The following is a 204,551-nucleotide window of genomic DNA, read 5'->3' as shown; positions in this document are numbered from 1 at the left end:
CTTCACATGGCCAAGCAGATGACTGTCTTTTCAGGTTTGTGAAGCATAGACCAGGTTGGTGATATACCACATACAGCCATGCCTCAGTACTCATCGGCTTCAGAACTCATCAAACCCTGTGCTTGTTGCATTTTGATAAGACAAAAATGTTTCAGCACTCAGTGCTTGCTTGGGGATTCTAGTACTTGCTAGAATTTGTGTGAATCATGCTGCCATCCTCTAACAGTCCCCTCTGACAGCTGTCAGTCTGTTCTCTGTATCTGTGAATCTGTTTCTATTTTGTATGTTAGTTTACTTTGTTCATTAGATTCCACACAAAAGTAAAATCATATGGCATGGTACATTTACACCATGAAATACTACTTGGCCATAAAAATAAGGAAATTAACTTTTGCAACAGCATGGATGGATAGAGAGTATTATGCTGAGTGAAATAAACCAGTCAGAGAACGACAAATACCACTTCATCTTTCAATGAAGCATTAGCATTTCAGCCTTCTTGAGAAACCCCAGCTAAGATTGCACGCAATGAAATGCAACAAAAGTGAAGTGTGAGAGTTGTATGAAAAGCATTGATGGTGGGGATTATGATTCGTGTGAGGCTCAGCTCATTTGCTTGTTATGAAATTGTAGCATTAATCGTATTTTGAGAATGTCATTATCTTCCTTCACTGAAAAAGTCCATGAACAAGTGCTTCTCTGAGACAAATAAAAGGAATGGATTGGGGAGCAGAGAAACTTTTAGCCAACATGTTACTTGTGACCTAAACTCTCAGCAAAAATATACACTTAATGAGCCCTGGACAGTGTGGCTCACTTGGTTAGGTGTGGTCCTGCAAAGCAAAAAGGTCACAGTTCAATTCCTGGTCAGGGCACCAGGGCGTGTGCAAGAAGCAACTGATCAATGTTTCTCTCCCTCTCTTTCTCTCTCCCTTTCCTGTCTCCAAAAGTAAATAAATAAAATCTTTAGTAAAAAAAAAAAAAAAAAAGAATGTACACTAATGAAAACATCACTCTCTGGCAACTTCTGAGCAATAACACTGTCATAGCTCAAAAAGCAGTGAAAAGACTATCATTCATGTTTACACATGTATGCCAATCTTGGTTTTCAAACTTTTGCGAGTCACAGAGTGGAGAAACTGCCTTGGTATGCAATGTCTGCTGTCTTTAATCCATTTCCCCAAAGCCATCATATCTTATTTGATCATTAATCAATGAGACAGGTAGTAGACTTTTGTCGTGATATTTAAAACCTATATTTTAAAATAACAAAACACACGGAGATAAAATGGAATAGAGTGGAAAATGTGCGAGCATTCTTCTGATAACACCTGAGAGTTAGGTCTTGATCTTTGCCTCCCCTCCAGGAGAGTTCATGGTTGTTTTGTTTTGTTTTGTTTTCTATTAAAGGTTTTGTGAAAAATAATAGAGAAGTACTACTTTAGGTTAAAGATTCTGTGCACGCTCTTCTCATCTCTTTTCACACTTTCGGATTTTCTTCTACATGGGGCTTTGCTTTTCTTTTTAGAAAGAAATCAGTCTCAGTAGAGTTCTATTCCTGGAACTCAGGTGGAGGGAGTAAAAGGTGGGGATGATCAAATGAAGGTCAGCGCCCAGGTGGGGAGCTTGAGAATGCTGTTATTCACAGGGAAGGAGTAAAGGTGAAACTGCGATGTGTCCAAGGGCCAGCATCTATTACTTTTATGCCAAGGCAATGTAAGAACGTTGCTAGTTAAGGTGGAAGAAGCTAATTCAAAACGTAGGATTGGAGTTTCAAGAGAAATTTTGAGAAAAAGTGCATACAATTGACTAAGTTTCATAGCAAATACTGAGACACTATCACAGTTGCCTAGTGGGTAACAATATCTTCAACTTTTGAAGGCACCAACCCCCAACTCATCCAATTCGGACCCCTCGAGAGCCCACAAAGCATTCCAGTGCTCTTTATCTAACAGTTCCTGTTACAATGTGTTCTCTGGATTTTCTTCCCCTGAAGGTGGTGATGGCAGAAAGATCTTGAGATATTTCTGAGATTTTCTCATCCTTTCACAGAAAAAAACCTCTGCAAATTTTTAATTTACCTAATTCTTTTCCAGCAAAACTGCCTTCAGATTAATCTGCCCCCCTGCACAGGCTGGGATGGGTTGTAGTGAGGTGGGTATTTAAGCAACCGATGCGTTCTTTCCCAAGTGCATCTCGGCCTGAGAAGTTTTTGCTCCCGAGCGTCAGGGACGGCGGGGAGCAGGTACACGGTGCTGCAGGTTTACTGACCACCCCGAATGAGGGTCTTGGTCAGGGGCTTGGCAGCGCCTCCGGGGAGGCCGCCGACCTACCGTTCCCTTCTGAATCCGCTTTCTCACGGTGCTCGCTGGGGCCATTCCAGGCCACCCTTTGCAAACGCCGGCCCCCACCTCCCCAGGCCTGGGAGGGCGGGGACGCTTCCCGGGTGCTCAGGCCCGGAGAAGCCCCGTCTCCACGGCGGCGATCTCTGGAACCAGAGGTTCTCCAAAGGGGCCGGGCCTGGGGTTAGCCCAGGCACGGGGAACCAGCGAGTCGGAGGTCCCGAGTGCCTCCCCCCGCCCCCGCCGCCCGGCTCTCCCGGTGGCGTAGTATGGAGTGCGGGGCGGCGCAGGAGCGCCGCGGGAAAGCCGGCCACTTGCGGTTCCACTCCCGCCCGGGCAGCCAGCCGGGGGCGGAGAGCCGGGAGCACCGCCCCGCCAGCGCGCCCCGCCCGTGGGAGAGGAGGGGCTGCGGCGCGGCGGGCCACTGGAGGCGCAGCGCCGCCGCCGCCGCTGTCGGTGCTGGAGACCGCGGCTCTGCTCCCCAGCCAGCCAGCCAGCGCGCCCGTCCGCCCGCCGGGGCCGTCTCCCGCCGCTGCTGCGGCAGGATCGGCGGCGCCGCCGCTCGCCTCCAGGTAGGTGTCTAGCTGCATAGGTTACCCCCGGAGCGGATATGACGGTGCCCGCGCCGGGGCTGGGGGCATTGTGCGTCCGGAGGGCCGTGGACTCAGAGGGGCGCGCGGGTGGGTAGCTCGGTTTTGGGCCCCAGAAGCATCGCAGTCCTCTGGGGGCTCGCCTGCCCGCACAAGCCCGGCGTCCGGGAGTCGGGGGTGGTGGTGCTAGTCCAGCCTGGAGGCCGAGATGGGAGGGGGCGTCTGGGTCACGGTCCCTACTCGCCCCCCTCCCCTCCCCTTCGTTGTTGGGGAATTCCGGCCGCGTGGCTCTGGAACCCACAAATCCCCTCAAATCCCCACGCCGGCTCCCCCAAGCTGCTGGGGGGATGAAGCTGGGGCAGGCAGAAGGACTGATGTAATTGTCAGCGGAGAACGGAGCCCGCGCGGGTGCGAGCGCCCGCGCCGGCTCCAGCTAACGCCTACGCCGCACCTTTCAGGGAATCCGGGGAGCCGGAGGAGCGGCCCGGGAAGTTAAGCGTTTGGTTTTATTGTGCGCGTGCACTGCGGACTGTCCTCACGGGGCACCCCTGCCCACCAGCTGCTGGCGCCCCTGCAGCCTCCTCTGCAGCCCTCGTCCACACCCCGGGCAGGCCGAGTCTGCTATCCCTGGTTCAGACCGGGACAGCGTTTGCATTGCAGTCAAGACGTGCTTCCCCTGCAACCAGCCGGGAACTGCCCGCAGATTGGGTCGCCCGGGTATCTGGGGGAGGAGGGGATGGGAGACCTGGGGAGGAAGCGGGGAAGAAGTAATGACAGCAGCAGATTTTATATTTTAAAGCCTCTACTGTCTATAGACACATCTGCATGGTATCTTTTAAGCTTTTTTTTTTTTTTTGAAAGTTATGACCTATGCTGATTTTGTGGCAATTCAGTGATATACATGACGGTAGCTTAAACAGAGAGACCTAAAGCTGGGGAAAGCATTACATAATGGACATGGAGCAAATGACAGGAAAGTAAGTGAACGTACTGGGTTACCGGATTCTTTCTTTCTCCCGGACGCGAAAGTCCTATAGGCTTTTCTCTATTACAATTTCCATTTTCCAGTCGCTGGACTAGTTTTAACAAATTGTATGTCGTATTCAGTTGTGATATCTTTCCAAATAAAATACTTTCTATTGAATGTCTTTTCTTAAATTTAAAAATTGCAGGCTAATGGATGGTAATATCACACAGCTAATTAAACGTGGTCTTTCTTCAAAGGTAAAATTTTAAAATATCTCATCTTAATATCCTTAACTTTGTTTTCCTCTTGGCTGTAACCCTCCCCCACTTTGTTTTTGGAAGCCTTTCTACTGTTTTAGGTACTGCAAGCTCCCAGTGTTGATATTCCTGTTTAATGTTACAGCATTGCAGATACAAAGACTAATAATAAATGAAACAGAAGACCTCGCAGTAACTCAGAGCGAGCAGAGTTCCCAAGGTCGAAGGGAAGATGCAGCGTAATTTGACGATAATCACCTCCAGAGACTATGCATAGCCCTCCTTGGGTTATAAGGAAGGCCCTGATTGGTGGAATAGAATTCCTATTATTCTTTTACCCCAAGTTTCATGTGTTTCTCCCTAAAATGATTTTTTTCTCTCAAAGTAAAGACAAAATGATTTGAAATTAAAAGCTTTGCTTTTTGAAAGTCTAAAAACTGTTTTTGCACTTATTTTCAGTTTTGGTGAGATAACTCAATTATATATTCAGTGAACACATCCCTTTTGGGATATCTCAGTTTCAGTGTCACTTACTTGTACTATAAGATTCTGTTGGACTCGTGCAGGATCACATAGAATAAGTTTTCTTGTCCCTAGATTGCTTTAACTGTTACCTTTACTCCAAGAAGAAAGGTAAAGTACTTCCAGGATGAAATGTTTGTGTTTGGAGACCTGTACTGCTACACTGCAGAAATAGAATTAAGTTAATTTATAAGTAAATAAAAGTTTTATGAAACTTTATGAATGAAACTGTTAGATGAGGGAGAAGATCTAAATTTTATTAAAAGTCCTAAATGAGGTAGGTTTCGGTGATCATTCAGTAGATTAGTGCTTATGGAGCACCATCTGTTTGAGACACTGGTCTCGGCACGTGGGAGATACAAATAAGAATAAAAAGTGTCCCTGCCCTCAAGAGTTTGTCATCTAGTTTGGGAGGACAAAACATGACTTCTCAAAATGAGGATATTTTCATTCCTTTTTAAGTTTGTATTTTATCTTGAAAAAGTGGTCTTATCCTATCTGTTGACTTGTGTGACTTGTTTCCCCCCTTCAGCATGATGTTATCAAGATTCATGCCTTATGTGTCTATAACACAATATATTTCTCTGTTCTGCCGATAGCCTTTTTGTTGTTGTTGAAAACTATTGCAGAGAGTGCTGTTTTGATCATTGATGTGTTCTGGGGCACACGTGCAAGTATTACTCTTGGTTAGGTACCTGGGTATGGGATTTTTGATAGGAAGGGTGTATGTATGAATATTCAACTTATTAGATCTTACCAAATTATCCTTCAAAATTGTTAATTTACATGAGCCAGGGAGACAAGCAAACTCAAATCATCAAAATACAATCAAGCATTTATATGTGTGTTGAAATACATTTTTTTTCAGTAAGAGAATAATGAACTTAAAACAGGACAACAGTTATGTTTTGGGACAACTGACCGGAAGGCTATCACGTGGAAGAACACATAAGTGAATGTAAGACAGTGGTGATGATATAGTACTCAGGTTTGGTAGTAAGTTCATAGGTAATCATTTTGTTAAAAAAAAAAATAGAGGGCTATGTGTGGATCAGTGACGATTTTAAAGTTCTAAGGACAAAGAAAGTAAGGACAGTACAGAGTCTTTATGAGGCAGAACATGTACCTGAAGATCCACACGGTGATGGCTGAGGGGTGAGGCAGCGGTCCCCAAGTTCGGGCCTGCATTGCCAGAGTTCATGATGGAGCCCTGTGGGAAGGATGAGCAGGCCTTGCTGAGAACAAGAAGGCCGTCTCAGACCGAGGAAATGATAAAAACAAGTGGAGGAAGCCTTGTGAAATTGTCCAACAGTGAGCCACGCAAAGCGTTCATGAAAACAGCCAGGGAACTGATGGATTTGAGGGTTGGAGCTAGGGAGAAAGGCCCAAGGCAGGGTCCCTACTTCGGAGGCTGCTGATTGAGATGAGAGTTTTCCATTTGAAGAAAACTGGGAAGGGAATTCCCTCTGACAGGGCCAGTGTGTCCGGAAATCTGCATCTCACGATGACAAACGGCACAGCTGGGAATGATGCCAACCCAAGTAGCTTAATACTCAGGACTGTCTGAAGGGTAACTGGGTGAGAGACAGGGTTAACTATTTAACTTAACTCTTAAACTTGAAATAACTTTAAGTAAGTTTAAATAAGTAAAAAACACCTAAGTAAAATAGTGGCAGATTGTCATTTGTATATGTTTCACCAGTGGTATGAGACTGAGTACAAAGAATTCATGATTAAGACAAAAAAATTACCTTTTATTATTATTTTTTATTGTTTATTGTTTTTCAAGTACAGATTTCTGCTCCCCCCACCTGTCCGCACAAATCATCTTTTTAAAAAAATATGATGGGTTTTGTTTCTCTGTTTAGGAAAATCTGTATGTCAATTTATGAAATATATGAGGAAAAATCCCAAACACTGGAAATACTCATGTTTGGTTGATGTGCTGATTCCTGAATGACCTTTTTAATAGATTCATAAGATGTTAGAGCTGAAAAGGGCTTTAAAAAAAATCTATCCCAACCGCACCCATATTTCAGACAGGCAAACTGAGGCCCAGAGTCTGCTCCAGGGAGGCGCTCGCCCCACTGCAAATACTCGGATAGCTAGGAGGGAATATGCCGAACAATTTACTTTTGTTGCTGGTAACAGAAAATTAAGTTCTTCCCCACATTTTGTGTAGGTGAGTGAGAAAATGACCACATAGCGACCTCTGCAGTGGGATTTTAAACCTCTTTTCTATCGTTTTCCTTGAGTGGAGGCATAAAAAGTAAAATCATACATATAGCTTTAAATTTTCATAAGTTTTTAGAGAAATGTTTGTTTTTGAGGGCATGATGAGAGGACTAAACACTGCAAATATCAGTATTTAAAATGTTCTGGTGTTTGCTTCTTTGGTATCCGTAGCTTTTATTTTTAATCAATGAATGGGATAGAGAAAAATTAAATTATCCTGTGCTATGTACTTTTCTGTCTCCTTCTTTGTTATTCTTTTTCCAAATACTAATATAAGAGAAAATTAAAGTGTAGAGGGAATTGAGTCAGAAATAGAACATTACTTTTTGCTTTTTTATCTTGCATCTTAGGGAGGCAGTTCTCATTGTAGCTCTTGAGACAGACCTATCCACCTTTTGAAAAGAGTGTGGAAACAGAAGGGAGAACAACAGCACTGTATTTTTAGAATCTTTTTTTCCAAAATCAAACCTAAAATAAACCTGGCCTCAATTTCCAGCAATGGCTTTATTTCACATCTGCTAAACCAGTGCTTAAGTTTTGTCATGAATTTGAAAATGTTACCTTGATATTTTTATACATAATAAATACGATGTCACAAGTAACAACCTTATCAGCTACTAAAGTTTGAAGAATAAAGTATCTAAAAGAACATTCAATAGTTAAAAAACCACTTCTGGAGATAAAGTTTAAAGTCTGATTTTATTTTTAATTAAGGTAACATTTTTGTTTTCTGTTTAGCTGGAGCAGCTAGGCAAGGTTTTGCATATTCTCACATCATAGGCATCAATCTGGACAACTTTTGTTTTATAATTTCCCTGGAATAGAAAAAGTAGCACAGTTTGAATGGCATGTTGATTATGAAAAGACATTAAATTCTTTTTGATCTCAGTAAACTTCACATTGAAGCAAGAACTATAAAAAGAGTGTGATCTCCAAGGTAGGCCAAGCAAACGTAGGGTTTGCGCATAACTCCATGAAGTAGAGAGCAGAATCCACAGGAACTCAGGATACTGGAATAGGAAGGTCAGGGTGGGAAGTAGGTTGTCTTCTAGCCTCATTTCAAAAAGTGCCAACAGAGGAAATAAAAGTAGAAATCTGAGGGCTTGTGGAGAACAGATATTAGAGAAGAGGTCTGTCTATACACTTGTAAATATTTGATAAATCTTAACGAATAAGGAAGGCACAAATATTGATACATTTAACTCCACCTAAGAAGAGATAGTATGTGTAACAAGCAGAAGATAAACATCACCACACCAGCCAAACAACCCATTTATCACATGTGTCACAGACACGGAGTAACTCTTTAATATCCAAAGAGCTCCTAAGAGTCAGTAAGAAAAACGACTGCTGATCTCAGAGGCAAAGGGTGAAGGCAACGAACAAACAGTTCACAGGAAAGGAATTACAAATGCTCAACCCAGGATAAGAGAAACGTAATTTTAAACTATTTAGTCCATTAAATTGGCAAAGATCTTGATGTCTGTTAATACCTTATGGTAGTGAGGTTTGGGGGGAAATTGGCAAGCTCATACATTGTTGGAAGGGCTACAGAATGGTCTAGCATTTGTGTAGCAGTTTTGAAAGATTGCCACAAGTAAAAATTTACCTACCTTCTCAACTCAAGAAATCTAAGACGTTTTTCTACAGATGTACGTCGCAAAATGAATTTTCGCAGACATCTATTGCAGCATTATCTGTAATGACAAAAGTTTTACAGCTAAATATCCATCAATATGGGATCCCTTAAATAAATTACAAGCAGAAAGAAAACTGGGTAGCTGTTAAAAGGAATGAGATCATTCTATATTTGCTGATGGGAACAATCTCTAAGATATGAGGGAACAGGTCGAGTTGCAGAGGAGTCTATGGCCAGTGAGGTTTAATATGAGTTTATAGATACGTGTTTATTCTTGTAACTTTACAGATTATTTCAGGAAGGTGACCCAAGAAACTGGTAATAACGATTGCCTCTTGGGAAGAGAGCTGGGTGGTTGGGGTGGGGAGGGAAGGATACTTATTTAGCATACTCTTTACCGCTGTTTGGATGTTTAAATGTGTCAGGTTATCTATCAAACCAAGATAAACTTTCAGCTTCTTGAGGCTCACTTGTACTGATCAGGAATGCTGAGTAATTATAACCAATAGCATTCCTTTGCAACTTTAGGTCCATGGTAGTTGCCAAAAGACTCGCCCTCCTTGCAACCCTGACAGGCTCAAGTTTGAGGAGGAGGGAAAGTGGAAGCGGTTGCCCTTTGGGGCTGAGTTGGCACAGCTTGCTTCCCTGCAGTTGCCCTGCCCTTGTCACTGTGCCCCCGGCTGACTGATCTTACTGGGAGGGAGACCCCAGGGACATTGATTAGGGCCCATCGAGTGTAGATGAGAGAGAGTTCGGGGAGAACAGACTTTGAAGAAAGTGGTGTCAGAAGCCTGAGGCTGGGAGAGCACAGAAATGGAGATGGTGTTGATTGCTACTCCGACTCCATCAGATGCAGCTTGCAGCGATAAAATGGAGAAAAATGTTACTTTATGGGTGACAGCCTTGAGATCCTTTGCTACCCCTGAGTTTTGGTATGGTGTCTAGGACTCTGCATTTTTAAAAAGTGGCCTTGGTTTTGGGAGTCCATTCTGGAATCACTGATGTTTCCACTCTCCTTTTATCGATGTGATTATGCCCATTCATCCCTTGACGTAGCCACTCCCTGGAATATTTTTATAATAACTTCTAAAACCTTTTATGGTCTGCTCTTAAACACATGCTTTTCATAAGCACGATTGTTTCATTGTGCCTTTGTCCTCCTAGAGCCCATGAAGGAGTACTGAATATTAAGGTACAGCCTGGTAAGACAGCACTGGCCTGGTAGCTCAGTTGGAGGGTTGTTCTGATAGGCCAAGGTTGTGGGTTTGACCTCCAGTCAGGGCACAGACAAGATGCAACCAATGAATGCACAAGTAAGTGGAACAACAAATCGTTTGTGTTTTCTTTATATCTCTCTCTCCCTCTCTCTCTCCCTCCCTCCCTCCGTCTCTCCTTTAGCACCACCTCACCTGATCCCTCATGAACCATCCCTGACAAGTGTGCAGCTTCTCCTTGTTCTCTGTCCCACTGTGTGTCTTCCTCTGGTTGCCTCCTATGTATTTTGTTCTTCCAAACAGAGGGGAGCTCCTTTTTTAGGGCCGAGCCTTTTTACTATTTCTTTCTGTCTTTTTTTACTTTTTTGTTTTGTTTTTCTTGCTGTTGTTTTTTTGTTTTGTTTATTTTTCTAATGTTTTTCTGTCTGTTTCCTGTTTTGTTGTTTGTTCTTTTTTTACATTTTAATTTTTATTTTCTTCCTTTTTTCCTTTCTGTCTTTAAAGCTCCTGAAGAGTCTGCTCTGTTGGACATCAGGTTGCTTCCCTCGGAGCACACGTCCCTGCTCAGCAGGGCACCATTTTTCTGGCATTTTCAAGGAAAGAAATATTGCCCAGAGGTGACACTTTCCCCTAGTAAACAAGAACCTTTTCCCCCTTAATGTCAAAGCTTTTTTAAAAATGGAAATCTCTCTAGAATGTTGTATAGATTTCACTTTATTTTATTGTATTTTTAAAAAATATATTGTAATGATGATGCTATTGTAGTTGTCCCAGTTTTCCTCTTTGCCCTCCCCAATGCAGTATCCACCATTCCCTCCTGCAGTCCCCCCCCCCCCTTTAGTTTTATGTCTGTGGGTCATTCATGTAAGTTCTTTGGCTTCTCCATTTCCTGTACTATTCTTCACCTCCCCCTGTCTATTCTGTACTACCAATTTGTACTGTTAATCCCTGCCTCTTTTCCCCCATTCCTCCCTTCCAGCTTTTAACCCTCTAAGTAATCTTCATATCTATGAATCTGTTTCTGTTCTGCTTGTTTGCTTAGTTTGTTGTTTAGATTCATTGATAGTTATGGATTTATTGCCATTTTAATGTTCATAGTTTTGATCTTTTTCTTAAATAAGTCTCTTTAACATTTCATATAATAATGGCATGGAGAAGATGGACTCCTTTAGCTTTATCTTGTTTGGGAAGCACTTTATCTGCCCTTCCATTCTAAATGATAGCTTTGCTGGATATAGTAATCTTGGATGTAGATCCTTGCTTTTCATCACTTTGAATACTTATTTCCAGCCCCTTCTTGCCTGCAAAGTTTCTTTTGAGAAATCAGCTGACAGTCTTATGGGAACTCCTTTGTAGGGAACTCTCTACTTTTCTCTTGCTGCTTTTAAGATTCTCTCTTTATCTTGAACCTTGGGCATTTTCATTATGATGTGTCTTCATGTGGTCTTTTTGGGTCCAACTTGTTTGGGCTTCTCTGTGCTTCCAGATGGACTTGTATGTTTATTTTCTTCACCAAAATAGGGAAGTTTTCTTTCATTATTTTTTTCAAATATGTTTACAATTTCTTGCTCTTTCTGTTCTTCTTCTAGCACCCCTATGATTCACATCTTGGTACATTTGCAGTTGTCCCAAGAGGTTCCTTATAGTAGTCTCGTTTTTTTTTTTTGGATTCTTTTTTCTTCTTGCTTTCTGATTGAATTTTATTCTTCCTTGTCTTCCAAATCATTGATTTGATTTTCAGCTTTATGTACTCCATTGTTGTTACCTGTATTTTTTTTCTTTATTTCACTTAGTGTAACCTTTATCTCCCTGGGTCTTTTTTTATGCTGTTGAAGTACCCAGTGAGTTCCTGGAGCATCCCGATCACCAGTGTTTTGAACTCTGGATCTGATAGATTGCTTATCTCCATTTTATTTAGTTCTTTTTCTGGAATTTTGTTCTGTTCTTTCATTTGGGCCATATTTCTGTGTCTCCTCATTTTGGCAACCTCCCTGTTTTTGTTTCTGTGTATTAGGTAGAGCTGATTTGACTCCCAGTCTTCATAGTGTGGTGTTTATGTAAGAAAGTTCACCTAAAAGTTGGATGTCTTAGGTAAAGACTAGGACGGAGCAAGCCCTGTGAACCAGGTTGATGGAGTTTCAGATATGGTGTGGACACTCTGTGGCTGTGTGCGGAGGAGGGCTCTGAAAAGGGACAGTGGCTGCTGCCTGGCCTCTGGAGTTTTTCCCAGTGGGGAGCTGCCCCCTGGCACTCACCCTGATGCCAGACACTTCAGTTTCTTCCCCATATGCCACTGGTGCCCTTCCAGCTGCAGCCCAGGTACTGTAGCCAAGAGGGAGTGAATCTGCATAAGTTCTAAGACCATTGTGAGCCCTTTAAGAGGAGATGCTTGAGAATCTTGCAGTTTGTTCTGCCGCTCCAACCACCATTGGTTTTTTACAGCCAAAAGTTATGGGGACTTGCCTTCCTGGTGTTGGAACCCTGGAACCCTGGGCTGGACGATCTGGTGAGGGGCTGGGATCCCTCACTCCCTAGATGTCCCTCCCGATTTTTACCCACCACATGTGGTTGTGCAACCCTATTCCACGTCTCCATGTCTCTGCATCTCCGTGCCTCCTACCTGGACGAATGAATGTGACTTCTATATCGCTTGCTTTTCTGCCTATTCTGGGTGATAGTTATTTTGTAGCTTAATTGTAATCTTTGCTGTGGTTGTGTAAGCAGGTGAGCCGTGTTTATGTACTCCTCCTTCAGGATGGACTTCACTTTAAACAGTTGTGTAGAGCCCCCAACACCAGAGAGCCCCTGCAGTGTTGCCAGTGACTCAGTCTAAGGATTCCCATTTGTGTTTATGCCTTCCAGAGAGATGGTGTGGCTGTGGGGCTGCACTCATTGCCCCTTTACCAAATAACCTCAGAATCCTTCTCTTTTAACTCTAACTGACTTGTTTTTCTTGAAGGTCTTTTGCTTTCTCGTTCCAGTAGTTGTCAGGCTTCTACTACCTTTCCACGAGACAAGCCTTCTCTCCTGACACATAGAAAACGTTTGTTCAAGAAGTAATTTTATTTCAGCCACATCTTTGAAGTAGTAAGGAATTCTTCCTCCCTCTCATTTTGCTGAAGCTGTTTTTCTGTTGCTCAAAGGTTCATTTCCCAGACTGTGCCAGATAGTGAAGATGGTACGAAGTGCATCTCACTCAAGTGCAAGATAAATCTGGTATTAGACTTTGCTATTAGATTATAGGAAGGTTTATAGTTGCTTCAGGTATCAGAAATGCGTTATCATTCTGATATTCTTTAATCCTGTTATTGGTCTAAGGATCATTCACTTATTGGACAAAATATTTCTTGGGCATCTACTACATACTCTGTGCTTTGAAGTCAGAAAAAGACTCTGCTGTGTTAGAACTGACATTCTAACGAACAGAGACAATCAGTAAAGCATACTCCTGTTTTAGATACTATTAAGAACTATGACAACAGTAAAAGTGACTGATGGGGCAAGAGCAGTTAGTTGCTATTGGCAGTGGGTGTATCAGTTTCCTAGGGCTGCTGTAACAAGTACTGTGAATGGGTGCATAAAGTGGTAGAAATGTATTCTCCAAAGAGCTGGAGGCCAGAAATCCAAAATTGGGTGGGTCCTTCTTTGCCTCTTCTACCTTCTGCAGCCCCTGGAACTCCTTGGCTTGTGGTGGCACAGCTCTCACCTTGCCTGCTTCGCATGGCTTTCTCCCTCAAGTCTCTGTGTCTGTCTGTCTCCTCTTCATTGAAACACCAGACTTAGTGGACTAAGGGCTGACCCTACCCCAGTGTGACCTCATCGTGACTAATTACCTTGCAACAACCCTACTTCCAAATAAAGTCACATCCTGAGATTCTGGGGGTTAGGACTTTAACATATCTTTTGGGGGATACATTCAACCCATAGCAATGGGCTTCTTTGGGTAGACTGGCTAGGCAATGATGCCTTGCTAGGTGGAGACATTTGAGTTGAGCCTGACAGATGGAAGGGGCAGATTGTGGAAAAAAAAATCTGGGTGCAGATCCTTTCCTGGCGGGTGGAACAGCAAGTACAATGACCTATGGAATGAGCCTGTCGGCATTAATGTACCTGAACTTGACTTAGATTTCTCCCTCACTATATTTAGATTTATTAACCTAAAAGCTTAAGTTTAACAACATCTGAGAAGTAAGCAGACTTTGTAATAGTAGAGATTATTTTCTAGTTGTAAGAAATTAAGGCCAAATATAGCCTTTAAAAACCTAACATCATATATTAAGTTGTCATTTTCAACAAGATTATAACATTGTTATGGTTGTCATCTCTGACACCGAGTGTTCCGTAGCATTAGTGTGATTTATGTCACAGATTTATAAATATTTTCAGGTTTTTTATGAATTTAAAAATCAATACAGAATACAGAAAGGACTATATGGAAATATACATTTCCCAAGATAGTTAGTCAACAAGATTCCATGTTAGATTGGTAATACCTTTAAACATCCAGAAGTAAGGTAAAATAGCTGGAAATATTGTAATATTTTATGCAAAATTGACATAATGAAATATGCATTAGTAAATTTTGTATGTATACTTTAGGCAAACTTTGATGTAGTTAATACAGATATATTTGTTTATATTACAGAAAAATATATTATTTATAAAAAGCGAGTTTCTATGAAAAGTTCTAAATATGTTTAAAATACTTACGTATAGTAGATTCTTATAGTGAATAGCTATTTAGGAAAGGTTTGGGATTACTAGCACAGACTGAGGCCACCAAGGCTGCCTAGGTTCACATCCTAGCTTCACCATGTCTAGCTGCGTGACCTTGAATAAGTAGTTTAACTCTATGCTTTAGTTACCTCATTCACGAAATGGAAAATACAAAAATAGAACCTACAACAAAGGATTGTTGGGAGGATAGATTGAGTTAATGCATATACACTTCTTAGAATGGGCACATAGTGCTGTCTAAGTGCTAGTTATTATTTTTAGCGTGTTAATTGAAAATTGATATATTAGTATTCATAATAGAAAAACTTATGGGAGATGTAAATACAGTTAGTGTCTATTATGCCTTGTTAGAAATCAAAAGCTAATGCGAGAGAGAGAAGAAAATTTCCAACAGTATTTGCAAAGCTCTGTTTTAATGATAATAATCTGTTAAAAGTATTTTATGTGCTTATCTACTTAGTAACTTATAGCAGTGACTATGTTCAAGAGATTTTGTTAGGTCTTAAGGGAGAAGAAAGATGATTAAGCTGTCAATCCTGCTCTCAAGAACTTATCCATCCAGTGGGGGAAGTAAGCCATAATTTAGTATAATACAAAGTGTAATGAGGTAAGTGTCACATCAAGAATATGATTTAGTGCTGTGAGTACCTCTGGAGGCAGGGAAGCATCAGAGGAGGTATTGTGGGGAAGAGGGGCAAGGATAAAAATTAGGAACTGATGACATTTTTAGGAAATGGGAAGAACAGGAGATATCTGAGGTAGAGAAAGAACAGTTAGATAAGTAGGCAAGAGACAGAGAATCATGTCCCCAAGCCAAGAGAGGAAAGAATTTCTAGGAGGATAAATGGGCTATCACCCTAATATTATAGAAAAGTCAAAGAGAGACCATGAAAAGCATTCTCCCCTCATCTTCCTTGGGGTCAGAGAGATTGGACTGGTGATTCATTGGCTTTTCTTGAGGAAATAACATGTAATAGAATTTCTGGACATGACATATAACTGAAAAAGCATCAGGTCATAGGATATAGTCTATTTATATTGATGTGATTCAAACAGTGAAATTTCTAGGAGGTTGGATTCCTTAAAGATCACTTTCAAGATTAGCTAGCATTCTCTTGCATTTCTCGACTGCCGGGTGTTCTCCTAAACATTTTTGAGATGATCATCCGGTCATTTAAAGCCATTGCATCTGTTCTTGCAGTAGATCCATTACTTCCGCGTTGCAGATGAAGAGGCTGTGGTCCAGAAAAGAGGTGACCAGCTCACCGTCCCATCTGTAGGAAGTGACCAAGCTGGATTTGAGCTCGGCCTGTCTGGTCCCGAAGCCTGGACTCTAACCAATTATTTCAGACAAAGCTGTCCAGTAACCTCAAGGCATTTCAGATGCAGAGTTGAACCCCCTGCTTTCACTGATGACCAGCCACACTGGCCACCTTGCCCTTCTTTAAATGAACCTGGTTTATTCCCTGGGTAATAAACCTGGGCCATGGCACTTGGTTTTTTCCTTTCTTTAGATTACTCCTCCTTCGCTTTGCCTGGTGGGCTCCTCCTCACCTTTCCTGTGTCATCTTGAATATCGGAGAGGCTTTCCCCAGGCCTCCCTGAAGTATGTCGTCCTTCATCTACAGCGCATCCCAGTCTGAGAACATCTCACGATGTGTTCATTTGCTTTTGTCTCCTCCCTGTTCTCAGGGTCTGCCTTAGGTACTGCTGTGTTCCCAGGACCTAGGATGGGCGATCTGTAAATATTTGTGGAACAAATACATAATATCTCAAAGATACAGGATTTTAAGTAATTGGTGAGTGTTTTTGTAGGGTTATGGAGATGTTAGGAGTGTCATTCATGTCAGCCATTGTTTCTTTCCTATTTACATATATGCCTTTGTTCAAAAACTAAATTGAAAAGTGGGTGACATTTTAAAATTATTCTTTATTTTTTAATTATGTTTTGTGATTATGCTATTACAGTTGTCCCAGTTTCTCACCCTTTGCTCGGTGCAGCCCAGCACCCTCCACTCCCCTTGGCAATCCCCCCACCATTGTTCATGCCCTGGGGTCATGCATATAGGTTCTCTGGCTCCTCTGTGACCCACACTATACGTCACATCCCCGTGACTGTTCCATAACTACCCATTTGTACTTCTTTTTTTTTTTCAATTTTTAAAATTTTAATCATTGTTCAAATACAGTTTTCTCCCTTTTACTCCATTTGTACTTCTTAATCCCCTCACCTCCTCACCCATTCCCGCACACCCCACTCTCATTTAGCAAACAAAAAAACCCAAAATACTCTCCATATCCATGATTCTGTCTCTGCTCTTCTTGTTTGCTTAGTTTGTTTTTTAAATTCAATTGTTGATAGATATGTATTTTTGCCATTTTATTATTCATAGATTTGATCTTTTTCTTAAATAAGTCCCTTTAACATTTCATAGAATAATGGTTTGGTGATGATGAACTCCTTTAGCTTTTTTCTTGTCTGGGAAGCTCTTTATCTGCTCTTCAATTCTAAATGATAGCTTTGCTGAGCAGAGCAATTTTGGCTGTAGGTCCTTGCCTTTCATGACTTTGAATATTTCTTGCCAATCCCTTCTTGCTTGCAGTGTTTATTTTGAGAAATCAGCTGACAGTCTATGGGAACTCCCCTGTAGGTAAATAACTGCTTTTCTTTTGCTGCTTTTAAGATCCTCTTTTTATCTTTAACCTTTGGCATTTTAATTACGATGTGTCTTGGAGTGGGTCTCTTTGCATCCAATTTTTTTAGACTCTGTGCTTCTTGGACTTGTGTGTCTATTTCCTTCACCAAATTAGGGAAGTTTTGTTTCATTATTTTTTCAAATAGATTTCCAATTTCTTGCTCTTTCTCTTTTCCTTCTGGCACTCCTGTGATGTGGATGTTGGCATGCTTGAAGTGTCCCAGAGGCTGCTTACACTATGCTCGTTCAGATCATTGATTTGATTCTTGGCTTCATCCACTCTACTGTTGTTACCCTGTAATTGTTCTGTATTTCAATTAGCATATCCTTCGTTTCTGACTGGATCTTTTTTATGTTGTTGAGATCTTCACTAAGTTCCCTGAGCATCCTTATAACCAGTATTTTGAACTCTGCATCTTATACATTGTTTATTTCCATTATTTTTAGTTCTTTTTCTAAAGTTTTGATCTGTTATTTCATTTGGGCCATGTTTCTTGTCTCCACGTTTTGGCAGCCTTCTTGTGACTTTCTGTGTGTTAGGAACAGAACTGCTATGGCTCCCTGTCTTGGTAGTGTGGCCTCGTGTTGTAGGTGTCCTATAAGGTCCAGTGGTACAGTCTCTCCTATTCCTCCGGCTGGGTACTTGAAGTGTATCCTTCGTGTTGGCTGAGTACACCCTCCTCTTGTAGTTGAGACTTGATTGCTCTTGACAGATCAATAGGAGGGATTTACCCAGTCAACTACAAGGCCTGGCTGTGACAACTGACACCAATCTGCCCTCCATAAAGGATCAGCTGTGCAGGGGCAGGGTGGTGGTACTCTGACATGGTCCGTAGTGGTCCACTGGATGTGCAGGCCCTGGGCTTTCCCAGGTGGTACAGGCCAAGGTCAGCCCCCATGCGTGTTCTGCCTGGGGCCCCCATGTCTGAGCTATAAATCAATCTGAGATGGCTGCTACTTGTGCTGGGCTTGGAGATTCCCAGTCGAAGCCAAGCTGTGAATCTAGACTGGCTGCTGCTAGTGCCAGGCCTGGGGCCACTTAGCAATAAGTCCTGGGGCTAAGAGCTCACTGAGGCTGGCTGTTGCTTGTTTGATAGGCTTTAGGAAGTTGTGAATTATGAGCCAAGACCAACCATTCATATGGAAAAGCCACTGTTTACAGCACTCCATGTTGGGGTGGATGGAGTCTCAGAGGATCTCCAGGGTGGGGTTAACAGTGTTAGCCAGGTTGATGGAGTCTCAGATATGGTACCCACCTTCCAGCTCTGTGGCTCTGAGGGAGGGAGGTTCAGAAAAGGCCTCTGCCTGCCTTTCTGTTTGAAAAGAGCTGTCCCCCATCCCTCGATGCCAGACATTTCATTTTCTCCCTGTATGCCACTGGTGCCTTTCAAGCTACCCCAGTGCTGGAGCTCAGAAGGAGTGAGTCTGAGTAAGTCTCTGTGTGAGTTCTTTAAGAGAAACTGCTTTGGATTCCAGCAGTTTCTTCCATTGACTCATTCCCGCTGGTGTTTGCAGCCAGACTTTATGGGACTTATTTTACTGGCACTGGAGGCCTAGGCTGGGGGTCCTGATGTGGGGCTGGGACTCCTTGCTCCTGAGTTGTATCCCCCCCAAAATTTTTATCCACCACACATGGATGTGGGACCAGTTCATTCCATGTCCCTGCCCCTCCTACTAGTCTGGCTGGATGTGGTTTCTTTAATTCTGTAGTTGTCACAGTTCCATTCAACTCAATTTCTGACAGTTCTGAGTGATGGCTGTTCTGTAGTTTAGTTGTAATTTTCATGTGGTTGTGTAAAGAGGTGAGCTGTATTTGCCTATGCTGCCATTTTGACCAGAAATCCAGGCTGATATTTTAAAGGAAAGTCCTAAAAATTTCGTCTGTAGTGAAAGTGATATGAGTTCATTTTTAAAAAATGTAAAATACAGAAAAGTATTTTAATATTGCTCCTAGAAACTAATTTTTAATGTTTGGATATATTCCTTCAATTGTTTACAAATTGCTTTCTTTTACTCAGCAATGTATCATGAATATTTCTTGTGTTATTGATTATTCTCCTACACTTCATGTGTTAAATAGACTTATTTTTTAGAGCATTTTTAGTTTTGTAGCAAAATTGAGCAGAAAGTACAGCGATTTCTCACATAACCTCTTCCCCCAAACAAGCCCACCTTCCACCATGGACACTCCACACCAGAGGGAACATTTGTTACAGCCGACAGATCTTCGCTGACCTGTCGTCTCATCCACAGTCCGTGGTTTACACTGTGGTTCACTATTGGTGGTGTACACTTCATGGGTTTGACAAATATATGACAACATGTATCCACCATTACAGTATCATACTGACTATTTTCACTGCCCTAAAAATCCTCTGTGCTTCACCTCTTCATCCCTCCTTCCCCCAACCCATGGCCACGAGTTATCCTTTTACTGTCTCCGTAACTAAATTTTATTTTTAATAGATGCAGAGTACCCCATGTTACTCTTAATGCTAGTGTATGCCATGCTTTACTTAATGCTGGTTGCATAGTTAGGTGGGTTTTTTGGTATTATCAGAATGGCTCTGTGTAGAGGTCTTTGTGGACCCCAAGAGGACAATTGTGATGACCCCCAAGAGTGGATGGATTGAGGGCTAAGGGATTTGAACACTCTTGGGGTTTTCTCATGTATCCTTTAACAGCCTGACCCTTCATACATTTTTAAAAGATCGTATTTACTCCCACTAAGAATGCATGAGAAGGCTTAGTAAAAGGATTTGCCTGTGAGTATTGAAAAAGGCACAGTTATAGCTGGTGCATCTGCAGTTTATTGTGTCTGGCATTGTTTTAAGGATTTTTATTTGAATTGACTCATTTAGTCCTCAACGATAATGCTGTTGGTTAGTACTGTTATTAGCTCTATTTTATTTTTTAAAATCCTCACCTGATATGTTTAAATCCCCTGATATGTTTACTGATTTTAAAGAGGGAGGAAGTGAGGGAGAAAGAGAGGGAGAAAAATATGGTTATGAGAAAGACACATGGATCAGTTGCCTCCCATATACACCTTGACACCCCAACTGGGAATCGAATCCACAACCTAGGTGTGTGTCGTGACCTGGAATTGAACCCACAACCTTTTGGTGTATGGAATGACACTGTAACCATCTGAACCACCCAGCCAGGGCTAGTAGCTCCTTTTTAGATGAGAAAACTGAGGCACGCAGAAGTTAAGTAACTTGCCAAAGTGGTTTCCTTAACTGTACTATGGGGGTGGTATTAGACCTAACTTTCAGACTCTTGTGTGGAGTGCTCTGTGCTCTCCAGGCCCATAGTAAATCCTGGCCAATGTCAGCCGTACTATTAGGGAATCATCACTGTCACAGAAGTAGTAACAGCAAATACACGACAACTAAAGTAGCCACTGAGAATAAAATTGGTTCTCAGTCTGTACGTTAATAGATAAATATTTAAATAAAAAAACGTCTTTCAAATTTAACTTTAACTCACCTGGCATTGAATACCTTGCTGGTATTTAGTGACTATTACTTTCTTTTTAAGATATTTTATTTATTTATTTTTAGAGAGGGAAGGGAGGGAGAAAGAGAGAGAGAGAGAAACATCAATGTGTGGTTGCTGGGGGTCATGGCCTGTAACCCAGGCATGTACCCTGACTGGGAATGGAACCTGCGACACTTTGGTTCGCAGCCCGAGCTCAGTCCACTGAGCTACACCAGCCCTGGCATAGTGACTATTACTTAATGATAATTTATGATTTTTTAAACATTTTCTGAGAGAAACTTGTAGCATGTTTCCATTGGACACTTTGGGTGTTGAGCTGAATGCTGTGGTTTTCCTGTCTTCAGAGTATAAATGCTATCTGCCAGATAGTAAGCATGACCAAAGTATTAATCTCAAGTGGCGATTAAAAGAAACAAACAAGCCCTGGCTGGCATAGCTCAGTGGATTGAGCGCGGGCTGGGAACTAAAGTGTCCCAGGTTCGATTCCCAGCCAAGGTACATTCCTGGGTTGCAGGCCATAACCCCCAGCAACCGCACATTGATGTTTCTCTCTCTCTCTCTCTCTCTCTCTCTCCCCCCCCCCTTCCTTCCTAAAAATGGATGAATAAAATCTTTAAAAGAAACAAACATAAAACCTAGTTTTCTAAAATCAATGAGAGTTTCCCTGTGTCAGTTTTTAAAGGCAGCCTTTAAATTTTTGGCTTTGTTTGAAAATTCTACTTTAAACAAATAAAAAAATTACCCTATTTTGCTGTGTATAATGCATACTTTTTTGGCCAAATTTTTGAGGGAAAAATAGGGATACGCATTATACATGGGTAGTACTAATTATGGAATCTCTATATAAGATTCCTTGTACCTTGTGTCTGTTGTTATGTTTTGTAGTTATTTGTTACATAAAATCTCTTGTACCATCGTATGTTAGAAAATAAATGCTAAAATTCCTTTATAATACAAAAATAAGTATCTAAATATAAATAAATAATTGGATTAAAAATTTTAAACAAAAGATTTTTTTCCTCAAAGTTTGGGCCAAAAACATGCATGCGCATTATACACAGGAGCGCATTATACACAGCACAACAGGGGAACATTCTTTTCCCTCCCTTCTCCTGTTCTCCCCCAAACCCCAACCGTTACCCCTTCTACACACTTAATAGTTCTGCTGAGTTGCTCCTAAGGATGCTTATGTGTTGGCTGCTCTGTGTTTTTCTGGGCCTTATTAGAAGAAAACAGACTGATTTCACTGCCCGCGTTTGGGGCTGTACGCTGTGGTTCCCTGGCTCGCTGTGATACTGAGTCTTCGGCTGTTAGCCGCCTTTGAGTGACTGCTCCGGCAGCCCGGGGAGCCTCCGTGGGACTGATAACCATTAAGGGTTGTTTTTTATTTTCACCCGTTAAATCCCCAAAACTAATGCTATTAAAGAGCTTTTCGTAGCAATAGAAAGCCCTCAGTATTCATCTTTTTAGCTCCCACATCACAGGGCTTGTACATAGTGGCCATTCAGTAAGTGTTGTTGAATATATAATTTTTGTTCATTGATTTGTATAAAATTACACTGTACATTGTTTGCTATTATACATGGTAATTATACATTTCCTTAGTTTGTATTTACACTCTGATCTTCGGGAGCACTAAGGAAAAAGACTTGCAGAGTTCTTCCCTGAAGCTTTAAAGGAAAACATTTGGGAAAGCAGTGCTGTACTTCTGTTCTCAAATGTCCATTGGGGGGTAGCTATCTGACAGTTATTTATTTCTCTGTGTAATAAATATTTTTTAAAACTCTGAGAAGAATGCCTCATTATTCTTTGTGAGATGACCATGTAATGGGTAATGACGAGGTTTACGGATTAGATTTTTCAAAGCCCAGAATAAAGAGAACAAAGATTAAAATGGATTTCTTTAAGTTGGAGATGCTGGAGCTCTTTAGTTGGCAGTTTCTCTTTAGTTGGACCTCCTGTTTTGGGGTTAAAACAAGCCATTTGACGTTTTTCTGCAAAGCAGTGACTTATGAGTTAAATGCAGGCAAGGTTCTGTTTTTCAGATACTTTAAAAGCTACCCAGAAATCCTGATAACTTTCTTCCTACCCCCTCCCCAGACATGGGTGTGATGACTGTACTACAACAGGAGACTAGTAATCTCTTTTTGAGGGTGGCGGTAGAATGCTGTCCCTGATACATTAGCTCATAAACCTTCCCCCAAGCTTTGGTTTAAATATGAAACTCGGGTGGTGATATTGCATCTAAAGGTGCTTTGTACCAAAAGGTACTACTGTGTGTTGTGGGGGGAGGGTGATACTTGACAATTTTATGCCATTTTTCATAATTTCTTGGAATTTCCTTTCTAAAATAGATGGGCTTTCTTTAGGAATTCCAGAAAGCCATTAGAGAAACATTCCTAAAATTTTATGCTAAAATTGTATGTGATTTTATTGAGAATTAAGATTAAAATCATCTTCCTGATTTTAAGGTAATTATAGTTAGTACTTTATTTAAAGAAAATATTGGGGGAAAGGGGAGAGGGAAGTGGGGAAAGGGGGACAGTTCCATGGTGACAGATGACCTGTGCTGGCGAGCACGCTGCAATAATGCGTACAGATGTCGGATTACAATGTTGTATACCTGACATTTAAGTCATGTTACAAACCAGCATTACCTCAGTTAAAAATGATAGTCCATGTCAAGAGTTTGCTGTTGGTAGTCAGCTGATTTTCCTAAAATTGGAATGATAACAAGAGGGAAGGAATGGCCATTCATCATGATAATGGTTCAGATTACTTTGAGAATATTTTGTGACAAACAGTTGCCAGAAGTGTCTGCCACTATATGTTCTTAGTGTCTCAATACCTGAAGACTTAACTAGCACATTAGCCTTTTCAGCATTGCTGAGTCACAGAAAAAAAACATAAAAATCATCTGGTCTTCCTTCCTCACTTTGTAGATAAGGAAACTGAGGTTCTGAGCGGTTGCGTGAGGGTTGGAGCCCTTGCTAGACTTGTATGGCCCAGCGGGTGCCTGGTGACTAAGCTGCCCTGACCTGCTTCGTGGAACACATTGGGGTTGATTTGCCGATATTTGTGCAAAAGTAGAGAAAATGGTGACGGGACCAGTGGTATTCCTTTTTTTTTTTTAATTTTTATGAGTTTATTTGAGACAGATTGACAATTGCCATTAAGCAAAATCTTAACAAATTGAGAAAATGCTCCAGAGAATGGCAGTTTTGCAGCTTATTTTATACATTACAATCAAAGGAGGAGATACAAGGAGGGTTGCATGAAATCCATTGGTGGTAGATAAAGGGGGTGGGAGGAAGCAAAGTGTGGAAATCCCTAGGATTGGATAAAAGGCAAATTGGACAAATAGACCACTGTTACCTTGGTGGGCCCAGGATAGTTCACAGTAAACATTTACAACATGGAGACATGCTCCGTGGGGAACACTGTGAGGGCTTCTGTGCTCTGGTGCCTGCGGTGATGCCTTTGAGGGGCCGGAAAAGGAATTACGTTGACATTGCAGAGGTGTGTTATCCTAGATGCCTGAGAACAATGGACAGAGCTCACAGAAGGTAAAGGTTGGCCTTTGCTAAGGAAGCTGTAGTCCTGGAGCATGATTACCCTCTCTGATCTGCTCAGTCATGAGTTTGTGCTCAGACCATCCTGTGTGGTTACTTTTGGTTACTGAGCTTCTTTCTCAGGCCTTTCTGTGCCCCCCTAAGCTTGTTGGTTTATTGCATAGCCCCTTTTTCATTCACAGCCCCTAGCTCTTCCCTAGGCCAGCAAGCCCGGGGGCGTGTGAGGCACCCAGGCTCTGCGCCCAGTTCAGAGCCGCTGTGCTGTGGGCTCTCTTGTCCTGGGGGCCAATATTTCCTGTGACTAGTGGAGATGGATTCTTTCAACATTTGTGTGTCTGCAAATATATTTGTTTTGCCTTCAGCATTGGGAGCGATTTTCATTAGATGTAAAAATCTGAGTAGAGAGTCAGTATGGTTTTCTTTTGGATATAAAGATCTGAGTAGACAGTATTGTCCATACTGTTTTCTTTTAGTATATTAAAGATGTTGCTTCCCGCTTAAATTGTTTCCAGGGAGAAATCAGCTGTCATCCTTATTTTTGTACATATTGTGCACCCCACCCCTCACCTCGGCTGCTTGAAAGGTGTTTGTCTTAATGACGGGTTTAGGGAAGTTTGATTAGGGTGTGCCGTGATGTGGTTTTCTTCATGTCTTTTGTGCTTGGTTTTTATTGAGCTTCTTGGATCTGTGAGGTTTTAGTTTTCAAGCAACTTTAAAATTTTTCTGCCATGAATTCAATAATATTTTTCCCTATCTCTTCTCCACCTTTCTTTCCTTTGGGGGACTCTATTTACCAATATATTGGACTCCTTGGAGTTGCCATATAGCTCACTGATAATCTGTTCAGTTTTTTCAAGAACTCTTTTTTCTTTCTGTTTTCAGCACGTATAGTTATTATTGCTGTCTTCACATTTAGTAATCTTTTCTTTGGCAATGTCTAAAATATTAACCCAATGCAATGTATTTTTCATCTCAGATCTTGTAGTTTTCATCTCTAGAAGTGGTATTTGAGTCTTTTGAAATATCTTCCATTTCTCTATTTAACTTTTTAAACATACAAAGTACAGTTTTAGTTTTTAATGTCCTCATCTGCTAGTTCTAATATTTCTATCAGCTCTGGATTAGGATTGATTGATTTATTTCCTTATTATGGGTCAAATTTTCCTGCTTCTTTGTAAACCTGGTAATTTTTTATTGGATGCTAAACATCGTGAATTTTACCTGGTTGGGGGCTGGATATTTTTAAATTCCTATAAATATTCTTGAGCATTGTTTTGCCTTGTACTTGGAAATACATTCTTTTAGATCTTCCTTTAACATATTGTAGGTGGAACCATTTAATTTAGGGCTAATAAATACTTAGGAGTGGACAAGACTCTTTTGTGTACTGTGTGCAGTGTCCCCTGAGCAAAGAGGTGTCCGCTCTGGTGGGTGAGCAGGCACTGTTCTCGGTTCTGTGTGAGTGACGGCATTCCAACTGTAATCTCTAATCCTTCCTGGCAGTTCTTTCTCCATCCTCTAGTTTCCTTACACCTGTGAGCAGGACCCAGCTTAATTCTTGAGGAGAAATCTCTGCACAACTCCAGAATTCTCTGTGTGAAGCTTTCTTATTTCCTTCAAACTATAGCTGCCTTGGCCATCTTGGATTCTCAACTCAGTAATCTGCTGGTGCCTGCCTGGCTTCCTCCTGCCTGTGCCTTGGATGGGAACTCAAGAAAGTGAACTGGAAAAATCTTAGGACTCACCTCACTTTCCAGTCTTTGAGAGATCACTGTTTTTGTTGCCTCAGAGTGTCTTGGAAAACCATTTCTTCATATGTTTTGTCTGCTCTTTGGTTGTTTCAAATAGGAAGGTAAGTTGATCCTTGTTATTGCATCTCAGCCAGCAGTGGCATTGCCCCAGGGATTTGTTTCGGAATGAGGATGTAGACAGTGAGTGAAATAGAGGCCTGGAGGGGTTGCAGCGAAAGTTTACCTGGTCCACACGGTGGTTGGGAAAGCCTACCTGAGGTGGTAGGTATCTCCATTGATGTTCAGAGCAAGTGAGTGAGTTGGCCAGTGGTTTAATTGATTGATGGCTCTTTTTTTTTTAGCTCTTACTTGTTTGTTTAGTGCCTGCTCTGTGCTTGGGTCTTGACATACATTGCTCCTCTTCCCTGCAATAGGCCCAAAAGGTATTGTTATTGATAATCCTTCTCCAAACCCACCCCACTTTCCCCTCCCCCTCAGCCTCAGCCCTTCTTGATATCACAGATGAGAAAATAGAAATGTCAAGTGACTGCCAGAGTCCTACAGCTTGTAAATTGTATAATCAGATTACAAACCCACTTCCCTGCAGCTTCAAAACCATACTTCCATCTCGCGGAGACTGAGATTGTGTTGAGTAAGTGACTGGGGAAGGGAGGGTGCTAAAAAGAGAGAGGTTTCTGTGACAGCGCATGATTAACTAGATCAGGAAGGAAATAGTCAAAGAGGAAAGCGGATGAATGGATGAGTGAGAAGAAAGAAGATTTCAGAGGACAGAAGTTCTCTGTGGTGTTGACAATGGCTGTAATGGCCTTGAAAGAAATAAGGGAGCATGGAGTTCGCCCTGGATGATGTTGTTGCAGAACACACAAGGGGGGCGGGGGTGATATACTATTATTGAAAGAAGGCCCCGGGTCTGTTATGTCCGCCGCCAGGGGAAAGACGTCTCTCAACGCCAGCGATTCGTGAAAAGGAAAGGAAACGTTTATTTAATGCTATACTAACTTAAAGTAGTGACCTAATGTCTTCACCAAAATCCCAAAGTCCCTTAAAACACCCACAAACAGACACAGTCCTTCCTTCCTTCCCCCTTTGCCCAGTCCAGAGTACCATATCTCAGGAAGGAAATAGAAGTCCATGGCTTAGGCAGTCCTCTGGTTCTTCCCAGTTAGAACTCCATCTCGACTGGGGTTTCCGGCACCCTCCGCTGAGTCACCGGAATCTCTGCTAAAACCAGGTGGTGGTTCCCCCTTCTAAAGCTGTGGGGGTCCCCACTCTGCCAGGCTTGTGGTCCTCTCTCTCTCAGGGCTGCAGGAACGGAGAGTCCCCACTCTGCCAAAACTGCATGGTTCTCTCCTCCAAGGCTGCCGCGTGGTTCTCCCTCTCTCAGGGCTGCAGGAGTCTCCACTCCGTCAAGGCCGCGTGGTTTCTCTCCTCAGGGCTGCGCATGGCTCTCCTTCCTAAAGCAGCACGGTTCTCCTTCTCTCAGGGCTGTGCATAGCTCTCCTCCTCTGGGCTGCACATGGCTCTTCTTCTTAAAGCAGCCTGGTTCTCCTCTTCAATGGCTGTACATGGCTCTCTACTCCATCGAGTCTGTGTGGTTCTTCCCTCAATGGCCGCCAAATATGGGTTTTAAATCCCCGTGGCCAATCTTCCTCTGCAGCCCCATTTCCGACTCCTCCCACACTCGGCTTCACATGCCAGAACTCTTGTTCTTCTAGCTTTACTGGGCTGCCATCATGAGTCTGGGCAGGCGTGGCCCCATGTGCTGGAGCCAATCTTCTCTGAGCTCCCACGCAGGCGCTATAACTCAGGGGACCTGCCCTCCCCAGTCTGGGTGGGGAAGTTACTTCTGTTCCCCTGGCTTAGAGCTGATCACGGCTACTTAACATATCCATGCAACCAGCCAAAGGCCATAGATATGCTAAATGACCAACCCAGAGGTTAGCTGCAAGGCTGTTGCTATGCAAAACAGCTCTCAATGGCCCTGCTCCATTTGTCCCTTCCCCCAACCCACACCCTGGGGTGGGGGATGGAGACATCTTAAAATCTCCTGGACACCTTAAGTTCTGGACCCCATTTCAAATGCCTATTTGGGGCCCCCCTCTTGGCTGCACCCTGTAACAATGTCAGTGAGAGTGATGTGGGGGAAGGAAGTCCTCAGACTTTTACCTGCTCTTCTGATTAGCCCTACTCCTCTAATGACAGCTCCAGGTTGATTGTGAATCTGAACATGTAAAACAAAGGAAGTCAGCAAAGATTTTTAAACAAGACATAAAGAGTTCTCATCACAAAGGAAAACATTGATAAAATACACAGTATTAAAGTTCTTATAATCAAAACCACTGGCAGAGAGCAAAAAACCCAAGCAGCAGAGCAAGAAGTTTTTTCCAATACTTAGATCCAAGTCATTTTTAAGGCAGTCACTGAACAAATGAGAAGTTCCATGTAGTTACTTATTTAAACACCAAAGTGTTTTGTTCTTTCTGTCTGAAATTCATTAACAAACGTGATGGCTTTGTGTATTTCCAGAATTGTTTGTCTAATCCTCTTAAGGACATTATACCACTAAGCAGCACAGCTAAGTGTTTGATCAGTTTTAATTAGAGCAGTCATTTGTCACACTTCAGAAGCATTTGGCTCTTGGCTAAAGAAGTATCAAAAGCTGGACAAAGAAGTGTTAATTTTGCCATCTTTTAACGTTGCATATCAAAATGTTAAAACTAGTCACAGTTGAGTCAGTATATAACCTTCAACTAACTACTCAAGCATGTTCAGCAAAGCAAGCTGGTTAATCAGATTATGCATCTAGTTTTTCCACAGTTCTTTCATTAATATAATATATGATAGCTGTGCTGTTAGGATTTATCTTATTTTGAGAAGGTCAGCATCTAATTTTGTCATGTATGATAGATTAAAGTGTTTTCTAATAGGTTGAAAGAAAGAAAAAAGGTCCTTCTTTGATTCTTGTGTGGGTAAAAAGCTTTTGTATATTATGTCGACATGAAGGAGAGTGAGAACTTTAGACTGTGTGACACTGTGTGGTCAGGGATTGTGAAGTAAAAAATAGCAATGAGGCTGAGCCCACAGGCAGCGTGTGAAAGTCGGAGTCAACACTTGGTAGTGGTCCTCTGAGTCTAGTAGACCAGTAGGACACAACGTCAGAGCACAAAACCATGAAGCCATGGCAGTGTCACCTGTGTACTTGGTGACACTGTTTAACTTCCTTTGGTTTTCAAGGCAAGGAGAGGGTTAGGAAATTCAATTCATGTTGAATTGCTTACAGAAGAATTTAATTCCATTATCAAAAGTTTAGTAACCTTTCTACCAACTCTCTCCAGTGGAGGAGTTGAGTTTTTCTTTACATGAGAAAGTGATATGACTGGGGCGTCGTAGATGGTGTAGTGGAGTGGCATTTCCTATGGCTGCTGCAACAAACCGCCACGAACTTGGTGGCTTAAAACAACACAGGACTTATTCTCCCATAGTTCTGTAGGTCAGAAGTCCAAAATTGGTTACATTGGGCTGAAATCGTGGGGTCGGCAGGGCCGCTCTCTTTCCACAGGTCCTAGGAGGGCATCCATTTCTTGCCTCCTCCAGCTTCCAGGCTGCCAGCGTTCCTTGGTCTTCCTTGGAGTGCAGCCATGTCACCCTTCCCTCTGCGTCTGTCTTCTCCTTGTCTGTCTGTGACAGAACTCCTTCTGCCTCTCTCTTATAAGGACACATTGCATTTAGGACCCACCGGGGTCATTCAGGATAAGCACTTTTTCTCAGTCTCCTTACCTTACTTGTATATTTTTGCCATAGAGGGTAATATTCTTTCTTTGGTTGTGTAAGGGAATATTCACAAGTTTTGGAGATTAGGAAGTGAACATATCTGTAAGGGTCCATTTTTCAGCCTGTCACAATTGTTTTTTCCAGCTCTAAGTACACCTGCCATCAGGAGAGGTCTACAGAGGTGTGTTAGAGAACATCTCAATGCCATGAAAGTGAAGTCATATATAAGAACCCCAGGTATGCTGGACTTTACCTCTCTGGGTGGTTCCCTCTGTGCTCAGGGCATGTCTGTCATCCTGGGTCCTCCCTTAGCGTCATCCGGGAGCTTCTCTCTCTCTCTCTCTCTCTCCTCCCCCACATTGCTCCCTCCCTTTTTTTTCTCCCTCTACCAAAAGATTTAATAGGTATAATATGAGGAACTATTTCCAACAATATGAAGACAGTCAGATCTGGCACTAAGAGGACACAAATTTCTTAATTATAATGGGAAGATATATATTCTTAGTAAACTTACCAGCTTGTTTTTCACCTCTGACAGAATTATGTTAAAATCCACCCCCATAATCATGGATTAGTTAATTTTGCCTTTTAATTCTATAAATTTCGCTTTGTAAATTTTCAAGTAGTATTACCAGGTGCATACAGTTTATGATTGTGCTATCTATCTGGTGAATTGACCCCTTTATTAGTATGAAATACTTTTTTAAAATCTCTGTTAATGATTTTGCCTTAAAGATCATTTTATATGACATTACTCTCACTAAGCCGTCTTTCTTTATCCAGGCTTTTATTTTCAACTTTTCTGTATTCAAATTCTGTCTCCTGTAAGTCATGTAAAATACAATTTCTTTTTTAGTTTGAAATTCTTCATCTATTATTTTGAATATTTAATCTATTTACATTTTAGATGGTTACTGATATATTTAGGATTAAATCAGTTTCTATGTCTTTTTTCTCTCCTCTCTAGCCTCCTTTGCATCAGTCCAGGTTTTTTAATATTTTTTATTCTTTTACTTCCCTCTTCCATTTTTATCTGTACACTGTATTGTTTACCATCCCAAGTGTCTCCATTTCTTTTTAGTGTATCACACTCTTCATTAGCTTCCCACAGCAAAGTTTTTGAGACCTTAAATGCCTATAAGTATTTTTACACTATTCTCATCCTTGATTAATGGTTTGGCTGGGAATTAAATTCTAGGTTAGAAAGAATTTTTTTTTTCAGAATATGTAAGGCATTAATCCATTGTCCCCTAGCCTCTAGTAAGAGGACCAAAGCTATTATAAAACCTGTTCTTTGAATCTAATCTGAGTTTGCTTTCTCTTTGGTAGTTAGTAGTATGTTCTAGTTTAAGGTGAAATCTGTCTGGGTATTTGGTAGCCCAGTTCACGTCCTTGAAATCTAAAACATCTTTATTTTTGTTAATGATTTTCTTCCTTCCTTTTTCTCTCTTCTCTTTTAATGGAATTATTCTTATTTGAGTATCGGGTTCCAGGGTTGACTGGTTCCCTAACTTTCTTATCTTTTCTCATATTTCTTCAGTTTTAATCTTCCTGCCCTACTTTCTGGGAGATTGCTTCAGTCTTATTTTCCAGCTCTTCTCTTGAGTTTTCCATATCTGAATTTACTTTTTTTTTAAGCACTTCTTTCTTGTTTTATGGGGACAATGTTTTCTCTTACCCTCCTAAGCATATGGATGTTTTGCTGTTCCCTGTACAACCTGTTTTCTCCATGTCGCTTCCATTGTGTTTGCTTGTTTTCATCTGTCTTTCATGTTAGAGATTTTCCTTACATGTCTGGTGATCCTTGATCCTTTACTGCTGGTTAAGAACCCCAGGGAGCTGACTTGAAAGCTTCCAGCACTGAAGTGGGTCTCCTAAACCGAGGGCTTCACAAACAGGGCCAGTCCCAGGAGGAGGCCGGCCCTCCTCACTCCTCAGCATTCGCTCTAGGTTTCTCCCTTCGGTCAGGGCACTTCCCACAGAGAATAATCTCCTAAGCTTCTGCCCGAAGGCTGTAGACCTGGCTCCCATTTTTCTTACCTAGTAAGGTATTTTTAATGTCTTAAAAAGCCCTTTTCCTGTTTTTGTATTATTGCTGTATGTATTCTGAAGAATAAAACTATTAAAAATAAAAGCTTTAAGTAAATTTTAAAATAGAAAGTCAACGAAAACTTTTATACGGGCCTTCTTCTGCATTTAGTACACACTAATGTTTTACTGTTAGGTGATTCAACCTAAGGATGTTATTTGATGGCCATCTTTTAAATATTATGGCTTGATGGCTTTTCAGGTTTGGATATCAATTTTGGAAGACTGATGCAGACACCATGTGCCTCATGTACATTGGGTGTGTGATAACCACTCTTTCTCTCCTGGGATGGAGCAGAGGCTTGGGCAAGAACTAAGGTGAGGACGGTCATCGGCAGCCAAGCTACCAAGTCCAAATGGGGCGTGACTACATGGATAGACCAAGATACAAAGTCAGGGAGGTCCTCGCCCATAGTCAGTCCTGGGAAGGTTGGGCAGAGGAACTGCCTGTGTACATAGGGAGTGGCTATATAGCTTCTGATGTAATTTCAGAGACTTTGGATAACAGTGCATCTTGAAGGCACAAGGGCCTTCAGTCTTCCATTAACATCGGACCTTGCCTAGTACTCACCTTTCAGGTTGTGCCTGGTCCCATCAGAACACAGTCGATTTCAGCTCTTGTTGCTTACTTGTCAACCACAGCCTGATGTCATTTTGCTAGGGAGTCCCTAATCTGGGTCTGTCTCTACAGGCTTGCCACTCTTGAGTCTCTGCCTTCCCTTACTCTGAAATACCCTGTGAGCCCTCATCTTTGGACTTGGGTCTGTCATGTGGCACCCTCTGGCACCAGCTCCCAACTGCTGCCTCACTATTACCCCTTTGCCCAGATCCCTAGCTTTGAGCCAGAGGAGTCCTTTTCCTACTGCTGGGAGGAGTGCCCTCTTTGTCCATCCTGGACCTGCTGCCAAGGACACACATCCTGGGAACACCAAACTGTGCTCAGGGTATTTTTTCACAGCAGCTTTTTTTTAATCCTCACCTGAGGATATGCTTATTGATTTGAGAGAGAAAGAGAAAGTGAGAGAGACAGACATACAGACAGACATTGATATGAGAAAGAAACATTGATCAGTTGCCTCCTATACACGTCCCGACCGGGGATCAAGCCAGCAACCTAGGTGTGTGCCGTGACTGCCAATCGAACCTGCAGCCTTTTGCTATACGGGACGACATTCCAAGCAACTGAGCCACCCGGCCAGGGCACAAATGCATTTTTATAAATGGTGGTTAGGAAGTCTTCTTTAACTCTGTGATGGTTTAGCACATAGCCAGGCGCTACCTTTTATAACAATCTTTTTTAATCCTTACCTGAGGATGTGCTTATTGATTTTAGAGAGGAAGGGAGAGAGAGAGAGAGAGAGAGAGAAACATCAGTGTGAGAAAAAAATGTCAATCTGTTGCCCTTCATACCCGCTCTGAGGACTGAACAGAGGACTGAACCTGAGACCTAGGCATATGCCCTGACCAGGAATCAAACCTGCAGCCTTTTGGATTATGGGACAATGCTCCAACCAACTGAGCCACACTGACCAGCACTACAACACAATTTTTAAGGAAAATATGTTCCAAGTTTCAAGTAGTAGATTTGAAAAACCAACTTTTGGGCACAAGTCCCCTTGGTAAGTTGGGCACTGCCTTGTAACAACATGCAAAAGAGGAAAAATGTAATCATCAAATATTCATTAGGCTCCTACTCGGGCATCATGCTGTTGTGACTGCCGGGTTTGTGGGCCCCCGCTGGGCCTGTGCAATCGGCTGTAATGAGGCCACCTCACAAATCACACACGTAGAGCTTTCTCTGACATGCTCTTGTTGCACTAGTGGAGGGAAGTAAGGCGAGAGTGTTCCTAGTCTGAGAAATGCAATTTTAACTTAAATATGCCCATTCCTGGAACCTAAATTCTTTCAGTCACTGAGCTCGCACTAATTTGTGTGACTCTTTTGGGGGCTGCGGTGCTCTTCTCAGAGCTTTTAAATTAGTACTTCCTATTGGTTCAGTGTTTTCTTTCAAGTGAGAAACTCTTAGAATAATGTGACACCTAGTGATTTTCAGCAGATTAAAGCAATGTGTTCTAATGTGAGCCTTACATCTAATTGCCTGAACTAATTATACATAAAGGGCCAAGCCATTTGTGTGTTAATAAGACGTGACTTTGGAAAAGTACAGTTTGACCCAAAGACTGAATAACTATTGCAGAGAGTAATCAGGGAGGTGGTATCCATTGTATAAAACACCCAGGCTGGAAATTATTCCTGTCTGTCCAAACCGGGTTTTTCCGAGTTATTTCCCTTGCCCATAGTTATTTCCTTTTCGGTGAAAATGTGCACCCTTTTGAGCTGGGGGGCTGAACTTGCTCATGGAAGAGTGTTTTGTAGAGACGAGTGTGCACTCTGTGGCCGCAGGTCCTCTTGATCGCTGCTATTCAGGCTCACTTCCACCCACTTAAAATGCCAGTCCTGCGGGGCTCTGCCCTAGGTCTTCCCCTCACTCCATCCTCCTTCCCCGTTTGACCTCACCCAGCTGGACTGTGCTAGCAAATCCGACATTTATTTACCTGGGCCAGGTGTCTTCTGAATTCCAGGTGCACATTTCCACGTGGATATCTTACAGGAATTGCAAATTTGTGCTCCCCTCAAACAGAACCTCCACCTTCTCTCCAGAATCTGCCCTCTCTCACCTGCCCTGGCTCCTCACTTTGGCACACAGTTCAGCACAACTCCATGTCCTGTTGATTCTTTTCCAACCATTTGTCTCCATCCCTGTCACACTGCCCTTGTCCCTGCCCCAGTGTCTCCTTCTTGTGCTATAGCAAAAGCCTCCTAACTGCCCTCGTCAAATCCAGTGTCCCTCCTTCCACATTATGCACAGCTGCTAGGAAAGGGTTCAAGCACAAATCTGATCACGTCACTATCTGCTTTAAAGCGTGCAATGGTAACCCACTGCTGAAGATCAATGTCTTTCATTAGTGTGGCCATTTGATCGTGCAGGCTCTTCATCTCTAATTCACAGCAGCTCAGACTTTCTGGCCATCTTTCAGGTGCCTGGATTCATCTAGATCCGTTTCTGGGTAAAGGCTTTGTATAGCCAGTTCCCTGGGCCTGCAATACTCTTCTTAAGCTCTGCCTGGCTACTGTCTACTTACCCTTCCAGTCTTAGCTTCAGTATCTCTCCACAGTGACATTTCCAAACGCCCTCCCCAGCTGGTTTAGATTCCCCTATTAAATATGTCATCAGTATCCTGAACTTCCTAGTAGCCATTATAAATATCATTAAATCAGCATTTGTTTAATTACTGATTCTCCTTCTAGCCTGCACACTCCCTGAGAGCAGGGACTATGCCTGTCTGGCTCACTATCTTTCTCCACTGCCTTTCATGACAAGTATTCACCAAGTGAATGTATAATGAATGTGAGTGCACAGAAGCCGTGCCATATGCTATGTGTGTTTGTACTTATGTTTGAGTATGGGGTATCTGGTATTCTAGGACTTGCATACTTCCCACTCGACAATGAAGCAATACCGTGAAAGCCTAATTTAGATCTTGTTAACTGTTCAGTTGTTGCACCCTCTTCCCCGCTTTATTCTGGAAGTAGACTGTACTGGTCAGGGTTCTAGCAGGGAAATAGAACCAGTAGGAGAGAAAAGATTTATTGCTGGAGTCAGCTCACCTGATGGAGAGGGGTGGCTAGGCAAGCACGCAGTCTGTAGGGCAGGCGGTCAGGAAGGGCAGGCAGGTTGGAACCGCTGGGCACAGGGCAAAGCTGCTGTTCACAGGTGGGATTTCTTCAGGGAAGCCCCAGCCCCGCGCCTCAGGCATTTCAGCTGGTTGAATCATGCCCGCCCAGACCCTCTAGGATAATCTCAACTGATGATGGACTTCAATCACAGCTACAAAATACCTTCTTAGCAACACCTGGATTAATGTTTGAGTAACTGGAGACTGTAGCCTGTTACCAGGTCAACACATACAGTTGACCACCAAATGAACAGTTGATGCAGATCACCACTTGAAAAGCAAAGTTGACCATTAAATGCCCCCCAAACTTGGCATGTCCGGGATTGAGGATGATAATTAAATATTTTATTCAGTGGGCTTTCTTGTTAGCTATGGACATAATGTCTGTTTTAAAGAGATTTTTACCTATTCTGCTGAAGTATGCTAAATAACCTCATTACTCTACTATCCAAAGCAAATGTGTGACTGACTATAGTCAGTAATAAAACTTCAGGAAAATTGGCTCTTTTATGCATAGCGCTTCTCCTAAGTGGGTAACTGTCTTCCAGAGGTGCCTTTTTGTTTATGAGGACAGCAACCATTTGTTGAGCCCAGAGCTGGGCAGTGGAGACACAAGATGAAGCAGTCCACCACCCCTGTATTTTGAGGCCTTCCAGTGGGTTTAAGTAGGCAAATAAGTAAGCCAGTCATTGTAGGTCTGGAGGTCAGTGGGCTGCAGTGTGAAATGCCAGGAAGACATTATATGGTGCCAGAATGTGAAGTGCCCTGAGTGCCAAGCTTGGAGACCCAGCTTTATTCTGCAGAGAGAAGAGGCCCTCTCTGTTGGGCAGTGCCATGTGTACATTATTTAGGAAGAGGAATCTGGTGTGGTGGGTGAAGTGAGAGAAGGAGAGAGTGTTAATGGCAGGAGGCTGAACTAGAGGCTGGATTCTAGCACAAGCAGAGTCTGCCAATGGAGTGAGGGAAAGGGAAGACTTGACGATGACTTTGAGGGTTATCGCTTGAAAGACGGAACTGTGACAAGGCTGGTAATGGAAGTGGGTGGCATCAGAGGAGGTAGTGGATGGATGTTTAGTGCTGGGGCAGGTGGAAGGACGCAAGCTAACAGTTGTCACTTACTGAGCATCTATACAGGGTCTGGTGTTTTATACACATTATCTCACGGTTGAGATACTGGTGTGATTTCTAGCCTGTATAAGATCTGCTAACGAGTGTCTTGAACTAAAGAAGAAGTCCAAAGTACAGACATGGTGTTAAGGATTCTTTTCTTGGTCTTCCATCTTTTCATAAAAGATGATACAGATATTTCATTTTGAAAAGTACCTGGCAGTTGATTCTAAGAGGAGGCCTATTTATAATTGAAGATGGATGCCAGGTAGTAGATATTTGGGAAGAAAAGCAAAGCAAACATTCATGATGATTTCTGTGCATTATCTCACAACTTCCAAAGCAAATCGAAAAAGCAGTTTTTTGGCCTCGAACATTCCTATTGGTACATGAAATTGTATCCATTAAATCTGTTTCCTACAAAGGGAGGTACAAGGGTATCTCACCAATGAAATCTGGAAAAATCAGAGGATCAGAATAAATAATAATAGTTATGTATTTATAAGTCATCCAATGAAGTAAGATTCAATGAACCCATACTGATAAGTTAATAGATGGGAATGGAGAGGAAAAGCTGTTTCTTACAGGAGAGTGCCAACCCACAAATGCTGAAGGAGGGTAGAAAATAGAAAAACCACCATTTGGCGAGCATCACAGTGATGGTTGAGGAAGGCAGGAGCTGTCGACGGGTGGGCGGAGGTTGGATGAAAAACAGGATATTGGCATAGTCTCATAGTATTTTTCCACAAAATACTCATCAATTACAGAGAAGGAAATGGCGACTTGATGGTGGAGACAGACAGTCACAACTTTGTGCAGGTGATTCCGGTTCCCACCACCGGATGTGATGGGTCACGCACCCCATGCCTCCTGCTGTGAAGCCCTAAGGGCCACAGGGCACCGATCTGGGGGCTTCTTGTCATGAGCGTGGACCACGGCTGGTGGTCATGACCAAACATCAGATGGACCTGAATTGAGGGCAACCTAGGTCACCCTGCAGAATACAGAGTTTTGACTATTTAAAACGGTCAAGGGTGAGAGGAAGACAGAGGGACCGTTCTGGACCGAGAGAGACTTCCGGTTGTCCTATAAGGAGTGGCCTTGTTTGGGGAAGTGCACAGTGGAGTGTGCAGGAAGAACCACTCTCAGCGGTTCAGAAAAATACTAAAGACTAAACAATCAGGTATCTACGTAAAGGGGAAATAGGAGTTCTTTGTTCTATTCCTGCTTTTGTGAGCTTGAAATTATTTTAAAAGTAGACTATTTTTAAAAGTTCTGAAACTCAAGGAAGGACCAAAACTCAGCTCTTTTGGACGGAAGGAGACTGAGGGGCGTGGCACATTCAGTGAGTGATCTGGGTTGGACCCTTTTGCTGTGAAGGAAGTAATTGGGATATTGAGCAACACTTCAAGAAGGTTTTTTGGGTGAAGAAGATATCAGTGTTCTTTGTACTGTTCTGGCCATTTATTTATACATTTGAAATTGTTTCAAAATAAAGTTTGTATTTTGTTTTAAGTGCAAATGCTTTCCTGAAATCCAAACGGACTTTAATTTCCCTTTGGTGTGGAAGGAGGGGACCGACTTCGTTCTTGCTGTAGGAGGCCAGCCAGCCTGTGCTGTCAGCGGAGAGGACTGAATGATATTAAAGGTTTTAAAGATAGGAATTAGCCTAGCGACACATCTGTAGACAAGTCAGCCTCTTGGTTCTTTGCCCTCAAGTGTAAGTTCATGGTAAGAGTGTCTGCCTGGCTTGCCCTGTAGGATGCATCCTTCTTAGGGCAAAATGAGAAATATGTAAACATTTTTTAGAAAGAGAGAATGCTAATGAAATGCACGCTGTTATTGACCAAGAGGTGCAAAGGGATGTGTGATCTTATTTCCAGTATCTTACTAGCAGTATTCCAGTTTGGTGGTGAAAACACCTTCTCCTCTTTTGTTTCTCGAGCATATCTACACCCGGGTGGCATGTCCTCCTTTTTTTATGCTTCTCTTTCAGCTTCTTCATCTTTTCCTGACTTTCTTCTTTTTTTCCCCCTCCTTTTATCAGACCTTACTTTCCTCACTCCCTTTTGCAGTCAGGTTCTCTGCCCCTGACCTTCTTCCTTTATCGATGCAGCCTCAAGGATTTTAGATACAGTGTTACATTTCCAATTTGCCTTTATTCAGGAGAAAGGCCAATCTGAATTAGAGTCTTAGCAGTAGACTATTGGTAACAAACAAAGTTTTATTAATAGCTACTATTTATTGAATGCTTGCTATGGGTCGAGAATTGTATTTGGTGCATTATCCATACTCACATTTAATCCTCACAACAGCATTTTAGAGAAGGTGTCTTTCTCTCCATTTTACAGAATTGGAAAGTAGAGCACAGATGTTGAAAAACTTACCCTAAATCAAAATTAGTAGGTGGCAAAGCTGATCTTCAAAATCCAAGATGAAGTTCAAAACTTGTGGTGTTTCAAACCTACCTTATGGCACAGGGCATTAGGTCTGTAACAGTTGGGTTCTACAGATAGTGCCTTAGGGGCCAAGGATGACATTTAGATGAGATCGGTAATAAGAAGCCAGAGATAGCAAGTCTTTTATTGCTTGTTACACCAGTGGTAGAGAGGGGACACCTGAATTATATGTCAGCAGTTGAATAGCTGGTTCTTGGCAAGTAATTATTTATACTCAGCTCATGTTGCTGCTGAAAGCCATCCCATCCGACAAGATTCCCCTTTGGAGTGTAACAGGAACTAATTACCTCCTATTAAATCCAAGACCCATTTCACGTTCAGAGGTTCCAGTGGTAAACCTCTCTCATGTCAGGAACAACTAGTGACATTGCGACATGTCATCTTCAATATGCTGAACTGGGGACAGTAGATCCTAGCAGGATGGGTAGTTTTAAATGACCAACCTCACCATTACCCCGGGGTCATCTGAGCAGGGCCATTTGAAGGCAACAAATTTGTAGCATTCTTCTTACTGGTATTGTGGAGGTTTCAGAAATGTGAGAATACCGTTGATTTTGAAAGTTGTCCGAGTTTGAGTGTCTAGGAAAGGGGTTAGAGATCTCGGGCAGAGGGTGAGATCGTGCAGTGCAGTCTGTGAGGTGATCGTGGGGACTGCTCCCACACAGTCCGACAGAGTGACCGCTGTGTGCCAAGGGCACCTGGGTGTGTGCACTGAACTGAAAGCCGAGATGTGGGAACAGATTTGGCCGAGGCTTGAGAAACCAAGTGCTAGTGTGCTAATTGGCTACCTTGGAATAACAGGAAGTGTATCTTCCACCTTTTTTTTTTTTTTTTTTTTTTCAGTTGAAAAATGAGCAAACTTCTAATTGGAATTTGAAATATTTGTCTGTAAAACAGATCTCATAGGTACGCATTCTTACTCTATTTTCTAGAGAAAGGGCAGAAACTAAGATGCGTGCGACTTTGGGAAATAGGCTCCATTGCAGAGGCGTCATCAGTTGAGATGTGTGTGCAGCCTGGCCTTTCCTAGGTGCTCAGAATCTGAAAACTTTCAAAACCAACGGTATTCACACATTTCTGAAACCCCCAGAATGCCAGTGGGAAGAATTTGTTGCCTTCAAATGGCTCTCCTCAGTTGGCACTGGGGTGATGGCAAAGGCAGTTGTTTAAAACTTGGGGTGCTGCTTCTGTGGCTGGCGTTAGGGTTGCCTCCTGAATTTTTCTGTCTATTTTGGATTTTCGGCATGTGGCTGGTTCACTGCATGGGAAAATACAGTACCAGGAGGTTGCTAGAGTGTGGCTGAGCTGTGAAAGCATCTGGAAAAAATTGCCCTCATGGGATAACTGGGCTGTGTCCATTAAGCTAGGCTCTGCCCCGAATGCCAGTTCTGTTGTGGGCAGGCTCGGAGGTAATTGACTCTTCAGCCCACTGAGGCTGCTCAAGGACTCTTCATGGTAAAGCACCTCTCTGTTTTCCCCTCCGTTCCGGGGCCTGGCTATTTCGACTAGACTCTTCATATCGACCGTGAATTCTAGCCACCACAAAACAGTCTCTGCAGTCCTGATTGTGTGCATCTTAGAGATGGCCACTTGAATATGATTTAAAAAGAGAGAAAGAGAGATGAAAAAGAAAAGAAAAAAGAAAGAAATCTGAATAAAAATAATGTGGGGGTATTACTTAAATTTGGGTGAGCACAAGCTATCAATTATTTTAGTGGAAAGTATAAATATCTCTGGGAGACACCTCATGAGAATGCAGCGCTGCTTGAAGGAACGCATTGTAAAGTATATACACAGCCTTGAATAAATGAGTGTCATTGTGAGGTGAAGCTGAAGGGAAGCCGTCAGCAAGTGTAGGTGAAGCTGTGAGTATTACTTTGGGGAAATATAAGTTAATGCACAGATTATTTGTGCGTGCTAAACCTGTTTGTTGGGTATGTGCGTGTGTGTGTGTGTGTGTGTGTGTGTGTTAGAAATTTTTCACTCATCTTCCCCAAGTAATACACTTCTAAACATCCCCACAATAACAGTGACTGATCCTCAGTTTAAGGATTGAAGTTAGCACTGTTCATCCGTCAAAACAGTCTATTTTTACAGAGATGTGGATTGAATTAACAGAGGTGGGGCTTTCATTAGTAATACAGGATAATTGAGTCAGTCAAATTTTATTTTCATCCTCACCCGAGGACACATTTATTGATTTCAGAGAGAGAGAGAGAAACATTGATGTGAAAAACATCAATCTGCTGCCTGTAGCACACGCCCTGGCTGGGGATTGTACCTGCAACCCAGGTATGTGCCTTGACTGGGGATCGAACTCACAACCTTTTGGTATGTGGGAAAACACTCCAACCAACTGAGCAACCCAGCCAGGACCAACCAGTCACATATTTTAGTGTGGTAAGAGGGAGCTGGTTATAATACACAAAATAGTAAGCTTTAGATACCTTTACTAGGCAGAAAAGCTGTAAATACATGGCTTTGCTTTCCTGAGCCCAGATCAGAACTAAATGGCCCCTCACAGGCACAGCATTTAAATCATCCCCACTGGAGTACACCTCGTGGAGCTCTGTGCACATCCTCAGATACTGTGTTGCTTTTCTCTCTCTTTTTCTATGGTGCACACTGGGAATGGAGGGGAGAGAGGGAGGGAGGCATCTGCTAAAGCAGTCACTGTTGTGGAAGCTATAACTACTGACTATAGTGTGTTCCACCCAACTCCAGGAGGTTCTGGTTCTGTGGTTCCATCAGGGAGCAACCCTAGGCTGCAGTTTCCCAGGTAACCAGTCTTGCTTCCAGGAACTGATGTGGGTGATATCATTTTAATCTTTCGTCTGTTCATCTACCTAAAATCCATGGATGTGTAAGGACTTTTTATATTCAGATTTGTAGAGGCTCAGCTTTTGCAAAGAGATTTAATAACTGTGGCTTAAAGCAGGTTTCCTAAAAAAAAATAAGACAATCTTGGAATGCATGAAAATTAATTATAACTCCTTTTAACACTTCACAACTAAATGTTGTTATGGGTAGTAGTATTTGTTCGTGGCACACACAAAAATTAAGGTAGAACTTCCTCATAAAAATAAAAATCACCCATAATCCCACTATCCAGAAATAAATAACATTTGGTGTTAAATACCCAGATTTTCTTACCTAGGATTTATATTTCCATAAATCATTTACTCACTTTTTACAAAAATGAACACATGCCACTTTATAAACCTGAACCTTTGCTTACCCCCTTGACTTTACCACAGAAAGCTCTTGAAGTCCCTTTTTCCCACAGTGGTGGCTATATGTTTACATCATCCTTTAGAGTGGCTGCAGACGTTTGTTGAACACATAGGTTGTGTCCTGGATTTTTGCTGTAATAAGCAATGTTGTGACGGACATCTTTGCACACGTGAGTGGGTGCTTGCTTGATGACACAAGGTAAACTCTTAAATGTAGAATTTATCAGAGCAAAGCAGAAGGCATGTTAAAAGCTTGGAAGACTTGTTAGGAGATTACTTTACCTGAAGTTCATTTTGATTCTTTTTCAGTCTGTTATGTGAAAGGTGGTTTCTCATCGGTTTAAATTGCATCTCTGTCTTTCAGGCTGAGCATTTCTCTGTGTTGTGTTGTCCATTTGCGTTCTGTGGGAAATTGGCGTTTTGTATTCTTTCCCCATTTCTCCGTGGACTTGTCTTTGGGCTTATTGTTGGGTGGGAACACTTCACGCCTGAGGGACATGCATCTCTCCTCTGCCTTATAGGTATTTTTCCCTCTAGATTGGAATTTGGATGGAGATTTAGTCAAATGTAACATTAGTTTGTGGGTATGGATGGCCGTGTTTTTCAATATTGGGTTTTGCTGTTTGAGAATAATGTTTTCAACCGTTCTAAGGAAATTATAGAATGTAGAAGGGCAGGGAGTGACTTTTTCCAGGCTCTTCAGTTTATTGCCTTGCCTCAGGGTAGAACTTTTCTAAATCCTTTGAGAAAACTGAGTAGCTATAGTGTTTGTACCAGCTAAGTGATTGGATTCCATCTGGTTGGTTTTTACAGTGTTCTTTTTAATGATTTTAGCACACTCACCTATTGTTATTCCTTTTCAGAGCTAGTATCTTTGGCTCTCTGAAGTAGCCCGTTCACATGGGTCCTTATGGCTTTGGGAGGCTGACAATTTTATGATTATGCAAATGTTATTGAGCTCATCTTGATGGATGTTCTCTGAGCCCTTGGCAGACCACACTGAGACTGCGCCTTTAACTGTCACAGGGTTGGCTAGGATGACCTTCACATCAGGCTGCGTAAAACATGCTTGTCAGGCATCCTAGGACAATTTGGAGCGGTTGCCTGGGCAACCTCCTTGCTTCTAATCAAATGCCCCAAGGATAACCCAGGTCCCTGTGGGAATGCCACAGCTGAAGGGAAGAACTCTTGTTAGAATAGCATCAGGAGTACATTTGTTGGTTTAGGACACTGCTCGTGTCCTGACCGTAAAATTCAGGGAAGAGAGAGAATGAAGGAGAAAAGAGTCAAGAATGAGGATAGGCGAGGTGGGAAGACAGAGGTTGTGCTGAAATCAATGGTAGAAATCAAAATAGTAAGTGCGAGCAAACGGTTCCTGCATCAGAAAACACTGTAGCACAGAGTGAGCAGAAAGGCACCGAGAATGAAGATGAAAAAGTTATATATTTTTTTCATTTTGAATATTTTATTGCTTATGCTGTTACAGCTGCCCCAGTTTTTCCCCCCTCTGCCCCCCTCCCCCCCGCCCACCCCCTGCGCCCACAGTCAGTCCCCACGCCATTGTCCGTGTCCATGGGTCCTGAAAAGTTGTGTTTGGGAAAAAAATCCATGATCAGTACACGAATATCTGGGGAGGCAAAAAGAATGGTGGAGAGGTCTGAGGAGAATGCAGTAGGGTATATATTTTTTCATTTAAACAGACTTGTCCACATAATGAGTTTGACTGCTTTGCTTTAAGGAACTAACAATGTTTTTTGTTTGTTGGTTTGTTTTGTTTTGTTTTTTTTCCTGAACTCTCCATTGTAGCCTGAGTAAATCATGAGTGGTTTTCTGGAATCAGAATGATGTCACTCAGAATTATAGGACATGCTTTTACTTGTAATTTCCACGAATCAGAACTGTTACAGATTTGAAACTAGTGTAAAGTCAGGGCTTTTTTTGTTTGGTTTGGTTTGGTTTAAACAAAACCCCTGTAGCAGGATGGTTATTATGACAGGTAGGTAGTGATGTTTGAGCTCCTCAACTAAGCAGAATACAGACTCGGGCAGAAAAGCATCGGGTAGCCCTGGGATGAAAGCTGGGGGTTTCCGCGAGCTGATCGCTCTCTGCCCGTACAGCTCTCAGTCAGGTGCTTAACTCACTCTATTACATCAAAAAAGAAGTCTATGACTTACTCCTGAAATGACCAGGGCTGCTCTTATGACCCCTATTTTTGCAGATCTCAAACCAGGCACAGGAGAGCTGCAGATTTTACTGTCCTTGAAGGTGGAACCTCCAACATTGATGAGATGTGCTGTCTAAGGCAGTTGCTTCCTAAAGGCAGGGCAGTGATGATACTGCCCATATTTCAGGCCCATTGAAAGTGTAGGTTTTGTTCAGATATTTTTGAGAGATTGGATTTTATACTTCCGGAAAACCATGGGTCCAGTCAACCTGAAAATGAGGGATGGCACACCCTCATAGGTGTAGCTGAGGAGCATTTATTTAATGAGGGAATGATTTGAAGAGGTGAGAGCAGAGTTCAGGGAACCCCAGGAGACAGGGAGACTCCTCGGAGCTAGCAGCAGGGAAACCAGGGCGGCCCTGGGTCAGAAGGAGCAGCCCCAGTGAGTGCTCTGGCCCTGGTGCTGTAAGTGCAGATGCGGTTGGAGCCTGGACAGGGGCAGGCAGGGAGGGAGGGGAGTGAGCGTAAATACTTTGGCTCCCCTCTCTCCTTCTCTCTTCAGTCTCCCGCTGGTGTCTTCTGGTAGCCAAATCCATCTGGAAACTAGAGTGAGGAATCTGGAGTGATGCCACATCCCTCAAGTCTGTAGAGGTCCACTTTCTGGAGCCCAGAGAAGCTCAGAGAAGGTGGGATGATGGGTCTGGGGTGGGACGTGCAAATAAATGTTCCTCTGTTCTCTAAGGATCTTCTGGCCCTTTGGAAGCATTTGGAAAAGAAGTTACTTATAAAAGAATGCCTGCCACAGGAGCCGGGCAACAGAACAGAAAACCAATCAGTCTTACGGTTTTCCCAGTAGATTACTTCTGTGCTCCACTGAGTCTAGTGCATGTTCTGCAGTTGCTGTTGTTTCTTTACAAGTGTGTCTCCCTCTAGATCTCAGATCCTTTCAGCAATGAACTGTCTTTTATTTGTCTTGGTCTGCCCAGCACCTAGCCTGGTCCCTGGCATGTAGTAAAACTTCTGTGGAGTAAATGATGGAATGACCTCTAGCCTCTTTCAGGATAAAATTTTACTTTCATAGCATATGTTTATAATGAAAACAATTAATCCCCTTTCTCTGGTGCTGGGTCCTCAGCACTGTCATTTTACTGTGAGTGGCCACAGTAGAGACACTTCTGTTCTCATTACTAGCCATAAAGTGACAGTTTCATTGCATATTTCCTCTGTGACTAACATGTCTGTTTACTGGTCCTTATGTCTAGTATGAGACCAAGGCTCATGGAACATGTATGGGGAACAGTCTAAAGCTGGATAGCATGGTGATGCCCACTGAGGGCATGGGAGATGTTCTACTATAGAATAAGTTAAATCTGTTTTACCTTAAAAATAATAGGGTTTGGGGAAAGGAAGAGGGACTTGCTCCACCATATATCAAGACCAGTTAGGAAGTTACAGAAATTTAGTGTGGTGCTGGCATTGGGACAGGTAAATGGACCAGTAGAATGGAATAAAAAGCCTGGAAACATGCCATATTACTTTGCTAGGGCTGCCATAACAGAATACCAGATTGGATGACTTAAACAACACATTTGTTTTCTCACAGTTCAGAAGGTTGGAAGTCCAAGGTCAACAAGATGTCAGGGTTGGCGTCTGGTGAGAACTCTGTCCATGGCTTGCAGATGTTGTGTGCGGTACTCACCTTCTCTCTGAGTCTTCACGTGGCCTTTTCTCTGTGCATGTTTTCCCTGGTGTTTCTTCCTCTTCTTATGAGGACACCTATGGGATTAAGGTCATACCTTCATGACCTCATTTAACCTTAGTTACCCCCTTAAAGGCCCTGTATCTAACTGTAGTTGCATTGGTGGTTAGGGCTTCAACATGTGAATTTTGGGATAACACAATTCAGTTCATAACACATTTCTACGCACACAGAATTTTGTTATGTGTAAAAGCAGTAGAAAAAGGAAGGGCTATTTTCAGTCAATGGAGATGAGAATAAATAGTTATCAGTAGGATAAAGGATGAAAGCAGATCCTTACTTCATACCATATTTTTAAAAAATCAGAATGGGCCCTGGCTGGTGTAGCTCAGTGGATTGAGTGCAGGGTTCGATTCCCAGTCAGGGCACGTGCCTGGGTTGCAGGCCACGGCCCCCAGCAACCACACATTGATGTCTCTCTCTCTCTCTCTCTCTCTCTCTCTCCCTCTCTCCCCTTCCCTCTCTAAAAATAAATAAATAAAATCTTTAAAAAAATCAGAATGATAAAAGTCTTAAATATCACAGAGAAAACTTCAAGACTCTTAGGGGTGGGGATAGGAAAGGGTTTTTGTTTATTTTATTTTATTTATTTATTTTTAGAGAGAGGGGAAAGTAAGGGAGAGAGGGAGAGAAATATGAATGTGTGAGAGATACATTGATCAGTTGCCTCTCACATGCTCACAACTGGGGACCTGAGACATGTGCCTTGACTGGGAATCCAACCAACGGCCTTTTGGTTTGCAGGCTAGCACTCAATACACCGAGCCACACCAGCCAGGTGAGGAGAGGATTTTCTCATGTTTCCTCCCTCCCTCTCTCCGTCCCTCCCTCCCTCCCTCCTTTCCTTCTTTCCTTCCGTCCTTTCTTCCTTTATTTTGACTTTTAGTCTTCAGAGGACATTTGAGATATAAAACACACAATATAAAAGAAAGATTAAGCAACTGGACCATATTGAAAAAAGAATTTTGTCTATCTAAAGGAGCCTTATTGAAATCCTATGATGCCTGGGATTTTCTTCAACATAATTTGTGGAAATACAGGAGAAATAGAGCCAGAGAGGAAACAAGATTGGCCGTGAATCGATCATTTTTTAAACTGGGTGATGGGTCCATGAGGTTCATTATCCAAGGCACACAAACTATAAAGGGATTAATAGTCTATATAAAAAGTACCACAAATTGTGAGGAAAAGCATGAACAGCCCACTAGAAAACTAAGCAAAGAATATAAATGGTATTTTATAGAGACTGACAAGGAACTACATATGGCCAAGAAATTTCTCAACATCATCCAACATCATTTGTGACATGGAGGTAACTACAACTCGGTGCCGCAGTGAGATAGATGCTATTTTCCATCCATTCAGTTGGAAAAACCGAGAGGTCTGTTAATACCAAGTGCTAAGGCAGGTGGAGATCCTGAAGATCCAATACCCTGCTAGTGAATTGGCATCACTACCTTAGAAAATAGTTCTGGCATTATTTCATAGAGTTAACTGCCACATTCCCAACTTTTTACTTCTGAGTATACATATACAAGAAATTCTCGCACATATGTACCAGGAATATGTACAGAAATGCTTATGGTAGCATTGTACACAACATCAACAACGAGGGAAATCCCATATGTCTGTGGGCAAAAGAGGATGAATAAACTGTAAAGCATTCGCCCAGTGGGGCACATGCCATAGTCAAAATAAAGTATAATGGAAGAAGTGAAACCTAGGTGATGTTTATTAATATAAAATTTTAAATTTCTAAACATATTACATATGGTACCCTTTTCTGTGAGTTTAAAAGCAACTAAAATCAAAACTGTAGCTTTTAGGAATACATGTAGGTAAGGTGAGGTATTAATATATAGAAAGTAAAGCAGTAGCGTGTTTAGTGTGGGATTCGGGTTGGTTGTTGCCTCAGGTCATGGGGACCAGGAGATGAGACTGGGAGGCCATTCAGGTAGATAAGTTATTGTCAAAGTCTAATTTTCATGTTAGGTGATGGGTTCATGGTTGCTTATTATACTGTTAGAAATGGAGAGTGAGTGAGTGTGGGCAGCACGCATGGCCCAGAGATGAATGTGTCTCATATCAATGAGTGTGATTAATCCACTTCTGTGCAGTTGAGGTTGAATAAAACAAAAATAAGGATCAGAATGAGTGGAAAGGGAGCGGTAGTAGAATAATAAATGTACTACCAGGAATTTGGAAATTGTACATTTTGCTTAGGAGGATGGATAATCGGGGTGTAAGGCTAGGCTACTGTTGCAAAGAGACTTCAAACAAAATTAAGTGCCAAAACAAGGCAGCTCTCTCCTCACTTTCTTTCTATCATTCACATAATACTTTAGATCATTGCCATGTAATAAAAATATAATGTGAGCCAAATATTAAATTTCCTAGTGGCCATATTGAAAAAGGAAATAAATGGTGAGATTAGTTTTAATAATATATTTTTTAAATATTTTATTTATTTATTTTTTAGAGAGAGAAGGGAGTGAGAAAGAAAGAGAGAGAGAAACATCAATGTGCAGTTGCTGAGGGTCATGGCCTGCAACCCAGGCATGTACCCTGACTGGGAATTGAACCTGCGACACTTTGGTTCGCAGCCTGCGCTCAATCCACTGAGCTATGCCAGCCAGGGCAATAATATAATTTTATATAACTCAATATAGTCAAAATGGTATCCCAACACAGGGGTGGGCAGAAGTAGGTTTACAGTTGTGAGTACATGAAACAGTTTAATCTTGTATTATTATTTATTATTTTATTATTTATTTGTATTGAAACTGTAAAACTACGTTTGCCAACTCCTGTATAATCAATGTAAAATTATTAATGAAATATTTTATATTCTATTTCTCTAAGTCTTCAAAGTCTGATATGTATTTTATACTTATAAGTACACCTCAACTTGAATACTAAATTTTCATCAAAAATACTTGTATTTAGATTTCTGAACTGTATAAAATTTACAGTTCAAAAAGATAGTTTCACATATCCACGAGATTCTAAATATACTTAGAAGTATTCCATTAACTGAATCAAGTGTTTGTGTTTAAGTTAATTAAAATTTAATAATATTAAAATTCAGTTCCTCAGTCTCACTAGCCATCTTTCGAGTGCTTAGTAACCACATCTGGCTAGTGGTCACTTTAATGAAAGAGCAGGTCTGGTTCATTAGCTATCAAGATAGGATCCTCCTGCCTCCCTAGCGGGATCAACAGTAATGACATCACTTGGGAACTTGTTAAGAATGCAAATTGTGAATCAGAGACTCTGGAGGTGGGTCTAACAGCAGTCTCGTTTTAATAAGTCACCAGGCAATTCTGATACACATTAAAGTTGGAGAACCACTAGAATAGAAGTGTTTCAGAAACCAAGTCTGTATCTACCATGTTGCTCTAGCATCACTTATAGGATTTTCTTCACCTGCAGGGTAGAAGCTGGCTGTGAAGACCACTTCTGCATCCTACCTGTAAGAAGGTTGAGGACTGAGGAGGAAGAGTAGAGTGGGCAGGAATTTGCTTTTTTTTTTTTTTTCCCAAGGGCTGTAACCTGAGAGTTCATGTGTCCTTCTGCTCAGATCCCATTGGGTAGAACTAAGTGGCCATTACCTAGCTGCAAGAGAGGCTGGGAATGCAGACTAACTGGGTGATCGTCAAACTTGTAGAGTTGGGGTGGTGGAAGTTCTGTTCCTGGAAGGAAAAAGTGGAGAATGTACACCAAAGACAGTTCAATCTCAACAAGTGGGTACAGTTTGATTTATTTTGCAACCTAGATCTTAGCCTTAGTTTTATTATTTCCCATTTTCTGATCTTCATTGGCGTATGTAAGGTGGTGATGACACGTGGGAGCAGTGGCAGGGGTTCCAGTTGGAAGTCCAGGAGTTGTAGCATGAGCTTTGGCATCAAGAGATCTGGCCACACAGGCTATTGAATGCCCCTATTTTTCCACCTTTCATGACAATACCTACCTCAGGAGTTCTTGTTAGTATTAAGTAAGATGATCTACTTATGATAAGCTTAACATAGTATCTAGTACATAGTAATTCCCTTATATGTACTAGCAATTAATTACTATTATTAGTATTAGTAGTATCAGCATTATTATTCATAGTGGGCACAATTCCTGAGACACGGAACACACGGGCACACTTTCTGTATTGAGACAGTAATGGTTCTCTAGCATCAGTTTTTCTCCTTTCCTCTATAACTTATTTAGCTTTTAAATAATGCTATAAAAACTGTTTACTCAATATTACGTCGATAGTAGCAAAATGGAAATATTTTCATAACAGTTCTTAACGTTAAGTTGTAATGTGTCTGAAGCCATGTGCCCCCTCAGCGCCTATGGTGTGTGTCATAACGCTGCTGAGTAAAACGGCGCTAGTGGTGACAACAGCAGTGCTGACTCTTGGGCCTGTGTCTGCATTCGTGTGGAATTGGTGAGAAGGCCCGTCCAATGCAGGTTAACATTGTGAAGAATTTCAGAAGTTGTGAAATGTCAACTTTTGCTGGAACTCAGCCCTTTTAAATAAGTAATATTTCAGGCTGTAGTATAATCCACTGGCTTACTACTAATGTGCTAGGTAACTAAACAGACAGGTAGTCATTTTAAAAAACTTTTTGTTTTGAGATAATTCTAGATTCACAGGAATTTGCCAAAAAATGTACAGGGAGATCCCATGTATCCCTCACTCAGTTTCCCCCAAAGGTGACACTTTGTATAACTACAGTGCAAAGCTACATCAGGACATGGACTCTGGTGCAATCCACCAAGTGTGTTCAGACGTGCAAATGTTTTCTTCCAATCTATAACTTATATTTGCCTCCTCTTCATGTGATCTTTGGTAAAATAATACTGTTTAATTTTGATAAGGTTTAATTTATCATTTTTTTTCTTTTTATAATCTAGTACTGTTTCTCAAAAGCTGATCCACATAGCACCTGCTTTGCAGTCAACTGAAGTGTTTATTACAAAACCCATTTTCTTAGGCCCCACCCCAGACAGTCTGAATCAGACACTTGGGGAAGGGGTCTGGTAGTCTGTTCAATTTAAGAAGTTCCCTGAAATGGAAGAACCACTGGTTCAGATAGATTGGCCTTGGGTCTTTTTTCTCTCGCTCTGCTTTGAGTCATCCCCTTCACTCCTAACCACTTGTGTTATCACGTATGTGTGTGTGCCTTCTGTACATCCCCTGTGCTGGACTCCAGAACAGCTGCCTTGCCGGGTACTCTCTGCTACCGTGCAGAGGAAGTCTTTAATGAATGGGTTATTGGTTAGGCGCCACTTTTCTGGACCAATAGGATGTAGCAGGATATGAACCATCCTAATTATTTATAGATTATCTGTCAGAAAGGCTAGACATTGGTCTTGATGCTTAAAATGACTTAGTTATATAATATTTGGGGGCAAGAGGTCTAGTTATATAAGTAATCTTGGGGTTGTTTCTTTTTGGGGCTTGTTTTTACCCTTTTTTCCCCCTTCATTACAGATAATCTGATACAATCTCTACATGGAGAAAAATCCACAGCACTTGATGCACCTCAGTATTTCTGTGGATTAATGACCTAACATTTGCATGTTTAGTTGCTCTTTTTCAGATTTTTAGGTACTTTTTTCCAGTAGCATGAAGAACTCTTCCTTGGGTGTCCTTAATAGCCCTCTGAAAAATGATAGTCTCAAACTGGATATTTTATTTGATTTTGGGATGTAATCAGAGCATTTATTAAAATATCAATTTTAGAGTGTCAGTTTTAGAATCATTTTTTGAACTAGTTAGGCTACTTTTACGTATTTTTTTGCAAGTTAAATTCTCATTTTGTGTGTTCTTCTGAGTCACTTGCCTCTATTTAATCAATTTTTCTAGCTGCTGCAGTCCTTTAAAAATTAATTTGTCCCTTTAAGATGATGGGACAGGCTGGGACAGGCCTGAGCTAAAAGGTAGTAGCTAAAATGATGATGAAATAAAAATGTGTTTCTTATATGTTGATCTTGGAAGAAAATGATAAGTTTAGGTAATAGTGCTTAATGGCGTTTGTATCTTTAGAGTTCAAAAGGCAAGAAAGGAAAGCGAATTTTGTCTTGGTTGTCAAGTTGGATTCACTTGTTACCACACTAGAGAGTAGCCGTTGTGGGCATGATGTCTGTCCTGTAATAATAAGGATTGTGTGTTACTCTAATGTGATATGATCTTTTACATGTGTAACTCTCAGAAGAGTTTGACATCCAGTATGACTTCTGTGTGGACCACCTAGTCCTGGTGACACAGCCTCCACCAACTTTAAGTGGCCATGTCATCGACATGTGCTCTGGGATACAAGGTCTGTCCGAAAAAAGTCCAGCCATTGTTAATATAACGAGAATGGCTTGTGCGACATTGATGTAACCTGGCAGCCAATGAGAATATACTGGAATACACATTCATGAACAATGAAAACTTCACTGTACTGGTCAGTGAGGGCAGTAGATGCCTTTGCCGTTGAGTGAGCATGTGTACTGTGTGGCTGTTGCATTCAAAATGACTGAGCGAGTAGAGCAACAAGTCTGCATCAGATCTTGCATTAAGCTTGAACATTCCTCTGCGGAAACTATTCGGATGATTCAGAAGGCCACTGCTATGGGCAGTGGTGATTGGCAGCTTCATCCGGACGATGTGTCTGCTGGTGCATCACGTCTAGCACAGTTTTTTGGTGAAACATCTAATCACCCAGGTGACTCAGCGCCCCCATAGCCCAGATTTGGTGCCCTGCAACTTCTGGCTTTTCCCAAAACTGAAATCACCTTTGAAAGGGGAGAGATTTCAGACTGACGATTCAGGAAAATATGATGGGGCAGCCGATGGTGATTGGGAGAACTGTGGGATGTCCCAAGGTGCCTACTTTGAAGGGGACTGAGGCGTCATCATCCTATGTACCATGTTTCACCTATCTTGTATCTTCTTTAATAAAGGTCTCTTATTTTCATAGTACATGGATGGATACTTTCTGGACAGGTCTCATATAAAAGGGATGTAGTGACAGTGTGACTGGCATCCCTAAACAGAGACATGTTGATAATTAAGTTGTCTCCAAAGACTGATGCTGCTAGGAATGTATCAAGGATGATGAAATCCAGGATGCTGGCTTCCTCCCTGCCCCATTGGATGTCAGAATTAGTCCACAGCAGTGATTTTCAAGCTTTTTCATCTCATGGCACACATAAACTAGTTACTAAATTTCTACTAGTTAAATTTAGTAAACTAGTTAAATTACTAGTTAAGTTTAGTAACACCAAAAATACATATTTTTGCCAATCTGATAAAAAAGGAATAATTTTGATTAATTTACAAAATAATAATAATAGTAATTACCTACCTTTTTTGCTCCAAAGTGACTTAAAAAAAAATCAGGTACCAAGAATTAACCAATCAGATGCGACCTTATTATGTGATGTGACCAATAAGGCGCAACTCTATTATATGACATATACGTTTGGTTCAAGACAGGGCATTCACACGAGATGGCTATTGTTCTGTTGGCTGCTGTCATTTTTTGCCAATCTAGGGGAAAAAAGGTCAGTAGTACTCCTGACTAAATAGTCAGGTATTTCATGTTTTAAAAATTTTTACAGCACACCGGTTGAAAATCATTGGTCTACCACCACTTACAGGCATGGCTTTGTGTGGGCTCTCATCATAACTGCAAACAACATATCCTACAAGATTTGAGACCCAAAATTCCTGTCTTTGACCTCAGCTTTCTATCATTCTTCCTGCCTTTCATTCTTCCTCCTGCCCAAGCTGGTGTTTTTCCCTCCTGCGGCACCCAGCCTCCTCCACGTCTTCACACTTCATCTGGCTTTGGTTTCATTGCCTTTGCGTGGACCTCAGTGAGCTGATTCAGCAGGACTGTCTGGTTCTTCCTACCTCTTGCCCTCCTCTGCTCTATCTGGCCAATCCTGACCTTAAGAAAACCCTAATGTCATTTCCTTATCTTGTGCTCTGAGGATAAGTTATGTTATTGCTGTATTATTCAGGGAACTGAATTGATTCTGACTTTTTTTTTTCCCAGCTGGGCCTTCATGGGTACTAGTTAAACCTTTCCTGTTCCTCTAACCAATTCCACCCCCACAAGGGCTGCTTCAAGGGTTGTCCCCTCTCAAGACCCTATTTCCACCCTCGTGTCTCTGTGGAATTTTTGCTGCCTTCTTTTCTGAGGAGATCAAGGCCATCAGATTTGAGTTCCTTCAGCTTTCTTCTTTTTAATCTCCAATTGTTTTCATTTTTTACTGTCTCCACTCTCATTTCCCCAGTTGTAAACAGCTTGAAAATGTCTCCTATTTTCTAACACTCAAGTGCCTGCTTCTGCCCTTAATCTTGTAACTTCCCACTCTCATGAGACCCTGATTTGTCATTACATCTTCCTCTTTGTAACTTAAGTTTTGGTAATTCTCACCATATGAAAATGCTTATATTTCTCAACTATTGACTGTTGATATTGGGGGCACTGCCATCATTATACTCTGGAAAAGTCTTTGTTGCAGGGGCTGTCCTGTGTATCACAAGATGTTTAGCAGCAACCCTGGCCTTTACTCAGCAGATGCCAGAGGCACTCTGCAGCTGTGACAACCATTTTTCATTCCCAGAATTGCCTTTCAAAGGCCAGAGTTGCCCCTAGTTGAGAACAAAATACCTTAGAAATTCTTGCAACCAAGCTATTCCATCCATCACCTCCTACTTTTCTTTTCATTCCTATCACCACTCATTTCTTATCTCCATTTCTTCGCCATTCAGTCTGTCCTGCATCAGGCTTTTGACACTACCCATTACCAAAAATGTGTTCAGGAGACTGAAGTGACCTACTGGCAGCCAAATCTGGCCAGTGGCCTTTTCTCAATTTTCCTAATTTTCTGCAACTTTTGACACTATGGCCTCATTTTACAGTATACAGCTCATGTATTCTTTGGTGCTCCTCCTGTCTCCCTGTCAGTCTCCATTAGATGTCGTTTTTCCTATACTTTCTAAATATAGGGACTCCCCTCTGTGTGGGCCTCTGCTGTCTGTCTTCTCTTGGTTCTCATCCCTTCTCATGTCTCTTCTGGTCACTACTGTGTACAGGAATTCTAAGTATAGGTACAGTGTCTCAGCTGAACTCTGGGCTTATGTGTCCTTTTGCCTTTTGAACATCTTCACTTGATCTTCTGCATTACACTGCGTCTATTTAAACATACTGAAACACAACTCCTCACCTTCCCTCCTTCATTGATTCTCATTAATGGGACCACAGTCCTTCCCCAAAGATTTTACATTGTTTCAGTGGAAACCTATTTACAAAGGTTACATTAATATTTAAAAATTTAACAGTCAAAACTTTGTGTTCTCTTAAAATATTAATAATTTAATATGCTTAATTTGAAAAAATCCAAAGTTAATACTTTGTTATACAGCAGTGAAAGTACAGTGTATTTTGAGTCTTGATTTTAATGCTTTAGTTGAAAAAGATACTCTTTAAACAGGTGGATTGAAATAGAACTATATTGTTGGCTATACTTATGAAAACATAATTTTCAAGTAGAATCGTAGTTGTCCGGGGCTTGGGGGGAGAGGGAATGGGGAGTTATTATTTAGTGGGTACAAGTTTTGACTTTTATGCCATGGAAAGAGTTCTGGAGGTGCATGGTTGCACAACAGTGTGAATGTACTTAATGCCACTGAGTTGTGTATTTAATGGTGGCTTACATAGTAAATTTTGTTATGTGTATTTTACTACAATTAAGACTACTTTAAAAAGTGCTTAGTTGAGAACCAGTCACATAATAATCACTAATAAAAGTTACTGTTTGTCATCGGTATTATTATTTATATACCTGTGTCAGTAGTAATTGTCCCCACGGGCTCATTTGCACTTCTGACAGTTTCCTAGTTTTGATGCAATAATCAGTCACCTTGCCCATTGTGTCTCACAGTTATTTATATGTAGTAAGTAGTCAAGAAATAGTTATTGAATAAATGAGGTGACAGCAATGGAGTACTTTCATTTTTTGCTTTTCTTCACTTTAGGGATTGCGTTCTGTGAGATGGTATGTCTTATGATTAAATATTTAATTCATTTCGATTTGATGCTGTAACAATACTCTGCATGCATGCACATTTATGGTAGAAACTTATGCTTCCAGGCAGTTAGGCACATGCGGCATAGACACACTTTTCATTCTTGGAGTAATATTGCCACATATTATGTGTTAGCTATTTAAAAAAATTTATTTTGTGACTTTTCAAAAGATGTCTTATGAAGTTGTGCCAAGTTAACGTGATTGCCTTGGACATGAGTGGCTTTAAGATCATTTAAAACTAAGTTTAGTACATCTTGTGGAAGTGTGATTGAGAAACTATGTTTCTAGGTGGGTTAGATGTGGGAAATGTACTTTTAGAAAAAGAAATGGGGAACGCTAGGTCTCAGTCTCACAGCTAAAACTCCGCCTTTTACTTGCTGGCTTAACCAGTATCACGTGACTCTTCCGATCACATTCACCCAGTTGCTACCTTTTCTTTCTTTCTTTCTTTACTGGCGACAGTCACCTTTCTGAGCAGCTGTCTAGCTCAGCAGCCACTTTCCAGTAAAATGCAATCACAATTCCCACATTTCTGTTGGCTGCACCGTCTCCTCCTCGCATTTCCCCCCCATCCTCGTGAATCAGCAGATGCGGATGACGTCATCTCTTTATTTGGCTGTCTCGCCTGGGTTCAATGTCGCCCTGCCAGAAATGGAGCCTGGTGAGCCTGCATCAGTCAGTGTTTGCTCTTATTTGTGGTGGTGGGAGTTTTGAATGAACTAAGGATTTGGAATCATGGCGTTTTGGTTAGAAAAACAAACTTCAACCCAGGGATCAGATACAGATTAAGAGTTCCTTCCAGCCAGAATCCGTGAACCAGTGGTTGATTCAGTCCATGATTTTTTACCATCTTGTGATGCTTCTCAAAATTTACTGCCAGTTGGCCCTAATGTGAATAGGGTTGATGCCTTAAGTTTTTATCCAAGAAATAAATGGTAAATGAATCTGCTTAATCATCTAAGCCCTGTTTTGAACATTAAAAAGTTATAATTTTAAGACTTTTTACAAGATGGCTATGAAACAATATACATAATATATATACATTAAACCTTCAAAAATATACTTGTATTTTCTTATATAAAATTTAGTTATAAAACCATTAAAATTATATTCATATATAATACATTTTACTTAAGTGGTAATACTTTTATATATCATTTATAAAGATACACAATTTATAACATCTGTAACCCTGTGTAGTTGGTTTATTACAAAGACTTCTCTGCTTTCTCAGAATGTAAATCTCTGTACCTGAGAGCAAGCACTGTCCCCCGTTCTTAGGGCCTGAATTCCCATCTCCTTGGTCTGCTCCGTAGCGTGGGAGTAGACTGTGGAGGTGAGTGAGGAGGTGGGAAACTCCTCCAAAGAAGACTGATCAACCTTTCTCTGTTGGGTGGATACTAATCTAGATCCTAAGAGTGACGTGGCACATGTGCTACATTTGTTTTATTTTGTCTTACCACTTACATGACCTTTCCATCTGGAGGTCTCACAGGCGAGTCTTTTGATCCCCTACTTGCCAGCTAAGCCTGTGCCTCCTGTTGTGTTCCTGTCAGTATGGGACATCTCCCTCCACTCAGTCTGTGCTCCAGCCAGAAACCCCAGTCACCTGTGATGTCTCTCTCCTGCACCGCACTCCCCCTCCCACACTGAACAGTCCTGTCATTCCTCTCCAAAATAGAGCCCAAACTCATGTTCTCCTCCCCTTTCCATTGCCATAGCATTCCCATTTCTTGTGCTGCCCCATTCATTCTCTAAAAATACAAATCTGCTCCTGTCGCTGCTCTGTTTAAAGGCTTTCACCACTTCCCATTGTACTTAGAAAATGAAAACCAAACCAAACCAAACCAAACCCAAGTTCTTTATTTGGCTCTGAATTATCTGGCTCCTGCCCACAACCACCACCTCATTTCATGTCTTCCTCTCCCTTGCACACTTCTGCTCAAAAGCCACTGGTCTTTGCTCAGGTCCTTGCTGTGCCCAGCTCTCATCTCAGACCCTCTGCACCTGCCGCTCCCTCTGTCTGGAACATCTTCTCTCCTTGGGCTTCAGTCTTGGCCTCACCTAGTTCCTCTGAGAAGCTTCCTCCTCCTCTCAAATTCAGCCTCTGTCTTCTTGTTTTTCTGATACCATGTCCTTTTTCTTCTAGCATTTAATACTTGTAGTCATATGCTTAAATGTTTATTTACTTTTTATTGTTTTTCTCATTAGACCATGTGTCCTTGAAAGCAAGGGCAAGCCTGCTTGGTTTTAGCACCATAACCCCAATTCCTAGCACTCTATCAGACACATAATAGGGACTCATTATATTGCACGAATGAATAAATGAATATCTTTTTATAAAAGAGAATGTGAATAATATCACATTTCTACCATTTTCCCCTTGAGTGTTACAGGTAGTACATAGGTTTCTTGAATGTGAAGACATTCAGTAGTTGGCACTACTACTATACATGCTTTTGTAGTTCCATGTGATTCTGGATATCCTGATGTTAGTGTTCAGAGAGAAACTACCGCTTATGAGGATTTCATGGTTCCTGACACTTGGTTAACAATTTAATTTTAAATCACTACTGAGACTTGCCTCACATGGAAAGAAGAACTTATCTGGGTTCTTTAAAATGTATGAGCTTTACTGTACCGTGTAGAAGAGCAAAAATAATTTGCTGTTTTGGTAGTGAAAAAAATTTTTTTCTCCATGTGTTATTTCCCCCCACACAAAGTGCTGAGTTACAGATGCCATGTTACTGCTGTAATAAAAAGCTTCTGAGTGAATGGTGGGTGAGGCGGTAGCAGCCATATTAAAGTTACTTTCCCAGGCTGTGCTCCGTTTCAGAGGTGACAGGGATGCACATGTGAAATGACAGGATGGATTTGACTGCAGCAATTTCTTCGTTGACGATTCAACAGAACTCAAGCGTGTCTTCCACTGCTAGTGGGTTTCCAAAGCATGAGAGCCATGTGGGCAATGCCTGCCTCCTTGCACAGCTGGGATTCAGGATTGATTGTTTCTAGTTGCCTTTTCTAGAGCCAAAGGCTGAGTGCACTCGCAACATAATTTCTTACTGTTTCCTTCTTAATTAAAAAAAATCATTGACTTTAATGTATGACAACATTTTCATAATTGGACTTGTGCTACTTTGAAAATGCTGTTACAAAGTGTTGAACTCTGTTGTTGGCTAGAGGTCTTACTAAAAACAGACTGGGAACCCAGCGCAGGCTTAAGTGTGGTGGTTTCACTGTGGAGTGGTGTGGGACATAAAAACCAATTCAGCCACGTGCCTTTCAGGAAGAGGAGGCTGGTGCTTAGTCCAAGTCCATGTGTGGCACGCACCTGCACCAAATACTGTGTTAGACCTTCTGTAGGATGCACACAGATTGAACAGATACTACCTCCTGTGAGAAACAAGTACGTGTGGATTAGTTAGATCCACTATTTTATGGATAGGGCTGTTCAGTCTTCATGGTGCATCTGTATACAAACAACCCTATATGAAGTAAGTAGGAGGCAATGTGTGTGATTAGTATTTGTTACCCTAATTTACTGATGACAAAACTGAGCTTTACATGAATTATGATGTATTCATGGGAGTTTAGGTGGTACCGGTAAGTGGCAGAACTGGCGAGTGAAGCCAGGTCTTAGATTCTAACCCCCGGCCTAAGAGTACACACTATGGGAATTCAAAGGAAGGATAGATGTTCCTGTGCCACTGGATGCTGGCTTGTGGCACCTTGCACACGGCCCCTACATTCCCCACTGTCACCGTTTTAGAAGAGACCCTGAAAGCTGACCTTGTAGCCTCCATCCCACCCTGGCCACTTCCGCTCTCACTCCATGGGTTACATATCCTCTTTGCCACATTTCCGCAGCTGTGACCTTCCCACTGGCCCTCATCTGTCTCTCCACTCCATTTGTCCCTTGATCCAACGTCCCTTCTGTGTCACAGGTCACCTGTTTCCTTCCTCTATCTCTTTTCTTCCCTTCGCCATGAGAGCATCCCCTGAATCTCCTCTGTGAATGCCATTGGGTCCTCAGCCTGAAACTGCTTATTAGTAAGATCTCCAGTGACATCTGAGTCCTTTTTTTTTTTTCTTACTCTCATGGTTCTCCTTGCACTCTGCCTCTGTGGACCACCCGCCGTTTCCAGAATGTCTCCTCTTGTTGCTTCTGGGTGCCTTTTTGCGGCTGCGTTCCTGCCGCTGCTTGGGATCTTCCACTGTTCTCCCTCCTCTCTGCCCCTTAAATAGGGAACCCCCCAGAATTGTTCATGGTGCTCTGAGGCATGAGAACTGAATTACCCATGGGCCTTTTCTTCATGTTCAATAGCCAAAAAGATGACCACCTCCAAGGTCTCCAGTTCCCACACTCTCCGAAGACTCCAATCTCTATATATCGTATCACACCATGCCAAAAATGGAACAGAAGTTCTTTCCATCTGTTATGAGTCCTTCTCCAGCTTCCCAAAATAGAAGCCTTGGTGTTGTCTTCATATGGGGTCATCAGGAAACCTGGATGCTTTTATCTCAGAATGATTTATTATGGCCTCCTAATTAGCCTCCCTCCAGAAGGTCTTTCATTTCACTTCTAGAGTTACCTTCCTCTCAATTTAATCTGATTATATCACTCTCCTGATTAAAGGTCCCTGTCTCCCATTCGTCTTCCCTGCAGGGCAAGAGCCAGCAACAGTGCCCTGCCTGCAGTGGACACTGGCAAATATTTGCGGGATGAATAAACCCAGTTCCAGTCTCGCTTGTCAACTTTATCTTCCTGGGACTTGCCTCCATGCCATCTTGCACTTAACTTCTCACCAGTTCCCAGACACCTCCAGCTCTTTACTATTTCCTGCTTTTTTTGTTTTTTCTACTTTTCTTTTGTGCCCCTTATTAAATTTCAGCTCAAATCTATTTTCCCTTGGGCACCTCCTAACTTACTCTTCGGTTCACAAGGAGAAATACCTTTGTTTCCTTTGAATTCAGTGAACTTCATTGCGTTTCTTCCCTTTTTGTTCTTCTCCATTTCTTATATGTTACTTTTTATATTTCTGATTCCAGACGTTTTTTAATTCACCCGTTGTTGTGTGAGGATATTTAATTCAGTTTGGAGTGCTGTGTTACGGTTTTCTTTTCCTTCATGGTGTTTTTTTTGGGGGGGGGGGGATGCGGGGTGGAGGAAAATTTTCAGCAGTTGTTTGGTTTTGTTCTGATTTTTCTGTTTCTAAGTATTTCGTGGGCGTTTTTCCTAGTTCACGGGCTGTCGTTTCTGTCGGAAGAGTGAGGCGCAGCTTCTTGAGTGGCTGGCGGGGATGGGGACAGACAGTGAGGGCGGGGTGCATCTTGTTTCCCTCGCGGGTGTGCGAATCTGGACTTCGCCCCCTCCTGCACCGCGTCGCCCCAGTCCGGCTCTTCACGCGCTTCCCCAGGGAAGCTCGCTTCTCTGAGGCCTCTGGCCTCTCTCGCCTTCCAGTCCTTTCCCTCAGGCATAGCTTTCACCCAGAACTACGGGGTCAGCTCGGACGTGCGTGTGGTGGGTGGGCACTCCACGCAGGACTTGCCCTTCCTGGGTGTGGTTTCATCTGTGCTTCCTCGGCGTTCTCTCCGTGCCTCTGCTGCCCGCTTCCCTGGAGTTACCCCCTCTTCACACCCACTGGTTTGCAGCGGAGGCAGGAGCTCCTTTGGAAATTGGCATTTATGCCTCCACTCAGAGGTGACTGGAAGTCTGTGGTGTTCTCTGCCCTTAAGAATGCTGAGCAGCTTGGGGCTCGTGTTGTTTGTCCTCCTGTTGATTTGGGGGTCTTTTGGGGAAGGATGTATAAAGAGGCTTGGATCCATTCAGCTGCCACTGTCTTCCTGAGAGCTCCCACAAGGAAAGTTATATCCTGCCCTCTTTTAGATGAGAAAACCAAGACTCAGAAGAGCTCCAGGACTTGGCCAAGATCGCACAGGTACTGAGTAGCAGGATCTAAGGAGACCCTGCCCTTTTACTTAGCTCAGAGAAACTGTAGCCCTTTATTGTGAAGCTTATGTATGAGTTAGCCTAGGGGCATTGTAAATTTTCCTGATACATTTTTCAAGTACTGCAGGGAAGTGAAGGTACCCCGAAAAACATTTCATGTTTCTTTGCAAGAAATTTTAGGTCTAGTTGTGTGACAGTATATCAGTATTTCCAAACCGAAAGACCATATGGCTTTATCTTTTTACAATGAAATGAAGAAGTTTTGTGATGTTCTGGTGATGCGTGGTGTTGGAGATCAGCATAGAATGTAATCGGCTTTGAAACCCTGGGGTCAGTCGTTCCGAGGTGAGGGGCAGGAAGGACCGCCCGTGCTGGAGCGCGGCGCTCTGTTCCTCTGAGGACCGGTCAGGGAGCACCACTCTGTGCACACTGCAGTGTCGGGCTCCTCCCTCTGTGCGGATGCTGACGGAGACCTTTTGTCAAGTCTTCCGTCTCAGTCTTTCTCCTGAGCTGTTTGGGGATTTGAGTACCCAAAACTTAAAAAACGAAGTAATACAAAGAAAGAAAAAAATCTCTGAAATCATATTATCCAGAGTTGACTATTGCTAGTTTTCTGGTATTGTTTGCCCTGCTGGTTTTTTATCCCACTCTATATTTTTCAAACAAAATATTCTATTGCATGTGCTAGTTTGTAGCCTAGTTTTTGGACATACCAATAAAATGTGTACATTTTTCTTATAAATCATCTGTGTTTAACAGCTATAAATTTATTCCTTTAGATAGATGTACCATACTTTAGCTAATCAGTCTGTCATTGATTCAGGTTGCTTTAGGTCATTTTTGCTAGGATAGCATTATAGTAAATATTCTTGCAAACATATCTTTGTATGGACTTCTGATACGTAAGGAGTGACTGACTCTCCTTTTAAGATTGATTGCCAGATTTTTCTGTTTTGAGAAATAAACTGTACAGAACCTTTCCTTGTTTGTTTTTCATTTCCTTCTGCTTTTCATCTTTGCTTTGTGTTCAAGTTTAAGGAGCTCTGCAGGCTTATTCCTTGACCTCTTGGTTTTTCTTCTTCAGGACTCATTTTTGCAACAAATTCTTCTATTTTCTACAACTTCAGGTGCCTTCTATATGCTGTGGACACCCAGACACTGACTTTTTAGCCAAATTATAAGTTAATCTTCAGTTGCTATTATAAAATCTCTTAGCTAGATGTTTCATTCATAATCTCACAGCAGCACACTCAAACCTTGAACGTTTCTCCTCCCTCCCACTCCCTTAACCGGAAGGGTTGGCGGAGCTGAGTTATCTGGCTGCCCGCTGGACATCTTTGCTGCGGTCACCGAGAGACATTTCAAACTTCAAGTGAAAAACAATAACCACAGCTGTTAACATTTATTGAGATGATTGTGTGCCAGGTATCATGCCAAGTGTTTCCGTGCATTAGCTTATTTTATCATAACGGCCACATGGGTTCTCCCATAATTCCCAGTTTGTAGATGATGAAAACAGGCGCAGAAGCTTACATTCTAGCTAGTAAATCTTAGTCTGCACTTTACAGATACGCTGTGTGGTTCATACAGTGGAATTTACGATGCTGTACCCGACAGCATCTTCCCAAAGTGCTTCTCCTCTTGGTGAATGGTGTGCACCATCTACCCTGAAGCTCAGACCAGAAAATTGAGAGTCTTTTTTGGTACCTCTTTCTCCCTCATTTGTCAGTATTTCTGGTGGTACTAACTTCCAAGTAGGTCTCAAAAATGCCACTGTTCTGTCCTCCTACCACACCTTTCCCCCAGCCCTGGCCACCTTCATTTCCTGCCTCAGCAACTCCGAACCCACGTGTGCTTCTGTCTGGGCCCCTCGGGAGGAGTCCTCTCACTGAGTGGTCTTTTAGGAATGAAGAGGTAATCCTTCTCGCCCTGTTCACAGCCTGCCATTGTAGTCAGAAAGAATAAAAAAATCACTGCTGCAGCTCAGAAGGTGCTGCATCCCCCACCAGCCACACCCCACCTCCCTGGACTCGGCCACCCTTCCTCTTCCTCAGAGCTTCTGCACCTGCCCCTCCTTCTATCTGAACTACTCCTCAGCTCTGTTCTGCACCTCAGTAACTCTTCCTCCTCTCGTTTCATTTTATTTTTTATTTTTAAGTTGCAGTTTATATTCAATATTATTCTGCGTTAGTTTCAGATATACAGCATAGTGGTTAGGCAGTCAGTCACATTCCCCCCAGTACTTCAAGTACCCACCTGGCCCATACACAGGCATTACGATATTGACTGTTCCCTATGCTGTGATCGACATCTCTGTGACTGTTCTGTGTGGTTACAAACTGGTAGTTACTCTTAATCCCTTCACCCTTTTCACTGCCTCTGCCCCATCCCTCCCCCGCCCCCACTGCTGGCAGCCATCAGTCTGTTCTCTGTATCTATGAGTCTGTTTCAGTTTTGTTTATTTTGTTCTTTAAATTGCACATGCGGGTGAAGTCATACAGTATTTGCCTCTCTCTGGCTGACTTCTTTCACTTTAGCAGAATTCCCTCCAGGTCATCCTGCCCCTCACCAGAGCAGGAGCCTGCTCAGACCTGTGCTATGAAGGTCTGAGGGTTCCTCCTTACACCCTCCAACTCCAGCTCTTCACCTTCACCGTGCTGAACACAGTGTATAGACTTCTGCCCTTAGTCTCAGACTCATTTGTAATGTAATCTTAGACTCTGTGGGATTGTTTATCTCATATCTCCCCCCACCCCCATCAGCGGTGCCCTGAGAAGGCAGTGTAGCAATTTTGTTCACCCTTGAACCTCAACCCTAACATAATCCCTGGCACATAGTAAACATTCCTCAAATACTTAAAGAAAAAAGAAAACACAAACATGTTGAGCTCTGGCTGCACCTGAATGTCAGATGAGCTGGGATGGTTTTTTTGCCGTCAGGGGTGTGGATGTGTATTTGGTTCTGCGTTGTTTGTCCACCCGGAGCCTAAGGACTTCAGGCATGGGACCCGCCTTCAGGCAAACAAGGGAGTGGAAGATGGCACGTGATGCAGGAATAAGAATCGGTGCAGGGCAGAAAGGGCCACAGCTCTGCTTCTGTCCCAGTGGGAGAGCCCACTGTGATCCCTAATCAAGGTGGAAGGATTGAATTAGACCTTGTCCTTAAAGTTTTTATTCGGTAAGCAAAGTCATACTGCGCAACAGTTACTGTCTTTTTTCCTTCCCGCGCCTCTCAGCTAGAGGAGTGTCTGTGTTTAATTCTGTGTGGCCAACGTCTCAGCAACTGCGAGTGTGCCGTTTCTGCTTGCAGGGGCTTCCGTGGAGCAGGGAGGGGATGGCCCGGGGGCCCGCCAGGCCTGATCACTGCAGAGGAGGCAGCGTTCAGCCAGAGCCTCTCCAAAGCTGCAGTGTGTCATTCCGGCAATCTAATCTGTCCTCCAGGCACCTGTGTTGGGATCTTTTAAGGCTTGCATTACTCTGGTTTTGAAGATAGTTTTTCTTTCTGATCACGCACTCTTCCTGCCTGAAGCTGTGAAGTCGCAGAAGAGCTATGTTTTAAAATTCGAATTTCTCTGCCAGTGACGGTGCCCTCACAGGCATGGGTGCCACATGCATGGAGACGTCTTTGCCTTCTTGCTCTACTGCGTTTCCCTGGTCAGACTACAGATAAAGGCGGCGGCCACTGTGCTTGTCATTGTGTAATTTCGACTTTCGCTGGGCTGGCCTCTGAGCAGAAAGCAATGGGCTTTCTTCTCTGCCTGTGCATGTGGGTTTATCCTTTGGATGTTTAAAAGTGGCTGAGGCCGAAGAGTGGTGTTCTGTTAAAACTACACTTGGCCAAATGAGCTATTATACACTGGGCTGGAAAGCTGCCATCCCATTTTTAAAAATTATTACCAGAAATATGTAGAGCCTTGAATGTCATCAGTTCATTTCTCCTTTTTTTTAAAATAGTGTTAACGTTAGTAAATTCTAGCCAGGATTGGCAACCTTTCTCTCTAAAGGGCCAGGTAGTAAGTGTCTAGGGGTTCACAAGCCGTGAGATCTGTCGCCAGCTGCTGAACCCTGCTGCTGTTGTTGGGAGGAAGCAGACACAGACGGTATGTAAATGAGTGGGTTTGGCTGTCATCCAATAAAACTTTTATTACAAAATAAACAGAGGGCAAGATTTGGCCCGTGGGCCATAGTATGCTGATGTAATTAGCATAATTGCCCAAATTAAAGCATTTAAAGCGGGGAGATTGATTTGGACGAAACGGAAAAATGGGAGACTTCTGCTCTCACACGGTCAGTGCCTAACCTCAGATTTGAGGGAAGACCGAAGCGGTCCTTGTTCAACAAGTGTGACTGCGTCGGATGCCATCCACATCAGATGACAGATCGGTTGCAGGAGGCCATTTGAATGGAAGCGCATTTAGATATGCAGAGAGACATAAATCCTACCCCATTCCTTATAATTAATGCTAATACTTCTAGACTGTCTTCGGTCAGCATAGATTGGATGTCTGCTCTTCCTCTGTTCCTGGCTGGGCGAGATCATGGCACAGCTCTGTCCCAGAAGGATGTTGGATCTTCTGCTAAAATAATGTGAGCTTTAGCTGAGCATTACATTAGGGGTCCCCTCATGTGATCACGGGCCCCGGTGTGATCTGAGTGAAACCACTGTTTCTCCGCAAGCCCTGGACATTTCTAAGAGGGTGGGCCGTGGACAGAGTCTGGGTGGCGAGTGTTGGAGAACGTTCAGACCACTGTGCTCAGTACAAGTCGTCACCATGGATGAAACCACAGGTTTCAGGAATTGCTTCTGTAGAAGTAGAAATGGATGAAAAATTGCCTTGGTTGGTCATTTTCTTTTGTCAGAAAACTTCTTCCAGGAAGCGTGAACATTTCAGACATTCATGATTAAATTTGAGGTGGGTACAGGTTTGTTAATAATTTAGTGGTTTAATGGAGCTTTAGAACCTGTCCAGCCTTTTCCATTTCCCAGCTAGAAAACCGAGGCCGTCCCAGTAATATCATCATAACTCACTTTCATGTTTTGCTGTGTTGTCTACTTGTCATGTGTTCTAACATGTTAAATTCAGAACTGTTGACTCAGAAGTGGGTATAACAGTTAGTATATTGTTTATGTGCACGTTGATTTTATCCATCACTGTAGTGGAGGTGAGGCTGCGAGTTCCCATGCTTAGTAAATAAAAGTACAGGACACCAAGTTAAATTTGGATTTCAGATTTAAAAAGTCATTTTTCAGAATAAACGTGTAGTATTAAATGCAGTGCTTGTACTGGAAGCATCCTTGTTTATTTGATATTCAGACTTAACTAGATGTCCTATATTTTATTTGGCAACACTCCTGGGGGGGCACAAAGATGGAAGTGGAGAGACACGAGCTATGGTGGCAACAAGAATGTGCTAGTTTACAAATCCTTGCACCCACCTGGGAAGCTTATTAAAAATTTTAATTTCCGGGACCACACCGGAGAGTCTGGACCAGTAGGACTGGGAAGGGGTCAGGCGTTAGTATTTCCCCACAGTGCCCACCGGTGACGGTGGAAAGCGTCGGGGCCTGCTTTTCTATGATGTCGACTCGCTGGTGCTCTCTGGAACTCACGTCTCCAAGGAGGTGGCTCTCTGGTGTTGGCACCATTGCCCTCCACTGGCTGGGAGTCTGTGAAGGTTTTGCCCCGCTCACTTGGGGGTTGGATGCTGCAGAGGTTGTCTTGAGGCGTACTTACCAATTACCCAGCCCCTTACTTTCGTTTCCTTCATATCCCAGTGTGGCGTCAGGGCCCGAGTTCAGAGGAAAGGGAGAACAGACTGATAAAGCGAACTGATTGGGGGGGAGGATGATGACAGAGGAAGGGTTCAGTCCAAAATTCTGCAGAGCTTCCTTTCAAACCCCTTTTCTCACCAAGTGTCTCCATTCTCCCACTTTTTAGTGCTTCCTCCTAAGTGATGGAACTTTACAGTTAAAAATGACCTTGGAAGAAATCACCTGCTCCAAAATCCTTGGAATCCATTCAAGCCTTGGTGTGTGTTCCCAGCATGCTGTGGCTGGACCATGATGTCTGTCTCTGCTACAACAGGGGCAGAGTCTGGGATAAGCTGTTGAGAAGCTCAGCTCCCTGGCTTGGTGGACCTCACGGGCAGCTTGGTGGTTTCATAGGCACAGGGAAGCTTTCCTCTTTGATGACAGAAAAGCTGTACAACTCTGTGATGTATTCGAGGGAAAAAGGAAAAAGCAAGGAGTTGGTGTTCAGAGGAAGCAGCATAGCCTCTTGGAGAAAAGACCCCTTCCATGGAGAGCAAATGTTAGACTGTGTAAGGGGAACAATAAACTTAGAATTTAAGTTAATTAGAATGTGAAGGTGTTGCTACCAGGTTAGCTAGAATGGGGGTTTAGCTTGAAGTCCTGATTTCTGTGAAGTGAGCAGCCCTTTCCCTGAGGTGTTGAGTAATGGGTTCTACCATAACAAAGGGGAAGTGAGCAGTTTCCATCACTCTTGCTTAGTGATTTCCTGAACAGCAGTTCAGATGGTCTTCCTCGGGCCATCCTGAATCCCAGCAGTGGGCAGGGTTGGCTGGTGGTTTTAGGAAGTCATGCGGAAAACAAACGGAGAGGCATTGGAAGCTGCCTGAGGAAGAGCGTAGCAGGTCACTTCCTGCAGAGCTGACGGGCCAGGGTGGGGAGCTGAGTAAAAGGAACGCGTGCTCCTGAACCAGGTGTTCGAGGACGTTGGAATGCTGCAAGTGGGCACTTGGTGCATGCACCTGTTCTTTGAAGATAAGTAAGATTAGTGCAAAAGAATTTATCCAAGTGATTTCCTTTTTTTTTCTCTGTCCCCACCTGTAATGTTAATTTATTTTTTTAATTTTGTTTTTCAATTAGAGTTGGCATTCAATATTATTTTACTTAGTTAGTTTCAGGTATACAGCACAGTGGTTAGACTATCTTACAAAGTGATCACCCTGATCCTTCAGGTGCCCACCTGGCACTGTGCATAGTTACACAATATTGTTGGCTACAATCTCTGTCTGTGGTGTACTTTACATTCCTGTGACTGTTTTGTAACTACCAACTTGTACCTTTTAATCCTTTCGTATTTTTCACTCAGCCCCCAAACCACCCTCCCCTGTGGCAACCATGAGTTTGTTCTCTGTACCAAAATATATTCTTACAAGTATATTTTTGAACTAGAATGTGCTTATTTAAAGCATCACTCTGGCATGCTCATTTACTTTGAAACTTGGGTCAGCAAAAGCATGCTGGGCCAGCTCATTTGTCTTTATAGAGCATACCCCAGCTTGGGGGGATTAGACTGGAACATTAGAGTAGAATTACACCTACATCTCTCCCTCTCTCTCTCTCTCTCTCTCTCTCTCTCTCTCTTCTTCTTCTCTCCTTCCCTCCCTCCCTCCTCTTTTCTCTTTCTCTCTCTCAGTATGAGTTGTAGTTTGTGATGCGTAGTTGTAACTGACTAGGGTTATTCTAACAGTCAAGTTTTTAAAAAATCAAATAAAGGGCTTCCTTGAGTTGAGTATACATGTGCCATAATATTAGAGAGTCAAATGTTTAGAAATCTAGCTTTCTAATTTCTAAGTATAATCAATTCACATGAAGAATTTTATATTTTTCTCTCTAATGTGATTATATATGAACTCATGAACATTATTTTGGATAGTCAAACTTCAATGGATTTTATAGTTGTTGATTCTTAATTTTGAATGTGTGGGTTATCTATGTCATTTAAAATCCTGAACCAGGCTCCTTCTGGAGTGTGCTCTTAAGGCGTCCTTTCTCAGGAATCGTGTGGATGTACACGCAAGGCACTCAAACTTTCTCTGAAGGCTGAAATTTTTGCATTATTAGGAAGTCATGCAAAATAAATCATAGAGTATACTTTGTAACCAAATATAAATAATATTTGTGTTATCCATAACTTTGACCTGTCAGTTCTGTTGCTGTTTGTTTAGGAAACAATTATTGAAAAACAAATAGATGCTCCTCATCTTTCTGTTGAAAGAACTGTGTTAGTGATGTCTTCAAACATTCCTAAATGGAATGTGGTCCACTAGTAATTGTGAATCTTCATTATTATCAACTTGCTATATTTATATATTACTTCACAGCTCAGCATTTACATTTGTATCCATTCCTTCGCTTGATACTTTCCAACAACTTAGGGTTGTTTTGAGTGAGGGATGCGGGGATCATTAGTTCCTGTCAATAGATGAATGAAGTGAAATTCAGAATGTTGAGATTTGCCCAGACACCTGTTAGCTGTTCAGTAGTATATAGTAGAGGGTTAAAGTTCTAGTCTTTTAAAAGACCTTTCCCATGGAAAAGTACACACATGTACAAAGTAAACAGGATAGAATGGTGACCCCCTGTCCCCACGTGCCCATCGCCCAACCTCAACAATTACCAGTATTCTGCCCTCTTATCTCTACCTTCATCAGCTCTTACCCCCACATGGTGATGATGTTGGTTTTGTTGGTTTTATTTAAAGTTTACATGCACTGAAAAGCACTACTCTTAGCTATGAAGTTTTGACAAGTGGATATACCTGTGTAACTTACACCCCATCATGATCATTCCATCTCCCAAAAAAAGTCCCCCTCATTCACCCTCTCGAGGTAATTTCTGCTTTATATTTTTTTGCCTGAGATTAGTTTGCTTGTTGTACTCTTCACAGCAGTGGAATCTCTCAGCCTGGCTTCTTTTGTTCAGCATCATGGCCATAGAGCTCTAGAGTTTTGGCCCGAACTCCAGTGCTGTTTGTTAAAACCGGAGCTCTGTCAGCATTTCGTAGTTAGAGAAAGATGATTCCCTAAATGATGCCCTGAGCAAATCCAGGCACAGGCCTCATCTCATTATTGCTTGAGCTCACGTAGAGATGAGCAGTTTTTCTTTACATAAGAAGGGTCCACCATTCTCTTCAAAGGTGACAGCTGATTTTGGGTGGAGGGTTGGGGGTTGGAAGAGGTACAGCACCATGAAATCATTTGCCTGTAGCTAGCTGAGTCATTTAGTTACAATGGGTGCATCCTCACCTCTCAGGGCCTCTACTGATTCCCCCTAATGTAGCTGCCTCTGTGTTTTTGGAGGCCTCTTGATCAAACTCCATTTGAGGTTGTGCTGATTTTTTAAGGTCAAGTATTGATAATTTCAAGGTTCAGGAAGCCATTTACCTGTCTCGCCCTTTTTTAATGAGATTACTTAATGGTTCAGTTTTGCTAATTAAGTAGAGGAGAAATGATCAAAATAGTGGTTAAATTACTGTACCCAGAGCTTGCATATAATTTCATTTCATTTAATTTAAAAGAAGTCAGTGAGGACTCAACAGTAGAATTAGATCCAAATGTGTTTTTCTTCTGTAGGGAATTTTCTTTGAATTCTTTAACTCAATTATCTCTAGGTTAGAAAAGGACAACACAGACCTCACACCCCCTCCCTCCCAAGAAAGGCAGAATTACTCTTTTAATTTCAGGGAAGACATTAGAATTTGTATTGAAAAGGCTCGGAAGCAGAGCAGTGAGCCCAAGGATGAGCCAATTGACAGGTGTCTCCGGCCCCTTTGACAGGCGGCAGTTTCTCTCCTGAAGAAAGTTTGCACACTGATGTCACTGAATTGCTCGTAGTTTCTCTAACTGGTTGGAGAGAAGAAAGCCCAAAACGTAAAAATTAGCTTCGACATTATTCCCTTTGCTGTTGGTGTTGAGTAGATACTGGGTGATGCATTTTCTCACCTGAAACTTCGGAAGGCTGTGACTGGTTTCTGAAAACCGCAGCAGCCGCTGATGGTCATTGCTGCATCACACTCATTCATTGGGAGACACAGGATGGAATCCTCTCATTCCAACCTCCTTCGTTTAGTAGCTGGGATGCTTCCATAAGAGAAACTTTTCTGTATCAAGGGCTCAGTTACCCTAGAGTATAGCTTGTCATAGAGAAGTCGGATAAATGCCAGAGCTTTCCCTTCATTTACCAGTTTCAAAATGGGATGGTTAGCTAGCCTCTTCCAAAGGTGGCCAGTTAGTATTATTTTTTAAAAGATAATCATGAACTTTCAAATTTAAACACATTTGCTCTGTTTCAGTTCATTTATAGTCATTATTCTGTTCATCTGATTTGGGGCTAGGGGAGCCTCTTCTGATTGGCTTGTGAACTGTACATACAGTATTATGCATGTATGCGTGCATGTACATATCAATCGATTATCTCTTTGCCTTTCTACTTATTAATAACATGATTCTCCTTGTCTTTGGTAGATAAGACATTCCCTGCTCATTGCACTCTTTTGTTTCCAAACCCAGAATCAGCCATTTGTTTAAGGAGCTGCAGTTCCTTTGAATGCAAATAGATGTCAAGACACAGTGTGATCACCAAGGTGGTGACTCTAACTTGGCTAGGCCTTTTCAGGGGATAAAGTTAGGAAATTTTCCCTTTAAATAAAATACTTCAGGAATGCATACTGATACTTCAATTCAAATTGTAAACCACCAAAAACTGATAATTAGCTAAAAAAAAAAAAATGAGTGAATCGCTATAAGAGGAGCCAAACGAATAATGATAAAATCACAGAAAATAGCCCTGGCTGGTGTGGCTCAGTGGACTGAGCACCGGCTTGCAAACCAGAAGGTCACCAGTTCAGTTCCCAGTCAGGACACATGCCTGGGTTGCAGGTCAGGTCTCCAGTAGGGGGCATGCGAGAGGCAACCACACACTGGTGTTTGTCTCCCTCTTTCTCCTTCCCTTCTCTGCTCTCTGTAAATAAATGAATGAATGAATGAATAATTCCTTTTTAAAAATCATAGAAAATAGAACTGTACAGAGATCTTGAAATATATGGTGTGTGAGTTTTTTTTTGGTTTTGTTTTTGGGGTTTTTTTGCCTACTTCTTTTACCCTTTCATAAAAGCTACCTTTGAACATGTCTGAGTAGAGAAGAGATTCAAGAAGTTGAAGCTTAAACAGGAGTCACTGGCTTCGGCAGTAGGGAGTGGCGGAGACCCTGATGAGAAGTGATTTATATGAAGTGAGGGGTTCACAAAACAGATTACAGCAGTTCAAATGGAGAATTGTGTATTTAGCAAATTTCGGCTTAGGTTAATCCACCTTCACCTGCCTTCTGACTTTGAAGCTGTTCTTGGAAAAGGGCTTTTATATCTAGGAGTGAGGAATTTGGTGTGTGAAAAGAAGCCAAGTCTACTGCCTGCAAACCCCTCTGGACCAGTGGTAGTCCTGGGATTCCTTTTTGGTCAGGAGAGCTCTTTGTCATCATCTTGTCAGATTTCTACCACTGATTTTAACTCTGATGTTGTTATTATTATTTAATGAAAGGCAGCATGTAAGACACTTTGGCTGGTGTTTAGTTTTATACAGGGTGGCGGCAAGAGGCCCTGGCTTCCGTGTCCGTGGTTCGTCTGGAAGACATATGTGTTCACACACGGTTGATATCTAAGGCAAAACATACACATGTACATGTTATCATAACTAGAGATGCAGACTTGAATTATTTTACCTACTTCATAGGGAGTTGTGACTTAATTGCAGAGGTAATTTCTTTTGCTTTTCAAGAACTCTTCCCATACAGGTTTAAAATGCCAGTCTCAAAAGTATGTCCCTCTTCAAATCAATTATCTACAATAAATGAAGTAAATATGTTAAACATTCCCAATTGTTTGAGTATTAAATTTTCTTGAATGCATATTGCAAAAGAGAATTGTTTTTGATGGGGAAAAATGCAAATTTCCCAGCTTTTAAGGTTAGTATTAACATGTTAGCAAAACTCCATTATTATGTAGAATCTGTCTCCAAGGGAAGCATTTTATGATACATAAATGAAGTTTCATTGTGGCAATTTAGCTGTAATGTTCATTGTCAAAGAGGAAATGTTAATATTTTGAAATAGGCATTAGCAAAATACAGTGTTAGAAGAACAGGCTCCCTTTTGATATTTCAACAGAAAACAGCTTCCCAGCGCCTCCCTCTAGGACCGCAGGGTCTGATACAGTAAAGATGGAAGAGACTGGCCTCAGTCAAGTTGAGGAGTTCTATTCTGCGAAAGACAACACCCAAAGAGCGAGAAGACAAGTTACAGACTGGGAGAACATATTTGAAAAAGACACATCTGATAAAGGACTGTTACCCAAAATAGACAAAGAATTCATAAAATTCAACAATAAGAAAACAACGCAATTAAAAATGGGCCAAAGACCTTAACAGACACCTCATTGAGGAAGGCACACAGATGACAAGTAAGCCAATGTAAAGATGCTCCACGTGCCGTGGCATTAGGGAAAGGTGAAGAAAAACAACCACAAGCCTCCACTGCACTTCAGTTAGAGTGGCCCAAACCCAGAACACTCGCCTGCCAACTGCTGGCGAGGACGTGGAGCAACCGGGACTCTCTCTTGTTGAGTGTGGGAATGTCAAATGGGGCAGCTACTTTGGAAGGCCGATTGGCAGTTTCTTGCAAAACTAGACAAATTCTTACCACACTGTCCAGCAGTCATGCTCCTTAGTATTCATACAACGGAATCGAAAGCTTATGTCCATACAAAAACCTGTTCGTGGGTGTTTATAGCAACTTCACTTAATAATTGATCAAACTTAGGAACAACCGAGATGCCCTTCAGTAGGTGAATGTATAAATAAACTGTGGTACGTACAGGAAATGTCAAAACTCGGGAGTCAGTAAAAAGATCAGTGGTTACCAGAGGCTGGGAAGAGGTGGGGACGGGTGCAGATGGGATGAATAGGTAGAGCACAGAGAATGTTTAGAGCAGTGAAAGTACTCTGTATGGTACCAGAGTGAGAGATCCATGTCATTATATGTTCGTCCAAGCACACAGAATGTACACCAAGAGTTGGCCTTAGTGTAAACTGTGGACTTTGGGCGACCGTGATGTGTCAGTGTGGGTTCGTCAGTTGTAACAAATGAACCACTGTGGCAGGAGATCGTGATAATGGAGAGGGTGTGCACAAGCACGTGGTGAATCTCTGCACCTTCCCCTCAGTTTCGCTGTGAACCAAAACCTGCTCTAAGAAACAGTCCTGATTGTAAGAAGTTCTGGGAACAAGGTGCTAGAAGGAAATTGGAATTCTTGAGTTTCTACATCTCTTACTATTTCTTAGAATTAGTAAATAGGAAAAATATGGGCTAGAGGTGAAGAATCAAACAGAACTGAAATTCACAGTTGGAGAAACTGTCCAAATTCCATATAACACTTTTTAACTAAAAAAAAAAAACTAAACAAAATTTATTTTTTCTGAGTGAGAATTACTTCCACAGTGGGCTTCTTCAAAACCAAAGTGTAAGTGTGATCCTGGGCAAAAGGGCATGCAGGGTAGACTGTCAGAGCTGGAGCTCTGTGGTCATCCAGGAGCCGAACAACCTTAGTTTATAAATCCAAGAGAGAGAGAGAGAGAAGTAGCTCCAGAGATGCTGCTCGGTGGTGAGCACAAAGTTACACACCTGAAGCAGTAGGGCTGTGACTAGAAACCCAGACCTCCAGCTACTGGTCACTGTGGTGTTGGCTGTATTGAGGTGCTGGGTGATCACTCCTCTTTCCCTGCCTGTGTCTCCCACACCTTGAGTAGGAAGCCTGAGAGCTGGCAGAGATACTCAACTATATACATCTGTGTGTGTGTTTGCACACACATATGACACACAGAAAAATTCTCGGCATCTTCTAAAATGATGACGATAAATTTAAACATGGCTTCAGGGTATCCTTGAAATCTCTGACATTGCAGGCTTTTGGCAAGTGCTTTTACTCCTTTGCTGGCCAGAGCCCCGCTAAGCCCGTACATAGAATAGAGAAGAGGCCTGTGGCATGTTAACATGATGCCCAGGGGGCCGTGCTGTGGGAGGGATGGGACTCCTTTCGTTATGACACACAAATGGGCTGAGAGTGGGATACTGCTCTCACCCTGTTCTAACTGTTCTCACTGGTGAGCGTCCATTGCTTTGTTCAACAAGATCTTTTAGTTATTCTTGAGTTCTGCAAATTGTCTAAGCAGGCAAAAGTAATCTCCATAGATGAGAAGAAAAGTATATTGAGTCCCTTGAAATCACTTGTTACGAAGCATTTTCTCATACAATAAAGATGCCTCAAAATGGAATTACCTGCTGGAAGGCAAGCCCCTTGTAGTACAGGCTTCCCGCTATAGTACAGGCTAGGTGAGTGTTCTAGGAACCCATCTGTATCAGTGTACCAGCTGGTGCTGTTGTGAGAGGCTGCGTTCAGCTTCAGTGAATTTTTTTTGAAGACTCTTTCAATGCATTTGCCCATTTCTTCATGGGTGATTTACGAGCACACCTGCCCATACTTTGCTGAGTGTTCAGCAGTTTTTTACCAAAAAATGGCACGAACCCCATACCCCACCCTCCCTATTCACCCAATCTCACCCTGAGTGACTTTTTTCTTGTTTCCCTGGATGAAAAAAAGTCCTCAAAGGGAGACACTTTGGCCAATGTGGAAGAGGTGAGACAAAAATGGCAGCGGTGCTAAAAGGTGTCAAGATCAACGAGTTCAAAAACTGTTTTGAAAAGTGGGAAAAATGTCTCAATAGGTGTATTGCATCAAATGGAGAGCACTTTGAAGGTGACTAAAGTTTAAACATGTAAGAGTAAGTGCACAATTTTTTATATAAATAAATTCCTGGTTTTTCTTTGGGTACACCAACCTCCCTCCCCCCATAAATGTCCAAACTGATCATCACACTGACACTGGATTTATAAGGCGTCACTTCCTCTGAAGACCTTATTGCAGGTCACACATGCTGATGAGCAAATAGTGACCACATCCTTCCAAACACTGGACCAGGCCCTGCAGCACCTTGCAGTCCTGTGAGGCCCCCAGGGAGCTTGGAAAGTGTTTTGGCTCAGACGGAGGAAGTGGGGCCCGTTTCACAGGTGGATCTTTTCTGTCAGTGCCGTGGACAACGGGACTGATCAGAACTGATTTCTCAGCTGTGTGACTGAGCGGAAGAAAACCTGAAACACAACAGGGAACAAAACGCCGTCCCCTACCCTGATGTGCACCCACTGATTGCCGTGACCTATGTCTTGGACAATGCGAGCTAGAGGGAACTCACCAGGGACAGAGATGCCAGCTTGTTCTCACTGTCTGCCCTTTTTTTTGCTGTCTCCTGCCTCCTTTGACTTATGCCCACCTGGAATCCTGGCTTTGTGCCTCAGCTAGAAGAGCCCCCTTGTAGCCACAAGGGTCACAGCCACCAGAGGGAGAAAGGCCCAGGAGCTTGGGCCTCAGCAGCACCGAGTCGGCTGCCTCCCTCCTGTGTACTCCCTGTGAGCCTGTTTAGGGGTGGAAAAGGGCCCTGTGCTGGTTTTGTTCAAGCTCCTGGAAATATGAGGACCCCTCTCAACACACAATTTCCTGGTTTTGATGTATTCAGTCCACAGGCAATACTTGCTCTGTAGCTGCATTTGTGAGCCCCTTACAGTAGCCGCACAACCTCCGAAAGGCCCCTGGGCCTTACTTAGCTTGAGAGTCACTGCTGTAGACCTGAAGGGGAGTAAAAACTCAAGGAAGAAGAAAAGAAGATTGTCAGTGGGTCACAGTGGGATTTTTTTTTTTTTTAGACTTTCATACTAATTGTTTCTATTAAAAAAAGAGAGAGAGAGTGTGTGTGTGTGTATAAAATGAGTAAATATAGCCCCCAAATTTGCATAGGGCACTAATTTAGTTCATGCCGTTTTCAAGTCCCAGGGTTGCACAATTGTTGCACAGCAGCATTGGGGTGTCACGGAGCCTTTTCTGGTGGCTTTGGCTCGGACAACTCGCACCAACTCTCAGGAGCGTGGGGTTGCCATGGTGAACCTGAGCTGGGTCGCCGTGCTGCCCCGACCGCTGGCCTGCATCTGACGGGGCTGAAGCCCGTGCACTGTAGACTGAATGTTTGTCTCCGAACTTCATGTGTTGCAATCCTGACCCACAAGGTGATGGTAGTAGGAGGTGGGCCTTTGGGAGGTGATTAGAAGCCCTCATGAGTTCTGGTCCTTACAAAGGAGACCCAGAGAGCTCCCTTGTCCCTTCCGCCCCTGAAGGCACAGCTAGAAGATGAGCATCTCTGTACCGGGAAGTGGGCTGTCACCAGATACCCAATCTGCTTACACTTGATCCTGGACTTAATAGGCTCCAGAACTGTGAGAGAGAAATGTTTGTTGTGTGAGCCCCAGTCTGCGGTATCTTGTTATAGCTGCCCAAATGGACTGACACCATGTACTATATTCTTAAACTTTTCTCTTTCATTTTCTTGGTCTCTCACTCCCCTCTCTCCTCTCCCACTTTATCCCTCTGTCTCCCTTGCTTTCTTCCTTCCTTCCCCACTTTGTTCTACAGATATTTGAGCACCATGTAGCCTTGGAAAGTTTACAGACTGGTAGTAAAACAATGTCTGTGTGACAGAGAGACAGGCCCCCTGTGGGAGCAGAGAACTGTCCCTGGGGAACTGACAGATGGACTGAATTGGGATTAATTCGATGATAAAGAAGGGTGAAGAAGTGCTCTCCAGGCTTAAAGACTTCAAGAAAAAGCGACTGTGCCGTGAGATGAAGCAGCAGCAAATCACACCGAGATGGGTAGGGCCTTTCCATCTGGGATTCTGGTCTCAGTCCCATGAGAGGGTCTTCATATGTGAAATACTTTTTTTGTGCCCAGATGATTCTTTTTAGTCACATTGAGCCTAATGAACTATTGTATATGTGTCCTCTGACTTTCATGGGATAATGCTAACCATACAGCTCTTTATTGACTGAATTTATCAGGCAGGTTGGGCTGCCTTAACAGGATACCACAGACTGGGTAGCTTAAACAACAACAGCTTACTTTCTCATAGTTCTGGAGGCCAAAGTCCAAGTCCAAGGCCCCATCGGGGGTGATTTCTGTTGAGGCGTCTCTTCATGGCTTGCAGATGTCTACCTTCTCACTGTGTCTTCACATGGCCTCTTCCGTGTGTGCAGGAAGAGAGGGAGGGGGAGGGAGGGGGAGAGGTGAGAAGAGAAAGGGGTGAGAGGGTAAGAGGGAGAGGGAGAGCAAAGGAGAGAGCGGGAGGGAGGGAGGGAGATCTGTAAAGGTTGCTAGTGTCCCTTCTCTTATAAGGACACCAGCCCTATCAGATTAGGGTTCACCCTTGTGTTACCTCCCTAAAGGTTCTCTCTCCAAATATAGGCACATGGGGTGAGAGATAGGGCTTCATCCTATGAAATCAGCACACGACACCGACCTGTCTCAACCTGGAGCCTGACTTTGGACGGTTGTCCCCTGGACATCATGCAGGCAGGTGTTTAAAAGAGGACAGAAAGTGAAGCCCTGCGGCATTCAGGTTTTTCCCTTTGAATGCCAGTGAGAGAACCTAACAGAAGCCGATTCTGTTAGGTCAATGTGCTTCATCGAGGAGGCTGTAGGGTTGTGGGGGATCAGCTGCTCATCCCTAACTTGGGTGTGGCTACTGTGAGGGGCAGGTGGCATCTTCACTGCCGCAGGTGAGCAGCACAGTGACCTTGAAGCCTTAACACATGGAGGGAGGCTGAGACGTCAGAGTGCAACCTTCAGTCTCGTGGCTCCAGGTGTTAACTGGTAGCTTCAAGAATCCCATGAGAACTGCTGTATTTCACAAGACCACAGAGAAGAAAATTATGAAACTAAAGCAACCCACAGTTCCTGCCCTGTTTGTGAGAACCATGATAACGTGTTAACTGCGTTTCATTGTGGGGCTCATACTTCTTCCTGGCACTTCTGAATTAGTGACCCTTAGAAAAGTCACGTTTTAAAAAGAGATACTGGGGAGATCAATGGGCATGGCATCTCACGTGTCATTTTCAAGGGTGTTTTCTGGGCACGTTAATACCTACATCATGGCAGGGCCTTGAGCTCGAAACAGAAGGGAAGCCAGGAAGGTGTGCGGTTCTTGTTTTTGCCAGTGCATCGCAGGCTATCAAAGCAAGGTGTATCATTTTCTCCTCAGTGACCTGAGCCTGTTGATTATCTTTTACTTTCCCCAACTTACCTCTTCCATATTCTTAAGCTCTAAGGTGAAAGGGTTAATGAAAGAAAACATAATAACATATGCCACTTCCTGTATTCCTTTGCTAGATATATTACATATAAATATAGCTGAGTCCTACCTTACTTAAGTGCTTTATAGATTTGCAGACCTCATAGGTGGTCAGAAAAGTGAAAACCTGGAGAAGAGAACATTGGCCAAGAAACCTGAGGCTGAGAGAAGTCCTCTGGTGTGATAGGCTAATAAACAAGAAATTATCAAGCGCTTGCTGTGTGTAAGACATGGTGCTGGGCATTTAAATGCACAGGAAGATTTGGAACAACCAAATGTTAAAATTTACATTTTAACTTAGACCAGCTATAAATTTAAGCAAAATATAAAATGTCAAGTAATTGAAGAAAAGTACCTATGAGATGTCAGATGGTGGTATATGACCTGCTGCCAGATGATTAGTGCTACCAATGAAGTGACTTTTCTCTACTAGCATCCAAACTCTTTAACAGTGAAGGCCGTGTTGGATGTGCTTGCAATGCTCAGCATAGTGGTAGGCATTCATTCAAATGAATGAATGAACAAATGAATGAATGAGTGAATGAATGACTGATTCAGGCTAGGAAACACTAATTGTTTTATTTTATTTTTTTATTGTTATTCAAGTACCGCTGTCTCCATTTTCCCTCCTCCACTCCCCCCACCCCAGCCATCCCTACCTCCCACCCTCAATCCCACCCCACCTTGGCTCTGTCCATGTGTCCTTTACACATGTTCCTGAAAACTCTCCCCCTCCTCCCCCCTTATCCCCTCCCACCTCTCCTCTGGTTACTGTCAGTTTGTTCCCAATTTCAGAAACACTAATTGTTTTAAAGTAAATATGGGCTTTTCTTTTTGCTTGTTTGTTAACAAGGTAAAACATACAGTAAAGTACACGGTTCTTCTCCGTGCACAGAACCATGTTCAGATGAAGATACAGAGCACTTCCAGTGCACTGGAAGGTTCTCTCATGCCGCTCCCAGTTTGCGCTGCCTAGCAGTAGCGCCCGTCCTGACTGCTGCCACTATACTCTAATTCAGCCTGTCTTTGCACTTCCTACCACTACAGTTACACAGTGTCCCTGTGTTGAGATTCAACCACAGTGCTCTTGCATGCATCAGTAGTTAATTCTTTTTCAGACAAGATCCAGCACATTCAGGGTGGTATGGCTGTAGACGGTAGTTAACTCTTTTTCATTTCCATGTATTGCTTTTTATGAGCATTTGGGATATTTCAAGTTTGGGGCTATTGTGAATAAAGCTGCTATGAACAATCTCAGATTTGCCCTTTTTTAATAATTTTATTTATTGATTATGCTATTACAGTTGTCCTAATTGTGCCCCCTCTGCCCTCCATCCATCCCCTGCCCCCACTCCTTCCGGCAATCCCCACACTGTTGTCTATGCCCATGGGTCATGCATATATGTTCTTTGGCTATTCACATTCTATGCTGCACTTTGCGTTGCTATGACTATTCTGTAACTACAAATTTGTACCTTTTAAACCCTCCACCCTTTCTGCTCATCCCCCCCAATCTTTGTCCCATCTGGCTACCATCAAAGCATTCTCTGTGTCTGTGATTCTGTTTTGGTTCTGCTTTTTCGTTTATTTTGTTTTTTAGATTCAATTGTTGATAGATATGTACTTATTGCCATTTTATTGTTCATATTTTTTATCTTCTTCTTAAAGAAGACCCTTTAACATTTCATGTAGTGCTGATTTGGTGATGATGAACTCCTTTAGCTTTTTCTTGTCTGGGAAGCTTTTTATCTGTCCTTCCATTCTAAATGATAGCTTTGCTGGGTAGAGTAATCTTGGTTGTAGGTCTTTGAATATTTCTTGCTAATCCCTTTTGACCCGCAAAGTTTCTTTTGAGAAGTCATCTGACAGTCTTATGGGGTCTCCCTTGTGGGTAACTAACTTCTTTCCTCTTGCTGCTTTTAAGATTTTCTTTCTGTCTTTAACCTTTGACATTTTAATTATGATGTGTCTTGGTGTGGGCCTTTTTGGGTTTATCCTGTTTGGGACTCTCTGTGCTTCCTGGTCATGTATGTCTGTTTCTTTTACCAAATTAGGGAAGTTTTCTCTCATTATTTTTCAAATAGATTTCCAATTTCTTGTTCTCTGTCTTTTTGGCACACCCATATACAAATGTTGGTGTGCTTGAAGTATTCCCAGAGGCTCCTTACACTATTCTCATGGTTTTGGATTATTTTTTCTTGTTATTCTAATTGTTTGTTTTTGCTTCCTTATATTCGAAATCACTGATTTGAATCTTGGCTTCATCCACTCTACTTTTGATTCCTTGTAAATTGTTCTTTATTTTAATTAGTGTATCCTCCATTTCTGACTGGATTTTTTATATGCTGTTGAGGTTCTCACTAAGTTCCTTGAGCATCCTTATAACCAGTGTTTTGAACTCTGTATCTAGTAGCTTACTTGTCTCCATTTTGTTTAGTTCTTTTTCTGAAATTTTGTTCTATTCTTTCATTTGGGCTATGTTTCTTTCCTCATTTTGGCAGCCTCCCTGTGGTTGTTTCTATGTATTAGGTAGAGCTGCTACATGTTCCAGGCTTGGTAGAGCGGCCTAATGTAGTAGGTGTCCTATAGGGTCTAGTGGCACAGCCTCCCCTATCACCCAAGCTGGGTACTCAAGGTGCACCAACTATGTGAGCTGTGTACAACCTCCTGTTGAAGTGGAGCCTTGATTGCTATTGGCATGTCCGAGGTCAGCTATTGACTCTGTTCTGTCCAGGGTCACACAGCAACACAGCAACTACAAAGAAACCTGCAGATGGCTGCTACTTGTCCTGGCGAGGCCAAGCTGTGAACCAAGGCCAGCTGCTACTAGTGCTGAGCCTGGGGAAAAATAGCAAGAGGTACAGGTCTCACTGAAGCTAGATGCTGCTTGTTTGGAATTATTTAGGAAAGCCCAAAGCACGGGCCAAGACAAGCCATTTGTATGTAAAAGCCACTGGAAACAGCTTGGGTGGGCCAGAAAGTAGAGTGGGGTAGGGCCTCAGGGAATCCCCAGAGTGGGGCAAACAGTGTGGGCCAGGTTGATAGAATCTCAGATATGGCACCTGCCTGTCAGCTCTGTGGCTCTATAGTGGGAGGGCTCCGAAAAGGAACAGTGGCCTCTGCTAGCACTAGTGTCTGGGAGAAGGCTGCCCAAAGCTCTCAGCCTTATGCTGGACAATTCATTTCCTCCCCATATGCCTCTGATGTCTTTCAATCTGCTGCCCTGTGTTGGAGTTCATAGGGAGTGAGTCTGAGTAAGTCTATGTGTGGGTCCTTTAACAGGAGTTGCCAGTGGCTCCAGAAGTTTCAGTGTTCCACAGCCTCAGTCCCTGCTGGTTTTTACAGCAAGACTTCTCTTCTTGGCACTGGAACCGTAGGCTGGGATGCCTGGTAGGGAGCTGAGACCCTTTGCTCCTTAGATTTCCCTCCCAATTTTTATCTACCATAGTGGGTGTGGGACCAGCCCGTTCCATATCTCCACGCCTCCTACCAGTCTGGATGGATGTGGTTTCTTCTTTAATTCCGTAGTTGTAAGACTTCCATTCAGCTCTATTTCTGATGGTTCTGAATGATGGTTGTTCTATAGTTTAGCTGTAATTTTGATATGGTTATGCGAGGAGGTGAGCAGTGTTTACCTACACCTTCACCTTAACTGGAAGTCAGATTTGTCTTTTGGTGGACATAGCACTCACTTCTCTTGGGCATACATCCAAGAGTGGAATTCCTGGGTCGCAGCATATTATTACCTTTAGCAGATATTATTTCATTTAGCAGACATTTTTTTTCACAGTAGTTGTGCCAATTTACTCTCCCACCAGCAATAAACGAGATTTTAAATATGGATTCTCAATTGTTTTATAGTTATCGGTAAAGTTCATTCCAAATGTATAAGACCCTGGTCATTAAAACCAAGGAAAGGAGGAAAGGAGTTTTTCCCAATGTTTACATTCATTGTACCTCTTTCTTGACTCTGAACCCACCGGGCCAGGCACGACATAGGCATTGAGGCAGCATTTGAATGGATCCTGAGACAAGCCTGTAGTTCAGGAGGGGAGTCAACTCTGAGAGCAGAGCTTAGGGGCGACCAATTACTGAATTCTGACCCTCACATATATCAGGGCTCCCAGCTTTATCCCTTGCCAGTTTCATGATGTCATTCATTCCATAAACCTTATTGAGAGCCTGCTCTGTGCCAAGAACTCTTATCCTACCATTGCTGCTGAATAAAATTCAGGGTGTTGAACAAGGCCTGTAATGATACAGTGGCTGCTCCGGGGATAGGCCAGTGACCCGAGCTTCCCGCCGACTCCCCGAGAGGAGGTGTGTGGACGGCATTGTGAGGGGACTTGAGATAGGGCCCTGCAGCAGGGTTGGGGGTGGGCTTGGGTCCACACCGAGTAGGACAGGAAGCAGGCAGTGAATGCTTCCCAAGAAATTCTTCAGTTTGACTCCCTTATCCAGGAAAATCTCTTATTTCCTTTTTGTGGGGAAGAGGATGAACAGGGAGAATCACAAAGCATGTCCATGAATAATCGAGTATGGAAATATGGGCAAAGCCGCTTTGACACCAATAAAAGCTAACACTGAGATGCCTCCTGAGTATAAGGTATTCTTGTTCAGTTCTCATTACCAACCTGTGAAATGGGCACTCTCAGTAGCCCCATTTCTCAGGTAAGGAGACCAAGGAGCAGAGAGAAGACATAACTCTCTCAAAGTCTCACAGCTGGAGCATGACGGGGTAGGGGTTTCCCAACTCTGGGCTCCTCGCCACTTGTGGCGCAACAGCTGCCTGTTAGTTTTGGTGCTTTTTTTAAAAAAAAATTATTTCTCAATTACAGTTTACATTCAGTGTTATTTTGTGTTAGTTTCAGATGTATAGTTTTGGTGTTTGAACTTTTAAATTTATGGTCTTCATATGAGCCTCACAAAAGTTGGCTAATTGACATGAACATTTCAACGATTTTTGCATGTCATTTCCCCCTGGGATGGCAAATTTGTAGTTTGAAGAAAGTATGATGCATAGAGGTGTTAGAATAACCTATAAATCTCAGTTTTAAAATGAAAAAGTTTAACCTAATATTAATTCATCTGCATTACAGAGCTTGTATGCCAGCAGCCAATCATATTATTCAGTAATGCTTGTAAATTTACGTACACTATGAGTGTGTGCTGCAAGAACTAAGGAATGATTCTGAAGTCCAAAAGACTGTGAGTTAAAAAACCTTTACACATAGTTACTGTCTGAGCACCTATTGTGTGGTATGTGTTGGACTAGGTAGTCTCCAAAGCATCTTGAACTAGCTGTATTAGCCCAGATCCCCATTTTTCTGATGAGGGAATCAGGGGTCAGATAGGCTACTTGAACTGCCCAGAGTCTCCTAGCTAGAAAACCTCAGTGCTGGGATTTGAACCAAGCCAGTTTAACTCCACAGCCTGTGCTCTTTTCACGATACCACAGTGCTTCCGCCTGTGCAAAGGAAGCACTCAAGTTCAAGGAAATTGCCCTGTGTGATAACATAGTCTCCCCTATTTTCCCTATCCAATCTTTAATCAGTGTAGGGTATCAAATTAAATTTCCAGAAGAACAATTTTTGAATTGTAGTGGATGGCATTGTTCACTGCCTCAACATTTTAAAATTCATTTCAGTTTTATTGCCAATCCTATGTAAACACAGGAAGCTTTAGTCATAAGAGTGCTAATAGGCCTGATTTAGTTGTCAGAGATTTTGGTGGTCTGATGAGCAAACAAGTACATCACTGTGGAAACCAAACAGAAATCTATCTGAATTGACACAGCAGAGGCCCAAGAAATGGGGCAGTTTGAAATAATTCCATCCAAGAAGCATAGGAGGTAAGAGACCAACAAAAAGAGATTAGGTCAGAGTTAGGCAGTTAAGCCACATGTGAAAAAAAAATACATATTTTACAAACTGTATACTTGTTTAGGGTCTATTTTATCATTTCAAAACAATGTATAATGTAGGGGGGCGCCACAGAAAATGTTTACCTAATTTAATTTAAGAAATTTTTAATGACTTTAATTTGCATGTGGCAGGCATGTTTGTACTTTAAGAGAACACAGATATTTTAAAGGTGGGTGCATTAAAACAGTGAGGGTCTCCTGCTCCCTGGGAAGGGATTCCGTTGTCATGCCAGTAATCCAAGAGACACTGGCAATGTGATATTGGAGACTGAATGTTCCAATTGTCATTGATATAAAAGCCTATCGGGTCGAGCACTCAACAGAAAATGTCCCATTAGCACAGCACTGAGTCACGACATTCCTATAAGAGTGTTCTTTCATCTGGGCTTAGGACTTTGGTCATAAGAAAATTAGTTATGTTGAGTGCATATTAAAACTCACTTATGTAACAGTTTGTGAGCTGAGTAGGCAGAGAAATGCCATCTGTGAACATAGGACTATAAACCGTGGGCAGCTGTCCAGTGGTCTGGGGAGGACGCACTGATCAGCACAGCTCTGGAGCCGCACCCGGGAGTGAAGGCAGCCTCCCCTTTGTGATCCAGGAGGCATTTCAATTAGCACCATCCACGCAGCCTGTTAGGAGGGGTGAGCTTCTGCCAGAGCAGTATCAGAGTACTAGCGTTTATAGGTTGTTTGATTAATCTTCTCCTCTCTTGGCATTTGTGGGCTCTGATATAAATCACATTCTCTGATTTTTTGCTTTTTGGTCCTTGGATATTTAGAGTTTAAGGCATGGTAGACATGGTGATTAAAATGATCACTATATACACAGGTCTTGAGAGCTCTTTATCCAAAGCCCAGAGGTGAGCAGTGGTGTGAATCTGTAGTTGGGGAAACAGGACCAGCTATCTTACGATTTCTCAAAGTTGGAAGTGTATTATCAGTTACATGAATGGGAGGGAAGCTTTTAATGTACTGCTGTGAGCAGTTGTTGCCAAATCACTGGATGGTAAATGTAAGTGATGGTTTCCTTGCCCTGGGGGTAGTGTGAAAATTCTCATTTTTCAACTTGCTCCACAAGAAACCAAGTTTTGTTGCAAAGCTTGTCCAAGTGCATGTTCCTGTGCATTTGGTTGCAATGATCAGTCAGCAGTGAGCTTCAGCACACTTTAGCATACATCTTGCATACTTTAGCAAGACCTGCCATGCGCAGATATGCCATAGTGGTGCAGCTGGGCTCCCAAAGATGGAGCTGGTGTGGGTAGGCCTTCAAAGACAGCCCAGTCTTGGAAAGAAAAGACACGTGTGTCAAAATCTTGATCAAAATGGACTGAGGAAAGTCTAAGAGGTGCTGAGGGAAGATTATGAAAGAACGTGCAGAATTAGTTCTAGCTGAGCCATAGGAAAGGTCTCCATGTCATGCCCACAGGGTCTTAAAGGAAGGGTGGGGTTTTGACTTTGGAGATGGAATGGGAAGAGTGTTCTCGGTGGAGGAGACACACAGGGCAGGAGAGTGGGCTTGTTTGGGAGAACTGCAAGAAGTTGTTTGGTAGAAGATTTCAAGAATTATCAAGTGGGAAAGTTAATTGGGGTTAGATTATGCAGGACCTTTAATACAGGATAAAGACTTTGTGCTTTATTCTCTCTTTTATCTTAAATAATAACTCAAGTGTCTTAATTTAAGATAGGATTATTAAGTATGTTTTTTAATAAAGAGTAAAGTGATTATTTTGGCAGTTTGCTGCAGAACAAATAATACCGTTATACAACTGCAGTGTTGGTAGTCAGAATGGCCTTTTTTTTGGCTGCAGACTTCCCACTGAGCCCTTGCCAAATCTAACACATAACCCTGTCACTCAGATGAAAGTCAGCTACATCATTACATCATTATTCTGACTCCTCCTTGGGTTCAGTGATATTAGGATCTATATTTCACAGTTGTTTTGGGGGTCTTTTTTTTTTTTTGACTAGGTGGGTGGTGCTAAAATGCCTATGACTCCATTTCTCTGGCAGACAAACTGGTTTGTTTGAAAGCTGAGTCATTAAGCATCTTCATCTGCCTTCCCAATCTCCTATTTAGCATTTTCCTCCATATTGAGTACTTGGTAGGCAGAGAGGTGGCTCATTGATTTTTTTTCCCTCCCAGGCATCTCTCTGGTTTTTTTCTGTTCAAAGGAATTTTTTAAAAAAGGTTTTATTTATTTATTTTTAGAAAGAGGGGAAGGGAGGGAGAAAGAGAGGGAGAGAGACACTGATGTGAGTGAGTAACAACATTGGTTGCCTCTCGGTATGCTCCCTGACTGGGGACCAAACCCACAACCCAGACATGAGCCCCAACTGGGAGTTGAACCGGTGACTTCTTGATTTGTGGGACAGTGCCCAACTGACTGAGCCACACTGGTCAGGGCACAGGAATTTTTTAAACTACCATGTGGTATGCCTTGGAACTCCTCTGAGCTGATATTTTTAACTACTGGAGGCTAATAGGAAAAAAATCTGAATTTTATTAGATAGGCTTGAAACACTTAAAAATTTATAAAAGCATGAGTTCAAAGGACCATCTTTGTTAGTATCCTTTGGCTTATTAACTCAGTTAACTCAAGCTTGTGGCTTACATGGCAGGGTCAAATAGTTTTGCTTTGTGATTATCTCTTGGAACCTCTAATCCTGGCCATTGACTTCAATAGATAATAATAACAATAGCAAGCACTTACATAGTTTTAAGTGCTATACTTATAAATTCATGTAATTTTCAAAATAATCCTAGAAGGTAGTACTGTTCCATCTCCATCTTTACAGATCATGAAACGGAGGCTTTGAGAAGCTGTGGGAGTTGCCTAGACCCCCATCGTTGGTAACCGGCTGAGCCCGGGTTCCAACCTGGGCATTGCGGCTGCAGGGCCTTTACTCTTGACCTCATTAAAATTCAGGGACACCAATTAGGATGACCCTAGACTTAAGTAAACACAATATGTGTCTAAATATTTAGGGCTATTTATTTTGAACAGTATGAGGCTTGGAATTTAAGAAATTTCAGGGCACTGTTGATAGTATGTGTATTGAACCCAGAAATCTATTCAGCATCTTTTGTTGTCCACACGTGGTTGTACATTTGAGTAAGGCTTCACGGGGCTGGCATTTGAGGTCTGAGCCAGGATTTAAAGGGCTCTGAAGTGTTCAACAGACAGAAAAGAGCATTCCAGCTAGAAGGAACAGCACATGAAAAGGCTCAGAGAGGCAAAATGGCATTCAGTGCACTTGTTTAAAGGAAAACATGATGTGCGCTGTTTCTGAAATGGGGTGGAAGACAGGAGCGACCGAGATGCAAGAGTACAAGATGGTACCCTGCTGTGCAGTTTTAAAATTGTCCTCACCGTGTTCCTTGACTGATTTTGATTAAGGATGCACACAATTTTTTCGTATCCAATTCCAGAGAGTTCCCAGGGGCTCTGAAGCTTACCGATAGGTCCCTAGTCCCTTTTCCTCCAAGCAGTAGAGAATAATTGAGAATAGAGAGTAACACAATTGAATATATACTTTGAGAAAGATGACTCTGATGATCATGAAAGATGGCTTGGACAAGAGAATGATTGGAAGCTGAGAAATCAGGGGACAGATATCAACACTCTGAGCCCGAGATAGCTGAGATGGCAAAGAGGGAGCAATGTCTGGGAAAGACAGCTGGGAAATAGAAGTGAGAGGGCCCAGAGTGAGTTGAATAGGAAGGTTGCAAATGGAATGATTCGAAGAGATTGTGGTTTCTAGCTTGGCTTAAGGACAGATGAGGATGTCATTAACTCAGACAGGAGACAAGGAGAGGAAAGAGGCATGGGTAGAAACATAATGGGCTTGATTTTTAGCCTCTCAGAGTTTCAGCTGCCCGTGATATATTTCCGTAGAAATGTCCAGTAGGCAGTTGGAAATGTAGTCTGAAAAAGAAGTTAGAATTGGAGAGAGGGATTTAGCAGTCTCTAGCAAATGGTAGGTTGAAACCCTCAGAGTGAGACAGGGCCACCCTGGGGAAACCCAGAAGGAGAAAAGCTTAAAAGGGCAAAGGAAGAATATTCAGTAAAGCTGGCAGGGAGAACAGACTGGGGAGCAGCAGCAACATGATGCATTTGAGTGCTCCCTGTGGGCTGGGACTGTTCTGCACACTTTTCGTGCATTAACTCCCTCAGTCCGCAGACGCCTCCAGGAAAGAGCTGCCTTTTACCCGAGGAGCCTGGGGCACAGAGAGGTGAAGTCCCTCGCATGGGGCTGCGGAGCTCGGAGGTCTCTTGCAGTGGCAAATTAGTGGTAGCATTATTAAGTTGATGTAAGTTGATGACTTAAGATAGTTTTTGTCATAACTCTTATGGATTTAAATGTAGATTGATAAGCTCTGATGATAATATTACTTACTTTCCCCTCTGCTCTATCTGGTCAATACAGTGTGATCATCAGAATTCATGAAGAAAGTGTGATCTGAGACTTTTATAAATTTCCAAATCCTCTTGCTTTTTCTCATATGAATATTCTGTCAAGATGCATGCATTTCTTAAATATATTATAACTTAATAACTCAGGCTGTCTTTGAAGTCTTCTCCCAATTCATGAGCATTTGGGGCATTAGTTAAAGTACTTCCTGAAAATGGTTTCATGAGTCACATTTTCATATTTCCACTTAGGATATATGTTGGACTCTCTTAGCAGTGATCTAAGACATCACAAGCTCTACATTCTCTTTTTAATTTACCAAAACTTTTCTTCTTTCCTCGAATCCATCACCTCCTTGGAACTTCTTCATTCCATTTTGTTTTCTCCTGTATTGCTTTACTAACAGGGGAGGTTTTCATTGGAGTCCATTTTCTGAGAGCAGTTTTTTTTTTTTTTTCACTTCATCTGAGTTATGCACAATGAGGGAGGAGTGAAGAGTAATGAAACCATACCAACTTGCCACAGCTGGGCTATCTGTTAGGACGGGGCTCAGCAAACCAGAGTCCAAAGGCCACGTGTGGCCACCAGTCTTTTATAAATAAAGTTTTTTAAAGTCCTCACCCGAGAATATTTATTGATTTTAGAGTGAAAGGAAGGGGGGGAGTGAGAAAGAGAGAGAAAGAAACATTGATGTGAGAAACACTGATCAGTTGCCTCCCATATGCACCTGACCAGGAATTGAACCTACAACCTTTTGGTGTACTGGATGATGCTCCAACCAGCTGAGCCACCCCACCTGGCCAGGGCTGTAAATAAAGTTTTATTGGAACACAGCCATACTTATTCATTTACTTATTGACTATTGCTGCTTACCTGCTACAATAGCAGAACTCAGTAGTTGCATCACTTGGTAGACTGCACGGCCCCGTAAAACCTAAAATGTTTACTCAGCTGGACCTTCCCAGAAAAAAGTTAGTGACCCTTGCTCTACCGCATACCACTTTCAGAAGATTAAGGTATGTCCGAAGCATGTCTCCAGTCCTTTAGAGCTAATGGTGTTCTTTCAATAAAAATTTTAATAAAATTTTATTCAGCTGAGTATTAAACAAACAGTTGCTGAAATATTTGTTCTTTGAATATAAAACACATTATTACTCCTTTAAGAAATATGTAATCAGAATTCTTTTTTTTTTACCTTTTTTTTTTTTAAGATTTTATTTATTTATTTTTAGAGAGGGAAGGGAGGGGGAGAGAGAGAGAGAGAGAGAAACATTAATGTGCGGTTGCTGGGGGTTATGGCCTGCAACCCAGGAATGTACCCTGGCTGGGAATCGAACCTGGGACACTTTGGTTCCCAGCCTGCGCTCAATCCACTGAGCTACGCCAGCCAGGGCTGTAATCAGAATTCTTACCTGCATAATCAGTCATCTGAATTTTTGTCAGTATTAACAAAACTGTTTACTTTGGGAAAAAAACTTCTTTGAATGTTAAATAGGTGTCATGTCTTCTTTTTTGGGCTTGGCCTTCGGGATTTAGAGAAATAACACACTTTCCCTGCCTCCAGAGAAGTATGTGTCAAGTCAAACTAAGTCAGATACAAGCCAAAAAATAAGGACACATTGGCCAAGATCATAGAAATATAACAGGTTGAGAAAAATATGTTTTGTGTTGAGGAAATTGTTTTAGTTTATCAGCATGTTGACCATATTTTATATCATTTCAGTCGTGTTTCTGAAAAAAATGCTTTATTTCCCTTTATTTTGGTAAGAAATATGTGAGGCCAGATAGCATCACATTCTGCCCTGTCAAATGTAAGGTCTTCTCTTGTCCCTCCCGGATGCCCGCTGGCCCAGGTAGCTGCTCTGCCCCCGCCCCCCTTTGGAGCCGCCAATGTCTTCTGAGGTCCTTTCTTGCCTCCAGGGTCTCTTCCAATTTGTTCTCCTAGCACAGCCTTCCTGAAGCATGACCACATGACTCCCTTGCTCAAAACGCCACCCCTGTTCTCCACAGCTCACTCAGTGAAATCTGGTCTCTCATCAGCGTTTGAGACCTTCCACACTATTCCAAACCTCCTTTCTGCCCTTCTTTCCCTGCTCGCCGTCTTTGTATCCTAGACTCTGGGTGCTGGAACTACAATCTGCACTTTCCTGTCTCTTGATTTTCATATACTTTTTCTCGCTGTTTGAAATCTCCTTTGTCTACTTCTGATTTTTATTTCTTGCCTGAATCTACTCACTTTTCAGATGCCTTCTCTTTTGAGCAATTTTCTCTGATCTGCTTCCTACCCAATTCGCAGACTTCAAGCTGCAATTAATATTCTCATGCCCTAACTATCCATAGCACATTTTCTGCTTTTGTATCTTTACAAGATTATTCATGGTTTTTTTTTTACTATTATCTATGGCTGAATTCTAAATATAACAAGCAATCAACAAAAAATGAAGGGGAAGAGCTTTTTTTTATTGGTTATTACATTTCTGTACAATGGAGCCTCAGTTTTCCAACTTAATTCATTCCAGAAGGCTATTCAAGATGCAGTTTGTTCAAAAACTGAATCGTACAGGTGACTGGTCATACAGATATCAGCATGAAAGGGTTGTTGGGTCGAGAACTGAAGTTTTGTTCAACAACTGATATCTTTTCTCCCCCATGAACAACTTGGTCGAGCACCAAATTTTTCAAGAGTGGAGACATTCAAGAACTGAGGTTTGACTTTATCTTCCTTGGTGTCTGGCTTAAATGTTTGTGTATAATAACTGACTTATTGTTGAGTGGACAAACCAATACTTAATGGCAGACATGAAAACTCTGTTATTGTACCCAGTGACTTTTAACTTCTTTGATATATGGTAGCACTAATGAGATTAGATAAATTTCCAGGTTAAAAGTCAGGGATTGGCAAGAAAGCCACAGTGGTTGCTGGTGAAAGTGGCTGGAGTCGGTGTTGCTCATCTTCAAGAAGTCGCCCGACACAGCCTGTTTCCATGAACACTCTTGGGTTGTGGCACTAAAGCTGTCTTCTCCCAGGAGTTAGGCACACTGTGGGAACTCAGTGTGTTTGGGATTGTCACAGGCAGAAAGAGAAGGCAATTTCTTGTCTAAACATAGCTGCCAGTGGGGGAAAAAAGCAAAATAATAATTTTTTCAACAAGGTTCTTAGTAGATGCAGTAGGCAAAGTAAACAAGATCATGTTGAAAGGTGTCTTGTACCATGTCTTGGACTAGTTTTCTGGGAAAGCCATTTTGGATGTTTAACACTAAGTTAAGACCCATCCTTCATGGAAATAAAGTTGACATTGAATCAAAGGCAGGGGCCACGTAACTTAGAAAATAGAAGTATCTCGTCTCTTATTTTTATTGTGAAATGGACTTTGCTGTGTAGACTGCTAACTTTGTATACTGCTCGCCTGCCTATTCTGGTTGTCTTTACTGTCTTTACCACTTTAAGAATCTTTCCTTTAGTATTTTACAGAGTGGTGGAGTTTATCTTATATACATTTTGCATTCTGTGCATTAACTTAGTAGCTACACAGGACAGTTTAGTCTTCAGTGGGTACAACATGTGCTCTGAGAGGCTTGAATAAGAAACAAGTGGAATGTGTGGGGAGTGTGCTGGACAAGAACATGCTGTACAATGGGCAAAATTCAGGCTGTGGGAGGATGAGTCATGCAACTTACAGGAAAAATTCTGTTGCAAAGATAATGGATCGTTTGCTTCCTGAATGAGCCATTCAGAAGGAGCTGTTGCCAAACCACCAAACTCCCCTGATGATATTTTGCAGATAGTCCTCCTGGAGTACTGGTTGATACTGGAGACTTTGTTTGAATCGACCTTTCCAACCTTTACAACTTTTAGTTTATTAATAGCTTAGAAGGAGACCTTTCTGGTCTGCGAAAGATGTCGTTATATTAGAACATGATTCTTTTTGTGTGTGTTGATAAAAACCAGTATAATTTTTGTTCAGGCATCAATTTTGGTTATAGTTTTAAGAGGAAACAACCTCTTTTGTTCCCTGAGTTTATTTCTTAACGAGAGCTTTGAGAAGTTATCTTCAGTGTGTGTTGTCACAAGGTGTAACCAGACCTGGACTTTATAAGCTTAGGACCTTTGGACTTCTGTCCTGCACACAGTTTACGTGCAAGGTAAAGGAAGACCCTGTACCGTTCCTTAATTGAAATAAAGTTTAGTTGCCACTTGGTTAACTTCCTGGTTTTTAAATAAAACAATATATTAGTCACCTGGAAATTTGGAATTTGAATGTGATGACATAAATCTTTCTGCCCTAATCAAGTGTTTCAAACTGAATTAAAATGAATATTCCTAGTATTTCTTGCTTCAGTAACTCTCAGGGATGATCAGTTATAACTGAATCATGTATTGATGGCTTGGTAATTTTTTATGCACAGTGGTCATCCCCCCTAAAGGCTGTAGAAGGGACTCCACTTTATCATGGTTATCTTTTTGAAAGTTGCACAGAAGGTCCATGCGAATGTTAATTATAGTCTCAGAACAAGCCAAAACCCTTATTCCTTGGCATTGTGTACATACTGTGTAAAAATGCATACTTTTGGCTCTGACCAGTGTGGCTTAGTGGATTGGGTGCCTTCCTGCAAAATGAAAGGTCACTGGTTCGATTCCCAGTCAGGGCGCATGCCTGGGTTGCAGGTTGAGTCCCCAGTTGGGGGCATTTGAGAGGCAACTGATCAGTGTTTCTCTCTCATATCATTGTTTCTCTCCCACTTTCTCTCTCCCTTCCCTTCTCTCTAAAAATAAATCAATAAAATATTTTAAAAGCACATACTTTTGTGCAAAATGGAAGATTGATTTCTTACAAAGTAGGTATAACTAGAAGCCTTGAAAATTTATATTTTAACTCACACATACTGTGTACAGGGAACTGAGGTCTGGTCCCTGGCTCCCAGGGGCCACACAGTCTGGTAGTGGAGATAAGAGGTGTAAGAAACATGTATGGCCAGGACCACCTCACGCCAGTAGAACTGGCCAGAGTGCCAGGTGCCATGAGAAGCTGCCTCTTTCTAGCAGGGAAGATCTGGGAAGGAACGAGAGTTGTTTTGAGCTGAATTTTGAAGGATGCATAGGCAAAGATGGGGAAAGGGATGACTGAAGTGGAAAATTGCTTCTTGGGCCAATGTGTGGTTTGCATAGGCTGAAGACAGGACACACAGTGTGTGCGATGGGGGAAGGAGGGGGAAGTCCTTAGGCGTGGGTAGTTGTATTCACCCTGCCTTCTCCCTCTCCTCTGCTGCTGGACTGGGGGCACTGGAGACAGCAAGGAAGGCTTGGTCTCACCCCATGGCCCTCTCTCCTTCACCTTCTCACTTGCCATTATCAGATGGTGAGAAGTTATAGAGAATGAATGGGGGTAGACGTCGGCAAAAAGAACTGCATTTTAGCACAGGAGGCTCTTTGCCACATTTTTCTTTTATTTTCCTTTGTTAGTATTCTCAGCTTTTCTAAAGCTTGGCAGAGTCCATTACAGGAAAGAAAAAGGAAAAAGGTAGGTAGGAGAGTTTCGGTAGCTGACCACTCCTATTTGTTCTGCCTGTAAGTAGATGAGATTAAAGAGCACAGATTGGGTAGTGTTTGCCGAAATTAAATAGATCTAATGCTGAGCATACAAAACTAATTGTGGTAGACCCCAACCTTAATTCTTTTATGTCATCATCGTAGTCATCAGTTAGATTATTTAGGGACCCACAAGATGCATGGACTTGTCTTACTCTATAGTAGAGATTTTTAAAAAATTTGTAGAGGTGGGGAGGGTCTAGAAAAAAACACTTATTTTTTTACAGAAAAATGGTGCTTAAGGGAGCATTCACAGCATAGGATGTTGGGTAGACAGAAATCTTTTGCACTTTTATTAAGTCATAATCTTTCAGAATATGTATCTATATTTCTTTTTTTCTCCATAAATAAAAAGAGGGAACTAAAACAGAATGAAAGAGTTAGTTTGAAAAACAATCAAATCTAGGAAATATTTTCTTTAATTTTTTAAGTTTTTTATTGTTGTTCAAGTACAGTTGTCTCCATGCCCCTCCCCCCTGCCCCCCGCCCTGTCCCCATCTCCTGCCCCAGGGAGTGGTTTCTGAAGCTTCCTTGGGAAGAGACTGGCCTGTGGGAGAGGCTTGAAGAAGCAACTGCTGTCACATTTCAGGACCAGAGACTAACAGTTTAGCTTCTACTCCGGGTTTCTTGTCAGGATTTTCTCTTTCTTTTTTTCCTTAAAGTGAGCCTATTTTATCTTCTCATAAAATATTGTTTCTTTGCCTTCTGAGGAACTGTGTCTTTGATAGTGTGATCAGCTCCTTTCTGCTACAGGACTGTTCTGGGAGTTAGGGCTGCTCCTCCTGATTCTAGAGCTCATTAGTGACTGTTAAAGGGTCTTTATCAAGGCACAGGTACTGTCCATTTATACGTGTGTGATGAAGCCACCTTATGCTTACCGTTTTTAAAAACTGAGGTTTAGCGAAACAAGCCAGGCAGTGAAAGACAAATACCACATGATATCACCTTTAACAGGAATCTAAACAACAAAACAAAAAAACTAGCAAAATATAACCAAAGACACTGAAATAGGGGATAGTCTGACAGTGACCAGAGGGGAGAGAAGAGGGAATTTCAGGGGGGAATGGGTAGGGTTTACAGGAACAAATTTGGAGGACACATGGACAAAAACTAGGGGTGGGGAGTAATGGGGGGGGAGGGGGGAGGGTTGGGTGGGTGAGCTGGAATGGGAGTAGGGGGGAGAAAACTGTACTTGAACAATGATTAAAATAAAATTAAAAAAAAACACTGTGGTTTATATTGAATTGGCGGGTTCAGTGTATTTCTGGAAAATATACTTGGCCCCTTTTAGAAAGTATTTGTTATGTAAATGGAGAGTTTTCTTACTCCACACTCTGAGTAAGATGCAAATGATCAATGTTGCTCATTGCCGAGGAACACAATGGCTGTGTCTTGGAGATGACATAAGAATGGGCCAAGGAGGTAGGAAGCTGAAACATCCCTATGAACTTCCTTCTCAGAAGATAAATTGGAAGGAAGCTTCTGATTGGCCCTAGGCAGTGTCCACCTCCTCCCGCCCAGAGGCTCCTGAATGGCCTGTGGAGATGTACTACATGACTTGTAATCTCTCTTTTTCAGCTTCTGCCCCTTGCTGCAAAACAGCAAGAGAAGGAAATCAAGGAGCCACTCCTGCAATTTACCAGATAAGCCCAGCAGGGTCAGTAGAGTTCCCAGAAAAAAGCTGCAGCCATCTGAGGATAAACCACGTCAAACAGCTTTTACCTTAAAGCCGGCCTGAAAGAAGGATTCCCGGTTACAAGGTGAGCCAGGAGGACGCCACCTTAAAAGCAAAAGTGACGTTAGATGCAGGGTTACTCAATAACAGCAAAACATTAGTAAGGCATTACCAAATCACAGGAAGGTGTTTCTTTATACCTTTTGTGTGTATATCAGATCTACAAAGCATGTAATCCGGTCATGTTTAGTCATCTGAATAAAAAGTTCTGCTGTAATTGTGTTAAGGATAGGAAATATTGTAGAAAACATGCCAAAGTATTTGTTAATCTCTGTCTAGCTGCAGTGCAGCATCAGGTGGAAATAAGACACTCCCCCTTTCTTCTTGAGTAATGAACCTGTGGACCTAAGACTAAGAATGCTTTCTTTATATGCATTTATGCACACAAGCCCACCTATGTATGCATGCAGACATTCTTAAAATGCATTCATTTTCTTTTTATAATCTTTCCGAGTAAACAGGTAGACAGCTGCTTGTTTTCTTTTTGCCCATGAGACTGAAATAACTAACATCATACAAGCAATACTTATTATGTATGGGTACTATAGACTCCTTGTCATCTTTGATATTTGCAGTTATTATTTTCAGAGCCATGGCACATAAGCTGTGTGACATCTTAGGCTCAGTGACTAAAGTCTTCATAATTTGCACTTAGCCCTCCTAGTTATGCAGAGCTTTCTGGGAGCCTGCCCCACTAGAGCTCTTGGAGAGCGTTTGTAACCTGTGTATCCCTCTTACTTGCCCTGGGACAGGGTTGCTGGTGGTGGTGGTGATGGTTCAGACATCTGCAATTTGGGAGATGCTCCCAGGTATTCCAATACCACTCCTGCCCTCTCCTTGTGTGGACTGGTCCCTCTCTATAGGGCAGAAACCAAAGATCAGTGATTTGGTGTAATCCTTGTTATGTGAGAAGCTTTTTGTTTATTGCTGCATTATTTAAAATTACATTTCAGAGCAGAGCTTGCAAACTGGTGGCCCCCAGGGCAAATTTTAGACTGTATTTTTTTTAACTTCTGAACATTGTCTTTTTTAAAATTGAATTAATTGCTGGCATTGTTGGACAGTCTGGAAACTTCACATAGAAAATCAGATACCTGGCTTCTTTCGGAAGGTTAGCTATCTGGTCCCATAGCTATTCCAAGGGCTGAAGTTTGCTAAGCTGTATCGTTCCCTAAGTATTAAACCCAACCAGCCTTAGAGACTTATGCTACCTCTCTGGCACCTGCCGGCTTTTGTGGTCAAGACTCCTGCTTGAAGCACCCATTTCTTCTTACACGAAGTCACTCCCTCGTACTTTACACATGACACTGTTAGTCTTTATTCTCTTTTGGCATTTTGTTGTTTTCTTTAAAATGTATATGCTTTGAGAATGCTCACTTTCTGAAGTTAAGCTGACACCTGTCAGGCTTGCGTATGAAGAAGGAAGACTCTTCCAAAATCAGATGGTTCATTGTTCTTAGTTTGGAAATCTGACTGATGATGATAAAGTGTGAATCATTCTTTCTGGACCTTGAGGTTGTTCTTTCAGAGTCTGAGCTGTTGTGACTAAGGCTTCCATTGCCTGATTTGACTATCTTGGTCCCACGTAAGTAAGGCAGATTCACTTGAGGTGGCTTTTTGTTTGAATGACACTTGTAGGGATTTAGAATCCATTTTCTAGCCCTTGACTCATTCTGGACACCATAGCAATTCAGCATGCAATGTGTATGCCGTCTACACATGCAGAGCTTTCGACGTTGAGAAATCTCTCCACAGGATCAGATGCACCCTCAAGCACAGTGGGCTGTAGTTAATCATAACACTTCTTCCCCATCTTGGATAACTATATATTACTGGGAACTGAACTACTTACAGTAACGTTCCTGCCAATTTGATACTGAATCAAACTTTTATATAGTAACAAAGTGCTTCAGTCATGAAAGCATTCCACATCACAGGGTCCTTATGGGCGTAGCACTCACTGCTCTGCCTGCATCAGCTAAATCATCGTTTACAAGTGGGGGGAAGCTGACTCCATCTCAAAACAGCAATTCTTATCCCAACAATGCATTTAAGTTCATACAGGGAGTGCATGTTACTTCAGCAGATTTCAGGCCCCAGGATATCCATTTTTAATGTTGAAGCGAAGGAAGACCGGCTGAATTAGATGTTTATTTCAGGTAGTTTACTCTCCTTCTGGCTGCATTGCTTGGCTCTATCTCATGGAATCTCTTATGTCAGTGTTGCCTTGAATCCCTTGATACTTGACCCCATGCAAAGATGAAATGTACGTGAGTCCCTTTGACTATCAGGTTTAAGTTCATGGAAATAAAGTAACTGGAAATTTGTTTCCATGCATTTGCTGGGTTGTAAGAAGGAAATTAAACTCTTCTTTAAAAGGGAAAAGCAGGTGATCAGTACCTCATTTCCTTAATGAAATGCGTCTATTTTTATTATTCTTTTGTTATAGGAATTAGTTTGTATGCCTGTATACTCAGAAATGCTTTCAGAAAGCCCTTTTATCTTTTTTTTTTTTTGGAGTTCCTGTTATCAGCCTCACATTCCATTTCACTTAAATCCCTGAGAAAGGATAAATAGGACTGAAAAAAAAAAATGGAACCCAACTAGGAAGTGCTTGGGAGCCATTATTAACATATAAAACAGGTTGAGATGTGGTAAGAAAGGTGAATTCAGAAAATCAGCTCACCGGTCAGCCAGTATAATGTGGTTCTGCAAAGACTGCAGAGGATAAAGAGTGCTGAACCCCCGCATGACAAGGGAGCAGATGTGTATACTTCTTTTTACCTCTTTTGAGGATCATGAGACTCATCCCTCGGGTAGTGGAGATGGAGAGAATAGCCAGTGAGAGCTGGCAACGTAGATGCCACCTGACCTGCCCCATCCTCCTCCTTGGCTGTCCCTCCTTCTCTGTCTCTCAGGTTGAAGGGAGTCTCTTCTGTTTAAGAGGCATCGAACTCAAAACAGCTGCAGGGGCTAAGAGGGAGGTAGCAGGCCCATAGCCAGTCCTTCTCTCCCGGAAAGAGGAGTGAGAAGGCATTGACGTTTCCTTCTCGGTCTTTTGAAAAGATTGAGAGCAGGGGACCAGGGAAGAACTTGTCCAGATATAAACATTGTGCACTAGACCAGTACCTCCCTGGACATTGTCTGTCTGAATCTGGTAGGTGAGGTTATAGAAAAATGAGTCACCTAAACATCAGAAAGATTTACTCCAGATTTGAAAAATAAAGTATATGTAAAGAATATGTTACTTTTATCCAGTAAAAGTAGAAATGAAGAAGTAATTGAGGGAAAAAAGGATAATATTGTTCATGTTGGGGGTTTCATGTATAAGTAGTAGGAAAAAAGGGGATTTTTTGTTTTGTTTTGCTTATAAATACTTTTTTATTTTTTTATTAAATTTATTGAGGTGACATTGGTTAATGAAATTATATATATTTCAGGTATACAGTTCTATAATACATCATCTATATATTGTATTGCATGTTCATCATCCAAAGTTAAGTCTCCTTCCATCACCATTTATCCCCCTTTACCCTCTTTTACCTCCCCCCTTCTCCTCTGGCAATCACCATACTATTGTCTGTTTCTATGAGGTTGTTTTGGTTTTTTTTTTCTTAATTCCTTCACTTTTTTCATCCAGCCCCCAACTCTCCTTTCCTCTGTCAGCTATCAGTTTGTTTTCTGTATCTGAGTCTGTTTCTATTTTCGTTTATTAGTTTTTTTGTTCATTGATTCCACATAGGAGTGAAACCATATGGTATTTGTCTTTCTCTGGCTGGCTTATTTCACTTAGCATAATGCTCTCCAGATCCACACATGATGTTACAAAGGGTAAGATTTCTTCCTTTTTATGGCCAAGTAATATTTCATTGTGTAAATGTACCACAGCCAGAGGTACTTTTTTTATCTGCTCATCTACTGATGGACACTTGGGATACTTCCAAATCTTGGCTATTGTAAATAATACTGCAGGAATTTTTGTTTTTCTAAACATTTTTCATTGTTTTTTGTTTTCTCCCTAGTTTTTTTTTTTAAAGATTTTATTTATTTATCTTTAGAAAAAGGGAGGGAGAAAGAGAAGGAGAGAGACATCAATGTGTGGTTGCTTTTCACACGCCTCCAACTGGGGATGTGACCTGCAACCCAGGCATGTGCCCTGACTAGGGATTGAACCAGCGACCCTTTGGTTCGCAGTCCAGCATTCAATCCACTGAGCTACTCCAGCCATGGCTTCTTCCTAGTTTTTTTAAAAATATCTTTCATTCAGAAAGATTTCAAATTTATACAAAGGTAAAGAGAATAGTATGGTGAACTCCCATGTGTACCCACCCAGATTTATTGACCCCTTTCTGCTTTTATTCTGAAGTTTTAGAGGTAGACATGTCATAATCACCTATGTGCTCCAGTAGGCATCTATTAGTGTGCACATTTTCTGCAAAACTGTAGTCCTGTTGTCACACCTAACAATATGAATAATAACCTTTGATATCATTTACTCCTTATTCCATACTCAGACTTCTCTATCACGTTTCTCAAAATTGTCTTTTTATAGTTGGTTTATTTATCAGATCCAAAGCATATACATTTCATTTGGCTATTGAGCCTCTTAAGTTTCTTTTATCTAGAATGTTCCCCCTTTTTCAAGTCATATACTTGTTGAAGAAACCCAGCCACATGAGCAATAGAATGATCTGCATGCTGATTGTTTGGCTGATTGTTATTTAACCTTCTTCTCTGTCGTCCAGACTATTAGAAACTGCAAGTTAGATTTAGGGGCCCGATTGGATTCAGATTCTACTTTTCAATGAGAATTCTGCATCCACGGTACCTTACGTAGCATCACCTCAGGAGGCCCGTGTGGTCTGGTTGCCCCACTTCAGCGATGCTGAGTTTCAACAGTAGCTTCAGGAAATAATATCCTCATTCGTTGTGAAGTTTCCCTCATCAGTTTTTTCAACTAATGATTTTATCCATTAGTAATCATTGATTACATTGTTTCATTAGGGGTTGGAAACATAGTGGTTTCTGCCCCCCACCCTGCCCCACCCCACCCTAGCATTCCCTCTACATTAATTAGTGAGAACTCCTTTGTGAGGCCCATTGCTTCATCAGCTTTATAACATTGGACCCTGGTATTCGGGGACCCTGAAATACACGTCACTCAGGAAGGGCAGAGTAAGTACTCATGCTTCCCTCTGAGTGGACGGTTTCTGGGGCAGTGCTTCATTTTCTACTAAAGGCAATCAAAGATGGCTCTTTGTTTTTTTAGAAGGAGAGTTCCTCTTTTTCTTGAGTATTATTGTAAATTCATGGGTTTTTTTAAAAGAATATTTGTATTAGTTAGTTGAAGTGATTTTTCTCCTATAAACAAAGTGTTATTTCATGGGGAGCCCTTTCAAATGGCTCCTGTATACACGTGCAGAAAATAGAACTTCTCATAAGTGAATCACAGTGAATTTTCACACACTGAACATTCCTAGATAATCAGCATCCAGATCAAGATACAGAGCATTCCAGAGCCCTTGTGTCTCGTTAGTTTCTTTGGCCCTGCTGCTTGGTACAACTGGCTGCCCCAGCTCCTCTGGCTCGTGTCATTGTACAGCCTCAGGGTGAGCCATTCCAGGAGCTCCAATGCCTTTTAGAGGAAAATGGAATTTAGGAACTACAATCTGGACATTAGGACTGCCCAGTCTTATCAGCTCTTTTTCAAGGGACATGGTAAGAATAAATATAAATAAATAAATATACACATACACATATTACATATATACGTATATAAAAATATACATATATATTTAAAAATAAAAATTTAGGAGTTCACACTGATTTTTCCAAGTTAAATTTATGGAGTGTTAATATTATTTGATTTTATATCTGTATCTGTGAAAATCTTGGATTAAAATGACATGCACAGAACTTATTTATTAAGTACATCAAATGGTTTCAAATGAATAACTCAGCACTAATACTACTTATTGTTTTATTTTCATACAGAGAAAAAATATAGTTTTATTTACCTTTTATTATTATCATTATTTTTTCAAAATTTATGTATAAGGTGAGAAGATGAATTTCTCCCTCAAGTCCATTTTTGTGTCAATGTGGATATGTTTCTTGGCAGTGAGATTCAGTCTATGAAGTCCTTAGTTTACCAGGTAATTTGAGTTATTTGCAACTCATTACATCATAAGCAGGAGACTCCCAGAAGTGACAGCGGGATCATTGTCCTCTCTGGGTGACGGGCGGCCGATTTGTGCTGCGGTGAGTGCAGGTGTTAGCGTTCACCTGCCCTCACAGCGCAGGTCCAGAAACAGCGGTGAGGTGAGCAGTACGTGAAGCAGAGGTGCCCAGCACTGTTGTTTTCCTGCCTTGTTTCATTTGACAAATGGATATTTTGTGGCTGCTTACCGTGGACTGACATTTTTCCACCTTGGTTGGTCGAGTGATCCAGTACTTTGATTTTGGGATACATTTTATAGCATTTGACTCCAGGAGAAATGTAAGAGTTCATAGAGAATATGGACATTGGTAGCCTCGCCCTTTCTCCCCTCCCTCCCTTTCTGCCATCTACCCGTCCTTCCTTTTCCAATGACCAGGTAATTCTTTGACAGTGAAGCAGACTGCTAGTGATGAGAGAGAAAAAGGAAGGCTGCTTCATTTCTCCTTTAAGTTTTTTGCCTGGTTTCCCAAAATGTCTCATTCCCAAACCACAAGATTGAGATCCAGTATTTGTGATTTTTTTTTTAAATGTGTTTCTGTGTATGCAAGAATGCTTGATACTTTAATTAGGCTAACTTTGAGGGCGATTTAAAATTTTATTGACTTTTTACTTTATTGGCTTTTCACATTAAATGAATAATTCTGGGAAATACTGTGTGTAGTGAACCAACAATAGAGACCTGCTTTGAAAGGTTTGGCTTTCGGAGAACAAGGACGGATCAGAAGCAGCACATCTAAGCGCTGCCCCGTGAGAAGTTGGCCGGAGAGGTTGGACCCCAGCTCATAGGCTCCCCCAGATGTCAGCTGTGTAGACTTCTAAAGGTCTGAAATTCCAGAAACAATGGCGGTGTAAACAGATGTGTGTTTATCTTGTGTCCGATGTCGCCCCTGCTGTGCCCAAAGGGTTTCTCACTCATGTAGACGTTCTTCCCCCTGTTGGCTCACCCAGCGAAGTCTATTGAGAACCTACTCAGTCTGCACCAGGCACTGCTCTGTGCCCAGGGTTAGAACCAGGAGAGCGTGAAACAGCATAGGCGCAGTCCCCAGGGATAGGCAATAAGCCAGTAAACCCAGCATGGAACTACTGAGCACAAGCAGTGCTGTGAAGATAATGAGAATATTTGCTGGGCAGGGACAGGGTATGTGCCCATTCTGAGGTGACGCAAACTGAGAGTGGAAGGTCGCTTTGCTGACTAAATTCTCATGTGTAGAATACTAAGTTTGAAAGTACTGTGCAGTTTATTTATTTAAGCAATAACTACAAATTTAGCATTGGAATTTACTTCCCAATGTCTAGTTTTTTTTTCAACTGGAACTATAAATAGTTAAACCCAGAGATTAAAATTTCTTGTTTTGTCAGCTTCTGAAAATTAGAAAACCCCTGGGTAAAGGGAATCTGGGAACTCTCTAGAGTATATTTGTAATTTTGCTGTAGACCTAAAACTATTTCAAAAATAACACATTTAAAGGAAACAAACTGAAGTGAATAGCCAAAAAAAAAAAGTGAAGAAATAGCAAAAAAACAAAACAAAACAAAACAAAACCCAAAAGTTGCAAATAGAAGTAATTTACACTTAAAAAAATTTTTAATGCATGCATTTTCTTAAAACACTCTTGGACTAGTTAGGAAATTATCCTTCAGATGGAAAGTAGCAAATCTTTCTCACCTGGGCTTTTAAGGCTTCGAATGAAACTGGCATCAAAGCTAAAAGAACAGGGCCCAGCTGACAACCCCTTGCACCTGCTACTGCTCGGGGTGAGTTTGTTTTAACATAGTACAGGCCCCCACCCCTTCCTCTGAGTTGTTGATTCACTGGTAGGGATGAGCTCAAGAAATTCCATTTGGAATAAGTTCCCAGGTGACATCCTGATCTGGGACCAGCAGCAGAACTTCTGTGGCAAACAATTAGCACTGGCTTTTTCTAAGTTTGGGATTTGGGGAAAAGTAGCTTTGTTCATCCCAGTTCAATACCAAGTGACGTTTCAAACTTTCCTTCGAACCCCTTACACTTCCCCGTACTGTCGTTGTGACAGGACTCACCAAGGACCCAGTGTCTTTTTACTGCCCTCGTCTGCTTTCCAGTCCCAGATTCTGTTGCTGTTGTCTCTGGTTCTCACCGCTCTAGGAAGGGTTTGTATTTTATCACAAGTCCCTTTTCTGTTTTTTTCAGTGGTGTTTTGAAGTTTGAAATAGATCCCACATTCACTCTTCCAGCTTTATCCCATTATGTGTGTGTATTTTAAAGTAATTTTTTGTCTTGATTTCCACAAAATCCCATGAGGTAAGTTGGGCACAGAAGCATCTTCCCTGCATTGAGGAAGTGAAGACCCTGAGACACAAAATCATGTACTTGCTGTAAAAGGAAGGCTCTGGCATTTTTTTTTTAATCCTCACCTGAGGATATGTTCACTGATCTTAGAGTGAGACAGAGAGAGAAAAAGAGAAAGAAACATCGATTGGTTGCCTCCCATATATGCCCTGACCAGGGGTCAAACTCACAGCCTAGGTATGTACCCTGGCCTGGAATCAAACCCTCAGCATTTTGATGCATGGGACGATGCTCCAACCAACTGAGCCACCCGGCCAAGGCTCAAGCTCAAGCTTTCTGGTGTCCATATCTTTGCTAATTATGGTGTACCATGAATACAGTGCTCTTCTTGGACCTCAAATATGGTTTGTTAAGCCATCAGGACCCCTGTTCATTCACTTTATATCATGTCTCAAATATTTTTGATACTTAATTAACCTTAGTAAGTGTGTTATTTGATAATTGTCTTGTATTTATGTGTAAGCTATATTTTAAATAAGGATAGGCCACAGAATCCATTTAAAGACATAAACCAGTACATTAGTTTCTATTTTGTGGATTGTTGTTAAAGTACACATTTTTTTCCTCCAAATACTCTTGTCCCTAGATGGAAAATTTGCAAACCTTTTCATAGGGGCTTTGAATAAAATCGTGTTATAGATCAAATCAGTCTCAAAATTGGTTCTTCCTGAGACTTAAGCGTCCTGCCCCTGCCCCGGGCAGTACACAAGGTGTCTCCAAGTCTGTTCTCCCTCACAGTTATTTGGAGGAGAGGCTCAGGAGAGCATGCTTAATAATAGCACATTGCACAGATTATTGCATTGACTTCTCACAACTCCATGAACTAGGTGTTATTATCCCTGTTTTATAGAGGGGGAAACTGAGGCAAAGAGAGATTAAGTAAATTGCCTGAGATTTCATCGCTAGGAAATGGCAGAGCTGGGATTGGCTCCAAACCCAAGCAGTCCTTGGTATTTTTCAGTAAAGGAAGATGAAAGGAAAAAACACCACAGGGTATATGTAGCGGTGTACTGGTAAATGTTTAAAAATAGGCTCTCGAAAAAAAAAGTGTTAATTTGCATGGCTGATTTCAAGTTCCCAAGAGGACGTCTCCGAAGGCTGAGCTAGGGAGGGGCGCACACAGTTGTCCCCTGAGCTGGTGCGCGGGCAGCTCAGCTCAGCTCGGCTTGGCTCAGCTCAGCTCACCACCGAGTGTGTGCAGATCGCCACACCTCAGTTAGGTGAGCTCACGGGGCTGGAGGACCTGGGCCTGGCAGTAGACCGCAGTTCTTGTCAGCTGTTCCTTCCCTCCTGTAACAATGAGTAAGCATGACTGAAACCAGTGCTTACACTGGATGCCAAAGCAAATAGAATTATGGGCACCCTGATATGTAAAGGTTTGTATAACCATTGCTATTCTGGAAAGATGAAAGTTTAAAAAAAAATCTAATTAAGGTTCCTGACCATGAAATATCTGTGATTAGGGAGATAATGGCTAGGAAGTTAGGTAGGTGGCAGGTGCAGTGATTCTGTGCTTCCAGGCTAATCCACTAGCGGTGTTTTGAAAGGATTACACTGCTGCCTGCTGCCTCTCTTCGTATTCCTAATGTACGACTCGGCACCAGGGAGAACAAAACCTAATAATGGTCCCGGCCTCTGGAGTACCATTAGCAGCCTGCGGAGAGGGGTCTTTATTTGAGGACAACCCAGAGGTTTTCTTTTGGGAATGCTGAGCTTTGTGCAGACTTTCTCTCCAGCTGGCTACTGAACAGATAGAGAACTCTATAATCTGCAAATTATTTGGATTAGTTTGGGTTATCTTCAGGCAAATAGATTGAAATCAAAAATTGACATGAGGGTGGTTCTCTACAGGCAGCTTGTGAGCACAGTCATCTGTTCTTAATGGATCTGATGCAGGACTTCGGTCCTAACTAAAATGATAAGCCCGGTAAACAGTGGGAGTGGTTTTTGTGGCCCATGACATCAGACAACAATAATGAAAGTGACAGGGTCCCCACCCTCAAAAATTGTACAGAATCAGAGCAAATAAACAGAATATAGTGCTTGTTCAGTAATATACATGCATAAGTATAGAAGGAATACAAATTAAAGTCACAATTCTGTCTAGTAGAGTAGGAAAGATTTTATAAAGAAGATGAAACCTAAGCAAAATTAGTATAATATTAATGCCTGCATGTTATAAAAGTTATTACAGCTGATAATACAGGAACTTTTTATTGTAAAATATACATGGAATTTACCAGCTTAACCATTGTTAAGTGTGTAGTTCAGCAACATTGAACATGTTGCCTTTGTTCTGCAACCATCACCACTATGGTCTGAATGTCTGTGTCCTCCCCAAATTCCTGTGTTGAAATCCCAATTCCCGAGGTGGTGGTGTTGGGAGGTAGGGCCGATGGGAGGTGATTAGGTCATGAGGGTGGAGCTCTCATGAATGGAATTAGTGCCCTTATGGAAGAGACTTAAGAGATATCCCTGTCCCCTTCCATCATACGAGGACACAGCAGCCAGATGGCCAACTGTGAGCCAGAGGCAGGTCATCACCAGGCACTGAATCTGCTGGCGCCATGACTCTGGACTTCCCAGGACCTAGGACTGTAAGAAATTAATGCTTGTTTATAGACCATGCAGTCTGTGGGGTTTCATTCCAGCGGCCAAATGGACTAAGACAGCTGCCTTCCATCTCCAGAACTTTTTCACCTTCCAAACCGAAACTCTGTGCCCATTACACATTAACTCTGCATTCCCTTCCCCTCATGGACCACGACAACCACCCTTCCCCTTCCTGCCTCTATCAATTTGACCACTCTGGGTACTTCAGATAGGTAGAATCATGTAATACTTGCCCTTTTTTGTCTGGCTTATTTCACCAAGCATAACGTACTCATGGTTCCTCCATGTTGTACCATGTGTCAGAATTTCCATACTTTTTAAGTAATATCTCATTGTGTGAATATAACACGTTTTGCTTCTCTATTTATCCATTCATGGATACTTGGGTTGTTTTCACCTTTTGGCTATTATGAATAACACTTCTATGACTATGGGTGTACAGGTATCTGTTCACGTCTCCACATTCAGTTCTTTTTGGTAAATACCCAGACCTGGAATTATGGAATCATATGGTAATTCCACTTTTAATTTCTTGAGAAACTTCCATACCATTTTCAACAGCAGTTACCATTTTATATCCCTAACAGCAATCTAATAGAGTAATTCAGGAACATTTTTAACCTCAGCCATTTCGTCTGTTTCAGCCAGTTCTTCAGCATACCTCAACTCAGTACAGAAGCTGTTGTTTTGACAGCAAATTGCTCTAGAGGGTGTGTGCTGTTGCTGCCCCAGTAAGGGTTCACACACACTCAACATGGAACTGTGAATTGTTAGTGAAGGTCACGAAGCAGAGGCAAGATCTTTTGGTATTTCCCACTGCTGCTAACTCTTTGCGCTCTGCTGACAGTCAGTACCCACTAGCAATCATGGGGACCATATTCCCCAGTGTTATTGTTCCCGTTAAAATGTGAATTATGACATTGCCAAAGCTTCCTTTCAAGACATGTCAGCCAGGGCCAGAAACAAAGTGATGGATGAAAAGGGGCTGGCAAATCTTAGGAAATTCGCCCTGGTAAAACTGTTCAGTGATGGTATTAGAATGGCCTCATCAAGAGTCCGAGGCAGAGACTCCCTTCAAAATTAAATGTCCTATGATCCCGTTATATTAAATATGTTGTACAGCTTTTATGCCCGTGGATTTTTTTTAAACCTGTATGGTTAACAATCACTTTAGAAATATAAACTCACAAGGATATCTTTTGATAATGTGATGAAAGCTATTGAATATCTCCCTAAAAATATAATGCATGTATATCCAACACTTTCCATATTTCTGGGGTTTAAAGAACGTACTGAACCTGTTCGAGTACCCCAGATTAAGAAGCTCTGTAAATTAGTATCGTATGCCATCAGTAACATACCATACTCGAAAAAAATGGATTTGTTTTTTCGTTTATTCATTAATTTATTAGTAAATCAAGGGTAAAGTACAGTGAAAGAATTTGCCACAGGGGCTTTGATGTCGAATAGACTTAACAAACTTTCTCACCCCTACTTTCCCTGCCTGTGCACTGAAGAGCAGGAGACTTCCTGGGCGTGGATGGGAAGTGCCTGGCGCACAGAAGGAGCCTGCCGTGTTTGTGGGTATTTTCTCCCTGACAGGCTAGGGCATGCTGGGAAGGAGGTTATGCTAATCTCTTCTTGGGACTTTGACCTCAGCTAATATTTTTGATGTGCTGTTTTATTACTCTATAATTTTTTGAAAGGCCATTCATGCTTTGTTAATTATAAAATTAATAGATGTCCAGAGAAGAAGGATTACGTGGGGAAATGGTATAAGTGGTAGTTTGATTGTTCAGGATGAGAAGTATTCTCTAATCTATTTCCGAAAGTAATTTTTTGAAGACTCAGTTCTGAGAAAAATTCATTGCATAAGGCCCACTAGCCAACAACCCTGAAGCAGGAGGAAAGAGTTGAGCCTTATTCCTGAAATTAAAGTACAAAACCGTACCAAGTACAAAATTAAAACTAGATTGGAAAGTATATATAATCACTATATCTAGGGCCCAGTGTCTTCATTAGAAAATACATTAGCTCAAATGATAGTTTTCAAATACAGACATTGTCACATTATAACTCAACAGAGATCAGTGTGGTATTTGAAAATGACTGATTTAAGCTGAGTTTCAGGACACTTCCATATGAAGTTACCAGTAGGTAAGTAGAACAATTCTTAAATTATTGAAGAAAACTAGAAGCAATGTGACCTAAGGGAAGTGAAAACCTTTGGTGTTACAAGACGGTTACTTATTCTTGAAATATAAATGTCTTGAGTATAGTAAGGAGCTATTCCCCCTCTTGAGCCAAGTCACATCTTTGGCATAGTTTTATGTAATTTGGACAGCAAGAAGTGAGTTCCCCATATATCATTTGAATTGAAGAAGTACATAATTAACATTGTCTTTTATTGTCATTTTAAAGACATGACTGTTAATAGTTTATGAAACTCACATCTCTCTTTTGTATGTTTCGTTCACGGCTTTGCTCTCCGTGGTTTCAGTGCCCTGGGGTCAACAGCAGTCTGAAAATATTAAATAGAAGTCCCAGAAACAATTTAGAAGCTCACACCACATAGTTTTACAAGTAGATGGTGACACTTGAGCCAAAAGTATGAAAGTTAACTTTTTCTTGCCCTTTTTTCTGTTGGAAGGGAATTCCTCAATTTTATCTTTCTGATCTGTGTATGACTAGATTTTTCTGCAGGATAATTCTGTGCTTCACTAATATCATTTTCATTACTGCTCTTAAATTTGGCCTTATTATTTGTTTCCTTAGTTTCTTACCTGTGCTAGTTGCCATTGCCTCTGAGCCTGTCTTACCTCTTGTACAAAGACTCCATTTTTTAATAAAAATGTTGTGAACATGTAAAGCACTTGTGTGCTCCATAGCTACCTCTGTCTTTTACTAGAATTAACATGACCAATAAGCCCTCTGTCTATCTCTTGCACGTAGTTTTCTCTCCTTTGGGGGGATAACCTTCCATTGTGTTTTATAGACATACTTGTTTAAACATTCTTCTTTATGTGGGATCTGCTCTTTGTCAAAAGATTATCTGTGCCAATTACCCTTGGCACCCTTCATATTACTTGGTTAACATTCAAATCCTCCTCTTATACTTCACCTTGGAGGGCTGGATGAGGCAGGATGTAGGTTTGTCTATTTCATTTACTTAGTAAAGGGCCTTAGGAGACTGGGAGGGTTAGAATCTTGGTCAGCCCCAGCCAGAGAACTTGTCTCTTTGTATACGTCTTTCCTTCTTAATTTTATAAGTGTCTGCACCGCAAGGCAGCCTGGGGAGGGAGACCTAACTGGGGGTGCACTGGGACCCGTCCATGATGCTCTTCCGGAGCCAAGCCTGAGGAAAGCAGCGAAGGGCAAGGCAGGGCTGTGTTCTTGCTGCGCTTCAATGGCCTCAGAAAGCTCTTCAAGTGTGGGGAGGCTTTCCCTGCGCCTTTGGAGGAAGCTGGTGGATTTTGCAGGATTCTTCTCTTATAACATCACTTCACTGTCTTGAAATGGGGAGTCCTGTGTTTGGTTTCATACATCCTCTTTTGGTCCCTGAGTGAAATAGTCTTTTGATTCTGTGACATGTGGTGGCCACTATTCCCTAGTGTAAGTACTAATGGTCTTTTTTTTTTTTTAATCCCTTTAGTCATTTTGTAGGAAAATGCTTGTCAGATCTTCCACTGATTTCTAGTGCTTCTCTTCTTGAAATTGTCCTTGATTTTCTTTTTCTTACCCATGAGTTAATGACCTTAGAAATACAACAGATTGCCTATCCTTTCTCTTTTAGGAAAAAGAAATACTTTAATGTATAATGACAATGTAATGACCACAATATATAATGACAATAGGCATTCATTGCTCTGATCCTGATCTTGATGGAAAACTAATATATTCCACCCAGCAATGCAGTGACATTTGCATTGATAAGATCAATCAATAGGAATGCCCTGCCCCAGGTGGCTAGGCGTGGGGTCAGCTAATGTGGTTCCTCCTAATACTCTGTAAATAGTCAAGCAAATATTGAAAAAGACAAGCCATTAATAACCCAAACACTTAATTCAAAATGGAATCTAATATCAAAACTATAAAAAATTATACCCTAGCTTTATGAAGGCTATATTCCAAATTGAGGAAAATTTTGATCGAGCCAGGACTTATGACAAAAGTCAGCTGCACTTGCAGAAAAGGAGGCTCTTGAGAAAGGGCAGAGAAGGCTTTGCTTTTGTTATATTGTCTTCTCACACTTGGAGACCCTGGTCGGCCCCAACCAGGAAAAGTGGTGTCAGCTCCTCGGCATTGCTCTAGAATCCTAAATGTAATTCTCTACAACTCCAGATGAAATCACCAGGGTTGAAAAGAGGACTGGGAGCAGAATATTTAGTGGCGGGGGGCGGGGGGGTGGGTGACTGGTGTTAGGTGGGTGAGAGAGACTCAAAAGATACCGTTTTACTCTTGCCTTAGTCACTTACACACTGACGGTTCCCGAATGATTTAGAGACACTTAAAGGGAAACAGAAATAGACCTTTAAAAGGGAAAGTGTATCTTTCAAATTAATGACAAATGTAAAGGTCAGTTAAAATCATATAAAATCAGTATTGTAAGGAAAGGCAGAGTATTTTTCTTAAAAAGCCATCAAGCATTAAAGGAAACAGAGAAGAACCCAAAAGTAGAAAATGTCAAATGATAGGCAGAGGTCAACTGTTAGTTATAACATTCAATGGAAATGGGAAAAACTTTATTAAAATTACATTTTTAAAAAACCAACCCAACATGATCATTACTAAAGGAATGCATAATACAAAATGCTACAGAAAGTTTAAATGTAAAATTGTGGACAGATTTCATTTATCACTTGCAAACGGAAAGAGCAGATGACCTCAAATAAAGCAAAAAGGTATTGAAATCCACAAAGAAGGTCATTTTTACAATAATAACACATGAATATAGAATTATTATAAACTCTTCCATGGTAAGTCTCATTGTTTCAGAATATTCTGAATACAACCTAAATGTCCCAGCACAAGAATGGTTAAATGTATTGTGGCATATTGTGTGGTGGCCTTATATGTAGTGATTAAGAGTGGTGATGTCAAAGTGTCTTTGTTCACAAAAAAGACTTTCACCAATACATTGCTGACTGAAGAAACCACATTGCAGATAGTATGGGCATTATTCTCCTACTTTGGTTAAAGCAGAACCAAAATGTTAGCCATTGTTACTACTGGGTGATGAAACCAGAGACAGTTGAAATATTTTCATCCATACCTTTAATCTTTTTATGGCAAATACGGTAGATTATGTTATTATTTGCTACTATCCACTGCCTCACCCTCTGGGAGGGCTACACTTTCATGCATTGTTGACCTCAGTTTGGCCAATAAAATGTGAGTGAAAAGAGCTAAGACATGCCACCTCCAAGCAAAAGCATTCTGAACTATCTCTTGGTTCGGCCATGGCTCTGTACCGCCTTCACATGGGGGCTGCGTCTCCAGCCCGGATGAGTAGGACCTGGAGGAGGGCAGCAGCTGACCTCTAAAGGACATGCAAATGAGTAAGAAATAAACCTTTCTTGTAGGAGCTTGATATTTTGTGGTTGTGCTACCACGTCATAACTTAGCTCAGGCTAGGTAGTCCCCAGTTTCTAATGTTTTTTCTGAACACGTACCAGTTCTGATGCCTTTGAACAGCAAGTTCTAGAAGTCTTCCCTGCTACCTTTTGCTTTAGTTATGTCCCTGGGTCATAAATGTGAATTTTATGTCACTCGGTGTAAACACAACTGTTATGGTACTTATTATCGATAAAAAGGTGGGATGAGATGGGAAAATAGGATGTCCATCTTTCATGTTGCTGTTATCTCCAGCCACAATACTTTTCTCATTGAATGTAAAAATTATGTTAGTGTTGACTTTAAATCAGTGGTCTTTTTTTTTTGGTGTAGAATTTTGTTTAACCAGTTTCTGAAAATGTGCTTTGATATAGATGAAATAAGTATATATATTTTTTAATGTCACAGCCATTCTTACACTCCAGGAATAAAAAATAAGTAGGTGTAACCAATTAACAGTGTTCACAGTTCCTTTTGTCATGCATTTAGCAGTGGAGCCAATGACCAAACACTTGACTTATAATCAAGTCGGAGTGATCTCATTCAACCTTTTATCAGGTCCTTGAAACCTTTTGTTAAAAATAAGTTAAAAATTAATAGAAATAACAATAACCTCAAGAACTGTTCTTAGAACAAATTTAATTCTCTCACTCACCTTTTCTTCATTCTTTATATTCATAATTGCACTTCAACCAAAATGCTGCTCTTTCATCATAAATAAGTTATCCAGAAAATGTCATTTTAAGTTAAAACAAAAATAAAGATGTTAGCATTGGTCTTCATCAGGAGAAGTGAAGTTGGATGTGGTTAAGGGGGGAAGGAAAGTGCAACAGAGGAGATGTTGGCCCTTGATACAGCTTGGATTGAATTGACTTCCACATGGATGATAGTCAAATGCGTTTGGTTGTCTCAGCCTCATCCTCGAGGGCCCTTGAGCTCATCACGGAAGCTCCACACTTTCAGCTCAAGTGTCGGCATCTGACATTTTGGACCAGAAGGCAGAGGACTTCACAGTAAGGATCCCAGTGGTGTTCTCACTTTCTGTTGCCTGATACCACAGCTTGGCTTGAGAAATTTTACTCATGCTTATCAAACTGCTTTCACAAAACAAACGTGTTAGATGATTATTTACATGTTGATTTATTACTACCTTTTGCTGATACCAAATGGAACCTTGTCTGAGCCCAGGAAAGAGCTCTATAGCTCATTGCATTTCTATTGGCCCCAAAACTAGTTTTGAAGCAAGAGAAAGTTTTCCAGTTTCTGGAATAAGTAGCTTTTGTTTTTCCTGCAGTGGCCATGAAGATAAATCTTCAGAAAAGATAACAAGTTTTATTCGCTGGATTGTCCATTTTTTTCTCATTTACAATAATTTTCCTTTTAATTGTGGGGATTTTTCTTTTGAATATTCTTTATAACCTGGTAACTATTAAAATTCTGCTTAACATATTCAGGCTCACATAATCTGTTAACATAACATTGTAGATTTTATATAGCCCTGCATAAAATTTAATTTATTTGCAGGTGCAGAGTTACAGGATTTATACACAAATCACTCAATATGCTTGTGTCATTAACATAATCTATTAAACATTTGTCTTCGGCCTAAATTTCTCTGATCCCTGACAGAGCTTTCCAAATGTTTGTCTCCATTTCAGGCCTCAGCTGTACCTCCCAGCCACGCGTCTGAAACCATACTCATGGCCTTCTGTCAGTTCTAGGTTTCCCTTGGCCAGCCCTCACTCCGAATGCTGAAAATCTGGGAATTATCCTCTCAATTTCTCACCACCTCTCTGGTCCATCATCTCTTGCTTCCTTATTGGACCTTCCTCATCTTCATTTCCCTAATTTGGTTCTCCTAATGGCTGCCAAAGTACCTTTATTTAAACATACACATCTTGTTAAACCACACCCCTTTGTGGCTTCTTGTACTTAAGGTCAAAATGCTGAACTTGGCCCATAGACCCTGACAGGACCTAGCCTCTGCCTTTCTTTGACTGTGGTGGCCAGGACCGCTTCCTGGATCACACCACGCTGGCTGGCTAGCATCTGGTTAATTCCTATCTATCCTTCAAGTCTCAGCCCACACACTCTTGCTCAAAGGCACCTCTGACCTCCAGATCCAGTTAGTTCTCCTTGCCCTGGGTCCTTATAATACCCTGAGGGGACTGTTTTTCACAGGTATATCTAACCTGTGGCCCATGGGCTACACACAGCTCATGATGGCTATGAATGCGGCCTAGCACATTGTAAATTTACTTAAAACATTATGAGATTTTTTGTTATGATGTGTCACAATGTATTTAATGTGTGGCCCAAGGCACCTCTTCTTCTCCCAGTGTGGCCCAGACGCCAAAAGGTGGGACACCCTCTGTTCATCAACAGAAGCTTTCCCTCACAACCTGTGCTAAAGCACTTACCCAAGTGTCCTGCACTCCTTTCCAGGAGTATTACCATTAAGATAAGGGCTAGAACTTGGCCTTCTGTCTTCTTAGAAGGGGATGAAGTTCACTTTAGTGGCCAGTCTTTTGGGTCACAGATGGGTGTGTAAGTGTTTCACTTCACCCTAGTATGCTTTAAAAAGATTTGTTTTTTAGCAACCTCTGTTGCCAGTTGAACAACGCTTCTCTCAGGCACAAGTTTTTAGCCTTAGTGCTACACTGCAGACTTTCCTTATATGAACCCAGGTGAGAAAAGAAGCGGCCCTTGGCTGTAGGTCTGTGAAGCAACTCCAAGCATCACCCCAGTGTCAGGGCCTGCCTGTTGGTCTCTGGTGCCTTCCAGCATGTTGGGTATTGGTGTGGAGAGAGTCATGTGTAGGTGGGCTGTAGTCCTGTGGTGCAGTAACAGTAGATATACATATTCCTTCATCCTTCCTACAGGCTAGATCAAATGATACACAAACAACATGAACCCTTCTGCCTTTTGTGATGGCTGCTTTGTGTTGGATTTAACCGTCACATACATGATATGACTGAACTTAACTGGACACAACTATGGACTGAGCTCTTACTATAATCCGTTGGACAGGGGAAATTAAACTTCATAAGAAGAAACTGTGTACTTTGACACGAGGGGCCGGAACATAGCACTGCAGACGGCTTTAAAACACAGTGAACTTGAGGGAACAGTGTGACCTGAGCACGAGGTTTCTCCCCACTTCGCTTGGTGACAGACTTTTGGTGTGTATTCCTGCTGTCAGCCTCCCCCTTAGAAATCTAGAGGAAGAAACGCCTCCTAATGTGTCAGACTTCTTCCCCTCACTAACATTTTTCCTGAATATAATTTTTAATTTTTAAAAATTATTTACATAAATTATAGTTCGTTTGTTTTGCTTTGAGATGTTTTGGACCCTCTGACCATTTGCCTTCTCTTCTCTAGTCAAGCCCAATTTGTGAAATGGACTGAGGCTGGAAGTTTATCTACTTCTTCGTCCGAATTCCAGACCATTGGGATGATCGTAAGTGTGCGCGACTAGACCCTAACTGCAGCTATGAGTTCAGACGAGAAGGGCATATCCCCCGCCCATAAAACATCCACTCCCACCCATAGAAGTGCCTCCTCTTCGACGTCCTCCCAAAGGGACAGTAGACAGGTAAGAGAAGAGTACAAAGTGCACTTTGTTATCTTATACAAATGCAGTACCGTTAGAATGTGGTGGGATTGCTCATTAACTCTGAAATTTTGTCGTGAAAATATTTTATTCCACAGGAAAACTCACTAATTTCTGTAGATCTACCTGACGATCCAGTTCTTCCTTCTCTGTTATTTAGGATTTTTTTTTTAGAGCACAGAGCACAGAAGGGCGGCCAGAAGTCCTGGAGTGTGCTCCTCACTGCCTGCGCCTGGCGGCGGGAGCCAGCCTCTGGGCCTGGAACGTTTGCTCCCCCTCTTCATCCTTGGAGGCAGAAAGGGGCCTCAGCCTGCAAAGGTCTTCTTTCAGTTAGTCTCTCACTGGTCTGCAAAGCACTAACTTCTCTTTGCTGTTTCATGGAATCTAGCAACACATTCAGAAATTAGATTATAAGTAAAACTGTAGTGTCAGGGGATGAAGGGCAGTAAGAACCTAGACAATGTTTAAAGTCAGTAGAGGAAGTGAATTACTGTTGCTTAATTATTCCATTGAGCCAACTCTAAGTTATTTTTGTTCGCAGAGTTAATTTCTTGCTACTGCAGTCTGAGTCGTATGGGGATTTGTTGTAGGAATTGTCTAAATTGTCAAAACAGATGATTGTTTTGCCCAGTACTTGTCTCACTATCACTGTGTATCATTATAATATTATCTGTGATAAGATTTTTGTTGTATAACTGGAATTTCACAGTAAGCAAGTATAGTTAACTTTTTATAAAAACTTTTCTTTAGGGGGACATTCACTCAGCAAACATTTTTGCAAGGTTCTTCCCCCTGGATTTTGTGTATTCAAAGTATACTGCCTGGTTTCTAGAAGTACAGCCATCCATCATTCAGTCATCCATCATTCAGTCGTCCCTAGTACAGACCTGGGTTTCGAGGCAGCTGGTTCCAGATGTGAATTTATTCTTTAGGTGGTGAGAATGCAGGGAACATTCAGTCTACAAACCCTCCCAACTCTCCCCCTCTCATTTCTAGCAAGAGGTTCCAGGGAATTTGTAAGAATCAGTGATTTCTGATGTGTATATGTTTTGCAGATTCTAAGCAGACATTTCTGCTATGGGTCTTGGGGAATTTTTTATGTCCTTTGTTATAGCGTTCAACGAGGGCATTTATGTTCTGTTCATTAAGAACAGTTATACTAGTGACTAAATGTGTGATTGCACACAGTTATAATGTTTATAGCATTGCATTTGTAGAGTAAAAGAAAGTGAGAGTACCCTGAATGAAAACACATTTTATTATAAGTAACTACTGCATGCCGAGAAGATATTTTCTAAGTTTGCCATTTTAGTCTACCCTTTACCCTATCCTCTGTCCTTTCTTTTGGCTTTTTCCTCTTCCCTTGCCCTGGGTGTTTGAATGGAGGGACATTTTAAGCAGCATGGCCTTTCTGGTGGCTGAGGGAAGGAAGGGATGGACTCAGCTCACCCTGAAGAATTGTGACAAATGGAAAAGACTAATGACGGCCATTTAAACACCCGTCATCGCTGTTGATGTGCCTGTGGGCCTGAGCTCCAGTGCCGGCAAAACTAGGACACTGAGACCCTGGTCTGCCAGGGGGAGTTGGAAGGTGGAACGTGTGGCTGCTAGCTGGCTTGTGAATGGAAAGGTGCATGATGGGAATTGGATAATGTGTTTGTAAATTGATAATGAATTCTAGAAAACTAGGGAGGCACTGTTCAAATGTTTATTGTTATTTAAGGAAAGAGTTTGCTTTCATTCCTGTTTATCTCAGCAAGTGGAAACTCGCCCAAATATTTTCTCCCCTCGTTTCTTCCTGCCTCCTGTGTTTTGTCATTTCATTTTTCTCAAGGGAAAGAAAAACAAAAGAATCACTACAGTTGTGTTTTTTCTTCCCTATCTCTGTCACTTCCTAGAATCCAGTATTAACTTCCGGAAACCAGAATTTTGAGTGATCTTGTGATGTGATAGGATGCAGTGTGTTTTTATGCATCTGTTTTTGTGTAATGACTGTTTTCATAAGGAAGGGGCACAGAGGAACTGTGATAAATTGGCCTTCATTGAATGTCATTATTCTCCCGACCTGACTGACATCTATGCAGATGGCGCCAAACTGCAAAGTCCATCCCTGTGTCTCTCCTAGGTTGATCATGTAGGTAAAGGATGTAGCACATAGCTGAGAATACCATGGTGCCTCAGTGTTCATTATTTGTCTTTCTTTCCCAAGTTCTAGTCCTAGATCACTAATTAACTGATTGGACATCTTTCCTTGGATGCACCAACGTCACCATAAATGAATATGTATAAACCACTTTGATATCGGGATAGTCATTATGTTACTGACCCAGGGTCAAAGCCATTCCTTTCTCATTTGCCTCTCTCACATTCCATAGGCTAGCAAGTTCAATTCATTATGTCCTTCATAAATATCATAATTTCTTTCTATTCCCACTCTTCACTGTCTAGCCCAGACTCTCCTCACCTCAACCCAGAATCCTGAAGTCCTCTTGCCTCACCTCCCCATGGCTTCATAAGATCAAATTCCCATAATATGGCAGATTCATGCCCAGAATCCTTCAAAGACTCACAAATTCTTCAATGACCTGCACAATTAAGGCCATATTTCCTTACGGGGGATTCAGCTACCACCATGACGTGCGTGATCCAGCCTCAGTGTCCCATTCTCCTCCCAACCTGTACAGTCCTGTGCACTCACGGTTCCTAGAGTGCCTCATCTCCACTCTGCCCTGGTCTCTCCTGCACGGAACCCCCACCACCCTGCTCTCGATCCAATACCTCACTGTGCTTCAAGGACCAGCTCGGGCGAGACTCTCACTGGCCATTCAAACCCACATTGCTGTTTCCCTTCTGTGAACTTTTGTAGACATTTTTGACAATATGTGACATTTAAAAAAAAATGATTTCCCCCAATGAAATGTTTATTGACTTGAGAAAGAGAAACATCGATGTGAGAGAGAAACATCAACTGGTTGCTTCCTGTACACCGGACCTACGACCTTTTTGGTGTACGGGACAGTGCTCCAACAAAATGAGCCACCTGGCCAGGGCAATATGTGACATTTTTATATTGTTTGTCTTTTAAATGTACCGATCTACCCAACTGTATTGTGAGCTCTTTTACAGACTATGCACACTAATGCTTCAGACGAGCCCTGCACCTCGAATATTTTAATATATCCTAGAGTCTATTTTTAAAGACCTGCAACAATATTAGTCTTGTCTTTTTATTACAGAATTTCCATTCCAGACTTATTTGTCTTTCTCCCTTCTTCCTTTCTCGTGGATAAACAAAACAAAGAATGTCTGCCAAATGCGTAGAAATAACAGACTGTCCTTCCCGTCAGTAAGTCGTGTAGCCCAACAGGTGGAGGAGGGAGAGAAGCAGGGAAATGGAGTTACTCGGTCAGTGTTCCTGTGATTTCACTCAGTTTTTCTTCACCAATGAGAAGGTCAAGGCTCCACACAGTGTTTAGCAGTTTGGAAGGCTCTAATAAGTACTTCATTTATGTTTGGACCAAGTCTGATATTAGATGTTAGAACATCTGACAGATTTGGTTGTGTGTCTGTGTGGGTGTGATCAACTATGACTCACAAGCTGCAAGAAACATATGTACTAAAATATTGAAAAAGGAAATAAAGCAGTTGATTAGGCTTTGAGGACATTTGCATAAACCAGCACTTCCCAGGTACCTGCCAAGGAAACCTTGTCCCTTGAGGTGTTGCATGAAGAGAGGATTTGATTGTCAAGCAAGTTAGAAAAATGCTAAACCAACCTCTTCTTGAGATGTATATTAATAAATTAAAGATACCAGTAATGCCTGCAGTTAGAACACTAACAGAACACTTTTAGGATTTACTATATTGTGGAACTTATTTTATTTCCCTAAGATGTGGATATTAAAAATTCAGATTCTTCCTCCTGCTAAGAAATGGGAAGGTCTAGGAACACTAGGCCCAGATTTGAAACGACAGCACTGGACTGGGCTCAGGAGCAGCTTCCCCTTCAAATGGGACAACTACCCTCTGACCAGCTGTAGTCCCTGCCTCTTCTTATTTTATTTATTTTGTAAATATCAATAGTTTTAAATTAATTTCAATTATAGTTGACATGGAGTATTATATTAGTTTCAGGTATACAACGTAGTGATTCAACATTTATATACCTTACAAAGTGGTCACCACAAGAAGTCTAGTGACCATCTGTCACTGTGCATAGTTATTACAATATTGTTGACAACAGACAATATTATTGACTATAGCAACAGTCCCCACCTCTCCTTATTATATTTCAGTACTTACGTATGTTTCCTGCCTGGTCCCCAAAGCATTTGAATTCTCCAGCTGTGATCTCAGCTATCAAGTCAAGTAACTAAGGGTAATTTCCACTTGGACATTAAAAAGGCATTTCAACTAAGCATGTTCAAAACTGACCTCCGCATTTTTCTCTCAAATCCACTTCTTCCCCACGTTCCTTATCTTAGTGAACAGAATTCTGTCCCTTCATTTGGTAAGCCCAAAACCTTCACCAGCAGCCATCCTGGACTCCTCTCCTCCTCTCACACCCTGCCACCAAAGCCTCTGTGAGTCCCATTCCTTCTGAGGTTGGTTCAGCCTTCAGGACACACCTGACATTTGACCCCTGCTGACCCCTTCACCCTGGCCTAAGCCACCATTGTTTCTCACCCAGGCTGTTCTCCTGCTTCCAACCTCATGTTGGTCCTTTTTTACAGAGTAGTCAGGGTGATGCTGTCAAAACCTGTCAGATCAAGCTGCTTCTCTGCTCCAAGCCCTCCAGTGCTTTCCCATCTCTCTCCAAATAATGTCTGAATTGCTGATTGTTGTCTGTAAGGTCAATAATGTGGATCTACTTATGTCTCTGGTCCCATCTACCAGGTTTTGCTTCACTTAATTCTCTCCAGCATTTCCCTCTGATGTGCCAAGCATGCCCTACCTCAGGGCCTGTGCATGTTTAGCTCCCTGAGTCCAGCTTTATTTCCAGGCATCCCCAGGTTTGCTCACACACTTGACTAATACTCCCAAAGTACCCTTTCTGGGTAGCCCTCTTTTCCCATGCGTGCATATTCTCACCACTCACTGTCCACTTGTTTTATTTGTTTACAGGACATTAAGCACCACCAGACATGTTACATATTTATCTGTTATATTTGTATCCCTTTCTTCTATTCCCTATCACTGAAATGTAAGCTCCTTGAAAACAGGGGCTTTATTTTGCTCAATCATGTACCTTTAGCACCTCATAGTATGTGGCCCAGGAGAGATTTGAGCTAAATACAGGAGGAGCTGGCACACAGAGGAAGATTGTGAAGCAGGTTTCAGAGGCCTTGGTCAGCTATGAAGGAACAGTCATGAGGTTGGGGGATGAGAGCAAGGAGAGGAAGTAGTATAATCGGAAGTTTCGAGTCTCCCGAGAAGAGTGAATTTTGAGAGTACAAGAAGGATGGTCCACTTTTTTTCATCCAAGGAACATATATGCATAACCCATAGACACAGAAAACAGTGTGGTGATGGCCTGAGGGATGGGGCTGGGGGGATCTGGATGGAGGTGGGCAAAGGGGGGAAGTGAGGACAACTGTAATAGTGCAACAGTGAACAATAAAAATAAAGTTAAAAAAAAAGAAAAGAAAAGGAGAATGGTCCAAAGGTGCAGGGGGGGAGTTGGGACAATGCAGACCTTTGTCTTGCTGCTGCCAGTCCTTGTATGGTGGGATAAATGACTTGTGGCTTATGAAGGAAGTGATGTCAGCCAAAAGTAAAACATTTGAACATTCGACACAGATGTTAAAGATATTGGTAGGAGTGGAAAGTAACTCTTTATTTAAAACAGGTTATTGTTTCCCAATTTCTCGTAGAATTTATTTTGTAGGAACATTAAATAACAGGCTAAGTATATGATCAGCTGACCAGATTTTGTTTGTGCGTTTTGATACTCATCCATTTATTTACATATTTTAGAGCCTGTTTTACAGTATGCAAGGCCTAGACCACCCTGTAGAGATAGTTTCAGTATTTCTGGGATCAGGCCCAAGGACTTTTTAAAAGCAAGACCCCTGTTTGGAGTCCTTGATTCTTTTTATTTGTATCATTAGTGAGTCATAAAAAAATCAGACACTATTGCTGTAAGAGATTAGTATTTGGAATGCATAATTACCAGGCGATAGTGTCTGTTGCTAGAGCGAGTTGTTATAGCTCTCCTGGGTTAGATGTTCTAAATGCTTAAATGGGTCATCTTTTTTGTTCAATGAGAAATCAAAGAAAAAAATACTGGCCATTCCTCATAATGATTGAAAGTTTGCTGAAGCTCAGAGATCATAAAATAAAGGACTTTTCAAGGAAAAATTTTTATTATGAATAAGTCATAACAGTCTGCTAGTTAATCTTCTTGCTAGTTTTTATAAAATAAAATCCTGTGTCATGGTCAGTCTGTAACAACTAATAGAATATTTCTGTTACATGGGCATCTACAAAAATGTTCCCTACATACTATCAACAGCAATGCATTTCAAAACAGCCTCAGCTAATGTCCATGATGACATGTGGAAGCTGTCCCCAACAGCGATCCAGTGGCACTCATAGAACCTTGGGAGGGTGTCCTAACCACCGATACTGGCAGCATCTGCTGTGCCTGCAGCTTTCATTATCCGTGAGGATAATGCCTCGAAAACCACAAAGTAAGTGTTCCTCACCGGCGTCTATACTTTCTGTACAGGGTTTTCACAACAAGTTTTCTTCTTGGACAAATAGGCTGGTAAAAATATCCCCCAGCACACATGACCTGACTAGAAATTTGTCTGCCTGCTTGGACCCCTGAAGCATATTCTTCAAAGAGTTTTGTTAAATGAAATCATCAGTTTGAAGTATAATGTCTCTGTCTTTCAAATATAAGAATTATTTCCATCTTTGAGTTACAAAAAATATAGTAGTGTAACCTCAAACAAAAATGTTCTACTCTTGGGGGGAAAAATCCAAGCATTCCTAATTTAATAGCCTCCAATTTAAATCATCTCCAGTGTTATCAGTGAGGAGGAATATAATTTGAAATCCACCAGTATTGGAATAGAAAATTCTTAGCGTTATGGAGAATTCAATGGATTGGGATTTGCAGGATGACCTGGAACCCAACTTAAGTTCGGAGAGAAATACTAACTTGATATGAAAATCTGCAGAGTACCCTCACTAGAGTGATGCAGGCAAATAAAGCCCTCGGTGCTGGGTACATTTAAACTCTTGAGTTGCTGGCCCTGGCTAGGCAGCTTTCATCCTGATACGCCAAGACTGCAGGTTTGATCTCCAGTCAGAGCACATACAAGAATCAACCAATGAATACATAAATAAGTGGAACGCCAAGTTGATGCTTCTCTCTCTCACTCCCTTTCTCTCTCTCTCAAATAAATAAATAAATAAATAAAAATGTATAAAACTCTTGAGTTGCTTCCAATTTAGCCTTTTTGAGATTATACCCATCCCATGGAAATCTTTAGGACTTAGGGCCAATGTCAATGGGAAAATTATATTTGCTTGCAAAAACACACAATGACCAGCCATTGTGATTTAAATGCATTTTATAAATTGGGTGTTCTGAAAAATCGAAATATTAGGCAAAGTTCCTGCATAAATGAATCAACCAACACCAGCGACATCTAATATTTCATGAGTTCTCATTGTGGAAGGTTGGAACTCTTAGCACCTGTTTCAGAGAACTGAACACTGGCACGAAGTGGTAAAATATCTTGACCACAGCTAATGAGCAGTTAAGACAGGGTTGGCCAACTCACTGTTTGTTCTGTTGTAAATCTTGACAAGCTGAATATCCAGGAGAACAGCCCTCTATCCTTGAAAGTGAACTTTGTAAGGCAGTGTTTGGTATTTTTGAGTTATGTATTGCCTTGTTTTCTTCCCTTGGCAATGATAGTGATTTTTCAGTCCTCATTGGCCTGGGGAACAATGGACCAAATGGCACATAGACCAAAATGTTATTTTCATGAAGTACTTGAATCACAGGTGAATTCTACGTTCCTTGTGTTTTTCTGAGTTTTCTGTATTTTCACTACTGTTTTGCCTTTGAAATCAAAGTTTTGATCATTTATTTGTTTATTGAAAATTCTGATTAGCCTTTTTAAAATTGATTTTAGAGAGAGAGAAACACCAGTTTGTTGTTCCGTCTATTTATGTATTCATTGGTTGCTTTTTGTATGTCCTGACCAGGATCAAACCTGTAACCTCGGTGTATTAGGATAGCACTCTAACCAACTGAGCTACCTGGCCAGGGTCTGATCAGCCTTTGGCGTGAAATGAAATGAGAGCGCCACAGATTTCTTGCTGTTCCCACGTGGCATTTGGAGATGGCTGTCACTGCTGCTTGGTATTTACTGTCTTGCGTTCAGCCCATGTCAAACGTGCTAAAATTGAGACCACTGGAAAGAAATTTGCCACCTGGCTCTTATTGCTTATTTCCCACGAGTGATTTAGAGCTCATGAGAGAGAATCTGTTTGCTTTTTTCTCTGGTACATTTGCCAGAACCTTTTGGTCCTCTCAACCTGCCTTAGTTTCTCCTCCTGGGAGACAGTCATTCGCCCAGGTTTGGAAAGCATCCCTCTTGCAGAACACATGTTTAGGTGTGTCATCAGGACAATAAAAACATCATCCTGAATGACTCTCAGTCTACAAAACTGCTTTATTTGATTTTCAACTTGAACAAATAGAAAATTTTACCCTCCCCCATCCCGTGTCCCCTGTAACTCTCCTAGGCTGCAAGTAAAATACTGTTCCAAACTTGAAGAGCAGCCCTGTGTGTGTTGTGTACTTGCAAGTGCCAGACTTTTTTACCTCGAGTCCTACTTAAGAACTGATTTTGTGATAATGACCGTGGCCAGTGTTAGTGAGGTTTCAGGGGAGTGGGCGCTCTCCTGCACTACAGCGGAGCATGCTTTGGCTTTGCCAAAATTTCTTCAGTGAACGTGCCCATATTGCCTCCACAGTAAAAACTGTATACTTTTTAAAGGTCATGTTTTGTGATTTAATGTATGCCTCTGTGTGTAGACTGAAACAATATTTATAGTACAGTAAATATAATTCAAATGTCAGCTATTTTAATAATAAAATTGTAAACCCCAACTCTATACATATAAGCTTTAAAATTTAACAAATGTGAAGGATATCCTTGGAGCAAGTTTTTAAAACCATCCTTGAGGCTCTGAGGCAGGAGCTAGACCACTGTTTGTCCTCTCTCTAAGCTGCCTGTATTTGTCTCATGTTAATATAAGTGTGTTTGTGGGAGAGTGGGAACTTAGACACTGTGTGTATATTACAACAAATATTTACTCTTTCATTCAGCAAATGCTTGTGAGCACATACGTATGGGCAAATTGTAGACATAATCTGCTTGGAGTTTATAAGGGTAATCAAAACAACCAGCTCTGCCTCAAATATATATACGTACATGTTAAATAGATATAAGAGGTCTGTCCAGAAGGTATCCAGCCATGTAGATATGAAAAATAGAGACATTTATTGAAGAACATACAAGAAACATTGTCCACAGGACAATGACACCTCATCCCCTTCAAAGTAGGCACCTTGGGACCTCACTCAGTCCTCCCAGTCGCCATCAGCTGCCCTTTCATATTTTCCTAAATCTCATTAACAGTCTGAAATCTCTTCCCTTTCAAAGGTGATTTTAGTTTTGGGAAAAGCCGGAAGTCGCAGGGCACCAAATCTGGGCTGTAGGGGGCTGAGTCACCTGGGTGATTTGATGTTTCCCCAAAAAACTCTGCATGAGATATGTTGCATGGATGGGTATGTTGTCATGATGAAGCTGCCAATCACCAGTTGATCGTAGCTGTGGCCTTCTGAATCATCTAAATAGTTTCCACTGAGGAATATTAAAGCTTAATGCAAAATTTGATGGAGAGTCATTGCTCTACTCACTCAGTCATTTTGAATGTGGTGGCCACATAATATACATGCTCACTCAACAATGTCTACCACCCCACTGACTAGTACAGTGAAGTCATTGTTCACGCATGTGCATACCAGTCCACTCTCCTTGGCTGCCAGGCTCATTGATGTCAGGCAAACCATTCTTGTTATCTTAACAATGGCTGGACTTTTTCCAGACAGACCTTATATACTATATAGGATTATTTGGGGAGTTTTTCTGCTAGTTTTATTAGCGAAATTATGTGAGTGGTTCTCATACTGAAAACCTTTGTTCTGGGTCATTTTAATAGCCTTGTACAAAATTACAAATTAATTTGGCTGTAGTGATCTTTTCAAGTCACACAGAACTGTTCTCTTTCCTTTAAAATGAATTCTACATGTCCTAGAGGCTTTGCTCTTGAAGTGGCTTAGTATTTGTTCCCAGTATTTGTCATCCGTTGACAGTTGCTGGAAAGGAGTATGACGGCCGTTGCTGGGGTTTCCTGTGAGTCCCTTCTGTGTGAGTGTTAAGAGTACAGGTGAGGAGCACATCACTAGTAAACTCTGGTTCTTGTTCTCAAAGGCAGCCATGGGCTTTAAAAAGCTGTCTGTCCATATGCCTTTTACCACATCATAGTCAAGATCACTGAACTATTCTCAGTCTCCAAACGGACCACTTGATGGGTCTCAGTGGTATTTCTTACAATGCAAGGTTTCCAACAACAGGCCAGCTCAGTGTGGGCTTTGGCTGTTGGTTCTTAATGAGCTGCATGTTTCTGTCCAGGAAAAGTCAAGACTCTGATGATCTTCCCCTCCTTCAGGGATTTCCAGTTCTGTTTTGTGGATTTTTTCCCAGCAACTATTTCTAAAAAATTCTACTTCCATTAGATTTATTACTAATACATTCTGCCATTTTTAGTGAAGGCAAGATAATTGTTACTGTAGAGAAAGTAGTGGAATTACTATTTCAGTCATAGCCTTTTGGCTTTGGTAAGTTATATATTTTATGCTATTAAAAATATTAATTCCTTGAAGGAAATTATTCAGAAGACAGCAGGCAAGTCTGTGCACATCTTTGCTGTGGGAATTCAGAAGGATGCATTGCCATCCACTGCTGATGCTTTTCCCTGGCGAGAATCTAGGGTATCTGTCTCCACTCACTTCATCAGCTTTCTCAGTGCGTGCTGATGCTCCGGTCACGAGGCGGTGCTGACTTTGGATACCGGCTTATCCAGGAAACATGATGGCCATGTCGTTATGTATCCTTCACTTCCAAAAAAGCACCCAGGTGTCACATGCCTGTGGGATGTCTGGACATATCTTTCTATGGCAATAAAAATGCACACGATTCCTGCACATTTATTCTTGTAGCAGTTACAACTAACATATTAGCTACCATTTATTGAGTGCCTGCTGTGTGCCAGCGTCTGCGCAGCACTGTGCATGCACTGGGCGCCAACTTCATGACTTGCTGTGTCGTCTAAGGTAGACATCACCATCCCCACTTTGCAAACAGAACACTGAGGCTGAGGGAGTTTCATGATTGCCAAGTCAGGTGATAAGTGGCAGCCTGCAGGTTGGCGTGCTCCTCTGTATGACTGTAAAACTCACGTTCTTTTCCCTGCATAGGACGCTGCTTCCCTGAAGTGAAAGCTCACTGGCTTGCCTTTAATTCTCAAAACTTGGAAATGAACCTTGAAGCTGTACCATATTTAAGAGTGCTATAATCTTTTTGCTTTGGCTCATTTCTGCCTCTCTGTTTTCACAGAAGGTTGTGGTAGAGGATGCCTTTTGATGTGTTCAGTTAGCCTTAGGGAATACACTTACTTGAGATTGCTGTAATTTTTATCACTTAACATTAGCTTTAACTTCAGTAGAAGGCAGTATTTAAAAGCATGGGCTCTACAGTAAATCTTGATTTACATTCCAGCTCCAACACTTACCAAATCTATGCCATTAATTTAACCTCACCGTGCCTCTCTCTGCTGAGACATAAAATAAATTTAAGTCATTACTCAAAGGTTTTTGAGTGAAGAGGGAATGAAATAACCCACATAAAACATAGAGACAAGGATGTAGAAAGCTACTGAATATTAACTGCTATCACCCCCACATCATCAATACTATCATCTGAAGGATACTAGTCTCACTGAAAGAGTGTTGCAATGTTAACATTAGCTATAACTAGAAGAGAGACAAGCCCATCAGCCAAAAAGCTTGAAGAACATAAAAATGCAACTACCACACAACCCACCAATTCCACCTCTGGGCATTTATTCGAAGTAAACAGAACACTAATTCAAAAAGATCAAACTCCCTGTGTTCATTGCAGCGTTATCTACAATCGCTAAGACGTGGATGCAGCCCAGGTGTCCATCAGCAGGTGGGTGGATAAAGACAGCGTGGTACATACAGGGTGGGGCAAAAGTAGGCTTACAGTTGTTTGTAGGGAAAACAATACACTGTTAATGAATAATAATGCAAGAATCAACTCTATGTTGTACATACTCACAACTGTGAACCTACTTTTGCCTTACCCTGTATATATACAAACAGAATAGTATTTAGCAAGTTAAAAAAAAATGAAATCCTGCCCCTAGTGACATGTATGGATCTAGAGGGCATTATGCTAATGAAGTGAATTAGACAGAGAAAGATATGCTGTACGATTTCACTTACATGTAGAATATAAAACAACACAATAAATGAACAAACAAACTAAATGAAACAAACCCATGGAAACAAAACAAACAGTTAGTTAGTTGCCAGAGGAGAGAGAGGTGGAAAAAAAGTGAGTGTGTGAAAAGGTGAAGGGGAGCAATAGGTACAAACGTCCAATTATAAAATAAATAAGTTCCAGGCATGTAATATACAGCATAAGAAATATAGTCAATAATATGACAGCTTTGTACAGTGGCAGGTGGTTACCAGACATATTATGGTGACCACATCATCAGGTATATACATGTAGAATCACTGTTTTTGTACACCTGAAACTAAAGTAATATTTATGTCAACCATACTTTAATTTAAAAATTACTTTAGATGTTTCTAAGTTATTTTGGATATTTTTAAAAAACATTTTGTGTTATTCATGAATATAAAATTAGCTTAGATGAAATAACCAGATGAAAACTTTCGATGAAGTTAACTTAAGTGAAAGTAAAGTAAGTGACAAGCTGAGCAAACCGAGAGACCTGTCCAGCAGATCACGTGGACTCTCAGTTTGAGAGTCCTGTTCCTTTCTGTGGGAATTGTCCAAAGCCAGGCAGCTTTTATTAAATGTCTCATTGTCTGTCTGTTTACCCACATCTTTGGTACGGGGCAAACCAGACTGTAGTCGTGTTGGCAGAGTTCCACTTGCTGCCCAGGAGATACTAAGATCAGTGAATGCTAGCCGGGAACAAACTTGTACCAGATTGAAGAGCTGCGGTGAAATGTGTTCTAGACTCCTGGTTTTATGTGAAACATGCAGCAAGTCTACCTGAGCAGGGGGTGCAAGGGGCGGGTAAGTACTTCCACCTTCTCTGTGTGCTCAGAGTTTCTTAAAAAACTGAACTGGAATGAACCTAGGTTCCTCAGTTGTCACAAATGTACCACTCTGGTGGGGGACACAGAGATCGGGGGAGGCTATATATGTGTGGGGGTGGGGGTGGGTGGGAAATCTTTGTACTTGCTGTGATGCTAAAGCTACTCTTTTAAAAAAATTTTTTTTAATGTGCAAAACATTAGTCTGGAAATGTAGTTATAATTTTAGTATTTGGGGAGAAACTTGATTTTAAAAGAATAATTAACAGGTTTATATAACTTTTCATTTAACCTGCTTATATAATACATGTAACACCTTGAAGGAATATGGCATCTGTTTACAAGTCATTGTGAAAGAATATGAAAATAAGCCAGCTTGTGAAGAACAAGCACAAAAATTTTTAGAGCAAATTATCTTAAAGGAAACATTATGAAAAAATTTTTGTTACTGAAGATGTTGCCAAACTAAGTTTGACATGTTCCCCACTAGATTCTAGTGGGAATCCCCACTAGATTCCCCATTAGATTCAAAGTCATAGCTTTGAATCTAATAAACAAGAGCTCTCTCATTAATCCATTTGATGTTTCTAGTTTAAAAGTTGAGCACTTTAAATATTTTCAAAAGTTTTATCCTGTTGGAGTTGTGATTTTTTATAATTCAAAGATGAAGCCAAAGGCAGTGTACTGCCCACCCCTGTGTGAATGATTGCCAGGGGGCTGTTCTTGACAACTTAATCAGAGAGAGCACTGACAAATTCCAGAAAAAGGTTTTATAAATATTTGGTTTTTTTTTAGAGAGAGGGGAAGGAGGAGAGAAAGAGAGGGAGAGAAACATCAATGTGAGAGAGAAACATTGATCCCTCGCCTCTAACATGCACCCCCAACTGGGGACTGAACCTGCAACCTAAGCATGTGCCCGACGAGAATTGAACTGGTGACCTTTTGCTTTGCGGGACACTGCCCAACCCAACTGAGCCACACTGGTCAGGGCTGCAGAAAATTTTGACTGGCTACAATGTTCAGCGTCTTGTGGTAGGATGGAGTGGGCTGAGGGTAGAAGGGGTGAAATACGGAGTGAAGATGAGCTGGTCCCCACCTTCAAGCAGCACCCAATGTAACTGGACTCCAGGACTGGGTGTGGGACTAGGCATGGTAAATTTGAAAACAGTCTTCCTTATATCTGCCAGTATTTAGAAGTATGGCATTGAAGGGCTTAGATATAAAAGTAATGAGTGTTTGCATGTGTGGTTCTATAACTTCAGAAAATAATACAATAATTAATAAATAATAATACAAAAATAAGCTCTGTTTTGCATACTCACAACTGAAAGCTACCTTTGATTCACCCTGTATAAGACTGTCAAGTTTGTAGAAAAGCATTTGACTACTTCGTTATCATTCTGGAGGTAAAATGAAAATAGCTCATTTTTTGAAGCTAGTTACATTTATAGTAATGTATATCAGCTGGTAGTTTAATAAATTATGCTAAAATTTGAGAAATACCTACATACATTTGTGATAATAAAAATATCCATTTACTTACTATTTCTCAGTAATTGTTTTTTTTTTCTTTTCTTTTTTTTGTTATTCAAGTACAGTTGTCTCCATTTTCCCTCCACCATTCCCCACCATCCCAGCCATCCCCACCTCCCTTCCCTGATCCCACCACCCTTGGTTTTGTCCATGGGTCCTTTATATATGTTCCTGAAAACTCTTCCCCTTTTTCCCCCCATTATTCCCTCCCACCTCCCCTTTGGCTATTGTCAGTTTGCTCTTAGTTTTAATATCTCTGGTTATATTTCTCAGTAACTGTTTTTATGATTCTCTGTGCTTTGGCAAATCAGCAAACTTTGGGGTTTGTATTTTTTACTTAGCTTGAATGTGTACTATGTTGTACTATGTTTGAAATAAGATTAAGCTTCTAACTTTACTTCCATAATATAAATGACAGGTACAGGGGTATGTAATTTATAGATTTTGTCCTGGTTTGTTTGGTCTCTAACCCTTCTGATCCACAAAATCCTAGCAACATTTTAAGTATCCCCTGGTAACTATACAAACGAAACTCTTTTTATCATACTTTAAATGTCCTAATTGATTTCCATGTCTGTGGCTTGGTTCGGAAATTAGGGGATTTAGTTTCCTTCCCCTGGCTAGGTTCCTGAATTAATCATTTATTTTCTGCTTACATAGTTGTTGATGTCAAATTCCTTTTCAGTTCTGCTTTTCTTACCATACTTATTCTTTGGGGACAGAGAGGGGGTGGGGTGAGGAGGCACTGTATGTGTATTTTATTGCCCAGCAACCTAGAAGTATAAGGATAGTAAGGTAAGGTCCTTAAAGAGAAACTCAGACCAAAGATATTTCACTGGAAAAATTAAAGTAAAACCAGTAGCCACATGGAACAGTATTAATGCTTGTGTTTACAATTTTTGTTCAGCTCATTTGGTCTTTTGTATAACATGGCCTCTCTCTAGAATGTACGCACCATGGGAGGAAATCTCTTGTCTATTTTGTTCTCTGACACCCTGTGATCAGCATCTGACACGGTACAGATGCCCAGCAATGATTTGTTGGTTAGTTGAACCAACGAATGAATGACACATTTCACTGGCAGTTTCTGGTCCTCTATATTTTATTTACTTTACTGAACCTTTTGGTTGAGACTCTGTTAAAAAGTGAGGGAAGAACTGATACTAAAATGTGTCGTTTCTAAATGATTCTAATTCTTGCTGTTTAAAAATGCTATCATGGAAACTTTTTTTCCCTTTAGAAATTTGTCTCAAATTATGAAGTTATCTATCTGTTATGGGCAGGGTGAAAGCATTTCTATCTCTATAGTAGAGTGATACCTAGATATCTTGACTGCTCGTGGTTCAACTTACACATTTGAAAAATACTTTTATGGTTTTTTTAGTTTCATGGGATATACATTTAGGGAAGTTTTGCTCAGATGTATTTGAAGAATATATGAGACAAGCTTTCTTTTCCTCTTATAGGTTTGTATAATGTATCAGGATAGTTTGGGGTTACTAATAGGTTTATATAACTTAAGGTAGATTAAATAGTTTTAAAGAGATTTTAAAATGTATTAGTTTTTTAAACGATGCTTTCCCTCAAAGAAGCATTATGAGAAAGAGAATAACTTACATGCAAGTCAGAATTCTCCATTTCAAGAATAAACACAAAATCGTAATAGTAATTCTACTGGAACAGTGGTTCTCAAATTTGGTTTCAGGGACCCTTTACACTCTCAAAAATTATTGAGCTTTGTTTATGTAAGTTATGTGTATCTATATTTACTGTGTTAGAAATTGAAATGGATAGAATTTTCAAGTACTTCTTAATTTCTTTAAAAATAGAAATAGACTATCACATGTCAGCCTAAATAACATTTTTATTTTAAAGTGTATTTCCAAAACAAGTTTTAGTGAGAAAAATAGTATTGTTTTTTGCAAATCTCTCTGATGTCTGGCTTAGTAGAAAACTGGATTCTTACATCCACTTTTGCTTAATGTGTTTCAATACAGCATTTTAATGTATCCTCTGGAAAACTCCACTGTGTACTAGTGAGGGAATGTGAGCAGGAAAGGCAGACATCATCCTGGTGTTATATGAATGGGGCTTCCATCTCACAGGCCCCTGAGAGGGCCTTGGGTCACCTTCGGAGAACCACTCTCCAGAGTGTGTGGACTGGGCGGGGAAATGGCAGTGGGGTGGGGCCTTGCTTGTTCTTTTGTATTATTTCTATGTTATATTTGAATGTTTTATAATGAACATAATCCTTTTGTCATTTCTTAACTTTTTTACTGGTTTTTAGAGAGGGAAAGGGAGGGAGGGAGAGGACGAAAATGTCAGTGTGGGAAACATTGCTTAGTTGTCCTGGCTGGGCATCACACCCGAGACCTTTTGGTTTACAGGACGACACCCCGACCAACTGAGCCACACCAGCCAGGGCCACATTGTTATTTCTAATCACTGCATGGTATTTCCTTATAAATTTGTACCATTCTTATATAGATTAGATATTTTCTACTACAATAAATAATGCTTTAGTAAACATATCAGTTCTTACATATTTGCATAAGTATCTGATTATTTCCTTAGGGTGACAACTTAGCTGTGGAATTCCTGCATTTATGAGGCATCTACTGGTTTCCCAAAAATTTTTAAATAAAATTGTAAAATTTTTCTTCAGATAGACCATACCCAATTTATACTTCTTTTCCCCTGACCCTAATCCATTCTTGAATCTAATGGTTTCAAAAAAATCATTATTATTTAGCTTTTCATTACTTAGAATACATGAGGTTGAGGAGATGTTTTGTGCGAGTTCCCTGTTCATGGACTTTGCCTTTTTTCTGTTAGAATGCCACCTTACTGATCAATGAACCAGCCAGATCAATGAAGACTCTGTATAGTCTTTGTAAAGGACATCTTCTGTTTATTGTACTTGATGAAATGTTTTCTTCTCTGTGCATTTAAGAATTTTCCTAAGATACTATAATTACAATGTTATAATATTTAATTATCTCATAAGGATTATAAGAAACTAGAAACTAAATAGTATTAAGGCTCTGGGCTTTTTGACTTAGAATTTTCTTTTCATATAGTGCCGTTGTAGAGGTGAGAAACTATTCATATGTAAGGCTATGTCTGCGTAGTAGATGTACCATTCTTATGAAGTTACGATTTTTCTTTAATTCGTGTGATCTCTGACTCCTTCTCTAAGACTGAGACCAGCATTGCAGGAGCAGTTCGGCAGCAGGTCGGTAAGAGGGGACGGCAAACCCAGTCCTGGCTGAGGTTTTCCTGACTGTCGCAGCTGCCGATGGCCTGCTCAGGAGCCCGCCGTCTCTAGCACGACCCGCTGTTTTTACTGTGATCTGTGCGCCCTCACCCCGCGCCCATCCGCGTGAGAAATGGTGGTCTAACCCAGCTTGTCTTTCCATTTATCCAGAGTATCCACATACTGGAGAGGACTGCTTCCTCCGGAACCGAGCCTTCTGTTAGTCGCCAGTTGCTAGAACCGGAGCCAGTCCCCCTCTCCAAGGTCAGTGATGGAACTCAGTGCTTTCTCGGATGGCATGAGGCCAGCCCTGGGCCAGTTGAACTGTAAATCACTCTTAACACCAGCCTCCCCTAGGGTAGCTGAGGCGCCCCCTGTAGGGCTGCTCCTGCACTTCTTTCTGCCTACAGTCTGTAGGGTTTCTCTGCCTCTACAGAGGGAAGACGTGAAAGTGTATTTGCTGAGCTTTTCAGGGTTACATACAGAAGTCAAGCGATCACTTTATGAAGGAAAAAGGGCAAAAGAAACTATTGTCATTCCCTGTTGGAAAGATAAGAAAATATTTCTGTACCAAACTAATAGGAAAATAACTGAGTCCAGAAATAATAACAACAGCTACCATGCTTGCCTGTGCGCTGCATACCAGGCACTATGCTCAGTGCTAAAATATATTATCCTATTTAATGTAAGTCTCTGGGCAGCCGTATGCAGTGCAGGTATTTATTACATTTTATAAATATGGGGGCTGAGAATTCATAACTTGCCCAAAGTCAAATACAGGCTGCTAAGGAGAAGAGCAGGGATGCAGACCGAGACCTGTTGAAGCTGTACCCCACCTGCCGGTGCAGCAGCAGCTGCGCCCGGGCTGCTGCACATGCAGCGTTCCAGGCTCCTGACAGCTGGCCTTCCTTGCAGTGAGCCAACGAGAACACTGCAGATTATTAAGACTTTTTCTGTCTCATGGAAGCCAGTGTCCCCACCCCATCAGCCTTCTCTTCCTATGACTAGGCAAATATCTTGAGTTCGTTTTTGTCAAAAATGCAAAAATCATAAAGAAAAGTCAAGGAAACGTCATCCTGCTCATCCCCACCCCTAACCCGACTGCCTGAGATTTTCAGCGGGCTGCCCCCCGCCCACCCCAGGGAGAAACTCAGAAAACAGAATGCCTGGGGATTTTGCAATCAAATATAAAAAAATAGCACTTTATTTGCAAAACAGTTTAACTTCCAAGGGTGTATAACTGATCCATCCACTTTCCTTATCCTTAATTAAACAAAACCCTTGAAGAAAAGAACTCTCTACTACCCCAGTAGCATGGAATATGTACACTACCTTTTTATATTTTGAAGCAATTACAAGCTATTAGGTTTATTCTGTCAGATAGGAATAGGCTGCTCACCTAAGGAAAGAGGGAGTTATTAAATTATAAAAAATTTAAAAGTGATCTGATTTCTCCTTGAATGGCAAATAAAGAATGTCTACTTGGTAAATATAGCTAGTGAAACATCAGTTTTTTCTTGTAGGCAGCTAGAGGAGAGAGAAGAGAAGGAATAAATACAGGGGCAACGCAAAGGGCAGCTAACGTTGGTTGGACACCCAGCTCGATGAGCCAGGCACTGGGTTAGTTCATATACTCCCTCACTTGGGCAGCTTTCAACTCGATGGAGTGAGTACTGATAATACCCTCATTTTGTTGATAAGGAAACAGAGACTTGGAGTAGTTGTCCGGCGTCAGAGAGCTGGGACTTGTGTGACAGAGCAGAGGGGAAAGAGACTGTGATAGCGAGAGATACTCAGGGAAAGAAGGCTTGGAGAATGATACACAGAAACAGAAAGGAGAGGTGTTGGTAGTAAAACAAGGAATAGGGAGCAATATGCACACAAGATTTGCTCTAGCCCCTTCCCTCCCACCAGCTGCATCTCTAGCTCCTTTGGTATCTCACTTGGTAGCCCAGCTACATCCACCTGCACGCAGTTCCCTGCAGTGGCCATGCGCCTTCCTCCACAGCTGGGTGTCTCCTCCCTGCTCCCGGCTCCCCTCCCCTTCCTTGACCCAGCAAAACCTCCAACTCTCCTTTCAAGTTGGGCTCAGAAGAACCCTTTTTCAAATGCTAATCCCCTCCCTACCCAACCCAACCTCAGCCCCAGAGCATCCGATGTAACCTGTGCTGCAGTTAACACATTAATTTATTTGTTTCACATTCTTTCTCACATCAGGTTCTCTAGAAGGACATCCTGACACCGTACTGAAGGTGCTTGTGATTTGCCCAGGGAGAGTGCTCAGGAGCAAGGGTGAGGGGGCTGGGCAGGTGTGGTGCTAAGCAAGAAGGGCGTTCAGCTGGAGTCCAGGGGCAGCCTGATCCTGGGCAGCTCAGAGGCATGAATTGTACCACAGAGTTGGTCTCACCCTGAGGCAAGGAGGACTTTTTGTTCCCTCAGCCCTTTGTACCCTTGTGTTGTTAAGTCACTGAGAGCCATGCGGGGGAGGCTGCAGCATAATTTCCCAGGCAGGGGGCCCCAGCTTGGCAAAAACACAGTTGCCCGTTAGCCTTAGCAGTTCCCAGTGCTCACAGCCTCTGGGGCCTCTGGCCTGACCCAGGATCTGGGTAGGGCACCGACAGCATCCACTTCCACTACTCCTCCATGCTGTGGTCCGTGTGGATCTTGCTGTAGGACTAATACTCTTTGTGTTTTTGCGTTAATAGATGTCACATCTTTGGGAGTCCCCATGAAATCAGAGGATCCCATCTAATCCAGATACCATAGTATCTCACCACCTCTAGCCTCTTTGAAAGAAGTTGGGTGTCCTGGGCACTGGTTGATGGTGGAAGAACACTGTTAGAAGTGCACGTTGTCCTGTCTCAGGATTTGTGCGGATGCTTTGGTACTTCCGCCTCCTAAAGCATTTTCCCACACACCTGCCCACCCGCACATGCACGCACAAAGACTATACCCTCAAGAAAGGAAAAGTCTTTTTTTTTTTTTTTTCATATGAACAGACTAGGGCTGTTATTAGGTTACTTCCTGTGTTTAGTTACTATTATTAGATCAAAAGTAGTACTGAAACCTCTATATAGCAAAAATATTTATATATCTGATGAGTCAGATACAGGCATGATCACATTAGGCTTTTGGCCCTGTTTCTATTATAAGTAAACCAATGAAAATTGAAGAGTTTTAAGCAGAAAATTAATATCAATTGAAATCATGAAAAAAAGTTCTTCAATTTTCAGAGAGTAATTTTAGCTTTTTTAAGATAGACCTGGTCTAACTTAGAGACAGGTTGTGCAAAATACTGAGCTGGGACGCTTCATCTCTTACAGACTGTGTTTGTGTATCATTGCTATCAGCATTTGTAGTTGAAATGGGAGAATGTTGTTTGCTCTGGCTTTATCTTCGCCTCTTTGTTAGTTTGACAGCTTACTAAACTGCAGGAAGTCTGCGAGGACTCTTCTCAATTTCTTTTGCGGTGTTTAGTAATTCTGCGTCAGAGCAAATGGAATTACTTGTTCAGAGCTGCATCCCTTACAATTAAATAACAATTTTACTTTTTGCCTCTTCTGCCTTATCCCTCATTTCCTCTTTAGTTAAATTCAGAGAGAAGGAAAAAATGACAAGCAGTTATTGCAGTCTGAGCTTAATTAGAAAAGTGTCAAAACACATTTATACTTATAATGTTTCCACTTTCACAAGAAATTCAAAATATTCATCATATACACACACAGACAGAGAAAAAAAGAGAGATGAACACTAGCCTTAAAATAAGGTAAGATCCAGCCAGTAATAAAAATGCTGTCTCCCTGGCTGGTGTAGCTCAGTGGGTTGAGCGCAGGTTGTGAACCAGGCATCGCAGGTTCGATTCCCAGTCAGGGCACATGCCTAGGTTGCAGGCCATGGCTCCCAGCAACCACACATTGTTTCTCTTGCTCTCTCTCTCTTTCTCCCTCCCTTCCCTCTCTAAAAATAAATAAATAAAATCTTAAAAAAAAATAAAAATGCTGTCCTTTTAGCAATGTTGCCCCTGGCTGGGACGACCAGAAACAGAACTGTCACTAAGTACAGCTGGTATCTAACAACAGGGGGGCCTCCAATGAAGTTGTGCATTTACTTACACATTTATGGAGAGTTAGTCTTTTAGTTTCTTGATTATATCAAACTTTTTTTTTTAAGATTTTATTTATTTATTTTTAGAGAGGGAAGGGAGGGGGGGAGAGAGAGAGAGAGAGAGAGAGAAACATCAATGTGCGGTTGCTGGGGGTTATGGCCTGCAACCCAGGAATGTACCCTGGCTGGGAATCGAACCTGGGACACTTTGGTTCCCAGCCCGTGCTCAATCCACTGAGCTACGCCAGCCAGGGCTGATTATATCAAACTTTTAAAAGAAGTCCATCATCTTTATGGAATCAAAATCCATCATTTTTATTTACCTTTTTAGTGAGAGTAGAAAGCCAAAGATGCTGTACTTTGTATAAAACCTGTTTTCCTCTATTATTTTAATATTATTCATAAACTGTATTCACTTGTTGAATGGCAGCTCACTGTTAAAACGTGAGGCTGCTAAAGCACTCCCCTCTGTGTTCTAGACGGTCATGCGACCTGCAGGAGTGTCGTCCAAAAACCTGGTCTACAGCCCGAAGTTGTCTCATCAGAAACACTTTTTAATTACTTTATCTAATTAACAGCTTTGAACAGATCTGTCACAGTTTCTGACAACATTATCAAGTAGAAAATCACTTTTAGGGGGTTGTTTTCTATATAAGGGGAAATTTACAGACCTTTCTTCTCTTTGTTTAAAAGAACAGTTTTAGTAATACATAATTTTACAGAACTTTTAAGGGTTCTTAATGTTGCCAAATAAAAACTGGTAGATGGGTCTCTGTTAGGTATGTAGTTCATTAGCTCGGTACACCTCAGGTGACAAAGAAGATGAAAAAGTGACCTCGGTCTTGGGTTAATTTCCGTGGGGACAGGGGGTACCTGCGTGTTGTCGGGCTGGGCTCAGGTGAGACAGGAGCACGGGGCTGGCTTTAGCGGGCTTTTCAGAAGCTGGGAGTGTCTCACGGCCTTCATCCAGCAGTCTTCAGCCACATCTTCTGGAAACAATTTTCTGTGAAATTCTACCCCATTTACACATATTTGAACTTGAACATAGATTTAATGTGGCCACAGAACAGGCAGTTTCTGGGATGAAAAGAGAAGAAAGGGAAAAGAGGCATGGGTGGCAAAAGCGCAGCCCACATCGGTAAACAATTGGGGCACTTTTGCCCAGGGGCCTCGTCAGAGCCTCACAGCCCGTCAGCAGGTCTGGGCAGCCACCACCCGTGCGTTTGGGCCAGCCTGACCCTCTGCCCTGGAACCCATTGGCCATTCCTGTTGAAGCCTCTGTTCTGTGATCTGTGGGTGATTTCTGATAGAACGTGTGTTTTCAGAGGCACCTTCCTGAGTCAGTTTTGGATGGGGCATTGTGCCGAGGGGTCTGACCCAATAGATAGATGTCTGCAGGAGCTGCATCCAGCTTTGTGCAGCTGAGGCAGCAGATCAGATTACAGGGAGAGCCTGCTTCCCTGCACTGTGGGCGGGCTGTAGTGGTTCTGCATGGGATGTGAAAAACAACCCGAAAAGTGATTTCTATACATGGCCTCTAAATTTTTCTGCACCTGAATTTATTGATGATAGCCATTGTGACAGGTGTGAGGTGATATTTCATTGTTGGCGAGGGTGTAGAGAAAAGGGAACCCTCTTGCACCGTTGGTGGGAATGCAGACTGGTGCAGCCACTGTGGAAAAGAGTATGGAATGTCCTCAAATAATTAAAAATAGAATTGCATCATGATCCAGCAGTGCCACTTCTGGGTATATATCTGAAGAAACCCAAAACACTAATTTGAGAAAAATATATGCACCCCTATGCCATTGCAGTGTCATTTACAATAGCCAAAATTTGAAAGTGTCCCAAGGGCCCATCAATAGACAAATGGATAAAAAAGTGCTGATACAAGTATGCAATGGAATATTATTACTTGGCCATAAAAAAAGAATGAAATCTTACCATTTGTGACATGATGGATGGACCTAGAAGGTATTATACTAAGTGAAATAAGTCAGACAGAGGAAGATTAATACCATATGATTTCACTTATATGTGGAATCTAAAGGACAAAATAAATGAATAAACACAACAAACAGACTCATAGATACAGAGAACAGACTGACGGTTGCCAGAGGGGAGTGGGTTTGGGGGGCTGAGTGAGAAAGGTGAAGGGATTGAGAGGTACAGACTGTTATGTACAACCCATGAACACTGACAACAGTGTGGGAATTGACTTGGGGTGGGTCTGGGTAGAGGTGGGGAAAGGGAAAAAAGTGAGAACAACTGTAACAGCCGAAACAATAAAAAAAAATTTTAAAAGAAGTGCAAATTGGTTTCAAAATAGTCACAGGGATATAAGGTACAGCGTAGAGAACACAGTCAGGAATTTGCGATGACTGTGTGCGGTGCCGGGTGGGCACTGGCAATGTCAGGGGAACACTTGTAAAGTACGTGATTGTCTGACCACTCTGCGGTACACCTGAAACTCATACGAAATAGTACTGAATGTAAAAAAAATCATTTCAGAAATATGCTGCACATGATTACTTTAATCCCACAATTTTTCCTCAAATTAAATGTGTATGAAGATTATCAAATAAACAAGGACTGTTTTATTTACAAAAATATATATACAATTACAGAATGATTGCTGGAGGTCTAGAGTAGAAGTGCCAGGCCACCAGGGAGTTTAGAGCTGGGCCCCTAGAAATCACCCGGATGTTGCGAGGGCCAGGCAGCTGCCACGGGCATCCTTCTCTCCGGGCAGGTGCAATGCCGCCAGGTCTCACAGGCTTTCCCAAAACACTAGAAACCTGGACTTTCAAAGTCTGAAAGCTTCTGATTTATAATGTTGACAACTCACTAAAAAATTGTAAACACCGCAAACAAAATATGTCCAATGGAAGAGGAAATCATGATTTAGTCCATTTTTTTAACAGAGGAAGATAACAGCGTGAGCTCCAGCATCCCAGATACTTGGCCTTGCCGTCTGGTGCTTTTCCCAAGGGCTGCCATGGGGGCGGGGGTGTCTCAGGAGGAGTGTCTTCGAAAGCATGGACTTCTTGGTGTGCGTCTGGCCGGCAGGAGGTTTTATGTGCACTCTGAAATGCACACAGTCTCACTGCAGAGAATCAGATGTCCACAGAGCCGTTCTTTAGTTTAATAGGTTATGAAGCACTCAGACCACTGCAGCCTTTCCATTTCTACACAGAAAGCGAGGTCCCTGCACTAATTGAACATCTGCTGTCAAAACAGTCTTATTTCAAACTTGAAAGTGCCTCTGTGCCCACAGATTAACTGTCTGGAAACATGCATTTTAAACCTTCTGAGTACAGGCACTTGAAATGTCATTCTACCTCCACTTCCACCTCCATCCCGTGTCTGATGGACTCACGGACCTCCAGGGCTACCTGGAAGCTCTGACTTCAGGTGTAAGTGCTTAGCGGAGTCTGATGTTAAAATTGGCTTCAGGATGTTCTTTGTGCTTCTGGTGGGTCCAAGCGCTGCTTCAAGTGCAACCTCTACTTAAGAATCTATTTTAAGTACGTCATCAAGCACCGAGAAAGTGATTTGTTTTTCGTCTTTTTTTACAGGAAGCGGACAGTTGGGAAATTATAGAAGGGCTGAAAATAGGTCAAACCAATGTCCAGAGACCAGACAAACATGAAGGCTTTATGCTGAAGAAAAGAAAATGGCCTTTGAAAGGCTGGCACAAGGTAACATCTTCATCATACCTGTCTTCAGGTCACCTTTGCAAACGGAGGGTCTTATTTGATGTCATTAGGTGGGAAGCCAAGGGTGCGGTTGTATGTGGGAAGCTAATTTTCAAGGCCTTATTGTAGTTATTTAGGCTGCACTCAACCTGTGATACCTGTTTGAGTCAGATCTATAATATTGGTATGTGGGGGGGGGATTTATTTTTAAAATATTTTAATATAAATTATTTTTATATTTAAAATCCAGCTTGTACATATTATTGTCTACTCTGCTTTTTTATTTGAATTAATATGAATGTGTTCTTATTAAATATTCTTCTAAATAGGAAAATTTTTTAAATTCATGCGTGTATTCCACTGGGTGGATTTTCTGAATGAATTCTCTGCCGTTGTGAACCCATTCCTATTGCTGGATATGTAGGATATGTCCAATTTATACTGTCATGATGTTGTGATGGACATCCATATACATGAATTTGTGTTTAATTCATTGGGATAAATTGCTAGAATTACTGGTACCAGTGCAAACTAAAGGTAGAAGTTCACTGATCTTGGAAGTTTGGTTATTACTATATAAACTGTATGGTCTGTTCTTCTCTTCCCTACCCCACGTACTTTTCCCATCTTCCAGTTTTAGTTATGGAGAAAATATTTGGCACTTCCTTGTGGCAGTGACCCGAGTAGCACGAGGTCTGTGATGCTCAGGAGGAAGCTGTCCTCCCTCTTCAGTGTTGCAGACACTGACCGCCTTTGGCAGACCGCCAGCACCTGCTCTGAAATCACCTGGAAAACGGGCTCATCTTCTTGCCACATCTGCCAATGGATCTCATCTCAGGGCAGATGGATTTATTGGCCCAAGTGGCTGACTGGTGGCTGCCCATCGGCCCACAGTAGGGAGGTTATGGATTGTACCATCCTTGAGGAAATGCACTTTTTGCACTTTAAGGGAAAGACTTAAAAATTAACCGATGGGAATGCTGCCCAATCCTCTGTCTCTGAAGGTGGAATAAAAGCATGTCAAAGGGGTTCCAACTTCTTTTCCTTCTCATTTGCCAAAGACCTTGATGGTCTCCCCTGAACCCCTGTTATTATCCCACCACCAGGAGCATCTCTCCACCGTTGCTCTTCCTTGGATTTTGGCCAGCTGGCCATACCTTCCTAGCATCACTTTTTGCCTTTCGTTCTGGCCTCACCACTGTGCGATTCCTCATGTCAATGGCCTTGCTGATCTCTTTCCTCATGACCATTCTATAGGTTATCCCTGCTAAAATTCTTTAATAGATAGAAATGGAAAAACAGGGGAAAAAGTCAAAGACAAATTTGCTTTGAATTACAAACTTTAGTTTAGCACTCTCAGTACATGTTTCAGCAAAACTGTCTGTGGCTCAGCAGCACCTCTCTCTGGACCTTGCCTTAGAACGTTTTGCAGTCAAAGGCTCTTCCACTGAGCTATCCCCCCTGCCTTAGAACATTTTGCTGCATACATACTAGGAGGTTTTCCCTTGCATTACCTTTTCTTCTGGTCTCTAGTGCCCTCAGATATTTATTCAAGTATCAATCCATTTGATTGACCAAGTTACAGGAATTGAGTAATCAAGCTGTTTTCAGCTGTACAAATTCTTTCCTCCGGTGCTTGCTTGTTGCCGCCCAGAACTTAAAACAAAGGGGGTCTCAGTGGCCTTCTGTGAGTTCTGTGCAGGGTGTTCCTGGGCCCTACTCGTTGCTGCCTCAGCATTTAAGAGTTCCCGCGTAGTCCCTTAAAACTTCCAGCAGAGTCATTGTCCAGCAACAGAAAGACTCCCTGCATCTGTAGAGACCAGAGGAAGGCACTGGACCTATATTGTTTGGTTGGGTCCTGGGAGCCGTTTATTCTTTTGTCAAGTGCCCATGGAAAGGAAACCAACAGCAGAGTGTTCCTGAGTTTGCAGAGCAAAAATGGCTCCATTTATTTGAACTGGACCAGGAGTATCCTGAAGAAGACAAAAGTTGCCCTCAATCAGTCTCTCTCCCTCTTTCTCTCTCATTTTAAACCCTCAATGTGGTTCAGAAATAATTGTCTATCTCCTTTGCTAATAGTAAAATGCAGGAATTTTGCTCATTGGAAATGCACGCATATTGCTACGGCTACTTTTTAAACTTCCCGGATCATTCATTACTCATCGATCCAGGCCACTGGCTCCTTAACGGACGTGAGCATTTTCTGGAACAACTTGTTGTGGTACCCAGGGAAATACAGTTTACCTCCAAGGTGGAACTTCCCAAGCTCCTCAAAAAATCCCTGTGACCTAACTCTAGTTACTCTTACTTCTCGCTTTCCAAAAAATCCTAGTGTGATTCATTCAGAAAGTCTTAGCTGCAGATCCTGAGATTCACCAGCCCCCACAACCACCCCCATTAACAAAAACCATGGTGAAAAGATTGCATCTTCATTGGATTATGTATAAAAGAACCCGAGTGGATTAATAGTACGGAATTCAAGCTCAGACCTTGTGACCATTTAAGGTGTCCTACAGTGGCCAAGTGCACTGAGTCCACAAATGTTGAAGTGATATATGTATTGATTACTGAATGCCAAGTGACATTAACCCACACTCATGAATGTTTTATAGAATTCAGAATACAGTAACTGGGGGTTGTTTGGTTCTTACAGCGTTTTTTTGTCCTGGATAATGGAATGTTAAAGTATTCAAAGGCACCACTTGATGTAAGTAGCATGCAAGGCATGTTTTGAAGATTGATGTAGATTTTGCTTGAAGTGAGTACACAGCACAGCTGCCCAAGCCTTGTGCCATAGTTACCAGCTTTGCTCATTTCTGTGCCTGTAATATTTACCAACTTACCAAACTTCCATGCTGCATGGAAGGTGTGTTTTATGCTTCAGCTCAAGCTAGCATAACATCTCAAACTAGTGCATGAAGATTTAACTATTGCAATGTCTGTTGTTTGAAACAAGCTTGAACCTAAGAGTGATATGCTAATAAAAACCTATCTTAGAAAACCCAAATAGGTTTTTTCTGTGCCTTAACAAACTATGCTTTATGTGCTTTTTTGAGATTTAAAGCAACCTTTGTTCTTGTTGATGTCCTTTTAATATCTATCTTAGGAACTTCATTTCATGTCATATTTCATCTCCTATATCATTTTATCTTGGGAATTCCAACTTACTAAAATTATTCCATTTTATTTTTCTTTAATGTAAAAAGCTGTTGTTTGCATGTAAAACTAGAAAATGCCCTCCTTGTCTTTGCAGTGTAGGGGGAATAGCAGATTTCAGCTTTGTTCTCATCTCTTCCTTTGAATCAGCTGTGTGTCCTTGTCAGCTGGAAGGACGAGGGCAGCCGGAAGGGCAAGCGGGCTGCTCGGTGCTCTCTGGTCCCAGCTGCCCAGTTCTGCCCCAGCAGCTGTCTTCTAGATGATTACTTGGGCATGTTCTGGGTTGTAGGTCAAAGATTGACCATAGTTATTTTAGGAACCATTGAAGTTATCTTTTGGGGGATATAAACTATGCAATCTACAACTATGACAAACTGACACTGTATGATACGCCTAAAACAGAAGTAAGAGATGAATAGTCTTATTGAAATTGGTGTGAAGTCACGGCAACTGCAGTTGTCCTCAGAGTAAGGATTTTAACCTCAGAACCTTGCTCCCATTGCCTTTGTAAAGGAGGTGTGGTGTTCCCTTTCCTGTAGATAAGTGAAAGGTTGCATTAGCTCACTTCAGTACAGAAACACATAAAATCGCATACCTTCCATCCTATTTACTAGCTTCTTGATTTCAGATTCAAAAAGGGAAGGTCCATGGAAGCATCGATGTTGGACTGTCGGTCATGTCCATTAAAAAGAAAGCTCGGAGAATAGACCTTGATACGGAAGAGCACATCTATCATTTGAAGGTAAAGCTGCTTTTCAACAGTTTCTCTGACGTTATCAGGGGAAATCACTTGGCCTTCATCAGTGGTAAACAGAATTTTGGTTTCACCATGACCTCCCCTTGTTCGTTGTTTCAGGTGAAATCGCAGGACTGGTTTGACGCGTGGGTCTCCAAGCTGCGCCACCATCGACTGTATCGGCAGAATGAAATTGTGAGATCACCAAGAGATGCCAGTTTTCACATATTTCCTTCAACCTCCACAGCTGAATCCTCACCTGCTGCTAATGTTTCCGTTGTGGATGGGAAGGTAATGCCTTTGTTATATAAAAATCAGCCCAGAAATTGCCTGGAAACTTAAGCAGACACATAACTGAGTCTCATTTGCCCAACCAGAAACAGAAAGTTTTCTTGGTAAACTAGCCCCCAGGAGACAAGAGTGACAGCTGGTATCAAAGTTAATCACACGTGTGGATTTGATGGGTATGTGGATCACCAAGAGAATTAACAGCTGCATTTCCTTTCTTTGAATGGACCGCATCCTAATTTTACACTGCTTTTGAAGACTATTAAGAAGTAGGGTAAACATTTGGTTAATTGGCACCTAGAAATCAGTGTCTTCCTGGGTGGTAAGAAGACTGCAAAGTTTTGAAAATGAAATGTGCGTTTTTGCCTTGATGTGTTATGTATACATGATCCCTGGAGAGACCAATGAATTTCCTCAAAGTTCATGCAAGTGCGCTAGAGATGTGCCAACAGCAGAAGCAGTAGCCCATCTGAGTAACCCACCGGTCACACGTTGTGTTAAGTACTTGGCCTTTATTCATCTCTAATCTTTAGTGTAGGTAAAGCTCAGAGACAGTAAAGATTTTTCCAGAAGTTACATAGCCATTAAACAGCTGAGCTATGATCTGAATCCTCATCTCTCTGTTTCCAAAATCAGTGCCCTGTCCATTATACAGTACTGGGTACCAGATTAGGGGAGGCTGAGGTTCTTAGGACTATATTAAGAGTTCATTTTCTATGTTGCTGAAAAACTAGACATGTTGCCTATTAAAAATGAAGGTTAAGACCACAGGCAGGGAGACAGCTGTTTCTGCCTTTGATTCAATAACTCAGTTTTCTGAGCCACAACCACACTGCCCTGCCCAGGAGTTTTCCAGCTTCGCCCTTGGCACCCGATGTTGGGAGGTGTCTGTGAATCACTGGCTGCCACAGGAGTTGGGTTCAAGTGAAAATTCCCTTTTTTCTCTTTTTTCTTACATAAGGATATATGTTTTAGATGTATAAAAGTTTTACTTGCAAAGCACTGAAAAGCCTCATGGAGTAATTGCAAGACTAATCAAATCAGATTAAATGAAATACTACTATATTCAGTTTTTCCATTTCAATGGAAATTACTCAAGTAATTTTTGCTAAATCCCATGAGTTGCACATCATAAGGCTCTCAAACCTTTCTGGTGTATCCTTGCCAAGGAGTGTTTGATAGTCCTAGGAACAAGTGTATTGTGTTAACTCTGATACCAGCTAGTTCTGAAATGAAGGGGAATGAACCAGGAGATTAGAAGGTCAGGGAATAAGGCACTTACTGAATGACCCAACACCAGATGCTCAAGATAGTCCCCAGGTTTCTCTGGGCCTCCTGCCTTCCTCCTGCCTTCTCACCACAGAGTAGAATGAATCCCAGCGTTAGTCCAAATTGAACAAGAAATGTATCCCAGGTAGATATTTTAAAAATACAAATTTTTAATCCTTTAATGGCTCCAGCTCCTGCCTGCATCTTTGGGACAGAGACGTGATAAAAGTTATATTATTTTCATCCCTTTTGTTAGTTATTAAATAACTTGGGTGATATCTGGAATGGAGAGCTAAAAGCAGGTCTTCCCCACTGTTTGCCTTTGAATAAGAAAGCTCTTCACTTCTGATGTTCATGGAGGATCTATTGCTCTAGTTACAAGTGACATACTCTAAGATCCAGCTCAGTGAAAAACCCCCAATGCATTTATCAAAATGCAGTAAAGTCTGAGAAGAGCTTTTTATCACTTTGCTTGCATTCTAAGTATCACATTATGAGACTCCTGAATGTTAATTGGTTTGTAGCCCTGTGTGGATAATAAATAAGTCTGTCTTTGCTGAGTATGTGCTTCATTCACTTCATAATGATTTAGAAGTGACACAACCAGTTGTAATTGAATATTAAAGTCAAATACAGAGTTTTAAAGTTGTTTTAGCTTTTTGGGAAAATAAGTTTCTGCTCTTTTTTTTTAACTGAGCATTTACTGTATTCACTTTAGTATCTGTATAGTTCATACAACCTTATTTCCTGTAAAATGTCTTCAAAGGAAATTCTATCAGTTTTAAATAGTAAATTGCCAAGACTGCCTTTTTATAAACTCTAATTTTCAATATGCATTCAAAGCATTTGCAAGATTACTTGCTGGTGGGTAATGTAGAATATTTAGGAATCACAGGTGGCTACCAAAATGGTGAGGGTACAGAGTTGAGCCCACAGTAGGACACTGTATTCAACCACAACTTCCTGAGTGATTTAAAAGTATTGGGAATTTGGGTTGGCAGGTCCTCATGCATATGAGACATAACATGCTTGAATGTGGTCCCCTTTGTTATGTAATGGCAGTAGCAACTTAATGAAAGTGTTGTTAGTGTTACGAATTTTGGCCTTGCTGAGCGCATACATTTAGCGAAGAGGCTTCTTCCATATTTTGATTGTGCCCTTTCTTCCTTTTTAAATTTTGCTTTAAAAATACTCATCACATAGAGTATACGAGTATTTTTAAGTCACTTAAATATGCTGTTCCTGCTTAACTGCATTTCTTTTTGTTTATTGCAGATGCAACCCAACAGCTGTCCGTGGCAGTCCCCTTTACCAAGCAGCAGCAGCCTCCCCGCCACCTGCACGACCGGCCAGAGGAAAGTGGCCGCCTGGTTACAGGACTCGGAGGAAATGGACAGGTGTGCAGAAGGTTAGTTCTTGTGTGGTGTGAGCTATCAGAATAAGCCAAGAAACAGAAACAAAGGAGGTGAATTGTGGGCGCTGCACCTCTCACTCCCCAACCTCCTTGACTGCCTCGACCTTTACTTTATTTTTGTGCACCAGATCCTTCTTCTTCCCCTGAAACCTGCCAGTTCTGCACCCTCACAACTGCTGAATCTGGTTTCATCCTTACCCTGACATCCCCCCACTTCAGCCTTCTCACCTCATCTCATTACCTGCTCCCTCTGGCTTCCTGAGCCTCCCCTCTCCCTGGGCCCCGGGAGAAGTGCTGCTTCAGGAGCACCCTCTACCCTCACTCCTTGCCCCATCTGACTCTCTGCCCTTGACTCTCTGCCCCATCGCTCCACCTCACCTGTGCATTGCATTGCATTGCTTCCAATAAATGGCAAAACTGTGTTGTGTCTTATACCCACAGTTACCTGTTAGAGGTGTTCCACTGTGGAGCAGTTACTAAATATTCTGAACTAATACACGATTCCCTCACTCTGTCGTCTCTAAGCCTCTTAGTCTCCAGAAACTTTCTCCTTCCTTTAATTAGCCTGAGCACATAAGTCCAGACTGGATCCACAGACCATTTCTATTCTACAATACAGTGTTTGTTTGACCTTCAGAAATGAGAAAAACAAGGATCACATGGAAAACACGCAGTAAAGCTAAATTGATTTAGTTTTCAAAATTATTTAGAGATAATGTTGGGCCGAACTTCTTTGATATTAAGTTTTCCCTTTTATAAAATTATGGTGAGAGTAGATAGAGTAGATGCTACTTTTTTTTTTGAAGTCCTCAGAAAAATTGAAACTTGGCAATCTGTGTTGGGCACCCAACCAAAAAAAAAGTGGTGCTTTCTTTTTTTTTTTTTTTTTTCCGCTGTGCACGTGTGAACTCAACGTCTGTAGCATTTTTGTTACCCTCTAAATATCCCAAATTTACTGTTTATGTGAGAATGAGATTTTGAGAGGGGTGTTATATTCATAAAGCATGTCCAGCTGACTCTCCATTAAAAGGCTTTTACTTGAATATGTCCACAAAGCGCGCAGGCGTCACTCTGACGCTGTTAGCTTCGGGTCGGGGAAAGAAGCCGAATCTCACTTTCCTGGAACCCTGCAGGGTCTCCTCAGCAGCAGTTCTAGACGTTTCCGCCTCTCCTCTAATTTCTGAAGCCTTGCTAGGCTTGTGGCATTTAACCTGACCACCTACGTTGCTGAAGAAATTGAAACCATCCCCTGGGATGAAGTCTGTTCTGTCCTAAACGCATAGACATTGGCCTTGATGTCAAGAAGCCCCTGATTGGTGGGAGGATGCACTTGTCTCCCCGTGTGCCGCTTCATGGCACGCCGAGGCCCATCCCCTGTGCCCTCTCCCCAGTCTCTGGGTGAGCCTCCTTCGCCCCATCCTGACTGCTCTACCTGTGTCCTCTGCCCTGTGCATCTGTCTGTTCTCCTTCAGGATTTAGTGCAGTGACGACTTCCTCGTCTCTCGGGAGCAGCCTCGGTTTATCCCACCCCAGTCCCTCCTGCTGTCTGCCCACGGACTCTTTGTTAGCTCTCCTAATTTGACTTTTGCCCTTTTTTGCTCTGGAAGAAACATTCTTGGTAGCAGGAGGCCCTCTGATTTCTGCTGGGTTCTCAGACCTCATTCTCCAACCTGCCCTGCAGGACCCTCTCTAAGGAGCCTCCTCCCTGCAGCCTCATGAAATTCTCTTTTTCTCTGACTGCCCCTCCCTACTTCATTAGGCTTCTTGTCTGGCCAGCCTTAGTTGTGGGAAGTCAAGGTTCAGTCATCTGCTTTCTATTTCAGCAATAGTAACTATGCTCGTTGGGTGCTCATCATGGGCCCAGCACCGAGCTGAGCACTTTGCGTACAAGGATGGGCAAAAGTTGGCTTACAGGTGTGAGTATGCAAAACAGAGTTTATTCTTGTGTTATTATTTATTAGTTATTATATTGTTTATTGTTATTAATAGCCTACTTTGCCCACCCCTATATGTGGTTTCTGTAAATTTTCACAGTAGTAGCCAGCGAGGGTTGTTATCCACAGGGAATCTGAAGCTCAGAGAGGTTAAGTAGCTGGTCTGGATTACACACCAAGGACTTGGAATAGCTGGGAGGCTAACCCAGGCCAGTTGTGATAATTGTGGTAATTATGCTCTGTGCTTTGAAGATGACTGGTATGCTCATAATTTCACATGAAGTCTCTATTTTGATGATGACAGTGGTGGCCGTGGTGGTGGTGGCTGGTGACAGTTACTGGGGACTTCCTCTGTGACAGACACTGTTCTAGGTGTTTCAGATGCATTAACTCATTTAATCCTCTCAGCTCCAGGGTACCAATGAGCACACTTAGGCAGAGAAGTTAGCTCACTATGCACACCAAGTTCACACAGCTAGTAACAGTTGGGGGTGGGAATCAGCCTCAGGCAGCCTGACTCCAGGGTGTAAGCTCTTAATCACTGCACCATAGTCTTCTCAAAAGGGCTGAAAATCTTTAAATCTCAGCCCTCTGTATCAGCCATTGCTGTGTTCCCATTGTCTCCCTGGCTGTTGACCATTTCTGTGCACATGCTCTGTCCTGCCTCTTCTCAGCCTGTCAGAAACCAAACTCTGTCTCTGCCCTGAAAATGGTCCCAATTCCTGATCTATCCCGTTTCTGTCAGTGCTGCTGTCATAACTGCCCCTGAAACCCTAGTGTCATCTCTGACCCTCCCATCCATTCATTCAGCTGAGACTGAGTGCTGTTATCTCTTTGAAAGCATCCCCCCTTCCTTTCCCCTTCCTCTGCACTTCGTTTCAAATTCCATTTCTGCGTTCCTAGCTCAGGCCCACATTCGTCTAGTCTCTGGGTGGTCACACAGCCCCTTGACTGGAACTCAAGCCCTCCGTCTCTTGCACTGCTGCTCCATCTCTCTCAGAGGCTCGTGGGAAATGACTGTTCTTGAACAAGTTTGCAGCTCTGTGCGGCACTTAGCAGGCATTATTCCATTGCACTCAGCCATGAGATATGTAGGTATTGCGACCATCCTCATTTTGCCTATGAGGACAGTGAAATGCATGGAAGTTCAGAAGTTTGCCCAAGACACACAGCTGCCCTGGTGGGGGGGTGGGACTCCAGCCAACCTGTGTTTGACTAACCCTGAAGCCGACTCTTTGCCCACAACGTAATGTTCCCTCATGACTGATACTCCTTAAAATAGCTTTTATGCAAAACTCCCTTCAAGTGGTTCTCCATGGACTCTGGGGCCTGAGTCCAAAGTACGTAGCCCAGCATTTAATACTCAGCTTTCAGTTTTCTGACCCTACCTACCCTTTCAACGTTGGCCCAGCTTAACGTACTTGCTACTTGAACAGACTTGCATATGCACGCATCTGTGCGTTTACATGGGCTGTTCTTCCCGCCCTGCAGTGCCCCCTCGGCCCTTCTCCACTTTTGTATTTCGTTGAATTCTTTTCATTGATCCTCCACACATTTTGTAAAATCCTGAAAGATTCCACTGTCTGAAGTCTGCTCTGATGACTTCAGACCACAGGAACCGCCCCCTCCTAAGCCACCCCAGCACTTTCTTTTTGGTCTGTATGGATCATTTCACAGAATCCCCAACATGGAGGGCGGTTACATTTCAGAAGTTTATCCTGTAACATCTTCCTGAACCCATAACACATTTGACCTATAGTTGCAACACTCAAAATGACAAGCTATTCGGAAATCTGGACTTGTAACAATCCAAATCTCTAGTATGTGAGGGAATCGCTTGGCTCTTAGAGAGCATTATTTCCCATAGAAGCAAAATGTCACATTAATATTCTATATGCTATCTTTATGTACCAGTATATGCCTTTGTTAAAGATGGTACATAATAGTTCAACATAGAGATTGTTTATTGTGTACATTCTTTTTTGAGAATGTAAAATCCATGAATCTTCTTGACTGCTGCATTTCCTGTGCTTAGGACTTTGTGGGGTACACAGTGTCTCCCCAATCAGTGGTACCAAAATAGAATAACAAATGGATAATGTTGGATATACCTTAATTTATGTAACCATTCCGCAAGTCTTATGACGTGTTTCTTTGTAGAACAAGGTAGGGCACAATGAGAAAATAAACTGCTTAGAGATTTAAGTTCTTAATTTTTCACTATTATAAACAATCTTAGTAGTCTTTCCTTGGCATAAGTTTTACATTTTTCCCGGAGTCTAAATTTAGATTTAATCTCAATTTAATGAAATTCTCAAGAATTTTTTTAAGGTATTTTTATTTTCTTGGACAAATCTTTAATATCTTAATAGGCAGCCAGACACTTAAGCAAGCAGTGAAATCCTGCCAAGGACTCCGTTCCTTCTGTATCTTAAATGATGGGGGTGCTGCGGGCGGTGCAGCTTCTTCGAAGTTAAGGTCCTAGTGGCACGATTAAACTTAATGTGATCAATCTCCTTACAGATCATTTCTGGTTTCCATAGAATTTTCTCGTCTACCATCTCTGTTGCTACTCTAAGTCAGGGAAGTAGGAAAAGTAAATATTACTATCACCACTTAGCAGGTGAGGAAACTGAAACCAAAAACTGTAAGGTAAATCAGTGTCTCTTGAATCAACTGACTTCCGACTCCCAAAGTTTTAAGTCTTTTGCCTTGGACTGAGCTCATTACAAAGTTCTCTTTCCATTCTGTCAGAAAGGGTTTTAAGCCCAAGTCTAGATTTCTGTGCAACTTACACACCATTTGTGTAGAGCAATCACCATTATTAAGAAGTATGAATGCAAAATTTACTGGATAGAAGGCTCAGTCTGTGGGCAGTATTGGATAGTCTTCCACCAGCAGCTTGCTAATGATGTAATTTTGTTATTTAAAAGGCAAGTCAAATGTAGGTCCCTCATAACCATCTTCTTTCTGCTTTCCCCTCTGACCCCTCCCTTCCTTCTTTTCACTACTTTTCTCCCTCATTCTTTCCCTTTCGTCTTCTGTATTTCTTACCCTTCAGAGCCACTTTACCTTGTTTTCTACAAAGGGAAGGAGAAGGGGCAGACAAGGGTGCTGCCTCCCTGAAACGGGAGTGGGGGGGTGGGGAGCTGTGGAAGGGCCCTGGCCTTCGCAGTATTCTCTTCCTCTTCTCCCCACCCCCATGGGGCGATTCCTTCTCTGAAGGAATTTAGGCCTTGGATGGCCACGGATTCCCTGGAGGAACAACAGCAGCTCTTGCACAACCCACCTGGGCTCCATCCGAGGCAGGTGCCGCTGAGAGGAGGGACCGAGGTGTGGCTTGGCCTCCAATAAATTGCTCTGCGTGAAGAGGATCCGCAGTCCTCTATAAAGGATAGTAACAAAAAATTCCACCAAACACAACTGCCTGTTATTTGACCCAGCTAATCTTTAACCATATTTAACAGCAATATTTTGCTGCCTCTACCATAATTGTAACAATTCAGATCTTTGAGATTGAATGAGGAACCAAAATAATAGAAGTGAAATTTTCACCCACTCTCACAAGAATAAGAACAACCATTTTATAATTTTTCAGATTTATAATTTTTCCATTGCATCTCTTCATAAATAGCACACATACAAAAGTCATCGTGTAACTGGGAGCCGTGTTTTGATTGTTTACTAATTGACTGAATACTAATAACTCAATATTCCTGACTGTGTTTAACCTCACACACTTAAAGGTCAATTTTCTGTGATATTGTAATATGCATCTCTTTTTTAAAAAATTATTTAAATGTAACAAAAAGTTTAAAATAAAAGGTCATTTTTTTTCATCCTGCGCAGTTCAAACAGAATGAGTTTCAGGCCAGGCCCAAGCAATGCTGATCTTTCAGGGCCGGGGAACACACTTTGAGAAACTTCGGTTTTGTTTAGTATAACATCTCTACTAGATTTTGAAGAAATCATGCATTGCCACGTTGTTAGTGAGCTAAATGATAGAAAAATATATTCATCTGACTCTGCATTCCATCTTATTTTTCTGAACGTGACTTTGACTGCACCCAAATTCCAAGGAGCCACCTCGTAAGCTACCTTAGGAGCAGGTGGACAGGTTCTCAACGGTGAAACCGCACAACTGCTGAAGCTCCCGTGTGTGTGCTTGTACGTGACAAGGGCCACCTGAGCAGGAAAATGTGCACACACAGTCTGACCAAGATTTTAATGGCTCTCCCCACTAATAGCTGTTAATTTGCAGGAGTGCACTTTGAAGTCATCCTGTAATAATGTGTCATTTAATGGTTCTAAACGAGAGAAGGGTCTGGGGATTTTTTTATTTTTTTCATTTGCCAGTGTCACCATTATATGTAAACATGGGTCTGCCGAATTACATTTGCCGTCAAATTACATTTGCTCACCACCAGCACCACTCCCTGCCCAGCTCTAACATAACTTTATTTCCGATTTTACTAGACCTTGCACACTGCCAGTCAAACCTCGTGGAACTTAGCAAGCTCCTGCAAAATTTGGAAATACTTCAGAGAACTCAGTCAGCACCTAACTTTACTGACATGCAGGTAAACACATTGCTGCTACTGGTAAAAGGACCTTAAGGTATTGACTCAGAATTTTTACTGGATTGTGCTATGAATATTTAAGGTAATATTTAAAGGTGAAAAACTACAATACAAATTAGTTTCTATTGTGGGGTTATTCTTAATATTTTTGGATTTTAGTGCCATTGAGTTAAGATGTATAATTCAAAATGTTTTACTTTTAAATACAAACTAGAAGAAAAAAATCTGAATCAATCTGCCATGTTTGTGTTACATTAGAAATAATAACTTTGAAGACATAACTGAAATTCTCCCAGAATTGTTACCATCTTTTCACGTAGGAAAAAAAAAATGCTAAAGATCTCTAATCCTATAGATTTTGTATAGCAGAAAAATATATGATTAAGTTCTTGTCTTTGCTTTTAATGCCCACTGTGCATCAGATAACACCTTTCTCTCCTGGCTGGTTTGCTTAGGTGTCTAACCACAAGTCTTGACTAACTTGCTCTCTTTGTGCCTGTGTTGTCTGTGTGAACTTAATACTTTGTTGCTTTTAACTATTTGTGTAATGTAGGCTAACTGTGTAGATATTTCAAAGAAAGACAAGCGGGTCACAAGAAGATGGAGAACAAAAAGTGTCAGCAAAGATACAAAAATACAACTGCAGGTACAGACTTTACTTTTCTTTCATTCATAGTTTTGCCTATTTTATAGTCTATATATCAGTTCATGGAAGTGAAAAAGTTTACAGCAGCTTAACTGCTTGAAAGCCAGTGCTTTTCAGACTGAGTTACATTATCTAAAATAGAGGGAAATCTGTCCTTTTTACTCTGATCTAAGTAAAAAGAAATTAAAATAAAGGTAAAAATTATTTAATATGGCTGCAAAGTGGCATTAGTATTCTCAGTTATGGACTTAGAACCATTAAAATAGATGTAAACAAAAAGTCACCTTAAAAATCTCAACTAAAGATCCAGTGGGTTGTATTGAACACTCATTTTTCTACACTACACCTGAAAAGAGCCAGCTTTGTCCAGATTTTCATCTGTCAATAAAAGAGTGAGAGCTGTAATAGATTGGAAATTAACAGACCCAGGATGTAGCCTAATCACTGTGATTTCCTGGCAGTATCATTTCATGTATTTCTCTGAAATTTTCTGCACTTCTATTTGCTCCTGGGTAAAGGAGTTAACTTAATGATCTTTGAATTTCCTTTGAACTCTAAAAGTTCATGATTCTACGCAAACAGATATTATTTAGCCATCAACAATCACTTTTAAAATCTGAACTGAAGTCTTAATGGCTCATGATAAATTTACTTGAAATTTATTTTCAATAAGTTATTTATTTGAAATGAGTAATTTGAAATTTTTAAATAAGATCCTATTTTTTATTTTATTGCAATGATACTAAATATGATAAATGCCTAAAACCTCTTATATCATAAATCATATTTTTTTTTTGACCTTTAAACTAGACTCTGTACTTCTCCAATCCTAGCTATGTATTATTCTAAAGGGCTCTTGCCCTGCACAATCAAAATTATACTTACGACTTTGCTTTGCTTTTTATTGCACTATAAATCAATTTATATTCTAATACAAAGGTAAAGGGAACTGCTTTTCAGAATACTTCAATGTCTTCTGAAAAAATAACAATAATTCTTCTTTAACTCTGACTTTATTGATAACTTTTTTTGTGTAGTAATTCTGAATGTGTAAATAACAAACTGTTGCTTTGCTTGCTAATCTGATGTATTTGAAAATAAGTTTTCATAAGCACTAAAAATCCATGGTCTACTTAGAATTTCCACATTCTATGAACACATTTTTTGTGTTCCTTTGTTCAGTATGATTTTGCAAGTTTTCCCCTCTATTCAGAAAATTAATGCTATAGAAACAAATGTCCAAATGACTTCACAAGAAAATTACCTAAAAAGGCTTTTGGCAGTTTCATTTGTTTTGAGCATGTGATTGTCTACTTTTGTGACTGTTTTATTTTTTTTAAAGCATGGTGTCTATGGTTATTATAACTGGGAAAAAGAACCATTACATTAAAAACATCTTTGGAAAAGGCTAGCATTATATGAACACATATATACACTTGAGATTAGATATTATTTCAATCTTGTTTTTATAAGGTTTCTCATTGAACAGATTCCCACTCAGCTATTGTCCTGGATAGACTGGTTTGCAGGGAGCCTGCGTGCAATGTCCCTGGCCAGCCGCTGTGGCCGCGAGGCCACCATGGCCCCCACATCGCTCAGTTTTTCTGAAGGAAATAGAGTGCAACTCTGAATAACCCACAGAGTCAAGCCTGTGCTTTTTCAGTGTGCAGAAAGCTTATGTTTTAAGTCATCAGAAGAAATTATTTAAAAAGCAGGAAAATATTCTTCATCCATACTCATACAACATTTTTGGGTGGCTTATTAGGTTTTAAGTTTTTATTTATGCTGTTTTGCTGTGTTTTTCTTTTACCAAAAGAGTAATAAAGTGGCCCTTGTGATTCTGGTTTAATTATGTTTGAGGGAGATTGAAATCAGCTCAATCAGCTCATACCCACACTCTAAGGGAAATTTAAACTTTCAAAAGTAAGAGATTTAATTGTACCTCCAAGTAGAAATAAATAGCCTTGGGGCAAGCAATAAGTTATGAATCATTCCCAGAGAAACCCCAGCTGCACAGGGACTGGCTGGTAAAACACAAGGCTTGGTGGGGGAATGCTGCGGAATGTGGTACTATCCCTGGGCCTTTTCTGCTCAGCCAAACCAGCAGGCCTCCCAGGATCCCTTAGGCTGAGGAACCACACACTCAGCCAGGAATAACTATAGCCGGTACAAATGCCATTACTCATCAGTATTTTACCTACAGGCACAATTCCTGTTTTCAGTGTTTCTTGACCATGGGAATTCCATCTCATGGTGCCACATACTTGTTTCGAGCCCATAATCATTTCACTACTTGAACCACTTTCTGTGATGCTCACTGTTGTAGCAGGTTTGGGAGGCTTTGTAGTGAGTGGCTCGTTTTTCATCCCCGCTGTTTGTCATTTTCAGTATACCGGCCATTTGTGAATGGACCTAGACTGTGTGGTGGTGGTGGTGTTGGAGGTTACTGTTACTGCTGTTGTTATTGGTGCTTTCACTGAATTTTGCATTCAGCCTTCTGTAGCAGTTTTCGCTTTGAAATAATTATAAAACAGATCATTTAAAAAGTTGACCCTGGGAAAGTAAAGATGAACATGTTGTACTGGGTGTTCCATTGCTAATTCTTACACAGGTTAGATTGTGCTGTTGATTTGAACGGGAAGGTTATGGCCGTGCTGCCACTAGACACCAGTGGGAAGCTAGCCTCGGGAATCCCTTGTGTAACTCAGTGAAGGCAACATTTGTCCCAGGAGGCTCTGTGGAGATTACCTTTTAGAAAAAGGACTTCTTGTTTTCCAAACTTCCAATTCTGTGGTTCTAATAAAAATCTCAATATGATCATTGTACAGTACCAGTTGGGCTGTGTGTTAAGTGCAGCAGAGGAAGGCAAGAACAGGATGATTTTGGAAGGTTGCTGTAGAGGAGAGAGCTGCTAATGTCCTGTGTTGCTGGTAGCATGATTTAAATACTACATCACTAGTTGTTGGAGAGAATGAGGAAGAGTAGGAAGTATGGAGTAGCCAATAAATGACCTGATGTGATTCATGTGTAGCTATCCTAGATCTCACAGATGCTCAGATTACAATGTAGGCTCAAAATCAGCTCTTGTTTAACATTAAATATACAGGGATTGTATATAGGAAAAATTTTTGGTGGAAAGCAGGTAATGTATGTATGTGTGTATATAATAAACATATCATATACATACACAGAAGATTTAAGAAGATGGAAGAGAAATGTGATTGCAATTTGGCAAATATAAAGAGAACTAGAGATAGAAGAATGTAAAATATTTGTCTGTTGTTCTAGAAAGACTAAAGCACCCTTGCTATTTTTTTTCTGGATCTCTACTGTTTGGTGACTTACACACATCTCAGTTCATTGGGACTGAAATTAGTGCTCACTACCTTGAAGAGTCGGGATCTGTCAAACGGACGCAGGGTTGCCTGGCTAGAAGGAAATGTCGTTGTTCTTATTCTTGTACACCAAGAAGAGGAGGGAAGCGAGCTCAGGAATTCTTCCACTGGCTTATGCACAGGCGCACATCACTGAGTGAAGCCTGCACTCTCGGGTTTCATAGCTGGTTTTTGTAGGACTTTTTTCTTATGCTATGGGGATCCTCTTAGAAGATTCTTCAACCTGAAAACCCCAGCACCATTCCTACTGTTGAATGCCGGAGAGCTTCATAGGAACGGAATGAAAGGGGAGTGAAATATTCCTGCTACCCCTTTCCCTTACTTTTTTTCTCTCACCAAGAAACAAAAAAATTGTGCGTGGCCATCAGGAAGTCCCCATTACAGCCTGTTCACTTTAATGTTTGCATATTATTTATTTAATTACTTTTTTCTCAATGCATTTTTTTATTTGCTTCCGTTTATTGAGGGCCTTTTGACTTCCTATAACATGACACTGCATGAATAAAGCAGTATGCAAATGTATTTTACCTAGAAATCCCAAACTGTTCATCAGTTCTTACCTTTCTATCCCTTTCTGGGTGGGGGTGTTGTTTAGCAAATAGGTGGATGTGTTTGGGTGTTCTGCAGTGAGAGGGATGAACTTTTTTTTCCTCACTGCCTGAATGCCCCTTAGCGCTCTTTTCAATGCCAAGAGTTAGGAAAAGTGAACCACAGTTAAAAACTCTCACTCTCCCTTGTCTGATGATCTTTCGCCCTCCCATATCCTGTCCTCTCTCTGCCTCATCCCGTGTTTTTTCCTCCCTCCTCTTCTCTCATTCACTGTCAGGAAGGGCCATCTGTGAAGGGGCAGTTCAGCACCACTCGGCGCCGGCAGAGGCTAGCGGCAGCAGTGGCTACAACAGTGAGTGGATTTCAATCTCAAGCGGACGTTTAATGACAATGAGAAACTGTGTACGAGTGTCAGTCGCCCTGTTCCCATGGTGCCACTTGCGTGTGACCATGTCCACTGTGGCCCGCTCCTGGGTTGGCATAGCTTTCGCATGTTTTCTGGCTGCCTTTGCATGGCAGGAGTGGACCCGGATATTGGTGTTTGCGATGGAAAACTGTTACGTAATCCAATCCCCTACTTCTACTGTCAGTGTGAGAAATCCTTGCGATTCAAGGTTGCGGAACAGCACAGCCCCTTATGGTGTGGGATTTCCTTAAATAATGTTTTTTGTTCGTTTTTTGTTCATTTGTTTGTTTGTTTGCCATACTGATATTGGAACCTTTGCTAACTTATTTGTTTTTCTAAGAAAAGTCATGTTACTACAGACATAAATTGTGCTTTTTTTTGTAGCAATGTGACTATTTGAACAGGATGTGAGAATAAAGAAATGAGAGGGTAAGAAAAGGTGAATTTTGATGTCATATCTAAATGGCTACACAAGTTACACTTAGCAAGAGAAAACTGTTTCCTGGAGTGAATATTGAGCTGGAAATCAGAAACCATAATGTGGCAAAGCAGAAAAACCACAAAGTTAAATGATGTTTGGTTCATATCTATAGGTTTGTTTGGGTTTTCGTTTAAGGAGAATAGAGAGGACAGAGAAAACAGAATGGATATTAGGAGGACAGAGGAAGTATTGAAGTAGATAAGGCAAATGACAAAGTTAAAACTGAGTAGGTGTTCAGAGTAGCGAATTGTCCATGCGGACCATGAAGTAGAACATCAATACCAGGACCCTTTGCTGCATAAAAGGAAACCATATTTGTTTATTCGTGACATCCTATCAGTTTTTTAAAACAGAGTACTGAGTTCATAACAATCATAGGTGTTTGTTTTTTTATTATTAGGTAGTATGTCTTAGAGTAATAATAGTTTTACTCTTGCTAGTGGTGAGTATATTTAATATTAGAATTGCTGAAAAATATGAAAAGGTTTTGGTTGTGTTATAGGAGAACGGATACTGATGCAGGGATTGGCCAGTATGCTTGCATTTTATCTAGATGCTTAGCTGGAATGTTTGAGAAACAAAACTAATTTTGATTATGAAACGAACCAGTGACTTGGAACTTAGTAGGGGACTGACTCTTAAACTTGCCTTTTCTGACAATTAGAACAAACAAATTACTGAAATAGATGTCCTGGTTAATGTGTATCTTATGCCTGTGCTGGAATGCAGATGAATAAAATATACAGTACGTACATGGTAACAGAGTCTAACAATAGAGGCATGTATAATCTATTAAAGAATTCTTAAATGTAACCTTTTATCTATAAAATTAAGAAATCAAGTGATGATTAGAAAACACTATCTCAGTGTGGAAAGGCAAATACTAATAATGTTTCCTTAAATAACATACTTCTAAGATGGCACATAGGGAAGTGAATGTTTCTACTGTGTTCATTTTTTAATTGCAGATACATATAGTGAATACAATGAAACTGGGATGAGAACCTATTTGAATCGAATGAGGTTATATTTTAAAAGTTGAGGCTAGAAGAGAAAAACCTTTTAAAAGAGGAAAGTGTTAATGCCTACCTTCCAGGGTAGCTGTGACTATAGAAGTCGAGAATAACTTAGATGCACCTAGTGAGAAGAGGTACTGGCAACACTTAGCAGTGAATTCAGGAGTAGCCAGGGGGAGAAGTTTCCCTACCACCCTCTAGGATTTATAACTTGAATCCCAGAGCATGGCAACCCTCAACGGGCCCCCTCGGCCCCTCCATCCGTATCTCAGGGACCTGACACTGGTGATTCAGTCCCCTATTTCTTTTACTGCAGTGGTTCTCCTTAATTCCCAGTCCGTCCTCTTCCCCACACTAAAGTTACCCCACACATTTTGAGCCCATCCTATCCCACCAATACCTTTTATCCAGAATTCTTCCACATGACTTCTAGCCACTCGTTTTCCTTGCCCACTCACATGTCTGGGACAGCTGGGACTGGCTCCCAAAGAAAAGTGCACCCAAGAAGATGTTTCAGGGATTTGTTACTGTCAATCCTGAGCACTAACACCCAAGAGGTCCATTTGCAGCGTCAGCCAGACCCAACAGAATAGGGGGTAGAAAAAGAGAAACACCAGCCCCTCAGCATGGATGGACTCTGAGAGTCCCAATGCAACCTGCACTCCGGACAAGGGTCCCTGTACACACGATGCAGAATTACAGCCGCAGACCTTTCAGCCGGCTCCACGAGTCATCTGCACTTAGCCCTGCTCTTGCATCTTCTCTTTTTCGATCATGCTTATTACCATTGCTAAATTTCAGTGCCAGTACCTCCACTCTCAATCCGTTTGTCTTTTAACTTCTTTCTAGACAGGTGTTAAGAGCATCTCCTGCCCAGGCCAGTATGGCTCAGTTGGGTAGAGCATCATCCATAAACCAAAAGGTTGTGGGTTCAGTTCCTGGTCAGGGCACATTCCTGGGTTGCAGGTTCAGTCCCCTGTTAGGGCACATATGGAAGGCAGCCAATCAATGTTTCTCTCTCACATTGATGTTTCTCTTCCTCTTTCTCTCCCTCCCTTCCCTCTGAAATCAGTGAGCATGTCCTTGTGTGAAGATTTAAAAAAAACAAAAACCATCACTTAACATCCCCATTCCAAACTGTAGTTACTAGCACCAGAATGGTCCAGTGTCAGGTCTCCTCCCGGTCACCGGATTTCCAGGAAGCCTTGGGCTTCTCTCCTGACCAGGCTGTGAAGGCTACATCCAGGGCTGAGGGTCTGAGCACAGACTCCGAGAGCTGTGGACAACTCCCATTCCAGCCATCACCCACAGAGAACCTGTTACCCCTTCCATTGTTTAATCCCACAAAACTAAGTCCCCAGACTGAAGAGATACCCAGTTAGGGTGAGATCCATACATCTCACTTTGTATTCTCAATTTCATTTCATGAATTCTTCTATTCAGATGGCCCATCCATATACTTCCTTCAATAAACAAATGAAGAAGATATCAATACAAACATTTTCAGTAGGCAGCACACACAATTTGTTTTTAGGGTCCCAGGGGCCTGTGTGATTGCAGTTGGAAGGGAGCATTCCAAGTCTCTTTCCCTGTGTGTTATATCCAAACCCACTTTTACTAGTCTAATTGCCAATTTAAACTTCTATTGTGTTCAAAATATAAATTTGTAACTTACGTTTTTGTTCTGAGCATCTGATTCCAAATTTTATTAGAGAGGCCATTATCTCAGGGACGAGCCTGGGTCCTTCGTGGACCCTTGGGGCCCCCAGCGCACCACGGCCTCCCCCAGCTGTCACAGCCCCCTCCCTGCCACCAAGGGGAGAGGCCCCTCTCCAGTGCCTGGCCAGTCCCTGGAGTGCTGAAGGCACCCGAGTGCAGGTAGCCCCCCTTTCCTTGATCACCCGTGTTGCATCCCCCATCACCAAACACCCGCATTCCTTTTTCTTAATGCTCTTCTGGTTCTTTGTACTGGGAAACCATATCCCTAAGTCTGAAACTTCCTGACCTGCGCCTTTCCTCACGTGACAGTCTCTCCCCCATGGCCTCCAAATCTCCACCACCCTCTCCACGGATTTCCTGCATCTCTCCTAGAGGGCTAAGGGCTGGCTGCTCTTTCTGGTTTAGCATCACCACAGTTAAGGTCAGAAATTTTCTTCATCTGCCTCCCAATATTCTTCCATATAAATGCCATTCCTTTATACGCATCGCCAGAAGACCTCAGTCGCTGTTCTCACAAGGTTGCCTGGACAGGATCCATTTTCTCAAAGGGCTTACCTGCCAGTGTGTGTGCCTGTGTGTGCGCACACATGCACCTTTTCTGCAGAAGCCAGAAACTCTGAACTTGATGAGATAAATGAGCTGTTGACATCTCCCAGCCCAGAGTAGCAAGGTCCACATGGAGGGTGAGATAGAGTTACTTTGATAACTCCAGATACCGAATGATTTGGATCATATACATTAGTATGCTTAGAGTAGCCGAATTTAGGGCAAAGCTTTATGCTTCCATCCTGCCCCAGGGAGCCTTGGGTATCTTTTTAGTGACATAACTTCCTGCCTTGGCAAAGTGACTTTCAGAGGACTCTTTCCCGGGTGCACAAACCACAGCCTGGGTCAGATTTTTTTGGCTCTCTCCACCCACTCTGTGCAGCGTCTGTGTCCTCCGTGCATGAGCACTAGTTCATGTTCATTTGCTCTCTCTCCCCACCTCTCTCTCTCTCTCTCTCTCTCTCTGCCTCCCTCTTTTTTTTCCTGTCAGGAAGTTTAAAGCAAATTTTTAAAAAATGAAAAAAAAAAGGGGGCCCTGTCTGGTGTGGCTCAGAGGATTGAGTGCCAGCCTGTGAACCACAGGGTCACCAGTTCAATTCCCAGTTGGCACACACCTGGGTTGCAGGCCAGGTCCCCAGTAGGGGCTACCTGAGAGGCAACCACACACTGATGTTTCTCTCCCTTTCTCCTTCCCCTCTGTCTAAAAATAAATAAATAATTTTTTTAAGAAATTGAAAATAGAGCGTTGTTCTGACATACATACATATACACCAGACAAGATATTGTTTGCCTCCTCCGACAGCATATTTCTTGTTCACCAGAAGATGTGAGTTATGCTGTAATTTATATAAAATTCAGCTTGCAAAGGAGTCTAAGAGTCTGATTCTTGAAGATAATTGAATGAACATCTGTACAGTAAGAATTAGGGGAGGGCACTTGTAATCTGATTTACAAAAGGAATTGGTATTCTCATTTTCTAAGGATGTTTGGCTGACAGCATTTGTAATGGTCAGGGAGAATGTTCTAGAAGGAAAGGGCAAGGAGCTTTGCCTCCACTTATCACAAGCCCAGCCCAGATCCAGCCTGGGCAGGGAAGTGCCTCTAACCATTTGGAAAAATCTATAGTAATATGACTTTTTTTACTTAATGCTTTTCCGTATTGACTAGTTAATAAGCCATGTCCATTTATGTAACAGAGTTGTGTGTAACGTACAAGGGTAAATCACAGTAATTTATATAATACATATTTCATTTACAGGTTTATTTTGATAAGCGAATTTCAAATTTAAGCCATTATATTTACTGTTAAACTTCTTTATGTTTTATCTCATGGCTGTGGAGCAAGTGACTTTTCCTGTGTATGCACCCCTTGAGTAATTTTACCTGTTCTGTAAGCTCAGAAAGAAGTGAGCGTAAAAAGTCCCCTGACAAGAATACCCAGACTTTGAAAGGGAAGGACAGCCACGTCACAGTTTAGTGTTTCTGCCAATAATTTTTTTAGATAAAACTGTGGGGTCAGAGCTGAAGGTTACCTTGGAGTTCACCTCTTCTCCCTGCCTCCCTGTCACCCTCTCACCCTGGACCAGTGAAAAGACAGTGGGTCGGTAGCAGTCCCAAACCCACTGTGGGAAGTGAGGCTTCTTCCCGCCCCAGCCGCCTGCAACAGAGAGGAGTGCTGAGTGCCCCCGGGCGTGTCGGCCGAGGGGATGTGTTATTCTGAAGAAAGGAAGAGAGCTTCCCTGTGGAAGGGAGTGCGGCAGAGTGCACTGTTGCTCGTTAACAATCTGCATCTTTCCTTTCAGGTTCCTTTCAGTGCCACCATGTCACCCGTCCGCTTGCACTCCTCCAACCCCAACCTGTGCGCAGATATTGAATTTCAGACACCCCCTAGCCACCTCACGGACCCCCTGGAGAGCTCAACAGATTACACGAAACTTCAGGAGGAATTCTGTCTAATTGCACAGAAAGGTAACAACACATCTAGCTCACCCTTTCAAGGAGCACTCTTCTTTGGTGAGAGGGTGCCGTTTACTCTTCTGTCCCAGTCTAGGCAGTCACGGGCAAAGACGGAATGGTTCCTGTACTGGTTAGAGTTCTGTATATGGGGTGCAATAGGGCATGATGCCTGCTCCTTGGGGCAGTGCACGTTGTGGGTTTACTGTTTCGACTGAATGAAGGCAGTGTCATTGTGGGGAGGGGGGACGGAAGAAGGAAAACAGAGTTATCCCAGGCAGACCAGCAAACACCACTATTCAACATCTTCTTAGCTATCATGTAATACATAAGTGGAGGCTATCCTTAGCAAGGCTAAAAAAAGAGACAGACTTTGTTTGAGTCTCTCTCTTCTTTTATTAAACAACACATTGATCGTACTTCACAGTTTGTGGATCTAAAGCAGTTCTGTGGTTGGGACTGAGCGCACTCAGCTCTCTTCTGCTGGAGGCTGGACGGCAAGGTCCACGGGGCTTCACCCATGTGCCCGGCACGTCCATCGGTGGGACGGATGCAAGGCCGCACACAGCTGTGTCCCTCTCCCTCCTCACGGCAGCTCAGGGCTGCCACAAATCGAGTGGGCTGGAATGGAAGCTTCCAGTCCTGTTCAAGGCCAGCTACTCCAGTCGGTCAGAGCTTCGCAAACCAGTGCTGACTTGAGGGGAGGAGAAACAGACCCCACCTTGGAGTCTCTTTTTTAATGTTAAAATGCAATAAGTCACGTGCGTAAGTTCAATTGTCATCAGCCACCGTGAATGGGAAATAATAAATAAAAAGCAGGGTGGTAGAGTGTAGGTGGACGGGTTCTGTATGTGTTTACCAAGAAGAACCTCCGTTCTCAAATCACTCCTTTCCTTACTGCTATGTTATTTAAATTTTAGCCACTGGATAAATAAATAAATAAGTAAATTTCAGCCACTGAATTCGCTTGTGACTTTAAGTTAGTACCTTCAAAGACATTTTTTTAAATGCAGAATCTGTTGGAGATAGATATACATTATATTGTTTTCAGTTACTATCACTAACATCTTACTGTGAATTAACCACATGTATTTCCCTGGAGCTGCTGGTAATGGGTTATAAAATATTATTGGAAATGTGTGTTAAATGGGACATCTCAGCCACCCCCCATTCCCCACGCGCAATGCTGGAGAAACTGGTGGCCCAGGAAAACCGGGAGCATGCTGAGGGCGCCCCTGGGAATATGGGAGTCAACAAAAATTTATACTCTCAAACCATCAGCACACATGTGCTGCTGGATAGTTCTTTAATTCCATAATCCTAAAATAATTAAGCTAAATTATCCCCCCCCCCCTTTTTTTTTTCTCAGTTGTGATTCTGGAAGTCCAACTTTCTTTCACGGGCTATTTTACTCCTAGTACATTTTTATTACATTTCTTAGCTGGATGCTAATTATGTCATTAGACTGGAGCGATGTTATTTTGTTTATATAATGGCACAGGTCTACAGCCAGTAAAGCCAGTAACTTTTTCTCACTGTGGGGGGTGTACGAGCAGATAGACTGAGATGGCAAACACGTGTGATTTAAGTACAGTGTTGCTGCTAAAGGAGATGGACATATTTGACAGTAGCCCCAGGAAAGCTTTGTGCATTTAGTTTGTAATCCTGAGGCTTTCAGGAAATCCAAGGTTCAACAGAATTTTAAAGCCTCTGTTGAAACAACATATTTTCTTTTCACCTATGCTAGGAGAAAAGGGCTTTTCTCTGACTGTTGAGTGAACTCTTTAGAAAGGATTATGGATTTCCAAATGACTGAGAGTCTGCTTTTAGAGCTGCCAGTGGAATTAATGCATTCCAGCTATCAAGTTATTATCTCCAAACTGATAACAGAGAAAATAAATCAATAGATCAGGAGTCCCTTGTGATCCCGTCACTTTACCCCTTTAATTCAGGCCACTGTTTTATACTAAAATTTTGCACTTCTTTTAAAAATAAGCTTTCTCAAATAAGCTTATTTCTCAAATTCCTCTAAAAAGAGGAATTTCTAAACCTTACATATAACTGAAATTCTGTTACTCTAAAGATAGGAGTTGGAAGTTCAAGCTTTTGTAATTTAAGATTTAAGACTGCCTCAGATTATAGCAGCGTATGGTGTTAGCCTGCAGGAATGGGAAGGGAGCACCCCTGACGTCAGGATGTTCCTGGCCAGGAAAGTAACTCAAGTGTTGTTCCTCAGACCAGATCAGTTCCTGACTCAAAGGGAACTAGTGAGAACTTTCTAGATCAGCTGCTTGTTTTATGTTGACAGGACTCATAAAATGCTCCTTTTCCTGGCTGGCATAGCTCAGTGGATTGAGCGCGGGCTGGGAACCAAAGTGTCCCAGGTTCGATTCCCAGCCAGGGTACATTCCTGGGTTGCAGGCCATGACCCCCAGCAACTGCACATTGATGTTTCTCTCTCTCTCTCTCTCTCTCTCTCTCTCTATCTATCTCCCTCCCTTCCCTCTCTAAAAATAAATAAATAAATAAATAGATAGATAGATAAATAAAATCTTTAAAAAAATGCTCCTTTTATTGGGTGCACACTTTGGGGAAATAATTTTGGATAGTTCTAAATGATTTGCATGTGTCTTTATGGTGCGCAGAACTGCTCAAATATTCTCATCAACCATAGCAGAGTGAAACTTGTCCCTTTTCCTTCCAGGACTTATGGATTAATTTATAAATATTGACATTTCGAATTGATATGCTGTTTCCAAGTCTTTAGTGGCTTGTCTGGTTGGAAATGCTGAAACTTTGGCCCTGATCAGTTACCATTAGATACTGTATAGATACTGCGACAGATTACGTGTAACCTTTCCAGAAAATGTCTGTGCCTGAGTTCAAATGCCAAATTTTCAATATTCTTCCTGGACTCATTTGATCTTTGTTTCTCACCTTTCTCCCCACGCAGTGCATTCTCTGTTGAAGTCTGCATTTAATAGCATAGCTATAGAGAAGGAGAAGCTTAAGCAGATGGTTTCTGAGCAGGAGCACAATAAAGGCCACAGCACGCAGATGGCACGGCTCCGACAGTCACTGTCTCAGGTAAACGACAGTGTGTGTTTCTTGCTCGTAACACACCTCCACCCCTGTGCTGCACTGGACGGGGGTGGAGGCAGTCAGTCATGGGCATGGCAGAATCATCTGTAACTCTCCCAAGACATTGAGTGTCAATATTAAATTTTGTTACTTTTCCTCCATAGAAGGTCAGCGTCAAGGGCAAAGATCACCCAAACTTACTTGCAAATATATACTTATTTTGGCTCATGGAATACTTTTAATACCTCTCCACAGTCATGTATAAGGCAGTCCCTGGTTTTAAAATAAAAGAATCATGCACTTACACATGGTTTACACTTCTGAGATATGGTCAGGAATATATTCCATCCAGTGTTAGAACAAAGTCTGTTAGGCCTTCCATTCTTAATGTTTTTCCCACTTGCAGTGCATTTCAACCTGTTGAAATACTGATTACTATTTTCCTTTGTTTTCTGATTTTCACTCTTAGGGTTTTCTTCCTATTTAAGTATGTTCCCTAAAGCTAGACTGTCATTTTTCAGTATGTATTATATGTATAGTATATGTTATTCAGTATATATTCATTATATGGTATTCCATATATATTATATTTCTCTTATGAATATTAATTAAATTCCTATGTATATCAAAGTTGAAATTTCTGACAAAAATCCTTTAAAGCTATGCTTATGCTCTTCTACACTGAGTACTTGCTCTGAAATAAATATTTTCTTTAGTCTGTAAATGCGCTTTAAAAATTTCTTTGAGAATTCAGTGTTGTTATGTGATTTTTGTGTGAGAACTCAGTGTTCATATAAAATATCGTTCACTTCCTGGTGCCTGGGATCAGAGCGAAGGAGCAAGCAAGCCCTGGGTAAGTGGTTTCCGTGCGGATCAGCTCCTGCTTGAACACTTCCCCGCAGTCCCGGGGAACTGGACCTCAGCTGTCTCGCCATGTTTTATGTACCTGAACTGTCAGCTTATTTTCAATGTGACATTTCATGTTCTTAAGTGCTGTTACTTGGGCCACGCTTTCTGCATTCAGTTCAGGTGAAACACAGTCGGTTAGGGTGCCTGTGCCGCTTCCCGTGTGACACCAGGGACTCGGGGGCACGAGTGTTAAAAACAGCAACTGTCGGCCAGTCTGCAGAAGGTTGCGTTTGTAAGCACGTTAATGGCTTTCCCTGGACTAGTCTCATGCCGTATATTTGTTAACACAAACGGATAACACAAGTCGACGTTAATTGTCCTTCTAGATCATTATCCTGAGAGTATCGTGAATCAGACAATCAAAATAATGGTGAGACAAACATGTAAATGCCATCTTATAAACATAAAATGCACTCTTAGTCCCCTATATGCTACAATGTTTCCTTCAGATGTATTTATTGGTAGAAGCTTGGTACTATAAGATTAAGCTTATACCAAGGGAAAAAAAAAAAAACAAGATAAGCTTGTACTAAGAAAAAAATGTGTTTGTTTCTTGCTTGCTTGCTTGGTTTTATTTACTTTTTGGTAAGACAGAGGATGGTAAAGAGACATCTGGGTTGGGGCATCAAGTGAGATTAGAAATGATGCTGAAGAGAATATTTAAAGTTACTCACTTGTTTATTCCTTTATTCATTGTATCACATTCACCTGACTGTATTTGCGGTATGCGAGGTGTGGAACAGCAGTGTAGAAGTAGCCCTGGCCGTGTTCCCAGGAAGCTCATGGTCTGATCCATGAGATAAGCGGTGTTTATCAGGGAACAGTTACACTGCAGTCCGTTCAGATGGGCGCGTGGGTGGTGCAGATTTCCGGGGCTGCAGTCGCTCAGGGGAACAGAAGAGCTCTGAGCAGCGAGCAGAGCCACCGGTCAGGAGGCATTGAGCCTCAAAGCAGGCGTGAGTAGGCAGCAGCAGCTCACAGGGAAGGACCTGATGCAAAAACGTCAAAAACAAAATAAAGCAAAATGTTATCAGCTTTGTATCCGTTGGGTCAAATATTTTCTTCTCTTGTCAAAACACATTTATTTACATCTAGACCTAGAGGCTCAATAAATTTTTGTTGTTTTTTTCTAGTTACATTTATTTTTTTAACCAAAAAGCTCAACTTTATCCTCAGAAGATATAAAAATAATTTGGTACTGTGAAGATGGTTAATTATACTCCGCTAGAGAATTCAGTGCTTCCAGTTGTGGATTAGCACAGCCTTCAGCCATGTTCCCACCCTCGTCTGTCTGTACCCTCCCCTTGGGGCCGTCTGCTCGCACCACCGCTGAGGCTGGCCTCTTTCTGCAGCTCACCGTAGCCTTTGCTCCAGCATTTAAGTTTACTGTCAGCTCACTCTTTAAAGAATCACTGCCTGGGCTTAGACCACTAGAGAGGTATCCACAGACTCACGGTTAATTCAGGGTCTAAAATATGGGGTGAACAGGAAGAGTCAATCTAGGAGCTGCAAGTAATGTAGCTACGAATCAGCTCACCAAGGACAACACAAAAAGGTTTAGATTTATCATGCTGGGAGGCCTTAGTTGAACTGATGAGTGATACTTTCAGAAATGGGAAGCATTACTACCTATTTCTGTACATTAGAAAGGTTACTCCAGTACAGTATGGAGGATGGATGGAACGAAGGTGGAACTAAGATATTTGAGATAATGCAGACCTGAGCTAAGGAAGTGAGGGGTTGGGAGAAGGAGGGGATGGGTTTCAAAGACACTGAGAGGGGGAGGCGGCAGAGCTTGGAGAGCAACAGAAGATTAGAGAGGGACGAGGAGACAGACCCGAGATTACTTTCTAGGTTGTTTACTGGGATGACTGAGTAGATGGCAGTTCTTACCCCCACGATGAACCACCAGGAGAACTGGTTTGGCAAGGGTAAAGAGTGAGCAGCGTCTGTGGGGAGCCAATGTGACTGTGGACGACTGACAGGCAATGAGTTGCGTGAATCGGGGCTCAGGAGAGAGGTGGGGCTGGAGAGAAGTGTTGGATATGCAGGATGTCGCTGAAGCCGCACGTGTGATAAATTGTGTTTTCAGTCAGAATAAAAGAGGGTTGATGGTGCTGCTGTAGAAAACATTAATAGAGGACAGGCTGAACAAAAGTAGGCTCCTTTGACGGAGACCCAGGGGAGGCCGCTGAAGAATCTAGATGGTAATGACCATTGAGATCAAGGGTAAAGAGTTTTGAGATTGTCAAGAAGGAAATGATGAACAGAATGTGCTTTAGCAGCAGATAATGTGTGGACCAAAAGCAAACATAGGAACATTGGTGGTGGGGAACAGTGAACTGACGGAGCCATCCATTGGCTGGCCAGCTCTCTTTTCCTTATCCCTCTTTTAATACAGCACTTAGAGTTGAACAAGATATTAAATAGCTTGAGAACACTGCTACAGTTTTTCTGAATATGTTTTGATATTAATATAACTTCACACTATACTGTGATTTTCGATAGCCTAAAGATATCTTTGATCTTATCCAAGTGTCATCAGTTAAACCCCCAGATATCCATTTTATGACCAGTTATCAAGCCAAATCTCCTCATAGAGAGGGAAGGAGAGAGAGATTGTGTTTAAGCAACGTCTTACATTAATCTAACATTCTTAAAGCATATTTTTATTTGATGTAAGTCCTGTTTGATACATGTCTAATAGTTAAAATGCTGCTTTTCAGTAAAGCTTTTAAGTATACCCACTTGGCAGATTCTGTCACCTTTTTTAGAAAGCGCATAGCACATAAAATACATGAAACATTAGCATTCGTCACTGCATGTTCAGCATAAACTGTTGCCTGCCTTGGGCATGTAACAAGTTATAAGGCTGAACAGTATAATGAATCCCACTTCCTAAGTGATTGTTTCTTCCCTGATCTATATGTACACAAAGACAAGCATAATCCTGTTATTTTGCCTCCACGAGACTTTAAAAGTAACCTTCACACCTGAGAGCTGTATGGATGCTGGATTTGAGTCAGTAGGTCAGAGCACTTCATGTGACATCTATCTCTTTATAAGTGACTTTATTTCACAATGATTACAAGCTCATGTTTTGTTGAATGTAAAACCCTGAACACCAAAATTAAAGAGTATTAGTAAGACTAAGGTAACCTCAGCCCTCCAGATTGTTATAATAATATTCAACTGGAGTCTGCCTTCAGTGGGTTACACTCAGTCACTGTTACTGATTTCTGGCCCCAGACTTTGTGCACAGCTTGCAGTGGGTGCTGGGTCCGTACGAACGTGAGCAGCAGAATGTGATCCTGTGCTCCATCTAGAAATGCTCTATTTCATTAAGTCGATGTGCCATCAGTTGTTCGATGTACCATCACTTTGTGCATTACTAAGAAGGAGTAAAAACTGCTGTCAGTTGAAGTGAGTCAGCGCTTCGGAGGTGTTAAGTGTGGGTGGAAATGTGCATCTTAGAATTAATGAAATGTGGTGTGCATTGGAATGTAAGCAAAAATTTGGCTTAATGCACAGAGTAGCATAATTAAAGTCCCAATCATAGTATTTTCCATCCTTCCTACTACAGCTTTCACATAACCCAGATAAATATTCAGTGTTGGGATAAAAGCTCCATATATAGTTGATCTTGAATTCAACAGTTCCCAGAAACTTGGCTGGATTTGTTCTGTACAAAGATGTTCTTCATAGAATCTTCTACATCTGTTTTTTAGTTATACAGTAAATTCAAATTAATATCATTTGGGGCCTAATTGGCAATATTTATTAAAGCCTTAAGAGATTTTATTCTTTGATCATTTGATCCATGGCTGATATGTGTAGTACAAGGAAGTAATACTGAATGTAGAAAACCACTATGCACTTAAATATTCATGGCAGCTTTATTTATTCTAGTAAAATTCAGTAGCAGCCTAAATGCCCAATACTAGGAAATAGCCACTGACTTAGCAACTCTTAAAATCATATTTGTGCCCTGACTCGGTTGGAGCGTCATTCTCCTGTATACCAAAAGGTTGTGCATACAATAGGCAACCAATCAATGTCTGTCCCTCTCTCTCAAAAAAAAAAAATAATAAATGTATCCTCTGGTGAGGATTTAAAAAAGAAAATCGTATTTTTGAAGAGTTTGCAACATAAGTGTTTATGTGCAAAGAATAAGTGGTAGACACAGCATGTGAAGCATGCACCTATTAAATAACATGAAACACACATAGCAAAAAAAAGATGACCAAGCTATCAATGGTTGATTGATTGAGTAGTAAGTTATGAATTTTAAAAAATATTTTCCTGCTTTCTGCATTTTCCAAATATACTAGAATAGTATATATTTATTCTAATTGAAAAAAAAAAAGCAAGGTGAGTTTAAACACATACCCAGGATTTGATTCTTGGTTGCTCTAACTTGGACAGTTTCCATACTCATTTTCTCACTCCCTTTGAACCAGTTTGGCTTTTCCCCAAAGGGTTTAAGTCTCTGATGATTCCGTCTTGCCCTGTGTTTTATGTCCTTCTCCAGCCCTCAGGCTTCTCTTCATGTTGCCTTCCCAGAACCCACAGTTCCATTCAGTAAAGTGTATATGCCAGAGTCTTGCCCAGTGTAAGGCACATTCACACCCCCTGTCTGCCTGGGTGGATGAATGGTAGTTCATAGCCCGAGAGATGGGGATTGAGGCCATTGATTCTGGCTCAGATCTTCAAGAGGATAACTTCTTTTACAGATGGGGAAGGATTTGTATGTTTCTTGGGTATGTTAGAATTGCATGTGTATGAGGGACATGAGACATTGGGGAAATGGGCATACCATGTGGAGGGTCTTGAGTGCCGTCCAAGTTCACCAACAAATCAAGTAGTAAGTGTAAGCATAGAACCTGCTCGGCAAAGAATCTAGGCAGAGTTCCTGAGCCTTTTCCTATGTGCCACTAATAGATGGATGTTATTGCTGACAAGTCGCCATAGCTTTTCTTGCTCATTGGCTGACGCGGTAGCTGATGATGTGCCTCCTTTTTCCTTGTTTCATCCCTGTTCAGGCTCCTTTGGTGCCTTCCATGCATTGTTTCTGCCACTGCCTGGGCTCTCCTATGTTATGTATCACTAGTAGCATCATTTCCCTGAAAATACCTGTATTCGTCAATGTTCCAAAGGCTTCTGTGCTATCATTACAGAGAAAATAGTTGAGTTGCAGGAAGGGAAGTAATAAATGTGGTCCTGAGCACTCCCTGAGAGCTCTATACCACAGAGCTCAACGGTTGTAGCAAACTTCTGAAACAGTGCGTATGATCAAGGCAAAAGGAGGAGCCTCCAGGAAGGTGCACAGAAATGGGCTGTTGCATGCTCCGTTGTACGCTCTAACCTTCCGTCCTTGGGGTTGTCGGAGTTGGAGTCATTTCCACGCGTTTTTGTGCTGTGTAACAACTTCTTTCTACCACTGCATATGTATTACTAATAAAATATTCCTTTTAAAATTTTAGCTCATTCTCTATGGCTTATGATGATTCCAAAAGTTACAACTAAGAACATCATAGTCTTTGTTGTCTAAAATGTACCTGTGTTCTTGTTCTGTCTTATGCTCGCTTATTAACTTGAAGTTACATGTGTGGTTTTTGTTATTTTAAGGCACTCAACCAGAATGCTGAACTAAGGAATCGGTTGAGCAGAATACATTCAGAATCTATTATTTGTGATCAGGTTGTCAGTGTAAATATTATTCCTAGCCCTGATGAGGTAAGACTCATTTTTAATAGATGTAGACTACTTATTTTATAGCATCTAAATCTACTGCATATTTTTGTTTATTTTTATATTTTTGTTCCTTCACTGTTAATAAGATTCCTGGTATGAATATTTGTGTTGCAGACCACTCAGTGTTCTTTGGAGTAAAGGATATACGTGAGCTTGATATCGTTTCTTCTTGGTGATCAGGGTCTATTTTTATCTTTCCTGTGTTCACCAGATGCCACTGAATATTTAGTTTACGTATACACCAGCTTGTGAATTTTCTGTCTCAGTCTTCATTCGAAATGTTCATATTATGAACATTTAGCTGAGAAAATGCTAAATAAAAGTTTTCTTAAAGTTTATTTTACAAGTCCTGCCCAGCTGGTGTGGCTCAGTGGATCGAGCGTGCGCCTGTGAACCAAAGGGTTGCCAGTTCAGTTCCCAGTCAGCACACATGCCTGGGTTGCAAGCCAGATCAGGTCCCCAGTAGGGGGTGCACCAGAGGCAATCACACATTGATGTTTCTCTCCTTCTTTCTCTTGCCCTTTCCCTCTGTCTAAAATAAATAAATAAAAATAGAAAAAAATAAAATGAAAGTCCTATGCAAGGAGTCATCTGACCTTTCTAAGATAATAATAATAATGGTGGGGCTACAGCTACCACCGATGATGATAATTAATAGCTAACATTTGTCACGTGAATGCTTATGTGCTGGGTGTCGTGCTAACCCCCTTACATGTGGTTATCTCATCTGACACTCCCAGTGACCCTCTGAGGTTGGTGCTATTGTTTTTCCATTTTTCAGAAGAATTTTTGAAGCAGTGGTAAGAGGATAGGAGAACATTCCATGTTTGGGTTGAAGTTAAGTGTATAATTTGTTTTCTAACTTTTTATAAACTTATTATTTTAGCACCATGAGAATTAACACTTTTCAACAGTAATATTAGGGCTTTAAATAGAGTGCTACATATAGGAAGGTGAGAGTTTTACGTAATACTAAGGTCATATTTGCACCCAAAACACGTTTTACCCGAAACCTACAGGTGCAACTGTTCTACCATCTAACTGCTTAGATCAACCGTCTAAGGTGGCTTCCCCATGATTCAAGCTGCCCACCATCTGTCCACTCCCCTGCCTGGGTCCCTTGATCTCTGATGATAGACAGTAGTGCTCACTCAGCTGCCTGGGACCTAGAAGTATTTCTAAAACTTTGTCATTCAAATATTAGTTAACAGTCTTGGCCTGAATCTTTTTTCAACCTGAAATGTGTACTAGAATGTATATATAGAATATATATGTTGTAGTTCTCTTACATATTTTTCATATTAAAACTGAAATAGCTTCCTGGAGACCTATGTTTATCACTTACTGGACAAAAAATAGAGTTTGAAACAAGGCTTAACTGCCTTTTAGATGCTTTAGATGCATTGGAAGGAAATTTATGCAGTTGTCATTACTGAGTTGCAAGTGAATGTTGCTTGTGGTCACAACTCTTTTAACATCTGGTGTGAAATTCTCTAGAAATCTGGCTAGCACGTCGTGGTCTAATTTGAACAAATAGCTATTTTTCGCACCAATAATGACCATGCCATGTGCTCATGCTTCTCTTTCCTGTAGGCTGGTGAGCAAATCCACGTCAGTCTCCCCCTGTCACAGCAAGTCGCAAATGAGAGCCGCCTCTCCATGTCAGAGTCCGTGTCTGAGTTCTTTGATGCCCAAGAGGTGCTCCTCTCAGCAAGCTCGTCCGAGAACGAGGTGAGCTTCCTTGGTCTGTCAACCCCAGCTGCTTCTGACTGTCAGTCGGGTTTAAGGGAAGTAAGACTGTGGAACTTTTTATAACATCAGCGTCAGATAGCCACATTGTCACAAAGCCAAAAGCATGCAAATTGTGTTGGTTCCCATTTACTGAGCACCTAGCACTTATGAACATCAGCTGATGACTCTTGACTTTGATGAATAATAGGAAAAAAATCAAGCATTTATTCTGATTCTCCTGTACGATTTATATTTCAGGGTAACAAAATAGTGGATGCCAGAGTCTTTTGTACAAGGAAACTAGCTAATAAATGTAGAAAGAATGAGAGAATTTGAAAATCATCATTCATGCTTGGGGGTGTATGTGCACACATTAATCAGTGTGTGCATATTACATAATATACATGTGTGTATGTGTGTGTGTGTGTGTGTGTGTGTGTGTCTTTGCCAGAGACATGAATTTGAAGGATAATGTCTAGCATATCTAGCTGGGTAATTATAATTTTTAGGTTACCACTGCCTGTCATGAAAGCTTTATTTGATTACTTTTCATGCTCACGAGTCTTGGCAAGGTCTTAGAAACAAGGAATCTCTTATTTGGTCAGGTTGCAGAAATGTATTTGTTTACTGCAATTCAGTCAAAAAAAAAGTAGGCTTCTTTTTTTTTAATGAAAGAAACTGCCAAAGCTCTTCCCACACAGTTGATTAGGAATTTTGTCATTTGAGATTGCAAATCTGTACTGCATTTTGACAAAAAGGAAACAAAATAGTTGCTAAATGTTATTTTTATATGCACAGAAAATAGGTTGGGAGGAAACATCCTGACAGTTGGTGTAGTTGTTTCTGGATGTTTGGAATTATGAGTGATTTTAGAAACGTAAGTGGAAAAGAGAAGGAAATAATAAACACATGTCACTTTTATAATAGAGAAAAGGTAAAATAGAATTCCTATATCAGGCACTAAATTTGTTACCACACCAAGCCACGCACCTGACTCTCAAATCCCGAGTCATGCATTAACAGAGTCACAGGCTCCCGTTCACAAGCCAGAGTACTCGTTTAATTATTCATAATGATAATTGATGCTATCAGATAGACAAAATAATCATGCTTGGTAATTAGTGTCTCTTTCCCTGAAGGCAAACCTTCATGAGAAGCCTAATTGTAGTCAGGAGGTGGTTTGGCAAGCAAGGAGAGAATGGGAGCAGGAGAAGTGAGCTGAGGGAACTGGAGGCCAGGCTGGGGGGCCAGGATATAATCGCTTCAGCCTTTCATCTCCATTACTGGATCCTCTGCCTCGTGGGTGGGATGTTTGTGTCTGTGAGCCAGTCTCTGCACCCTGGGACCACCATGCTGGAGATGTGCTCCCAGCATTTTCTTTTCTGGCTCTTCTTTTTCTGAGCTCCATTGCTAACCAGTCCTTCATCCTTCAATCAGGCTACCGTCAAACTTGACTCTGCATCATCTGGGCTCTGACCCACCATGTGGTGGCTATAGCTCATCTCTTATAAAGCAACCTTATTTTCATTTCCAAGTTCTGGGGCATACCCAACTAGGAGTCCAGTTGCCACTTGCACCAGACACTAGCAATGCAGAAATGAAGAGGACATGGAGCAGGTTATTGTGCAAGTCTAAGCATTCTGGTGGTGCCACCCCCAGGGGAAGAGTGAACCTTGTGGCCGAGGGAGGGACAGAGAAGTAAAGGAGAGATGAGCATGGGGATGATTGTTCACTTTGAGACATTGTGAGTTCACCAGACTTCTCAGTGGCGTTATATGGCCAGCAGATGGCTATCCAAGCCTAAAGCTCAAACAGAGAGCAGTTGTGAAGAGAGAGCAAGAGTGGGCCCAGGACCCACACAACCAGATGGCAGAGAGACACTGCCACCTGGGTGCGCTACAGAACCTCTAATTCAGCGTGTCGCAAAAGAGAAATCAATAAACCTCCTACACACATGTACACACACCAAAGAGAAACACAAATGTGCCCAAACTTCTCATATTTCTTATCTAAGTGCTCTTCTCCCCCAGTGTTCACATCACATACTTGGGTACTTTGCTCTGCTCCTCTGCCTACATTGAGTCATCATCAGGTTCTGTAACTTGTCAGCTGCATCCTCTCAGAAACACACGTTTTCCTGCAGCCACACTGCCGCTACCCAGTTCAGCCCTCCATCATCTCCCCACTTAGGTTGCTCAATCAATCCCCATAACTGGTTTTCCTGCCTCCCTTCTTGTCCCTCTAATCCATTTTTCACTGGGCAACACAGTTAATCTTTCTAAAATGCAAATCTGATCATGTTCCTAGTCCCCAGTGTCCTTAGAGTAACAATCTAAACCCCTTAGCTGTCGTACAAAGTCCCATCCACACAGCTGTCTACTCTCAGCAGCAGCCTCCTGCAACCTCTGTGCTTGCAGAGGCCTCCAGTGGCCAGAACAGTGATTCCTGACATTGTCAATTCACCAGGTCCTCCAACCACCCTGGAAAAAACTGCACCCTTTCCTCTTCCCTGTGCCTGTATTTTCATAAAATAGCCTTTTACTTAAAACTTCTCCCTTTATCACAGCACTCAGTCTCCAATGTCTGAAGAGGCTAGACCAGGAGATAAACCCCAGTGACAGGCACCACAAGGGTCTCAGAGCCATCCCTCCCTTGGGCTAAGGCTGTGGCTGGGTCAACCCCACCTGCTGAGTCTCTGAGTTCCCTTGTGATGAGATCCCTCTAGAAGGCTCCTCAAGTCTTCACACCACCAGACTTGACAAGCCCACCTGGCTAGCTTACTTCCAGGTGGGACTCCTAGCGGCAGCCACAGAGTAGGACCAAGTGTTCTCAGTATAGCTGCCAAAGGAGGTCGGGCCTCTGCACTTGCCTCCCACCCTGGCTGAAATGTCTCCCAGAGAGCCACGTGTTCAAATCCCTCACTCCCTTCAGTCCTCTACTCAAAAGTCACTGTCAGAGGAGCCCATTCAGCTGCCCTCCCTGCAGTTCAGAGCCACCATTTCTTCCTCTCCCCGACCTTCCATATCCCTCTTCTTGCCTTATTTTGTTTCCTTAATGCTTACTACTGTTTAACAAAATGTACATTTCAGATATGTCACTTGTTTGCTGTGTGCTCCCCCCACTGGAATGTAACTTTCACGAGGAGCAGGTTTCCCCACTGTGTCCCCAGCCCTAGAGCAATCTGGTGAGCCCAGAGCAGGTGGTCCACAAGTGTTTGCTAACTGAATGAAGGGAGGGATGCTTCAAGCACCCTAACACGTGATTAATCTGGGAAGCATCTGACCATTAGCTGTATTACATTGACATTTTCCATAGCTGAGAGAGAAATGTATGTGCTGTCTTACCAGGGCACCTGAATTCTTTTCTTAAAAAAAATGTTCTTGATTCCAGAAAGATCTACTCCTTCCTCTGCTTTTACTGAGTTTTGCAATGCTACATGCCTGTTGCATTTAGGAAGAAATATTTCCTGAACTCTTTTGAATCTCTAAGCCCCTAAAGAGAAATATTTGGCCCCAGGACTTTTTGACCATGGGGAAGAAAATGCATATGTATTTACAGTTCTATTATAGTACTGCAAAGCCTTGACTTGATAGATAGATAGATAGATAGATAGATAGACAGATAGATAGATAGACAGACAGATAGATAGATAGATAGAAAGAAAGAATGTGAGTGGACCAGACTTCCGCCAACCTGAGCTACTGCTCACACATGTCATACCGTAGATCTTACAGGGAACCCACTGCCGTGGTAAAATTCTTTTAGAGTCTACATGGACTGTTCTTCATGGATGTGGATATTGGGCCGTTTCCATCACTTACTAGTTTGAGGGAGATTAGAAATTGAAGAGGAATAGACTCTGTAGCTTTTTGTCACAAAAACATGTTTTCTCAACAAACAACCAATAAACATGCGTGCAGCATGAATTTGGTTTGGGCAGTTATTTTTTCTCCTCTCACATAATTGTGTGCCATTAGCTTTTTTTCAGAGAAACCACGTGGAAAAGTTTCATTTACTGTTTTTCTATCAGGCGTAAGAGGGTGGTTCTCATGAGCCTGGTGGTGGGAGCTTCATCTCTGTTGCCGTCAACGGGAACGGAGCTGAAGCCAGCTGTGTTGGGAAACCACGAATCAGGAAAAGGCTGCATTCTCAGTGGGCTGTCTTTATAGACTTGCCCAGTGTGCAGAGGCAAAACCACCATTTATGCATGCAGTTATTCTGCCCATCACTCTGTTCTTCCTCAGTGGTGAGGTTTTCCCAACTCTAATTTTTTAAATATCAGCAATAAATCCAGAAACCCTAAGGGCAAAGACTTACTGTTTTCATTACATACAAATTTAGAACTTTTACATGGCAAAACAAATCGGCACAAATAATGTTAAAAAGTAAATTGCAAACTAATAAAAAAAAATACAGGCTATATGACAAACTGAAAAATGTGTGAAATATAAGAAAAACTAACAAAAATGAAATTCAAACTTTAAAAAGAGATCTTTTATTTATGATAGGTAGATGGATGCTGAAGAGGTTGCTAATGTGTACTGCTGGCCTGGGCGTGGAGAGGTGGATGCTCTCGTGCACTGCTGGTGGGGACAGGTGCACTCAGTCTTTCAGCAGAACAATTGGGCAACATAGGACTAAAGCCTAGAAGTGACCCACTTGACCCAGCAATTTCACCTCCAGAAATAATAACTGTTAAAGACATTGCCGGACAGACTCACAGAAATGTATTACAAGGATGTTCATCGAAGTATTATCCATAGTATTAAAAATTTGGAAGCAGCTTAAATGCTGCTTCAGTTCCTTGTGTCATAACTGTCTAATGAGGTACATTGTCACACCAAGTAGAGATGCCGGTCTGTATTTATTGGAATATATTCAGAGCATTATCACATAATACATAAACTGACTCTTTTTTCATGTATCAATATGTTTGTATTGGCATTTCAAAATTGGAGGTAATACTCACCAAATGTTAAAAGTGGTTTTTTTTGCCCTGGCTGGCATAGCTCAGTGGATTGAGCACGGGCTGCGAACCAAAGTGTCGCAGGTTCGATTCCCAGACAGGATACATGCCTGGGTTGCAGGCCATAATCCCCAGCAACTGCACATTGATGTCTCTCTCTCTCTCTCTCTCTCTCTCTCTCTCTATCTCCCTCCCTTCCCTCTAAAAATAAATAAATAAAATCTTTATTAAAAAAGTCCTTTAAGAAAAAACAAAAACAAACAAAAAAAACCATATTTTAAAAAAAAAGTGGTTTTTTTAGGTGCTGGGATTATGGGTGATTTTCATAAAATCTGCTTACTCTCATGTAATTTCTAATTTTTTACAGTAAGAATATTTTTCTGCTTCAGCACCCCCCTCCACCCAGCCCACCCCCTCACTTTCATAGTCATCCCCCTCCCGGTTGTCCATGTCCATCTTAATTTAAAAGAACAAATACAGAAATGTACTATTTTGGATGAAAGTCAAGCTCCTTGCTAAGTGGTCATGCCAGGTGATGCAGGACCTGTGTCTGCTTTTGTGGCTTCTGCAGCTCACTCTAAGTAGTGCAGTGATTAAAAATAAGTAACCGGAAACTCTTTGTCTCCACGGGAGAGTCTAGGCCATGGTGTGGGTCCCCCTAGATGCCACTTTCTCTCACAGGACCAGTTGCTCGTACCCCAGGAGGGGCCCCAGAGGAGCTGTGATGTGTATGTTGTGATTATGAAATGCTTACATGTAAGATTAGAAGATGTCCAGGGTGTGCAGGAAATAAATCTTCTCAAAAACAGGCATGTAAACCAACAAAAAGAAAATCAATGCTTTATTTAACATTTACAATTTTTAAAAATCAAGCATGAGAATCATGTAATGCATAGAAATTCTAAATACTATTTTTGTATTGTTTATTCTATTTCAGTTGTCCCAATTTTTTTCCCTTTGGCCCCCTCCACCCAGGCCACCTTTCTTGCCCACAGTCAGTCCCCTCTCTGTTGTCCATGTCTATGGGTCATTTATACATGTTTTTAGACTAGTCCTTTCCCCTTCCTTCCACCATTCTCTCTCTCCCTCCTCTCCTCCTACAAATACCAGTCTGTTCCATTTTTCCATGTCTCTGGTTGTATTTCTCTCATTAGTTTATTTTGTTCATTAGTTTCCAGTTATAAATGAGGTCATATGGCATTTGTCTTTCACTGACTGGCTTATTTCACTTGGCATAATAGTCTCCAAATCCATCCATGCTGATATGAAAGTTAGGAGTTCCTTCTTTCTCTCTGCTCTGTAATATTTCATTGTGTAAATGTACCACAGTTTTTTGATCCACTCATCTATTGTTGAACACTTGAGCTGTTTCCAACACTTGACTATTGTAAATTGCACTGTTATGAACATTGGTGTGCATAGGTTCTTTTGAATTGGCGTTTCAGGATTCTTAGGTTTTTTTCCCAGCAGTGGAATTGCTGGGTCATAAGGCAGTTCCATTTTTAATTTTTGAGGCAATTCCATAATATTTTCCACAGTGGCTGCACCAGTCTGCATTCCCACCAGTAGTGCACTGGAGTTCAATGTTCTCCATATCCTTTCCAACACTTGTTCTTTGTTTTGGGTGGTTGTGTGTTTATTTTCATTTGTATCCAGATACATTTTTTTATTTCTTTCTTGATCATATTGTTAACCCATTCATTATTTAATAATGTTATTCATTCTCCATGTATCTGAATGTTTTTGAGTTTTTTCCTTGAGGTTGGTTTCCAGTTTCTAGCCATTGTAATCTGAGATGTTCGATGTGATTTCAGTTCTCTTGAATTTGCTAAGGCTTGTGTTGTGTCCTATCATGTGGTCTGTCTTTGAAAATAATCCATGTGCATTTGAAAAGAATATATACTTTGCTCCTTTGGAGTGAAATTTTCGGTAAATATCAGTTAAGGCCATATGAACACTGTACATACGAACAACACTGTACAGTGTTGTTCAGTGTCACCATATCCTTGTATGTTGGTTTGGAAGATCTATCCATTGTTGATAGTGGGGTGTTAAAATCCCCTGTGATGACTGTATTACTGTCGATCTCCTTTTTAAAGTCCTTTAAGATTTTCCTTGAGTGCATATATGTTGACAATATTTATATATTCTTGTTAGACCACTCCTTTGAGTATTATGTAGTGATCTCCTTTGTCTCTTGTTGTGACCTTTGCTTTGAAGCCTATTTTGTCTGATACAAGTATTGCTACCCCCTTTTTTTCATGTCCATTTTCTTGGAATATATTTTCCATCCCTTCACTTTCAGCCTATGTAGATCTTTTGTTCTGAGGTGGGTCTCTTGTAGACAGCAATTATGCAGATTATGTTTTCTTATCCACCCAGCTACCCTATGCCTTTTGATTGGAGCATTAAATTCATTTACATTCAAGGTTATTATTAATACATATTTGTTCATTGCCATTTTTTTCCTTTGTATCTGTGTGTGTGTGTGTGTATGTGTGTGTGTGTCTCTCTCTCTCTTTCTCCCCTTCTTAAAGTAGTCCCTATAGCAACTCTTGCAATGCTGGTTTGGTGGAAATGTACTCTTTTAGCCTTCTTTTGTCTGGGAAGTTATTTATTTCACCTTCCATTTTAAATGAGACCCTTGATGGATACAGTCATCTTGGTTGCAGGTCCTTGCTTTTCATTACCGGGAATATGTCATGCCAGTCCCTTCTGGTTTGTGCTGTTTCTCTCTTACTGCCTTTAAGATTTTCTCTTTGTCTTTAAATATTATCATTTTAATTATGACGTGTCTTAGAGTGGACCTCTTTGGGTTCACGTTGATTGGGACCCTCTATTCTTCCTGAACTTGTACAACTTTTCCCCTCACCAAATTAGGGAAGTTTTCTATCCCTTTCTCCTTTTCTTCTCCTTCTGGAATCCCTATGATATGAATGTTGTTATGTTTCATGTTGTTCTGAAGCTCCCTTGAACTGTCCTCATTCTTTTAGAATCTTATTTTTGTCTTGTTTTGTTGTTCTGAATGGGTGTTTTTTTTCTTCTTTGTCTTCCATCTCACTGATTCAGTCCTCTGCTTTTTCTAGCCTGCTTTTAATTCCTTCTAGTATATTCTTCACTTCCCTCTGGTTCTTATTCATAGTTTCTATGTTCTTTTTCATGCTACTGTGGTTCCCACTAAATTCTGTGTAGCTCCCATAAAGTTAGTTGTAGTCCTCACTGAGTTGTTTGAGCATCTTTGTAACCATTATTTTGCACTCTGTCTCTGATAGATTGCTTGCCTCAGTTTCATTTAGCTCTTTATCTGGGGATTCCTCCTTTCCTTTTGATTGGAGGTTGTTTCACTGTCTCCCCATTTTAGGTTACTCTTTTGTTTGTTTTTGCATTCCAGTTTGCTGTGCTTTGACTGCCAGTCTTTGTGGGGTGGCCTTCTGTGGTGGGAGTTCTATGGGACTCAATGGTGCAGTCTCTTTGATCTCCTGATCTGGATGCTCTAGAGATGCCTTTATTCAGTTTATGTGGGCTCTATTGTTGTACCTGGGCTTAGATTATTGATGGCTCATTCATTGGTGGGGTCTCCCCTCTGGCTGGCTGACTGAGTCACAACCCCCACCATGTCTTGTATGTTGTTGTACAGGTGCTGGCAGAACACAGCAAAACTACCCATAAAACCAAACCCATGCCAGTAAAAATACCCCCTTATCACATGAGCAATGTCAGTGGCAAATGAGCAAAGATTAATAAAGGTGGAAAGAGATTAAGAATACTATAAGATAGGAAAAAAGAATATGAGATGACTAAAGGAAAGAAAAATGATTTCGAGATGGATAAGGGAGGAGAAATAATAAGAGTAGGGAATAGAATCAAGGCGAAGAAAGGGAGAAAATAAAATTTAAAACATAAGTAAAAACAGGAAGGGCGATGGCAAAATGGAGTAAGAAAAGGGCAGAGTATAATATGAGGCATGTAATAGACCTGGCTGGTGTGGCTCAGTGGATTGAGCCCTGGCCTGCAAACCGAAAGGTCGAGGGTTCAGTTCCCAGTCAGGGCACATGCCTGGGTTGCAGGCCAACGTTTCTCTCTCTCTTTCTCACTCCCTTCCCTTCTCTCTAAAAATAAATAAATAAAATCCTAAAATATATATATATATATATATGAGGCGTGTAATAAAATTTTTTAAAATAGTGAACCAATAGGAACACAATCAAAGAAAAACAACAGGATCAATAATGACAGATGAGCAAAGATTAATAAAGGTGGAAAGAGATTAAGAATATTAACAGAAAGAGAAAAGAGACTATAAGATGTCTGCAGTAAATAAAAAGGATTTTGAGAAGATAGAGGGAGGAAAAACAATAAAAGTAAGGAATAGAATCCAGGCTAAGAAAGAGAAAAAAATAAAATTCCAAACTGAAATAGCAGGGGCAGGGGGAAGGCAAAATGGAGTAAGACAGGGGGAATCTCATAGTAATCTATGAGATTTGAATTTAAAAAATAGTGAACAGATAGGAATAAAATTGAAGAAAAACAGCAATAACTGCAGTATCCATGCCAAACAAGCAGTGATTAATAAAGGCAGAAAGAAAATAAGGATATTATAAGAAAGAAAAAGAATGTGAGCTATATAAAGGGAAAAAATGATTTTGAGAGGATAGAGGGAGGAGAAAGAGTAAGGAATAGGAACACGGCATTGAAAGGGGGAAAATAAAATTTAAAGTGAAAATAAGAAAGGACAGGAAGAAGGCACAATGAAGACAAGAGAAGGATGCCATGTGAGATTTAAAATAAATACAATGAAAAATATAAATAAAAGACAAGGTTGTGAATTAGTTGGAATATAATTGAAGAAAAAGAAAAATGTGAAAATGCAGGAGAAAAAAATAAAATAAAACAAATTCTAAAGAAGAAAGAGGCGGAATTCCTCTCAGCAGAGTTTGGTGTTTGCCTTCTGTCTTCTCCTTCTGGAGCTGCCTCTGGCTTTTTATTAGCTCAGGCTCCAGGGGTGGGCCGTTCAACTTCTGGCAGCACCTCCACCTGCCTCTAGAGGGGGCTTCTACTGTGATCAGGAGGGTGCAACCCCTGGGTCTCCCCTGGGAGGCCCTGTTCAGTCTTCTGGGAAAATTGTGTGTGTGTTCCTCTGCCCCTGCACCACCCGTCTTGGTCTGTCCCAGCTTATTTCCAATACTGTATAGTTTCTCCTGAACCTGCTGTCCGTTTCAAGGGGGGGGGGGGTGGCAATCTGTGTAAGAAGGTGAGCTCTTTCCTGCTTGAGGCTGATGGCAGCTCTGTGTGCAAGCCAAGGCCCAACCCTCATGCCCTCTTGCTGCACTGATTTCTGGTCTCCCTGCCTTGCTGCCTCTGTGGGATGGGGCCCTCGGAACCAGTGTATTTTGCCTCCCTGAGAGGACCGAGAATGTTTTGGTTTTATATGCAGAAAAAATACTGAAGAAAGTAAATAAGTAACAACAGCTTTCCTGCTTGCAGTGTTTTTTCCCATTCCTCTGAATGGCTCTACTGTCTTCTGTTTCCTTATCTGCTCCATTTCTAATTCTCCTGAACACGTATATTGCCCCTTAATTTTTTCTGATACAAAATTTGGTTTCATTTTAGTGTCATGTTTTTCTCATGACACTAAATGACTCTGTCATTTTCTCATGACAGAGTGGCTGAATTCTTGACTTCTTCTTGTCTCTAAATCTTCCTCCCCCACTCCTACATATCTGACAAATTTTATTCATTACACTTCCAATGTGGCTCCCAGAGCAGCCTTATCTCCAGACCCTCATGGTGGCCACAGTAATCTAAGCTGCCCATATTTTTCCTAGATCTATACAATGTCCTGCTCTCTGGCTTCCCTAGAGCAAGCTGTCAAGTTTCTTTCTGAAACTAAATATGTCTCTCTTACTCCCTGTCATTGAGTGACTCATAAGACTATATGTGAACCTTTGTGTTGGCATGAACCTTTGTGTTGTCCTTCCCAGTTGGACCCCCTTCTTGTTTTCCCACCTGCGACAGCCACTCAACTTCTTTGCATGCCTACAGTAAATGTTTCTCCCATGGTCCTTGCCTTACCACACTCTCTCTTCTTCCTGTGCTTTGCCCCCTTCCAGCAACGTTTCCAACGCCAACTTCAAATACTGTTTCCTCTGGGCAGCCTCTTCTGATTCCTCTAGGGAGAGCCACAGCGCCTCCTCTTTTGTGCATTCTTTCTGCACTGCACTAAAGCACTTCCAACCTGCCACCCCAGCTAAGACAGGGAGCTGCTTGTGTTGAGCAATGCTGCATTCTGGCTCATGGAAGACCCTCAGGTGTTCGTGGCACGTGTGTCAGATGCATTTCCCACTATGAAACAGTTCTGCTGTTCATTTGAGCAACATCTTGTGTTTAATCAATTTCTGAACTTTTAATGTGGAATAAGAATTGTGATCCTTTCTGTTCTTTCCTTCTTAGGCTTCAGACGATGAGTCTTACATCAGTGATGTGAGTGATAATATCTCTGAAGACAACACCAGTGTCGCAGACAACATTTCTCGGCAAAGTATGCATCCTTTGAGCTTCCAGGTTGTTCTCCCTCCATGCCAAATTACAAAGCTGGTGTTTCAACGAACAATTACTCCCCCCCTTCACCGATTGTTCCTTTTGCAGCTGATTGTTCAATAGATTTTGTATTTGTATAATCTGTTGAAGTAAATGCTTATGAAGGGTTTTATTTCTTGCTTAAACCAAAAATTTGGGTCCTTATTGAAAATATTTAATTTTTAAAATATGACTTGTGTTTTCTTTTTTTTTTGCTTCCTCCCCAAACTCATTTTGTTTTTTCTTGGATATTTTAGCATATATAACATGCTGTTTGAAAAACTACACACTAGTATTTCATGCATTTAATAGCAACCTTGTAATGAAATAATTCCACTCATTCTTGAGGGAGAATAATAAAAGTTGAAGAAATGTATCACAATCAGAATTATTTGAAAGGGGAATTTCCCTCCTGGGTTTTATAAATTCAGAGAAGCAAAGTATCTTTCATTGTGATTCTCGTCTGTCTGCTGCTTCCAGTCTTGAATGGGGAGCTTACAGGAGGGGCCTTCCGAAATGGACGTCGAACATGCCTGCCAGCTCCCTGTCCAGACACCAGTAACATTAACCTGTGGAATATCTTGAGGAACAACATTGGTAAAGACCTGTCTAAAGTCTCTATGCCTGTGGAGCTGAACGAGCCACTCAACACTCTGCAGCATCTCTGCGAGGAAATGGAATACAGTGAGCTTCTGGACAAGGCTTCGGAAACCGATGACCCCTATGAGCGCATGGTAATACACAACAGAGCAGTGCTCTGCGGGGTTTGTCAACCCTAGGCCCGAGCTAAGGCAGAAGTCATTATGATGGCACAGCTGGTTTTTGCATAACGTTTTCCCTGCATAGGTAAGGGAGGAATTGGTCCTTTTGCATCAAGTCCACTAGAAAATACACTATGACTTATGCTTGGTTCAGAGTGTTTCTGCAGTTAGGTTGTAAAGGTGTCACTCTTCTGAGAGGTTGAAGACATGCCTAGCCTTGCTGTATTAACTTTTCCTGAAGGCTAAGAGAGCCCATTTGCTTGGGAACTTAGGTCTGACAGTGTGACCTCCAGGTTGTGCTGTGCCCTGGCCTCTATTCCACGTGACTGTTGGAAACTTGACTTTCCCTCAGGAAAGCACCAGCAGCCACAACCCTTCTGCACTCGTCACTAAGGTTGTGCAAACGACATAACCTACAACTGGGTCTCAGAAACTTTGAATTTGTGATACTCAGGAAATTGAGTGGATAAATGAATGAAAAATACTTGGCCTTGATTGCCTACTGGTTTCTGTGAGAGGAGTTTAACCTCATTTCCACTTACCTTTATCCCCCCATGAGTTTATGAAGAGTCTCTGCAAATAATAGAAAATGCAAATACCATTCAGTCAGCACCCCTTGACAGGGACATGTAAATTCTAGGGGAACAAGGGACGAACAGATCTGGAAGTAGTCCCTCCTATATTATTTTCCTTTCTTAAATGTTTTAACAGGTTCTTATTGCTGCATTTGCAGTTTCAGGATATTGCTCCACCTATTTCAGAGCAGGAAGTAAGCCATTCAACCCTGTCCTTGGGGAGACTTATGAATGCATTAGAGAGGACAAGGGATTCCGCTTTTTCTCAGAGCAGGTAAGTCCCGCTGCACTTGGTGCTGTTTCTGTGCAGGCACCTGGGCCGGCTTCATGATGCAAATAGATTTGTAAAACTCTGCTTGGGGCGGGTCATGGTACCAGTTAACAAACAACTCGGTTTATCTATATAATTGCTCCCTACAAATATACATTAGCTCTCTGTGTTTAAACATGAAGTCTTGCAAGTTAAAGATTCATTAATCTATTTGTACACGTTGAGAATAATTCACTAATAGAGATGGATGTGCTGAATGCTTTTTATTTGGTGGTAGCCAGTATAAGTTGTTTATTGATTTATTGAAATTTTAATACTGATGTCATTGCTTTCTATTTTGTCTTTAATTACCAGGTTAGCCATCATCCACCCATTTCTGCCTGTCACTGTGAATCCAAGAATTTTGTGTTTTGGCAAGGTTTGTTTTTCAACTACAACCTAAAAATCCAGTGGATTATCTTATGAAACAGTTTCTCGTTTCCAAAAATGCCTTGTACTCAGTTTACATTTCTACCTTTGGCACTTAGAGAACTTTTATAATTGGTGCAGAGTTCAGTTGGAGAAATTAGGTTTCCTGGTTTAAATATTAAACCATGTTATCTGGGAGGGGAAGAGATGGTTTAGGAAGCAGGCCCTATGGAACAGCAGGGCTCTTTGCTGACTGTGCCCGCTCGGGGCTATCACTCCGCCTCATTGTGCCTCCTTGTCTGTATCTATAACGTGGGGATTTCACCTGCTGCCCTCTTGCTTCCCGAGGGTGTGCAAGTACCTCTTGCTCCTGAAGGAAGGCTCCACAGCACATCATCCATGGTCACGTCTATTTAAATATATAAATATTTCAGTGGTTTCTGGTCTTTAACTCATTGAGCTGTTTGGATTGAAGTCTGTTTTATCAATGCCCATTGTTCAGTCAGAATGTTACAAACTTCCCTAAAATAAAGTGTTTCCAAATCCCTTTTGAAAGTATATGTAATATTAAGTATGAATAGTGTCTCTATGTCTGGAAAGGTGCTTCATTCTTACATACACTTCCTCACCCTGAAAACAGAGTGATAGAGTGCTAGAACTTCCCTTTATTACAAAGGGCAATAAATAAGGAAATAAATCATTAAGGAAATAAATCATGTCTTGGTCAGAAACTTTGTGGAGGCAACAAACACTAAGCTTCCTTGGTTCATTAAAATGGGTCCAGGTGGTTTTTACTAATGCATGGATAAATCCGGGTTTCCACAAGGGAAGCACAGGTGAGATGCAGTGTGGGGCCTGGGCCACCTCTGAACAGCGTAACAACTTGTTCATGAAGTCCGTCTCACTGCCTCGTAGTCTTACCCATTTGTATTTAGAGATTTTATTTTTGTACTGTCCTCCCAAATTATATAGCTATTTAATAAATGTGCATATAAATCCATAGTGCTATTATTTTTGCTATACAACTCATTTATATATATAAACTATTTTCACTATCTAGCTAAAATTTGTAACATTTACCTAGACATTAAAGCATAGTAAGGCATACAGGGGTCGGCAAGAGTAGGTTAAATTACCAACTGTCATTCCCTAAAAGATAAATCATAAGCAAGGCCATGAAATAGTAACAATAAGAAGACAAATAATATAAATAAATAATGCAAGAATAAACTGTGTTTTGCATACTCACAGCTATAAACCTACTTTTGCCCACCCAGGGGTGTGTGTGGGGGGGGGTGTGGGTGTGTGTATGTTTATGTTTGCGTGCACAAGTGTGCATGCATGTGCACACATGTTATTCCCGGCTTCTCCCCAGTCTTATTAGTTGACAACAACCTCTGCTATGTAGACATACAGATAGTAGCTTTTTTTGGTTCATGGTTTATCTTTGCACTTTTGGCCATCCTCAGGAACCAGTCATGTTAAATCAACAATACAGAATCAGTTGTAGTGACAGAGTTCTTTATCAAATGTAAAGTGTAATATAAATGTTTGTTTTTATAGAATAAATTGCTAGATATGGTATATATGTTTCTTATCCACTGCCTGTGCCATTTAGATATCAGATGGAAAAACAAGTTCTGGGGGAAGTCGATGGAAATCCTGCCTGTGGGAACCCTGAACGTCATGCTTCCGAGGTAGGTTTCTCTCTTCATCCTTTTGGTCTCTTAACTGCTTTTCAAAATTAGAAATGGGTATTTGAAACCCTAACAGAGGTGTCCAACCTTTTGGCGTCTCTGGGCCACACTGGAAGAAGGGTTGTCTTGGGCCACACATTAAATACACAAACACTAATGAAAACTGATGAGCACAAATAGGGTTTTAAGTACATGTGCAATGCTGTGTTGGGCCGCATTCATAGCCACCCTGAGCTGCATGCAGCCTGCAGGCCTCGGGCTGAACACCCCTGGTAGGAGGTACCAAGGGTCTATTTCCCTGTCAGCTTTACCGAGGTCCTGAGAATATTCTCCCACAAAAATCAAAGGAGAACTTCAGCACATGTATTACACCTTACTCTTTATCTCTTCACATCCTCCATTCATCAGTCAACACTGGCTGCCTAACTGTCCCAGTCACCATGTTAGTTTGCATTTTTCATGAAAGATTCTTTTTTACTTATTTTTTCTATACAATTTATAATTTTACTTTGAGTTAATCTTAGATCCAGGGACTATTTTTAATTTCTAAGTTATGGCTGTTTTCAAATTAATTGAGGCCAAAGGCTTGATTGGTTTTGTTTCTGTCTTCCTTTGGTTGGTTTGGTCTGGTTTGGTTTTTGTCTATTTGAATGGCAGAATTTGCCAATGGATTGGATATGGAAGAAGGTGGGGAGGGAGAGGAATCCCTAGAACCACAAAACAAACTTTCAATATTTGTAGACTCATAAGGAAGAAAGAATTTTCCCAGTGGTGTATATAGTGCCTATATCATACCAATTCATAATCATTTTAGAAATTTAGAAGCATTTTTTTACTTTGAAGTAACATTTTATTTGAAAATAAACATAACATATAAATGTGACTTAAAGCTATTCTGTAACCTGACTCCCTGGAATTTGCATTGCATATGTATTGCCTTAGTTATGCACACCAGTCTTTTCCCAAAGAATTGTTCACAACTTTGGTGTTAACTTAGAAAATGAAACAGCCCAGGCTAGTGTGATTTGGTTGGAGCATCATCCTGTAACCAAAAGGCTGTGGGTTCGATTCCCAGTCAGGGCACATACCTAGGTTGCAGGTTCGATCCTTGGCCCAGGTGCATACCAGGAGGCAACCAATTGATGCTTCTCACTCTTTCTTCCTCTTTCCCTAAAAGCAATAATAAAAAAAAAAGTCCCTGGATGAGGATTTTTAAAAAGGAGAAGAAAATGAAACAATGTCCTCTGAGTAATCTTTCTTAAATGCATGCCCCATCTGCCTCTCCATTCCCTGGAATCCTTCCACAAAGGCCTCTTGCCTGCAGGGTGAATCCAGATTCACTGGTGTGTCTGCGGGACTTCCCCGCTCTGCCCCATCACACCTTTCCACCTCGCTTCCTGCCACACCTACACACCTGGAGCACCCCATGCCCAGGTCCCCAGGTGTGCCCTGCTCTTTTGGCTCCTGGTGCTTCTCCCCAGCCTCCTCTAGCAAGTCTTCCATGGCACTCAACCGCATTGCAGGCAGAACCCCCTTCTGTGTTCTCACGATGCTTCCTCATCCTACCTTCGTGTAAGTATTTGTTGCCAAGTCCATCAACCCCTATCATACTGTCGGCTCCAGGAGAGCAAGAAACGAGCCCTATTTAACTTCATAGCTTTAGCACCTAGCCCATAAAAAGCACTGATTTGTCCCTTAAATTACTGAATCGTGTCATAAATGTCCTTGAGCCCATAGAAACTTTCAACAAAGAAATGAGAGGGAAATGAGGGAAAAGGAAGCTTTGGCCAAGGAATACTTTCTTAGTGGAAATAGTAATATATGTGTGTGACTTTCATTGTTTCTAATCGGTGCTGTGTCTTCCCCAGGTATGGAGACTGCTACGTGTGGAATAAGGTCACCACGTGCATACACAACATTCTCAGTGGAAGGAGATGGATCGAGCATTATGGAGAAGTAACCATTAGAAATACCAAAAGCAGTGTTTGCATTTGCAAACTCACATTTGTCAAGGTAAATAATATCTACAATAGAAAAGAAAAAGTGATACAATATGCTTCCTCTGAGGAAGAAATAAAACAGCCTCAAGTAAGTCTACCCTGAATTCCTGATACACAGGAAGACGTTAGATAGGAAGGCAGACCAATGTGATGGCATTACTCAAGATGCACAGACTTATGAATATGTGGAAGTCAAGAAAGGCACCATCTCAAAACAGAAAACAAAGAATTCTTCTTAAAGAATTTCTTTTTTAGCAACCCATCAGTAGTTCATTAAGTGAAATTCAAGAAAACACTTCTTGCCTATAGCGAGTCTTGTTTATATTCCTATGTCTATACCCGCTTGATTACAACATGATTCAAGTGATCTATTTTAGGGACCTCATTATAATGCAGTTGTCTCTTTCTGAGGATGCATGCAAATGATAGCTTCCAGTCACTATAAGCCTACCTAAGTCTGCCACTATTACAGTTCAAATTAGTTCAAGAGAAAACATTACCTTTACCCACAAGAAAAGGTGTCTGGGAGACAAGTGCCTACAGAGCACCGTTTTCCCTAGTCTGCTGGGACACGGAGCACACAGGACCACCGCCGTGTGTGTGTGTGTGTGTGTGTGTGTGTGTGTGTGTGTAGGGGTGCCGCAGAGTTTGTGGTCCAGGAACCCCACCCACCCTCTCCACCTCCTCTAGTGCTGGTCTCATTCTAATGTGCTAGAAATAGGTACCGTAACTGGAATCTTAATATTCAAAATTTCCTTTCCTGGTTGTGTTCATTTTAATTGAACATAATTATTTTAGCTGAAAATGTTTTTCTCTTTTTCCTTTTTTTAAATAGATTCATTAGGTGGCTCAGAACTGAAGAGCCAGGATCATTGTTTGCTCTGAGTGATGGTGGTGAATGTGTGTGTTTAGTTTTGTAGGCTGTGAGAAACTTTGGCTTAGGTCTTCCCCTGATAAATGCAGAACTTAGGGCAAGAGTCCAAAGGAAAGTCCCTATTTTTTTTACTTTGACAAATACATACCTTTTTCATCAAAGCCTGCGAGGCCAGGTGGGACACTCCAGTACTCAGGCTGGAACCCGGGCAGTGCAGGAGAGCCCGCCCTGGCCCCACACCCTCCCCACCAGCTGCCCACCTGCAGCTCTGTCCTGCCCTGCAAGGGGCCTCATGCACATGGACGTGGTCCAGCCCCACCTCTGAGCTCTGCCCTCACCCCCTCAAACAGCCACCTTGGGCCTAGTGGTTCCCGCACTGGTGGGCGGCCTGCCCTTCTACGAATGAATCCAAAGAAAAGGCTTGTGCAGGCCGTGGAATAAGCTTAGAGCCACGTGGACGAGACACTATAGACCCTGCGTACTTGGTGCCTGGTCTGCAGCGGGGGCCCTGGCATCCAGCTGGGCAAATTCCCACAGGCTTCTCCAGTTTGGGGGAACAGCGTGTCTGGAAGAAGGCAGAGCAGGGTCCTCATGATAAAATGTAGCCATTTACAGAGACTGCAAAACATTTTTCACAAACTACTTCCGTAGCATTGCTAGTTGAAAATTAAAAATCCACAAGCAAGAGGAAAATTCCAGATAGGAGGATCCGAGGAAGAAATTACTGATCTATAAATTAGTTTTCAGTTGGGATAGAAAGGAACACATTCTGTATCATGTCACCCTGCGATCCCATGGAATAGAGCTCATCCCTTTCTTGAAAGTCAAGAAAGCCACCCATCCATACAAAGCATTAGGAGACAGAGTTTTGGAAATGGTGTGAATAAGAAACTTCATAAGAAGATTTTCCATGTGGAAATTCTAGGGATTGGTGTTCTTTAAGAAACCAGGTGATTTAACTGGGGATTGGTTTTTCCAGGTGAATTACTGGAATAATAATGTGAATGAAGTCCAGGGCGTTGTGATGGACCAGGAGGGGAAGGCGGTGCACCGGCTGTTCGGGAAGTGGCACGAAGGGCTGTACTGCGGCGTGGCCCCCTCTGCAAAGTGCATCTGGAGACCAGGTGAGACCCACCTGAGTGTCCTGCCTCAGGAGGCCCCCATGCGTGAACTGACAGGGAGGGAGTGTCAGATCATCCCGTGTGGCCTGCCTTGTGTTGTCTTCAATAGTGAGATGGATGACCTAGATGCTAAGGCAGTTGTAGTTATATTTATACTTAATGTGTAAATTATTGTCCCGATATTTCATAACAAGTTATAAAATTCAGGCGCAATCTAACCACTGGGCTTCATGTAAAAATCACTCCAAATGCCTGCATTTCAGTGCCTGCATTTCCAGAGCTAGGTGTAGTTACCAAAGAGTGTAATTCATTGAAATACACAAACTCATATACTTACATTGTTTATTGTGTGTTAATAAAACAAAGGAAAGCCTGTGAACATCTATAATCCACAAATTCAACAACTTAGCTGAGTTAAGTAATCCCTTCACTTGAGCTGCAAAAAGCTGTAATATGTTGACATTTCATAAAACACATCAAGGGAATTCTGGTGATACACTAGCATGTAATTGAATGTCAAATATAATGAGAACAAGTCTCCATATTCTATTTATTTTCATTGGAATTTTGTCAGTTAAGCCCTAACTTTAAAATTAGTTGTTAGTTTCTTAAGGGATCTCAATGTGCATTTAAGTTTCTTTCTTGCTAGTCGAGTGGTTAGTTCGTTCTGCAGGTATTTCTTGAGGACTGGCTGTGAGTCAGGCTTTGCCCTGGGAGCTTGAAATATATTAAAGAGCAAAGTATGCAAAGATTCTGCCTTTGAGTTTAGTTAAAAAGGGTCAAATATTAATTTAAATCTGCATCCTTTTCTGTTCTAAAAGGAAGTAAAGTGTTTCTGGTGAAATCTTAATGTTCATAGCTAATCACCCTGGCATTTAGCTACCTAACTGAATATTTAAGAGAGAAATTATGGTGTAGTTTAGCCAGCGAAGACTACTCTATGTACAAAGTTTCATTTGAAAGGCTAGATTTTATTAAATACATGAGTCTCTCAGTTCTGATCATTGATATAAAGTTTCCCACCTAGCAAAATAAAAACAATTTAAATCAATTGAAAAAACGTGTCATCTAATGTTTATGACCACAAATTTGCTGATAGTCTGGGCATTCATTAAACACCAGAGTTAAGTCAGCTTCTGCAAGTGTTTGAAACCTCTTTGCCTCTCACGGTGGTTTGCCGACCTCATTCCAGGTTCCTTGCCAACCAACTATGAGCTCTACTACGGCTTCACAAGGTTTGCTATTGAGCTCAATGAGTTGGATCCTGTACTGAAAGATCTCCTCCCGCCAACAGATGCCCGGTTCCGACCAGATCAGAGGTGAGCATGGCAGTGGCATTTGAAGTGGACACTAGACCATGGACACTACACATCATTGAGACTTATTTTCACTTTATTTATTTGTTTGTTTGTTTGTTTATAGGTTTATATGTGTGTTTATTTATATTTATTGAATCATGCATCTATTCTTTTATTTACTCAGAAACATTTGTTTTCTACCCTGGGTAAAACAGTGTTGTCACAGGATGATTAGCACAGGGGATTAGTTCAACAAAAAATTTTCCAACAGAAGATGACACAGATTTTTAAGTTTCCCCTCTTGTGCCTAAACTTACCAAAAGTCTGCAAATTCATGAATTCTCTCTTAACTAAATACAGAATCACTCCTGCACCCAGTGTTTGTACTTGCTAACTTCTATCACTTGAAGCACGTTTTAACTGGAGAGTGAGATACAATAAGTCACAGGAACACCTAGGAATGCTTTTAATCAAAGACTGGAGGTGTGGGTCCCAGGGGCTGTCCCCTGGTGTGGGTCCCACGGGCTGTGGGATGTGCCCTTAATACCTTCTGGTTCTTACTTTTTATTATTTCAATGGAGCTCTGTACTGATGTTGCTCATTTCTATAGAATTAATTTTACTTCTTTCCAAAACCTTTATATGCCATACAAATTCCATGCAAGACCTTTTTCTGTTTCCAGTGTATTTGTGGCTTTACCCGTCCCCTAGCCAAGATGTCCCCAGTGTTTAATGTCCTGCTGTTCCGTTCTCTTAGATCCCCCTCTGTAGAACACACAGCCTCGCTGTCTGGAAGTCACGTGTAGCGATAAGCTTCCCATGCAGTGTGTCAGGTTGTGTCCCTGTTCTTTGCTCTCACTTTGAAATGGGTGTGCTTTTTCATTCTCAATCCTATTTCCTATTTCCTTTCCAAATTTCATTTACCATGCATTTCCTTTCTGTGGCCTTTTGTAATTTTCTCCCACTGTTAACTTTTTTTAAATCAATTTTTCTCTGTCCAATAAAACAAGAAAACACCTTCCCCCTCAGTCTGTTCTAAAAGGAAACGGAGAACAGCCAGTTACCATCCTCCATTCTGTGGCCCTTAGCGAGTGCTTTTTGATCCTATGGAAAAGGGGCACAGCCTGGGGCTTCACGCCCCTCTACCCCTGGACTCTGGTCATCCTGAAGATGTCCAGCTGTAGAACCCTAGACAGCACACAGCAGGGGCAGGGTGTGGGTGCAGGTGGGAGAGCATATGGGGGAATAGATGGTGATAGAAATAAATTATTAAAGGAAGGGAGGGAGGGAGGAGGAAGGAAAGTCATCCAGGCCAAACCACTCACCCTTCCCTTCTACCATTGTGTTAACCATGTGCAACTCAGTTCACACACACACAAGAAAGTGTTCACCGATGGCACGCAGAGGTGGTGTGTCCCAGTGTGGGAATATTCTCAGCTTGTTACTGTTCACTACATTGTGTTCACAGCAACCAGAATATAATTTTATGTACATAAAATCATTTTTAATCAGAAAAGAGGATGATATGTTAAAAGATTAACTGCTTTCTGCTTAGATTTTTGGAAGAAGGAAATCTAGAAGCTGCAGCAGCAGAGAAGCAAAGAGTAGAGGAGCTCCAGAGATCTCGAAGACGATACATGGAAGAAAACAACCTCGAGCATATACCAAGATTTTTTAAGTGAGTCACTTCATTCCCGTAGCAAGTCCGTGTTTTGCAAGTGGTTGCCACAGGCAATGAGAAACTCCAGCTAAAAGGAAAATGAGGGACAGTTTCGGGTCCAGGGAAAGGAAAGGTGGAAAAATTAAACAGATTTCAGTAAATGGTTTTGGCATTGAAAATATTGAACCAGATTTTGCACTTGTGGAAAGTTCTTGTAAGCATAAAAATAAATTTTTCTTACCAGCTCTTTTCATGAGCAGCAGAAAAGAGTGAGGGTCTTAACCCAGAACGCCCTTTGTCCTTCCTCCCCAGCCTTTCAGATGGGGGGGCCTTGTTCCCACTCCCCGACCCCAGACGAGATGGGAGCCCTCTGCCTACAAGGTCGCCCCCACTTCCTTAGTCCTTAATTTTTTCTCTGGCACCCGGACCTGTGTCCATGCAGATTTGGTCCCTGTGGGGTGGGATAGTAGGGGATTATTACAGGACACGGGTTAAACTGTAGCTTCCAGAGCCAGGACAGATCAGCTCAGAATAGCCTCACCTCCGGCACAGCTGCTGTTGCGTGGCTGCCCTGGGGAGGAACGCAGCGCCACCCTTTTGATATCAAAAGTGTGCCCTTGGACGCAGCCCTGCAGAGACTCAACGTGCACACTTCCCCCCAAGTGAGGCAGAGACCACGCGAGTGGGTCTGGGGCCTGAAGTTCCTCATTACAGTGTTTGTACACACTTTGTTAGAGGCAATGCACTTTCCAGCGCTACCTGAAGGTGATTTTTTTCTTGTCCTCAGCCCCTCTCCTCATGACCCTACCGTCTTCCATTTCAAATGTTTAACAACAAAAATGAGTTCATTTCTGGTCAAAAAGAGTCAAGTCACCGACAAGCAAAGAGGGCACCGACTGGCTCACGAAGGGCTGCTTACACGTCTTGTCTTCCGGAGAGGGTGCGACAGTCAGGGCACCTCGAAGTGATTTGTGTCTAATGTTGATTTTTCTATTTTCACAGAAAAGTGATTGATGCCAATCAAAGAGAAGCCTGGGTTTCTAATGACACCTACTGGGAGCTGCGAAAGGACCCTGGGTTTAGCAAAGTAGACAGCCCCGTTCTGTGGTAACCTGGGAATGTAGAGCTAGCCAACATATCCCGTTCTGAATGAATAAGTAACTATGCACAATTATGTTTCTTAGAGCTCCGCGTGGTTTCTGGGTCGACTGAACACTGACCGTTTGCTTTTCTATTCATCTTTATAACGGACGTTCAGAAGTGCATTAGACAAAGCCCCTGGCCACTTTTGGATCCTTTCTGTTTTGCTGCAACCATATTCCTTAAAAAAACATCTACACCCTCCTTGAAAAGTGGAATTAAAGGAGCAGAATATAAAATCCAAAGTCTGACGAGTTTATGAAGAAAAACAAGCCGTAACTGGTGCTTAAAGCTGATCCAGAGAGTTTAAAGCAATGTGACATAAACCACCAGTTGGGTCCTTTTTCCGGAAGCGCCATCCCCTCATCGTCGGAGCTCCTGGGCCACGGCATCCGGTCAGTTCGGATCCGAGTGTGCCCGCTGGATGTGGAGTGCCCGTGCTGGCCTGGTCAGTGAGACGAGATGCTTCTCAGAGCCCGTTCCGTCCGTCCGCCATTGTTCATGCCTTAAGAAATGCAAAGATGTACAATAAATCGTTTTTTTAATGTGTGCTCATAGGTGTATGTGAAGGACAGGTCTTTTGAATCATGGCATGATTCACTTCGTGGGATCAGAACAGTTGGGAGTCTAACTTAAATGGATTGAAAAAGCAAAGCGTGCTTTCCTTTGACACTGCAGTCACCGTCTCATATATCTGAAGGGCAAGGAAGAAACAGTGTGCTAGGTAGATTTCTGTATCCACATTGCTTGTCCAGTTCCTGTCCTGCATCCAGACAATAAACCATCCCTCCTCCACCTAACCTCACAGTGTGCCCTAGTATTTGTCAATGTCTGTATTTGATTTGAACACTTGGCATCAGTGTTAAAACCTTGGAAGGAAATAACAGAGAGCTGATGGGATTTCTGGGTGGGCTTAGGAGTACTGTAAACGTAACTGTTCTTGAGTGAAGCACAATGTAATACTTGTTACTGTCCTATGCCCAACCCACTGGCACCAGTGGGAATCCCACTGGGAACGGAAGCAAGAATGCTAGTAGCTAGCAGCCTATTTGCGTTGCTTAA

The 204,551-nt window shown here is 41.8% G+C and overlaps 1 protein-coding gene across 9 annotated transcripts; it reads left to right on the top strand.

The window, feature by feature from the left end:
* The first annotated feature begins 2,805 nt into the window (after positions 1-2,805).
* OSBPL6 (oxysterol binding protein like 6) lies at positions 2,806-204,287 on the top strand. 9 transcript variants are annotated; one of them, XM_036023244.1, is made up of 26 exons: positions 2,842-2,914; positions 97,977-98,158; positions 118,295-118,503; positions 136,950-137,042; positions 144,461-144,583; positions 147,234-147,287; positions 148,365-148,478; positions 148,593-148,763; positions 151,305-151,437; positions 157,854-157,957; positions 158,511-158,603; positions 162,825-162,899; positions 168,518-168,683; positions 171,622-171,755; positions 178,287-178,394; positions 180,006-180,143; positions 191,560-191,647; positions 192,166-192,419; positions 193,158-193,295; positions 193,647-193,710; positions 195,319-195,397; positions 197,266-197,410; positions 199,251-199,395; positions 200,585-200,711; positions 202,245-202,367; positions 203,352-204,287. In XM_036023244.1, exons 3-26 carry the CDS (start codon positions 118,402-118,404, stop codon positions 203,458-203,460), a joined length of 2,880 nt encoding a protein of 959 aa, XP_035879137.1. In that variant the 5' UTR covers positions 2,842-2,914; positions 97,977-98,158; positions 118,295-118,401; the 3' UTR covers positions 203,461-204,287. The 9 variants fall into 9 exon arrangements, with proteins under 9 accessions (XP_028365489.1, XP_035879137.1, XP_035879138.1 ...); XM_036023245.1 differs by having other exon boundaries at positions 118,290-118,503; positions 151,311-151,437; XM_036023243.1 differs by having other exon boundaries at positions 118,290-118,503.
* The last annotated feature ends 264 nt before the right edge of the window (positions 204,288-204,551 follow it).

Source organism: Phyllostomus discolor, chromosome 4, assembly GCF_004126475.2.
Source record: "Phyllostomus discolor isolate MPI-MPIP mPhyDis1 chromosome 4, mPhyDis1.pri.v3, whole genome shotgun sequence".
NCBI classification, from domain to species: Eukaryota; Metazoa; Chordata; class Mammalia; order Chiroptera; family Phyllostomidae; genus Phyllostomus; species Phyllostomus discolor.
Note: the sequence above shows the minus strand (reverse complement) of the source record. Positions and strands in the feature narration are given on the sequence as shown.

Bases quoted from the DNA above. Each gene is read 5' to 3' on its own strand.
- OSBPL6 (XM_028509688.2), top strand. From the start codon at position 118,402: ATGAGTTCAGACGAGAAGGGCATATCCCCCGCCCATAAAACATCCACT. The intron at 151,438-157,853 runs GTTAGTTCTTGT...CGATTTTACTAG, and splicing joins AATGGACAGGTGTGCAGAAG to ACCTTGCACACTGCCAGTCA. The intron at 191,648-192,165 runs GTATGCATCCTT...TGCTGCTTCCAG, and splicing joins AGACAACATTTCTCGGCAAA to TCTTGAATGGGGAGCTTACA.